Source organism: Myotis yumanensis, unplaced genomic scaffold, assembly GCF_028538775.1.
Source record: "Myotis yumanensis isolate MYYU_CA2020_CCGP unplaced genomic scaffold, mMyoYum1.0.hap1 SCAF_18, whole genome shotgun sequence".
Taxonomy (NCBI): Eukaryota; Metazoa; Chordata; class Mammalia; order Chiroptera; family Vespertilionidae; genus Myotis; species Myotis yumanensis.
Genome location: NW_027223769.1, coordinates 2,482,089 through 2,696,125, shown reverse-complemented (window position 1 = coordinate 2,696,125; position 214,037 = coordinate 2,482,089). Strand labels below are relative to the sequence as shown.

The following is a 214,037-nucleotide window of genomic DNA, read 5'->3' as shown; positions in this document are numbered from 1 at the left end:
ATACAGAAAATCAATGAAACCAAGAGCTGGTTCTTTGAAAGGATAAACAAGATTGACAAACCCCTAGCCAGGCTCACCAAGAAGCAAAGAGAGAGGTCCCAAATAAACCAAATCAGAAATGATAGAGGCGAAATAACAACAGACCCCACAGAAATACAAATGATTGTTAAACAATACTACGAGCAACTCTACTCCAACAAACTGGACAACCTGGAGGAAATGGACAAATTCCTAGAAAAATACAACATTCCAAAACTCAATCAGGAAGAATCTAAAAACCTCAATAGGCCAATAACTATGGAAGAAATTGAAGCAGTCATCAGAAAGCTTCCAGCAAACAAAAGCCCAGGGCCAGACGGCTTCACAGGGGAGTTCTACCAAACATTCAAGGAAGAACTAAAACCTACCCTCCTCAGACTACTACAAAAAATTCAAGAGGAAGGAACGCTTCCAAGCTCATTCTATGAAGCCAGCATCACCCTAATACCAAAACCAGGTAAAGACATCACAATGAAAGAGAATTACAGGCCAATATCCCTCATGAACATAGATGCCAAAATCCTCAACAAAATCTTAGCAAATCGGATCCAGCAGTACATCAGAAGGATCATACACCATGACCAAGTAGGATTCATCCCAGAGATGCAAGGATGGTACAACATCCGTAAATCAATAAATGTGATACATCACATAAACAAATTGAAAGAAAAAAACCACATGGTCATATCAATTGATGCAGAAAAAGCATTCGACAAAATCCAACACCCATTTTTGATAAAAACTCTCAGAAAGGTGGGAATAGAAGGATCATACCTCAACATAATAAAAGCCATATATGACAGGCCCACTGCCAACATCATACTCAATGGACAAAAACTAACACCATTTCCCCTAAGAACAGGAACAAGACAGGGATGCCCACTCTCACCACTCCTGTTCAACATAGTACTGGAAGTATTAGCCATTGCAATTAGGCAAGAAGAAGGAATAAAAGGCATCCAAATTGGAAAAGAGGAAGTAAAACTGTCCTTATTTGCAGATGACATGATATTATACATACAAAACCCTAGAGACTCCATCAAAAAGCTACTAGACTTAATACATGAATTTGGCAATGTAGCAGGATACAAAATTAACCCCAAGAAATCTGAGGCATTTCTATACACCAACAGTGAACTTTCAGAAAGGGAGATCAGAAAAACAATCCCATTTACCATCGCACCAAAAAAATTAAGATACCTAGGAATAAACTTAACTAAAGAGGTTAAAGACCTCTACTCAGAAAACTACAGGACGTTGAAAAAAGAGATAGAGGAAGACATAAACAGATGGAAGAACATACCATGTTCTTGGATTGGTAGAATCAACATCATTAAAATGTCCATACTACCCAAAGCAATCTATACATTCAACGCACTTCCCATTAAAATACCAATGGCCTTCTTCAAAGATCTAGAACGAACTCTCCAAAAATTCATCTGGAATAAAAAAAGACCCCGAATAGCTGCAACGATCCTGAGAAAGAACAAAGTAGGTGGGATCTCAATGCCAGATATCAAGCTGTATTACAAAGCCACTGTTCTCAAAACTGCCTGGTACTGGCACAAGAACAGACATATAGATCAGTGGAATAGAATAGAGAGTCCAGAAATTAGCCCGAACCAATATGCTCAATTAATTTTTGACAAAGGAGGCATGAACATACAATGGAGCCAAGATAGTCTCTTCAATAAATGGTGTTGGGAAAATTGGACAGACATATGCAAGAAAATGAAACTAGACCACCAACTTACACCATACACAAGAATAAACTCAAAATGGATAAAGGACTTAAATGTACGACAGGAAACCATAAAAATTCTAGAAGAATACAAAGGCAACAAAATCTCAGACATATGCCAAAACAATTTCTTCACTGATACAGCTCCTAGGGCAGTTGAAACTAAAGAGAAACTGAACAAATGGGACTACATCAAAATAAAAAGCTTCTGCACAGCAAAAGAAACCATCAACAAAACAACAAGAAAACCCACCTCGTGGGAAAACATATTTGCCAACGTCATATCGGATAAGGGCTTAATCTCCAAAATTTATAGGGAACTCATACAACTTAACAAAAAGAAGATAAACAATCCAATCAAAAAATGGGCAAAGGATCTAAATAGACACCTTTCAAAAGAGGACATTCAGAAAGCCAAGAGACATATGAAAACATGCTCAAAGTCACTAATCATCCGAGAGATGCAAATCAAAACAACAATGAGGTACCATCTCACACCTGTCAGAATGGCCATCATCAACAAATCAACAAACGACAAGTGCTGGAGAGGATGTGGAGAAAAAGGAACACTTGTGCACTGCTGGTGGGAATGCAGACTGGTGCAGCCACTATGGAAGGCAGTATGGAGGTTCCTCAAAAAATTGGAAATGGAACTCCCATTTGACCCTGTGATCCCACTACTAGGAATATATCCCAAGAAACCAGAAACACCTATCAGAAAGGATATATGCACCCAGATGTTCATAGCAGCACAATTCACCATAGCTAAGATCTGGAAACAGCCTAAGTGCCCATCAGTAGATGAATGGATTAGAAAACTGTGGTACATCTACACGATGGAATACTATGCTGCTGTTAAAAAGAAGGAACTCCTACCATTTGCAACATCATGGATGGAACTGGAGAGCATTATGCTAAGTGAAACAAGCCAGTCAATGAAGGAAAAATACCACATGATCTCACTCATTCATGGATAATAAAGACCATTACAAACTTTTGAACAATAATAGATACAGAGGCAGAGCTGCCTCAAACTGATTGTCAAACTGCAGTGGGAAGGCCAGAGAGAGTTGGGGGGCAGGAGGGAGGGGAGTAAGAGATCAACCAAAGGACTTGTATGCATGCATATAAGCATAACTAATGGACATAAGACACTGGGGGGTAAGGGAGGGTAGTGGTTTGTCATGGGCGGGGGGGGGGAAAAAGGATACTTATGTAATACCCTTTGTAATACTTTAAGAGGAAAATAAAAAAAAAAAAAAAAAAAAAAAAAAAGAATTCATTCTTTTAAAACCTAAAAAAAAAAAAAAAAAAAAAAAAAATATTCAACATTTTGTCTAGATTATTGAATCTTATTTAATTTTCTGTAGGACAACAAGATATTATGCCCTAGAGGATTCAAACATGGCAGCCAGCAGGATAGTGGTGAGGAAGAGAGGAATTAAAATCCCAACAGCATTTTCATGGAACTTGACAAGCTGATCCTAAATTTATATAGAAATGCAAAAGCTCAAGAATAGCCGTGATTCTTCTGAAGATGAAGAAAAAGTGGGGAGAGAATGACGTGCTTTATCAAGTATAAAGGTTTACTACAAAGCTATAAAAATTAAGACAGTGCAGTATTAACACAGGAATAGATAAATTGACCAATGAAATAAACAGGGAGCCCAGAAACAGACTCATACCAATATGGAACTCTGACATTTGAGAAAGATGTCATTGCAGATACATAAATGGGGAGAAAAGGAATTATTCAATAAAGGGGGTTGGGAAATTAGTTATCCATATGAAAAAATGAAAAGATTCCTACTTCAAAGACACACAAAAATCAATTCTGCACAAATTGAGAACTTACATTTGAAAAGCTAAACAAATTTTTGGAGAAAATAAAGGAGCACATATCTTACATATTTGAGTAGAGAAGGGTGTCTTAAGCAAGGTACAAGAAGAATCAACCATAAAACTGGAAGACTGATAAATTCAACATTAAAAATCTGTTCTTCAAAACATACCATATAGAAACTAAGACAAATCATCTGACAAAAGATTAGTGTGGAATAATGAGCATACATAAGGAATGCCTACATATCAGTAAGAAAGAGATAAACAAGTCTGTAGAAAAAGAGACCCCAAATAGGCATTTTACAAAAGAAGCACAGACAATCTACACTAATAAAAGAGAAACATGGTAATTAGCGTACGACCGCTACCCTTCCTATTGGCTAATCAGCATATCCTTATGCAAATTAACTGTCAGCCAAGATGGCAGCTGGCAGCCAGGCAGCTGGAAGCGAATATGAGGCTTCCTTGTTCCAGTGACTGCAGATTCCAACGTTCCCCTCCTGACTTGCCAGCCTCTGAGCTGCAACTCTAAGAAACATTGTAACAAATATAGAAGCTAAACAAAACCCCAGAAACCAGCTTTCAGCCTGCCAGGATCTCAGAGCTGGAGTTATACATTGTTTTGATTATAGAACGCAAACAAACCAGATATCTGCTTTCAGCAGCGGAAGCCTCAGAGCTAGAGCCAGAGCTAAAGCTGGCCCAGAATAAAAAAGAAAAAAAAAGAAAAAAAGGAGCGGTTGGGAGGTTCAATCAACTGCCAGCCTGAAAGCAGCCCTCAGCTCCTCACCCAGACTGGCCAGGCACCCCAGTGGGGACCCCCACCCTGAAGGGTGTGTGACCAGCTGCAAACAGCCATCATCACCTCATCCAGGCTGGCCAGGCACCCCAGTGGAGACCCCCACCCTGATCCAGGACACCCTTCAGGGCAAACCAGCCAGCCCCCAGGCCTCTATCCTATATAGTAAAAGGGTAATATGCCTCCCAGCACCGGGATCAGCGGAGCCGCAAGGCCTCCTGGCATCGGATCAGCGTGACAGGGAGTAGCACCCAAACCTCCTGCTCGCCCTGCTGCTCTGTGTGTGATAGGGTGCGGTGCCCCAACCCCCCCCCCCCCCCACACACACACACACACACGGGCCCTGCTCTGTGTGTGATTGGGTAGAGCTATAACCTCCCCATCGGCCCTGCCCTGAGTGTGACAGTGGTGGCACCCCAACCCCCTGATCCGCCCTGCTGTGTGTGTGACAGGGGGCAGTGCCCTAACTCCCCTATCGGCCCTACTCTGTGAGTGACAGGGGGGAGCTCCCCAACCCACTCATGGGCCCTGCTCTGTGCATGACAGGGGGGAGCTCCTCAACCCCCTGATCGGCCTCCTCTGTGCATGACAGGGGAGAGCTCCCCAACCCCCTGATTGGCCCTGCTCTGTGCGTCACAGGGGGTGGTGCCGCAACCTCCCCAACGACCCTGCCTTGAGTGTGACAGGGGGCGGTGCCCCAACCCCCCAATCGGCCCTACCCTGAGCTTGACTGAGGGTGGCATCGCAACCTCCCTATCCGCCCTGCTCTGTGAATGACCAGGGGCTGCACCTAGGGATTGGGCCTGCCCTCTGCCACCCAGGAGCAGGCCTAAGCCAGCAGGTCATTATCTCCCGAGGGATCCCAGACTGCGAGAGGGACCCCCTTCCCCCCCCCCCCCCCCCCCCCAGTGCACAAATTTTTGTGCACCGGGCCTCTAGTATTCCTATATAATAAAAAAAAAGAAAAACTTGCAAATTAACCATCCCACCGCTATGCTCAAGCCACACCCACAAGCCATGCCCACAAGCCAATCAGGAGTGAGTATGCAAATTAAACCAACTAAGATGGCGGCCACGGAGCTGGAGTGAGCAGGAGGCTTGGGTTGCCCTGGGCAATGGAGGAAGCCAAGCTTCCCGCCTGCCCTGGCCAGCCCTCCACTCCACTCAAGGCTACAAAGTTTCAATTATAGAAGATAAATAAATCCCAGATACCTGCTTCCAGCTGGCAGTGGCCTCTGCTCAAGGAGAGGCTGGGAGCCTGGGTTGCCAGGGGTAACCCAGGCTTCCAGCTGGACCTGGGTTCCACTCAAGGCTACAAAGTTTCAATTATAGAAAATAAATAAATCCCAGGAAGAAAGAAAAGAAAAAAAGGAGAGGCTGGGAGCTTGGGTCACTGGGGGCCGTGGCCAGCCTGAAAATGGCCCTCAGCTCCTCACCCAGGCTGGCCAGGCACCCCAGCAGGGACCTCTTCCAGCTTCCTCCCCCAGACCTCTGTCCCAGGGCCCTGACTCTAGAGAATATGAGGAGCCTCTGGGTGATTGAGGTTGATCTGTGGGCAGGGCTGACTGGCAGCAACAATTTCCCAGGTACCCATGTCACAAGGTTGTCCAGGTGATCACCGCCAGGGCTCAGCCTCAAGAGCCACATCTGGGGAGGGATGGAACCTGCTCCTTCACCTGAGACCATGCGTGGGGAGTATGTGGACAAGGTCCCCAGGCCTTTAGCCAACTGCCCTGGGGGACATAGGAAGGAAGAGGAACATGGTCTCCCCAGGGAGGGAAAGGGAAGATGTTCCTCGAAGCTCCTAGTCCACCAGGGATCTGCCCATGGCATCCTCTCATATGGACACAAATAATAACAGAGGCTATTAATTTGGGCAGCCCCTCTATTCCAAGCTTTAGGTTAGGAAATTGTGAAAGATTTAAGGTTCATTCACAGGCAACATGGCAAACCTGAGACCATTTACCATTTATCCTGTTTCATTCAGGGAAAACTGAGTTTCAGGAAGATACAGTCACTCAATCAGAATCACACAGACTGCGACTGACCAACATGAGTCATGTCAAGGCCTCTCCTCCACTCCAAGCGCCTTATTATGCTCACTTCACCCCTGACTCCTGACTCACATCCTTGTTTTAATGTGAGACTCCCATTCCTCCCAGTGGCTCCTGAGACCTTCCCAAGGTGGGCCTGGTGACCCTGACCATCTGACTGGTTCACTGACTATTTCACACATGTGTCCTCATGATGGCACCTTGACAACAGGGTGCGATCCTCTCAGATGGTGAGATCCACCAGCCACTCTCCTTTCTCTTAGATGCTAACCAATTTGCATGAATTTGACTAAACTCCAGTTGTTTCCTGAGTTTGAAAGAAAAGGAAGAACATGTACCACATGCCATGTGGGGGCTCCTCCCCATCTGCCTGAGGGGCAGGTCTGGCCACAGCAAGCACCACACTCATCTGGATGTGTTATGCCCAGAGTTCGGGGTCCCCAATAATCCACGACCAGGGAGCCTTTTCCGATGCAAAAGCAAAGGGTCTTTTATTCAAGCCCGGGACTTGGTCCCCTTCCTGCCTCCATTACTGGATGCAAGAGAGAGCCCCGAGTTCTAAGAGAACAAAGAATTTATAGGGCTTGGGACAGGGGGTGGGGGCTCACTCGGACCACTGATTTGGCCAATTCTGGTTGGTTGAGTGATGGCCGGGGGGGGGCTAATGACGCAAGGGTAGGGTGCAGCTAGGGTCTGGTTACACAAAGACAGGAGGTGGCTAGCATACTTTTGGCCTTGGGCTAGTTTCCTTGCGTTCCTATTGGCTGAGATAAGGGCTGGCTGAGCAACTGATACATTCTATGGCTTTTGCTTGAAGAGGAGTTAGGAACACGGTTATCAGCCCCGTTCTGTCCTTTCAGATGCCACATGAGGCTGGCACTGCTGCCCTCTGAGGCCTTGACCTTTCCACTAAGTCAGGCCCTCAGGGTGGATTCCTGTCCTGGGCCTCAGCCCCTTCCCTAGTAACTCCTCCCAGACCCCCATCTGCCTGTGGGTCCTTCCCCTGTGGGCCCAGGTCAGCAGTGGATCCTTAAGGCCTTGCCTCAGTTCCCTTCCCCTGGGCCCGACCCCCTAAACAGTGGAGAGAGGCCTCCACCCTCTGCTGGGAAAGGAGACCCTCCTTGCTCCCTCTTGTGACACCAAGGCTCCCCTGCACCCCTCACAAGTAAATCTGACCTTTCCCAGGGCAAGTGACCCGCATGGCCTCTGAGAGCACCCACCTCCAGCAGCCACCCCTGGTGTATGTCTCTTCAGCCTGGAGGCCCCAGGCCTTCCCCACAGTGTCCACCCCTGCCCTTGTCCCTCAGGCTCTGACCCTTCCCAGGGCTTCAAGAGGGATTCTCATCACCACTCTGTACAGGGGACCCGGGATCGCCAGTCAACTTGACCTGTAGGCTGTGTCATGTGTCACCACCTCTCCCTCACTGGACCCTGAAATGGCCAGAGTGTCTTGCCTGGGAGATGACCTTTCACCCCTGGCTCTTGGGAGCTAAAGAAACACCCTCTCCTGGGAGAACAGGCCAAAGCTTCCTCCTCATTGGGTGCTAACTCCTCCTGTCTCTGCTCCCAGGCCAGGGTCTTCTGGAATCTCTGCCTTCCCGGTAAGTCCATCCCCTCCCTATTCCCTCACCCAGGGCCTCAGTGACCCACGCTCAGGGCCGGGGCACCATCCAACCTCACAACACAACACAAACCCCCTTCCCCAGAACAGCCAGCACAAGAGGAGCCCTGAGTGGCCTAGTGGGGCCCTCACATCAGGGATGGACAGGGCAGGGACAGAGTCTGAGGGGAACCCTGGAGTCCAGCATGGAGCAGAATGGGCACTGGGAGCACCAGTAAGGGTCCCAGACAAACAAGAGTGATGGGGTGCAGTGTGGGCTGAAATTGGGGTGCTGGGCTACAGGTGTGAAGACAGCTGCTCAGGAGATAGAGTGACAGCTTCTCCTTTCCCATCCTCTGATGCCCTCCCTACCCTTGCACAGGACCCCCTACCCGACCCCAGGACATCAGGCCCTATCTGTGAGGTGAGTTTGGGTTATGAACGTTCTGTCCTGCAGGTCCCAGGGGCCCCAGGAGCTGCCCCCAGCCCAGCCCTGGCTGTGCTTCCAGGCTCAGGAAAGGGCAGCAAAAAGTTAAAACAGGGTGGGAGGAGAAGGTGCCAGGGACAGACACCCCAGCACAGTCAGCCCCCATGGCGCCTGTGTTCTGAGAAGGCTGCAGGGCTAGGAGATCTCTTCTTTCTTTAACAGGAATTACTCAACCCAAACACAGAGGTGTACGGCCGCATCATCCCCAGAGCAGACGTGGCTTCTTAGTTCCTCCAGGACCTGAGACCCCAGACACTGTCGGGGGTCAGGAACTGGATGGGGCCTGCGCCAGAGAACCAGCTCTGAGCCCTGAGGATATTAGGCCTGGGCCCATGGTCAAGGACCCTCCTGATCACTGGAGACCCTGACAGCCACCCTGAGTCCTGATGGACCAGGATAAAGGCTCCCATCTTCCAGAAAGTGACCGGGCCTGTGCACCACCCTGAACCACCTGAGTGATCTGAATATAGAGGATCTTCCCCTCCTTTGCTCCTTTCCTACCCATGGGAACTTCTTTTAGCAGAAATTCACCTGAACCTCTGGGTCCTTTCTCTCCGGGGTCACACAGGGAAAACTTCTGTCTAAGCAAACCAGCGCCTGTCTCTTTCCTGGGAGAAGGAGGGGTGTGAGTGGGAGACGGGGGGACAGGCTAAAGGAAAGTCAGAGATGAGAGGGGCTGCAGCCGGGCCAGCAGAGCGCTCGGCTGTCCTCACACGGCCCAGGGACAGGCCATGGACACCTTCCAGCGTTTGCCCCTCTGCACATGGGCCCTGCGTCTCAGGAGCACAGAATAGGGGCCATCCTGTGTCCTCACAAAGATGAACAAGGATCCTTCTTTGGGGTCATTGCCTGCACCCAAGGGTAGGGCACATATCCTGGGTGGGGCCCCTTCAGTCTCCAGTGTCCTGTGCCCGTCCTTCCTCACCCAGGCCCTGGTGTCCTCTACAAATAAATTTGCCTATCCCCAAATCCAGGATCCAGGATGCTGGGCTCTGTCTGGGAGTTTGTGCTTTGACCCAAAGGCTGGCCCTCAGGGCATCTTTACATCTAGGGGACACAGAGAAAGGCTGTCAGGGTAATCGAGGTGGGGAGGACCCCGATTGCTGCTCTGAGCAAGGCCCTCCTTGGCGTTATCCATGACCTGCAGCCCCCACTTCCCATCCGTTTCCACTTTCCTACTTGACACGGATCTCATTGAAACAGTCCTCTTTCCCACAGTGAGTGTCCAGGTCTTTCACCCACGCTTCCATGGCAACCAGACAAAGTGTCTCCTCCTCCACCTGGCCCACGGGTCTCCCCCACGCACGCCTCACGGGCAGCCCCCTCTCCACACCTGGGCCAGCAGTTCTCAGTCCTTCCCTGAGGGCCCGGGATGGGCGCTGTTCCCACGTACGTTCACTCGGTCACACAAACAAAGCTGGTCCAACACTGAGGCACAGAGCCACAGTTCGGGAGGATGTTCCACGTTGTCTCTCATGAGATGAGAGATAGTAACAAACTTTCAGAGTTTCACATCATGATTTAGCCCTAAGTCACTCCTCATCCCAATCACACAAGGTTGGATAAGACAAGCTGTCGCCTCTCGTTGGTCTCCTACGGCTGCTGCGGCAAATTACCACAAACTTAGAGTCAGACAGCACAAATCCAGGCGCGCACATGGCAGTTCTTTCTGTGGGTTCTTTCTGGTGTCCTTGCCTTTTCCAGCTGCTAGAGGCACCTGCATCCCATGGCTGTGGCCCCTCCTCCATCTTCAAAGCCTGCAGCTCAGCTTCTTGGTCTCCCTGCTCTGCTTCCATCATCCCATCTCCTTCTCCAGCTCTGCCTCTCCTGTCTCCTTCTTGCCCCCACGTGGCCGGTTTGATAACCACAACTAACCTCCAGACACAAGCAAGGGGTTCACAATTTATAAATTAGAGCAGAATCGGGTCATCCCTATAACAACATCCGCCTGGCTGTGTCTTTCTCACGTAGAAGGGAAACAAGTGGCCTTTCCAGCAGTCCCTTCTCACTGTGCCAGCCCTGCTGCGCAGACGGAGGAGCATCCCCCAGACACTGTGGTGCTGAGGACAACCAGCTAGGGCTTGTGAGCTCTGATCTTGGAGCTATGAGTTGCGTCTGCTTCCTTTTCATTGTGAACAGTGAGCGTTACTGACAAGGTGGAGGTGGAGAGGGCTGCGGGAGTGTGAAATGGCCTTTGTCCCCATCACTTGGGGCATAAGGGTGTTGTGGGCATCACTGAAGAAACTGACCCCATAGTCCACAGGACCAAGTCCAGGTTGCCCACAAGCATTGTCTCACAGAGCTGAACAAACCTTCCATCACATAACCACAGGGGTACATGTACAAGAGTAGTCATAGCAGCAATGGCTATAAGTATCAGAAAAATTGGGGGGGGGAGGAGAACACATACACAATGGACAAGACTTGCGTTGTGATTCAACGCCTCCAGAGGTTCTATATCAGGGAAAATGGAAGAACAAAACCATACACTGAAAGATGGGTGAATATTAGAAATATGATGATGAGTTTTTTAAAAGCAAGTTCCAGAACACTACATCTACTTTGCCATTTTTACATGGATCAAAAGCAAGCAAATCTAAACAACATTTGTTGCTCAAGCCTATTCTACATATGTGATCAAAGTATATAAAAATCCAACCAACTAAAATGGTGTTTATTTCATGGGAGGAAGCAACGAGGTGGGATGGGAAGAAACATACAGCTAAAATGCAAGTTATTCCTGATATCCTATTTCTTTTTGGTGTTAAGTTTTATGTGTTCCTTATATATTTTGCATACTAACCCTTTATCAGATGTATCAGTATTTTTTCTCTCCCCCAGCCTCATTAAGGTATAATTGACAATGAAAATTATATATCTTTAAGGTATAAATCTTGATAATTTGAGATAGATTGATACACCTCACATAGTGACCTTTTTCGTGTGTGTGTGTGTGTGTGTGTGTGTATTTATATTGTATTGGGGTGACGTTCGTAGATGTGTCACTGTTTAACATCTTCTCCCACTGGGCTGGTTATCACATTCTCTATGCTGTGCTTTAGAGTCCCATGACTATTTTGTAACTACCAATTGGTTCTTGTTAATTCCTTCACCTTTTTCAACCAACCTCCTCCCATCTAGCAGCCATCAGTTTGTTCTCTGTATCTATGAATCTGATTTTGTTTTGTTTGTTCACTTATTTCATTCATTAGATTCCACATATAAGAAAAATCATATGGAATTTGTCTTTGTCTAACTTACCTCACTTAGCATAATAACTTCTTGGTCCATTCATGTTTTTGCAAATGGTAAGGTTTTGTTTTTATAGCCAAGAAACATTCCATTGCATATATGTACCCCCTCTGCTTTATCCAGTCATCTGTTGTGGACACTTAGGTTGGTGCAATATCTTGGCTACTGTGAATAATGTTACAAGGAACTTAGGAATGCATATAACTTTTCTAGCTATTGTTTTGGATTTCTTAGGATAAACACCCAGAAGTGGGATTTGGTAGCTCTATTTTTAATTGTTTGACCAAACTCCATTCTGTTTTCCATAGGGGTTGCACCAATTTGCAATCGCACTGACAGTGCACAAGGGTCTGCTCTTTTTCCACATTCTGGCCAACATTTGTTATTTGTTGATTTATTAATGATAGCCATTCTGATAGGTGATGGTGATATTGTGGTTTTAATTTGCATTTCTCTGGTGATTAGTGACACTGAGCATCTTTTCATATGTCTATTGGCCATCTGTATGTTCCCTTTGGAGAAATGTCTATTCAGGTCCTCTGCCCATTTTTTAATTGAATTGTTTATCTTTTGGTGTTAAGTTGTACAAGTACCTTATATATTTTAGATATTAATCCCTTATTAGTTCATTATGGTTGACTATCTTCTTTGACTCAGTGGGTTGTCTTTTCATTTTATTGATGGCTCCCTTTGCTGTACAAAACTTTTTCGTTTGATATAGTCCCATTTGTTTGTTTTTTCTTTTGTTTCCCTTGCCTGCGGAGACATTGCTCCCCTAAGTTACTAAGAGCAATGTCACAGAGTTTACTGCCCATGTGTTCTTCTAGAACTTTTATGGTTTGGGGGGTACGTTTAAGTCTTTAATCCATTTTGGGTTTAACCTTTTTTATGGTGGAATAATGAGTCTAGTTTCTTTTCTTTTCTTTCTTTCTTTTTTTTTTTTTTTTTTTGCATGCATTTGTCCTGTTTTCTCAACACCATTTAGTATTTAGTAGACTGTCTTTTCCTCATTGTATGTTCTTTGTCATAGATTAATTAATCCATATAGGTATGGGTTTATTTCCCTGCTCTTTATTCTGTTCCATTGATCTATATGCCTGTTTTTATGCCAGTACCATGCTGTTTTGATTACTATGCCCTCATAGTATGGTTTGATATCAGGTAGTGTTATACCTCCAACTTCATTCTTCTTTCTCAAGATTGCTGTGACTATTTGGGGTCATTTATGATTCCATATGTACTTTGGCTTATTTGTTTTAGTCCTGTTAAAAACACTGTATTTTGATAGGAATTGCATTAAATCTATAGATTGCTTTGGGTAGTATAACCATTTTAATGATGTTAATTCCTCATATCCATGAGCATTGTATATGCTTCCATTTATTTGTTTCTTTTTGGTTTTGGTTTTTGTTAATCTTCAAAAATGCTTCACCCTGTGAAATCGGACAAGCTCCAAAAGCTTCCCGATTCTTTTAAATTAACACATCCCTCAGGCTCTCTAACTGAAAGGAGCCCTGAGCAAAGACGACCCAGTGTGACACTTGGTACTAAACAGATGCCGAGCTAAGATTGTTTTCCCTTTTATCCCCTTAAACTGAAGTTTTAAAAAATTTTCTTCAATACATTTGACATTCAGTGTTATATTAGTTTCAGGTGTACAGCATAGTGATTAGATATTGATAAAACTTACAAAGTGATCTCTAATAAGTCTAGGACCCACCTGTCACGATACATAGTTATCACAATGTTATTGACTCTCTCCCCTGTGCTGTACTTCACATCCTTATGACTATTTTGTTGTTCACTAGTTTCTCTTCTTAATATCTCACCTCAACAGCCAGCAATGTCCCTGTCCCCAGTGGCTGCCACATAAAACTCCCGTGTCCGGCCCTGGGTGTACACAGCACTCCCCGGGTTCCCCGAGGTATTCAAGCCTGTTATCGGCCAGCCCCAGCCAGCACCCACTGCTCCACTCCTAAGAGTCCCTTTGCTCTGCCCACCTCCCCAACCCCACCCACCACAACCTCCAGTTCCTATGCTAGGCCTTTGCTCCTGCTGCTCCCATCACCAGCAATGTCCTCATTTCTCTTGGAGGCTCAAATTCTAAATGTCCACCAGGCTGGAGCTCATGTACCATCCATCACCTGTTACCATATGCTCAGTTTTCAACCCAAATAACACTCGGTCTCTGCCCTTCGGGAACTTAGGATCTAGTCAAGAAAAACAGACATACTGTAGATTAAAAACTTGGAGAACTGTGGGTTTCATGGACTCGGGCTAGAACACAGCTCGCTTTGAGTCTCCACTGTCCCCCTCACAAGCTGTGGGCCCTTTGCCAAATTATTCTCTCATCCTAAACATGGAAGTAGTAGCAGCATCTAATTAACAGGGTGATTGTAAAAACTAAATAAGATAATGTATAGAAAGAACTTAGTACAGTGTCTGGAACATGTGGAAAAAAGTAAGTATTCAAAAAATATAGAAAAATAATAATTTTTGTGTCTCAGTTCTTTTTAAGAAAAATAGCATTCCAGCACATTTAGGGGGAGGCATCGTGCCCTGAAGTACTCAGAAGTCTGCTCCCCCTTCTTCAGATGAGGGGGAGGGAAGGCCTAGTGGTGCAGCTTCCTCCAGATGACCAGCCTAGAATCCCAACTCAGAGCTCCTGCCTGGAGCCCTCCCACCACCTTCTGCCCCTGTTTCCATCCCAGCTCCCTTGCTGCCCTCCACAGGAGGATGCTGAGATTGGCAGGGTTTGGCTGGGTGGTGGCCTCCCTCTACCACAAAGCTGGAAATGGGGGTGGGGGAGCAGGTTCTCATGAAAGTCTTACATGCCTTTTTAACTAACTTGCTATGAAAAAACTCAGCCCATGAGAAGAGAAACAATAACCTCACTTTGAGATTAGACTCTACTGAAGACTAGTCTGTGTAGGAGAACCACCTTTTTACCTGGGACCCCATGGTCGGAAATAGCAAACCAGGGCGCACCAGGGCCCCACTGGCTCTGGTTTGCCACTTGCCAAGTACAGGGATCCGGCAATCGATCATATAAGGCTAAGCCAGCCATGGGCAAACTACGGCCCGCGGGTTGGATCCGGCACGTTTGAAATGAATAAAACTAAAAAAAGAAAAAAAAGAAAAAAAAAGACCATACCCTTTTATGTAATGATGTTTACTTTGAATTTATATTAGTTCACACAAACACTCCATCCATGCTTTTGTTCCGGCCCTCCGGTCCAGTTTAAGAACCCATTGTGGCCCTCAAGTCAAAAAGTTTGCCCACCCCTGGGCTAAGCTCCGCACAGCTGCTGAGGCTGGGGTCCACAAACTGGCCTCTGCAGCTAGATTTCGTTATCGGGAGCTTTAAAAATGACGTTTTCTAGCCAGCAGGAATCACTAGAAGTGATGGGAGGGCACCCAGGAAGCTGCCACCCACAGACTCTGCCCCTTCCAGCAAGACCCTGCCATCCTCAGCAAGGCAGCTGCCTAGGTCTTCCCCTCCCCGCCCTACAGGCTGAAAACACAAGCTCTGATCCCAAAGAGGCCACCCATGAGCCCTCCCGCCCTCCTCAGGCCCAAGCTGCTGCTGCTGGGAGTCAGGGATGGGAAGCAGGCTCTCTGAGAAACCCTGAGCACAGGGCTTGCTGCCCTTGTTCACTTCCTGATGGTAGGGCTGGGGGCGGGCCTTATTCCCTGCAGCATCTGTTCAGTGAAGTTTGTCCAAAGGAAGGAAAGCTTAAAGTCTGGTATCTTTCGAAGAGGAAATCGTATTTAACCGTTTTGTGTTCTAGATTTACTTACACACATAACCTAGAACTCAGTTTTAGTTTTAACAATGTGAAAATAGTAAAAGAATCTTGTAACTTTACTCTGTTTTCTCTATTTGCTTAAGAAAATTTAAATCAATTATATAAAATAGACAAATCTCTGGTAAAGACTTATACAAACACAAAACAGACCTTTAGTATATGCCCTTAAGTCCTTAATAACTATGGACTTTACAACCAAGAATATAACATATTTGCAAATATTCAAACCCGTGAAGAATTTTTGTGAGTTTATTTGAGCCAAACTCTCTACAATTGCCAAGAAGCAAAATTTCAACAGGTTGGGATAATGCTTCAGAGCATGGCAGTTTGGCACCTTATTTTAAACATTACAATCAAAAGAGGAGATGTATGTGGGTTACATGAAATCCATTGGTGATAGATTTGGGAGGCGGGAGAAAGCAAAGTGGAGAAACCTCTGGGATTGGATAACAATTAAAATGATAGGCACATACTTATTTTACACAAGTGGGTACAGGAGAGTTAAGTCAACAATCAACTCAATGACAATGAGGGCATATGTGGTCTCTGCAGAGCAGTGCCTGTGCTTTGGGGCCGGGAAGGAAAATTACTTTGCCATTCCAACAACATCTTATCTTAGATGCAAAAAGACAATAGACAGGCTCAGTTCAGGTAAATATTGACCTTTGTCAGGGCAGATATTTTCCTAGGATCTCACTATCCACCATAAATTGCTTTTTGGTTAAAGAAGTTTTAATTTCAGACCATCCTTTGTGGTTACTTTCAGTCTCTGAGCTTCCAAGTCCACCAGGCAGGCCTTCCCTGAGCTTGACAGGTTAGCATGTGGCCTTTTTTCATCCACACATTTGAAAAAATCTGTAACAAAACAGAAAAGGGGGGGGTAATTATTGAAAAAATAAATAAAGCATAGCATTTTAGAGTCAGAAAAATAAAAGAAATAAAGAAAGGAAACCAGGTAACCAAGGTACACATGTTGTGAGGATATCCAGTGAGGGGAAGATGTGAAATGCATGATAAACGAATGGACCATGACTGGAAGAAATTTCATTTAAAAGTTCACAAGACGTTTAAACACCCTTATGACTAGCGGCTCGGGAAGATTGCTGGATGAACTCCCATCAAAAGGTGCAGTCAGAACAAGAAAGAGTTCCCAGAAGTTAAAAATGTACACAGAAAAACTTAGTGTAATTGCTGAATAAGTGGAAAGTAATTGCTGAAAGAAAGCGAATGACCTGGAAGATACAAGTAAGGAAGCCAACCACAACATGAGGAGGAAGACAGAGAGGGCACGCGAGAGAAGTGGTGCCGGGATAGGTGCACCTTTGTTTGGGGTTCAGTGGATGCGGGCTCTGCTCTGACGCGTTACTTCTATGAACTCATCCAGTCTCAGACAGCTCTACGAGGAGCATATGGTTCCCATTCCAGGTATTAGGAGACACATGGAATTTTTGTTCATGAATTAGGCTTGAATTTGATCAAATTATTTTACAAAATCTATTGATATCAAAATTGTATACTTTAGTCTGTTGACATGAAGAGTTCCATGATGTTATTAAAACACACTTGCATCCATGATATAAATCATACTCCATCATGATAACACTTTGTTGTTATCAATTCTAAATTTGATTCACTAATATTTAATTTGATTTTGTAAGTTTGGTCCGTAATTTTCTGTCTGGTTTTGTATCAGCTATACTAGCCTCATAAAATGAGTAAGAAAATGTTCTCTTTTTAAACCTTTGAATTCTCTGAGAGAGTTTGCTGAGTAAGATGTGTTAGAACTCACCATGAAGACACCAGGGCCTGGCATTGTTGTGTTGGCAGAGAGACAATACTGGCTCTCAATGGTTAATGCTCTATTCATATGACCCATTTTTTGAGTCAGTGTTAGTGCTTGACATTTATCTACTAGTAGATAACTAACTGTCCATTTAACCTAACTTTTAAGAAAATATCGGCATAGCTTTTGTGGTTGTCCCCTAATAAATTATAAAATCTCTCCTGTATCTCCTTCATATGTCCTCCTTAAATTTATATCAGTATAGCAATTGATCCACTTCTCTATCTCTCTCAACACAATGGTTTGGAGGTGAATGCTACAGGATGGAGAGAAACGTGTAAAAAAGATCCTCTCCTGGACCAGACTTATTCGGGCTCCTCTGAGTCCTCTACTCAACTAACACTGGCCTTTTGCTTCCATCTCCATCCTTGTAGAGTCCAGATTTGCAAGAATCCCCCTAAGTTTAGCCAGCATCCCCTGCACTTAATATCTAATCAGCCTCCAAAACTGACCTCACCATTTTTGATCATGTTGGCCTGCCTCCAATAAGAATGCTGTTTGGTCCATTTAGCAAGAATTACTCCACCCTCCTGGTAATTTTCCACCCGCTGATGGCCCATCCTGCTCCTTGGCTTTAAATCCCTACTTTCTTTATGAATTCAGCATTGAGCCCAATCTCTCTCTCTTGCTGCAAACCCCAGTGCACCATAAATTGCTTTTTGGTTAAAGAAGTTTTAATTTCAGACCATCTGGATAGGCAGGGATGGGCAAACTTTTTGACTTGAGGGCCACAATGGGTTCTTCAACTGGACCGGAAGGCCGGAACAAAAGCATGGATGGAGTGTTTGTGTGAACTAATATAAATTCAAAGTAAACATCATTACATAAAAGGGTACGGTTTCTTTTTTTTTTTAGTTTTATTCATCTCAAAAGGGCCGGATCCCGCCCGTGGGCCGTAGTTTGCCCACGGCTGGGATAGAGTGTACCTTACCGTCTTTCACAAGTAAGAGAAAAATTTGTTCTTTAACACATATAAACAAGAAAGTACAACATGGTTGAGGAGTGCTATAGAAAAGTTCATAAAAAGGACCATAGGGTTACACTGGAACCAATTAATTGCATGGTACTGTTTGTAGAGGTCTAAGAATTTGGAAAATATTGAGAAAGATGGTAGTACCCAGGCTTGGTGGGGAATTGGGCACAGGCAGTGCTAAGCACTGTTAAGGCCAAACTCATAGGGGGTATTTGGGGCAGTTCAATAGCGCTCAGTTACACATGTGCATATCCTATGAGTGAGCAAATACACTTCTAGACACTCCCTCACAGACAAGCACACCGTGTAAACACCCACAGAGCTCACTGCAGCCGCATCTGAATGGTCAGTGAATCAATGACACTTGAGTCCCAGATACAGCGAACAGCAACTGAGCATTTGCTGCTGTACAACAAGGCGTCCCGTTCTCCAGCCTGTGGTGGAGGTGTGGCTGCTAACCCCAAACTCAAGCCTTTGCACATTTTAGGGTTCTGTCCTGAGGATGAATTTCTGGGTCAGTTAGCACCTACATTTGTTTATAAATAACCCAGCACAAGCTGACTTTAGCTGCAAAGGGGGCTGTGTCAGCTCATGAAATTGGAAGTCTGGCTACCAACTGCACTTGTGCATGTGGATGTGGTCCAAGCAAGTCTCCAGCAATCTCACTGCATCTCGTCACAGTAGGGGAGGTGATGGTTTGCAGTTTTTTTTAAAAAAAGTATTGGCGGCCGAACCGGTTTGGCTCAATGGATAGAGCGTCGGCCTGCGGACTCAAGGGTCCCAGGTTCGATTCCGGTCAAGGGCATGTACCTTGGTTGCGGGCACATCCCCAGTGGGGGGCGTGCAGGAGGCAGCTGATCGATGTTTCTCTATCATCGATGTTTCTAACTCTCTATCCCTCTCCCTTCTTCTCTGTAAAAAATCAATAAAAAATATAAAAAAAAAAAAGTATTGGCGGGAAAGGGCAGTGTGGAGTGAAGGACAGGAAGAGGGTATAATTTTTTTCACCTTGGACTCTCCAAACTCTGCATCACTTTGTCTCCGGTCCCTCCTCTAGTCTCAGCGTTGCGTGCACTCATCCTGTGACATGGTGTTGATGATGGATGGGTGATTCATGTGACTGAAATTTTAGGGACCAGTGGTCTTCAAGGACATGACCCTGGATGTGGCTCCCGGACCCTCTCCAAGAGGCCTATACAGAGACATGAGGCTGGAGAACTGCAGGCACCTGCTCTGAGCAGCTGAGGACAGATTCCACATCCTCACACAGCCCCTTGTGGTGGGTCTCTATCTCTTCAGGTGTCAGGGCTGTGGGAGGCTTGAAGGGCCCATAAAGGTCACAGAGTCCCAAGTTCATAACTTTAGGTCTAAAATTCAGGGACTAGGGTGTATGAACCCCTAATAAATAGAGGAAGAGACCTTCTTTTTGACTCTTGGGCAAGGATTATTTTTGTAAAGTTGTAAAGGGCTGTTTCACTGGGTTGCTTCTTACCCGTCTTTTAGAGATTTCAAAGATGATGTGTGGCTAGTACTCCATTTGGGGTAACTTGTCTCCTGCATGCTTTCCCAGGCCCTTATGGCTTCCCTCTTTCTCAGGGAATCTACTCTTTCCAGCAGACTTTACATCCCAACTGGTCCCAGAAGAACAGCTTGGCATGTTGGAGTGAAAACCCTCCCAAGAAGCATGACCTGGTGGGAACCTTAGGCTGAGAGGTCTGGCGGGTAACACTCAGGTCAGCCCTGTCCAGGGGAGGAGTCAGTCCCTACATGTGGTTACTGAGCCCTTGAAACAGGGGGGTTCAGAGCTGACAGTAGTATTTTTATCTCCTAAGAATCCAGGTACCTCTATTTCATTGCTTAGATATTGTGGGTTTGTTTTATACATTAGAATAAGCAGGACAAATTTGTAAATCCCTGTAACTCATAATGATGGAGAACATAAAAATACATTTTTGGGGAAGGGGCTAGTAATCTGACTCTGTACCTACTTAATCAGTATCCCTAATGCACATTCTTGTTAGCCTATAATCAAGTCACTGCCCATTTCTTAATTATCTGGTCTTGCAAGACCTGTTTGCCTAAATACTCACATTTTACAGAGGCCATAAACCATGAACAATACTCAACCCCCAGAGGGCATTATCAATGCTGGCACCAGGCCAGGCCTTTAGGTGTGGTCTCATGGTCCCCACCCCAACACATGGGGCTTTTTGCAAAGCCCGTGAAATGTCTGGAAGTCTGATTCTTATTTGGGGGCAAAGAAACCAAAGGGTATAAAGAGAAAGCTTCCTCCAAATCGGGTTGCTCAGGATTTGGAAACAGATTCCCCTGAGTCACGGTACTAGTACACCTGGAAACAAATGGGTTTTTCCTGTATCTCCGAGTACTCCTGTGTGTGTGTATTTCCAAGTCGCCTGGTAAATTCTGTAACAATAATATGGACACATCTGACCTCTTGGTGGAACCTGTAAATTATACCATTTAGGGAAATGTTTCTCAAATTCTCAGTGTTCTTGAAATTACCTGCGGTGCTTTTTGATATGGAGATCCCTGGATCTATGTCCTTAGGGCCAAACCTGAGATAAATGGGACTGGGGTGGGGGCTGTGCTGCCCTCAAGAGGGAAGACCTGCAAGGGTAGGCAAAGGGGTGGGTGTGTCATTCTAATGTAGAAGGCAAAGAAGGTAAGTCATTCCTTCTACAACATGAGCCTTTGTTAAATAGATATAGAAGACCTAACCATAAATCCTTGCATTTAAAATAAATATTTGTTGAATGGCTCTCAAATCCACTTACCTTGAGATTCACAGGTGTGCAGAGGTACATCACACAGACACACACACACACACACACACACACACACACACACAGCACTCAGGGAACCTTCATGGTCATGGACAGCACCAGGCAGTCAACAGGAGCAAACAGAGTGAATGGCCCACATGATTGGCTGGGGCAGACAGCTCAGAATCTGCTCTGAGGGCTGAGATGGGGGTGGGAAGGGGCAGGGCAGGCAGGGAGTAGGGAGGAGACCAGGGAGCTGGGCACTGCTGTCCAGGAAGGAGCACTATTCCCAACACAGAATACATCTCTCTGCAGAGGGGCCCCGGGACTGGCTGTCTATGCCTCATCCCAAAACTAACCCTAAACCAAGGTGCTCAGTTTGCAGTGGGTGGGATGGAGGTTAATGGTGACAACCAAGGGAAGCATGTAATTCCAAACTCAAAGGCATGTCCTCCAAAACAAGAAAATATCCATGCATTTTCTGTTGAATTACCAAGGCATACACTCCTGACGTCTAAATTAGCAGGAAGTTCCGTCATTCCCTGGGATCCTGCCCCACATGTCCACTTGCAGACACACAGGGTGATAATAATTGTCCCTGCATCTCTCCTTTGTTCAGCTGCTGCCACCTCCTGGCAGGTGATGGTAATCAGGACATGGAGCCTGAGAGCCTGGCCCCACAGCTGACCAGGAAGGCAGGACTGGGCCTCCACACTGGTGGGGTCAGGGGCAGCAATGACCATTCTGAAGCCCTGGGGGGACTGGGCAGTTGGGCAGACAGGGCTGCCTGAGTGTGAGGGGGACAAAGAGTTGATGCAGGACTGAGTGGGGAAGGACTGAGGCCTCAGCTGGGAGCACTGAAGGGGAGGTAATGGAATGTTCGCAGGGAAAAGGCTGGATTTTGCAGAAAACGCTCTGTCGCACTGACTCAGCTGCAGGCGCTAAGCAGGCTGTGTGTCTCGTGCCGGCCCTCATCTCACAGCTCCCACCTCCAGGTAAGGCTCTCTCCTCACATCCACCTGCCCTCCCTCACCTGTGCTCCTCATGGTCCACTCTACATGAAGGGGCTCTGGATCCCTGTCCTGCACTGCAGGGAGGGGGAGGGGAGGCTGAGTTCCCCACAGACAGCCCAGCAGTGGTGTCCTGAGGAGGGTGGGGAGAGTCAGGGAGGTCCTCACCCTCCCACTTCCTGGGTCCTGATCTGAAATTGATGGCAAAGCCCAACACCACCTGCTTCCTCAGGTCCTGAGAGAACCTCCCTCACCCACCCTGAGCAGACCTCCCCCTTGAGTGCCATCATTTGGACACTTTCCTCTTTCTATGGGGGTTCAGCTGCTTTCAGGCCCTTAGGGAACGTGTGACTCCCTGTGTACAGGGATGAGTAACAGAAATGGGCAGAGAACTTGCTTTACTCTTCACAGAAGATGGTCTAGCTTAACCTTTGAAAGCTTAAAATTATAGGAGTGTCTACATAAAATCAACATTTTCAGATAAAACATGAAGGTGGCTTTCACCATTTCCTTAAGAGCACAACTGCAAAAAGGACATTAATAATGCATTACAGTTACTGGTAAAATAAAGTTGTTTCTTTGTCTTTATAGGAGCATTCCAGTGGAGTATCTTCATGTTCACCACGTAGAAAGGGATTGCCTTTCAATCCGTATGTCTTCCCACCATCCTGAAGCACCTGCTCAGGAAGCACCTGCAGTGAGACTGTTGGAGACTTGCTTAGACCACATCCACATGACCCTTTCTCCTTTTAAATATCAAATATAAGACTAGAGGCAGCTCTGGACCCATCTCCCAGAGCCAACTACCTGCGACCATGTTCTTGGGGTACTGCTGAACCCTGATGTCTCCGTATCTGTCAGGCACCAGCCTGGTGTGTCCTAAGTACTATCCTGTAGTCCACAGTCACCAGAGCCCTGCCCACCTTTCACAGGCCTCATCCAAACCTTTGGGACTTTCTGGCAGCCAAATACATGCACCAAGGCACCCACACCACCACCTGCTCCTCCAGGTCAAGGTCAACAGCAGAAGTGAGGGTCCTATGCCTGCCATTCCAGGCATGTGGTGGCCACCTAGGCTTGGAGGCACTTTTCAATGCACGGCTCTAATCCCACAACCCAGCCCTATTCTCCAATGCTGGGAGGATTACTAGAGTCAGAGGGTTTGGTCTGTTCCGCACCAAGAGTGGAGTGTGGAACCTCAAGCTCACTCTTAGTGCAGAGGGACACTTCCCTGTCCTCAGGGCAGGCACCCAGAAGATCTATAGTGCCTCTACCATCAGAGGAGCACCCAGACCTCAGTGCCAGGGAGACCGTGCAGAGCACTCAGGAGCCCAAGGTATGACCAGGAACTGCTCTTTTCCAGAGGCTATTGGCGATGAAGCCCCAGATGAGAAATGGGGGCGGTTCTTTCCTTGTGCCCTGAGGGGTCTCTGAACAGAAGCCTTCGCCCCTATAAGGGAGGATAAGAAACTACCTGATATCTGTCTCCTTGATCCTTGTCTGCTGACCACCTACTGTAGGACCACACCAGCCCAGGCCCCAATCCTCAGGTGGTTGAGGACTCAACTCCAGGGTCTCGGGCCTGACCTGAGTCTGCAGCAGTGGCCACAAGTGGGGATCATCTTCTGCTATGGACACCTGCAAAGTCCCCCCACCAACCACCCTAAAGTACAGCCCTGCCAGGCACCTGTGGAGACTCCAGTCCCACCTGCTTCCACCTGCTGGGCCTGCATCTCACCATCTCACCACCAGGGGCCACTGACCACCACAGGCCCTCACCAGCTCCCACTGACAGGCCTGCCAACCTCCCAGACTCCTGTCCTTCTCCTGTGGAGCCCATCAAGGAAAAGAGTGTGTTTGGAATCATGAGATCTCTGTCTCCAGCATCCTGCCCTGTACTTCCTGTGGGCACTCTGCTCCTCCCATATAGAACCCACTCTGGGGCCCTCAAAAGAAGATTGGAAGCCGCTTGTCATCTCCATCCAGTCCCAGCTACAGCACCTCCCAACCCTACCCTCTCACCCTTCTCAACACCTCAGCCCCCACCTTTGCCAACCCCAAGGGCATCACACCTACCAGTGGCCTGTGTCCGCATCACACCAACCCCAGCTCAGACCTCAGCTGCCACAGCCTCTTCTAGATCTGTGAACCAAACACTCCCAGGTTCCTGCCTCAGCCATCAAGGAGGTAGTGCTCACCACAGGGCTCCTCACACATCTGTTTAGAAGCTGGAGGCCCAAGCCCTCTGTGTGAACCCAGGACAAGGCCAGACAGGACCCCTTTGGATATGAACTCTCCTCCTGTGCACACTGCAGAGAGTCGTTCCTTTCAAAAGATTTGCCAGCTCCCTGCCTGCCCCCTCCTACCTGCCTTCTCCCAGGGGAGCACACTTGCCAGAAAGACTCACTTTCCCCACCTCCCCATTTGCTCATGGACAGTCTCAGCCAACAGACATGAGAGAGGGTCTCCCTGGAATTGTCCCCTGAGGACCAGGGAGCCCACAGCCACATGACCTTCCACCAACATCTTTACTCCCAGGACATGCTGGACGCCTCTCCCTTCACACCCGGGAACTGTAAGACCTTCTGAGACACCCAGGCCAGGAAGTAGGTGCCTGGCTGCTGGCATCTGGAGATAGAAGGTAGGTCCCCTTTCAGTCATCACCCAGCTTGCCCCCTTCTCACCCCCAGAGTCCTCTCTGTGGCCTTCCTGCGGGGAGGAAATCCAACCTTCACAGAGCATTTGAGAACACAGGGAAGACCCAGTGTCACCGGACAGTGGGTCCGTGCTTCCTGTCACTACTCGAGCCAATGAAGCAGAGACAGGGTGGAATCATATGAGCGTTTATTCCAGTGCTGCTGGCAGCATGGGAGAGCAGCAGGTCAGCCACAGAAATCTGCTCTGCAACCCCCCATAAGCCTGTTGCTTATATAACAAAAGCACAAAGGAAAAGTAGACAAAAGAGCAGTTTACAGATATGCAAAAGGCTAAGGGTCTTTAAAGGGCTTAGGGATATGCAAGGGCTGGGGTTACATGGGAAGCAGCCAAAGGGAGTGCCTGATGGGCAGTTAACAGGTAAGCAGGCTGGAGGTGTGCAAAGGCCTGCAGGTGTGCACAGTGGGCTGGGGGATCTCCAAAGGGCTGGGATTCTGGTTTCTGCAGCAACGTTGTTCATCTTTCCATGGTAATAGGCAGCTCCAAATGGGGAGGAAGCGCTACTCCAGGTCAGCTCCAGCCAGGGTAGAATGTGCCTTCCTTAATCAGAATAAAACAATCATGGCTTACAGAGCGTGATTAATATTTCTTACAATACCAGTTGTTTCTCCAATTCTATTGCTGCCTCCTTTCACCAGTGCCCAGCTGGGTTGAATGTTACAAATGGAAAAAAGTCCCCAGGTTAGGGGAGCAGAGGGACTATCTGAGTGGTGCTCACAGACCCAAGACCAGGACACAGCAGAGGTCAATGCTGGCGTGATGGGGTCATCCTCTCAGGTGAAGGGGTCTCCATCAGCCTGGCTGTGCAATTGTGCTCCGATGCTCTCATAATTTTTAAACAAACAAATTTAGATGTTTACAAAAAATGGCAAGTGAAACACGCTCATGGATTTATTAATAAGCATTGGATTTTCACTTCTGTGTTTTGTGGACTGCTGTATGCCTAGCTATACTGCCTGGGAGAGCAGAATAAGCTCAATAAATATGTGATAAATGACAAAAAGAAAGACAATGGGCTCCACAAGCCAGTAAGATCCACCTCCCCTGAGAGCTTGTTAGATGCAGAGTCTCTGGTCCACTGCACACCTACTGAGTCAGAATCTGCCTTTGTCTTTGGCTTTTTTATTTTATGTATTTTAATTGATTGGTTTTAGAGAGGAAGGGAGTGTGAGAGAAACACTGATTTGTTGTTCCACTCATTTAAGCATTTAATGGTAGACCCTTGCAGGTTCCCTGACCTGCCATCTAACAGGCAACCTTGGTTATCAGGAGGAAGCTGTAACCAACTGAGCTCCCCAGCCAGGGCTCTCAGAATCTGCCTTTGAACAGGATCTGCAGACACTCCTGAGCACAGGAAAGGGGTGGGGCTGCCACTACCCCAGTTCACAGCCTGGCGGGCATCCACGTTAGCTGGGAAGCTGATAAGCAGTATTTCTACAGTGTCCTGTAGGCATCACCGTCTTTACCACCGTCCACAGGTGATCCGATGCACAAGGGGTTGACATCCCTGTGACAAGAGTTCTTCATGTCACCCCAGGGCTCCTGCTCAGAAACAGAAGTCCAGGAGGAATAAGAGAAGCCCCAGGGGGCGCTACTGGGCACTCAACTTGAGCTCTAGGGAATTTCCCCCACCCCCACCTCCATGTCCAAGACTCAAGCTTATCTCAAAAGGAAATGCGCCTATGGGGTGGGGGTGGGGGTTGGGGTGGGGTGGAGAATCACTGAGGAAACAGCTGTCTCATCAATTCCCAGGATCTGACATTTAGATGGAAGGTAACCAGGAAGGTGGGAGAGGGGAGGCGGAAAGGAGGGGAGGACATAGGAGGGACCTGAGCACAAACCCCGCCCCCTTCCCATGTGACCAGGAAAGTGATCTGGTCCCTGGAGGAGGCTCAGCAGGTCCCACCAGTAAGGAGAGCAGTGCCTGTGAGGCTTCTGGACCTCAAGCTCTTCTCACAGAAGGAGGGACGGAACAGACAGCAGACACCATGGAGTCCCCCTCAGTCCCTGCGCACAGAGGGTGCGTCCCCTGGCAGGGGCTCCTGCTGACTGGTAAGGAGGGGATAAATCCTGGGGGTGGACAGGAAAAGGGGAAACAGAGACTGGCTCAGGGTCTCCTGGGGAGCACAGAGCTCTGAGAGGGGACAGAGGGCTTCTGTTTGGACATGAGGGAAGAGGACAGGGGAGCAGAGTAGGATGGGGGTGGGAGCTCAGCAGCAGGACACTCTCATGATCTGGAAGTGGTGAGGGGCGGGAAAACCTTGATTATGGTAAGTTTTACAAGTTATTCATCACTGAAATACTTTCTGAAAACTGATTATAATAATATCTATTTGTGTCAGGGTGACACAAGAAAAAATGAACCAGGGGTACTAAGCGTTGTCTTTACCACCAACCACAGAAATGGGCACATGCACCCCAGGGACTCATTCATTTACCCACAGGCACTTCAGCCTGCTGCAGGCCCTGGGGGTACAACAGATCAGACAAACCCCTTCCCCCATGGAGCTCACCTTCTATGGAGAAGATACAAACAAGGAAAGATCTAGATGTGAGGTCAGGGACCCACAACTGCCATGAGGAAAGCAGAAGAGGGGCAGGTCAGAAAGTGGAGACACAGGTCTTTAGTGTCAACAGGGGTCTGAGCAGTGCCTGTGAGCATTTCTGACCTCAGGATCCAGGAGCCAGGCAGCCACCTGGGAGTTTTCAAACAGGAAATAAGGTCAGAGGTGCTGAAGTATTGGTGGCCATGCTGCTAAACTTGACCACAGGAAATACACTCACACACACACACACACACACACACACACACACACACACACCAAGGCTGAGAGATGAAGAGACCTGCTAGGACCCAGGCCATCATCTTTCCTTCCCAATACAGAGCTCCAAACCTTGATCAACTTCTCTCTTCCCTCCTAGCCTCACTCTTAACCCTCTGGAGCCTGCCCACCACTGCCCAGCTCACTATTGAATCAGTGCCGCCCAATGCTGCCGAAGGGAAGGATGTGCTTCTCCGTGTCCACAATCTGCCTGGGAATCTAATGGGCTATCTGTGGTACAAAGGGGAATTAATGGACGTTGACCTTCAAATTGTATCATATGTAATAGACACTCAAACAATTACCCTCGGGCCCGCATACAGCCATCGAGAGACAATATACCCCAATGGATCCCTGCTGTTCCAGAAAGTCACCCTGCAGGACACAGGATACTACACCCTACAAGCCTTAGACAAAGATTTTCGGAGCAAAAGAGTAACTGGACAGCTCCGCGTATACCGTGAGTGATTGCCCTCTGACCTCTGGGTGTCGGGTGGGGTATATTCTACTTCACACACAGGACTGCCAGGCCTGGACTCTCTTACATCCCCCTCTGCCTCACATTCCAGGTTGAATTTGGGCATTTAGTGCAGGACACACAGTGGAGACAAACTTCTTAAGGTCAGAGTTCCTTCCCGGATTCCAGCCCTGCAGACATTCTCCACAGAGAGAAGGGCCAGTCTGATGGGAGTGACTCAGCAGAGGGAGACCAGCCTCAGTCCAGGCAACTGAGCCCTTCCAACCATGACCCAGAGAACAACCCTGCAGGACTCATACAGGGCCTGGCCTGGGGGATCCCTGGGATCCTTACAGACAAGTTCAATCAGGCAGCTCCTCCCCCCTCCTCCCCCAGACCTCTGTCCAGGGTTCCTGACTCCAGGGAACCTAAGGAGCCTCTGGGTGATTGAGGTTGATCTGTGGGCAGGGCTGACTGGCAGCAACAATTTCCCAGGTGCCCATGTCACAAGGTTGCTGAGGTGGTCACCGCCAGGGCTCAGCCTCAAGAGCCACATCTGGGGAGGGATGGAACCTGCTCCTTCACCTGAGACCATGCGTGGGGAGTATGTGGACAAGGTCCCCAGGCCTTTAGCCAACTGCCCTGGGGGCCATAGGAAGGAAGAGGAACATGGTCTCCCCAGGCAGGAAAAGAGATGTTCCTTGAAGCTCCTAGTCCACCAGGGATCTGCCCATGGCATCCTCTCTCACAGACACAAATAATAACAGAGGCTGTCAAGTTAACAGTTAGGCAGCCCCTCTATTCCAAGCTTTAGGTTAGGAAACTGTGAAAGATTTAAGGTTCATTCACAGGCAGCATGGGAAACCTGAGACCATTTACCATTTATCCTGTTTCATTCAGGGAAAACTGAGTTAGAAGAAGATCCAGTCACTCAATCAGAATCACACAGACTGTGACTGACCAACATCAGTCATGCCAAGGCTTCTCCTCCAGTCCAAGGGCCTTATTATGCTCACTTCACCCCTGACTGGTGACTCACATCCTCGTCCTGGTGTGAGGCTCCCATTCCTCCCAGTGGCTCCGGAGACCTTCCCAAGGAGGGCCTGGTGACCCGGCACCATCTGACTAGTTCACTGCCTGTTTCACACACGTGTCCCCATGATGACACCTTGACCACAGGGTGGGATCCTCTCAGATGGTGAGATCCACCAGCCACTCTCCTTTCTCTTAGATGCTGCCCATTTGAATGAATATGACTAAACCCAGTTGTTTCCTGAGTTAGAAAGAAAAGGAAGAACACATGCCACAGGCCGTGTGGGGGCTCCTCCCCACCTGCCTGCCTGTCCATAGAAACAGGGAGGGACCTTCTCCCTAACTTTACTAACATGGCACATGTCCTTTCTCCCAACCTGGTGTCATCCCTCCCTGTACACAGCAGAGACACCTGGACTCGCGCCCCGCCCCCCCCCCCACCTCCCCCCTCCCACCCCCACACACACACCAGTTACTTCTGTTCTCTTAGCAGAACTCACCTTCTCTCTATCACAGGGAGTCCCTCATTTGAAACCCACTGTGGCATCTCCCTTTGGTCACAGTGTGACCTGGTTGGACTGCAGAACTGGGTCTATGACCTTCGTGCTCACTAGACAGAGATTCCTGCAAAAACTGGCATTAGAACTTCGGGGCATGAGTGATTTTTACATATTCTTTCATAGTTTAACTCAAAATCTATCTCATAACTGCCAAACACAAATGGTCCATGAGGGCCATATCTTCAGCACGTTCATGCTCCCCAACCTCCACAAGCCCCCTTCTGTACATGCTATTGTCTGCGTGTTGAGGAAGGATCCCTGCCCTCTGCAGTGGCAGAAAGGACATTACAGACCAAGGGCAGAGAGCATGGCTCTGCTGCCACCGCCAGCCAGCTCCGGCTGTCCCCCACTCTTTTCTAAATCATTCCTGGACTCTGCTCTGCCCTTTCTGGGGTCACTGTCTCATGTCAGTCACCAGTGAACTCCTGGGCAGACGGCCACACCTCGTGGCCCTGCAGCCTGGGTACTAAACTCACCACCAGACTTGCTTCTGGTCTACTGTGTATTGTTTCTGCTCAGACACCCAGTTCCAGGCCACACTGCCCAGTCCTCTCTGGGTTTAAGGACTATGGGGTGGCCCATCATTACTCATCTCTAGGTTAACTCGGACTGTGAGGCTTCAGTGGCAACACATCTCAACCCGGCAATGTAGGTCTGTGTAGCTGGAAGGGATTCAGTACCTGCACATTCCAGGTGAGACCCAAGGTCAGCCAGGCAGTCAGCTGGTCAGTGAGGAGCCAGGACAGGTGCCGGGTGGTCTCTGACTCCCAGTCCTGTGTCTTTCTATGATCAAACCCTGATTCTTACCTGACACCTGAGAAAACCTGTGCTTTTCCTCCCAGGCCTTACATCCTCTGAGCGCTCAGATCCTCATGCATTTGTTTGTCTTGTGATGCACAGACCTGCCTTATTCTTTTAAAAACTCAGGTTGGCTGAGAGGTAAGAGGTGTTAACTCTGGTGAAAGAGCCTTTGGAGGAATCCAAGGTACCACACAGGGCAGTGCTCTCTCTGTTACCTGCACAGAGCATTTACCCAAACCCAACATCACAAGCAGCAATTCCAACTGTTGAGACAAGGACCCTGTAGTGTTAATGTGTGAACCTCAAGCTCAGGACACCACCTACCTGTGGTTGATCAGCAGTCAGAGTCTCGGGCCAGTGTCAGGCTGCAGCTGTCCAAGGACAACAGGATTCACTTTACTCCCTGTCACAAGGAAAGACACAGGACCCTATGAGTGTGAAACCCACAACCCTATGAGTGCCGGCCGCAGTGACCCATTCACCCTGAATGTCCTCTGTGAGTAACTTCTGTCCCTGCCTGGGCCAGGCTGCCCACCCAAATCTACAATGACAGAGGCCAGACCACATCCATCCCTCTCAGGTCCACATACACAGACATGAACTCCAAACACCCAGGGCGGCCAAAAATTCCTACACCAGGCACATCAGGGCAGCTCTTGGGACTGGGACAAGCAGGTTAATGTCTCAGGATCAGTAAACACAGGGGGTTATGGTCGGGGCTTTTTTATATATATAAATATTTATGGTTATTGATTTCAGAGAGGAAGGGAGAGGGAGAGACATAGAAACATCAATGATGAAACAGAATCATTGATCAGCTGCCTCCTACACATCCCAGACTGGGGAAAGATCCTGCAGCCCAGGCATGTGTCCTGACTGGGAATTGAATAGTGACCTCCTGGTTCATAAGTCAATGCTCAAGCACTGAGCCATGCCAACTAGGCTGGGCCAGGCTTTTTAAAACCAGGCTGGGGTGGGGTTGATTGGGGAAGAGGGGGTCAATGAGGAACAAGAGAGATCTCTATAATATTTTCATTAGTAAAGATAAATTTGTATAAATATATACTGGGAGGTGGAAGTTTCAGAGTAGCTATAGTTGACCACCAGCACCTTCATCTTTTTGTTTGGAGGGGTAGGGAGCGTCGTGTGTGGGACACAGAGGGTTTTGCACATAAACAACAATTGTTTCAGAGAAGGGCAGTTGTTCTAACTTGTTTTATAGCTGCTCTTGGAGCAGGAACACTTGGCAGTGATGGTATCTACTCACAAGGCAATATCACTGAGGAAGTGTCAACAGGCAGGTCATTCTCTCTATTTCAGTAGCAAAATCAAGTAGCAGAGACATGCATTTGGGTAGAGATTTCTTATTACATGCATCCCAATAGCTGTTTCATTTATTGCAAGTTGTGAAATGGATCTTTCAAAAAGCTGTATAAATATGAAAAATTCATATTTTCCCCCAATAAGGAAAAGTCATTTAATTTCACATTTCACACTAGTGTTAGGAAGTCTTTTTTAGACCCCAGAAAGAGAATTTGGGCAAGCATTCTGCACAACACTTATGTAATTCAAATTGATTGTTAGTTTTAATTGAATTGGATCTAAAATTAAAAAAAAACAAAAACGGGCTGAAAACCAGCTCAGAGGGAGAGTGTGGCCCTTACACAGACCAGGAGCTTCCCCTTCCCTCTGATTACATCATGTGTGGCTTTGTTCTCTTTACTCCAGATGGCCCTGACCCTCCCCCACCACCACCACTTCCCCCTCAGAGGACCCTTACCTTCCAGGGGCAAACCTCAGCCTCTCCTGCCACTTGGCCTCTAACCTGCCTGCACAGTATTCTTAGGTTATCAATGGGAGGCCCCAGAAACTTACACAGAAGCTCCTTATCCCCAACATCACTGCAGGTGATAGTGGATCCTATACCTGCCTCACCCATAACTCTGTCATTCATCCCTATAGGACCATGGTCAAGACTCTCATAGTCTCAGATAAGTGCCTCTTGGATTATTAGCACCAGGCTGTGGGATGCAGGTCTGTCTGGTCTTCAAAACAGAGCCTAGAGGGTGTTGTCTCCCATCCTGTGGCCATGGACACAAGCAAATCACAGTCTTCCCCGGAGGCCTCCCACTACATCTCTGTAGACTCTCCTCCCTTGCTCTTCTGATCCCTCATGGCAGAGCTAGGGTTCAGCCTAGGAACATGAGGAGATGGCTCTCAGCCCCAGAAAGAGTCAAGTGGTGGAGGGAGGAGGCTTCCCAGAGGGGAAAACAAGAGTCCTCAAGGTCAAGTTGCTACTTCTGTCACTGACATTTTCCTTCTGTCACCTCTTGTCTGTTACCTGCTCCATGTGCTACAAGAAACATACAAGGCTTTGAACAAGCTCACCTCTTTTTCCCCAAACTAAAGGAGGAAACCACCTCTGAGGAGGGGTGAGCAGGTCAGACCCCTGTTCCCTGCACTGCTCCAGGCTCACCTGGTGGCTGGCTGCTCTGTGCCCTCTGTGGTGGGACAGGGGTCTGGGCTGAAGGTGCATGGGTGGCCTGTCTTCAATCTCACCATTTTGAGTCACCCACCGACACCATGGCCTCCCTCAGACCAAGCTGCATGGAAATGGGGAGAGAGTGAGCCACAGGGGAGCCTCCTCTAAGCTGTGTCCTGGCTCTGAATTCACCAGCTGTACAACACGTGGTGGGTGACACGAGCATATGTGACATTGCTGAGGAGTGCTGGGGTCCAATCCCAGCAGGTCCAGGGGTCCCCAAAGGTGTGGACGGAGTCGGCGAAGAAGGAATGACACGAAGACAGCCTTCAGTTGATCAGCAGCCTAGTCAGGACCTATAGCCAGGATCTCCAGCCAAAGTTTTGGTTGGAGTTCTGGTTAGGAACTGATGAGGATCTGATGATTATTGTCTTGTTACATCCATATTTATACCAGCCGATTTTAATCCTGTCAATTTCTATTACAAAGGTTAGGGCGTTTCTTATCTCCATTCCAGGGAGTAAAGATTATGTAGCTTAACTACCCGCCTGGCACTTAATTAAGGGGTTGTATCCCCTCCCTAACCTCAGGGAAAGATCCCCACCTGGGGAAACAACCTTTCTCGGAGAGGTGACCTTGGTTAAAACACATGGCGCTAAAGAGAGCAAACATATTAAGAACAATATGCTATATATGCCAGGTCCCTTGAAACATATGCTGTGCAGATGTTTCTTTCCTGCAGCGACTGTGTCAAGCAGCAAGGATGGACCGGCTCCCGGCAGAGGAGAGCAGTGACGGCGGTGCATAACTGACAAGTAGGTAGATTAATCCACGAAGTCCCTTCATGGGACAGAAGGAGCAGTGCCACAGAGTTTGTAGTTTACGGAGGAAGCTAAGAGTACCCGCCTTTTGTTCAAACTGTGACTACTTCTCTCTAGGGATTTCCTTCTCTGTGATATTCCATCCACAGGCCAGGAAGTGAAAGTCCTATTCAGACTGAAAAATCCTTAGATTGAAACTTCTCTAGGTCCTAAGGTCATGGCTGGGCCATTCTCATTCTCTAATAAATTGTTTAACAAAAAGGAAAGGCCTTTCCATCTCTGTGTGTAGCCACCATACTAGAGAGGGGGTGTGAGTATTTAGAAACTCACAGAAAGGTCTGGGAAAGAGTCACACAAAAGTCAATGGGTGGAGCCCAGCTGATGTGGCTCAGTGGTTGAGCTCCGACCATTGACCTGTGAACCAGGGGGTCATGGTTCGATTCCCATTCAGGACACATTCTGGACCTTGATCCTGAGTAGGGGATGACAGGGAGACAGCCAATCAATGATTCTCTCACGTTATTGATGTTTCTCTCTCTCTCTCTCTTTTCCAAACCCTTTCTCTCTGAAATCAGTAAAAACATATATATTTTAAAAGTCATTGGGTAGAAAATTTCACCTGATGAGGATACTGGACACACAGTGTTATAAGAGGTTCCTGGGCTGATACTACAGATGCCCAGGGAGACAGGTCAGGAGTCATCCTGAGGTGATCTGGAGGGCAGAGGGGAGGTATAGCCCTCTCCTTACAGACTGTCACCTGAACAAAAGTCCTCACCCTGCAGAGGTCAGAGTCCTCCTCTGGTGACCCTTACAGAGATCACTGTTGACTGTGAGTGGCTGACATCTCTGAGGAAGGAGCCCACTCTCAGTCACCTCTTCTGTTTCTCCACAGAGCCCGTGGGAAAGCCCGCCCTCCGAGCCAGCAATGCCACAGTCACAGAGCATAAGGACGCCGTGGTCCTGACCTGCCTCACAAATGACAAGGGGATCTCCTTCCGGTGGCTCTTCAAGAACCAGATTCTACCTCACAAGAACAGGATGAAGCTGTCCCAGGACAACAGCATCCTCACCATAGACCCCGTCAGGAGGGAGGACGCTGGGGGTTTTCAGTGTGAGATCTTCAATCCTATCAGTTCCAGCAAAAGTGACCCTCTCGAGCTGGATGTACAATGTAAGTGACCCCTTGCCCCATCCTATGTATCCCTGGGAGGATTGCTCTACCAATGGTGTGATAAATGGACAGAACTCACAGGGGCAGAATGTCAATCAGGAGACATTACAGTAAACAGAATGGCAAAGTGATTAAGAGCTCAGTTTCCGACCCTGGGTCTGGCATTCACTGTGACCTTGCACAAGGTTGTTTTTTTGTGCTCATTTTTTATGTAAAAAAACTATACACAAAATTTACCATTTTAACTTTTAAGTGTACACTTCGGTGGCATTAAGTGCATTCACATTGTTGTGCAATCATTACCACTATCCATCGGGAACTTTTTCATCTTACCACACTGAAACTCTGTACCCATTAAACAATAGCTCCCCAATCCCCAACCCCAACCCCTGGAAACCACCATTCTATTTCTGTTCCTGTGAATATGACTACTCTAGGTTCTTCATATAAGAGGAATCATATGATATTTGTCCTTTCGTGTCTGACTTTTTTCACATAGCATAATGTCTTCAAGTTTCATCCAAGTTGTAGCATATATCACAATTTCATTCCTTTTTAAGGCTGAATGATATTCCGTTGCATGTATCCATCCCATTTAATTTATCATTCATCTGTCCGTGAATTCTGGGTTGTTCCTACCTATTATCTGTTATGAATAATGCTAGTATAAACAAGGGTGTACAAATATCTGTTCAAATCCCTGCTTTCAATTATTTTGAGTATTTACCCAGAAGTAAAATTACTGGATCAAATAGTAATTTTTGTTCAATTTCTTGAGAAACTGCTGTGCCATTTTCCATAGTGGCTGCACCATTAAATATTCCTGCTGGCAATGCACAGACGTTCCAGTTTTCGCCATCCTTGCCAACACATTGTTTTCTGGGTGGTTTTTGTTTTTTTGTAATAGCCATCTTAATGGGTGTGAGGTGTTATCTCATGGTGGTTTTGATTTGCATTCTCTAATGATTAGTGATGCTGAGCATCTTTTCATGTGCTTTTTGTCCACTTCTATGTCTTCTTGGAAGACATTTCTATTCAGTTACTCTGTCCATTTTTTAATCCATTGTTTTGTTGTTAATAGTTACTTATATATTCTGGATTGTTGGGGTCCAACCCCAATAGGTCCAGGGGTCCCCAAAGGTGTGGACGGAGTCAGCGATGAAGGAATGACAAGGAGACGGCGTTCAGTTGATCAGCAGCCTAGCCAGGATCTCTAGCCAAGTTCTGGTCAGGATCTCTAGTGTCCATGTTCTCTTGCTAGGTTCTCCAGCCAAGTTCAGTCACCAGGTTCTAGTCAGGTTCTCTTGCCATGTTCTATCCAGGTTCTGTCCCTAGGTTCTTCAGCCAGGTTCTCTCCCGAGGTTCTGTCTCTAGGTTCTGTGTAGGATCTTCAGCCAAGTCCTGTCTCTAGGTTCTGTATAGGATCTCCAGCCAAGTCCTGTCTCTTGGTTCTCTCTCTAGGTTCTCTGTCTTGTTGTCTTGTTACATCTGTATTTATACCAGTTGATTTTAATCCTGTCAATTTCTATTGCAAAGGTTAGGGCGTTTCTTATCTCCATTCCAGGGAGTAAAGATTATGTAGCTTAAGGGTGATTGTTTGTAGTTAAAGTGATTAACTACCCGCCTGGCACTTAGTTAAGAGGTTTTATCCCCTCCTTAACTTCAGGGAAAAATCCCTACCTGGGAAAACAACCTTTCTCGGAGAGGTGACCTTGGTTAAAACACATAGCGCTAAAGGGAGCAAACATATTAAGAACAGTATGCCATATACGCCAGGTCCCTTGAAACATATGCTGTGCAGATGTTTCTTCTCTGCAGTGACTGTGTCAAGCAGCAAGGATGGACCGGCTCCCAGCACTGAATATTAATCCCTTATCAGATATATGATTTTCAAATAGTTTCATTCATTCTGTGTGTTGTCTTTTTTCTTTATTAACACTGTCCTTTCATAAACACAATTTTTAAAATTTTGATAAAGTCCAACTTATCTATTTACTAGAGGCCTGTTGGGGTCCAACCCCAGCAGGTCCAGGGGTTCCCAAAGGTGTGGACAGAATCGGCGAAGAAGGAATGACACGGAGACAGCGTTCAGTTGATCAGCAGCCTAGCCAGGTTCTCTAGCCAGGATCTCCAGCCAAGTTCTGTGTTTTATTGTCTTGTTACATCAGTATTTATACCAGTTGATTTTAATCCTGTCAATTTCTATTTCAAAGGTTAGGGCGTTTCTTATCTCCATTCCAGGGAGAAAGATTATGTAGCTTAAGGGTGATTGTTTGTAGTTAAAGTGATTAACTACCCGCCTGGCATTTAGTTAAGGGGTTTTATTCCCTCCCTAACTTCAGGGAAAAATCCCTACCTGGGGAAACAACCTTTCTCGGAGAGGTGACCTTGGTTAAAACACATAGCACCAAGAAGGTGAGCAAACATATTAAGAACAGTATGCCATATACGCCAGGTCCCTTGAAACATATGCTGTGCAGATGTTTCTTCCCTGCAGTGACTGTGTCAAGCAGCAAGGATGGACCGGCTTCCGGCAGAGGTCTAGTGCAGGTAAAGTCCCTAGCAGCTGCTGGCTGCCAGCCGGGGCCTCCCTGGTGGTTAGTGCACGTCTAACTCCCTGTCGGTCGAACTCTCACCCTTGGGGACAATTTGCATATTAGCCTTTTATTATGTAGGATTCTTTGTTGCTTGTGCTTTTAGTTTCCTATCCAGAAATTCATTGCCAAATCCAATATCATAAATATTTCATCCTATGTTCTCTTTTAAGAGGTTTTTTAGGTTTAGCTCTCACACTTAGATTTTTGGTCTATTGTGAGTTAATTTTTTTGTATATGATGTTAAGTAGTTCCAATTCATTCTTTTGATGGAGATACCATTTTCCAAGTACCCTTTCTTGAAAAGACTGTGCTTTCCTTCTTGTATGGTCTTGGCGCTTTTTTAAAATTGATTCTAGAGAATGAAAGAGAGAGAGAGAGAGACTGTTGATGTAAGAGCGAAGCATCAACCGGCTGCCTCCCGCACATGCCCTGCCTAAGGATCAAACCAACAACCTGGGTAATGTTTCCTAACCAGGAACAGAACCCATCACGTTTTAGTGTACGGGACAATGCTCCAAACAGCTGAGCTACACCTGCCAAGAAAGATCTCGGTACTCTTGTCAAAATCATTTGACCATATATGTGAGGGTTTATTTCTGGGCTTTCTAATCCATTTCTATATGTCACATTGTTTTTGTTACTGTAGCCTTGCAGTAAATTTTGAAATAAGGAAGTATGAATCCTCCAATTTTGTTCTTTTTCCAGTTTGTTTTGGTTATTGGGGGTCTCTTGAAATTCCATATGAATTTCAGGATGGATTTTTCTATTTTTGTTCCCAAAATGTCATTGGGATATTGATAGGGATTGCATTGAATCTGTAGCTCACTTTGGGCAGTATTGTCATCTTAACAATATGAAGTCTTCTAATCCATGAACAGGGAGTGTCTTCCCATATTTTTCCAGCAATGCTTTTTTGTAGTTGTTCAGTATATAAGTCTTTCACATCCCTGGTTAAGTTAATTCCTAAGAATTTTATTCTTTTTGATGCTATTGTAAATGGCATTTTCTTAATTTCCTTTCTGAATTGTTCATTGTTCATACATAGAAGCACAACTTATTTTTACCTGTTGATTTAGTATCCTGCAGCTTTGCCGAACTTGTTTATTAGTTCTAACAATTTTTGTGGGACTTTAGGGTTTTCTACATATAAGGTCATATCATATGCAAACAGACATAATTTTATGTCTCCTTTTCCAAATTGGATGCCTTTTATTTATCATTCTTGTCTAATTGCTGGCTAGGACTTCCAATACTGTTTTGAGAAGAAATGGCAAATGAAGGCAGATCTTTGTCTCTGCCTTATGTTAGGAAAAAACTTTCAGCCTTTCACTATTGAGAATCATGTTAGGTGTTGGTTTGTCATAAACGGCCTTTATTATGTTGAGGTAGTTTCCTTCTATTCCTAGTTTGAGCATTTTTATCAGGAAAGGATGTTGAATTTTGTCAAATGCTTGCACTGATTCAATCTCCTTACTATTTATGGGTCTATTCATATTTTCTATTTCTTTCTGATTCCATCTTGGTAAGGTTTTTTGTCCATTTCAACTAAGTCATCCAATTTGTTGGCATACAATTATTCATAGTACTATTATAATTCTTATTATTTCAATAGAATTGGTAATAATGTACCCAGTTTCATTTATGATTTTAGTAATTCGAGTCTTCTCACTTTTTTTCTTAGTCAATCTAGAATAAGTTTTGTCAATTTTGTTCATCTCTTGAGGAACCAACTTTTCATTTCATTGATTATCTCTCTTGTTTTTCTATTCTGTAATTTATCTATCTCCACTCTAATCTTTATTAGAATTTAGTTTGTTCTCTTTTTCTAGTTCCTTATGTTGTAGAGTTAGGTTGCTTATTTGAGATCTTTCTTCCTTTTAAAGTAAGCATTTACAATTGCAAATTTCTTGCACAAGAGTCTCAACTTCTCTGAGCTTCATATTCCACAACAGAAAATTACAATAAAAGTACCTGCTTTATGGTATTGTTTTAAGTATTTAATGTGCTATTGAATCAAACCCTTAGCAAAATGTCACACACAGCAGAAATGTTCCATGGTGTTAGCTGCTATTATTACTTCTGTTATCACTGGCCTCCATGAAGTCAGTGGTCTTAGGGTCAAGGATCCACCCCTTACTAATCATATGACTTTGGGTAAAGTTTTCACCACTCTAAGCCTCAATTATTCTATCAATAAAACAGAAATAATGTCATTCTGACAGAGTTATTATATGAATCAGATGAGATATAACTAAAGTATTTAGCACAGAGTCTGGCACATAGTAAGTGCCCCATAACAGCAGCTAAAATTAATATTAATCCTTAATCTTGAGTTCACTAGTGAGGGCAACAGAAATGGAAACAAGAAGACACAGATGCAAAATAATTTAAATGTTGGGTTAGAGGGGCATTATGCCAAAAAAATTATTATAGGAAAAGAAAAGAGGAGTTAAGTGCATAGTCTCATGCCTAATTTGTTAGTTTTCATCCCCTGAGAGGCAGCCATGATGAGATTAGACATACAAACATTTATTTGGAAAAAAAATCCCTGTGAAGAAAAGAATGTGGGATGGAAGTGGGAGGAGCCTGGAAGTTTCCTCTGGCAAGGATGCAGATCTGGCTATTGTGTAGGAGAAAGAAAAGAAAGATTTAGGTTGCAGTGCCATCTTTTCTGTTGTTCTTTTTTCGTTTGTTAGTTTTTTTACCGATGTTTGTGAATTAACTTTGGAAGACAGCAAGCCATCTGAATGAAAAGTTTTGAAATTATGAAAGATGATTATATAAGAATACTTAGAGAATGTTTAAAGGATATAACATTACTGTCTAGGATTCACTTGGCAAACTGAAGAAGAAAAGTGCTGACATTATGCCCCTTTCAAACAATTATTTTCAAGCTTTGGTTTTCACAGGAAATCTTTAGGGTGCTTGTTAAAATTTCCAGATTCCTAGACTCTGCCCATAAAAGATCTGATTCAGAATGTCTGGAGTGGGACCCAGAAGTTTGCGTTTTTAGAAAATATCCCAAAGAATTCTGTTGTAGGTGGTCTTTGAAATACTACTTTTTGACATACTGGTTTAAAGGTCTCACATACCTCTAGACAACATCTGTACGCAAAAAATAGTCCTAGGGTAGGGAGTGTTTTCTTCCTAGAATCACTGTGGATCTCATGCAAAAGTCAAAGGAACACAAACTCTTCAGACACCATGACTATGGGAGCTAAACATCCCTCTGATCTAAAGAACACTCCCAACTGCCCAGAAAGATCATCAAGGATGAATATCTGTAATGACCAACCCATTATTTTTACCAGAGGAAACTAGGAGACTGCCCTTTAACTCTGCTACCAGGGCTTTTGGAAGCTCCAAACAGCTTCCTAAAATGTGATCTTTCTCCATGAGCCGTGGGCCTATGAGATGAGAACCTATCACTTCCCAGTGCACCATCTCTCCGCTATGTTCCCTCGAACATCCCTGCTTTCCAGGATGGAATGCTGTGGAACAAAACAAAGGTGTTAGTGGTGACTATTTGGGATGGAATCATTTACTTCTCAAGGAATTACACTTACCCCTCTCAGGGTGGTTGGAGAGCATATGTCTGTTTCAGGTTAGAAAAGGGAGCTGGGGGTTCACAGACTGTCTAACAGCCACATTTCCACAACCTATGGTCAGTGTGCCTTCTGGGTTTGCTACCACCATCCTTAAATGGAAACTCTTTTTTCACGGTACAGGAGCTGGCAGAACTTTTTGTTCTAACTTGAAAAGGAAAAAATTCTCCTGCACAAGACACCTTTAGGTTTATTTAGGGAGTTAGGCCTCAGGAAGAGACCTGTTTTAATTGTTGTTGTTTTTTTAATTCAACCCTGGAAGTAGTGAAGGGAAGCAGGGTGGACAATACCTTTAGATCACCAGTAGCTCCCATTTTAAAGCATATTGGAAACACCTCCAGTGCCATGTTTTTTTAATGTTGTGTGGCGGTGTGTCTGTGTGTGAGAGAGGAAGGGAGAGGGAGAGAGAATTATTGATCAGCTGCCTCCTGCACACCCCCCACTGGGGATCCAGTCAGCAACACTGGCATGTGCCCTGTCTGGGAATCGAACCAGTGACCTTTTGGTGCAGGGAACGATGCTCCAGCCACTGAGCCACACCCGCCAGGGCTACAGTGCCTTCTAAGACAGTATCTGCAAGGCTGATGGGGAGTCCTTGAGCTAAAGTTACCCACAAGATGAAAACTATTGCTCACAGCATTGGGCTTATTTCAGATCCCTGCTGGGAGCCTGTGGGACCTCTGTGCAAAGTAGGTGGTGCATTCACCACCTTCCATTAGTTAAGTCCTCACCAAGGAGACCTGACTAACACATATTCATGGCCACCACACCTGGTACAGAAAAAACGCAACCATGAAAGGTGGGAAGTTATGACTTACAAAAATGGCCATCAGCTTTCTCACATTTCCAAAGCTCCAACCATGTCTCAGTGCAAAAAGTCCAGGTTGGAATTGTGTCAAGTCTGGGCACCAACATAGAAATACAATGAGAGAAAAAAATTACAAGGATATAGTGAGCTCTTTACCTCATAGCAACCCTCCCAGGGGAAATTTCTTCCTTCGAGGAACAAGTAGAGACCACTTCATGCTGGGAGTTGTTTCCCAGGGCACCCCCACTGTAAAATAACGTCACCTCCACTCATTCTTCTCTTTTCTATCCATGACAGATGATCCAACACTACCAAGTCCCGGCCTCTCAGATGGGGCTATGGCCGGCATCGTGGTTGGCGTCCTGGCTGGCGTAGCTCTGATAGCAGCCCTGGTGTACTTCCTGTATATCAGAAAGACTGGAGGGTATGATGGCCTTCCCTCCTGCTCCGCGTCCTCCATGGCTGATGACCATCCTGGGAGAGGGAAGGAGACTTCCCCTCTGTCTCTGGGCCTGGATCTGCTCCTCCTCCTACCTAAACCCCTGCTTCTCAGCACTGATTCCTGAGGCCTCTTCTTCCCTGGTCTTCAAGCTTCCTGTACCCCACTCTCTTTGGGACATGGTTATTCCCATCCCCCTGTGGTTTAGAGTGGACAGATCTGACTATGTTCCTTGGTCCAATAGTCAGGGAAACCAAGGTCCAAGAAGGAAGACAAATCAATAAATGAAAAGAGTAGCAGGAGAAAGCAAGTTGTGTGCTCTGTCAACCACAGGAAGAGGAGAAAAGAGGGGCAGGACAGGAAGAGAACCTTAAAAATAAGTGAAACCAGCCCAGCCTGTGTTGCTCAGTGGTTGGACATTAATCCATGAACCAGGAGGTCACAGTTCAATTCCCAGTCAGGGCATAGGCAAGGGTTGTGGGCTCAATTGCCAGAACAGGGCTTGCAGGAGGCAGCTGATGGATGATTCTCTCATCATTGATGCTTTTATCTCTCCTTCTCCTTTCCTCTCTCTAAAATCAACAAATTTATATATTTTTTAAAGCTGAACCCAAAGGCCTTTTGGATAATAAATGAAGAATGAAAACAGAATCAACAAAGCCAAAAGGTATCCAGGTAGAAATAAGCTCAGAAGCAATTAAGAAAAAATAGACCTTTGTGCCTGGCCAGGTGGCTCAGTTGGTTGGAACATAGTCCCATAGAAAGGTTGCAGGCTCCATTCTCAGGGCACAAACCTAAGTTGAGGGTTCTATCTCCAGATGGGGTCTCTCTCTCCCCACCCCTGCTCCCCTCTTCCTCTTTCTTAAATAACAAATACCAGATGAAGATTTTTTAAAAAGGGATGGGCCTGTGTGAACGCTAGTGCAGCATGAAAGGAGTGCACTCTAGAAGGGACGGTGGGTACACTGAAGAGGAGCCCTAGGAGGAAAGGCAATACTGACTCTGGTCTAAATGAGCTGACAGTGTCCTTCCTACTTCAAGGAGCAAAGAGCCTGTGCTTGGGAATAGCAGTCACAGTCTCTGATATTTGTTTAGGGCAAGCGACCAGCACGATCTCACAGAGCACAAACCTCCAGCCTCCAACCACAGTAAGTAAAGCCATCACCAGTGAGAGCTGGTGTGTTCCACCACGTGCCCTGCCCTAGCAGGAAACCTGGTCCCAAGGACTCAGTACCTTCTGAAATGTTAGAGGGGATCTCCACTTCCCAACCTTAGGTTGCCATAGGTCCTCACACCCTTCTAGTCACAAAGATTCCTCTGAGACCCAACCCTGGGAGAGACTCACTCAGCCAGACCTGGCAAGCCTGAGTAAGATGGACATGTTTTCCAAAGCCACTCCTCACCTTACCCCTTCCCCTCCTCCTCTATTACGGATGTGGGCACTCTCCTTTGGTGAGACTTTCTGTGTCTTGTGGTGCTCTGGGTGCTGTGGGTCTCTATGCCCCTCCTTGCCACTGGTGCCTGTTGCTGAGAAACACAACTGAACAAAAATAACGACTTGTGAGCTGGAAAAAACATTCAGAAGTGGACAGAGGCCTCCCTGTCACTAATCCGGCTGCACTCACCCCTTAACCCCACCCCCTCCTGCTGGTACTAACACCCTGGGTCTGAACCACAGACTCTGAGAGAAGCGATTTCCTTAAGTAAACATGGGCCACATCCCACTCCCCTCCCACCACCTGCCACCTCCTTCAGCTAGAAATCACAACAGCTTAGGAACACCTAGGCTGTCGCTTTGCATTTTCATGGATTGCTAACTCTTTCAACTCCCAGGTCAGGGCCACTCTGACAGCTCACCTAACAAGCTAAGTGCAGCCAGTTGCACTGGCTCATTTTCTCATGGATATACCTCTATAGAGAATGAGTTACTCTTGAAAACACGTCACGGTTCTTCAATGCAGCAACAAACCAAGGTATATTGTTAACTACTCCCATGGGTCTACCCCATGTAAGAATGTGGGCTCTGGAGTTAGCCCCATCCTGAGTTTGAATCCTGGCAGTGACTCTTAGTTCCTCTGTGACCTTGGGCACATAACTTGATCTCTCTGATCCTCAGGAAATGCTGCCTACTTCAGAGAGAAGCTGAAGGAATGCAATGATCCTGTTCTTCCTGTCAAAGGATAATGTCCATTCCAGTGGGTCTGAGGTCTTAGTTCCTTCACTTTATAATAACGTTACTGAGCTTCTCTCATTTACCCTTTCAATAGAGCACACATATGTATTGAAAAGTGCTTAAAACATATATATATATATATACATATATATATATATATATATATGTATATATATATATATATAGTAATATGCAAATTAGCCAGACACCTTAACAGTCGCAACCGGCTCAGGAGGAGGCTGTGCGCACAGATGGCGGGCTCTGAGTGGAGACACAACACACAGCGCACCAACAGTCCAGCCCCTACGAGCAAACTGCAGAGGAAACACCTTTTTTTTTACTGCTCATTGGCTAAGCTCCCTGTACACCACTTGCAGTATTCTTGGTAACATGGGTAATAAGAATCCAAGAAGGTGATCTAGGGCTTTTCCACCTCATTCCTGGTGGAAAAAACGAAGATCTGCTGCTAGAGGGGCTAAGAAATGTCATATCCTGCCCTAGCCAGTTTGGCTCAGTGGATAGAGCCTCAGCCTATGGACCGCAGGTTCCAGGTTAGATTCTGATCAAGGGCATGTACCTAGTTTGCAGGTTCCTTCCTGGCCGGGGCCCAGGTGACGGCTCATGCAGGAGGCAACCAATTGAAGGGTACCTCTCACATTGATATTTCTCTCTGTCTTTCCCTCTCTCTTCCACCCTCTCTAAAAATCAATGGAAAAATATCCCCAGGTGAGATAAAATAAAATAAAAAGAAATAAAGAAATGTCATATTCTATGAAAGAGACAACTTGAAAATGCCTAAAGAAAGTTGTCATTTTTTTGTGGCAAAGAGACTGGAGTCCATGTTGATGAAAACACCTTGGTGGCTGTGACGGCCGGCAGTGGCAGCAACAGCAGGGTGATGGGGGTGGCGTCTTCCCCTGATCAGCCAGTCGCATCCTGCAATCAGTAAAACATTCCCTGAGGGCTCCAGGTCTGTGAGAGGGGGCAGGCTGGGCTGAGGGACCCCTCCCTCCAGTGCACAAATTTAGTGCACTGGGCCTCTAGTATGTTAATTATGTATAAATTATCATGAATTGAGCATACCCTTGTAAGCAGCACTGAAATGAAGAAACAAAACATGTTATCTCTCTACAAAACGAAACCCTCCAGTCACTTCCCTCCAAAGAGTAACCATATCATCCTGACTTCCAATGCACTAGATTATTTTTGCCTGTTTATGCTCTTACATTAAAAAGCACAGTATATCCTTATATGTGTGTTGTTTCTTTCTTTCAAAATGGTCTCGTGAGACTTATCCATATTGTGGTATGTATGTGTGGTTGTTCATTCTCATTGCTGTATCCTCCTTTTCCATGGTATGAATACATAATCTATCTCTTCTAATGGTCACTGAAAGGATGTCGGCAAGCAGAGATAATGGGTAATAAAAGTCCTTCAACAAAGCTAGAAGTTTAAAAGTGGTGAGAGCAGTTGCTGCCTAATCACAGGAGGCAAGGTGAGGGCCCGACCTGTGACACTGACTTAATTGACCACTTCTCATCCCTTTCAGATCCATGAAGTTACATATTCTTTGCTGAGCTTCAGTGGCCAAGAATCAAAGAAACCAACGTCAGCCTCCCCATCCCCAACAGCCACAGAACCAGTTTATGCGGAAATAAAAAAGAAGTAATGCAACCAGCCCTGCTAAGCACACTGCTGCCTGATTCCAAGTCTCATCCCATCACTAGGAGACCCCGTTGCCCTCAGGGAAAAGGAGAGGATGCGACCACAACCCTGGAAGAGCACACCTGGAAAGCCTCTTTCTCCCCCTCACTCTGTCATGAGGCAGCTCCAGGCTCCTGGTCACAGCCCCTCCCTTTGGTGTCAGCAGGTGAAAGGGAGTCTGTAGGAAGCCCAGTCTTCCTTTTCATTAAAATTTGTCTCATTAAATTAGTACTAAAACCAAGAAAGTCTAGAGATGGCTCTTTAAAAAGCAAACTTCTGACTGAATTATTAAGAAGAAATGAGAGTGATCACAATAAGCAATATTAGGAGTAAAAAAGGAAACAATGACAGCAGGCAATAGGAGGACATCAGGAGCATCCCTATTGCAAATATTTGAAAGATTAGATTAAAAGGAATAAATACTTAGAAAAATAAAATGAAAACAGAACTGAGTCAAAAAGAAAGAAAAGTATGAGTAGCCCTATTAATCAATAAAGAAACTGAGTTGGTAATCCTTCCAAAAAAGGATACATATAATCTAGATTATTTGATGGTGTTTTCCAAACATTCAGAGAACAATTAATACTAATCTTATAAGTGCTCTTACAGAAAATAGAAGAGAGAGAACACTTCCCCAGCTGTTTTTGTGTGGCTAGTATAATCTTGACCATGGAATCAGAAGAAAGTTGCTAGACATGAGCAGAGCAGAGACAGAGGTACAGAGACTCATCAGGACAGAAAGCTCCAGAAGACTATCAAGGGGCACAATTGAGAAAACAAGAACCTATCCTCCCCTAGCATATCACTGGACATGTGGTTTGGACCTGGGATCTTTCATATCTCTGCTCAGGCAATTTAGACCCGCCCCCCCCCCCCCCCCCCGACCATTTCCTCCCATAACATAACATCTAGGCTTCGGTTGAATTTCAGCTCAAGGCTGAAATGCAGAAAAACCAGACAAGTGACACAGTGGCTGCCTAAAGACATTGACTAATGACCTCCTGCCTTGACATCGTCCAATCAGTGAAGAACACGACCCTGAAAGAGCACACCTAGAAAGCTGATGAATATTCCATTAAGGGGTGTGGCACATGTTGGGTCTCCTGAACCGTGTCTACTGGATCAACGTTTATTTGGTATCCTCACGAAGTCCACAGGCTAGTAGAAGAAAAAAAAATCTCCCATTAGGCTCCCTTAAATATATTTATTATATATTTGCTATCCCGAGTGTTAGCGTATGCTCTGACCAGGAATCCAACTGGTGACCTCCAGATGCAGGGGAAGACTCCCACACTGCTGGAGAGAACTGGGAAGTTATCATTCAAAACTAGGAACAGCCCTAGCTGGTCTGGCTCAGTGGATAGAGCGTGGGCCTGCGGACTGAAGGGTCCCGGGTTGGATTCGGGTCGGGGGCACGTGCCTGGGTTGCGGGCTCGATCCCCAGTAGGGAGCGCGCAGGAGGCAGCCAATCAATGGTTCTCTCTTATCATTGATGTTTCTTTTTTTTCTTTTTCTCTTTTATTTTTTATTTTTATTTTTTTTAATATATTTTATTGATTTTTTACAGAGAAGAAGGGAGAGGGATAGAGAGCTAGAAACATCAATGAGAGAGAAACATCGATCAGCTGCCTCCTGCACGCCCCCCAGTGGGGATGCGCCCGCAACCAAGGTACATGCCCTTGACAGGAATCGAACCCGAGACCCTTGAGTCCGCAGGCCGACACTCTATCCACTGAGCCAAACCGGTTTGGCTCTTTTTCTCTTTTAATTAAAAGTATTTTTTTTATTGATTTCAGAGAGGGAGAAAGAATCATCAATGATGAGAGAGAACCATTGATTGGCTGCCTCCTGCGTGCCCCTGCTGGGGATTGGGCCCGAGACCCGGGAACGTGTCCTTGACCAGAATCAAGCCTGCGACCCTTCAGTCCAAAGGCCAACGCTCTATCCACTGAGCAAAACCGGCTAGGGCTTCTATAGGTCTTGAGGGCAGCTGAGGTGTGTTGCCAGGTCCCTCTGTGTGGTTTCATGGGAAAGCAGTCAGAAAGTGCTCCACCTTAGGACTCAGCTGCTGAAAGATAACTTAGGTCAAGATGTTATCTTGCCCTAGCTCACTTGGTTGGAGTGTTGTCCCATACACCAAAAGGTGGCAGGTTCAATTCCCAGTCAGGGCATACACCCGGGTTGTGGGTTCCATTCCTGGTGGGGGTGTGTGTGTGGGAGGCAACCCATTGATGTTTCTCTCACAGGTCCATGTTTCGCCCTTCCTCTCTCTAAAATAAAAATTTAGCGGGGAGGGGGATGGGGTAAAAGGGGACATATGTAATACTTTTAACAATAAAGTATTTTATTTTTTAAATATATTTTTATTAATTTCAGAGAGGAAGGGAGAGGGAGAGAGAGAAACATCAATGATGAGAGAGAATCACTGATCAGCTGCCTCCTGCACGCCCCATACTGAGGATTGAGCCCGCAACCCGGGCATGTGCCCTTGACTGGAATCGAACCCGGGACCCTTCAGTCTGAAGCTGATGCTCTATCCACCGAGCCAAACCAGTGAGGGCTAAAGAAGTATTTTAAAAATAAAATAAAAATTTTAATTAAAAAAAAAAAAAAAAAGAATATTCCATTAAGACCCACCCCTGAGACCTCCCCTAAGATTTCCACCTCCCAGAAAGAGAGACATGTGCTCAGGATAAAGGACCCAGTGTGCACTCTCCCTCCAAGGAGCATGCCCTGCCCATTCCCCCACAGGCACGTATTTCCCAACCTCTAAGGGATCCCATGAGACCTGCAACCAGGGGAGCAATGGGCAGTGGCAGCTTGTCCTCAGCTAACCCCCTAAACTTGTCTCCAAGGACCCTTTTCTCTGACTTCTCAGAGTCAAAGCAGCACAGCCTAGGCTTCTCTGTTGCTTCTTCTATGCCCTTTCTTGTTTCACGGTCCTAAGTACATTTTTGCTGCCATCATGGGGTATAATACCTTATGCTCAGTACTGTGTAGTCCTTCCCATTGCATATCCCCACCTCCCATCCCCTTTTCCTTAAATGAATTCCATTTTCTTTAATCACCATCTGAGATGGCTATTTAGCCTGCCTGAGAACAACCCACTTTAATCTTTCAAAACTCAGAAAGGAAAATAACAGGATTAATATTCTTGTGTATGAACATCCTTCATAAACAGTAACACAATCAGCAATGAATAAAAACGATGACGTGCAGGAAATGTGGGTTTATTTCAGAAAGAGTTTAGCAGTATAAAAGTCACTGTAATTCACAGCATTAAAGGTTTAAAGGAGAAAAACCATGTATATTTTTCAAAAGACACTTTCAAGAAAAACTCTACCTAAAATTCAGCCTCTATTTATGTGAAGAACTTAATAAGCCAGAAATAAAAGGAACTTCCTTAATCTGAAAACGAGTGTTTACAAAATGTTATGGTAAAGTGTGGGCCAAAAGGGGCCACACACTAAACACAACGGATCAGGGGAGGCCTGGGTGGTGGCCTTGCAAACTCAGGGCCCTAAAGTGACCACAAAGGATGGTGTGAAATGAAAACTTTCAACTAAAAGCAGCTTATGGCAGCTAGTAATGTCCTAGGCTAGACTCTTCCCTAGCAAAAGTCAATCTTGACCTTAACTGACCCTGTCTAATGTCCTTTGCATCCGCTATAGCTTTCCTATGGAATGTCCGGAAAACTCCCCTTTCTTTTGACTGTTAATTATCCTTACCCACCTAGTTAAAAGATGTAAAACATTTTACATCCAGTCCCAGGGGTCCCCCCATTTGCTTTCTCCCACCTCCCTAATCTATCAAAAGTGGATTTCAAGTGACCCACTTGCCTCTGATCTCTTGATTGAGATGTATAAAATAAGATGCAAATGGCCATTCTCTAGAGCATTGTCTCAATCCATGGAGATTTTGCTCCCGAGCTATTGTCGATAGTTTAGCTCAAGTAAACTCACAAAAATTCTTCACCAGTTTGGAGTTTCTTTGACCTTTACTCGTTATAGTGCGGCAGGATTCCAAAGCAGTTCACCCAGGACGAACCTGCAGACCCAGACCCAGTGCTAGGATCCAGCAAGGGGTCCACTGAGCTCACTAACCCCCTGGCCCCCTATCTGGTAAACTTGCTGAGTTGTCTCTTGGATCAAGGAGTTTCCCTTGCTTGTGGTAGAGGATCTGACTTTATTTGAGCTGTATTTTAAATCCGCAAGGTGGAACTAAGGTTAAGGGTTGACAGAAGCAAGGCTAAGGGGAGACACAAGGAAAAATGGGTGGCTGTTTTTTTAACTCAGGGAATTCTATTGGAATTGTTTTCTGAGAGTCTGAGCAAAAAACCTTCACTGTATAAATGAGAGCTGAAGTTGTTCAGCTCTGAAGATCAGGGGCACATCCTCCCTCCAGCCCAAATCTCAGGTGTTCTTAAAGGCTCGGCAGGAGCCTTGACTTGCAAGTGATATATAGAAATGAGAAGATTTAACTAGAAATTATATTAACTTAAAATGGTCAAAACGTACCTGGCTGGTGTGTCTCAGTGGTTGAGCATCGACCTATAAACCAGGAGGTCAGCTCTAGCCAGTTTGGTGCAGTGGATAGAGCAGGGGTCCTCAAACTACAACCCGCAGGCCACATGAAAATACAAATATTGTATTTGTTCCCATTTTGTTTTTTTACTTCAAAATAAGATATGTGCAGTGTGCATAGGAATTTGTTCATAGTTTTTTTTTAAACTATAGTCCGGCCCTCCAATGGTCTGAGGGACAATGAACTGGCTCCCTGTTTAAAAAGTCTGAGGACCCCTGGGATAGAGTGTCAGCTTGAGGAGGAAGGTCCTGGGTTCGATTCCGAACAAGGACACATACATCAGTTGTAGGTTCCCCAGCCCTGGTCCGGGAGCATGCAGGAGGCAACCAATCGATGTGTCTCTCTCACATCAATGTCTCTCTTTGTCTCTCCCTGTTTTTTCCACTCTCTCTACAAATCAATGGAAAAATATTCTCAAGTGAGGACTAACAACAAAAAAACCCACCACACTAAACCAGGAGGTCATAGTTTGATTCCTGGTCAGGGGACAAGGCAGGGTTTTGGGCTCAATCCCCTCTGGGGGTCATGCAGGAGGCAAATGATCAATAATTCTCCCTCCTCATTAATGTTTCTATCTCTCCCTCTCCTTTCTTCTCTGAAATCAATAAAAATATTTTTTAATAAAATAAAATGGTCAAAATGCAGTTGCCTTTGGGTGCCTAAATTAATTTTTTCATGCAAAAATTAGAAAAAATGGAGGCTCTAACATTATACTGAATGAATGAATGGGAAATGTGTCTTGATTTGGAAATTAAAAGTTCCCAGTAGAAGCAAAAATCAATTTTTGGAAAAAAATAATAAGAAATATTAGAGACTGTCTCTGAACTCTTCTAAAGTGATAAATGCCTACACCTCATTCTTCCTTCTTCTATTCCTCCTCCACTATATCCTTTGCTCTCAGAGCTTCCTTGTTCAGACTTGCCCTTCCCCTCCCTTCTTCCTTCCCCTTCTGTCTTCTCCACAACCACTCTCTAGTGACTTAAGGGAATTCTAACAGCTCCCCTTGGAGAAAAGTTGGTCTCAGCCAGAGAGGAACAAGCAATTGTTCCTGATTTTATCTGGGAACCTGATGGGTTCACAGAGAAATTTAACTGTTAGAACGGGTAATCCTGGCTATTCTAATTTATTGCAATTAATATAGCTACTGGTTTCTGGAAGCAAAAGCAATAGAATTACTAAATAAGGCTCACAAGAAAACTCCTGTAGAGAAGTCTACCCACTTTAAGGATTATAAGAAACCGAAATGGGATTTAGGGAAAAAAATATCAGAAACAAGCATAAAGCTGCTCTGTGGACTACAAGAATGCATTTCCCCTTCTTATTAATAGTTTAGGAGAAATTAAAATTACCATGAAGAAGGAGGAGCTTATACTTCCTTGTATGAGACCCTGTAATTCTCCTGTCCTTCCAATAAAGAAACTGAATGGTAAAAGGGAAATTTGTACAAAATCTCAGAGCTATAAATAAACTAGTTATCCCCAGACATCCTGTAGTTCCAAATCCACAAAACTTATTATCACCCATTACTATGACTGCCAATATTTTCCAGTAATAGGTTATGTAGTGCCTTTTTAGCATTCCAGTAGAAAAAGACAGTCCATACCTCTGCTTTCACCTGGAAGATTAAAGTTTACTTGACCAGTAATGCCCAGGGATATGTGAGGAGTCCCACCTATTATCTTAGATACTAAAAGCTGATTGAAATTATGTTAAATTTTCTAGATATTCCACTCTACTCCTACATGAGGGTGGTTTAGTTGTATGCTCTAGTCTAGAAAATTAATAGACTCCCACAAGGACACAATTTACCTATGACAACAGCTAGCTGAAAAGGCACATGGATACCAAAGAACAAGCTCTGATTCTGTTTCCCAGTAAAGTACTTTGGTTCTAATATTAAAGATGGGCTATTAATTAGCGGTGAAAGACTCAGAGGAATCCTATCTTTCCTCTTAAAAAAACAACAATAAGGAAGCAGCTTAGAGGATTCCTGGTTTGGACTGAATATTGGCACAACTGGGTTCCAAATTTTTCATTAATGGCCCACCCTCGAGATGTCTTATTAAAATTAAAACGACCTGATCCAGTTTAGTGGAACTAAAAAGAGAAACAAACTATAAAATCTCTAAAGAATTCTCTAAAGCTTCCACTTTGGGACACATTAATCATAGAAATTTTAACTCAAAAATATAGATCATCATAGACCTGTAGGTTGTTATAGTTAGCAACTAGACAAACTAGACAAAAGGCCCCCTCCCTGCATAACAGCCATTTCTGCTACAGACATGTTATGCAAACAAATAAACAAAAGGTATTTATGGCCTCTCTTTAGTTTATGTTCCTCATTCTATTAAATCTCCACTGAATTCTCATCACATTCAACATTGTGTGAGCTGACTGGTTCTTACCTTCACAATAAATTTCACTTAAGCTCAATGTAAGTCTCAACCCAGCCACTTTGCTACTTTCTCTGCAGGATAAAGACCTCCACAATTATATTTTGGTTATTGACCACATTCTTATTCCTAGAAATGGTTTCTAGGAAATAATTTAATATTACCGATTTAATTGGTTTACAGATGTTAGGGGCAGAAATAGAATACTGGGGATTAGCTATAATTATCTATATATATGTTTTAAAATATATTTTTTATTGATTAAGATATTACATGTGTCCTTATACCCATGCTACCCCCTCCCCCCTCTCCCCCGCTCATGCCCCCACCCTCCCACTGTCCGTGTCCATTGGCTAGACCTACATGCTCGCATGTAAGTCCTTTGGTTGATCTTTCCCCCTTACCCCCACCCTCCCCTACCTTCCCTCCAAGGCCCGACAGTCCAATCAATGCCTCTCCATCTCTGGATCAGTCCTTGTTCATCAGTTTATGATGTTCATTATATTCCACAAATGAGTGAGATCATGTGGTATTTATCCATCTCTGACTGGCTTATTTCACTTAGCATAATGCTCTCTAGTTCCATCCATGGTGTGGCAAATGGTAAGAGTTCCTTTTTCTTCTTCCTCTTCTTAAAGAATACCTTTCAGCATTTCATATAATGCTGGTTTGGTGGTGATGAACTCCTTTAGCTTTTTCTTATCTGTGAAGCTCTTTATCTGACCTTCAATTCTGAATGATAGCTTTGCTGGATAAAGTAATCTTGGTTGTAGGTTCTTGGCATTCATCACTTTGAATATTTCTTGCCACTCTCTTCTGGCCTGCATGGTTTCTGTTGAGAAATCAGCTGACAGTCGTATGGGTACTCCCTTGTAGGTAACTGACTTTTTTTCTCTTGCTGCTTTTAAGATTCTCTCTTTGTCTTTTGATCTTGGCATTTTAATGAGGATATGTCTTGGTGTGGTCCTCTTTGGATTCCTTTTGTTTGGGGTTCTCTGTGCTTCCTGGACTTGGAAGTCTATTTCTTTCACCAAGTAGGGGAAGTTTTCTGTCATTATTTCTTCAAATAGGTTTTCAATATCTTGCCCTCTCTCTTCTTCTGGTACCCCTATAATTCTGATGTTGGTACGCTTGAGGTTGTCCCAGAGGCTCCTTACACTATCTTGGTATTTTTGGATTCTTTTTTCATTTTGCTTTTCTGGTTGGGTATTTTTTGCTTCTTCGTATTTCAAATCTTTGACTTGATTCTTGTGATCCTCTGGTCCGCTGTTGGGAGTCTGTATAATATTCTTTATTTCAGTCAGTGTATGCTTAATTTCTAGTTGGTCCTTTATCACAACATCGAGGGTCTCATTAGATTTCTTGAGGATCTCACTACATTTATCGGCGGTTTCCATAAAATTCTTGAAAAATCTTAGAACCATGGTTTTGAACTCTATATCCAGTCGTTTGCTGTCCTCCATTTCTGTCATTTGTGACCTGTTTCTTTGTCTTCGCATTTTGTCTGCTTCCCTGTGTCAGTAGAGTGGTTTTGCGTGCTAGGTGTCCTACAGGGCCCAGTGGCTCAGCCTCCCCAGATACCTGAGGTGGACACTCTTGGTGCACCCCCTTGTGGGCTTTGTGCAGTCTTGTTGTAGTTATGCCTTGGTTGTTTTAGGTGTCACTAGGAGAATTGACCTCCAGGCCAATTGGCAGTGAGAATCAGCTGTGTCAACAGTGGGAGAACTTCTGTGCTGAAGACACCCTTCTGGGGCAAGACTTGCTTCAGTGGGGCTTTGGTGCTCACTGAGTCTGCCCCCTGAGTGTGTTCCTTATGAATCTGAGGAGTTATAATATGGGTGGTCCCACTCTGACCACTGGGTACACTGGCTCTTGGATCTAAGGAGGTGCTAATTAAACCTCTTCCTGAGGTTACCCAGCAGGAGCTATGAAGAGATTTGCAGATTCCCCTTCCTTTTTTGGGGGCTTGGGGGTGCCCAGATGAGGCCCAGCTGTGAAGCAATGCAAGCTGCTGTGGGGCCTTGGGCCTTCTCTTGGAAGTTCTGGGTCTGCCTGGCCCCGCTGCAATTTGTTAGGTAATTGTCAGTTTGCAAAGGACCTGGGCATTCATATGCAAAAGGCTTTGCAGCAGCCTGGAAGGGGCGGGGTCTCAGAATCAACAGGGTGGAGCAAGCGGCTATGGCTGATTCTCAGCCCTGCCCTAAGGGGCCATGAGTCTCAGTGTCCTGGTAATTGCTGCTAGCACCTCTGAGGGAAAGCCGCCCTCAAGTTCCGAGTTCTGCCTGCTGCCAGACCGTCCAGTTTCTCCCCTGTATGAGCCCTGGGACCCCAGAGATTTCCCGGAACCGGAGTTCATAGCAGTCGGGAGCTTGTGACTCCCTCCGGATTCAAAAAGACAGCCGAGTCCTCAGGTGCCCGCCCCTTTTCACACGCGCCGGAGATTCCATAATTCTGCACTTCACTTTCGTAGATCCTCTGAGTCTGTGTGCTCTTCTCTTTCCTTCTAGTTGTAGAATTTCCACGCAGCCAGCCTTCCTGTGGTTCTGGATGATGACCATTCTGTCTTTTAGTTGTATTTTTGAAGTTGTTGTCGGAGGCAGCAATTTCCGGTGTTTTTCTATGCTGCCATCTTGAGTTCCTCAATTATCTATATATTTAAAAGCCTAAGCAACCATTACAACCGAATGACCAGAACGACCGGTCGCTATGATGCGCATGGACCACCAGGGAGCAGATGCTTAATGCAGGAGCTACCCCTGGTGGTCAGTGTGCTCCCACACCCAACCTCCCGTGGTCCCTCCATGCCCCCACCCTCACCCCCGTGCACAAATTCGTGCACTGGGCTTTTAGTAAGAAATACTAACCATGTTCTATTAAACATTATTGTTTTGTTCTGATTAAAGAAAGAACGTTCTAACCTGGCTATGAGTTGTACCCAGGACCTTGGGACTCTCCTGGTAATGCAGCCCATCCTGTTCCTTGGAGAGCTGCCTATTATCATGGAAAAATTAACAAACTTGTTGCAGAAACCAGAGGAGCAGTCCTTCACAAATCTCCAGTTCGTTGCCAATATTTGGGTAGCAACCGACTTGTTCAGGTATTTAAAAATAAATTTTAAAAAATAATGTCCTTGTTTTACAAATGGGGTCGTTACAGGACCAAAGGTATGGTTCCAGAACATCAAAAGCCCACCAAGTCCTTTTACCTCCCTATTCATCTCAAGAGACTGGTAGATGTTAGGTCCACCACTAGAGGAGCCAGGCCCAGAGATGTTGTAAGGGTTAAGAAATTTTATTACAGGGGAGAATCGAAGATGGCGGCATAGGTAAACACCGGAGTTTGCTGCCTCGAACAACCACTTCAAAAATACAACTAAAAGACGGAACGGACATCACCCAGAACCACAGGAAGGCTGGCTGAGGAGAGACTCTTCAACTAGAAGGAAAAACAACAGCATTACGAGGCTCAGAGGAGGCGCAGTGTGGAAAATTTAAAGGTACGGTGGTGCGGTGGTGGGCGCGCAAAGCGGGCTGGTGGCTGAGGGCGCGGTTGTCGTTTTCAATCAGGAGTGACTCTCAGACTCTGGGCTACAGATCCGGGCGAGTCTTTAGGTACCCAAACTCAAACGGGAGAAGCGGGACTGTCTGGCTACGGTCCCTCCGAGGTTTGCAGCGGTTGCTGGGACAGCGAGGCTGAGCCCCTGGGGACGGACTGAGAGCAGCCATAGCTGCTCCCTCCCCCCGCCCTGTTGATCCCGCCCCGCCCAAGCCCTGCGAAGAGCCATTTGCCAATCGCCTCAGGCAAAGGCTGGATTAGCGCCTCCCCAGAGGACTGAAGTTTTCCACACAGCTGATTCCTACAGCCAGTCGGCCTGGTGGTCAAATCCCTCTAGTGTTAACTACAACAATTAAGGCTTGGCTAGAACAAGACTTCGCACAAAGACCACAAGGGGGTGCACCAAAAAAGCATAAAAGATGCTGAGACAAAAAAAAATGACAGAAATGGAGGATATGGAGCTAAAAATCGCAATTTTGAGGGCTTGCTATACACTTGAGCAGAGCCTCACGAAAACTAATGAGACCCTCGATGCTACGATAAAGAAATTAGAAAGTAAGCATACACGGACTGAAATAAGAATATTATACCCAATAGCAGACCAGAGGAGCACAAGAATCAAACCAAAGATTCGACAAAAAACACCCAACTGGAAAAGCAAAATGAAAAAAGAATCCGAAAATACGAAGAGAGTGTAAGGAGCCTCTGGGACAGCTTCAAGCGCACTAATATCAGAATTATTAGGGTGCCAGAAGATGAGAGACAGCAAGATATTGAAAACCTATTTCAAGAAATAATGGCAGAAAACTTCCCCCACCTGGTGAAAGAAATGGACTTGCAGGTCCAAGAAGCGCAGAGAACCCCAAACAAAAGGAATCCAAAGAGGACCACACCAAGACACATCATCATTAAAATGCCAAGAGCAAAAGACAAAGAGAGAATCTTAAAAGCAGCAAGAGAAAGAGGCTCAATTACCTACAAGGGAATACCCATACGACTGTCAGCCGATTTCTCAACAGAAACTTTGCAGGCCAGAAGGGAATGGCAAGAAATATTCAAAGTGCTGAATACCAAGAACCTACAACCAAGATTACTTTATCCAGCAAAGCTATCATTCAGAATTGAAGGTCAGATAAAGAGCTTCACAGATAAGGAAAAGCTAAAGGAGTTCATTACCACTAAACCAGTATTACACGAAAGACTGAAAGGTATCCTTTAAGAAGAGGAAGAAGAAAAAGGTAAAGATACAAATTGTGAACAACAAACATGCATCTATCAACACGTGAATCTAAGAATCAAGTGAATAAATAATCTGATGTACAGAATGAACTGGTGATTATAATGAATCAGGGACATAGAAAGGGAATGGACTGACTATTCTTGGGGGGGAAAGGGAAATGGGAGATTCGGGAAGAGACTGGACAAAAATCGTGCACCTATGGATGAGGACAGTGGGTGGGGAGTGAGGGCGGAGGGTGGGGCGGGAACTGGAAGGAGGGGAGTTATGGGGGGGGAAAGAGGAACAAAGGTAATCTGAACAATAAAAATTTAATTAAAAAAAAAAATTTTATTACATTGTCTCACAGTGAGCTAAGACCCGTGTGTTGGTGTCAGCCCTGCAGGGGTGGTTAGGTTCTCTTATATAGGGTAGAAGTATGCAATATAGTGTCAGGGTGTGGGTGCACGAGTATTGGAAAGAATTCATAAATGCCCCAATGTGTGGAGTTCAAATGTTGGAGTACTACTGCCAGATGCCTCCCATAGGGAACTCTTACTCTAGGCTTTGTTATGCACATTCTTGCACTCCATTATGCTCTGCTTGGGCCCTTGCCACTCCCTGGAATGTTATGTACATTCTTGAGCTCCATTATGCTCCTGGGTACTCTTGCCCCTCCCAGTGATTTTCCAGTTATTCTCATGGCAGGTCTCAGGATTAATTGCCTTCTGTTTCCAGTAAAACACATCACCAGTTTCCAGTGACCGCCTACACCTGCCCCCATCTGCACTGGGTCCCACTGGTTACTCTGAGTGTCCTTCACAAGACACAAAATATCCCACTCCCCCTAATCTGTGCTGCTGATGCCGCACAGATGTTACAATCTATACTAATAAAAGGGTAATGTGCTAATTAGACCAGACATCTTCCAGATGTCCTTCTGGACAAAGCCATGGTAGTGGGGGCCAAGGTAGAGGCAGTTAGGGGCAATCAGGCCAGCAGGGGATGGCAATTATGGGGCGATCAGGCCGACAGCGGAGTGGTTAGGGGGCAATCAGGCTGGCAGGGGAGCAGTTAAGGGGCGATCAGGCCAGTAGGCAGAGGCGGTAAGGGGTGATCAGGCAGGCAGGCAGGTGAGCGGTTAGGAGCCAGGGGTCCTGGATTGCGAGAGGGATGTCTGACTGCTGGTTTAGGCTCAATCCCGCACATGGATCGGGCCTAAACCAGCAGTCGGACATTCCCTGAGGGGTCCCAGATTGGAGAGGGTGCAGGCTGGACTGAGGGACACCACTCCACCCCTGTGCATGAATATCCTGCACCGGGCTCCAGTCTATATATATAAAAGGCTAAGTGACCATCAGATCAGCTGGTAGGTATGATGCGCGCTGACCACTAGGGGACAGACTCTCAATGCAGGACCTGCTGAGCTGCCATGACTAGGCAGCGGTGGTTCTTGGGGGATGTCGGAGAGCTGGTTTTGGCCTGATCCCCACAGGCCAGGCCGAGGGACCCCACCTGCTGAAGGGACCCTACTCACTCTGCAGATACCCTTCGAGCTGTGGCGCTGCCCCAGGAGCGGCTGGCCAGGGAAGGACCAGAAGTTAGCTCCAGGGTGTTTCCCCCTGTCTTGCCCAGTCCGGCCCCACCAGCCACCTTCTATTTAATTATTTTTCAATGTGCAAGAATCCGCACACTGGGCCACCAGTAAGTTTATAATTCTTTATCCCTTTGGCCTGGTGGGTTCCCTTCGGCGACCCTAACATTTGGTGCTAAAACGCAGGAGGGTTCCACTGGAAGGGGAACCATAATCCCTGAGTTTGCTACTTGGAGAGTAGCAGGCAGCCGCAGCTCATCCTGGGCTTACCTCCAAATCCTACTTGGGTGACATGATTGCCAACCTCGATTAGGCCTCCCTGCTTTACGGGCTTTCCCGAATCAGCCAAGGCGGACATTGGACTGGAAACCTCGTCTTCCCATTGCTGACTCTGTACTCAACACCGGCTCGTGTCATCTCTGGTAAGTAACAATTGGATCACCATTCTGGATTTCTGATTTGCCATCTCAGACAAAAGACCTAGTGCTAGGCCAGAAATCCTCTCCAGTCCAGCCTCAGCCCCTGGACCAGGTCCCATAGTCTTCCTTGTTGCAGGGACACCTGCCACCTGGATTAGACTGTCCTCTTCCCTCCAAGCCTGACTAGACAGTGGGGACACCCTCCCTCTAGTCTCGCTCCCCGGGTCTCCCCCTATTGCTTACCTCCTCTTTCTAATTTACACCATGAGAAATTCTTTTTTTCTGCCCCCCCACCACCCCAAAAAAAATAATAAAACCACTCTGGGATGTCTCCTTTCCACGGAGATCTAGCCAAAGAGCCTTATCCACTATATAAATTAGACAGGGATTCACACTGGCCTGAGAATGGGACTTTCAATTTTAATATTCTCCCGGACTTAAATAATTTCTGTCACTGCAGCGGGAAATGGTCCAAGATCCCCCATGTCCAGGCCTTTTTCCTCCTCCACAGACACCCTTCTCACTGTCAGGACTGCACCACTGACCAAATTCTTCTTCATTCTAAACCTTCCTCGATGTAATCCCTTCCTGATGAACCTTTCTTTGACCGAGCTGGTCATTTAGTCCCAACACCTACTGCTCTCTCTTAACCATAGCACCATTCTCTCCTATCATCTCCTTTCTTCTCTGTCAAATAGAAAACCACAAGATTTGTCCCTTAAATAATTAGAAAAATCTGAAACTCAAACTTGAAAAAGAAAGATTGATTTTCTTCCCCAATATCAACTCTGGTCTATAGAGGAATCTCTAAATTGTAAAGATTGTAATTAAATTTGGTCTTCAATTAAATTTGTTTTGCTAATGCTTATAGCCCTTTTACCAAGATAGGAATTTAAGGAAACTTTCCTAACAGTCCCTGCAAACTGCCTGCCTCTCACAAAGGCAGAACAGCTGCTTTCCTCCATCCTCCACCCCACTCTTTCCAGGGAGCAGCAGCTGTTTAACCCTTTCTTTGCAGGCACTTGCCTAACAGTCCTGCCAGTGTCAGCAGTGGAGCTTATTATCACCCAAATCTTAGCATCTTATCTCTAAGGAAAGTAATACATTTTAAAAAAGAAAGAAAGAAAGAAAGACAGAGAGAGAGAGAGAGAGAGAGAGAGAGAGAGAGAGAAAGAAAGAAAGAAAGAAAGAAAGAAAGAAAGAAAGAAAGAGGGAAAAAACATGAAAAAGAAATTATTTGGGTGTGTTCAGGGCCCAAAATGTTTGGAATACATTTTATCCAATAGACTGCCTCAGGCATTAGAAAAAATGACCAAAACTAGCCTTAGGACCCCAGACCCCCACTGAGCAATTAACAGATGTAACTTTCAGTGATTTTTAACATTTACGACAGAGAAAAGGAAGGAATCCCTCCCATCCTCCAGAGCCTGTTGGGCCCAGCACCTCACTCCTGGAGGCTGTCTGTGTGCTTTCTGGGCAGGGAGGACTCCAGGCAGGGAGGAGCCGAGGACCAGGCCTTGTGTGGAAGCTGGTGCAGGTAAATGCAGTCAGACTTGAAGGGGCAGCGGCCATTCCCCTGTGCAAAGAACCGGCATCAGATCTGGCTGATCCGACCCTTGCAGTTCCTGATGCTCCTTCTCGGCCCCCTGGCTCACCCAGAATTTGTGGGGGATGATGTAGCTGGAATGGACACGGCACTGGGGACAGGTCCTGAGGACATCCAGTGGGAAGTCCTGGTGGAAGAGGGATTGTTCTGGGGACTGGAAGATGCCCAGGACTAGAGTCTACCCACACAATGACCTTAAGCTGATGGGGCCCAACCCTCCAGTCAACCCTCTCTAAGAGCATCACTGTTAAAGGGATGGAGCCAAAGGTAGCCCTCAATGTGACAGATGAGAATTAAATGTTTCTTAAATATGGACTGCTTACTCTCTTACCAAGGCCTCTTGCTTCCAAAGCCTTCTTTGATCACTGTGGTAAATAGGCATCCTCAATGCTACCCTTTCATTCGACCCCTTTAACTGCAGCCTCAAGAATCTCTTACTTTTAGTCATGCCTTTCAGAAACTACAGGGAGGAATATAGCCCCTCCCATCGTAAAGAAAGAATGTGGTGCTTTTGAATCTAAGCAGATGGCAAACATTAAGGCCTGCACCTCCCACCTCCCACACACACACCTGTTTCTACATTCTAAACAAAAAAAGCTGCTTATAAGGCAGTCAACTATGACAACCTTAATGAAATCACTCAGGGCCCTGAGGAAAATCCAGCTCTCTTCCTTTCCCACCTCACAGAGGCCTTACAGTCTAGCAAGACCACTCTCTGGATGCGGTTTGGAGTTCTTAGAAGACACCTTGGGCCCCACCTCCCCAGAGGAAACCCTTCTTCTGATTCCATTTTATATCCCAATGAGCCCCCAACATATGCCACAAACTTCAAAAAATATACACAGGTCCACAAAGCCCTCATAAACACCTCATTAACCTGGCCTTTAGAGTATTTAATAATAGAGACAAGGAGACCCAAATCCAAAAATAAAGGGGTGATCAGGCCAAAGCTGAGGCCCAGAAGGAGGCCTTCCAGCTCCTAGCCACCACTCTCAAGAACCCCAAACGAAGTGCCGGTCCTCCAACCAAGGGTAAGTCAAGGGCTAAGCCTCCTCCGGGCCCATGCTTCAAATGCAACAAGGATGGACACTGGACCAAGTCCTGCCCAAACGAGAGACGCCTGCCTGGGCCCTGCCCAAGGTGTGGAAGGGAAGGCCACCGGAAATCAGACTGTAGTGCGATCCCCCAGGTCACATCTCGGCCAGTCTAGCAAGACCACCCTCTGGATCCGGTTTGGAGTTCCCAGAAGACTGAAGCTGCCCAGGCCCTGACAAGACCCCACAGACTTACACCACTGGGTAATGATTGTGCTGGAAGGTAAGCCATCTATTCTTTCCTTCACACAGGGACCACGTATTTTGCCATCCCCAAATTCGCTGGGACCCTTGGCCCCTCCTCAGTCTCTATTATGGGGTTGACAGACTAATCTCACAGCCATTAGCCACCTCACCTCTACACTGCATCTTACTAGACACCCCCTTTATCCACTCTTTTCTCATTCTATGTCGGTGCCTGACCAGGGCTGCCACTCATCCCCTCATAAAGCCCAATTGTCCCAAACCACAGTCACCTACCTCGGTTTCACTCTCACCCCCACAAAGCTGAGAACTTTTAGATGCCAAGGCCAGCATTTTCACCCCTTTTAATGCTCTTCCTGGCACTCATCTTTGGTCTGGGCATCCTAAGAGCTCTGCCCTCCTTCCTCCAAAACCACATTCAGACAATTACCAATAGATCCATAGGGGAGATGATGCTATTCCAGACTACACTAGATATCATCCCCTCCCTCAAACACCGACGAATCAGGGACATCTCTACACTCCACCTAAGCATGAAGAAGCTACAGAAAAATGAGATTGGCATCCCTCATCAACCCCAGCTTGCAGGAACCCCAGCTTCTATGAACCCCAGCTTACAGGCAAAAAAGAAAAAAGAGAGGCTGGAATGGTAGGCATACTCTTACACTCCAGTATGCTCTGCTTGAGTCCCTCGCCCCTCCCTAGAATGTTGGGCACATTCTGGCCCTCCATTATGCGCCCCCTGAAGGCTCTTTCCGCACCTCGTGATTTTTCTGTTATTCTCATTGCCGGTTTCATGATTAATGGCCTTTGATTTTCCTGTTATTCTCATTGTAGTTTTCATGACTAACAGCCTTTGGTTTCCAGTAAACCATCTCACCCAGTTTCCGGTGAGCACCTACACCTGGACCCCACCTGCACCTGACCTTTACAAGAGACATAAATAACCCGCTGCCCCTACTCTGCGCTGCTGATGCTGTTTTGGCCTCAGCCCTTCTGCTAGCAAATGTGATAGTAAATTATTCATTCTTCACCCCTTGTGGCCTCATGCGTTCCTCCTTCGGCGACCCTAACAGGTTTGTCCAGTGTCACTGACAGGAGACCTGTTATTTCTGAGAATCTCCTCTTTGACTTCGGTTCTAAATCTTTGTAAGTTCCTTCCTAGAGCAGACTGAAATTTCCAGAACATTAATTGTAATATTACTATATGTATATAAACATAGTTATTATTAATTTTTATTTGGCAAAGCTTCTCATGTAATGTTTCAGGCATCTTTTGAAATTTAAAATTTGGAAAGTTTGTCAAATACACTTACCCAAAAGATCTACACTAATAAAAGAGAAACATGGTAATTAGAATACGACCGCTACCCTTTTCATTGGCTAATCAGTGAGTATATGCAAATTAACTGTCAGCCAGGATGGCGGCCGGCAGCCAGACACTGAAGGGAGCATGAGGCTTGCTTGCTGCGGACTCCAATGTTCCCCGCCTCACTTGCCGGCCTCTCAGCTGCAACTCTAAGCAACTATGTACTATGTTGCAAATAAGAAGCTAAACAAAACCTCAGAAACCAGCAGGACTGAATGCCAGCTGGACCAAAACTTTGTATCGATGTTTTCAGCAGCGAGGCCTCAGAGCTAAAGCTGGCCCAGGATAAAAAAAAAAGAAAGAAAGAAAACAAGGAGCTGTTGGGAGCTTCAGTCACTCGATTCCGGAAAACAGCCCTCAGCCCCTCACTCAGACTGACCAGGCACCCCAGTGGGGACCCCCACCCTGATCCAGGACACCCTTCAGGGCAAACCAGCCAGCCACTACCCATGCACCAGGCCTCAATTCTATATAGTAAAAGGGTAATATGCCTCCCAGCACCGCGATCAGTGGAGCAACGAGGCTCCGGGCACCGGATCAGCGTGACAGGGGGCAGCGCCCAAATCCCCTGATCTCCCTGCTGCTCTGTGAGTGACAGGGGTAGGGGCCACAACCTCCCTATCCGCCCTGCTCTGTTCATGACAGGGGAAGGCGCCCCAACCCCCTGATCAGCCCTGCTCTGTGCCTGATATGGGGGAGCTCCCCAACCCCCTGATTGCCCTGCGGCTCTGTGTTTGACAGGGTGCAGCGCACCAACCCCCTGATCAGCCCTGCTCTGTGTGTGACAGGGTGTGGTGCCCCAACCCCGCCCCACGGGCCCTGCTCTGTGCCTGATAGTGGGGAGTTCCCCAATCCCCTGATTGTCCTGCAGCTCTGTGTTTGACAGTGTGCAGCACACCAACCCCCTGATCGGCCCTGCTCTGTGTGTGACAGGGGGCGGTGCCCCAACTCCCCTATCGACCCTACTCTGTGAGTGACACGGGGGAGCTCCCCAACCCCCTGATTGACCCTGCTCTGTGTGTGATAGGGTACAGAGTCCCAACCCCCCTGATGGGCCCTGCTCTGTGAGTGACAGGGGGCAGCGCCCAAACCCCCTGATTGGCCCTGCTCTGTGAGTGACAGGGGGCAGCACCCCAACCCCCTGATCGGCCCTACCCTGAGCATGACTGAGGGTGGCATCGCAACCTCCCGATCCGCCCTGCTCTGTGCATGACGGGGCGGCGCCCCAACTCCCTAATCGGCCCTGCTCTGAGCCTGACCAGGGGCTGCACTTAGGGATTGGGCCTGCCTTCTGCCACCCAGGAGCAGGCCTAATGCAGCAGGTCGTTATCTCCCGAGCGGTCCCAGACTACTAGAGGGCACAGGCCGGGCTCGGGGCCCCCTTCCCCCTGCCCCCCGAGTGCACAAATTTTTGTGCACCGGGCCTCTAGTTATATTATAAATCTTTTGTAAGTTTAGGTAAAAGAAATGTATAGGCTTATGGTAATAACTTTAAAAGATATAATTATACTTAAACCAGTTTTAATATTTAATATTTTGTCTAGATCATTGAATCTTATTTAATTTTCTGTAGGACAACAAGATATTATGCCCTAGAGGATTCAAACATGGCGGCCAGCAGGACAGCGGTGAGGAAGAGAGGAATTAAAATCCCAACAGCATTTTCATGGAACTTGACAAGCTGATCCTAAATTTATATAGAAATGCAAAAGCTCAAGAATAGCCATGATTCTTCTGAAGAGGAAGAAGAAGTGGGGAGAGGAATGACGTGCTTTATCAAGTATAAAAGTTTACTATAAAGCTATAAAAATTAAGACAGTGCAGTATTAACACAGAAGTAGATAAATTGACCAATGGGAAAAACAGGGAGCCCAGAAACAGACTCATACCAATATGGAACTCTGACATTTGAGAAAGATATCATTGCAGATACATAAATAGGGAGAAAAGGAATTATTCAATGAAGGGGGTTGGGAAATTAGTTATCCATATGAAAAAAATGAAAAGATTCCTACTTCAAAGACAAGCAAAAATCAATTATCCACAAATTGAGAACTTAAATTTGAAAAGCTAAACAAATCTTTGGAGAAAATAAAGGAGCACATATCTTACATAGTTGAGTAGAGAAGGGTGTCTTAAGCAAGGTACAAGAAGAATCAACCATAAAACTGGAAGACTGATAAATTCAACATTAAAAGTCTGTTCTTCAAAACATACCAAATAGAAACTAAGACAAATCATCTGACAAAGGATTAGTGTGGAATAATTAACATACATAAGGAATGCCTACATATCAGTAAGGAAGAGATAAACAAGTCTGTAGAAAAAGAGACCCCAAAATAGGCATTTTACAAAAGAAGCACAGACAATATTCCTATATAATAAAAATAAAAGAAAAACTTGCAAATTAACCATCCCACTGCTATGCTCAAGCCACACCCACAAGCCATGCCCACAAGCCAATCAGGAGTGAGTATGCAAATTAAACCAACTAAGATGGCGGCCACGGAGCTGGAGTGAGCAGGAGGCTTGGGTTGCCCTGGGCAATGGAGGAAGCCAAGCTTCCCGCCTGCCCTGGCCAGCCCTCCGCTCCACTCAAGGCTACAAAGTTTCAATTATAGAAGATAAATAAATCCCAGATACCTGCTTCCAGCTGGCAGTGGCCTCTGCTCAAGGAGAGGCTGGGAGCCTGGGTTGCCAGGGGTAACCCAGGCTTCCAGCTGGACCTGGGTTCCACTCAAGGCTACAAAGTTTCAATTATAGAAAATAAATAAATCCCAGGAAGAAAGAAAAGAAAAAAAGGAGAGGCTGGGAGCTTGGGTCACTGGGGGCCGTGGCCAGCCTGAAAATGGCCCTCAGCTCCTCACCCAGGCTGGCCAGGCACCCCAGCAGGAACCTCTTCCAGCTTCCTCCCCCAGACCTCTGTCCCAGGGCCCTGACTCTAGAGAATATGAGGAGCCTCTGGGTAATTGAGGTTGATCTGTGGGCAGGGCTGACTGGCAGCAACAATTTCCCAGGTACCCAGTCACAAGGTTGCTGAGGTGGTCACCAGCCAGGGCTCAGCCTCAAGAGCCACATCTGGGGAGGGATGGAGCCTGCTCCTTCACCTGAGACCATGCGTGGGGAGTATGTGGACAAGGTCCCCAGGCCTTTAGCCAACTGCCCTGGGGGACATAGGAAGGAAGAGGAACATGGTCTCCCCAGGGAGGGAAAGGGAAGATGTTCCTCGAAGCTCCTAGTCCACCAGGGATCTGCCCATGGCATCCTCTCATATGGACACAAATAATAACAGAGGCTGTTAAGTTGGGCAGCCCCTCTATTCCAAGCTTTAGGTTAGGAAATTGTGAAAGATTTAAGGTTCATTCACAGGCAACATGGCAAACCTGAGACCATTTACCATTTATCCTGTTTCATTCAGGGAAAACTGAGTTTCAGGATGATACAGTCACTCAATCAGAATCACACAGACTGCGACTGACCAACGTGAGTCATGTCAAGGCCTCTCCTCCACTCCAAGTGCCTTATTATGCTCACTTCACCCCTGACTCCTGACTCACATCCTTGTTTTAATGTGAGACTCCCATTCCTCCCAGTGGCTCCTGAGACCTTCCCAAGGTGGGCCTGGTGACCCTGACCATCTGACTGGTTCACTGACTATTTCACACATGTGTCCTCATGATGGCACCTTGACAACAGGGTGCGATCCTCTCAGATGGTGAGATCCACCAGCCACTCTCCTTTCTCTTAGATGCTGACCAATTTGCATGAATTTGACTAAACTCCAGTTGTTTCCTGAGTTTGAAAGAAAAGGAAGAACATGTACCACATGCCATGTGGGGGCTCCTCCCCATCTGCCTGAGGGGCAGGTCTGGCCACAGCAAGCACCACACTCATCTGGATGTGTTATGCCCAGAGTTCGGGGTCCCCAATAATCCACGACCAGGGAGCCTTTTCCGATGCAAAAGCAAAGGGTCTTTTATTCAAGCCCGGGACTTGGTCCCCCTCCTGCCTCCATTACTGGATGCAAGAGAGAGCCCCGAGTTCTAAGAGAACAAAGAATTTATAGGGCTTGGGACAGGGGGTGGGGGCTCACTCGGACCACTGATTTGGCCAATTCTGGTTGGTTGAGTGATGGCCGGGGGGGCTAATGACGCAAGGGTAGGGTGCAGCTAGGGTCTGGTTACACAAAGACAGGAGGTGGCTAGCATACTTTTGGCCTTGGGCTAGTTTCCTTGCGTTCCTATTGGCTGAGATAAGGGCTGGCTGAGCAACTGATACATTCTATGGCTTTTGCTTGAAGAGGAGTTAGGAACACGGTTATCAGCCCCGTTCTGTCCTTTCAGATGCTACATGAGGCTGGCACTGCTGCCCTCTGAGGCCTTGACCTTTCCACTAAGTCAGGCCCTCAGGGTGGATTCCTGTCCTGGGCCTCAGCCCCTTTCCTAGTAACTCCTCCCAGACCCCCATCTGCCTGTGGGTCCTTCCCCTGTGGGCCCAGGTCAGCAGTGGATCCTTAAGGCCTTGCCTCAGTTCCCTTCCCCTGGGCCCGACCCCCTAAACAGTGGAGACAGGCCTCCACCCTCTGCTGGGAAAGGAGACCCTCCTTGCTCCCTCTTGTGACACCAAGGCTCCCCTGCACCCCTCACAAGTAAATCTGACCTTTCCCAGGGCAAGTGACCCGCATGGCCTCTGAGAGCACCCACCTCCAGCAGCCACCCCTGGTGAGTGTCTGTTCAGCCTGGAGCCCCTGGGCCTCTCCCACAGTGTCCACCCCTGCCCTTGTCCCTCAGGCTCTGACCCTTCCCAGGGCTTCAAGGGGGATTCTCATCACCACTCTGCACAGGGGACCCGGGATCGCCAGTCAACTTGACCTGTAGGCTGTGTCATGTGTCACCACCTCTCCCTCACTGGACCCTGAAATGGCCAGAGTGTCTTGCCTGGGAGATGACCTTTCACCCCTGGCTCTTGGGAGCTAAAGAAACACCCTCTCCTGGGAGAACAGGCCAAAGCTTCCTCCTCATTGGGTGCTAACTCCTCCTGTCTCTGCTCCCAGGCCAGGGTCTTCTGGAATCTCTGCCTTCCCGGTAAGTCCATCTCCTCCCTGTTCCCTCACCCAGGGCCTCAGTGACCCACGCTCAGGGCAGGGGCACCATTCAGCCTCACAACACAACACAAACCCCCTTCCCCAGAACAGCCAGCACAAGGGAGCCCTGAGTGGCCTAGTGGGGCCCTCACATCAGGGATGGACAGGGCAGGGACAGAGTCTGAGGGGAACCCTGGAGTCCAGCATGGAGCAGAATGGGCACTGGGAGCACCAGTAAGGGTCCCAGACAAACAAGAGTGATGGGGTGCAGTGTGGGCTGAAATTGGGGTGCTGGGCTACAGGTGTGAAGACAGCTGCTCAGGAGACAGAGTGACAGCTTCTCCTTCCCCATTCTCTGATGCCCTCCCTACCCTTGCACAGGACCCCCTACCCGCCCCCAGGACAGCAGGCCCCATCTGTGAGGTGAGTTTGGGTTATGAACGTTCTGTCCTGCAGGTCCCAGGGGCCCCAGGAGCTGCCCCCAGCCCAGCCCTGGCTGTGCTTCCAGGCTCAGGAAAGGGCAGCAAAAAGTGAAAACAGGGTGGGAGGAGAAGGTGCCCGGGACAGACACCCCAGCACAGTCAGCCCCCATGGCGCCTGTGTTCTGAGGAGGCTGCAGGGCTAGGAGATCTCTTCTTTCTTTAACAGGAATTACTCAACCCAAACACAGAGGTGTACTGCCGGATCATCCCCAGAGCAGACGTGGCTTCTTAGTTCCTCCAGGACCTGAGACCCCAGACCCTGTGGGGGGTCAGGAACTGGATGGGGCCTGCGCCAGAGAACCAGCTCTGAGCCCTGAGGATATTAGGCCTGGGCCCATGGTCAAGGACCTTCCTGATCACTGGAGACCCTGACAGCCACCCTGAGTCCTGATGGACCAGGATAAAGGCTCCCATCTTCCAGAAAGTGACCGGGCCTGTGCGCCACCCTGAACCACCTGAGTGATCTGAATATAGAGGATCTTCCCCTCCTTTGCTCCTTTCCTACCCATGGGAACTTCTTTTAGCAGAAATTCACCTGAACCTCTGGGTCCTTTCTCTCCAGGGTCACACAGGGAAAACTTCTGTCTAAGCTACCCCAGCGCCCGTCTCTGTTTCCTGGGAGAAGGAGGTGTGGGTGGGAGATGGGGGGACAGGCTAAAGGAAAGGCAGAGATGAGAGGGGCTGCGGCCCGGCCAGGAGAGCGCTCGGCTGTCCTCACATGGCCCAGGGACAGGCCATGGACACCTCCCAGCGTTTGCCCCTCTGCACATGGGCCCTGCGTCTCAGGAGCACAGAATAGGGGCCATCCTGTGTCCTCACAAAGATGAACAAGGATCATTCTTTCGGGTCATTGCCTGCACCCAAGGGTAGGGCACATATCCTGGGTGGGGCCCCTTGAGTCTCGAGTGTCCTGTGCCCGTCCTTCATCACCCAGGCCCTGGTGTCCTGCACAAATAAGCTTGCCTTTCCCCAAATCCAGGATCCAGGATGCTGGGCTCTGTCCGGGAGTTTGTGCTTTGACCCAAAGGCTGGCCCTCAGGGCATCTTTACATCTAGGGGACACAGAGAAAGGCTGGCAGGGTAACGGAGGTGGGGAGGACCCCAACTGCTGCCCTGAGCAAGGCCCTCCTTGGCGTTATCCATAACCTGCAGCCCTCACTTCCCATCCGTTTCCACTTTCCTACTTGACACGGATCTCATTGAAACAGTCCTCTTTCCCACAATGAGCGTCCAGGTCTTTCACCCACGCTTCCATGGCAACTGGACAAAGTGTCTCCTCCTCCACCTGGCCCACGGGTCTCCCCCATGCACTGCTCACGGGCAGCCCCCTCTCCACACCTGGGCCAGCAGTTCTCAGTGCTTCCCTGAGGGCCCGGGATGGGCGCTGTTCCCACGTACGTTCACTCGGTCACACAAACAAAGCTGGTCCAACAGGGAGGCACAGAGCCACAGTTCGGGAGGATGTTCCACGTTGTCTCTCATGAGATGAGAGATAGTAACAAACTTTCAGAGTTTCACATCATGATTTAGCCCTAAGTCACTCCTCATCCTAATCACACAAGGTTGGATAAGACAAGCTGTCGCCTCTCGTTGGTCTCCTACGGCTGCTGCGGCAAATTACCACAAACTTAGAGTCAGACAGCACAAATCCAGGCGCGCACATGGCAGTTCTTTCTGTGGGTTCTTTCTGGTGTCCTTGCCTTTTCCAGCTGCTAGAGGCACCTGCATCCCATGGCTGTGGCCCCTCCTCCATCTTCAAAGCCCGCAGCTCAGCTTCTTGGTCTCCCTGCTCTGCTTCCATCATCCCATCTCCTTCTCCAGCTCTGCCTCTCCTGTCTCCTTCTTGCCCCCACGTGGCCGGTTTGATAACCACAACTAACCTCCAGACACAAGCAACGGGTTCACAATTTATAAATTAGAGCAGAATCGGGTCATCCCTATAACAACATCCGCCTGGCTGTGTCTTTCTCACGTAGAAGGGAAACAAGTGGCCTTTCCAGCAGTCCCTTCTCATTGTGCCAGCCCTGCTGTGGTAGAGGGAGGAGCAGCCCACAGACACTGTGGTGCTGAGGACAACCAGCTAGGGCTTGTGAGCTCTGATCTTGGAGCTATGAATTGCGTCTGCTTCCTTTTCATTGTGAACAGTGAGCGTTACTGACAAGGAGGAGGTGGAGAGGGCTGCGGGAGTGTGGAATGGCCTTTGTCCCCATCACCTGGGGCATAAGGGTGTTGTGGGCATCACTGAAGAAACTGACCCCATAGTCCACAGGACCAAGTCCAGGTTGCCCACAAGCATTGTCTCACAGAGCTGAACAAACCTTCCATCACATAACCACAGGGGTACATGTACAAGAGTAGTCATAGCAGCAATGGCTATAAGTATCAGAAAAATTGGGGCGCGGGGAGAACACATACACAATGGACAAGACTTGCGTTGTGATTCAACGCCTCCAGAGGTTCTATATCAGGGAAAATGGAAGAACAAAACCATACACTGAAAGATGGGTGAATATTAGAAATATGATGATGAGTTTTTTAAAAGCAAGTTCCAGAACACTACATCTACTTTGCCATTTTTACATAGATCAAAAGCAAGCAAATCTAAACAACATTTGTTGCTCAAGCATATTCTACATATGTGATCAAAGTATATAAAAATTCCAACCAACTAAAATGGTGTTTATTTCATGGGAGGAAGCAACGAGGTGGGATGGGAAGAAACATACAGCTAAAATGCAAGTTACTCCTGATATCCTATTTCTTTTTGGTGTTAAGTTTTATGTGTTCCTTATATATTTTGGATACTAACCCTTTATCAGATGTATCAGTATTTTTTCTCTCCCCCAGCCTCATTAAGGTATAATTGACAATGAAAATTATATATCTTTAAGGTATAAAACTTGATAATTTGAGATACATTGATACACCTCACATAGTGACCTTTTTCGTGTGTGTGTGTGTGTGTATTTATATTGTATTGGGGTGACATCAGTAGATGTGTCACTGTTTAACATCTTCTCCCACTGGGCTGGTTATCACATTCTCTATGCTGTGCTTTAGAGTCCCATGACTATTTTGTAACTACCAATTGGTTCTTGTTAATTCCTTCACCTTTTTCAACCAACCTCCTCCCATCTAGCAGCCATCAGTTTGTTCTCTGTATCTATGAATTTGATTTTGTTTTGTTTGTTCACTTATTTCATTCATTAGATTCCACATATAAGAAAAATCATATGGAATTTGTCTTTGTCTAACTTACCTCACTTAGCATAATAACTTCTTGGTCCATTCATGTTTTTGCAAATGGTAAGGTTTTGTTTTTATAGCCAAGAAACATTCCATTGTGTTTATGTACCCCCTCTGCTTTATCCAGTCATCTGTTGTGGACACTTAGGTTGGTGCAATATCTTGGCTACTGTGAATAATGTTACAAGGAACTTAGGAATGCATATAACTTTTCTAGTTATTGTTTTGGATTTCTTAGGATAAACACCCAGGAGTGGGATTTGGTACCTCTATTTTTAATTGTTTGAGGAAACTCCATTCTGTTTTCCATAGGGGTTGCACCAATTTGCAATCGCACCGACAGTGCACAAGGGTCTGCTCTTTTTCCACATTCTGGCCAACATTTGTTATTTGTTGATTTATTAATGATAGCCATTCTGATAGGTGATGGTGATATTGTGGTTTTAATTTGCATTCCTCTGGTGATTAGTGACACTGAGCATCTTTTCATATGTCTATTGGCCATCTGTATGTTCCCTTTGGAGAAATGTCTATTCAGGTCCTCTGCCCATTTTTTAATTGAATTTTTATCTTTTGGTGTTAAGTTGTACAAGTACCTTATATATTTTAGATATTAATCCCTTATTAGTTCATTATGGTTGACTATCTTCTTTGACTCAGTGGGTTGTCTTTTCATTTTATTGATGGCTCCCTTTGCTGTACAAAACTTTTTCGTTTGATATAGTCCCATTTGTTTGTTTTTTCTATTGTTTCCGGTGCCTGAGGAGACATTGCTCCCCAAAGTTACTAAGAGCAATGTCACAGAGTTTACTGCCCATGTGTTCTTCTAGAACTTTTATGGTTTGGGGGGTCTTATGTTTAAGTCTTTAATCCATTTTGGGTTTAACCTTTTTTATGGTGGAATAATGTCTCTAGTTTCTTTTCTTTTCTTTCTTTTTTTTTTTTTTGCATGCATTTGTCCTGTTTTCTCAACACAATTTAGTATTTAGTAGACTGTCTTTTCCTCATTGTATGTTCTTTGTCATAGATTAATTAACCCATATAGGCATGGGTTTATTTCTGTGCTCTTTATTCTGTTCCATTGATCTATATGCCTGTTTTTATGCCAGTACCATGCTGTTTTGATTACTATGCCCTCGTAGTATGGTTTGATATCAGGTAGTGTTATGCCTCCAACTTCATTCTTCTTTCTCAAGATTGCTGTTACTATTTGGGGTCATTTGTGATTCCATATGTACTTTGGCTTATTTGTTTTAGTCCTGTGAAAAACATTGTTGGTATTTTGATAGGAATTGCATTACATCTATAGATTGCTTTGGGTTATGAGCATTTTAATGATGTTAATTCCTCCTATCCATGAGCATTGTATATGCTTCCATTTGTTTGTTTCATTTTTGCTTGTTTTTTGTTAATCCTCATCAATGCTTCACCCTGTGAAATCAGACAAGCTACAAAAGCTTCCCAAGGAGAGAAGCCAAGATGGCGGCATAGGTAAACACCGGAGATTGCTGCCTCGCACAACCACTTCAAAAATACAACTAAAAGACGGAACGAACATCATCCAAAACCACAGGAAGGCTGGCTGAGAAGAATTTCTACAACTAGAAGGAAAGAGAAAAGCATACCGAGACGCAGAGGAGGTGCAGTGCAGAAGTAAAATATAAAGGTGTAGAGGTGCATGCGGAGAGGGCTGGCAGCTGAGGACACGATTGTCTTTTTCAATCGAGAGGGAGTCTCAGGCTCTGAGTTCCAGTTCCGGGCGAGTCTCTGGGGACCCAGACTCATATGGGAGAAACTGGACTGTCTGGCATCGGTCGGAACTCGAGGGCAGCTTTCTCTCAGAGGCACTCGCAGTGATTGCCAGGACCTCTGAAGGCAGGACTGAGAGCACCCATACTGCTCATTCCGCCCGCCCTGTTGATCCCCTGGGACCCCGCCCTGCCCAAGCCATGCATGGAGGCTTTTGCATATGAAAGGCCCGGCCCTTTGTAATCTGAAAATTACTTAACAAACTGCAGCTGCCCCAAGGCCCCAGGGCAACTTGCATCGCTTTACAGCCTGCTTCTGCTGGGTAGCCTCAGGCAGAGGCTAGATTAGCACCTCCTTAGATGCAAGAGCCAGTGTACCCAGTGGTCAGAGTGGGACCATCCAGTTACAACTACTCAGATCCATAAGGGACACACTCAGGGGGCAGACTCAGTGAGCACCAAAGCCCCACTGAAGCAAGTCTTACCCCATAAGTGTGTCTTCAGTACAGAAGTTCTCCCACCGTAGACACAGCTGATTCTCACAGCCAATTAGTCTGGAGGTCAAATCCTCCCAGTGTTACCTACAACAATCAAGGCTTAACTACAACAAGACTGTGCACAAAGCCCACAGGGGGTGCACCAAGAGTGTCTACCTCAGGTAATTGGGGAGGCTGAGCCACTAGGCCCTATAGGACACTTAGCACAGAAAGCCACTCTATCAACACAGCGAAGCATAAAAAATGGGAGACAAAGAAACAGGATGCCGAAACTGGTTTGGCTCAGTGGATAGAGCGTCGGCCTGCAGACTGAAAGGTCCCAGGTTCAATTCCGGTCAAGGGCATGTACCTGGGTTGCGGGCACATCCCCAGTAGGAGATGTGCAGGAGGCGGCTGATCGATGTTTCTCTCTCATCGATGTTTCTGACTCTCTATCCCTCTCCCTTCCTCTCTGTAAAAAATCAATAAAATATATTTAAAAAAAAAAAAAAGAAAAAAGAAACAGGACACAAATGACAGAAATGGAGGAAAGCACACTTTTAAGGTTTTTCAGGAATTTTCTAGAAACTGCCAGTAAACTTAATGAGACCCTCAAGAAATCTAGTGAGACCCTCAATGTTGTGATAAAGGACCAACTAGAAATTAAGCATACACTGACTGAAATAAAGAATATTATACAGACTCCCAACAGCAGACCAGAGGATCGCAAGAATCAAGTCAAAGATTTGAAATACGAAGAAGCAAAAAACACCCAACTGGAAAAGCAAAATGAAAAAAGAATCCAAAAATACGAAGATAGTGTAAGGAGCCGCTGGGACAGCTTCAAGCGTACCAACATCCGAATTATAGGGGTGGAAGAAGAAGAGAGAGAGCAAGATATTGAAAACCTATTTGAAGAAATAATGACAGAAAACTTCCCCTACCTGGTGAAAGAAATAGATTTACAACTCCAGGAAGCGCAGAGAACCCCAAACAAAAGGAATCCAAAGAGGACCACAACAAGACACATCATAATTAAAATGCCAAGAGCAAAAGACAAAGAGAGAATCCTAAAAGCAAGAAGAGGAAGAAAGTCAGTTACCTACAAGGGAGTACCCATATGACTGTCAGCTGATTTCTCAACAGAAACTCTGCAGGCCAGAAGGGAGTGGCAAGAAATATTCAAAGTGATGAATACCAAGAACCTACAACCAAGATTACTTTATCCAGCAAAGCTATCATTCAGAATTGAAATTCAGATAAAGAGCTTCACAGATAAGAAAAAGCTAAAGGAGTTCATCACCACCAAACCAGTATTATATGAAATGCTGAAAGGTATCCTTTAAGAAGAGGAAGAAGAAGAAAAAGGTAAAGATACAAATTAGGAATACCAAATACACATATATCAACAAGTGAATCTAAAATCAAGTGAATAAATAATCTGATGAACAGAATGAACTGGTGATTATAATAGAATCAGGGACATAGAAAGGGAATGGACTGACTATTCTTGGGGGGGTAAGGGGTGTGGGGGGTGCGGGAAGAGATTGGATCATAATCGTTCACCTATGGATGAGGACAGTGGGTGGGGAGTGAGGGCGGAGGGTGGGGTGGGAACTGGGTGAGGGGAGTTTTGGGGGGGAAAAAGAGGAACCAATGTAATAAACTGAACAATAAAGATTTAATTTTTTTAAAAAAAGCTTCTTGATTCTTTTAAATTAACATGTCCCTCAGGCTCTCTAACTGAGAGGAGACCTGAGCAAAGACAACCTAGTACTAAAAAGGAGCCGAGCTAAGATTGGTTTTCCTTATATTCCCTTAAACTGAAGTTTAAAAAATTTTTTTTCAGTTACATTTGACATTCAGTGTTATATTAGTTTCAGGTGTACAGCATAGTGATTAGATATTGATAAAACTTACAAAGCGATCCCCAATAAATCTCGGACCCACCTGTCACGATACATAGTTATCACAATGTTAGTTACTCTATCCCCTGTGCTGTACTTCACATCCTTATGACTATTTTGTTGTCTGCTAGTTTCTCTTATTAATATCTCACCCCAACAACCATCAATGGCCCTGTCCCCAGTGGCTGCCACATAAAACTCCCGTGTCCTGCCCTGGGTGTACACAGCACTCCCCTGGTTCCCCCATGTATTCCAAACTGCCATCCGCCAGCCCCAGCCAGCACCCACTGCTCCACTCCTAAGAGCCCCTTTGCTCTCCCCACCTCCCCAACCCCACGCACAACCACCTCCAGTTCCTATGCTAGGCCTTCGCTCCTGCTGCTCCCATCACCAGCAATGTCCTCAATTCTCTTGGAGGCTCAAATTCTAAATGTCCACCAGGATGGAGGTCATAAGCACTTACCATATGCTCAGGTTTCAACCCAAATAACACTCAGTCTCTGCCCTTCGGGAACTTAGGTTCTAGTAAAAAAAAACAGACATACTGTAGATTAATAACTTGGAGAACTGTGGGTTTCATGGACTCGGGCTGGAACACAGCTAGCTTTGAGTCTCCACTGTCCCCCTCACTAGCTGTGGGCCCTTTGCCAAATTATTCTCTCATCCTAAACATGGAAGTAGTAATAGCACCTAATTCACAGGGTGGTTGTAAAAACTAAATAAGATAATGTGTAGAAAGAACTTAGTACAGTGTCTGGAACATGTGGGAAAAAGTAAGTATTCCAAAAATATAGAAAAATAATAATTTTTGTGTCTCAGTTCTTTTTAAGAAAAATAGCATTCCAGCACATTTAGGGGGAGGCATCGTGCCCTGAAGTACTCAGAAGTCTGCTCCCCCTTCTTCAGATGAGGGGGAGGGAAGGCCTAGTGGTGCAGCTGCCTCCAGATGACCAGCCTGGAATCCCAGCTCAGAGCTCCTGCTTGGAGCCCTCCCACCACCTTCTGCCCCTGCTTCCAGCCCAGCTCCCTTGCTGCCCTCCACAGGAGGATGCTGAGATTGGCAGGGCTTGGCTGGGTGGTGGCCTCCCTCTACCACAAAGCTGGAAATGGGGGTGGGGGAGCAGGTTCTCATCAAAGTCTTACATGCCTTTTTAACTGACTTGCTATGAAAAAACTCATCCCATGAGAAGAGAAACAATAACCTCACTTTGAGATTAGACTCCATTGAAGACTAGTCTTTGCAGGAGAACCACCTTTTTACCTGGGACCCCATGGTCGGAAATAGCAAACCAGGGCGCACCCGGGCTCCACTGGCTCTGGTTTGCCACTTGCCAAGTACAGGGATCTGGCAATCGATCATATAAGGCTAAGCTCAGCACAGCTGCTGAGGCTGGGGTCCACAAACTGGCCTCTGCAGCTAGATTTCGTTATCGGGAGCTTTAAAAATGACGTTTCCTAGCCAGCAGGAATCACTAGAAGTGCTGGGGGGGCACCCAGGAAGCTGCCACCCACAGACTGCCCCTTCCAGCAAGACCCTGCCATCCTCAGCAAGGCAGCTGCCTAGGTCTTCCCCTCCCCGCCCTACAGGCTGAAAACACAAGCTCTGATCCCAAAGAGGCCACCCATGAGGCCACCCATGAGCCCTCCCGCCCTCCTCAGGCCCAAGCTGCTGCTGCTGGGAGTCAGGGATGGGAAGCAGGCTCTCTGAGAAACCCTGAGCTGAGGGCTTGCTGCCCTTGTTCACTTCCTGATGGTAGGGCTGGGGGCGGGGCTTATTCCCTGAAGCATCTGTTCAGTGAAGTTTGTCCAAAGGAAGGAAAGCTTAAAGTCTGGTATCTTTCAAAGAGGAAATCTTATTTAACCCTTTTGTGTTCTAGATTTACTTACACACATAACCTAGAACTCAGTTTCAGTTTTAACAATGTGAAAATAGTAAAAGAATCTTGTAACTTTACTCTGTTTTCTCTATTTGCTTAAGAAAATTTAAATCAATTATATTAAAAAAACAAATCTCTGGTAAAGACTTATACAAACACAAAACAGACCTTTACTATATGCCCTTAAGTCTTTAATAACTATGGACTTTACAACCAAGAATATAACATATTTGCTAATATTCAAATGCATGAAGAATTTTTGTGAGTTTATTTGAGCCAAACTCTCTACAATTGCCAAGAAGCAAAATCTCAACAGGTTGAGATAATGCTTCAGAGCATGGCAGTTTGGCAGCTTATTTTATACATTACAATCAAAAGAGGATACATATGTGGGTTACATGAAATCCATTGGTGATAGATTTGGGAGGTGGGAGAAAGCAAAGTGGAGAAATCTCTGGGGTTGGATAACAATTAAAACGATAGGCACATACTTATTTTACATAAGTGGGTACAGGAGAGTTAAGTCAACAATCAACTCAATGACAATGAGGGCATTTGTGGTCTCTGCAGAGCAGTGCCTGTGCTTTGGGGTCGGGAAGGAAATTTACTTTGCCATTCCAACAATATCTTATCTTAGATGCAAAAGATAATAGACAGCCCCAGTTCAGGTAAATATTGACCTTTGTCAGGGCAGATCTGACTATCCACCATAAATTGCTTTTTGGTTAAAGAAGTTTTCATTTCAGACCATCCTTTGTGGTTACTTTCAGTCTCTGAGCTTCCAAGTCCACCATGCAGGCCTTCCCTGAGCTTGACAGGTTAGCATGTGGCCCTTTTTCATCCACACGTTTGAAAAAAATCTGTAACAAAACAGAAAAAGGTAGGGGGGGAGGTAATTATTGAAAAAGTAAAGCATAGCATTTTAGAATGGGGAAAAATAAAAGGAATAAAGAAAGGAAACCAGGTAACCAAGGCACACATGTTGTGAGGATACCCAGTGAGGGGAAGATGTGAAATGCATGATAAACAAATGGACCCATGACTGAAAGAAACTTCATTTAAAAGTTCACAAGACGTTTAAACATCCTTATGACTAGGGGCTCGGGAAGATTGCTGGATGAACTCCCATAAAAAGGTGCAGTCAGAACAAGAAAAAGTTCCCAGAAGTTAAAAATGTACCCAGAAAAATTTAGTGTAATTGCTGAATAAGTGGAAAGTAATTGCTGAAAGAAAGCGAATGACCTGGAAGATACAACTAAGGAAGCCAACCACAACATGAGGAGGAAGACAGAGAGGGCATGTGAGAGAAGTGGTGCCGGGATAGGTGCACCTTTGTTTGGGGTTCAGTGGATGCGGGCTCTGCTCTGACGAGTTACTTCTATGAACTCATCCAGTCTCAGACAGCTCTACGAGGAGCATATGGTTCCCCTTCCAGGTATTAGGAGACTCATGGGATTTTTGTGCATGAATTAGGCTTGAATTTGATCAAATTATTTTACAAAATCTATTGATATCAAAATTGTATACTTTAGTCTGTTGGCATGAAGAGTTCCATGATGTTATTAAAACACACTTGCATCCATGATATAAATCATACTCCATCATGATAACATTTTGTTTGTTATCAATTCTAAATTTGATTCACTAACATTTAATTTGATTTTGTAAGTTTTGCCCGTAATTTTCTGTCTGGTTTCGTATCAGCTATACTAGCCTCATAAAATGAGTAAGAAAATGTTCTCTTTTTAAACCTTTGAATTCTCTGAGAGAGTTTGCTGAGTAAGATGTGTTAGAACTCACCATGAAGACACCAGGGCCTGGCATTGTTGTGTTGGCAGAGAGACAATACTGACTCACAATGGTTAATGCTCTATTCATATGACCCATTTTTTGAGTCAGTGTTAGTGCTTGACATTTATCTACTAGTAGATAACTAACTGTCCATTTAAGCTAACTTTTAAGAAAATATTGGCATAGCTTTCGTGGTTGTCCCCTAATAAATTATAAAACCTCTCCTGTATCTCCTTCATATGTCCTCCTTAAATTTATATCAGCATAGCAATTGATCCACTTCTCTATCTCTCTCAACACAATGGTTTGGAGGTGAATGCTACAGGATGGAGAGAAACGTGTAAAAAAGATCCTCTCCTGGACCAGACTTATTCGGGCTCCTCTGAACCCTCTACTCAACTAACACTGGCCTTTTGCTTCCATCTCCATCCTTGTAGAGTCCAGATTTGCAAGAGTCCCCCTAAGTAAGTTTAGCCAGCATCCCCTGCACTTAATATCTAATCAGCCTCCAAAACTGACCTCACCATTTTTGATCATGTTGGCCTGCTTCCAATAAGAATGCTGTTAGGTCCATTTAGCAAGAATTACTCCACCCTCCTGGTAATTTTCCACCCGCTGGTGGCCCATCCTGCTCCTTGGCTTCAAATCCCTACTTTCTTTATGGATTCTGCATTGAGCCCAATCTCTCTCTCTTGCTGCAAACCCCAGTGCAGTAGTCCTTCTGGATAGGGTGTACCTTACCGTCTTTCACAAGTGAGAGAAAAATTTGTTCTTTAACACATATAAACAAGAAAGTACAACATGGTTGAGGAGTGCTATAGAAAAGTTCATAAAAAGGACCATAGGGTTACACTGGAACCAATTAATTGCGTGGCTGCTAACCCCAAACTCAAGCCTTTGCACATTTTAGGGTTCTGTCCTGAGGATGAATTTCTAGCACCTACATTTGTTTACAAATAACCCAGCACAAGCTGACTTAGCTGCAAAGGGGGTTGTGTCAGCTCATGAAATTGGAAGTCTGGCTACCAACTGCACTTAGGCATGTGGATGTGGATGTGGTCCAAGCAAGTCTCCAGCAATCTCACTGCATCTCCTCACAGTAGGGGAGACGGTGGTTCACAGTTTTTTAAAAAAATAGTATTGGCAGGAATGGGCAGTGTGGAGTGAAGGACAGGAAGAGGCTATAAGTTTTTTCACCTTGGACTCTCCAAACTCTGCATCACTTTGTTTCCAGTCCCTCCTCTAGTCTCAGCGTTGCGTGCACTCATCCTGTGACATGGTGTTGATGTTGGATGGGTGAGTCATGTGACTAAAATTTTAGGAACCAGTGGTCTTCAAGGACATGACCCTGGATGTGGCTCCTGGACCTTCTCCGAGAGGCCTATACAGAGACATGAGGCTGGAGAACTGCAGGCACCTGCTCTGAGCAGCTGAGGACAGATTCCACATCCTCACACAGCCCCTCTGTGGGGTCTCTATCTCCTCAGGTGTCAGGGCTGTGGGAGGCTTGAAGGGCCCATAAAGGTCACAAATCCCAAGCTCATAACTTTAGGTCTAAAATTCAGGGACTAGGGTGTATGAACCCCTAATAAATAGAGGAAGAGACCTTCTTTTTAACTCTTGGGCTAGGATTATTTTTGTGAAGTTGTAAAGGGCTGTTTCACTGGGTTGCTTCTTACCCGTCTTTTAGAGATTTCAAAGATCATGTGTGGCTAGTGCTCCTTTTGGGGTAACTTGTTCTGCATGCTTTCCCAGGCCCTTATGGCTTCCCTCTTTCTCAGGGAATCTACTCTTTCCAGCAGACTATGCATCCCAACTGGTCCCAGAAGAACAGCTTGGCATGTTGGAGTGAGAAGCTTCCCAAGAAGTAAGACCTGGTGGGAACCTTAGGCTGAGAGTTCTGGCAGGTAACACTCAGGTCAGCCCTGTCCAGGGAAGGAGTCACTCCCTACATGTGGTTGCTGAGCCCTTGAAACAGGAGGGTTCAGAGCTGACAGTAGTATTTTTATCTCCTAAGAATCCAGGTACCTCTATTTCATTGCTTAGATATTGTGGGTTTGTTTTATACATTAGAATAAGCAGGACAAATTTGTAAATCCCCTGTAACTCATAATGATGGAGAACATAAAAATACATTTTTGGGGAAGGGGCTAGTAATCTGACTCTCTACCTACTTAATCAGTATCCCCAATGCACATTCTTGTTAGCCTATAATCAAGTCACTGCCCATTTCTTAATTATCTGGTCTTGCAAGACCTGTTTGCCTAAATACTCACATTTTACAGAGGCCATAAACCACGAACAATACTCAACCCCCAGAGGGCATTATCAATGCTGGCACCAGGCCAGGCCTTTAGGTGTGGTCTCATGGTCCTCATCCCAACACATGGGGCTTTTTGCAAAGCCCGTGAAATGTCTGGAAGTCTGATTCTTATTTGGGGGCAAAGAAACCAAAGGGTATAAAGAGAAAGCTTCCTCCAAATTGGGTTGCTCAGGATTTGGAAACAGATTCCCCTGAGTCACGGTACTAGTACACCTGGAAACAAATGGGTTTTTCCTGTATCTCCGAGTACTCCTGTGTGTGTGTATTTTCCAGTCGCCTGGTAAATTCTGTAACAATAATATGGACACATCTGACCTCTTGGTGGAACCTGTAAATTATACCATTTAGGGAAATGTTTCTCAAATTCTCAGTGTTCTTGAAATTACCTGCGGTGCTTTTTGATATGGAGATCCTTGGATCTATGTCCTTAGGGCCAAACCTGAGATAAATGGGACTGGGGTGGGGGCTGTGCTGCCCTCAAGAGGGAAGACCTGCAAGGGTAGGCAAAGGGGTGGGTGTGTCATTCTAATGTAGAAGGCAAAGAAGGTAAGTCATTCTTTCTACAACATGAGCCTTTGTTAAATAGATATAGAAGACCTAACCATAAATCCTTGCATTTAAAATAAATATTTGTTGAATGGCTCTCACATACACTTACCTTGAGATTCACAGGTGTACAGAGGTACATCACACAAACACACTCATGTACACACAAACACACACACACACACACACACACACACACACACACACACACACACACCACTCAGGGAACCTTCATGGTCATGGACAGCACCAGGCAGTCAACAGGAGCAAACAGAGTGAATGGCCCACATGATTGGCTGGGGCAGACAGCTCAGAATCTGCTCTGAGGGCTGAGATGGGGGTGGGAAGGGGCAGGGCAGGCAGGGAGCGGGGAGGAGACCAGGGAGCTGGGCACTGCTGTCCAGGAAGGAGCAGTATTCCCAACACCGAACACATCTCTCTGCAGAGGGGCCCCGGGACTGGCTGTCCCTGCCTCATCCCAACACCAGCCCTAAACCAAGGTGCTCAGTTTGCAGTGGGTGGGATGGAGGTTAATGGTGACGACCAAGGGAAGCATGTAATTCCAAACTCAAAGGCATGTCCTCCAAAACAAGAAAATACCCATGCATTCTCTGTTGAATTACCAAGGCATACACTCCTGACGTCTAAATTAGCAGGAAGTTCCGTCATTTCCTGGGTTCCTGCCCCACATGTCCACTTGCAGACTCACAGGGTGATAACAACTGTCCCTGCATCTCTCCTTTGTTCAGCTGCTGCCACCTCCTGGCAGGTGATGGTAATCAGGACATGGAGCCTGAGAGCCTGGCCCCACAGCTGACCAGGAAGGCAGGACTGGGCCTCCACACTGGTGGGGTCAGGGGCAGCAATGACCATTCTGCAGCCCTGGGGGGACTGGGCAGTTGGGGAGACAGAGCTGCCCGAGTGTGAGGGGGACAAAGAGTTGAAGCAGGACTGAGTGGGGAAGGACTGAGGCCTCAGCCGGGAGCACTGAAGGGGAGGTAATGGAATGTTCACAGGGAAAAGGCTGGATTCTGCAGAGGAAACGCTCTGGCGCACTGACTCAGCTGCAGGTCCTAAGCAGGCTGTGTGCCTCCTGCCGGCCCTCATCTCACAGCTCCCACCTCCAGGTAAGGCTCTCTCCTCACGTCCACTTGCCTTCCTTCACCTGGGCTCCTCATGGTCCACTCTACATGAAGGGGCTCTGGGTCCCTGTCCTGCACTGCAGGGAGGGGGAGGGGAGGCTGAGTTCCCCACAGACAGCCCAGCAGTGGGCTCACCCCCCACCCACCTCCTGGATCCTGATCTGAAGTTGATGGGGAAGCCGGACTCCACCTGCTCCCTCAGGTCCTGAGAGAACCTCCCTCACCCACCCTGAGTAGATCCTGAGTGCCATCATTTGGACACTTTCTCCTTTCTATGGTGGTCAGCTGTTTTCCAGCTCTAAGGTAACATGTGACTCTCAGTGTATAGGGATGAGTAACAGAAATGGGCAGAGAACTTGCTTTACTGTTCACAGAAGATGATCTATCTGAAACTTTGAAAGCTTAAAATCATAGGAATGTCCACACAAAATCAATATTCTCAGATAAAACATGAAGGTGGCTTTCACCATTTCCTTAAGAGGACAACTGCCCAAAAGGACATTAATAATGAACTAGACGTATATGCATCACAGTTAATGGTAAGACAAACTTGTTTCTTTGTCCTTAAAAGAGCATTCCAGTGGATTATCTTCATGTTCACTACATAGAAAGGGAATGCCTTTAAATCAATATGTCTTGCCACCATCCTGAAGCAGTTTGTTATCTATAACTGTCATGACTGGAAAGAAACGACCCTTTCTCCTTTTAAATATCAAACACAACACTAGAGGCAGCTCTTGACCCCTCTCCCAGAACCAACTACCTCCGACCATGTTCTTGAGGTACTGCTGAACCCTGATGTCTCCGTGTCTGCCAGGCACCGGCCTGGTCAGTCCTAAGCACCATCCTATAGCCCACAGTCACCAGAATCCTGCCCACCTCACACAGGCCTCATCCAAGCCCTTGGGGCCTTCTGGAAGCCGAATCCCTGCACCAAGGAACCCAGCCCGCCACCTGCTCCTCCAGGTCAAGGTCAACAGTAGAAGTAAGGTCCTGTGTCTGCCACTGCAGACATGTGGTGGCCACCTAGGCTTGGAGACACTTTCCAATGCACGGCTCTGATCCCACAACCCAGCCCTACTCTCCAATGCTGGGAGGGTTACTAGAGTCAGAGGGTTTGGTCTGCTCCGCACCAGGAGCAGAGTGTGGAACCTCAAGCTCACTCTTCTGAGAACAGAGAGGCTATTCCCTGTCCTCAGGGAAGGCACCCAGATCAGTAGGGCCTCCAACCTCAGAGGAGCACCCAGACCTCAGTGCCAGGGAGACCGTGCAGAGCACTCAGGAGCCTGAGGTTTGACCAGGGATGGCTCTTCTTCCAGAGGCCATTGGCAATGAAGCCCCAGATGAGAAATGGGGGAAGTCCTTTCCTTGTGCCCTGAGGGGTCTCTGAACAGAAGCCTTCACCCCAGTAAAGAAGGATGAGACCCAACCTGCTGTGGGACCACACCAGCCCAGGCCCCAATCCTCAGCTGGTTGAGGACTCAACTCCAGGGCCTTGGGCCTGACCTGAGTCTGCAGTAGGGGCCACAAGTGGGGAGCATTTTCTGTTAAGGACACCCACCTTCCAAGTCCCCCACAACCATCCAAAGGTCGAGCCCTGCCAGGCACCTCTGGAGACTCCAGTCCCAGCTGCTTCCACCTGCTGGGCCTGCATCTCACCATCTCACCACCAGAGGCCACTGACCACCACGGGCCCCTCACCAGCTCCCACTGACAGGCCTGCCAACTTCCCAGACTCCTGTCCTTCTCCTGTGGAGCCCTCCAAGGAAAGGAGTGTGTTTCGAATCATGAGATCTCAGCCACCTGCATCCTGCTCTGTACTTCCTGTGGGCACTCTGCTCCTCCCATATACCAATAGAATCTACTTTGGGGCCCTGAAAGAAGATTGGAAGTCGAGTGTCATCTCCATCCAGTCCCAGCTACAGCACCTCCCAGCCCTTCCCTCCCACCCTCCTCAACACCTCAGCCCCCATCTTTGCCAACCCCAAGGGCATCACACCCACAGTGGCCTGTGTCCGCATCACACCAACCCCAGCTCAGACCTCAGCCTCTTCCAGGTCTGTGAACCAAACACTCCCAGGTTCCTGCCTCAGCCATCAAGGAGGTAGTGCTCACCACAGGGCTCCTCACCCATCTGTCTAGAAGCTGGAGGCCCAAGGCCTCTGTGGGAACCCAGGACGAGGCCAGACAGGACCCCTTTGGATATGAACTCTCCTCCTGTGCACACTGGTGAGAGTTGTTCCTTTCAAAAGATTTGCCATCTGCCTGCCTGCCCCCTCCTTCCTGCCTTCTCTCAGGGGAGCAAACTTGCCAGAAAGATTCACTTTCCCCACCTCCCCATTTGCACATGGACAGTCTCAGCCAACAGACATTGTGAAAAATTTCCCCCCACGTCCCGTGTGGTTCAGGGTTCAGGATCTGAAAGAGGAGCCGCACACAAATAAAGAGAAGAGACAAGAGATAATTTGGAAATATTGGGGGGCCAGGCGGGTAAGTCCAACTCAAGGGAAGGACTTCCACTGGTGCCCAGGCCTCGCCAAATTTTTATTGGTTTGGGATACACCCATAGCCCTTAGGCAGGCAATTTCCAGTAACAGGCAGACTAGCCCATCAGCAAGGATTTACATAATAATAAATGGGGAAGTTGCTTCAGCTACCATTGTCTGGACTAACAGTGGGTGCACAGCCCTGACCTTTGCAAGGGCTTCAAGGATCACCAGCCTTCCGGGTTCCTTGTCCACATCTCTCTGCTAATGAAGACAATAGGCAGCTTCCCACAAGACATGAGAGAGGGTCTCCCAGAAATTTTCCCCTGTGGACCAGGGAGCCCACAGCCACATGACCTTCCACCAACACCTTCATTCCCAGGACATGCTGGACCCCTCTCCCTTCACACCCGGGAACTGCAGGTCCTTCTGAGATACCCAGGCCAGGAAGTAGAGGCCTGGCTGCTGGCATCTGGAGATAGAAGGTAGGTCCCCTTTCAGTCATCACCCAGCTTGCCCCCTTCTCACCCCCAGAGTCCTCTCTGTGGCCTTCCTGCTGTAGCGGTCAAGCGGAATGAAGTTAACTACAAGAGGACGTTCTGCCAGGAAAAGGCGGGAGCCTGCAAGCAGGCCGAGTCAGAACAAAGTCTTGCACGCAAGACTTATTGTTCAGAGGCAGGACTTTCCTTGACATTACAAATAGTCCATAAGGACATGGAAAGTTTAAGGGAGGGTGCACTGCTGCAGGTGGAAAGAGTCTTTGTATAACATAGGAAATTAATAGTGTAATGTATAACTTAGCTTTGATGATCTCATAAGCATGCCTGTTAATCATTGTCACTTGCTGTACTCCATTGTTGTTTGCTGTGCTCACTTCAATAAAAGCCAGAAGGCATCAGAGGGTCTTTGCTACACGCCTGAGCGAGCGGTAGCCCTCTGCTCTACTTCATCCTACACGCCAAGCTTGCCTCTGTCTCCAGTCACTAAGAACATCAACACCTGCTGGGAGGAAATCCAACATTCGCAGAGCATTTGAGAACACAGAGAAGACCCAATGTCACAGGACAAACAGTGGGTCCGTGCTTCCTGTCACTACTCAAGCCAATGAAACAGAGACAGGATGGAATTGTTGTAACGTACCCCGCGAATCACAGAAGGACGCCTCAAGCAGTCAAATTAAAGAGTCACATTTATTGCAATCCAGGACTATGAGGGGCCATTCCCAAATCTCATAGTAATAAGATGGTGGCAAAACCAGACTTATTTAGGCAAAAATCACAAAGGTATTGATTACATCCCAGGGTTTGGAATGAGGCACCTGGCTCGCAAAAAAGCAGATTACAGAAGCAGAATTAAGTATGTTAATTACAGTTTCGGGTCTTTGACAGAAATACATTATCTAGAGCCCTCGGGTAACCTGGGTTAAACTTAGGCATGTTATCTAAATTACAGTTCTGGGTCTCCGGATCACGCATTATCTAGAGCCCTCGGGTCTCCCGACCACTGAGTTGTCAGGACAATTTAGAGTAATTGTGCTGTTCTGGTCTCGGGACCACTGAGTCAGCTGGAACGCACCACCGGTGGCCACTAAAACATTTTAGGGTAATTCTGCTGTCCTGTTTCCAGGTACAGAAGAATGTGCTCTCTAAGACCAGTATGACCCCAACCCGTGGGATATTCACATTACCATCAGTAAGGCATTTAATTGAATGGGATGATTTATATAATTCAGAAAATCGAAATAACTTTTCTATTGTTAAGCCAAACAACAGGGTTAGAGTTAAACTACAGTTTCAATCTGAGATGATTGCTACCATACTTCAGAATTATATATGAGCGTTTATTCCAATGCTGCCGGCAGCATGGGAGAGCAGCAGGTCAGCCACAGAAATCTGCTCTGCAAACCCCCATAAGCCAGTTGCTTATATAAATAAGCACAAAGGAAAAGTAGACAAAAGAGCAGTTTACAGACATGCAAAAGGACTAAGGGTCTTTAAAGGGCCTAGTGATATGCAAGGGCTGGGGTTACATGGGAAGCAGCCAAATGGGCAGTTAACAGGTAAGGAGGCTGGAGGTGTGCAAAGGCCTGCAGGTGTGCACAGTGGGCTGGGGGATCTCCAAAGGGCTGGGATTCTGGTTTCTGCAGCAACGTTGTTCATCTTTCCATGGTAATAGGCAGCTCCAAATGGGGAGGAAGCGCTGCTCCAGGTCAGCTCCAGCCAGGGTAGAATGTGCCTTCTTTAATCAGAATAAAACAATCATGGTTAACAGAGCGTGATTAATATTTCTTATAAGACTAGTTGGTTCCACAAATTCTATTGCTGCCTCCTTTCACCATTGCCCAGCTGGGTTGAGTGTTACAAATGGAAAAAAGTCCCCAGGTTAGGGGAGCAGAGGGGCTATCTGAGTGGTGCTCACAGACCCAAGACCAGGACACAGCAGAGGCCAATGCTGGGGTGATGGGGTCATCCTCTCAGGTGAAGGGGTCCCCATCAGCCTGGCTATGCAATTGTGCTCCGATGCCCTCATAATTTTTAAACAAATTTAGATGTTTACCAAAAATGTCAAGTGAAACACTAGCATGGATTTATTAATAAGCATTGGATTTTCACATCTGTGTTTTGTGGACTGCTGTATGCCCAGCTACACTGCCTGGGAGAGCAGAATAAGCTCAACAAATATGTGATAAATGACAAAAAGAAAGACAATGGGCTCCACAAGCCAGTAAGATCCACCTCCCCTGAGAGCTTGTTAGATGCAGAGTCTCTGGTCCACTGCACACCTACTGAGTCAGAATCTGCCTTTGTCTTTGGCTTTTTATTTTATGTTTTTTAATTGACTGGTTTTAGAGAGGAAGGGAGGGTGAGAGAAACATTGATTTGTTGTTCCACTTATTTATTCATTTATTGGTTGATCCTTGCAGGTGCCCTGACCTGGGATCAAACTTGCAACCTTGGCTTATCAGGAGGAAGCTATAACCAACTGAGCTCCCCAGCCAGGGCTCTCAGAATCTGCCTTTGAACAGGATCTGCAGACACTCCTGTGCACAGGAGAGGGGAGGGGCTGCCACTACCCCAGTTCACAGCCTGGCGGGCGTCCACATTAGCTGGGCAGCTGATAATCAGCATTTCTACAGTGTCCTGTAGGCATCATCATCTTTACCAAGTTCCACAGGTGACCCCACGCACAAGGGGGTGACATCCCTGTGACAAAAGTTCTTCATGTCACCCCAGAGCTCCTGCTCTGAAACATAAGGCCAGACAGGATAAGAGAGGCCCCAGGGGGAGCTACTGGGCACTCAACTTGAGCTCTAGGGAATTTCCCCCACCCCCACCTCCATGTCCAAGACTCAAGCTTATCTCAAAAGGTAATGTGCCTATGGGGGTGGGGGTGGGGGTGGGGTGGAGAATCACTGAGGAAACAGAGGCCTCAGCAATTCCCAGAATCTGACATTTAGATGGAAGATAACCAGAAAGGTGGGAGAAGGGAGGCGGAAAGGAGGGGAGGAAGAGGGAGGTCCTGGGCACAGACCCCGCCCCCTGCCCGCGAGACCAAGGAAGAGATCTTGTCCCTTAGAGGAGGCTCAGCAGGTCCCACCAGTAGGGAGAGCAGTGCCTGTGAGGCTTCTGGATCTCAAGCTCTTCTCACAGAGGGAGGGACACAACAGACAGCAGACACCATGGAGTCCCCCTCAGCCCCTGTGCACAGAGGGTGCGTCCCCTGGCATAGGCTCCTGCTGGCTGGTAAGGAGGGGACAATCCCTGGGGATGGACAGGAAAAGGGGAGACAGAGACTGGCTGGGGTCTCCTGGGGAGCACAGCGCTCTGAGAGCGGACAGAGGGCTTCTGTTTGGACCTGCGGGGAAAGGACAGGGGAAGAGTAGGATGGGGGAGGGGGCTCAGCAGCAGGACACTCCCATGATCTGGAGGTGGTGAGGGGCAGGAAAACCTTGATTATGGTAAGTTTCACAAGTTATTCATCACCGAAATACTTTCTGAAAACTGATTATAATAATAACAATTTGTGTCAGGGTGACACAAGAAAAAAATGAACCAGGGGCACTAAGCGTTGTCTCTACCTCCAACCTCAGAACTAGGCACATACACCCCAGTGGGTGCAGGACCCAGGGAGCACTCATTCATTTACCCACAGGCACTTCACCCTGCTGCAAGCCCTGGGGGTACAAGAGATCAGACAAACCCCTTTCCTCATGGAGCTCACCTTCTATGGAGAAGAGACACACAAGAAAAGATCTAGGTGTGATGTCAGGGACCCACAACTGCCATGAGGAAAACAGAACAGGGACAGGTCAGAAAGTGGAGACACAGGTCTTTAGTGTCAACAGCGGTCTGAGCAGTGCCTGTGAGCATTTCTGACCTCAGGAGCCAGGCAGCCATCTGGGAGTTTTCAAACAGGAAATAAGGTCAGAGGTGCTAAATAAAGTATTGGTAACCATGCTGCTGAACTTGACTACAGGACACACACACACACACACACACACACACCAAGGCTGAGAGATGAAAAGACGTGCTAGGACCCAGGCCTCATCTCTCCATCCCAATACATAGCTCCAAATATTGACCAACTTCTCTCTTCCCTCCTAGCCTCACTCTTAACCCTCTGGAGCCTGCCCACCACTGCCCAGCTCACTATTGAATCAGTGCCGCCCAATGCTGCCGAAGGGAAGGATGTGCTTCTCCGTGTCCACAACCTGCCTGGGGATCTTGGAGGCTTTATCTGGTACAAAGGGGAAATAGTGGACAGTGACCTTCAAATTGTATCATATGTAATAGACACTCAAACAATTACCCTCGGGCCCGCATACAGCCATCGAGAGACAATATACCCCAATGGATCTTTGCTGTTCCAGAAAGTCACCCTGCAGGACACAGGATACTACACCCTACAAGCCATGAAGAAAATTTATACGAGCATACAAGTAACTGGACAGCTCCGTGTATACCGTGAGTGATTGCTCTCTGACCTCTGGGTGTCGGGTGGGGTATATTCTACTTCACACACAGGACTGACAGCCCTGGACTCTCTTACATGCCCCGTTGCCTCACATTCCAGGTTGAATTTGGGCATTTAGTTCAGGAAACACAGTGGAGACAAACTTCCTAAGGTCAGAGTTCCTTCCTGGATTCCAGCCCTGCAGACATTCTCCACAGAGAGAAGGGCTGGTCTGATGGGAGTGACTCAGCAGAGGGATTCCAATCTCAGTCCCGGTCCCTGGGCCCTTCTCAACCATGACCCAGAGAACAACCCTGCAGGACTCATACAGGGACTGGCCTGGGGAACCCTGGGATCCTTACAGACAAGTTCAATCAGGCAGCCCCTCCGCAGACCTCTGTCCAAGGGCTCCTGATTCCAGGGAACCTGAGGAGCCTCTGGGTGATTGAGGTTGATCTGTGGGCAGGGCTGACTGGCAGCAACAATTTCCCAGGTGCCCATGTCACAAGGTTGCTGAGGTGGTCACCGCCAGGGCTCAGCCTCAAGAGCCACATCTGGGGAGGGATGGAACCTGCTCCTTCACCTGAGACCATGCGTGGGGAGTATGTGGACACGGTCCTCAGGCCTTTAGCCAACTGCCCTGGGGGACATAGGAAGGAAGAGGAACACGGTCTCCCCAGGGAGGGAAAGGGAAGATGTTCCTCAAAGCGCCTAGTCCACCAGGGATCTGCCCATGGCATCCTCTCTCACAGACACAAATAATAACAGAGGCTGTTAATTTGGGCAGCCCCTCTATTCCAAGATTTAGGTTATGAAATTATGAAAGATTCAAGGTTCATTAACAGGCAACATGGGAAACCTGAGACCATTTACCATTTATCCTGTTTCATTCAGGGAAAACTGAGTTACAGGAAGATACAGTCACTCAATCAGAATCACACAGACTGTGACTGACCAATGTCAGTCAAGCCAAGGCCTCTCCTCCACTCCAAGGGCCTTATTATGCTCACTTCACCCCTGACTCGTGACTCACATCCTTGTCCTGGTATGAGGCTACTCATGATACCTTGACCACAGGGTGGGATCCTCTCAGATGGTGAGGTCCACCAGCCATTGTTCTGTCACTTAGATGCTGCCGATTTTGAATGAATATGACTAAACTCCAGTTGTTTCCTGAGTTAGAAAGACAAGGAAGAACATATGCCACAGGCCTGTGTGGGGGCTCCTCCCCATCTGCCTGACGGTCCACAGAAACAGGGAGGGACCATCTCCCTAACTTTACTAACACTACGGTGTCGGGTGAATTTCCCGCCAAAATATAAGATGGCGCGGGCAATTATTTAGGTTTCCCGCGCTTAAAGCAAATAAAAATAATACTAACTGAAAATAGCGGTACTCCGATAGATATCTGATATAAAAAAATAATTATTATGCGAACACTTTGCGGAACGATTTTATTTTATTTGGTTAAAAAATTCTATATGAATGTCTTTATCACAATATATTTAAATATTTAAACACATAATAATATTCACAAAACTCAAAACTAAAGACGTCCGGACACAATAAGTATTTCTCAATAACTATTCTCTTTGCATGGTGAGATATCCAGGGATATCGGTTATAAAATGAGAAAACAATACATTGGTACCCTAACGGTATTGTACTCGACCAGCGCCATAAAGTGTTCTCTACTTACAAGGGATTTTTATGATACCTATTACCCCAATGCGTATGAAACGGTTCGCATACGCAGGTAGGTATCTTTGTGAACGGCAAACAAACAAATATTTGGTAATACGCAGTTACAATCGGCCCGAGTTTACACGTTTCCCGCACTCCACCGCAAATCTATATGAACCGAGTTAAGACGGCTCCCGCGGAGTACGCGCAATTCACGCGAGCCGACTTAACTCGTTTCCCGCAATCCAGGTGCTAACATGGCACATGTCCTTTCTACCAACTTGGTGTCATCCCTCCCTTTATACAGCAGAGACACCTGGACGCCCTCCCCCCAGCCCCCAGTCACTTCTGTTCTCTTCTCAAGACTCACCTTCTCTCTATCCCAGGGAGTTCCCTGATTTCAAACCCACTGTGGCATCTTCCTTTGGTAAAACTGTGACCTGATTGAACTGCAGAACTGGGTCTATGACCTTCGTGCTCTCTGGACAGAGATTCCTCCAAAAACGGGCATTAGATCTTTGGGGCATGAGTGATTTTCACATATTCTTTCACAGTTTAACTCAAAATCTATCTCATTACTGCCAAACACAAATGGTCCATGAGGGGCATATCTTCAGCACGTTCATGCTCCCCCACCTCCACAAGCCCCCTTCTGTACGTGCTATTGTCTGCGTGTTGAGGAAGGATCCCTGCCCTCTGCAGTGGCAGAAAGGACATTACAGACCAAGGGCAGAGAGCATGGCTTTGCTGCCACCTCCAGCCAGCTCCCGCTGTCCCCACTCTTTTCTAAATCATTCCTGGACTCTGCTCTGCCCTTTCTGGGGTCACTGTCTCATGTCAGTCACCAGTGAACTCCTGGGCAGATGGCCACCCGTGGCCCTGCAGCCTGGGTACTGAACTCACCGCCAGACTTGCTTCTGGTCTCCTGTGTATTGTTTCTGCTCAGACACCCAGTTCAGGGCCACACTGCCCAGTCTTCTTGGGGTTTTAAGGACTATGGGGTGGCCCATCATTACTCATCTCTAGGTTAACCCTGGAATGTGAGGCTTCAGTGGCAACACATCTCAACCCGGCAATGTAGGTCTGTGTAGCTGGAAGGGACTCAGCACCTGCACTTCCAGGTGAGACCCACGGTCAGCCAGACAGTCAGCTGGTCAGTGAGGAACCAGGACAGGTGCCGGGTGGTCTCTGACTCCCAGTCCTGTGTCTCTCTGTGATCAAACCCTGATTCTTACCTGACACCTGAGAAAATCTGTGCTTTTTCTCCCAGACATAGAGCAGGCGGCCTTACATCCTCTGAGCACTCAGATCCTCATGCATTTGTTTGTCTTGTGATGCACAGACCTGCCTTATTCTTTTAAAAACTCAGGTTGGCTGAGAAGCAAGAGGTGTCAACTCTGATGAAAGAAGCCTTTAGAGCAGGAGTCCTCAAACTTTTTAAACAGGGGGCTAGTTTACTGTCCCTCAGACCGTTGGAGGGCCGGACTATAGTTTTAAAAAAATCTATGAACAAATTCCTATGCACACTGCACATATCTTATTTTGAAGTAAAAAAAAACAAAACGGAAACAAATACAATATTTGTATTTGCATGTGACCCACGGGCCGTAGTTTGAGGACCCCTGCTTTAGAAGAATCCAAGGTACCACACAGGGCAGTGCTCTCTCTGTTACCTGCACAGAGGATTTACCCAAACCCAACATCACAAGCAGCAACTCCAACCGTTGAGAAAAGGACCCTGTCCTGTCAATGTGTGAACCTCAGGTTCAGGACACCACCTACCTGTGGTGGATCAACAGTCAGAGTTTCCCAGTCAGTGCCAGGCTGCAGCTGTCCAAGGACAACAGGACTCTCACTTTACTCCCTGTCACAAGGAAAGACACAGGACCCTATGAGTGTGAAACCCGGGACCCCGTGAGTGCCGCCCACAGTGACCCATTCACCCTGAATATTCTCTGTGCGTAACTTCTGTCCCTGCGGGGGCCAGGCTGCCCACCCAAATCCACACTGCCAGGGCCAGGCTACATCTGTCCCCCTCAGGTGCACATACACAGACACGAACCCCCAGGGTGGCCAGGAATTCCTATACCAGGCAAATCAGGGCAGCTCTTGGGACTGGAACAAACAAGTTAATGTCTCAGACTCGGGCTCAGAAACATAGGGGTTAATGGTCTGGGGCTCTTTTTTTATATATATAAATATTTATGTTTATTGATTTCAGAGAGGGAGAAGAAGAGAGATAGAAACATCAATGGTGAAACAGAATCATTGATCGGCTGCCTTCTACACATCCCACACTGGGATACAGCCCGCAGCCCAAGCATGTGCCCTGACTGGGAATTGAACCATGACCTCCTGGTTCATAAGTCAACATTCAACCACTGAGCCATGCCAGCCGGACTGGGCCCAGTTTTTTAACACCAGGCTGGGGGTGGGGTTGATGTGGGGTGTAGGAGGCCAATGGAGAACAAGGGGGACATCTGTAAAAGATACTAATAAATTTGTATAAATATACTGGGAGGTGGAAGTTTCAGAGTAGCTATAGTTGACCACCAGCACCTTCATCCTTTTGTTTGGAGGAGTAGGGAGAGTCGTGTGTGGGACACAGAGGGTTTTGCACATAAACAACCATTGCTTCAGAGAAGGGCAGTTGTTCTAACTCGTTTTATAGCTGCTTTTGGAGCAGGAACACTTGGCAGCGATGGTATCTACTCAGAAGGCAATATCACTGAGGAAGTGTCAATAGGCAGGTCATTCTCTGTAGTTCGGTAGCAAAATCAAGTAGTAGAGACATGCATTTGGGTAGAGATTTCTTATATTCCATGCACCCCAATAGCTGTTTAATTTATTGCAGGTTGTGAAATGGATCTATCTAAAAGCTGCATACAGATAGTGAAAATTGTTCAGTAGGAACAGTTTGAAAATTTCATATTTTTCCCCCAGTAAGGAAAAGTCATTTAATTTCACACTAATGTTAGGAAGTCTTTTTTGACCGCAGAAAGGGAATTTGGGCAGCCATTCTGCATAACACTTACGTAATTCAAATTGATTGTTAGTGTGAATTGAATTGGATCTAAAAAAACAACAACAAAAACAAACAAACATACCAAAAATCAGGCTGAAAACTAGCTCAGAGGGAGAGTGTGGACCTTACACAGACCAGGAGCTTCCCCTTCTCTCTGCTTACATCATATGTGGCTTTGTTCTCTTTGCTCTCTTCTCCAGGTGGCCCTGATGACCCCCCACCCCCCACCCCCATCACCACTTCCCCCACAGAGGACCCTTACCTTCCAGGGGCAAACCTCAGCCTCTCCTGCCACTCGGTCTCTAACCGCCTGCACAGTATTCTTAGGTTATCAATGGGAGGCCCCAGCAACCCACACAGGAGCTCCTTATCCCCAACATCACTGCAGGTGATAGTGGATCCCACATCTGCCTCACCCATAACTCTGTCATTCATCCCTATAGGACCACGGTCAAGACTATCACAATCTCTGGTAAGTGTCTCCTGGACCATCGACATCAGCCTGTGGGGTGCAGGTCTGTCTGGTTTTCAGAACAGAGCCTAGAGGGTATTGTCTCCCATCCTGTGGCCATGGACACAAGCTAATCACAAAGTCTTCCCCTGAGTCCTCCCACTACATCTCTGTAGATTCCCCTCCCTTGCTCTTCTGATTTCTCAGGGCAGAGCTGGGGTCCAGCCTAGGAAAATGAGGAGGGGGTTCTTCTCAGCCCCAGAAAACGTGAAGTGGTGGAGGGAGGGACTTTCCAGAGGGGAAAACAAGGGTCCTCAAGGTCACATTGCTTCTTCCATCACTAACACTTTCCTTCTGTCACCTCTTGTCTGTTATCTGCTCCATGTGCTACAAGGAATATACAGGCTTTGAACAAGCTCACCTGTTTTCCCCAAACTAAAGGAGGAAACCACCCCTGCTCCCTGCTCCCTGCTCTGCTCCAGGCTCAACTGGTGGCTGGCTGTTCTGTGCCCTCTGTGGTGGGACAGGGTTTCATAGTGAAGGTGCATGGGTGGCTTGTCCTCAGTCTGGCCATTGTGAGTCACCCACCAACACCATGGCCTCCCTCAGACCAGGTTGCATGGAAATAGAGAGAGAGTGAGCCACAGGGGAGCCTCCTCTGAGCTGTGTCCTGACACTTGAAGTCACCAGCTGTACAACACTGCGGGACACGACTGTATGTGACATTGCTGAGGAGAGCAGTGACGGTGGTGTATACCTGACAAGTAGGTAGATTCATCCACGAAGTCCCTTCATGGACAGAAGGAGCAGTGCCACAGAGTTTGTAGTTTATGGAGGAAGCTAAGAGTACCCGCCTTTTGTTCAAACTGTGACTACTTCTCTCTAGGGACTTCCTTCTCTGTGATATTCCATCCACAGGCCAGGAAGTGAAAGTCCTATTCAGACTGAAAAATCCTTAGATTGAAACTTCTCCAGGTCCTAAGGTCATGGCTGGGCCATTCTCATTCTCTAATAAATTGTTTAATAAAAAGGAAATGCCTTTCCATCTCTGTGTGTAGCCACCATACTAGAGAGGGGGTGTGAGTATTTAGAAAGTCGCTGTAAGGTCTGGGAAAGAGTCACACAAAAGTCAATGGGTGAAGCCCAGCTGATGTGGCTCGGTGGTTGAGCTCCGATCATTGACTTGTGAACCAGGGGGTTATGGTTGGATTCCAGGGCTTTATCCTGAGTAGGGAGCATGAGGGAGGCAGCCAATCAATGATTCTCTCTCATCATTGATGTTTCTCTCTCTCTCTCTCTTTTCCAATCTCTTTCTCTCTGAAATCAGTAAAAACATATATATTTTAAAAGTTAATGGGTGGAAAATTTTACCTGATGTGGATACTGGACACACAGTGTTATAAGAGGTTCCTGGTGCTGATACTACAGATGCCCAGGGACACAGGTCGGGAGTCATCCTGAGGTGATCTGGAGGGCAGAGGGGAGGTATAGCCCTCTCCTTACAGTCTGTCATCTGAACAAAGGTCCTCACCCTGCAGAGGTCAGAGTCCTCCTCTGGTGACCTTTACAGAGATCACTGTGGACTGTGAGTGGCTGACATCTCTGAGGAAGGAGCCCACTCTCAGTCAGTCACCTCCTCTGTTTCTCCACAGAGCCCGTGGGGAAGCCCTCCATCCGAGCCAGCAATGCCACAGTCACAGAGCATAAGGACACCGTGGTCCTGACCTGTCTCACAAATGACAAGGGGATCTCCATCCGGTGGATCTTCAAGAACCAGATTCTACCTCACAAGAACAGGATGAAGCTGTCCCAGGGCAACAGCATCCTCACCATAGACCCCGTCAGGAGGGAGGACGCTGGGGGTTTTCAGTGTGAGATCTTCAACCCCATCAGTTCCAGCAAAAGTGACCCTCTCGAGCTGGACGTACAATGTAAGTGACCCCTTACCCCATCCTACGTCTCCCTGGGAGGATTGCTCTACCAATGGTGTGATAAATGGACAGAACTCACAGGGGCAGAATGTCAATCAGGAGACTTTACAGTAAACAGAATGGCAAAGTGATTAAGAGCTCAGTTTCCAACCCTGGGTCTGGCATTCACTGTGACCTTGCACAAGGTTGTTTTTTTGTGCTCATTTTTTATGTAAAAAAACTATACACAAAATTTACCATTTTAACTTTTAAGTGTACACTTCGGTGGCATTAAGTGCATTCACATTGTTGTGCAATCATTACCACTATCCATCGGGAACTTTTTCATCTTACCACACTAAAACCCATGAAACAATAGCTCCCCAATCCCCAACCCAAACCCCTGGAAACCACCATTCTATTTCTGTTCCTGTGAATATGACTACTCTAGGTTCTTCATATAAGAGGAATCATATGATATTTGTCCTTTCGTGTCTGACTTTTTTCACATAGCATAATGTCTTCAAGTTTCATCCAAGTTGTAGCATATATCACAATTTCATTCCTTTTTAAGGCTGAATGATATTCCGTTGCATGTATCCATCACATTTAATTTATCATTCATCTGTCCGTGAATTCTGGGTTGTTCCTACCTATTATCTGTTATGAATAATGCTAGTATAAACAAGGGTGTACAAATATCTGTTCAAATCCCTGCTTTCAATTATTTTGAGTATTTACCCAGAAGTAAAATTACTGGATCAAATAGTAATTTTTGTTCAATTTCTTGAGAAACTGCTGTGCCATTTTCCATAGTGGCTGCACCATTAAATATTGCTGCTGGCAATGCACAGACGTTCCAGTTTTCCCCATCCTTGCCAACACATTGTTTTCTGGGTGGTTTTGGGTTTTTTGTAATAGTCATCTTAATCAGTGTGAGGTGTTATCTCATGGTGGTTTTGATTTGCATTCCTCTAATGATTAGTGATGCTGAGCATCTTTTCATGTGCTTTTTGTCCATTTCTATGTCTTCTTGGAAGACATTTCTATTCAGTTACTCTGTCCATTTTTTAATCCATTGTTTTGTTGTTAATAGTTACTTATATATTCTGGATTGTTGGGGTCCAACCCCAACAGGTCCAGGGGTCCCCAAAGGTGTGGACAGAGTCGGCGATGAAGGAATGACAAGGAGGCGGCGTTCAGTTGATCAGCAGCCTAGCCAGGATCTCTAGCCAAGTTCTGGTCAGGATCTCTAGTGTCCATGTTCTCTTGCTAGGTTCTCCAGCCAACTTCAGTCACCAGGTTCTAGTCAGGTTCTCTTGCCATGTTCTATCCAGGTTCTGTCCCTAGGTTCTTCAGCCAGGTTCTCTCCTGAGGTTCTGTCTCTAGGTTCTGTGTAGGATCTTCAGCCAAGTCCTGTCTCTAGGTTCTGTATAGGATCTCCAGCCAAGTCCTGTCTCTTGGTTCTCTCTCTAGGTTCTCTGTCTTGTTGTCTTGTTACATCTGTATTTATACCAGTTGATTTTAATCCTGTCAATTTCTATTGCAAAGGTTAGGGCGTTTCTTATCTCCATTCCAGGGAGTAAAGATTATGTAGCTTAAGGGTGATTGTTTGTAGTTGAAGTGGTTAACTACCCGCCTGGCACTTAGTTAAGAGGTTTTATCCCCTCCTTAACTTCAGGGAAAAATCCCTACCTGGGAAAACAACCTTTCTCGGAGAGGTGACTTTGGTTAAAACACATAGCGCTAAAGGGAGCAAACATATTAAGAACAGTATGCCATATACGCCAGGTCCCTTGAAACATATGCTGTGCAGATGTTTCTTTCCTGCAGTGACTGTGTCAAGCAGCAAGGATGGACCGGCTCCCGGCACTGGATATTAATCCCTTATCAGATATATGATTTTCAAATAGTTTCATCCATTCTGTGTGTTGTCTTTTTTCTTTATTAACACTGTCCTTTCATAAACACAATTTTTAAAATTTTGATAAAGTCCAACTTATCTATTTACTAGAGGCCTGTTGGGGTCCAACCCCAGCAGGTCCAGGGGTTCCCAAAGGTGTGGACAGAATCGGCGAATTAGGAATGACACGGAGACAGCGTTCAGTTCTCTAGCCAGGATCTCCAGCCAAGTTCTGTGTTTTATTGTCTTGTTACATCAGTATTTATACCAGTTGATTTTAATCCTGTCAATTTCTATTGCAAAGGTTAGGGCGTTTCTTATCTCCATTCCAGGGAGAAAGATTATGTAGCTTAAGGGTGATTGTTTGTAGTTAAAGTGATTAACTACCCGCCTGGCATTTAGTTAAGGGGTTTTATTCCCTCCCTAACTTCAGGGAAAAATCCCTACCTGGGGAAACAACCTTTCTCGGAGAGGTGACCTTGGTTAAAACACATAGCACTAAGAAGGTGAGCAAACATATTAAGAACAGTATGCCATATATGCCAGGTCCCTTGAAACATATGCTGTGCAGATGTTTCTTCCCTGCAGTGACTGTGTCAAGCAGCAAGGATGGACCGGCTTCCGGCAGAGGTCTAGTGCAGGTAAAGTCCCTAGCAGCTGCTGGCTGCCAGCCGGGGCCTCCCTGGTGGTTAGTGCACGTCTAACTCCCTGTCGGTGGAACTCTCACCCTTGGGGACAATTTGCATATTAGCCTTTTATTATGTAGGATTCTTTGTTGCTTGTGCTTTTAGTTTCCTATCCAGAAATTCATTGCCAAATCCAATATCATAAAGATTTCATCCTATGTTCTCTTTTAAGAGGTTTTTTAGGGTTAGCTCTCACACTTAGATTTTTGGTCTATTGTGAGTTAATTTTTTGTATATGATGTTAAGTAGTTCCAATTCATTCTTTTGATGGAGATACCATTTTCCAAGTACCCTTTCTTGAAAAGACTGTGCTTTCCTTCTTGTATGGTCTTGGCGCTTTTTTAAAATTGATTCTAGAGAATGAAAGAGAGAGAGAGAGAGAGAGACTGTTGATATAAGAGTGAAGCATCAACCGGCTGCCTCCCGCACATGCCCTGCCTAAGGATCAAACCAACAACCTGGGTAATGTTTCCTGACCAGGAACAGAACCCATCACGTTTTAGTGTATGGGACAATGCTCCAAACAGCTGAGCTACACCTGCCAAGAAAGATCTCGGTACTCTTGTCAAAATCATTTGACCATATATGTGAGGGTTTATTTCTGGGCTTTCTAATCCATTTCTATATGTCACACTGTTTTTGTTACTGTAGCCTTGCAGTAAATTTTGAAATAAGGAAGTATGAATCCTCCAATTTTGTTCTTTTTCCAGTTTGTTTTGGTTATTGGGGGTCTCTTGAAATTCCATATGAATTTCAGGATGGATTTTTCTATTTTTGTTGCCAAAATGTCATTGGGATATTGATAGGGATTGCATTGAATCTGTAGACCACTTTGGGCAGTATTGTCATCTTAACAATATGAAGTCTTCCAATCCATGAACACGGAGTGTCTTCCCATATTTTTCCAGCAATGTTTTTTTGTAGTTGTTCAGTATATAAGTCTTTCACATCCCTGGTTAAGTTAATTCCTAAGAATTTTATTCTTTTTGATGCTATTGTAAATGGCATTTTCTTAATTTCCTTTCTGAATTGTTCATTGTTCATACATAGAAGCACAACTTATTTTTACCTGTTGATTTAGTATCCTGCAGCTTTGCCGAACTTGTTTATTAGTTCTAACAATTTTTGTGGGACTTTAGGGTTTTCTACATATAAGGTCATATCATATGCAAACAGACATAATTTTATGTCTCCTTTTCCAAATTGGATGCCTTTTATTTATCATTCTTGTCTAATTGCTGGCTAGGACTTCCAATACTGTTTTGAGAAGAAATGGCAAATGAAGGCAGATCTTTGTCTCTGCCTTATGTTAGGAAAAAACTTTCAGCCTTTCACTATTGAGAATCATGTTAGGTGTTGGTTTGTCATAAACGGCCTTTATTATGTTGAGGTAGTTTCCTTCTATTCCTAGTTTGAGCATTTTTATCAGGAAAGGATGTTGAATTTTGTCAAATGCTTGCACTGATTCAATCTCCTTACTATTTATGGGTCTATTCATATTTTCTATTTCTTTCTGATTCCATCTTGGTAAGGTTTTTTGTCCATTTCAACTAAGTCATCCAATTTGTTGGCATACAATTATTCATAGTACTATTATAATTCTTATTATTTCAATAGAATTGGTAATAATGTACCCAGTTTCATTTATGATTTTAGTAATTCGAGTCTTCTCACTTTTTTTCTTAGTCAATCTAGAATAAGTTTTGTCAATTTTGTTCATCGCTTGAGGAACCAACTTTTCATTTCATTGATTGTCTCTCTTGTTTTTCTATTCTGTAATTTATCTATCTCCACTCTAATCTTTATTAGAATTTAGTTTGTTCTCTTTCTCTAGTTCCTTATGTTGAAAAGATAGGTTGCTTATTTGAGATCTTTCTTCCTTTTAAAGTAAGCATTTACAATTGCAAATTTCTTGCACAAGAGTCTCAACTTCTCTGAGCCTCATATTCCACAACAGAAAATTACAATAAAAGTACCTGCTTTATGGTATTGTTTAAAGTATTGAATGTGCTATTGAATCAAACCCTTAGCAAAATGTCACACACAGCAGAAATGTTCCATGGTGTTAGCTGCTATTATTACTTCTATTATCACTAGCCTCCATGAAGTCAGTGGTCCTAGGGTCAAGGATCCACCCCTTACTAATCATATGACTTTGGGTAAAGTTTTCACCACTCTAAGCCTCAATTATTCTATCAATAAAACGGAAATAATGTCATTCTTGACAGAGTTATTATATGAATCAGATGAGATATAACTAAAGTATTTAGCACAGAGTCTGGCACATAGTAAGTACCCCATAACAGCAGCTAAAATTAATATTAATCCTTAATCTTGAGTTCACTAGTGAGGGCAACAGAAATGGAAACAAGAAGACACAGAAGCAAAATGATTTAAATGTTGGGTTAGGGGGGCATTATGCCAAAAAAATCATTATAGGAAAAGAAAAGAGGAGTTAAGTGCAAAGTCTCATGCCTAATTTGTTAGTTTTCATCCCCTGAGAGGCAACCATGATGGGATTAGACATACAAACATTTATTTGGAAAAAAAATCCCTGTGAAGAAAAGAATGTGGGATGGAAGTGGGAGGGGCCTGGAAGTTTCCTCTGGCAAGGATGCAGATCTGGTTATTGTGTAGGAGAAAGGAAAGAAAGATTTAGGTTGCAGTGCCATCTTTTCTGTTGTTCTTTTTTCGTTTGTTAGTTTTTTTTACCCATATTTGGGAATTAACTTTGGAAGACAGCAAGCCATCAGAATGAAAAGTTTTGAAATTATGAAAGATGATTATATAAGAATACTCAGAGAACGTTTAAAGGATATAACATTACTGTCTAGTATTCACTTGGCAAACTGAAAACGAAAAGTGCTGACATTATGCCCCTTTTAGACAATTATTTTCAAGCTTTAGTTTGTATAGGAAATCTTTAGGGTGCTTGTTAAAATTTCCAGATTCTTAGACTCTGCCCATAAAAGATCTGATTCAGAATGTCTGGAGTGGGACCCAGAAGTTTGCGTTTTTAGAAAATATCCCAAAGAATTCTGTTGTAGGTGGTCTTTGAAATACTACTTTTTGACATACTGGTTTAAAGGTCTCACGTAACTCTAGACAACATCTGTACGCAAAAAATAGTCCTAGGGTAGGGAGTGTTTTCTTCCTAGAATCACTGTGGATCTCATGCAAAAGTCAAAGGAACACAAACTCTTCGGACACCATGACTATGGAAGCTAAACATCCCTCTGATCTAAAGAACACTCCCAACTGCCCATAAAGATCATCAAGGATGAATATCTGTAATGACCAACCCATTATTTTTACCAGAGGAAACTAGGAGACTGCCCTTTAACTCTGCTACCAGGGCTTTTGGAAGCTCCACACGGCTTCCTATAATGTGATCTTTCTCCATGACCCGTGGGCCTATGAGATGAGAACCTGTCACTTCCCAGTGCACCATCTCTCTGCTATGTTCCCTCGAGCATCCCTGCTTTCCAGGATGGAATGCTGTGGAACAAAACAAAGGTGTTAGTGGTGACTATTTGGGATGGAATCATTTACTTCTCAAGGAATTACACTTACCCCTCTCAGGGTGATTGGAGAGCATATGTCTGTTTCAGGTTAGAAAAGGGAGCTGGTGGTTCACAGACTGTCTAACAGCCACATTTCCACAACCTATGGTCAGTGTGCCTTCTGGGTTTGCTACCACCATCCTTAAATGGAAACTCTTTTTTCACGGTACAGGAGCTGGCAGAACTTTTTGTTCTAACTTGAAAAGGAAAAAATTCTCCTGCACAAGACACCTTTAGGTTTATTTAGGGAGTTAGGCCTCAGGAAGAGACCTGTTTTAATTGTTGTTGTTTTTTTAATTCAACCCTGGAAGTAGTGAAGGGAAGCAGAGTGGACAATATCTTTAGATCACCAGTAGCTCCCATTTTAAAGCATATTGGAAACACCTCCAGTGCCATGTTTTTTTAATGTTGTGTGGCGGTGTGTCTGTGTGTGAGAGAGGAAGGGAGGGAGAGAGAGAGAATTATTGATCAGCTGCCTCCTGCACACCCCCCACTGGGGATCCAGTCAGCAACAGTGGCATGTGCCCTGTCTGGGAATCGAACCAGTGACCTTTTGGTGCAGGGAACGATGCTCCAGCCACTGAGCCACACCCGCCAGGGCTACAGTGCCTTCTAAGACAGTATCTGCAAGGCTGATGGGGAGTCCTTGAGCTAAAGTTACCCACAAGATGAAAACCATTGCTCACAGCATTGGGCTTATTTCAGATCCCTGCTGGGAGCCTGTGGGACCTCTGTGCAAAGTAGGTGGTGCATTCACCACCTTCCATCAGTTAAGTCCTCACCAAGGAGACCTGACTAACACATATTCATGGCCACCACACCTGGTACAGAAAAAACCCAACCATGAAAGGTGGGAAGTTATGACTAACAAAAATGGCCATCAGCTTTCTCACATTTCCAAAGCTCCAACCATGTCTCAGTGCAAAAAGTCCAGGTTGGAATTGTGTCGAGTCTGGGCACCAACATAGAAATACAATGAGAGAAAAAAATTACGAGGATATAGTGAGCTATTTACCTCATAGCAACCCTCCCAGGGGAAATTTCTTCCTTCGAGGAACAAGTAGAGACCACTTCATGCTGGGAGTTGTTTCCCAGGGCACCCCCACTGTAAAATAACGTCACGTCCACTCATTCTTCTCTTTTCTATCCATGACAGATGATCCAACACTACCAAGTCCCGGCCTCTCAGATGGGGCTATGGCCGGCATCGTGATTGGCGTCCTGGCTGGCGTAGCTCTGATAGCAGCCCTGGTGTACTTCCTGTATATCAGAAAGACTGGAGGGTATGATGGCCTTCCCTCTTGCTCCGCGTCCTCCATGGCTGATGACCATCCTGGGAGAGGGAAGGAGACTTCCCCTCTGTCTCTGGGCCTGGATCTGCTCCTCCTCCTACCTAAACCTCTGCTTCTCAGCACTGATTCCTGAGGCCTCTTCTTCCCTGGTCTTCAAGCTTCCTATACCCCACTCTCTTTGGGACATGGTTATTCCCATCCCCCTGTGGTTTAGAGTGGGCAGATCTGACTATGCTCCTTGGTCCTATAGTCAGGGAAACCAAGGTCCAAGAAGGAAGACAAATCAGTAAACAAAAAGAGTAGCAGGAGAAAGCGAGTTGTGTGCTCTGTCAACCACAGGAAGAGGAGAAGAGAGGGGCAGGACAGGAAGAGAACCTTAAAAATACATGAAACCAGCCTGGCTTGTGTGGCTCAGTGGTCTAACATTGACCCAAAACCAGGAGGTCACAGTTCGATTCCCAGTCAGGGCACATGCAAGAGTTGTGGGCTCAATTGCCAGAACAGGGCTTGCAGGAGGCAACTGATGGATGATTCTCTCATCATTGATGCTTTTATCTCTCCTTCTCCTTCCCTCTCTCTAAAATCAACAGATTTATATATTTTTTAAAGCTGAAACTAAAGGCCTTTTGGGTAATAAATGAAGAATGAAAACAGAATCAACAAAGCCAAAAGGTGTCCAGGTAGAAATAGGCTCAGAAGCAACTGATAAAGACTACTCTTTATCTGTTTGTGCCCTGGCCAGGTGTACGTTCTCAGTCAGGACACAAACCTAAGTTGAGGGTTTTATCCCCTGATAGGGTATCTCTCTCTCTCTCTCTCTCTCTCTCTCCCTCTCCCTCTCCTCTCTCCTCCCTTCCGCTTTCTGAAGTTAATAAATACCAGATGAAGATTTTTTTAAAAGGGATGGGCCTGTGTGAACGTTAGTGCAGCAGGAAAGGAGTGCACTCTAGAAGGGACGGTGGGTACACTGAAGAGGAGCCCTAGGAGGAAAGGCAATACTGACTCTGGTCTAAATGAGCTGACAGTGTCCTTCCTACTTCAGGGAGCAAAGAGCCTGTGCTTGGGAATAGCAGTCACAGTCTCTGATATTTGTTTAGGGCAAGCGACCAGCGCGATCTCACAGAGCACAAACCTCCAGCCTCCAACCACAGTAAGTAAAGCCATCACCAGTGAGAGCTGGTGTGTTCCACCACGTGCCCTGCCCTAGCAGGAAACCTGGTCCCAAGGACTCAGTACCTTCTGAAATGTTAGAGGGGATCTCCACTTCCCAACCTTAGGTTGCCGTAGGTCCTCACACCCTTCTAGTCACAAAGATTCCTCTGAGACCCAACCCTGGGAGAGACTCACTCAGCGATACCTGGCAGGCCTGAGTAAGATGGACATGTTTTCCAAAGCCACTCCTCACCTTACCCCTTCCCCTCCTCCTCTATTAGGGATGTGGGCACTCTCCTTTGGTGAGACTTTCTGTGTCTTGTGGTGCTCTGGGTGCTGTGGGTCTCTATGCCCCTCCTTGCCACTGGTGCCTCTTGCTGAGAAACACAACTGAACAAAAATAACGACTTGTGAGCTGGAGAAAACATTCAGAAGTGGACTGAGGCCTCCCTGTCACTAATCCGGCCGCACTCACCCCTCAACCCCACCCCCTCCTGCTGGTACTAACACCCTGGGTCTGGACCACAGACTCTGAGAAGAATCAATTTCCTTAAGTAATCATGGGCCACATCCCACCCTCCTCCCACCACCTGCCACCTCCTTCAGCTAGAAATCATAACAGCTTAGGAACACCTAGGCTGTCAGCTTTGCATTTTCATGGATTGCTAACTCTTCTTTCAACTCCCAGGTCAGGACCTCTCTGACAGCTCACCTAACAAGGTAAGCACAGCCAGTTTCACTGGCTCATTTTCTCATGCATATACGTCTATAGAGAATGGGGTACTCTGGAGGACACAAGTGCGATCACGTTTGAGTCAAGGTTCCTCAATGCAGCAACAAACCAAGGTGTATTGGTTAACTACTCCCATGGGTCTACCCCATGCAAGAATGTGGGCTCTGGAGTTAGCTCCATCCTGAGTTTGAATCCTGGCAGTGACTCTTAGTTCCTCTGTGACCTTGGGCACGTAACTTAATCTCTCTGATCCTCACGCTGTCATCTGTAAACACGAAATTGCTGCCTACTTTAGAGAGAAGCTGAAGGAATGAAATGAGATAACACGTGCAAAGCACCAGCACAGTGCCCAACATCAGGAAGGCACTGGGTCATTCTCCCTCCTCTACCTTCAATCTGATCCTGTTCTTCCTGTCATTCCAGTGGGTCTGAGGTCTTAGTTCCTTCACTTTATAATAACGTTACTGAGCTTCTCTCATTTAGCCTTTTTTTTTTAATATACTTTATTGATTTTTTTTACAGAGAGAAAGGGAAAAGGATAGAGAGTTAGAAACATCGATGAGAGAGAAACATCGATCACCTGCCTCCAGCATACCCTCTACTGGGGATGTGCCCGCAACCCAGGTACATGCCCTTGACTGGAATTGAACCTGGGACCTTTCAGTCCACAGGCCGACGCTCTATCCACTGAGCCAAACTGGTTAAGGCTCATTTAGTCTTTCAACAGAGCACACATATGTGTTGAAAAGTGCTTAAAGCATATGTATATGTTAACAATGTATAAATTACCATGCGTTGAGCATACCCTTGTAAGGTAAGTAACACTGAAATGAAGAAACAAAACATGTCATCTCCCTGCAAAATGAAACCCTCCAGGCACTTTCCTCCAAAGAGTAACCATATCCTGACTTCCAATGCACTAGATTATTTTTGCCTGTTTATGCTCTTACATTAAAAAGCACAGTATATCCTTATTTGTGTTCTGTTTCTTTCATTCAAAATGGTTTTCATGAGACTTATCCATATTGTTGTATATATTTGTAGTTGTTCATTCTCATTGTTGTATCCCCCTCTTCCATTGTATGAATAACATAATCTGTCTTCTAATGATCATTCAAATGATGTCAGCAAGCATAGAAAATGGAAAATAAAAATCCTCCAAAACTAGAAGTTTCAAGTGGTGAGAGCAGGTGGTGCCAAATGACAGGAGGCAAGGTGAGGGCCCGACCTGTGACACTGACTTAATTGACCACTTCTCATCCCTTTCAGATCCATGAAGTTACATATTCTTTGCTGAGCTTCAGTGGCCAAGAATCAAAGAAACCAACGTCAGCCTCCCCATCCCCAACAGCCACAGAACCAGTTTATGCGGAAATAAAGAAGTAATGCAACCAGCCCAGCTCACCACACTGCTGCCTGGTTCCAAAGTCTCATCCCATCACTAGGAGACCCCGTTGCCCTCAGGGAAAAGGAGAGGATGCGACCACAACCCTGGAAGAGCACACCTGGAAAGCCTCTTTCCCCTCCGCCCCCGCCCCCCCGCCCTCCCCCCCTCCCTCACTCTGTCATGAGGCAGCTCCAGGCTCCTGGCCACAGCCCCCCTCCCTTTGGTGTCAACAGGTGAAAAGAGTCTGTAGGAAGCCCAACCTTCCTTTGCATTGAAATTTGGCTCATTAAATTAGTACTAGAACCAACAAAGTCTAGAGATGATTCCTTAAAAAGTAAACTTCTGGCCCTGACCGGTTTGGCTCAGTGGATAGAGCGTCAGCCTGCAGACTGAACAGTCCCAGGTTTGATTCCGGCTAAGGGCATGTGCCTTGGTTGAGGGCACATCCCTAGTGGGAGGTGTGCAGGAGGCAGCTGATCGATGTTTCTCTCTCATCGATGTTTCCAACTCTCTATCCCTCTCCCTTCCTCTCTGTGAAAAATCAATAAAATATATTTTAAAAAATAAAAGCAAACTTCTGGATGAATGATTAAGAAAAAATGAGGGTGGGCACAAGAAGCAATATTAGGAGTAAAAAAGAGAACAATGACAGCAGGCAATAGGAGGACATCAGGAGCATCTTTATTGCAAATATTTGAAAAATTAGATTAAAGGGAATAAATGCTTAGAAAAATAAAATGAAACCAGAACTAAGTCAAAAAGGAAGAGAATTATGAGTAGCCCTATTAACCAATAGACAAACTGAGTTTATATTTTTAATCCTTCCAATAAAGGATACATATAAACTAGATTATTTGACAGGAAGTTTTCCCAACATTCAAGCAACAATTAATTCTTTTTTTTTTTTTATTCATTTCAGAGAGAGAGAGAGAGATAGAAACATCAGTGATGAAAGAGAATCATTGATTGGCTGCCTCCTGCACACCCCACACTGGAGATCAAGCTCCCAACCTGGGTAACATGCCCTGACCAGGAATCAAACCGTGACCTCCTGGTCCATGGGTCGATGCTCAACCACTGAGCCACGCCAGCCCGGCAAGGATCAATTAATTCTAATATTACAGGTGCTCGTACAGAAAACAAGAGAGAGAACACTTCCCCAGCTCTGATTGTGTGGCTGGTATAATGTTGACCACCAAATCAGAAGAAACTTGCTAGACATGAGCAGAGCAGGGACATGAGCCAAGTACAGAGACTCACCAGGGCAGAAAGCTCCAGATGACTAGCCAGGAGCACAGTTGAGAAAACAAGAACCTATGCTCACCCCCCAGCCCCCATCTTTCATACTGCTTTTCAGGCAGTTTAGACGTCTGACACTTTCCTCCCTAAAGATAACATCTAGGCCTCAGTTGTATTTCAGCTCCAGGCCCAGAAAAGCAAAAAAACCAGACAAGTGACACAGGGCTGACTCAGGACCTATTGCATTGACTAATAACTTCCTTCCCTGACATCAACCAATCAGTGGCAACCACGATCCTGAAAGAGCACACCTAGAAAGCTGATGAATATTCTATTAAGACCCTCCCCTGAGACCTCCCCTAAGATTTCCACCTGAAAGAACGAGAGACATGTGCTCAAGATAAAGGACCCAGTGTGCACTCTCCCTCCAAGGAGCATGCCCTGCCCATTCCCCCACAAGCATGTATCCCCCAACCTCTAAGGGACCCCATGAGACTTGCAACCAGGGGAGCAATGGGCAGCGGCAGCTTGTCCCTAGCTAACCCCCTGCACTTGTCTCCAAGGGCCCTTTTCTCTGACTTCTCAGTGAGTCAAAGCAGCCCAGCCTAGGCTTCTCTGTTGCTTCTTCTATGCCAGCGGTTCTCAACCTGTGGGTCGCGACCACTTTGGCAGTCAAACGATCCTTTCACAGGGGTCGCCTAAGACCATCCTGCATATCAGATATTTACATTACGATTCATAACAGTAGCAACATTACAGGTATGAAGTAGCAACGAAAATAATTTTATGGTTGGGTCACAACATGAGGAACTGTATTTAAAGGGCCAGAAGGTTGAGAACCACTGTCATCTATGCCCTTCCTTGTTTCACGGTCCTAAGTACATTTTTGCTGCCATCATGGGGTACAATACCTTTTGCTCAGTAGTGCGTAGTCCTTCCCATTGCATATCCTCATCTCCCATCCCCTTTTCCTTAAATAAATTCCATTTTCTTTAATCACCATCTGAGATGGCCACTTAATTCTTTCAAAACTCAGAAAGGAAAATAACAGACTAATATTAGCAAGTATGAACATCCTTCATGAACAGTAACACATTTAGCAATGAATAAAAACGATGACGTGCAGGAAATGTGGGTTTATTTCAGAAAGAGTTTAGCAGTATAAAAGTCACTGTAATTCACAGCATTAAAGGTTTAAAGAAGAAAAACCATGTAAATTTTTCAAAAGACACTTTCAAGAAAAACTACCTAAAATTCAGCCTCTATTTATGTTAAGAACTTAATAAACCAGAAGTAAAAGGAACTTCCTTAATCTGAAAACGAGTGTTTAAAAATTTGATAGTAAAGTGTGGACCGAAAGGGGCCACACACTAAACATAACAAGCTCAGGGGAGGCCTGGGTGGTGGCCTTGCAAACTCAGAGACCTAAAGTGACCACAAAGGATGGTGTGAAATTAAACCTTTTAACTAAAAGCAGCTTATGGCAGCTAGTAATGTCCTAGGCTAGACTCTTCCCTAGCAAGTCAATTTTGACTTTGACTGACCCTGAAACAGAAGGAAAAATCAGTGGCTGGGTTTTTTTAATCCAGGCATTTCAATTGGAATTGTTTTCTGAGAGTCTGAGCAGTACACGTTCACTGTATAAATGAGAGCTGAAGTCGTTCAACTCTGAAGATAAGGGGCATGTCCTCCTTCCAGCCCAAATCTCCGGTGTTCTTAATAGCTAAGGATTTTTGTGGAGGTGTCAGAGGTCATTCCTCATGACATGCAGGAGCCCATAGTGACATTCCAACTCAACTGTAATTAAACTGACCAGCTCATGAGGAGGAGCACCCATGAGGCCACCTGGTGCCCAAGCCCCTCTAGTTGTCTTAGACAGCTGGGAGAGAAATCAAGTCACATAAGAGGGTTGAATAAGACTCAAGGGGCCAAAACCGGTTTGGCTCAGTGGATAGAGCGTCAGCCTATGGACTGAAAGGTCCCAGGTTCGATTCCGGTCAAGGGCACGTACCTGGGTTGCAGGCACATCCCCAGTAGGAGATGTGCAGGAGACAGCTGATCGATGTTTCTAACTCTCTATCTCTCTCCCTTCTTCTCTGTAAAAAATCAATAAAAAATATATATAAAAAAAAAAAGACTCAAGGGGTAAGAGCTTCCTGGAGTTCAACCCATAAGCAGTAAGTACACTTTTTTTTAAATATATTTTATTGATTTTTTACAGAGAGGAAGGGAGAGAGATAGAGAGCCAGAAACATCAATGAGAGAAACCTCGATCAGCTGCCTCCTGCACATCTCCCACGGGGGATATGCCCGCAACCAAGGTACATGCCCTTGACCGGAATCGAACCTGGGACCTTTCAGTCCACAGGCCGACGCTCTATCCACTGAGCCAAACCGGTTTCGGCAAGCAGTAAGTACACCTTGATCCACTATATAACATCCCTAGAAAATTTGCTCAAACTCTACAGATATCCAAAACCCACTAAAATTAACATAGGAAGTAGTGCTTCCAAGGCCGGGAACTCCCAGACCCCAAACCTCATTTGTACTCCTGATAGGGAGCCTTTACTTTTTTTTTTAATGACCATTTTACTTTATTTTTTAAAAATATTTTTATTGAGGGGAGAAAAAATGGCAGAGGCTTAGACGGACGTGTTGGTGCTTTGTCCCAGAGCAGATAGGGGCGAGCAGCTGAAACGGGTAACAATCAGCCCGATCAAGCTGGGGAGGTTCAGCTGAGAGACAGTCTGCAGCCAGGAAAGACAGAGAACTCCTAAAAAATGCGGATGGTTAGAGATTGAGGCTGAAACCTCCCCCTGGGCGCCAGCGCAGCGGCGAGACCGCGCCATCTTGGGTAGCGGTTACCGGCATCCAGAGGTCGGCTACTAACCCGGCGGCTACTAACCCGGAGGCAACGACTCGCAAGCAGCGCGACTGCAAGAGCCCAGAGGAGACCTGCACCCCTCCACGGAAAGATTCAAGAAACAGCGGCCTCCTGATCACCACACGCTCTGCCTGGGGAACAGTTGCTGTGTGTGAAGCCTCCCTCCACCAGCCAGAAGAGCCACCACAAATGTGAACAGCACCCACCAGAGGCTCTGCTATCAACAGAGGAGCCGCTGCTACCACAACCGCCCAAGGAGCAACCACAGCCCGAGGAGCCACTGCCACCCAGGGAGCAGCCACTGAACGACTCAACAACTAGTCATGTCAGTGAGATCAAACATGGGTAGACAAAGAAACCCCCAAAGGAAAGAAAAGGAGGACTCGCCAGAAAAGCAGCTAAGTGAGACAGAGATATGCAACATGACGGAAAAAGAATTCAGAATAAGGTTCCTAGAGTACATGCACCGGATGTTCAAGAAGCAAGAAGAAACAGATGAAAAACTCAACTACTTATGCAAGAAGCTAGAAGAAACAGATGAAAAAATCAACAACTTAAGTAAGTCCCAAGAAGAAATGAAGAGCAACATAGCTGCAATAAAAAACACCATTGAAAGTATCAACAGTAGACTGGGAGAAGCGGAGGACCGAATTAGTGAATTAGAAGACAAGGAAGCAAAACACACTCAAACTGTACTGCAAATGGAGAAAAAAATTAAAAGACAGGAGGAGAGCCTAAGGGAACTTTGGGACAACATGAAATGAAACAACATACGAATAATAGGGGTGCCAGAACAACAGAAAGATGAACATGGATTAGAAAACCTATTCGAAGAAATAATATCAGAAAACTTCCCTGAGGTGGGGAAGAAAAAAGTCACACAAGCCCAGAGAGTCCCAAACAAGGTGAACCCGAAAAGACCCACACCAAGACACATCATAATCACCATGGCAAATGTTCAGGATAAAGAGAGAATCTTACAGGCTGCAAGAGAGAGACAGAAAGTAACATACAAGGGATCTCCCATTAGATTATCAAATGATTTCTCAACAGAAACACATCAGGCCAGAAAAGAATGGACGGAAATCTACAAAGTGATGCAAAGCAAAGGACTGAATCCAAGAATACTCTATCCAGCAAGGCTATCATTCAAAATTGAAGGGGAAATAAGAAGCTTCACAAGGGCTAAGGGAGTTTATCACCACCAAGCCAGCCATGCAAGAAATGCTAAAGGGACTGGTGTAAAAAGAAGAAATATCAAGCTCAGAAAGAAAACAGCCACACACACACAAAAAAAAGAAATGGCTACAAACAAGTACCTTTCAATAATAACTTTAAATGTAAATGGACTAAATGCTCCAACCAAAAGACATTGAGTGGCTGAATGGATAAAAAAACATGACCCATACATCTGCTGTCTACAAGAGACCCACCTCATTGGAAGGGACTCACACAGACTGAAAGTGAAGGGATGGAAAAATATCTTTCACGCAAATGGAAAGGAAAAGAAAGCTGGGGTAGCAATACTTATATCTGACAAAATACATCTCAAAGTGAAGGCCATAACCAGAGATAAGGAAGGCCACTTCATAATACTAAAGGGATCAATAAAACAAGAAGATATAACCTTGGTAAACATATATGCACCCAATGCAGGAGCACCCACATACATAAGAAAACTTCTGGAAGATATCAGGGGAGAGATTGACAATAATACAATCATAGTAGGGGACTTTAATACACCACTGACATCACTGGATAAATCCGCTAGACAAACAATCAGCAAAGAAACAGCAATCCTAAATGACTCACTAGATCAGATAGACTTAATTGACATCTTCAGAACACTTCACCCCACAGCTGCGGAATATACATTCCTCTCAGGTGCTCATGGGACATATTCAAAAATAGACCACATATTGGGTCACAAGCAAAGTCTCCACAAATTCAAGAAGATTGAAATCATAAAAAGCATCTTCTCAGACCACGATGGCATAATGTTAGAAATAAACTACAATAAAAACAACCCAAAATACTCAAACACTTGGAAGCTGAATAGCATGTTACTAAATATTGATTGGGTTACCGATGACATCAAAGAAGAAATTAAAAACATCCTGGACACTAATGACAATGAAAACACAACAATCCAAAACCTCTGGGACACAATGAAAGCAGTCCTGAGAGGGAAGTTTATAGCTCTACAGGCCTATCTCAAAAAACAAGAAAAAATGGTAGTTAATCATCTAACTCTACAACTCAAAGAATTAGAAAGAGAGCAACAAGAAAACCCCAGAGTGAGCAGAAGGAAGGAGATAATAAAGATTAGAGCAGAAATAAATGACATAGAGACCAAAAAAACAATACAGAAAATCAATGAAACCAAGAGCTGGTTCTTTGAAAGGATAAACAAGATTGACAAACCCCTAGCCAGGCTCACCAAGAAGCAAAGAGAGAGGTCCCAAATAAACCAAATCAGAAATGATAGAGGCGAAATAACAACAGACCCCACAGAAATACAAATGATTGTTAAACAATACTACGGGCAACTCTACTCCAACAAACTAGACAACCTGGAGGATATGGACAAATTCCTAGAAAAATACAACATTCCAAAACTCAATCAGGAAGAATCTAAAAACCTCAATAGGCCAATAACTATGGAAGAAATTGAAGCAGTCATCAGAAAGCTTCCAGCAAACAAAAGCCCAGGGCCAGACGGCTTCACAGGGAAGTTCTACCAAACATTCAAGGAAGAACTAAAACCTACCCTCCTCAGACTACTACAAAAAATTCAAGAGGAAGGAACACTTCCAAGCTCATTCTATGAAGCCAGCATCACCCTAATACCAAAACCAGGTAAAGACATCACAATGAAAGAGAATTACAGGCCAATATCCCTCATGAACAAAGATGCCAAAATCCTCAACAAAATCTTAGCAAATCGGATCCAGCAGTACATCAGAAGGATCATACACCATGACCAAGTAGGATTTATCCCAGAGATGCAAGGATGGTACAACATCCGTAAATCAATAAATGTGATACATCACATAAACAAATTGAAAGAAAAAAACCACATGGTCATATCAATTGATGCAGAAAAAGCATTCGACAAAATCCAACACCCATTTTTGATAAAAACTCTCAGAAAGGTGGGAATAGAACGATCATACCTCAACATAATAAAAGCCATATATGACAGGCCCACAGCCAACATCATACTCAATGGTCAAAAACTAACACCATTTCCCCTAAGAACAGGAACAAGACAGGGATGCCCACTCTCACCACTCCTGTTCAACATAGTACTGGAAGTATCAGCCATTGCAATTAGGCAAGAAGAAAAAATAAAAGGCATCCAAATTGGAAAAGAGGAAGTAAAACTGTCCTTATTTGCAGATGACATGATATTATACATACAAAACCCTAGAGACTCCATCAAAAAGCTACTAGACTTAATACATGAATTTGGCAATGTAGCAGGATACAAAATTAACCCCAGGAAATCTGAGGCATTTCTATACACCAATAGTGAACTTTTAGAAAGAGAGATTAGAAAAACAATCCCATTTACCATCGCACCAAAAAAATTAAGATACCTAGGAATAAACTTAACTAAAGAGGTAAAAGACCTCTACTCAGAAAACTACAGGACGTTGAAAAAAGAGATAGAGGAAGACATAAACAGATGGAAGAACATACCATGTTCTTGGATTGGTAGAATCAACATCATTAAAATGTCCATACTACCCAAAGCAATCTATACATTCAACGCACTTCCCATTAAAATACCAATGGCCTTCTTCAAAGATCTAGAACGAACTCTCCAAAAATTCATCTGGAATAAAAAAAGACCCCGAATAGCTGCAACGATCCTGAGAAAGAACAAAGTAGGTGGGATCTCAATGCCAGATATCAAGCTGTATTACAAAGCCACTGTTCTCAAAACTGCCTGGTACTGGCACAAGAACAGACATATAGATCAGTGGAATAGAATAGAGAGTCCAGAAATTAGCCCGAACCAATATGCTCAATTAATTTTTGACAAAGGAGGCATGAACATACAATGGAGCCAAGATAGTCTCTTCAATAAATGGTGTTGGGAAAATTGGACAGATACATGCAAGAAAATGAAACTAGACCACCAACTTACACCATACACAAGAATAAACTCAAAATGGATAAAGGACTTAAATGTACGACAGGAAACCATAAAAATTCTAGAAGAATACAAAGGCAACAAAATCTCAGACATATGCCAAAACAATTTCTTCACTGATACAGCTCCTAGGGCAGTTGAAACTAAAGAGAAACTGAACAAATGGGACTACATCAAAATAAAAAGCTTCTGCACAGCAAAAGAAACCATCAACAAAACAACAAGAAAACCCACCTCGTGGGAAAACATATTTGCCAACGTCATATCTGATAAGGGCTTAATCTCCAAAATTTATAGGGAACTCATACAACTTAACAAAAAGAAGATAAACAATCCAATCAAAAAATGGGCAAAGGATCTAAATAGACACCTTTCAAAAGAGGACATTCAGAAAGCCAAGAGACATATGAAAACATGCTCAAAGTCACTAATCATCCGAGAGATGCAAATCAAAACAACAATGAGGTACCATCTCACACCTGTCAGAATGGCCATCATCAACAAATCAACAAACGACAAGTGCTGGAGAGGATGTGGAGAAAAAGGAACACTTGTGCACTGCTGGTGGGAATGCAGACTGGTGCAGCCACTATGGAAGGCAGTATGGAGGTTCCTCAAAAAATTGGAAATGGAACTCCCATTTGACCCTGTGATCCCACTACTAGGAATATATCCCAAGAAACCAGAAACACCAATCAGAAAGGATATATGCACCCAGATGTTCATAGAAGCACAATTCACCATAGCAAAGATCTGGAAACAGCCTAAGTGCCCATCAGTAGATGAATGGATTAGAAAACTGTGGTACATCTACACGATGGAATACTATGCTGCTGTTAAAAAGAAGGAACTCCTACCATTTGCAACAGCATGGATGGAACTGGAGAGCATTATGCTAAGTGAAACAAGCCAGTCAATGAAGGAAAAATACCACATGATCTCATTCTTTCATGGATAATTAAGACCATTACAAACTTTTGAACAATAATAGATACAGTGGCAGAGCTGCCTCAAACTGATTGTCGGACTGCAGTGGGAAGGCCAGGGAGGGTTGGGGGACAGGAGGGAGGGGAGTAAGAGATCAACCGAAGGACTTGTATGCACCCATATAACCATAACTAATGGACATAAGACACTGGGGGGGTAAGGGAGGGCAGGGGCTTGTCAAGGGCGGGGGGGGAAAAAGGACACTTATGTAATACCCTTTGTAATACTTTAAGCGAAAAATAAAATTAAAAAAATATATATTTTTATTGATTTCAGAGAGGAAGGGAGAAGGAGAGATGGTAACATAAATGATGAGAGAGAATCATTGATCGGCTGCCTCTTGCACACCTCACACTGGGGGTCCAGCCTGCAACCTGGGCATGTGCCCTGACCAGGAATCAAACTGTGACCTCTTGGTTCCTAGGTTGATGATGCTCATCCACAGAGCCACGCCGGCTGGGCGGAAGCCTTTACTTTCAAGTAACTTATAGAAATGAGAAGATTGAACTAGAAATTATATTAATTTAAAATGGTCAAAATGCACCTGACTGGTGTGGACCAGTGCTTGAGTATTGACCTATAAACCAGGAGGTCATAGTTCAATTCCCAGTCAGGGCAAAAGCCTGGGTTGCGGGCTCAGTCCCCAGTGGGGGGCATGCAGGTGGCAGCCAATCAATAATTCTCTCTCATCATTAATGTTTCTATCTCTCCCTCTCCCTTTCTGAAATCAACAAAAATATATTTAAAATATAAAAGAAAATGGTCAAAATGCAGTTGTCTTTGGGTGCCTAAATTAATTTTTTCATGCAAAAATTAGAAAAAAATGAGGGTTTTTAAATTAAACTAAATGAATGAATGGGAAATGTGTCTTGATTTGGAAATTAGAAGTTCCCAAGAAAAGCACAGATAAATTTTAAAAAATAATAATAATAAATTCTAGAGATTGTCTCTGAACTCTTCTGAAACTCATAAATGCTTACACTTCATTCTTCCTTCTTCTATACCTCCTCCACTATATCCTTTGCTCTCAGAGCTTCCTTGTTCAGCCTTGCCCTTCCCCTCCCTTCTCCCTTCCCCTTCTGTCTCCTCCACTATCACTCTCTACTGACATAAAGGAATTCTAACAGCTCCCTTTGGAGAAAAGTTGACCTCAGATGCAACAGGATAAGAATGGGTTTGTTAGAAATACTAGGAGAGAAGGGGTCTCTTCTGACTCACCGGACCCCGACTCAGTTGCCCAGGAATGGTCATGTGGGCGGGTGACTCCATATCCAGAGGGCAGGTTTACCTTTTGTCTCAGCATCGCAGCCTTTTGGGAAAGGACTTACTCCGCAGCTGGACAGGCAGCTTTCCCCCTCACCCACAAAGAGCAAGAGCAAGTAATGAAAGCAACTCTGGGCCCACCAGGGAGAAATCAGGTGGAGAAAGGGCACTGGAGCCTGACTGGTGTTTTTATAAACTTAAACTTTCACAACCTTTTATAAACCTTTCTACAATTTGTACAAACCTCTTTTTATCTATTTAGAAATAAGCATCATTAGAATCACTCAATTTCGATCCTTGTCCTGCAAAAATGTGTTTTTATTATACTTTATGCCTTCTATTCTTATAACTATACAATGTCTTTTTCCACTTAATTTGAATTTTTAATTCTTCAAAATCTCAATTTCCAATGATAACCAAGAGTAAATAACTGTTAGGTGGCTCAGGAGGTGGCCCAGAAAATAAGGAGAACCAAGCCGGTCAGAGAATAGGAAAGGAGAAAGTTTTATTCTGCGTCCCCAGGCGAAACCCACCAGCACAAAGGTGGGGCCATTGAATTCGCGCCAACAGGGAGGGAGGCGCTCTATTTTATACTGCGGTTGGGTGAGGGGCGGGGACATGAGCTGAGGAAGCTCCTGCCACAGGGGGTCCGCAGGGTATTCAGGAAGGAGTCAGTATCTGTGTGGGGGTCGTGTGATCTGTTAGAAATCCCAGGGAGGGTCCATTATCTCGTCACGTATCTGCATGCATCTGATCCTGGGCTCTCTCCGACCTAACAATAACCAGTATTCCTTCGATTGATATTTATGAACACACTTTAAACATACTCTTACTTTCAAGAAAATGCACCTGCAATAAAGCACAAGACATTACATCAACAGTTCCAATTCCACTTTGTAGATCTTCTGTAATAAAAAGCTAAAAAGCAGGCAAACTTAAGACTTATCTAGCAGCCGGAACCGGTTTGGCTCAGTGGATAGAGCGTCGGCCTGCGGACTGAAGGGTCCCAGGTTCGATTCCGGTCAAGGGCATGTACCTGGGTTGTGGGCACATCCCCAGTAGGAGATGTGCAGGAGGCAGCTGGTCGATGTTTCTCTCTCATCGATGTTTCTAACTCTCTATCTCTCTCCCTTCCTCTCTGTAAAAAATCAATAAAATATATTTAAAAAAAAAAAGACTTATCTAGCAATTAATGTTTTAGTATTTTATGTCATTTTAAACTATTTAGATGTTCAATAACTTTTATTATTTAACCCAGAAATGCTTCAAAGTTTTTTAAGTTACCAACGACTTTGGAAAACTATAGTCATATATAGCTGAAAAGCTTTATTAAAAACCCTTCATTTCAGTTACATTTATTGTCTTAACAACTCTATGAGGTTTTAAAGCCAATTATTATCCAAACCATTTCCCTGATAAATTTTGTAACAGGAATAGCATGACCTTGACAACTTTTTAGGAGACTGGAGAAAAGGTGGGGTGGGGGGTGGGGGTGGGGAGAGCAGGCTCTGCAGCCTCGATCTCAAGACCGCAGCCTCCAGCCGCTTGGAGTGGAAAGGACCACATTCTTTCCCTGGAGGGGAGGGGCCCGTATTCCTCCCGGTAGCTTCTGAAAGGCAGGGCTAAAAGTGAGATTCTGGGGCTGCAGTTGAGGGGTACAGTGAAAGTGTAGCATTGAGGATGCACATTCCCCAGTGATCAAGCAAGTTTTGGAAGAAAAAGGCCTTGGTGAGAGAGTAAGCAGCCCCCATGTCTACAAAATATTTAATTGTCTTATCTGTCACTTTGAGGGCCACCTTTGGCTCCTTCCCTTCAGCGGTGATGCTCTTAGTGGGGGCTGGCTGGAGCCTTGCCCTTTGTGTGGGTAGGTTTGTTAGGTCTGGTCCTGGGAACTGACCTTTAGGCCACTTCACAATGGACATTCCCTCTTGCTTACACCACATTCCACTTGCTAAGACCATTATCTCTCCCCTCCGGACTTTCCTAGGATCCAGACCACCCAGAGAATTCTCCGCCCAGAAAAAGCCCGCCTAGAGTCCTTTAAAACCTCTGACCCCCTGTCTCTGGGTGCTGGCGCCATTTTGGGGCTCAGCCCATCTGGTTTGCGGATGATCGTATAAATCCCTCACCATTATTGGCCTCGTGCGTTCCTCCTTCAGTGACCCTAACAGGTTCTGGTCCTGGGGACCGTCCAGTCCCCAGGACAGTCCCTCTGCCAGTGGCTGAACTTGTGGCAGAGGGGGCACGGCCCTTATACGGTGGCATAGGGCTAAAAACTGAGCCGTTTGTTTCTATGCGATGGCTTTCTTGCTCTTTCCCTGCCCAGTCTCAGTTGTTAAAAAACACTGCCAGGCCCTGGCCGGTTTGGCTCAGTGGATAGAGCGTCGGCCTGCGGACTGAAAGGTCCCAGGTTCGATTCCGGTCAAGGTCATGTACCTTGGTTGCGGACACATGCCCAGTAGGGGTTGTGAAGGAGGCAGCTGATCGATGTTTCTCTCTCATCGCTGTTTCTAACTATCCCTCTCCCTTCCTCTCTGTAAAAAAATCAATAAAATATATTTTTTTTAAAAAACACACACTGCCAGTTATTTCTACCAATTGCTCAGTGGGGGTCTGGGGTCCTAAGGCTAGTTTTGGCGAACTTTTTCCTAATGCCTGAGGCTGTCTATTGGATAAAATGTATCCCCAAAGTGCTGGGCCCTAACAGACCTGCACAATTCCTCTACTAGGCTTTTACTTACTACTTTCCTTAGGGATAATATTTTAGGGTTTGATTGATAATGAGCTCTGATCCTGATAGTGGCAGGACTGTTAAGAAGGTTTTTGCAGTTTTGCAAACAAGTGCCTGCAGTCTTGTAGCAAAGAAGGAGTTAAACAGGCAACTGCTCTGTGGAAGGGGGTGGGTGGGAAAGCAGGCTGCTCTGCCTTACGAGAGGCAGGCCATTTGCTGCGACTGTGAGGCAAGTTCCCTTTAACTCATTTGAAATGGTGGCAACACACACTCTCTAAGTTTTCCCTAAATCCCTTGCTTGGTAACGGACTGTAAGTATTAGCAAAACAAACTTAATTGGAGAACAGTGCTACAATTTAGAGGTTTGTTTACAGGCCAGAATTCCCTGTCCCCCAGTTGGTATTGGGGCTGAATGGTCAGCTGGGTCAAAAGGAGGTTCGTCAGGGAGGTTCGTTTGGGAACAAAGAAGAAAGTGATAAGCAGTGCAGTCCTGCAGAGAGAAGGGCAACTGCGGAGAAGGAAGGAGGCCTGGACGTGGAGAATCTCTGGCCATTGCCCGGTTCGGGGGCAATAGTTGTCTCAGTCAGGGAGGGTATTGAAGTTTAAAATGCTGCCTCAGGCCAGACGAGCTCACTATCATATTGGGGCCAAGCCAAGTTGCAGTAGAAAATGAGTCATTTGGGTCTGACATCAGCTGTGAGGTTAAGATGGTTAAGATTCCGTAAGAGGCAACCGGAAGGGGTGCTGGTTTCCCATATGGGGTGGTGTGGTGGAGAGGGGAAAGGTGAGTAAGAAGTCTATCCCGGAGGTGAGAAGTCCAAAGGGAAGGCATCCCAACCTTAGTCTGAACTAAGCAACGGAGAGAAGAGGAAGGCTGACCGCTATGTTAGGCATCCCACTAACACAGGGTAGCCAGGGACCTGGTCCCCAAAGAGTGCGAGGACTTTGGTGAGGCAAAAGCCGGCAAATCAGAGGGTCTCTTACCAGAAATTCAAGCGGCCGGTGTGGTCTGGAGAAGCCTGCAACCAGGAGTGGGGGTCCCCACAGGCTCCCTTGGCTATCCGGGTTTCAGCACCAAAATGTTGTGTTCCTGCCGAAAGGATCCAGGCCAAGAAACGTTGTGAGAGTTGGAGAAATTTTATTTCATTCTCCCACAGAGAGCTGAGACCAGTGTGTCAGTGTCAGCACCAAGGGGGTGGTTAGGTTCTTTTACATAGGGTGGAAGTATGCAGTATAGGGCCAGGGTGTGGGTGCAGAGTCAGTCAAGTGGAGGGCAGGGCGTGAGTTGGTCAAGGGAGGAGAGTGCAGGGGTCAGTCAAGCAAGGGGGATTCATCTTATCTTGCTTCTGCAGGCGCCAGCCATCTGCTCCAAGCTATGGGGAAAGGCTTATAACAATATATATTTCAGAAAACATGTCCAAGCAGGAGAGAGGAAGGGTAGTTCACCCTAACAGTAGATAATTGGCTTTATGAAACCAAAATCCTAGGGCCTTTGAAATGCAAATATGTGGACTTCATCAAGAACTCTCATCTGGGCCATCTTTTTAAAATGCAATTTTTTTGTTCCAGATAAAGATGCTACAAAGAAAGAGAATTACAGGCCAATATCCCTAGTGATCATAGATGCTAAAATCCTCAACAAAATATTAGTAAATTGGATCCAGCAATACATTAAAATGATTATATACCATGACCAAGTGGGATTTATTCCAGGGATGCAAGGCTGGTACAATATTCACAAATCAATCAATGTGACACATCACAGAAACAGATTGCAAGACAAAAATCACATGATCATATCAATTGATGGAGAAAACATCGGACAAAATCCAACACTCTTTTTAAAAAATTAAATCTTTATTGTTGAAAGTATTGTTAGGGGCAAAAATAGAATATTGGGGACTAGCTATGGTTATGGGAGATATTAATCATGCTCTGTTAACCGTGATTGCCTTGTGTTGGTTAAAGTAAGGACATTCTGACCTGGCTGGGAGTTGTACATTCCCAGGAGTCAAGCTTGGCCCTGGGAATCAACCATGGAACCCTCTCATTCAAGAACTGCCTATTACCATGGAAAGAGTAACAACCTTGTTGCCCAAACAATGGAGTCCCACCCCAGCCTCCTACTCCCCATGCCTGTAATCCCTACTTTCTCATGTAATCCTTGTCCTACCCTATATAAGCAGCTGGCTTATGGGGGACTGCAGAGCAGATTTTTGTGGATGACCTGCTGCCCTCCCATGCTGCCGGGAGTATTGGAATAAACACTCACATATAATTCTACCCCGTCTCTGCTTAATTGGCTCAAGTAGTGATAGGCAGCACGGACCCATTGTTGTCCAGTTACAGCATCACATACTAGTATGTCCCCTTTTTCCCCACTATTGACCCCTTCTAGCCATCCCCTTTGCCCCCACCCCAGGCCTTCACTACCCTATTGTCTGGGTCCATGGTTTATGCATATATACTATGTATATACACAAATACAAGTCCTTTGGACAATCACTTCCCACCCATCCACCCTCCCCTACCTTCCCTCAGAGATTCCACAGTCTATTCTATGCTTCTCTGTCGCTGGATCCATTTTGTACATCAGTTTATTTTGTTCATTTGATTTCACATATGAGTGAGATCATGTGATACTTGTCTTTCTCTGACTGGCTTATTTTGCTTAGCATACTGCTCTCCAGGTTCCTCCATGCTGTCTCAAAGAATAAGAGATCCTTTTTCTCCTTTTTTTTTAAATTTATTTATAATGCACACACACCAATGAAGGAAAGCAGTCTTCTGTCAAATGGAGAAGATTCTTAAGTAGCTGATTTTGGGACCGACTACAATGGGAAGACTTGCTTTGTTGCCTTCAGATGTTGGGTCTGTTTACCTGACACTTCTGCCGGCTTTTTAAATGGGTTTTCCTCCTCCCGGGCCTGCTTTCCTAATTCCTTATGATATACAAGCTGGCGCTGCAGGTAGTTCATGTTACTCTTCTGTTCATCCAGGTACGTTTCCAGGAAGCATACGACATGGATTCATTCTTGGCAGAAGCTATGGTCTTCAGGTCCAGCAGGGGCTTGCTTAACTTGTTCTCCAGCTCCAGGGCAGACTCTAGAGCTTAAATGCTGGTTCCCCAGTTATCTCAGGGCTCTTAATCCCTGGAAGGCAGATTTTACTCATATCCTCTTACATATCTTAGGATTTGCTTTCCATGTTCCCTCTTCACCTCAGCTTGGTCTTCAAAGAATGCAGCAAAACAAGGTTCTCCTGGGCCTTCCAAGTGATAACAGGCCACAGATAAATGAGCATCACTGATGTGCAGCTCGTAAGATGCCACGTGATTAATAGCAACGCTACACTCTTAAGAGAGGATGTGCTTGGCTGCCATCTCAGCTTTAGAGAAAACCAGGCATAAACAGTGCTCAAGATCCTTCTCTCTTTTTTTTTTTTTTTTTTTTTTTACTGTTGCATAGTATTCCATGGTATAAATATACCACCATATTTTTATTCACTCATCTACTGATTGGCACTTGGGGTGTTTCCAGATCTTAGCTATTGTAAATTGTGCTGCTATGAACATAGGGGGCAACAGCCTTTTTTGATAAAAGCTCTCAGCAAAGAGGGATCAGACCTCAAAATAATAAAAGCCATATATGACAAACAAACATCAAACACAATGGGCAAAAACTAAAAACATTTCCCCTAAGAACAGGAACAAGACAGGGATGCCGACTTTCACCACTCTTGTTCAACATAGTACTGGAAGTCCTAGCCATAGTGATCAGACAAAAAGGAAAAAAAGAAGGCATCCAAATTGGAAAGGAGGAAGTAAAATTCTCATTATTCATATATGCCATGATACTGTACATAGAAAACCCTAAAGATTCCATCAAAAAACTACTAGATTTAATAAATGAATTAGGCAATGTAGCAGGATCCAAAATTAACATCCAGAAATCCATGGTATTTTTATATACCAATAATGAATTCTCAGAAAGAGAAATTTTTTTAAAATCTTATTTACCATTGCAACAAAAACATAAAGACTCTTAGGAATAAACTTAACCAAGGAGCTAAATGGGACACTTGGAACACTATAGGATGTTGAAAAAAGAGATAGAAGAAGATATAAACAAGTGGAAGAATATACTGTGTTCATGGATTGGTAGAATCAACATCATTAAAATGTCCATACTACCCAAAACAATTTGTAGATTCAATGCAATCCCTATTAAAATACCAACAGCATATTTCACAGATCTAGAACAAACACTCCAAAAATTTATATGAACACACACACACACACACACACACACACACACACACACAAAGCCTCAGCAATCTTGAGGGGAAAAAACAAAGTTGGAGGAATCACAATACCAGATATCAAGTTATACTACAAAGCCACAGTATTCAAAACAGCCTGGTACTGGCACAAGAACAGGCATATAGATCAATGGAACAGAATAGAGACTCTGAAATCGACCCAAGTCGTTACGGTTAATTAATATTTAACAAAGGAGGCAAGAGTATACATTGGATTAGAGACAGTCTCTTCAATAAATGGTGTTGGGAAAATCGGACAGATACACACAAAATACAAAAATGAAACTAGACCATCAACTTACACCAACACAAGGATAAACTCAAAATGGATTTCTTAAAAAACTTAAATGTAAGCCGTGAAACAATAAAAATCCTAAAAGAGACCATAGGCAGCAAAATCTCAGACATCTTTTGTAACAATATGTTTACAGATACACATCTCCTAGGGGCAAAGGAAACTAAAGCGAAAATAGACAAATGGGACTATATCAAAATAAAAAGCTTCTAAACAGCAAAAGAAACCATCAACAAAATGAAAAGGGAGCCCACTGCATGGGAGAACATATTTGCCAGTGATTCACCCAATAAGGGGCTACTTTCCAAAACATATAGGGAACTCATACAACTTAACAAAAGAAAGACAAACAATTCAATTAAAAAATGGGCAAAGGATCTAAACAGACACTTCTCCAAAGTGTATATACAGAAGGCCAAGAGACATGAAAAAATGCTCAAAGTCACCGATCAGCAGAGAGATGCAAATTAAAATGACAATGAGGTATTACCTCATACTTGTTAGAATCGCTACCATCAACCAAGGACAAGTGTTGGTGAAGCTGTGGAGAAAAGGGAAACCTAGTACAGTGCTGGTGGCAATGCAAACTGGTACAGCCATTATGGAAAACAGTATGGAGTTTCCTCAAAAAATTAAAAATGGAACTCCCATTTGACCCAGTGATCCTACTCCTAGGAATGTATCCTAAAAATCCTGAAACACCAATCACAAAGAATATATGCACCCCTGTATTTATAGCAGTGAAATTTACAATAGCTAAGATTTGGAAACAGCTCAAGTGCCCTCAGTAGAAAAGCTGTGGTACATTTACATAATGAAATACTATGCAGCTGTAAAAAAGAAAGAACTCTTACCATTTGCAACAGCATGGATGGACCTGGAGAGTATTAATTAAGCTAACTCAGTGGTCGGCAAACTCATTAGTCAACAGAGCCAAATATCAGCAGTACAAAGATTGAAATTTCTTTTGAGAGTCAAATTTTTTAAAATTAAACTATATAGGTAGGTACATTGTTATTAACTTAATTAGGGTACTCCTAAGCTGGCCTTTGCTAAAAACATCCTCAATCTGATTGAGGCACGTTCGCTGAGTTCGACCCCTTCCAACTCTCCCATCCACACTCGTCTTGTATACTTGTTTCGTCTATCTCCTTTCGTTCATCCTCTCTATATGTCCAAACCATCTCAACATACAGGGCACCTAAAAAAAAATGTTTCATTTTATAATAATAAAGCCACCAACACAAAATAATTACAATTCTTAAATTGATGACAAAAAATACCTGTAGGATTTGCAGCTGGTAGGAAAAATACAGGTAACTTTATGCTTCGAGTAGGTACTTTTGTCACCTGCGTGCGAATTGCGGATGCGACTAGCACTAACCACTGCACATGAGACTGCTGACTGACTGGCTCACTCAACTTGTGCATGAATCGCGTGCGCGCACCTCCCCTGCGCCTGTCTCCTGTCGCCCGACCGACCGACCGACCGACTGACACCCCCCACTTCTTCTAAAGCCATTTCTTCAAAATAGACTCGCCCAGGCCGAAAATCGACTTCTGCGCATGGGCCACAAGTTTCAATTGCACTGTATGTGCGCACCCACACGTGGTATTTTGTAGAAAAGCCACACTCAAGGGGCCAAAGAGCCGCATGTGGCCCACGAGCCGTGGTTTGCCGACCACTGAGCTAAATGAAATAAGCCAGTCAGAGAAAGACAAGTATCACATGATCTCACTCATATGTGGAATCTAATGAACAAAATAAACTGATGAACAAAATAGATCCAGAGACATAGAAGCATGGAACAACTGTTGAATCACAGAGGGAAGGTGAGAGAGGCTAGTTGGGTGGGAAGAGATCAACCAAAGAACTTGTATGCATATATGCATAACCCATGGACACAAACAACAGGGTAGTGAAGGCCTGGGGTAGGGCCTAGAAGAGGTCAATGGGGAAAAAAGGGGGACATATGTAATACTTTTAACAATAAAGAATTTTTTATTTTATTTTTTTTAAATATATTTTATTGATTTTTTTACAGAGAGGAAGGGAAAGGGATAGAGAGTTAGAAACATTGATCAGCTGCCTCCTGCACACCCCCCACTAGGGATGTGCCCGTAACCAAGGTACATGCCCTTGACCAGAATCGAACCTGGGACCCTTCAGTCCGCAGGCTGACGCTCTATCCACTGAGCCAAACCAGTTAGGGCAAGAATTTTTTAAAATGATAAAATAAAATGCAAATTTTTGGAAAGGCATTCTTATCAAAAGAAAAAAAGATAGCCATCTAAGGAAATAATTTTAACTTATTTCAGCTATTCCTTTCTAAATTAGTAACTTTAATCATTATTAAATATCTAGATATTTTGAAATAACATGGAATACTAAGACACTGATTGCTAAACAAGTCTTGAGTTCACCTGCCTTTGGCTTTTGCAGAGGCTATGGACTAATTTTGGAGCTGTTAGAAAATGTCTAGTGCTTTGTCATAGATGTGTATCTTGAAAGTGTGTTTGCCAATAGAGAAACCTATGTTTATAAAGGTTATAAAATCTGTTCATAAAAGTCCATCTAGGGAATACTGGTTTCTTACTTTTTGGTTATCATTGGAAATTGAGGTTTCTAAAAATTAGAAATTCTAATTAAGTTGGAAAGAAATTATTTGGTTTGGGTAATAGAAGGCCTCATGAGGTATGGAGATTCATTTTTTAAAGAAAAGGAAGAAAGTGAGTTGTTCTAAGGATAGTTATTTCAGAATGGATAAGGTTTGTGAAAATTGTAGAAAAGTTTGTAAAAGGTTGTGAAGGTTATACAAGTTTGTGACAGTTTTAAGTTTATACAGAAAAAAAAAAAAGAAAACCCAGCCTGGTTCTCTCCTGTTGCTTAATTCCTCAAGGGTAGGCAGTTAGACAGACATGAGAAGAGCAAGGACCAGGTCAGACGGTCACCTGGGCAGAAAGCCCTGGGTGCCTAGCAAAGGACAATTGTAGGGTGGGACCTCCTCCCCAGGGTGACCTTTCTTCCCCCAGCATGTTGCTGGTCATGTGGTTTGCATCTCCTGATCTCTCTTCCCTAGAGGCCTCAGTTGTATTTCAGCCCCAGGCCCAGAGAAGTAGCAAAACCAGACATGCAAAGCTGCGGCTGCCCTCAGGACCAGCTGCATTGAATAATGACCCCCTGCCCTGGCGCAAGGCCAATCAATCAGTGGAGACTTAGACCCTGAAAGGGTCTGGAAAACTGCTGAATATTCTGGAAAGCTGCTGAATATTCTAGAAAACTGCTGAATATTCTGAAAAGCTGCTGAGTATTCTATTGAGACCTTCCCCTGGGACCTCCCTTAAAATCACCCTTAAAACCCTTAGGATGGAGAACCCAGCAGGCTCTCCCTCCTGAGAGCAGGCCCAAGCCTCTGCCTTCCTCATTCCTCTCCCACCCCCCGCAGGCACATCACCTTTACCTTCCTCACTGCTAAATTCCAAGGGCCCTTCCTTTGCCACTGTAACTTGTTTCCTGAGCCTGTTTCTTCTACGAATTCCTTTTTCGACCTCTGTGATTTTATAAATGAATGTTCTCTTATACTTTGAGTCTTGACTCTGAATTCTTTCTTAGCTAAATTCAAGTACTGAGGTTGCTGAACCCAGGTCTGGTCGGACCCCACTGGACTAACACCTGGTGCCTCTCCAGCCACACCCAGACTTTCCTTGTTTCCACCACGCCCTTGCATTCACAGCCCTTGAGGCTTTTATTGAGAGTCTCAACAGATCTTCATGCTTGGTAATTAGGACCTTCCCACCCCTTTTCCAGTCTTGTTAAGAATTATCAAGGGCAAATGAAAAAAAAAATCTTGCGTTTACTCTGCAAAAATTAGTAATTTGAATTATGTGTATAGTCTTTATGTGATATGGTCTATATTATATGTGGTATGTTTTCTGCCTCAATGGCATTATTCTAGGGCAGGGGTGGGCAAACTTTTTGACTCGAGGGCCACAATGGGTTCTTAAACTGGACCGGAGGGCCGGAACAAAAGCATGGATGGAGTGTTTGTGTGAACTAATATAAATTCAAAGTAAACATCATTACATAAAAGGGTACGGTCTTTTTTTTTTTTTTAGTTTTATTCATTTCAAAAGGGCCGGATACGGCCCGCGGGCCATAGTTTGCCCACGGCTGTAGGGTATGATATTTTATTGGCCTAAAGAGATTAAATATATGGGTCAAGCAGGATTCTGTGGTCTGAACAAAATATTTAATAGTAAAACTGGTTTAAATTTGATTATTGTCTTTTGGAGTTATTACCATAAAATATGTTTGTTTTACCTAAATTTACAAAGAGTTTATGATATAACCTTTTGGTTAAGTATATTTGACAACCTTCCCAAAGTTTAAACTTTAAGACCTTTTTATTTTTTTTATATATTTTATTGATTTTTTACAGAGAGGAAGGGAGAGGGATAGAGAGTTAGAAATATCGATGAGAGAGAAACATCGATCAGTTGCCTCCTGCACACCCCCTACTGGGGATATGCCTGCAACCAAGGTACATGCCCTTGACTGGAATCGAACCTGGGACCCTTCAATCCACTGAGCCAAACCAGTTAGGCCCTAACCGACTTCTGCGCATGGGCCACGAAGTTTCAATCGCACTGTATGTGTGTACCCACACGTGGTATTTTGTGGAAGAGCCACACTCAAGGGGACAAAGAGCCGCATGTGGCTCACCAGCTGCAGTTTGCCGACCACTGGGTTAGGGCAAGACCTTTTTAAATGAGAGTTTGATGGGGCTCGAAATAGAATATTGGGGATCAGCTATAATTGTAAGAAATGTTAATCATGCTCTGTTAACCGTGATTGCTTTGTTCTGATTAAAGAAGGCACATTCTAATCTGGCTAGGAGTTGCACGTGGGACCTGGGAGCTCACCTGGGAATGTAATCCATTGTCCTCCTTGGAGAGCTGCCCATTGTCATGGAAAGATTAACAATTTTGTTGCAGAAATAAGAGCCCTCAGCCCTTTGCCTATTGCCATCCCTTTGAAGACCCCCAGCCCTTTGCATACCCATAGGCCTTTGCAAATCTCCAGCCTTTATTACCTGTAAACTGCCATTTGACATATCCTTTTGCCTACTTCCCCATGTAATCTTTGTCCTTCTACCCAATAGAAGCATCTGGCTTATGGTGGGGGGCAGAGCAGATTTTTGTGGATGACCTTCCATACTGTCAGCATTATTAAAATAAATGCTCGTATATGATTTAACCTGTCTCTGCTGAATTGGGTCAAGTAGTGACAGGCAGCCTGGGCCCATTGATTGTCCAGTTTACATATACTGGCAACCAGGAAGGGATGTAAGTGAGGTACTCCTCTGGGTTGAGTACCGGGGATCCCACTTTCGGGTCCTGTTTTGAGTCCCAGCCGCAGCCTCAGCAATCCCCTTCATCTCACTTAAGACCTAAGTCGAATCAAGCATTTTTGTATGACAGGAGGAGGAATCGAGTGTGTTTGTATGGCATGGGAAGCAGTTGCTGCCTCTCCTCTGGGCTTACAGCATGCACTTACTGGGTGAGCCTGATCAGGTCCAGGTGGCAAGAGACCTCCAGCGCTCCTGAGCCCTTAGTCAGACCCACTCTGGGACCAGAGACATTGCTCTGCTTCAGTGGCTTTTACATAAACGCAGGGCATTCTGAGGTTGCCGAGTTTGCAAGGCTGCCACACAGGCCTTCCGTGAGCTAATCACATTAGCATGTAGCCCCTTTTTGTGCACACATCCCCCTTTTGGTGATTTTTCATCCACATATCCCCCTTTTGGTCATAAATCAATCTAAAGGATGTATTGATGACCAACCTTTTGTTTGGATAACGGGGTCCCTTGGTGCTAGGATGGCTCATTCCTAGGACGTTTCAGTGTCACTGTTTGTCTTGCTGAACAGGATGGACTACTGGGGATGGTACAAGACCATAACCTTAGATGGCATTGAAGATCAAATTATTATTGTTATTCAAAATAAAAAAGCAGGTGAATGGGAGGCAGTCATATCCTACATGTCCTTGTTAAAAAAATATTCTGGATCATTTCTAATTTTTGAACCACCATGATCTGAGTCTTTTTGCTGCTTGTCTTACATTTTGTTTTTCTGCATCTAGTATAACATTTACATACCAGGAGCAAAAGCAACAATATTAAACCAGTTAAAATAATTTGGAAAATGTCTAATACTAGATAGGAAAGTTCTTAGGGAAACAAGCATCCCAGCCAACTGAAACCCCTTTACATGTATTATCATAATTCTGCATTAATTTAATTATATGTTTTCCTTTTTATCCACTGTCACTTGTACCTTATGATATGTTTGGCCAGATGAATTAAGATTCTCTACTGTTTCATTATCATAACTGATAATCAGAATATCATTGTCTAGTACCGTGGTCAGCACACTGCAGCTCGCGAGCCACATGCGGCTCTTTGGCCCCTTGAGTGTGGCTCTTCCTAAGCCTTAGGAGTACCCTAATTAAGTTAATAACAATGTACCTACCTATGTAGTTTAAGTTTAAAAAATTTGGCTCTCAAAAGAAATTTCAATCATTGTACTGTTGATATTTGGCTCTGTTGACTAATGAGTTTGCTGACTACTGGCTAGTAGATGGGAAAGATTAGCAGGTACCCAAGTTAAATTTTTCATATTTAATGAGAGGGGGGTTCTGAGGAGACAGTTATTATTTCCACTAGGAAACCATAAGTAGGATAATAACAATATAAAAATAATTTTATATACATTCAATCAATAACAATGAGGTGGCCGAACCGGTTTGTCTCAATGGATAGAGCATCGGCCTGCTGACTCAGGGGTCCCAGGTTCGATTCTGGTCAAGGGCATGTACCTTGGTTGCGGGCACATCCCCACTGGGGGGTGTGCAGGAGGCAGCTGATTGATCTCTCTCATCGATGTTTCTGGCTCTCTATCCCTCTCCCTTCTTCTCTGTAAAAAATCAATAAAACATATTTTTTTTAAAAAATAAATAATAATGAGGTGATATAAGAATAGGTTTGAGCAGCATCAATCCGTGAGCATACAGGCCTTGTTGACATCTTAGGATGGCTGTCTGCCTCCACGGTCGGCAGCTTCTCATCCTTGAGATGAAGGCAAGTGTCAGAGACGGGGCAGATGTCCATTTGTGATTAGGTTCCTGGTAAGGTAAGGTCCATTTTAATGCTGTTGAGAGAGTCTTGAATTGATGTCTTTTCCAATGGACAAAAATCTCCTGGTTGTAAGTTGTGGTCTTTGAAGTCTTTATCTCCTGGGAGGACTATCAGTTCCTATAATAATGCAAAATGTCTGCTTTTTAGTTTTCCTTCTATTTGGAAAACAAGCAGATTTAAAAATCAGCAATATATTAAGCAGAGTAATAAGAACAATCATCATCCTCAGTTCATTTAGTCCCATAACCAGTTTTGTTTATCCTGATTATTTGCCTGTATTTTCATGAATTCAGTTATTCCTTGGAGTTCTATAAATCTTCTTCAGATCAAAGATATGACCTGCTTAGAAGCCTGCAATTTAGAGTAAGTCAGAGTCCTTTACATGGATTTTCCTAAAGATGTACATACCTGCAACTGCACCAGAGTAAAACAATGATTGCCTATAGATGACAAAAGTTAAAGTGGCATGGTGATGAGAGTGGGGAAGGACATGTAATAAGAGTAGAGCCACAGTTGTCTAATAATCATTCACCTCACTACCTATAGATAAGAAGTTTTCTTACAGACCCTGGAAAACTGGAGGGTGAAACAGGCCTGTAAAAGATGAGACATCTCAGAGTCCAGATGGGTTCATTACTCAGAAAAGAAATACATTTTGTGAACAGACCAAGGACAGGACACGCTTTGATTTGGTTGCTGCACCTGGACCCTGACCCCCTCCGGGGTTTTTTCTCAGGATTGCTGACCATTCTCCGGTCCCAGAACAGGCTGAGCTGTTTGTAACATCATAGAAGATTAGCCACCTTGTTATCAGACTTTGAGCTCCTGGAGGCTGGACTGCAGACTCTACCCTCCCCTTTCCCTGTTACACTTGCAGTTCGCAGCTGCATGTAGCTATCTTCTCCCTCTTGTGTATTATATAACCAGCCAAATGGCAAGGGGGGTCAGAGCAGACTTTTGTGGGTGACCTGCTGCTCTCCCTTACTGCTGGCAGTATTGGAATAAACACTCATATACGATTCAACCCTGTCTCCGCTTAATTGGCTCAAGTGGTGACAGGCAGCCTGGACCCCTTGGTTGTCCAGTTACAGTTATAGATTTGATCATAAAGCAATTGATTTTTTTTAAAACACTTTGCTTTTCTATAAGATATAACATTATAAGACAACAATTTCTTGGTAAATAATAATTACTGTAAAAAAGGCATAGAGAATAATATAAAGTCTATATGTATTTAGATATAATACACAATTTCAACATACAAAGAACAAATAATATGTAAGATTTTAAAACATTGTACATGGTTTATTGGAAGTGTGCATTGAGCATTGGAAATAATTCATAAACTCCCAATGTGTGGACCACAAATATCTGAATATCCCTCCCCCACGCCCCCGCATGGAATCATCATTCTTGGCTTGTCTGATGTCACTGACTGGACACCTACTACCCCTGAGAGTTTCCTGTTTGAACTTGCTCTGAATCTTTGCAAGTTTCTTTCTAGAGCAGACTGAAATTTCTAGAATATACATTTCAATAAAATATATGTATACAAATAGAACACACTTATTGTTAGAAGACTCCCAGAAGTTAGACTTCCCAGAGCAAGGACAATGGGTCAGGTACAGAAACTCACCAGGGCAGAAAGCTCCAGATGCCCAGAAAGGGGCAAAACTGGAAAAACAAGAACCTCACTCCCAGGGTAACCTTTCCTCCCCTAGCGTATCAATGGTCAGGCAGTTTAGAACCTCTGACCTTTTCCTCCCTAAAGATAACATCTAGGCTTCAGTTGTATTTCAGCTCCAGGCCCAGAAACCAGACAAGTGGCGCTATGGCTGCCTCAGGACCAGCTTTTACCTCCCAAGTCACTCAATGGGGTTCGTCAGCCTTGGGTACCACAAACAAACTCCACTCAGTATCTTAATCAAACACTGATTGTAATTAACAATTTGGCATGTGCTAGGGATATTTTCCCTACATTCCTTCTTAGCAGGAGACAGTTCTACACAAACCATGGATGATCAACATGGATGGGGACCCTGGGACCTGCTTCTCATCACTCCAACTGCTCTGAAGCTGGCAGGGGTAAAGCCCTAGATCTGTATCACACCAGAGTAGGATGGGCACCAGAGGGGAAGAAGGGGTGATTAAACCCAAGAATAACTCAAGGAGGAACCTAGGTAGAGCAGACCTTTACATCTTGCCTAGTAGGAGTCGGAACACCTATTGCTAATATACAACTCATTCTATTCATTTTGGGAAGAAAGTTACATGTGGGGAGCTTTACGCGTTGGGACCCACTGCCCGGGAAAAGGATGCAAGAATGTTTTCTCCAAAGATTGTTGCAGTAGCTCCCTACGGCGAATGTCTGACTTTTACTGGGTGTTCTAGTTATTGTCTTTCAGTATCTAATAACTACAAGATGAATTGTTCTGATAATTTCACCCTCTCTTATACTAAACTGCAGGCTGATAGGTTTCTGATTTGTGGGGTAACTGTTTATTCATATATCCTTGCCAACAGCACCAGGGTGCCTTGTTCCTTAGGATGACTGGCAGAAGATAGAAACTCAATTAAGAATAATTATTAAGAATAGGAAGAGGAGGAAAATGTTAGAACTGTAGGGCAATATAATCCTTCATGGCCATTTGTAAGCTTCCCTCCCCAGGAGAACAAAAAAGACCAGAAAAAAGACTTGCTGGACACCAGGAGTCAGACCATGTAAGGAACTGAAACTGTCCTAAAAATACACCTGGTTGCACATCCACATTCCATCCGCCTTCCAAACCCCTCGGTTTCTCTCCAGGCTGTTCAAAACAACCGGAAGGGCTCTGGGCGCTGGCTGAGCAAGCCTTATGGGTGCTCCACCGGAAGAGCCTGTTAGTTTAATTACAGTTGAGTTGGGATTTGCCTATGGGGCTCCTGCAGGTCAGAAGGAGTGACTTCTGACACTTTCACAAAGATTCTTAGTGAAATCTCACCTAAGAACACTCGAGATTCAAGATTCAGGCCGGAGGGAGGGTGTTCCTCTTTGTCTTAGGAGCTAAAAGAGTTCAGCTCTCATTTATACAGCAAAGGATTTTGCTCGGACTCTCAGCATTTCCAATTGAAAAGCCAGAGTTCAAAACCAGCCACCCGTTTTTCCTCCTGTCTAGCCTTAACCTGGGTTCTGTCAACCCTTAAACTTAGTTCCACCTCAAGGATTTAAAAATACAGCTCAAATAAAGTCAGACCCTCTACCACAAGCAAGGGAAGGTCCTTGATCCAAAAGACGACTCACCCAAGTTTACCCAATGGACAGGAGTCAGAGGGCTCAGCAGGCCCTTTGCTGGATCCTGGCACCAGGTCCGGTCTGCGGGGTGAGCTTCTTTGGAATCCTGCTGCACTATGCCAAGTCATGTTAACGTAAGAATCATTCAAACTTGTGAAGAATGTTTGTGAGTTTATTTGAGCCAAACTGTCAACAAATGCCTAGAAGCAGATTCTCAATGAATTAAGATAATGCTCCAGAGAATGGCAGTTTCACACCTAGTTTTATACATTACAATCAAAAAAGGATATATAAGTGGGTTACATGAAATCCATTGGTGATAGATTAAGGAGGTGGGAGAAAGCAAAGCGGGGAAACCTCTAGGATTGGATAAAAAGTAAAATTATAGACACATACATCTTTTACTTAGGTGGGTGCAGGATAGTTATTAACTCACTAACAATTAGGGGATTTATTGTCTCCATAGAGTGGTCCCGGTGCTTTGAGGGGTCTGGAAAAGGAAATTTGCTTTTACATTACAATGATATGTTATCATAGATGGAAAAAGACAATAGACAGGTTCAGTTAAGGTAAAGATTGACCTTTGTTAGGAAAGATACTGACCTAGGACATGACTACCCACCATAAACTGCTTTTTAGTTTAAAAAGTTTTTATTTCAGACCACCCTTTGTGGTTAGTTTAGGCCTCTGAGTTTGTGACGCCACCACACAGGCCTTCCCTGAGCTAGTCAGGTTAACATGTGGCCCCTTTGTGTCCACAATTAGAAGACTCTACAATGAAAATCTCCATTCTCCCCAAATTATCTATAGAATTATGAGCTTCCAGATGGAATCCTAGTCATTTTCTTGAATTTGACAAGCCATTTCCAAAATTAAACAGTTTAGCAAAGGACCCTGAAGAAGAGTCTCAAAGTAGCAACTGTCATACTAGCTGTCAAGATATATCCTAACTGTCCCAGCCGGCGGCTCAGTTGGTTGGAGTGTCACCCAGTACCCAAAAGGTTGCGGATTCAGTTTACAGCCAGGGCACACACCTCAGTTGCAGGTTCCATTTCTGGTCACCACACATAGAGGAGGCAACCCATTGATGTTGCTCACATTTATGCTTCTCTCTCTTTCTCTCTCTCTCTCTCTCTCTCTCAAATCAATAAGTGTATCCTTGAGTGAGCATTTTTTTTAAAAGATGGTTCTGCCTCGGCTGGTATGGCTCGCTGGTTAGTGTCGGCCCAAGCACCAAAGGTCATGGGTTTGATTCCTACTCAAGGGCACGGACCTGGGTTGCGGGTTTGTTCCCAGGCCCTGGTCAGGGCATGTGCAGGAGGCAACCAGTCGATGTGTTGCTCTCACATCTATCTCTCTCTCTCTCTCTCTTTCCCATCTCTCCCTCCCTTCCACTCTCTCTCTAAAAAGCAATGGAAAAAATATCCTCGGGTGAGGATTAAACAAAAAAAAGAGAGAGAAGTTGGGTTGTCACTGCACTATTTAAGACAGAGCGCAAAGGGAACACTGGGGGACTGTAGAACATCGAGAGCTACCCCCTTCCCCACACACAGAAACTTTATAACAGAGATGGAATTACAGATAAATTGAGAAAGGGAAATACTTCATAAATGATTTTGGAAAAACTGGTCACACACACAAGTGCATACAGGAAATTAGATAGAAAAAGCACTAATTTAAGGCTAAAGAGATAAATTCTACTAAATTAAAATTAACATCTATTTGGGAAAGGACAATGTGAAAAAGTAAAAACTACAAGCCACAAATGGGGAAAAGAGATCTGCAGCAGGTATGGTGACAAAGAATTGTATCCAGAATATGTGAAGGAGTCCTACAAAGCAACAAGATAAAGACCACACGGTAGAAAGCTGAAGATGTCACAGCCCCCCAAAAAATGTGTGTGTGCCACAACAGACACGTACAGAGAGGTGTTCGTAGTGGCAGTGTTTGGGCAACACAAAAACAGACAACCTAAGTGCACACCAATGACTAATTATAGAGAAATAAAATGTGGTCAGTTAATACAATGGGAGACTACGTAGCGATGAAAATGCAAAAGCCACAGCAGCTACGAAAGTCTACGTGATTTTCGTACATAACTTTGATTGAACAGAGCAAGTAGCAGAAAATTCAGTGTAATTTCATTTTTATGAAGTTTCAAAAGACTCTAAATGAATTATATGGCTTTTCAGGAAACAGCATGTGGTTGAAAATGATAAAGGAAGGAAACTATTTGAGTACTGCTGCTGGGGGTGGGTTGGGTTAGAGCACACAGGACCCATGGGAATCTGGTTCTCTTTATCCTCACACTGGGTGAAGACACATAGTGGGGTTTTTAAAAACTGTTGTTCTCCATGCCCTGTGCAGATGTTATAAATGATTCTTTTGAATATATTCAATATGAAATACAAAAACAAAAAAAGTTTTGAGTTTTTGATCAGCTCTTTTTTTCTTAATCCTCACCTGAGAAAATGTTAATTGATTTGAGAGAGACACAGAGAGAGAGAGAAACATTGATGTGATAGAGAAACATCGATAGCTTGCCTCCTGCAGGACCAGGTATTGAACCCGCATTCTAAGTGTGTTCCCTGTCCAAGAATGCAACCTGCAACCTTTTGATGTTCGTCACTCTAACCAACTGAGCCACCCAGCCAAGCATCACTCCTCCTTTTTAAGAAGAAAAAAATAGTTCACCAAGTAGATGTGGCTTAGTGGTTGAGTGTCTACCTATGAACCAAGAGGTCACGGTTTGATTCCAGGTCAGGGCACATGCCAGGTTACGGGCTTGATCCCCCCTGTGGGATGGGCAGGAGACGGCTGATCAATGATTTTCTCTCATCATTGATGTTTCTATCTCTCTCTGAAATCAATAAAAACATATTTTTAAAAAGCTCCAGTATAGACTACAAGTACAGAACAGATCTTTACCATATGCCCTCGATAATCAACTGAGTACTTAATAAGTATAGACTTTACAACCAAGAAGCATAACACATTTGAGAATAATCCATAATAAAACAAAAAAGGGGGCAATAAAGAAGAAAACCAAGACACACACATAAGGATGTCGAGTATGGCAGGATGTAGAACAAATGGATGATAACCAAGTGGACCCATGACTGGGGGAAACCTCATTTTAAAGTACAGAAGAAAACATTTAAACATCCTTATGCAGGGGTTCTCAACCTGTGGGTCGCGACCCCTTTGAGGGTCAAATGACCCTTTCACAGGGTGGCCTAAGACCATCGGAAAACACATATATAATTACATTATGATTCATAACAGTAGCAAAATTACAGTTATGAAGTAGCAACGAAAATAATTTTATGATTGGGGGTCACCACAACATGAGGAACTGTATTAAAGGGTCGCAGCATTAGGAAGGTTGAGAACCACTGCTTTAGGGATTCAGGAAGATTCCTTGATGAACTCCCATGAAAAGGCACAGTCAGAAAGAGTTTCCAGAAATTAAAAATGTACACAGAAAAATTCAGCGTAATTGCTGAATAACCAGAAAGTAATTGCTCAAAGACCAAACTGAGGAAACCAGCCACAACATGAGGGAGAAGACAGAGATGGGATGTGAGACCGAAGTGGTGTCAGGATAGGTGCACCAGCTCTGCTCTGATGTGTTACTTCTATGAACTCATTTGGTCTCAGCTCTATGAGGAGTGTATGTTTTCCCTAACAGTTACTAGGAGAGTGAGAGGATTTTTGTTCATGAATTACATTGAATATGATAAAATAATTTTTAAAAATCTATTGAGACCAAAATGTTATACTTTAGTCTGTTGACATGAAGAATTACATTCTGATATTAAAACACACTTGCATTTCTCATATAAACCCTACTTGGTCGTGGTAACATTTTTTATCAAAAATTTTTAATGTCAACATTATTACAGACTTCCCCCAGGTCATAACTTTTTGTTTGTTATTAATTCTGAATTTGATTCACTAATATTTAATTTGATTTTGTAAGTATTGGTCCATAATTTTGTATCTGCTTTGGTATCAGCTATATTAGCCTCATAAAATGAGTATGGAAATGTTCTTTTTGAATTCTCTAAGAGAGTTTGTTGAGGATGATCTTTAAGTTTAGAACTCACCCTTGAAGACTCCTGGGCCTGGCAGTGTTGTGCTGGCAGAGAGATAATACTGTTAATTTCTTTAATGGTTAATGGTCTATTCATATTATCCATTTTTTCTTAACTCAGTTTTAGTGATTGACATTTCTCTAGATAACAGTCAATCTAATCTAAGTTTTAAAGAATATTGGCATAGCCCAGTCAATGTGGCTCAGTGGTCGAGCATTGATCTATGAACCAAGAGGTCACAGTTCAATTCCCAGTCAGGGCACATGCCTGGGTTAAAGGTTCGATCCCCTGTAGGGGGGTGTGCAGGAGGCGGCCGATCAATGATTCTCTCTCATCAATATAAATATATATATTTAGCTGTTGTTGTTAACCCTCACCTGGGGATATTTTTCCATTGATTTTTAGAGAGAATGGAAGGGACGGGGAGAGAGAGAAAAACATCAATGTGGGGAGCCTCCACATGCGCTCCCCAACCAGGGCCAGGGATGGGGCCTGCAACTGAGGTACATGCCCTTGTTGGGAATTGAACCCAGAACCCTTCAGTCCATGGGCCGACACTCTATCCACTGAGCCAAAACAGCCAGAGCAATAAAAAATATTTTTAAAAATATTGACATAGTTTTCATGGTTGTCTCTGATAAATTATAAAATTTCTCCTGTATTCCCCTGATATGTGCTCTTTAAATGTATATCAATATATCTATTCATCCCTTTCTCTCTCTCTCTCAACACCATGGTTTGGAAGTGAATGGTGGAGGATGGAGGGAAACACGTAACAAAGATCCTTTACTTGGCTAGACTTTAGCCAGGCTCCTCTGAGCCCTCTGCTCAACTAAAACTGACCTTGGGTATGTCTCCATCCTTGTGGAGTCCAAATTTAGCAGGAATCCTGCTAAGGCAGTTTAGCCAGAATACCCCACCCTTGATATCTGATCAGCCTCCATATCTGACCAAATTCCTCATCCCTCAGCATTCCAGGTAATACCTGGTTACACTGGCCTGCCTCTGGTAAGAATCCTGTTAGGTCCATTTAGCAAGAATTACTCCACCCTCCTGGCAATTTTCCATCCACTGATGGCCCATCCTGCTCCTTGGCTGTAAATCCCCGCTTTTCTTTGTTGATTTGGTATTGAGCCCAATCTCGCTTCCTTGTTGCAAACCCCAGTGCAGTAGTCACTCTGAATAGAGTGTGCCTTATGGTCTTTCACAAGTGAGAGAATAATTTTTTCTTTAACACATGTAAACAAATAAGTACAATATGGTCAAGGAGTGCTATAGGAAATTCCATAGAAGGGGGTCTGGGGTTACACAGAAATCAATTAAATGCATGGTAGGGTTTGTGGAGGTCCAAGAATTTGGAAAATATTGAGAAAGATGGTAGTACCCAGGCTGGGTGGGGAGTTGGGCTCAGGCAGTGCTAAGCACTGTTAAGGCCAAACTAATGGAAGGTATTTGGGGCAGTTCAATAGCGCTCAGTTACACATGTGCATATCCTAAGAGGGAGCAAGTACACTTCTAGACACTCCCTCCCAGACATGCACAAGCACACCGCGTCAAATGTCCATGGAGTTGACTGCAGCTGCATCTGAATGTTCATTGAATCAGTGACACTTGAGTCCCAGATACAGCAAACAGCAACTGAGCATTTGCTGCTGCACAGCAAGGTGTCCTGCTCTCCAGCCTGTGGTGGAGGTGTGGCTGCTAACCCCAAACTCAAGCCTTTGCACATTTTAGGGTTCTGTCCTGAGGATGAATTTCTGGGTCAGTTAGCACCTACATTTGTTTAAAATAGCACAAGTTGCCCTAGCAGTGGTCGGCAAACCACGGCTCGTGAGCCACATGCGGCTCTTTGGCCCCTTGAGTGTGGCTCTTCCACAAAATTCCACATGTGGGCGTGCACATACAGTGGGATTGAAAACTTCGTGGCCCATGCACAGAAGTCGGTTTTCGCTGTGGAGTGAAAGAAAATGTAGTGTCGAGGATTGAGAAAGGTATGTTGAGATGGTTTGGACACATAGAGAGGATGAACGAAAGGAGATAGACGAAACAAGTATAAAAGACAAGTGTGGATGGGAGAGTTGGAAGGGGTCAACCTCAGCGAACGTACCTCAATCAGATTGAGGACGTTTTTAGCAAAGGCCAGCTTAGGAGTATCCTAACTAAGTTAATAACAATGTACCTACCTATATAGTTTAAGTTTAAAAAATTCGGCTCTCAAAGAAATTTCAATCATTGTACTGTTGATATTTGGCTCTGTTGACTAATGAGTTTGCCGACCACTGGCCTAGCCAATTTGGCTCAGTGGACAGAATGTTAGCCTGTGGACTAAAGGGTCCCGGTTTCAATTCCGTCAAGGGCACATGCCTGAGTTTCAGGCTCGGTCCCCAGTCGGGTCCGGCAGGAAGCAGCCAATCAATGATTCTCTGTCATCATTGATGTTTCTATCTCTCTCTCCCTCTCCCTTCCTCTCTGAAATCAATAAAAAATATATTTAAAAAAATAAAATAGCACAAGTTGAGTTTAGCTGCAAAGGGGACTGTGTCAGCTCATGGAATTGGCAGTCTGGCTACCAAATGGGCTTGGGCATGATGTGGTCCAAGCAAGTCTCCAACAATCTCACTGCCTCTCCTCACAGTAGGGGAGGTGTAGTTTAAAAAACAAATCAGTAGTGGGAATGGGCAGTGTGGAGCGAAGGAAAGGAGGATGCTGTAGGTTTTGACCTTGGACTCTCCAAATTTTACATCACTTTGTTTCTGGCCCGTCCTCTATTCCCAGTGCTGTGTGCACTGCATCCTGTGGACATGGTGTTGATGATGGATGAGTGAGGCATGTGACTGAAATTTTAGGGACCAGTGGTCTTCAAGGACATGGCCCTGGGTGTGGCTCCTCGACCCTCTCCGAGAGGCCTATACAGAGACATGAGGCTGGAGAACTGCAGGCACCTGCTCTGAGCAGCTGAGAACAGATTCCACATCCTCACACAGCCCCTTGTGGTGGGGTCTCTATCTCCTCAGTTGTCAGGGCTGTGGGAGGCTTGAAGGGCCCATAAAGGTCACAAAGTACCAAGTTCATAATTTTGGGTCTAAAATTCAGGAACCAGGGTGTATGAACCCCTAATAAATAGAGAAATAGATGTTCTTTTTCCCACCTGGGTAAAGATTTTTCTTTTTAGAGTTGTAAATGGGTAGTTTCAGTGGGTTGCTTCTGAAGCCTTGTCTTACCTGTCTTTGAGAAACTTCAAAGATCATGCGTGGCTAATACTAAATTTGGGGTAATTTATCTCCTGCATTTTTACAGGCCCTTATGGCTTCCCTCATTCTCTGGATCAACTCTTCAAAGTAGACTTTATATCCCAACTGGGCCCAGAAGAACACCTCTGTATGATGGAGAGAAAACCCTCCCTAGAAGTCTGACTACATGGGAAACTTCAGCTCTGTAACACTCAGGTCAGCACTGCCCGGGGTAGGAGTCACTCCCCACATGTAGTTACTGAGCCATTGAAACAGGACTAGTGCAAATGGACATTTGCTGTGAGTGTAAAACACCTGCTGGATCTCAAAGACTTAGAATGAAAAAAGTGTAAAATATCTCATTAATAATTTTATATTGATTACATGTTGAATTATAATATTCGGAATGAAATAAAATACCATGAAATTAACCTGCTTACTTTTACTTTTATTTATTTATTCATCTTAAATATATTTTTATTGATTTCAAAGAAAAAGGGAAAGGGAGAGATAGAAACATCATTGATTGGCTGCCCCTACATGCCCCCTACTGGGGATCGATCCCGCAACCTGGGCATGTGCCCTTGACTGGAATCGAACCTGGGACCCTTCAGTCTGCAGGCCAGATGGTCTATCCACTGAGCCAAACCGGCTAGGGCTAGTTTTACTTTTAAATGTAATGTATTAGTTTGCTAGGTTTCTTTTCCATTACAAAGTTTCACAAACTGGATGGCTTAGAACAACAGAAATTAATTATCTTACAGTCTTGAAGGCCAGAAGTTCAAGATCAAGATGTTGTCAGGATTGGTTCCATCTGAGGCCTGTGAGGAAACATCTGTTCAAGTTTTTCTCCAAGCTTCTATGGTGTTCCTTGGCTTGTGGCAGCATAATTCCAACCTTCACATGGCCTTCTCCTTGGGTCTCTGCCTCTGGGTCCAAATTTCCTCTTTAACAAAAAAAAACAAAACAAACCAAAAAAAAAAAAACCATTTTAATTTATTTCAGAGAGAAAGGGAGAGGGAGAAGGAGATAGAAACATCAATGATAAGAGAGAATCATTGATCAGCTGCCTCCTGCATGCCACCCACTGGGGATCAAGCCCACACCTGTGGCATTTGCAGTGACCTGAAATCGAACTGGGACCTCCTGGTTTATAAGTTGGCGCTCAACCACTGAGCCTCACTGGCCAGGCTAAATTTCCTTGTTTTATAAGGATACCAGTCATATTGGGTTAGAGCCCATCCTAGTGATGTCATCTTAACTAATTACATCTGCAATGACTCTATTTCCAAATAAGATCACATTCTAAGGTACTGGGGTTAGGACTTTAATACAGGGATTTGGAGAGGGAGGGACACATTTCAACTGATAATACAGCTACTAGAAAACTTAAAATTGAATATGTGGCTTGCATTATGTTTTGATTAGACAGAGCTGGCCTAGGTAGTCAGTAAAACAGTGATGCCTCTTGACCTGGATCATGATGAGGCATGTTCAGGCATTCCATTAACAACTCAATGACGGTTTATTACATGGGTCAGCTCTAGAGATCCAGCACAGGATAGTCAGCCAAAGCATATTCCCTCCTACCCGCCTGCTCAAGGCACTTGCAGTTTAGTGAGGGAGGCAGAAAACAGTCAATAACCACACAAATATTTCATTTCAGGGTGGGCTAAGTGCTATGAGAGACAAGTGTAGGTTCAGTGGTGTTGAACTTCACCCAGGTCCAGGGGTTCCCAAAGGTGTGGACGGAGTCAGCGAAGAATGAAGGACACGGAGGCAGCGTTCAGTTGGTCAGCATGGTCAGGTTCTTTTTTTATTGTCCTGTTACATCTATATTTATACTATTTGATCCCATAAGTATGCCTCTATAATTACATCATGGTATGTTTCGGGAAACCTACAGTTCCTAGTTTCATTTCCATAATCCTGTCTCTATCTAGTTCTGTTGATTTCAATCTTGTCTAGGTTAATCTCTGTGTTCCATTATAAGGGCTATTCCAAGGTCACTATTCTATTGCTGTACTGATAAACTACAAGGAAGTGACTGAAGGAGATTATCCTACCCAGTAAAGGTTATGTCCTCCCAGCCTCGCTGCTTGCCTTCCCTGGGACTGCCCTGTGTTGGTGGGTCTCCAGGGGTATAGGCTTTGGTGCTTTCCCTGGTGGGCAAACCCCTGGAGATGTGGGCCCAACAAGTCCCAAATTTATTGCCAACAGTCTTAGTCCAAGCTCTTCATAAGTCCTTTCTCCGGGAGGTGGCCCTGGCTAGAACACATAGCGCTAAGAGGGGGAGCAAACATATTAAGAACAGTATGCCAGGTCCCTTGAAACATAAGCTGTGCAGATGTTTCTTTCCTGCAGCAACTGTGTCAAGCAGCAAGGGTGGACCGGCTTCCGGCAAATTCCCCCATTTTTATTTTTTAAATGACAGCGCGAGTAAATCAGCGGCCACCTCTCGGATTGGGTTGTTTAAGACTCGGAAGAAGACTTGTTTGTGATTTTGCTAACAGATCAGCCCGAGGCTTAACCCTACATCGGCTCCCCACAATGTTCATTGATATGAAGCCCTGCACATCCAGGCCAGGCTTCTTGGTCTCCCAACAAATTGTTCTAGACACTCATTCAGTTCCCGAATGGCCTCCACACTTGCCCCTGGGCTTTTAGAGTGGCAATCTTACGTTTTCCAGGTGCAGTGTTAGTTGGACCTTCATGTAAGATTCGATCATTCAGCTGTACAGCATCATCGTATCTTTCCATGGCTGCAAATCTCATGTCAGTTAGTGCTTGACTCTGTGGCTGCCAGAGAACTGTCTTCCCAGCTCCTTAGCCAAGCCAAGCTGAGTCTTCCTGCCCATAGTCTAGGCAGCACTCATTGCCTGCTCATATAGATCCAAATATCAGCTCCAAGCTTAGTAGCATCTCCATGAATTAGTTCCTGTCCAACTTTCACAATTTCTATTTCATGAGTTTTCGTTTTTCCATTTTCTCATTTCCTCTTGCATTTCTTCCTAGGCAACATCATAAAGCTTTGATATCTTCACCATCTTCCCAGAAAATTAATTTCTTTTTAAAATGAAAAGATCAGGTTGCTAGTTGTGCTTGTCTGTATGTCTGCCTCTGCAGGAACTATTTAGAATTGTTTTATTTTTAAAAACCTTCAGTTTAATAGACTGACAGAAATTAAGAAATATTAACAAAACCTAACCCAGTTTCCAGTGCATAACCTGGCAACATTTCTCATGGATAAGATGATGCTAATTTTTGACAGAGGAATTGAAAACATATCTAAAGGAGTCAATGACATACATAAAACAGATGAGTATTTATATGATTGAAGATATTCTTATGTTTCTAATGAAAATGATTGCAACTGCTAAGAAAAAAACACTTTATTGTTAACACTGTAAAAAATGACATATTTATTTTAGATGAAGGAGCTTCATGAACCAACATGTAGAAGAATGGTTTAAGGAAATCAAATATGTATAATCAATTACTCATACTTGCCTTCCTCCATACCACTTAACTGAAATATCAGTAATTCAAAAATTACTCCCACAACAATCTGATTACATACCATCCAAGAGGGCAGATGGAAGAAGATATAAGAGCATAAAAACTAAATAAATTTCTTTAAACCCAATACAGTCTATGGCCTGTTTCTGTGGTTAGGTCTGTGCCCCGGGCCCTGGAGGACAGCTGGGCTGGATGGAGAAAACACACTGGATGCAGAGGGGGTGGGGCGGGCATCTCTTTGGGAGAGAACAGCTGTCAGCCCAGGCACTGGCTCCAGGATTAGAGAAGTGGTAAGGGTGGGGGAGGGCAGGGCCAGGCAGTGGTGGACTTAAGAGTGGCCTTGCTGACCACCTGCCTCAGGAAAACCTCCAGGGAGGCTGAGTCCACATTGTGGGTGAGTTGAGGAGACAATCCCTGACCTGAGGGAGGGACATGGAAAGGGACCAGAGTAGAAATCAGAGCCTAGAGCAGTGGTTCTCAACCTTCCTAATGCCGCGACCCTTTAATACAGTTCCTCATGTTGTGGTGACCCCTAACAATAAAATTATTTTTGTTGCTACTTCATAAATGTAATTTTGCTACTGTTATGAATTGTAATGTAAATATCTCATATGCAGGATGTATTTAGGCGACCCCTGTGAAAGGGTCATTCGACCCCCAAAGGGGTCGCGACCCACAGGTTGAGAACCGCTGGCCTAGAGGGTACCGTGAAGGAATGCACAGGGTGCAGAGAAACCTTCTAAAGGCTTCCAGATGGCATCTTTTTGGTCACTGGCGCCAGCAAGCCTGGATCCTCCCCTTCTTAAAGTATTGTCAGCACCTCCTCAGGAGGCTGGAGGAGCCGTGAGCTACATGCTCTGGGTGGGGAAAAGTCTTGAAAAGTGGACTGATCTGTGCATGTTCCTTTGAATACACAACTGTTCAATCCTAGTTGGTTCAGCATCTGACCAGCCCTTTTGGGAAAACAAGGCAGTAACAGGCATGCTCAGAGGACAAGGGAAGAGCACATTACACTGTGGAGGTCCTTTATGTAAGATGAACTGTATGTGAGCAAGTAGCTCTGACCCCAGAAGAGGACCCTGACTCAAGTCTACCGCAGCCATCTAAGGTCCTGGTCCCCAACCTGAGTCACTCCCATGGGCTCTGCAAGCTCCAAGGACACCCTGCCTATCTATCCCCTTCTATCAAGCACCCCAACACCCGCTGCCAGGCTGTTCCTCAGCCTTCAATCAGTGCCTCCTTCCTGTGCATTTACTCCCAATTGCAGCCTGGGGATCAGAAGCCTTGGGGTCCTGGGGAGGCGACATTTTGTATTTCTATGGCACTTCCTGGTGAATTGGAAATTGGGGGACCCAGACCGGCCTTGGGGAAGGAGCAGCACCAATCTCACACCAGTCAGAGCCCTGAAAACCTTGGCCCTCAATCTGGAAACTGAGATGGATCCCTGGACTCTAACCTCTGTGCTACCCCCAACACCCACCTGCCCACCTTTCCCACCCTCCCCCCAGGCTGGAGTTTCTGGAATTTTGTAACCCTCCTCAGATCTGACACAGGGCTCCCCAACTTCCTTCCCCTTAGAATCTCCTCCCTCCTTTTCTCCAGCCTTCAGCCTGCCTGAACATCCTTCAAACCTTCCCACACCCCCTTGCTCTTTGGACTCCCAGTCTCCAGTGGCTGCTAGTCTCCCTCTCACACCTCTCCCAGGGTCCCATCCATCCTTCCCCTGAGGCCACCAAGTCCTAAACCCCAGGCTCTTGAGCCTCTAGTCCAGCGGTTCTCAACCTGTGGATCACGACCCCTTTGGGGGTCGAACAACCCTTTCACAGGGGTCGCATAAGACCATTAGAAAACACATATGTAATTACATATTGTTTTTGTGATTAATCACTATGCTTTAATTATGTTCAATTTGTAACAATGAAATTGGGGGTCACTACAACATGAGGAACTGTATTAAGGGGTCACGGCATTAGGAAGGTTGAGAATCACTGCACAAGTGTCCCTGCATTTCTGGCTACCTCTATTAGGGTTCCATTCTCCCCCCACACCACGGCTGCCACTCCCACCCCACAACCCATGTTCTGTTTTCTTACTTTTTTCTTTAAGTGCTTTGCTATCTTTTCCCCCCATTTAAGCAAGTGCACACCCCACTATGGACTCCCCAAATCAATGATCCCAGGATCAAGGGCACTCATCTGAGTCTTCAAGAATCTTATTCTTTCTTCCCCAAAGCCATCCTGCCTCTCAAGACCACACGCAGGTCTGAAAAAATGGCTTCCTCTCCCTCCCCAACCCTGTCCTCCAGCTCCAGTGACTCTGACCTCCTAGGGTGGGCCTGCACCCCCCACTCCCCACCCCATCCCCATGTTGTAGTCCTCAGTCTCTCCTGAACACTTGTCCCCTCCCTGGGACTCCAATGCTCTGCAGGACTAACTCCTCAGCCTTTGTTCTGCAGACACCCATGGCCTGAAGAGGCAAGTCTCAGGGAAGAGTAAGTCAGCAAAGATTTTACATGCAGAGCCTCCATGTTAGGTGGCTGTGGGAAGAGTAGGGCTTTGTTAACTCAACATGCCATATTGCTCCCAAGGTGAGAGGAGAGAAGCTTTATCAAATACCTACACTAGTCCCAGCTGGTTTGGCTGAGTGGATAGAGCAGAAGTCCTCAAACTTTTTAAATAAGGGGCCAGTTCACTGTCCCTCAGACCATTGGAGGGCCGGACTATAGTTTAAAAAAAAAAACTATGAACAAATTCCTATGCACACTGCACATATCTTATTTTGAAGTAAAAAAACAAAACGAGAACAAATACAATATTTGTATTTGCATGTGGCCCGCGGGGCCGTAGTTTGAGGACCCCTGGGATAGAGCATTGGCCCGAGGACTGAAGGGTCCAGGGTTTGATTCCGGGCTAGGTGCATACCTGGGTTGCAGGCTCCCCAGCCCTGGTCCGGGAGGCAACCAATCGATGTGTCTCTCTCACATGGATGTTCCTCTCTCCTCCCTTCCACTGATCTAAAAATCAATGGAAAAATATCCTCGGCTGAGGATTAACAACAACAACAAAATGCCTACCCTATGCCAGATGCTATATGGCACCTTCCCATCTGAGAGAGACTGGTGGGATCTGGAGAGGGGGGTTGGGGTTACAGGCACCAGGCACATGAATTTGAGGTGTCCTGGTTTGTGAGGGGTGTCTGGAAGGAGGGGCAGGGCACCTGAGTCTTGAAAGTGTCCCTGACTCCTCCCTCTCTTCCTTGCAGGTGCAATACCACCTTCCTCCTCATGGGCTGTGCTCGTGAGTATCGCAAACTTTTAGCAGATTTTCGCTATATTGGGACCATCAGAGTGACGGAGGCCCTCAATGTCTTACAGAAGGCCCAGGTTGCTGGTGCAGAGCCCTCCAGTCGGGGTCCTGCTTGGGGCATCCTCTCAGGCCTCCTGCTCGCCTTTAGGGACTGACTATTTACTGGACCAGACAAACACCCAGACCCTTTCACAAACCAAATAAAGTCACAGAGTTGCCTTTTTGCTTTGTCCTGTGGTCCATGAGGATTATGGACGTGTGGAAGGTGTGAGGAGGGTCAAACATGTCCAGGGAGGTGGGGGGGGGGGGGGAGGCAGTGGGCAGTGCTCATGGTGAAGTGAGCAGGAGCAGGGGGTGAGGGAGGAGGATCACTGGCAAAGTGACAGTGTCATGCTCAGCAACCAGAAGGAACAAACTCTTTTTCTCCTGCCACTTCCTGTGGGGACTTCAGTACTAGGCAGGGTTCAGGATTTAAATCCTCACAAGGTCTCAGTGAGATCTTTCTTCTTAATGGTAGACATGATTGCGTTTATTGCTAAGATGCTTGAGATGGTAAGAACATCAGAGTAGACTATCAAATGGCATGGCATATGGATTTGTTGTCATGTATTTTCCCTTCCCATTGTCTACAGAATTTTCCTCACCCGACTCTGCAGTACAACCCAGTGGTGTCAGTCTAATGTGTGGTTACACCCTTTGAATAGTCCCAAGCCTCCAGCTGGTGAGCTGTAATCACCTCTAAATATGCCTCCAAATAATAAATCTACTTTTGGTTGATTACAGTTAACTTTTCTTAGATAGTAAAGATGTTTGTTTCTTCTCTTTTTCATGCACCAAGAGGCACGGGGTACCATTTGCTTACTTTGATATTAGAGATCAGTGTAGGTCAGTGGTTATTCAACCAGGGGAGATTGTACCACCTCCTCTCCCGTCTCACCAGGACATAGGGCGATGTCAGAGGAAATGCTCTTCACACTGGGGCGTGGAGGGTTCTACTGGAATCTAATGGGTAGAGGTCTTGGGGTGGTGCTAATCACCCTACAGTTCCCAGGACAGCCCCAACAAGAACTACTGGCCCCAAATATCACTGTTTTTTTTTGTTGGTTTTTTTTTCTTTAATATCTTTTTTTTTTTAATCTTTATTGTTCAGATTATTACATTTGTTCCTCTTTTTCCCCCCCATAACTCCCCTCCTTCCAGCTCCCACCCCACCCTCCACCCTCACTCCCCACCCACTGTGTTCATCCATAGGTGCATGATTTTTGTCCAGTCACTTCCCGCATCTCCCACACCCTTTTTCCCCCCAAGAATAGTTAGTCCATTCCCTTTCTATGTCCCTGATTCTATTATAATCACCAGTTCATTCTGTACATCAGGTTATTTATTCACTTGATTCTTAGATTCATTTGTTGATAGATGCATGTTTGTTGTTCATAATTTGTATCTTTACCTTTTTCTTCTTCTTCCTCTTCTTAAAGGATACCTTTCAGCATTTCATATAATACTGGTTTGGCGGTGATGAACTCCTTTAGCTTTTCCTTATCTGTGAAGCTCTTTATCTGACCTTCAATTCTGAATGATAGCTTTGCTGGATAAAGTAATCTTGGTTGTAGGTTCTTGGTATTCAGCACTTTGAATATTTCTTGCCATTCCCTTCTGGCCTGCAAAGTTTCTGTTGAGAAATCAGCTGACAGTCGTATGGGTATTCCCTTGTAGGTAATTGACTTTCTTTCTCTTGCTGCTTTTAAGATTCTCTCTTTGTCTTTTGCTCTTGGCATTTTAATGATGATGTGTCTTGGTGTGGTCCTCTTTGGATTCCTTTTGTTTGGGGTTCTCTGCGCTTCTTGAACCTGTAAGTCCATTTCTTTCTCCAGGTGGGGGAAGTTTTCTGCCATTATTTCTTGAAATAGGTTTTCAATATCTTGCTGTCTCTCATCTTCTGGCACTCCAATAATTCTGATATTAGACCGCTTAAAGCTGTCCCAGAGGCTCCTTACACTATCTTCACACTTTCGGATTCTTTTTTCATTTTGCTTTTCCAATTGGGTGTTTTTTGTCGAATCTTTGGTTTGATTCTTGAGCTCCTCTGGTCTGCTATTGGGTATAATATTCTTTATTTCAGTCCGTGTATGCTTACTTTCTAATTTCTTTATCGTAGCATCGAGGGTCTCATTAGTTTTCGTGAGGCTCTGCACAAATTTATGGCAAGCCCTCAAAATTGCGATTCTTAGCTCCATATCCTCCATTTCTGTCATGTTTTTTTGTCTCCGCATCTTTTATGCCTTCTTGGTGCACCCCCTTGTGGTCTCTGTGCGCAGTCTTGTTCTAGCCAAGACTTAATTGTTGTAGTTAACACTAGAGGGATTTGACCACCAGGCCGACTGGCTGTAGGAATCAGCTGTGCGGAAAACGTCTGTCTTCTGGGGAGGCGCTAATCCAGCCTTTGCCTGAGGCGATCGGCAAATGGCTGTGCGCATGGCTTGGGCGGGCGGGATCAACAGGGTGGGGGGAGGGAGCCGCTATGGCCGCTCTCAGTCCGTCCCCAGGGGTTCTGCCTCTCTGTCCCAGCAACCGCTGCAAACCTCGGAGGGGCCGTAGCCAGATAGTCCCGCTTCTCCCGTTTGAGTCTGGGTCCCTAGAGACTCGCCCGGATCTGTAGCCCAGAGTCTGAGACTCACTCCTGATTGAAAACGACAACCGCGCCCTCAGCTGCCAGCCCGCTTTGCGCGCGCACCACCTCACCACCGCACCACCATACCTTTAAATTTTCCACACTACGCCTCCTCTGAGCGTCGGAATGCTGTTGTTTTTGCTTCTAGTTGAAGAGTCTCTCCTCAGCCAGCCTTCCTGTGGTTCTGGTTGATGTCCGTTCCGACTTTTAGTTGTATTTTTGAAGTGGTTGTTTACGGCGGCAATCTCCGGTGTTTACCTATGCCACCATCTTCGATTCTCCTTTTTTCCCCAAATATCACTGTTGGGGAGATGGAGAGCTCTGCTCCTGCCCTGCCCCCAGCGGTCCCAGCGGGCGTCCCCTCTCCCTGCTGTTCTCATCTCTCCTGACCTTGTCCACTTCCAGTCTCCTCCTCTTGCATCTTCAGTGCCAGTGCTTCTGAACCTACATGTGCTTTTTCTCCAAGGTCAGCCCTAACCTCTCTACAATCCTGCCCCTTTCTCTCCTCTTCTAGCAGAAACACTCCACCAGAGGGCGCTCGCGCTCCGGCTTCAGCTTCTGTGGACCTCTCCATCACCTAAGACAAATGAATGCAAGTGTTTTATGGCCACAAACCCAGCCCTCAAATACTCTTCAGATTCGCTCAGGGTGAAGCTCCTGCATCAGACACCAGGTTCCGCAGGGGAGAACCTGACACAGGAACCAAACCGGGACTCAAGTCATTAGGGAGAGGGATGAACCGTGTAAGCTGGGCACTGAGGCCCTGGTGTCCTCTCCCCGTCAGTGGTGAATATACCACTGCTTTTTATCACTCATCTACTGATGGGCACTTGGGTTGCTTCCATATCTTGGCTATTGAAAATAATGTTGCAGTGAACATAGAGGTGCATATGTTCTTTCTTATTAGTGTTTTGGATTTCTGCGAATATATACCCAAAAGTGGAATTGCTGTCATAGGTGGTTTCATTTTTAATATTTTTTGTGAACATTTTTTAAAATTGTATTGCTTTTTAAAGAGAGAGAGAGAAAAACATCAATGTGAGAGAGAAACATCTATCGGTTCCCTCCTATATGCACCCAAACCGGGTATTGAGCTGCAACCTCGGTATGCGTCCTAACCTGGAATCTAACACAACACATTTGGGTGTACAGGACGATGCTCCCACCAACCATATCACACAGGCCAAGGCTCATTTTTAAGTTTTTGAAGGTTCTCCATAATGTTTTTGATGGTAGCTACGCCAATCTGCATTCCCACTAACAGTGTACCAGGGTTCCCTTTTCTCCACAGCCTCTCCAACACTTGTTTGGTATTTATTGATGATAGCCTTTCTGACAGGTGTGAAGTGATATCTCATTGTGGTTTTAATTTGCATTTGTCCAATGGACATCCTTTCACATGTCCATTGGCCACCTGTGTCTTCTCTTTGGAAAAGCATCTATTCATGTCCTTTGTCCATGTCTTGATTGGATTGTTTGGGGTTTTTTTGGTGTTGAGTTTTATAAGTTCCTTATAAATTTTGAATATTAAGCCCTTTTCAGATTTATCAGCAAACATGTCCTCATATTCAGTAGGTTGTCTTTTTTTGTTGTTGATGGTTTCCTTTGCTGTGCAAATACATTTTAGTTTGATGTAATCCCATTTCTTTATTTTTTTCTTTTGTTTCCCTTGCCCGAGGCAATGCATCAGAAAAAAAAAATATGTCCAAGATTTTACTGTCTATGTTTTCTTCTAGGATTTTTATGTTTTTGAGTCTAACATTTAAGTACTTAATCCATTTTGAGTTTAGTCTTGTGTATGGTGTAAGAAGATGGTCTAGTTTCATTTTTTGCCTGTATCTATCCAATTTTGCAAGCACCATTTATTGTTTATACATGTTTACAACATTGTATGTTCTTGCCTACTTTGCAGAATATTAATTGACTATAAAGTCATGGGTTTATTTTCCAGGCTCTCTACTAAATTACACTACTTAGGGAAATGTTTCTCAAACTCTCAGTGTTTTTGAGAATTACCTGAGGTGTTTTTTGATAGGAGATTCCTGAACTCCATGTTCTCATGGCCAAGCCTGAGGTAAATGGGGCGGTGGTAGAGATGCGCTGCCCTCTGGTGGTAAAAGCTACAAGGCCTGGCAAAGGGATGGGTGTCATTCTAACTTTGGGAAGGAAGGAAGGTTGAGAAGAGTGATTCCATCTACAACATGAACCTCTGTTAGATGTAGAAGACCTCACCATGAATCCTTGCATTTAAAATAAATATTTGTTCAATGACTCTCAAATTCTCTTACCTTGATGCTTCGCATGTGTGCAGAGACCCATCACACACACACACACACACACACCCACACACCCCTCAAGGAACCTTCATGGTCATGGACAGCACAAAGCAGGCAACAGGAGCAGAGCAAAGAGAGTGAATGGCACTGTCCCTGGGCAGTCAGCTCAGAATCTGCTCTGAGGGCTGAGATGGGGCTGGGGAAGGGGCAGCACCTGCAGGAAGTGGGGAGGGTACCAGGGGACTGGGTACTGCTGTCCAGGAAGGAGCACTATTCCCAACAGCACACATCTCTCTGCAGCCCTATGGATACAGAGGGGCCTGGGCCTGGCTGTTCCTGCCTCATCCCAACACCAGCCCTGAACCAGGTGCTGAATTTGCAGTCTGCCTCCCAAGTGGGTAGAGTGAAGTTGATGGTGACAAACAAAAACTTAAAAGCTTTTAAAAAATAAGATGTCCATGCACTTTCTGTCAAATTCCCAAGACATTTGCTCCTGACATCTAAATTAGCAGGAAGTTCCGTCATTTCCTGGGTTCCTGCCCCACATGTCCACTTGCAGACACACAAGGTGATAACAATTGTCCCTGCATCTCTCCTTTGTTCAGCTACTGCCACCTCCTGGCAGGTGATGGTAATGAGGACATGGAGCCTGAGAGCCTGGTCCCACAGCTGACCAGGAAGGCAGGACTGGGCCTCCACACTGGTGGGGTCAGGGGCAGTTCTCAAGCCCTGGGGGGACTGGGCAGTTGGGCAGGCAGGGCTGCCCGAGGGTGAGGGGGACAAAGAGCTGATGCAGGACTGAGTGGGGGAAGGACTGACGCCTGAGCTGGGAGCACTGAAGGGGAGGTAATGGAATGTTCGCAGGGAAAAGGTTGGATTTTGCAGAGGAAATGCTCTGGCGCACTGACTCAGCTGCAGGCACTAAGCAGGTTGTGTGCCTCCTGCCGGCCCTCATCTCACAGCTCCCACCTCCAGGTAAGGCTCTCTCCTCACGTCCACCTGCCCTCCCTCACCTGTGCTTCTTCATGATCCACTCTACATGAAGGGGCTCTGGGTCAGGGAGGTCCTCACCCTCCCACTTCCTGGGTCCTGATCTGAAGTTGATGGCAGAGCCCAACACCACCTGCTCCCTCAGGTCCTGAGAGAACCGCCCTCACCCACCCTGAGCAAACCTCTCTCTTGAGTGCCATCATTTGGACACTTTCTCCTTTTTATGGTGGCCAGCTGCTTTCCAGCTCTTAGGGAACGTGTGACTCTCTGTGTACAGGGATGAGTAACAGAAATGGGCAGAGAGAACTTGCATTAGTGTTCACAGAAGATGATCTGAACCTTTTAAAGCTTAAAATCATAGGAGTGTCTATGAAATCAACATTTTGAGATAAAACACAAAGGTGGCTTTCACCATTTCCTTTAGAGGACAACTGCCCAAAAGGACATTAATAATGAACTAGACATACATGTATCACAGTTACTGGTAAAACAAACTTATTTCTTTATCTTTAAAAAGAGCATTCCAGTGGATTATCTTCATGTTCACCGCCTAGAAAGGGATTGCCTTTCAGTCAGTATGTCTTCCCACCATCCGGATGCAGCTGGCTATCTATAACTGTTGTGACTAATAGAAGTGACCCTTTCTCCTTTTAAATATCAAACACAAGACCAGAGGCAACTCCTGAGCCCTCTCCCAGTGTCCACCACCTGCAACCATGTTATGGGCACCACTTTGCCCTACTGTCTCTGTGTCTATGAGGGCACCGGACTGGTGTGCCCTCAGCACCATCCTACAGCCGCGGTGCCAACCACACTGGAACCCTGTGCAACTTTCTCCGGCCACATCCAAACACTTGGGGTCTTTCTGGAGGCAGAATCCTGCTCCAAGGCACTCAACCCCCACCACCTATCCTCCAGAGCAACAGCAGGAATGCAGGGCCTGTGCCCGCCAGAGCCCCAGCTGTATCCAGTGCATCCAAAGTGATACCCAGTCACACCTGATCCCAGCAACCACCTGCCGAGATGCAGCCCTACTAGCACTGCCATTCCAGGCACGTGGCGGACACTGAGGCTTGGAGGTGCTTCCCATGCTCTGATCCCATCGCCGGGCCCTTCTCTCCAATTCCTGGAGGGTTATGTGAGGCAGAGGGTTTGGTCTGGTCCACACTGAGAATGGAGTGTGAACCAGAACCTCAAGATCGATTTTCTGAGCACAGAGGGACCCTCCCTGTCCTCAGGGCACGTACCCAGATCAGCAGAGCCTCCACCATCTGAGGAGCCCCCAGGCCCCAGTAGTAGGGAGACTGTGCTGAGCGCTCAGGCAATGAGAAATGAGCCCGAGGTTTGACGAGCAACCGTTCTTCCAGAGCCCAGCAGTGAGGGCAGGAGGTGGATGCCATTGGCAATGAAGCCCCAGATGACAAATGGGGCGGTCCCTTCCTTTTGCCCTGGGAGGCCTCTGAACAGAAGCCTTCGCTCCTGTAAGGGAGGATGAGACACAACCTGATATCTGTCTCCTTGATCCTTGTCTGCTGACCCCCTGCTGTGGGGACCACACCAGCCCAGGCCCCAACCCTCAGCTGGTTGAGGACTCAACTCCAGGGCCTCGGGTCGGACCTGAGTCCACAGAAGAGGCCATTAATGGGGCCCATTTTCCACTAAGGACACCCACCTGCTCATGCCCCCACAACCACCCAAAAGTTCAGCCCCTCCAGGTACCTCTGGAGACTTGAGTCCCAAGGCCTCTGTGTGAACCCAGGAGGAGGCCAGCCAGGACCCCTTTGGACAAAACCCTTGTCATCCCCCTACCTGCCCCCTCCTTCTTTGCCAGGAAGGCTCACCTGCCCCATTTGCTTTATTAGCATAGAGACTGTCATATTCAGTCTTGTTAAAACTCATAGAGTAAAACTGGTCTGCATAAGGATTTTCCGCTTTGGACAACATCCCTGCTCTCTATCCAGTAGGTACCAATAGTTCACGCACAGTTCTGACAACCTGAAATACCTCCAGATGTTATCAACTATGTCTGGAAGGAAAAATCAATACAGTTGAGAACCACCGAACTAGACCTAAATATTGTATATGGCTCAATCTAAAATAGGAGATGATGAATGAAAAAAATTAAGACCTTATATGCAGCACAATGCTACTTTAATAAATACAAAATAATATTTCAGGCAGAATACAGACGATCAGAAACGAGGTAAGAGGTCCTTTGGACACTTTCATGTTCTGCTCTTTCCTCCAAAGCATCTTTAAATACTTTTCATACATGAATCTCATGGTTTTCCCTCGTTATACAGCCAGGAAATACAGCTGCAAACAGAGCGGCCACTTGCCTTTTGGAGCTCACTTTCTAAAAAGTGTGGAGACAGAAGATAAACAAGTAAGCAAATATATCCTGTCAGTTGAGGGTATGGGTTATAAAGAAAAAATAATTTGTTTCTTCTTCGGAGCAGACATTGGCATTTTGGGTGGAAAAATGCCTTGTTAGGTAAGATAGTCCTGAGCTTTTGCCATATTTTTTATCTCTCCCTCCATACTGAGTTCTGGAGGGCCTATCAAGTCACTGATGAAGCCAAAATACCCCCACAATAGACACGCATGCGTGCGTGCGCACGCGCACACACACACACACACACATACACACACACACACACATACACAATTCCAACTGCTCTATGAGTAGCAGGGATGGGTGGTGGGTGGGATATGGGGAGGGGTGACAGTGCCATCCCCAGATGAGAAAACTTATAAATCTTTAACATTTTATTTCCAGGCATGTGGCATTCTCCTTAGGGAGTAGGAGGCTTCCAGGAAAAGTGAACAGGTCTGTGACCCACCCGTGATCACCAGGCAAGGATCTGAATAAAGAGGACCCTTCCTTCATTTGCTCTTTTTCTGCCCATGGGAATTTTTTCTTAGCAGAAATTCACCTGAAACTTGAAGTCCATTCTTTCCTGGGGCACAGAGGGAAAATATTATGTCTAAATTATCCCGTCCCCCAGCCCCATTTCTGGGGAAAAGCAGTTGCAGTGGGGACAATATTAACAGAAAAGGAGGAGAGTCACAAGAACCCCTGTCCTGCCAGGAGAGTACTGGCTGTCCTCACACTGCCCCTGGAAACTGGGAACCATGGACAGCTCCAGCCTCTCTCCCTCTGCAAATGCAGGTAGGGACCCAAGAAAACAGAAAATGGAACCAGCTGCTGTCCACACAAATATGAGCAAGGAAAGTGGACACATGGTGAGTGTAACTTCTCAGCTCCTCCCCCAGCGCCCTGAGCCCTCCTGCCCTCTTCAGCCCAGGCTCTGGAGGAAAAGCACCCACAAAACACAGCAACTCTTCAGAAAAGCCACATCTGTTGCATCTCCTCTTCCCCATGACCTTCCTCTCACCTGCTCCTTGTCATCCCAAGTCCACATATACTGCAGCCTCATGATCTTGGTACATCAAGATTTGCCCTTGCCAGGCCAGCATGGCTCAGTGGTTGAACGTCGACCTATGAACCTGGAGGCCACAGTTTAATTCCCTGTCAGGGCATAAGCTTGGGTTTTGTGCTCGATCCCCAGTGTGGGGCATGCAGGAGGCAGCTGATCAATGATTCTCTCTCATCATTCATGTTCTATCTCTCTCTCCCTCTCCCTTCCTCTCTGAAATCAATAAAAATATATTTTTTTAAAAAGACTTGCCCTTGCCACCTTGTATCTGCCCACATGGTCCCCACCTGGGATGCCCTCTGCCTTTCTCCATGAACCTGCTCCATTCCCTTCTTTGCAGACAATCTCACTAGCCATCTTGCCACAAGGTCATTGCAACCTCCACGGATGGACACAATGGGGCCCCTCTGAACTCCCACCTCCAACTCTCTTCCTTCGTGCTGTGACATGTCCAGCATGTGCTGTGTCATGTGCTTCTCAATGGGCCATGGCTCCTACACAAGGTTCTGGCACAGGAAAATGGATATAGGTGTTCAGAGAATGAATAAAGAAAGGAAAGGTGGATAAATGGGTGGACACTGCTTCTGCTACCACCTAATTACTATGGATGTGCTGAGTGTGTAAAGAAATGCACATTTACAAAGACTCCCAGGGTGTATTGGTGCAAGTTTTAGACAAGGTAATGTATAGGTTTCTCTCCTAAATTTTTTGCTTTAAAAAAAATAAAATTTAAATTACCTAAAATTCACCATTTTAGCCACTTTAAAGTTTGGGGCCAGGGAAATGTGGTCCATCTGGTTCTCTCAGAGCTCTGTGCTGTGGGATAGACCAGGGTGGCTGAGTCCTGCACTGACTCACTGCAAGCAAAGGTCAGAGCCTATCTCTGCCCAGGGGTTCATGTCCACAGCACTTATCTGAACCCTGGTCAGTTGCCTGGGTCAAGATTACCAGAGGGTACAGGTCCCCTCATGTCCACCAGAGGCAACAATGGATACACAATGGTGTCTGTCACACACCACATCCCCCACCTCATGCTCCCCGCCCCCCCCCCCCCCCCCCCCCCCCCACACACACACAGAGAAAAACTGCTAGACTCACTGGACACACAAATGTCTTCAAGTGCCCTGATCATGGCATCAAAGATGATTTTAGGAGGAGAGTGACCACCATACTTAGATAAAATAATAGACATTCCTTTACTGGAAAAATGATCCTGCCTCAGGAGAAGTGACACCTGCCCCAGTGTGCACCTCCCAGAGAGAGTGAGCTGAGGAGACAGCTGTCCTGTTTGAATGGGGTAGGGGTGAGTCTCCCATAAGTGCAAATTCACATTTCCTTCTCCTTGCTCTCTCCCTACAGATGAACATGCCCAAAGAGCCTCAGCATCTTTCTCCCTGGCCATCATGGGCATCACGACTCAGGTCCAGGCTGGGAAAACTCTAACACAAAATCCTTGGGTACCTTCTGTTCCCAGAAACCTGTGGGACCCTTCTTCAGACCAGCCTCCCCTCTATTTAATTTCTCCTTTGCATGGGGGAGGCTGAGGGGCTCCCCTCATCCCCAAAGGGGTCTCCCTTCTTGTCTGAGTCCCTTATTCCTGGTTCCATGGCATTCTCCTGTGCTCATCTAAAGAGGATGGCTGTTTTCTTTTCTTTTTTTTTTAATTTTCTTTTTCTTTTTTTTAAATAAGTCTTTATCGTTCAGATTATTACAGTTGTTCCTCTTTTTCACCCCATAGCTCCCCTCCACCCAGTTCCCACCCCAACCCCTGCCCTTACCGCCCCCCACTGTCCTCATCCATAGGTGTACGATTTTTGTCCAGTCTCTTCCCCCACCCCCACACCCCCTTCCCCCGAGAATTGTCAGTCCACTCCCTTTCTATGGCCCTAATTTTATTCTATTCACCAGTTTATTCTGTTGGTCAGATTTTTTATTCACTTGATTTTTAGATTCACTTGTTGATAGATATGTATTTGTTGTCACTTTATTGTTCATGATTTTTATCTTTACCTTTTCTTCTTCCTCTTCTTCTTAAAGAATACCTTTCAGAATTTCATATAATACTGGTTTGGCAGTGATAAACTCCTTTAGTTTTTTCTTATCTGTGAAGCTCTTTATCTGACCTTCACTTCTGAATGATAGCTTTGCTGGGTAGAGTAATCTTGGTTGTAGATTCTTGGTATTCATCACTTTGAATATTTCTTGCCACTCCCTTCTGGCCTGCATAGTTTCTGTTGAGAAATCAGCTGACAGTCATATGGGTACTCCCTTGTAGGTAACTGTTTTTCTCTTGCTGCTTTTAAGATTCTCTCTTTGTCTTTTGCTCTTGGCATTTTAATTATGATGTGTCTTGGTGTGGTCCTCTTCGGATTCCTCTTGTTTGGGGTTCTCTGCGCTTCCTGGACTTGTAAGTCTATTTCTTTCACCAGGTAGGGGAAGTTTTCTGTCCTTATTTCTTCAAATAGGTTTTCAATATCTTGCTCTCTTTCTTCTTCTGGCACCCCTATAATTCGGACTTTGGTATGCTTAAAGTTGTCCCAGAGGATCCTTGCACTATCTTCATATTTTTGTATTCTTTTTTCCTTTTGCTTTTCCGGTTGGGTGTTTGTATTTCAAATCTTTGACTTGATTCTTGGGATCCTCTAGTCTGCTATTGGATCTCTGTATATTATTCTTTATTTCAGTCAGAGTATGCTTAATTTCTAATTGGTCCTTTTTCATATCCTTGAGGGTCTCACTATATTTCTCGGAGGTTTCTAGAAGATTCTTGAGTAACCTTATAACCGTGGTTTTGAACTCTATATCCAGTAGTTTGCTTTCCTCCATTTCTTTCATTTGTGACCTGTTTCTTTGTCTCCTCATTTTAGCTGCTTCCCTGTGTTGATAGAGTGGCCTTGTCTGCTACGTGTCCTATAGGGCCCAGTGGCTCAGCCTCCCCAATCACCTGAGGTGGACACTCTTGGTGCACCCCTTTGTGGTCTGTGTGCACAGATTTGTAGTTAAGCCTTGATTGTTGTTGGTATCACTGGGAGGAATTGACCTCCAGGCCAATTGGCTGTGAGAATCAGCTGTGTCTGCAGTGGGAGAACTTTTGTGCTGGAGACACCCTTATGGGGCAGGACTTGCTTCAGGGGGGTTTTGGCGCTCACTGAGTCTGCTCCCTGAGTGTGACTCTTACGGATGTGTAGATTTGTAATCTGGATGGTCTCACTCTGACCACTGGGTAGACTGGCTCTTGGATCTCCAAGGGGGTGCAAAGTCAGCCACTGCCTGAGGCCACCCAGCAAGAGCTACAGAGAGATCTGCAGATTCCTCCTCTTTGTTTGGGGTTTGGAGGTGCCCAGATGAGGCATAGCTGTGAAGCAGTGCTGGTTGCTGATGAGCCTTAGGCCTTTTTTTGGAAGCTCTGGACTTCTCTGATCCTGCTGCAGTTTGACAGTTTTTTAGGCTGAGAAAAGCCAGGCCATTCATATGCAAAAGCCTCTGCGCACAGCTCGGGTGGGGTTGTAAATTGGGTGGGGCGGGATCTCAGGGAATCACCAGGGTGGAGCAAACAGCAATGGTTGCCCACCAGCCCTGCCCCGATAGGTCCCTGGGTTTCTGTGTCCTGTGGCCCTGTGCAGGAATGATGACCACTGCAAGCACCTCTGCGAGAAAGCCACCCTCACTTTCTGGCCGGATGCCAGACAGTCCAGTTTCTCTCTGTATGAGTCTGGGTCCCCAGATTCTCGCCCAGAACTGGAGTTCAGAGCAGTTGGGAGCTTGTATCTCTCTCCTGATTGAAAAAGACAACAGCGTACCCAGCTTCCAGCCCTTTTCACGCACGCCTCTGTACCTCTGCACTTCCGCACCTCTGCACCTCCTACCCACTTCAACGCACTTTTCTCTTTCCTTGTAGTTGTAGAATTTCCACTCAGCCAGCCTTCCCGTGGTTCTGGATAATATTCGTTTTGTCTTTTAGTTGTAGTTTTAATGTGGTTGTACGCGGCAGTAAGTTCAGGTGTTTACCTATGCTGCCATCTTGGTTGTCCAAGAGGATGGCTTTTCAATAGGCCTTTGATTAAGGCAGTCCCAGCCACCCAACACTCTCCCTAAGCCCAACCCAGGGAGCATCTGAGACTACTGGCTCCAAGGACAGCCACATCCTCCATCCCCCACCTACTTGCACTGAGATTGCTGTCACCTGGGCCAGAGTTCCTTTCAAGTCCAAAGCTTCAATACAAACACCTCTCACACCCCCAGAGAGTGGACCCTCCAAGCTGACTAGAGAGCCCATATCCATAGGTATCTCCTCACCTGGCTCACTCCCCTCAGCCACTCCAGGAGCACCTGGGACTCAGGTTCCATGGGCTGGGACACCTAAATGCCTTCTCAGAGAAAAATATCTCCAAGACCTCCCCCACTCAGCTCACTGCTAAATCTTACACCTGTATCTCTTTATCCTGACAGAACCAGGAAGTCTGTACATCAGAGAATAGACTGTTAATTCAGAGAGAGAGAGGAAGAGATACAAAGGCTTGGGCAGATTGGAATGTGATGTGGATTTATCATTTAAGATAAGAGTGGGGAACATCCAGCCCTGGGACCATATAAGACCCGTGAAATCATTTGGTCTGGCCCTAGGGGTAAGTTAATTAAATGTTTGACCAAGTATAGCAGACTAATTTTTAAGTTGATAATTTTGTATAGCCCATGAATAATGTTATAAATATCCAAATGGCCCTTGGGAGAAAAAAGGTTCCCCACCCCTGATTTAAGATGTGCTCATCCATCCTGGGAGAATCCAGAGAATACACCTTTCCCATGACTGTGAGGTATGAGTCTGTAAGGGAGTCCAAGTATTCTTGAAGAGCTGGCTCTTCTCTGTAAGGTCAGAAATTACACAGGGAACTGCTGCCACTGAATAGGGAAACCTGAATGCAATGAGGCTAAAAGGCAGCACTTAATCACCAAAAGCAAGGTAGGCTGTGGTCACCATAATTGACAAAGCAGTAATCAGAATAGTCTGACTCACAGAGACCAGTGGCACTGGCTAGTTGATCATAGTGTTCCTAGAAATGAAATTCTTGCTTGATCTGTATAAGCAGAAGAGCTCTAGGTCAAGTAAACAGAAGTCTAAATTGAATTATAAAAACTGAGTGTTGTGGCCAATTTCCAGACTTGAACCAATATCTATATTGAATCAAAGGAAGACTGGGTCCCCTTGAAGAAAGACCACAATACACTACCAAACATTTATAGTTATTCTTTCTCCTAGCCTTCCTCTAAGAGAGCTATGATCTACTACCAGGGTAAATGTGCATTGGGGAAAAAGAAATAATCTGAGTCAGCCAAGGCACTGAGGAACCTCATCCACAGTTCCCTCAGCATATTCTCCTTCAGCCTTAAAGAGCTGTGCCCTGGCCAGGTATCAAAAGTAGAGGATGGAGAAGATTAAAAATGGTGTTGGAGTAAGTGAAAGCTACACTGAAACTCTCCCAGGAACAAACTGGAAATACAACTAAAATACAAAAAAAAAAAAAAACCACCCTGAAAAATCAACTGAAGACTACCCTGATAACCAAGGACAAAAAGTGGAAACTGCATAGAAACTGGTAGGAAGTGCAGAGACATATAAGGGGTGGCCAGGCTCCCACAGACAGCAGCTGAAGATCTGGAGGAATATCTCAGCTGTGGGGAGTTCCCACTGAGAACTCTGGGTCTAATCCCCAAGCTGGGCCCCCCAGCCTAGAACACAAGAACTGAGAAAGGTGCCCACATAACATCTGGCCATGAAAAGCAGCAGGGTTGTTGTCTATCATCAAAAGATGGCTGGAAATGCAGGCACTTTCTAAAAGGACCAACACACAAAATTTCATGTGCAGCCACTCATCTTGAGCTCCGGCAGTGGGAGGGCAGAGTGGACTGGAGCTGTGTGAGAAGAATCCAGGGTTGGGGGCTCTGAGGTTGAAGCTCAGAGGACAGTCAACCCGGTTTCCTGTGCTGAATCATTCCCTCGCGCTGCAGAGGACATCTTTCTCCTATGGAACTTTGCTAACCAGGTGGTTTTGGACTTGGGAAAAGGCAGTCACCACACCCTATTGCAGTGATGACACATGTGTCAGAGGTGACACGCGAACTCATTTTGGATGACACGCATCGACAGAAACAAAAAAATTGCATAATTCAAATATTTGTCTCTGGCAACGGCCAGAGTTGGGCATCACCCGAGTAATATTATTACTCACGTTACTCATGATCAATAATGCAATTCTAAAACCGGATGTAAACTTGTACATCGGTGTTGCGTAGCAGAGATACATAGTGAAAACATCCAAGATACATTGTTCCAATACTGACATTAATATAAAAAGGTTAAGAATTGCACTATAAAGAGATTAATCTTTACTTATGACATTTTATTTTTACTCTAGTGACAAAATGCCCAATTCTGGAAATGGCCTAGTTATTGTCAACATGTGCCTCGGGTAAGCTTCCTGTGCGTTCGGGTGCATTCGGAAAATGGACACACTTGATCGCCATGTTCGTTAGGAGACAGGAGTGGGAGGGTTAGAAGAAAAAGATATACAGTGCAACAGTGCTTGAGGAGACAATCTGCGTGTCGGATAATTGATTACAGCACCATATATCTGTTGGTTATACATACTATCTTTGAATTGTTTTGCACCAGGAGTCAGTGCAACAACACTGCAAAAAGTTAATAGGTAAGAAACCTAACAACCTTTTATAAAAAACGCTGTGATTTATATTTATTTATTTTTGCAGCCTTGTCATGGAGAATCAAAAAAATAAAAAAGCAAGATTGAATGATAAAGGAAGTGGAAGTAGCAGTAGCCGACCCTTTCAAGACATATGGACCGAGATGTACGGGATTGTTGACAGAAACAACAGATCATTGTGCATACTGTGTAATGAGACGGTAGTAAGCAGAACGTGGAATGTAAAGAGACATTTTGAAACTAATCATTGTCAGCTCTTGAAAAAAAGTATCGATGAAAGGAAGGAATACATTTCTAGGCAGCTACACCTTTATAAAAGTCAATCAAATTCCATCATTAAATTTGTAAGATACTCTACAAATTTAACATCAGCAAGTTACTGTATTGCTCACTCCATAGCTCAGCATGGAAAAGCCCTCAGTGATGGAGAATTTATTAAGGAAACATTTCCAAGATGTGCACCAGCTCTATTTCATGATATGAAAAATAAAGATGATATTATTAAAAGAATTTCTGAGTTACCACTCAGTAGAAATACTATCAAAGACAGAATAATAGATCTTAACAAAAACGTACAACATCAATTAAAAAAAAAAGAGTTAGCAACAGCATGGATGGAACTGGAGAGCATTATGCTAAGTGAAATAAGGCAGTCAGTGAAAGAAAAATACCACATGATCCCACTCATTTATGGATAATAAAGACCATTATAAACTGAAGAACAAAAATAGATACAGAGGCAGAGCAGCATTAAACAGATTGTCAAACTACAGCAGGAAGGCAGGGGAGGGTTGCCGGGGGGGGGGGGGGGGGGGGGGGAGCGGGGGAGGGTAAGAGATCAACCAAAGGACTTGTATGCATGCATATAAGCATAACCAATGAACACAAGACACTGGGGGGTAGGGGAGGCTGGGGGAAGGTCAAGGGGGAAAAAAAGGAGACAAATGTACCACTCTGTAATATTTTAAGCAATAAAACAAAGAATCAAATAGTTGTAAATATTTTTTTATTTCTCTTGATGAAACTTCTGATGTCACATCAAATGCTCGGTTGGCCATTATTGCTAGATATTCTGATGGTCTCACAATGAGAGAAGAGTTGATAAAGTTAGAATTAGTGCCAATAATTACATCAGGAAACGAAATATGTAAGGTTGTTATAAAAACATTCAGTGACCTAAACATTGATATCTCTAAAATTGTGTCAGTCACAGCAGATGGGGCACCAAATATGGTTGGAAAAATGTGGGATTCCTGAAATTGTTTATGGAAGCTATTAGACATCCACTTGTACCTTTTCATTGCATTATCCATCAGGAGGTGTTGTGTGCCAAATCGGGATTCTCAGAATTGAATGATTTAATGTCAGTTGTAACAAAAATTGTGAATTTTATAGCTTCTCGACCCCTTCACAAGCGAGAATTTTCTGCACTTTTACAGGAAGTTGATTCAACCTACAGTGGACTACTGATGTTCAATAATGTGAGATGGCTGAGTCGAGGTAAAGTACTTGAGCGATTTTTGGAGTGCTTTGAAGAAATTACGGTATTTATTGAGAATAAGGATCTGGCAAACTTTCCCCAGATCAATGATCATAAGTGGGTCAGCAATTTGATGTTTTTTACAGATCTCTCTGTTCATATGAATGAACTGAACTTAAAATTACAAGGTTTTGGCAAAAGTATTGACGTTATGTTTGGATACATCAAATCTTTTGAAAGTAAATTTAAAATTTTCAAGCGAGATATTGAAACTAAAACTTATAAGTATTTTCCTCGGATAAAAAAGTATTTCGAGAAGGCCACTACAGCAAGTGTAATGGAGTCCATACTTTACGTACCAGAATATAATAAACTTGTTATTTGAACAGTTCAGCGAAAGATTCGACCAATTTAGAAGCCTAGAACAGACCATTAAAATAATTAAGTATCCGGATGTAGTTGTTTACAGTACTTTGGAATTAAAGGATTTCCAATGGATGCAAATTGATGATTTAGAGATGCAACTTGCAGATTTTCTTTTTTTTTGGGGGGGGGGGGGAGGGCTTAAAACAACAAAACTTTATTATTTCACTAGAGGCCCGGTGCACAAAAATTTGTGCACCGGGGAAGGGGGTCCCCCAGCCCGGCCTGTGCCCTCTCGCAGTCTGGGACCCCTCAGGAGATAATGACCTGCTGGCTTAGGCCTGCTTTCGGGTGGCAGAGGGCAGGCCCAATCCCTAGGTGCAGCCCCTGGTCGGGCTCAGAGCAGGGCTGATTGGGGAGTTGGGGCGCCACCCCCTGTCATGCACAGAGCAGGGCGGATCGGGAGGTTGCGATGCCAACCCCAGTCATGCTCAGGGTAGGGCCGATTGGGGGGGTTGGGGCACCGCCCCCTGTCACACTCAAGGCAGGGTCGATGGGGAGGTTGTGGTGCCACCCCCTGTCACGCACAGAGCAGGGCCCATCAGGGGTGTTGGGGCTCCGTACCCTGTCACACACAGAGCAGGGCCCATCAGGGGGGTTGGGGCTCCGTACCCTGTCATGCACAGAGCAGGGTCGATCAGGGGGTTGGGGTGCTGCACCCTGTCACACTCAGGGCAGGGCCGATCAGGGGGTTGGTGCGCTGCACCCTGTCAAACACAGAGCCGCAGGGCGATCAGGGGGTTGGAGAGCTCTCCCCTATCAGGCACAGAGCAGGGCTGATCAGGGGATTGGGGAGCTCCCCCCTATCAGGCACAGAGCAGGGCGGATAGGGAGGTTGTGGCCTCGCCCCCTGTCACACACAGAGCCACAGGGCGATCAGGGGGTTTGGGCGCTGCCCCCTGTCACGCTGATCCCGGTGCCGGGAGCCTCACTGCTCCGCTGATCCCGGTGCTGGGAGGCATATTTCCCTTTTACTATATAGGATAGAAGCCTGATGCACGGGTGGGAGCCAGCTGGTTTGCCCTGAAGGATGTCCTGGATCAGGGTGAGGGTCCCCACTGGGGTGCCTGGCCAGTCTGGGTGAGGGGCTGAGTTTTCCGGAAGCGAGTGACTGAAGCTTCCAACCGCTCCTTGTTTTTTGTTTTTTTTTTTATTCTGGGCCAGCTTTAGCTCTGAGGCCTCGCTGCTGAAAACATCGATACAAAGTTTCAGTCCGCCTGGCTTTCAGTCCAGCTGGTTTCTGGAGTTTTGTTTATCTTCTTATTTGCAACATAGTACATAGTTGCTTAGAGTTGTATCTCAGAGGCCGGCAAGTGAGGCGGAGAACGTTGGAGTCCACAGCAAGCAAGCCTCATGTTCGCTTCCAGCTGCCTGGCTGCTGGCCGCCATCTTGGCTGACAGTTAATTTGCATATACTCACTGATTAGCCAATGAAAAGGGTAGCGGTTGTACGCTAATTACCATGTTTCTCTTTTATTAGTGTAGATAGTTTTGGAGGCTGGAAGTACAAAATCAAATTATTTGCAAAGCCACACTTTCTCTGAAGGCTCTTGGGGAGGATTTTCATTTGCCTCTTCTTACCTTCTGGTGGTGGCCAGTAATCCTTGGCATTCCTTGGTTCATAGACACATCTTCCCATCTCTGCCTCCATGGTTACACAACATTATTTCTCTTGTGTCTAGCTGTGCCATTGTGGAAAAATTTCCTTCTTGTAAGGACTCCAATCACTAGATTAGGCCCATACTAATCCAGCATGATTTCCCCTTAACTTGATTATATTTGCAAAGAACCTTTGTCCAGATAAAGTCACATTCACAGATAATAGGGGTTAAGACTTCAGCATATTTTGGGGTGGATACTGCACAATTTAATCCACAACAATAATGATACTTTAATACTTTTAACTAATAATTATTAAAGAGATGGTAGACAGACACCATTAGGTTGAATATGCTGTCTGAATAGCAAATCTAGTTTAAGTCATTTACATCATTGTTCCTTAGAAATTCAAGTGTCTTATTTCTTATTTAAGATAATTTTAGGTTAATATTTTAAAATTATTTTTAAAATAAATTATTAAAAATAATGTAGAGATATATCATGTAATCTTATGCAATTTACCCTAATGGTAATAGATGTCATTTTCATATAATTTAGTTCAAAAAGCTTTTTAATTTCTCTACACATAGCAACTAATCTTTATAAAATATAAAAATTTAATCCTATAATTGCATTCTTTTAAACTCTTCAGTGATATCTCATTGCTCCAATGATACTTAGGAATACACTTAACCAAGGAGGTAAAAGACCTGTAGATATGGATTGGTAGAATCAACATAATGAAAATATCCATACTACCCAAAGCAATCTATACATTCAAAGCAGTACCTGTTAATATACCAATGGCATATTTCACAGATCCAGAACAAACACTACAAGAATTTATATGGAATCAAAACAGAAAAATGTGATTTTTAAGAAGTACCCATTGTCTCCTGAGACTATCTATAACTGACTTCTCCGTTTTCTTCATATTTCATTGGTAAAAGCAAAATACATGATAGCATCTGAAATCAAGAAACAGAGAAGTGCTATCTTGTCATGAATCAGAATATGAAAAAGCGCTGGTAGTTTTGTTAACAGTCCTCATACATTTTTTCATTTACTATAATGACCACACACTCTCTTTTTCAGCTTACTGACAAAGGGAAAATGTGGAAAATTACTAATTGTCATTGGGGACATTTTGTGGACAATAAAAACAATGGGAAAATAATTTTTGTAAAAGGAATGAAATTATATTTTCCTTCCTCAATGTGTGTGTGTGTGTGTGTGTGTATATATATATATATATATATATATATATTCATTCTTTTTTTTTTTTAGATCTTTACTGTTCAGATTATTACATTTGTTCCTCTTTTTTCCCCCCATAACTCCCCTCCTTCCAGCTCCCACCCCACCCTCCACCCTCACTCCCCACCCACTGAGTTCATCCATAGGTGCATGATTTTTGTCCAGTCACTTCCCGCATCTCCCACACCCCTTTTCCCCCCAAGAATAGTCAGTCCATTCCCTTTCTATGTCCCCTGATTCATTATAATCACCAGTTCATTCTGTACATCAGGTTATTTATTCACTTGATTCTTAGATTCATTTGTTGATAGATGCATATTTGTTGTTCATAATTTGTATCTTTACCTTTTTCTTCTTCTTCCTCTTCTTAAAGGATACCTTTCAGCATTTCATATAATACTGGTTTGGCTGGTGATGAACTCCTTTAGTTTTTCCTTATCTGTGAAGCTCTTTATCTGACCTTCAATTCTGAATGATAGCTTTGCTGGATAAAGTAATCTTGGTTGTAGGTTCTTGGTATTCAGCACTTTGAATATTTCTTGCCATTCCCTTCTGGCCTGCAAAGTTTCTGTTGAGAAATCAGCTGACAGTCGTATGGGTATTCCCTTGTAGGTAATTGAGCCTCTTTCTCTGGCTGCTTTTAAGATTTTCTCTTTGTCTTTTGCTCTTGGCATTTTAATGATGACGTGTCTTGGTGTGGTCCTCTTTGGATTCCTTTTGTTTGGGGTTCTCTGCGCTTCTTGGACCTGTAAGTCCATTTCTTTCTCCAGGTGGGGGGAAGTTTTCTGCCATTATTTCTTGAAATAGGTTTTCAATATCTTGCTGTCTCTCATCTTCTGGCACTCCAATGACTCTGATATTAGTCCGCTTAAAGCTGTCCCAGAGGCTCCTTACACTATCTTCACACTTTCGGATTCTTTTTTCATTTTGCTTTTCCAATTGGGTGTTTTTTGTCGAATCTTTGTTTTGATTCTTGTGCTCCTCTGGTCTGCTATTGGGTATAATATTCTTTATTTCAGTCCGTGTATGCTTACTTTCTAATTTCTTTATCGTAGCATCGAGGGTCTCATTAGTTTTCGTGAGGCTCTGCACAAATTTATAGCAAGCCCTCAAAATTGCGATTCTTAGCTCCATATCCTCCATTTCTGTCATGTTTTTTTGTCTCCGCATCTTTTATGCTTTCTTGGTGCACCCCCCTTGTGGGTCTCTGTGCGCAGTCTTGTTCTAGCCAAGCCTTAATTGTTGTAGTTAACACTAGAGGGATTTGACCACCAGGCCGACTGGCTGTGGAAATCAGCTGTGGGAAAACTTCAGTCCTCAGGGGAGGCGCTAGTCCAGCCCTTGCCTGAGGCGATCGGCAAAATGGCTGTGCGCAGGGTTTGGGCGGGGCGGGCTCAACGGGGGCTGGGGGAGGGAGCAGCTATGGCCACTCTCAGTCCGTCCCCAGGGGCTCTGCCTCTCTGTCCCAGCAATCGCTGCAAACCTCGGAGGGGCCGTAGCCAGACAGTCCCGCTTCTCCCGTTTGAGTCTGGGTCCCTAGAGACTCGCCCGGATCTGTAGCCCAGAGTCTGAGACTCGCTCCTGATTGAAAACGACAATCGCGCCCCTCAGCCGCCAGCTCCCTTTGCGCGCGCACCCTCACCACCGCACCGCCGTACCTTTAAATTTTCCACACTGCACCTCCGCTGAGCATCGGAATGCTGTTGTTTTTGCTTCTAGTTGAAGAGACTCTCCTCATCCAGCCTTCCCGTGGTTCTGGTTGATGTCCGCTCCGACTTTTAGTTGTATTTTTGAAGTGGTTGTCCACGGCGGCAGTCTCCGGTGTTTACCTATGCCGCCATCTTCGATTCCGGCTATATATTCCCAACTTGCAGATTTTCAAGGTAGCATTTGGACTCATGTGTTTGTTGACTTAAGGTCGAAACTTGAAAATCTGGAACGAAATCGTTTGAATAATGAAGAAGAGTGCAACTACGAACAAGAAATTTTGAGTGCTTGGAACAGAGTACCTGACACTTTTAGCGACATAAAAAATCTAGAGATGGCTTTGCTAACAATTTTTTCATCAACATATTTTTGTGAGACTTTGTTCTCAGCATTAAATAATATTAAAACGAACAAAAGAAACCAGCTAACAGATGAAGTTAGTGGCGCTTGCTTGGCCTTGAAGTGCACCAAGTATAAACCTGCAATCAAAGAATTAGCAGACAAACTTCAGCACCAGAAGAGTCACTAATTTCTAGTTTTCATAACATTTGATTATCATTGTTTTTGTTATTATTTTTTCCTAAATGTACATTGTTTTTCTGTTTTTGTTCATTTTATACATATTTTGGTTGATTTTTCTTTGTTAAATGGCATTTAAATATATACAATAAATATCAAAAATATAAATCTTTTTTTACTATGATTGCAAATATCAAAAAAAAAATGTGAATATTTCTATATGTGACATGGCACCAGAGTTAAGTTAGGGTTTTTCAAAATTTTGACACGCCGAGCTCAAAAGGTTCGCCATCACTGCCCTATTGGAAGAACTCTTGTCCCAGCCTGTGGTCCATAGCCAAAGGCCAATCAAGACTGATAACAATCAGACTGTGCAGGCCGAGGTGGATCTCTGAAGGCTTTGAGTCTTTGCCTGATCTCCTGCTGAGTCCAGGGCTAGGAAAAGCAGGGCCTGGTGCACATCTTGGTCCTTTCCAAAGGCATTCAGCCCTAGTAAAGGGAGCCACAAGCTGTGGATTGCTGATAGCCCCAGTGTACCCAGGGCCAATCAGAAACAGTGTCTTACATTGTCCTGCACTAGAGATTGGGAGTCATAGCAGATCTACCTAATACAGAGACACAAATCCAAACAGGCAGCCAAAATGGAGAGACAAAATACAACCCCCAAATTAAAGAACAAGAGAATTCTCCAGAAGAAGAGATAAATGAAATGGAGATAAGAAATTTATCTGATATAGAGTTCAGAATAATGATGGTAAAGATGCTCAACAGCATGAGAGGAACTATGAAAAAAGAACAGTAGGAACTAAAGAATGACATAACACTAAAAAGAACACATTGGAAGAAATACACAGCAGATGAGGGGAAGCGAGAATTGGATCAGTGAATTAGAAAATGGGGAAGAAAATATCACTCAATTTGAGAACCAAAAAGAAAAAAAAATTTAAAAACAGGAAGACATCTTAAGGAGCTGTGGGACAACATGAAACATAACAATATTCCCATAATAGGTTTGCCAGAAGGGGGAGAAAGGGAGCAAGGGATAGAGAATGTGTTTGAAGAAATAATGGCATAAAACTTCCCTAAACTGGTGAAGAAAAAAATCCCACAAGCTCAGGAGACACAGAGAGTCCCAAGCAAGAAGAACCAAAACAGGCTCACACCCAGACATATCATAATTAAAATGCCTAAAATTAAAGACCAAGAGAGTATCTTAAAGGCAGCAAGAGAAAAGCAATTTATTATCTACAAAGGAGTTCCAATAAGGCTGTCAGCTGATTTGTTATCAGAAACTCTACTGATCAGAAAGAAGTAGTTTAAATATCCATGGTCCCCACTCCTGCTACACTGGCCTCTCTCCCACACAGCTGGGAGTTCCCTACAATTTGTTGATGGAGAAAACTTGGGGCCTGGTTTACAGGTGGTTCTGTGTGATATGCAGGCACCACTGGACAGTGGACAGCTGCAGCACTACTGCCCCCTTTCTGGGACATCCCTGAAGTACAGTGCTGAAGGGAAGTCCTCTCAGAGGGGAAGAGCTTCAGGAAGTGAAACTAACTGTTCTCTTTGCTTGGGAAGAGAAAAGGCCAGATGTGTGATTAGATACCAGTTCACAGGCTGATGGCCAATGATTTCAAGTCAAGGACTTGAACATGATTGGAAAACTGGGTGACAAGGAGGTCTGGGGGGAGAAGCATATGATAGACTTTTCTGAATGATCATTATTTGCCTCAGGAGAAGAGGATTTTCATAGTCAAGTTGATAGGATGGCCCTGTTCTTAGATGCCAGTCAGACCCTTTCCACAGCCATCCCTGTCATCACTTGCTGGGTGCATGAACAAAGTGGCCATGGTAGCAGGAATGGAGGTTGTACCTTGGGCTCAGTAATATGGACTTCCACTCATCAAGACCAACCTGGCATGTTCACCACTAAGGGCCCAATCTGTCAGCTCAGAGACCAACACTGGGCCCCTGACATGGCACCACTCCCCAGGGTGATCAGCAGCTTACCCGTGGGCAGGTTGATTACATGGACTACTTCCATCATGGAAAGGAAGTGTTTCGTTTCATTGGAATAGACACTCACTCTGGATACAGATTTGCCTTCCCCTGAACACATGCTTCTGCAAAGGCTACCATCCCATTGACTCACAGAATGCCTATACTACATCTGTGGTACTCCACATAGCATTGTTTCTGACCAGCAGACTCACCCTCACAGCAGATAAAATGCGAGCAGTGGGTACATGCCCATGGAATTCACTGGTTTTTACCATCCTGAAGCAGCTGGCTTGACAGAAAAGTGAAATGACCTTTTTGAAACTCAGGGACAGCACCAGATAGGTGACAACATCTTGCAGGCTGCGGGAAGGTATTCCAGGAAGCCATATTATTCTGAATATGTGATGATGTTTCTCCCATAGCCAGGAAACACAGACCTAGGAATCAATGGGGGGAAATGGAAGTGACACCACTCATCATTACCTCTAATAATCTGCCAGTAAATTTTCTTCTCCCTGTTCCTAGCATATTATGCTCTGCTGGCCTAAAGGTCTTAGTTCCAAAGGAGAAATTCTTCCACATCAAGGTTCTTCACTCTCAAGCTATCCAGAAAGTGCAGAACCTTGGAGAGTGCCATCTCAGCTCCATCCTTCCTTTTCTCACAGGGCCAGGGGCTAGTGTGCCCAGAGATTGTGTGTGTGTGTGGTGTGTGTGTGTGTGTAGTGCGCGCGCGGCGCGCTGGCGCGCGGGCGGGGGGGGGGGGGGGGGGCACGGCGCAGCCACCACAGGGCCAGCTGCCTAGAATGGGAACAGGGAAGGCCACTGGCTGAGGTTATCCACAGAGGCCCATGTATGTCCTGCTCTCTGAGTTCCCAGGAACCAACATAGGGCCTGACACATAGATGCTCAGTAAATACTCATTAAATGGCCCAGTCAGCGTGGCTCAGTGGTTGAGCGTCAACCTATGAACAGGAGGTCGACAATTCTATGCCCGGTTTGCAGACTCGATCCCTGGTTGGGGGACATGCAGGATGCAGCCAATCAATGATTCTCTCTCATCATTGATCTCTCTCTCTCTCTCTCTCTCTCTCCCTTCCTCTCTGAAATCAATAAAAATGTGTATGTGTTTTTTTAAATGCTCATTAAATGGATGAAGAAACCACACAACAGACTTCTGTCACCACATGCAACACCCAGGGTTGGAATATGTTCCTTATAAACACAAAGGCATCGGTGTCAGCATGGGAAGAGGCTACCAAATGCCCATGGCTATCTCACAGACAGGCCTTTATCCTTTGTAGAGTCATCACAAAGGATAGGGACCTCCTAACCGTGAGGGGTTGGAACCCCCTTCATTCCCAGAAAACCACAGCCAGTGAATGACTTCTTCTTGGCGGGGGGGGGGCAGGGGGGGGGCGGGGGGGGAGCTAAGCAGAAGAGTCCTTTCTCCTCTTGCAGAGATGTGGCATGGTGCAAATTCTGTCTTCTCCACCCCAGATGGAGTAAGGACTAGGGAAGAAGAGAGTCCATTATGACCGCAAAGGAATCAGGGGACAACTCCCCATCCACGGGGGTCCCTGGTGGTCTCCAGAAAACATCTCACCAGCCAGCTCATGATGTCCTGGGGAACAAGGGGAACTTCCCATGTAGGATGGGACAGGAGAACCCAGAATCTGTGGTTGCTTCCATCTCAGAGGAGCAGAGGGTCCCATAGGGCCTCCCCATCCCGTGGCTGAGTCTCCATGTGGAGCTCCTCCAGCTCCTTGGCCCTGTAGAAAGGACTAGAGCAGATGACAGACAGGGACACAGATGAGTTGGATGCAATGCCAAAGGGCAATCTATGGACCAGCCCCATAGGCTGGTGCCCCTCACTAGAAACACTCAAGAGAACCCTCACTTGGCCCTTCCTTTGAAACCTTGGGGACAAGGAGCTCCTCCTAAGACAACACATCCTCCTGGTGGGGGAGAGACAGTTCTCCTGGCACTGGATCAGGATTCCTCCGGACATTGCCTGTCCTCTCACTGGGCTCACGCTACCCTGGGAGGAAGTCGGGCAGCCTGAGACCCATAGTGACCAGGACCTGGGGTGAATGGCCCCTCAGCCTTGAGATCAGAGCCCATCTCTGCCCAGGGTTCAGGTCAGCTCCCACCCTCTGGAGCCAGGTCAGCTTCCACCGTGCAGCCCCTGACACTGGCCACAGGTCTCCTTTTGCCCTCCAGGTGGCAACATTGAGACACATATAAAATTAACACATAATATGGCTTTGGCTCAGGAGTGGGAAAAAAGCCTGATTTCCATACCACAGACCCTTCTGGGCCCCTCCCACATGTCTACTCTGTCCCACCTGCTCCTTCTAGGAGCCTAGGAGCACCTGCTCTGCCAGCGGTCCCTGTGCTGCTCCCCACTCCCTGCCTGGCACCACCCATGGGCAAGGTGGGGTTAACACAGAAAACTGCCCCAGGCAGAGAGGACAAAGGCTGCCCCAATGGTCAGGGAACACATGGACAGTCTCAGCCAACAGACACACAGAGAGGGGGGTCTCCTTGAAATTGTCCCCTATGGACCAGGGAGCCCCAGCCACCTGACCTCCCACCAACATCTTTATTCCCAGGACACCCTGGAACTGTAGGTCCTTCTGGGACACCCAGGCCTGGGTCTCCGTCCCTGGAAGTAGAGGACAAGCTGGTGACACCTGGAGACATTCGGTAGGTCACCTCTTCAGACCCAGCTTGCCCCCTACCCACCCCCAGAATCTTCTCTGAGGCCTTCCTGCTGGGAGGAAATCCAACCTTCCCAGCGCATTTGAGAACACAGGGAAGACCCGGTGCCCAGCTGGGTTGAGTGTCACAAATGGAAATAATCCCCAGGTTTGGGGGCCTCAGGGGCGATCTGTGTGGTGCTGACAGACCCAAGACGAGGACACAGCAGAGACCAATGCTGGGGTGAGAGGGTTGTCTTCCCAGGGAAAGGGGTTTCCATCAGCCTTGCTCTCAAAAATGTGCTCTTGTAATTTTTTAAGTATATTTTTATTGATTTCAGAGAGGAAGGGAGAAGGAGAAACATCAATGATGAGAGAGAATCATTGATTGGCTGACTCTTATACAACTCCACTGGGGGCCAAGCCTGCAACCCAGACATGTGCCCTGATTGGGAATGGAACTGTGACCTCTTGGTTCATAGTTGGATGCTCAACCACTGAGTCACACCAGCCAAGCTCTTGTAATTTTTTAACAAACAATTGAAATATTTATCAGAAACATCAAATGTAACATTCTGTTGTATTTATTAATAAACATTGGAGCTCTGGCCAGTGTTGCTAAGTGGTTAGAGCATTAGCATGTGCACCAAAGGTTCGAGGATTCGATTCCCAGTCAAGGGCATCTACATGGGTTGCAGGTTCGATGTGTCTCTCACATCAATGTTTTCTCTCTATCTTTATCTCTCTCTCTCCCCCTCCCCTTCCTGCCTTCTATTTTCTAAAAAAAAAAAAAAAAAAAAAAAAAAATGTAAAAAAATATATTTGGGTCAGGATTAATTTTAAAAAATAATAATAATAAGCATTGGATTTTCATTTCTGTGTTTGGTTCACTGCTGTATGGTCAATTTCTTAAAAGGGCTTGAATGAGCAGTATAAGCTCAATAAATATTTGGTAAATGGGGAAAAGAAAGTGTGAACAAAAGGGTCCACATGCTGACCTGACAAGCTCAGGAGAGGCCTGCATGCCAGTCTTGCAAACTCAGAGACCTAAAGTAACCACAAAGGATGGTCTGAAATTAAACTTTAACTAAAAGCAGTTATGGTGGGCGGTTACATCCTAGGCAGGTATCTTCACTGACAAGGTCAACCTTTACCTTAACTGAGCCTATCTGTCTTTTTGCATCTATGATAACATACCCTTGAAATGTCTGGGTAACTTGTAACTTCCCTTTTTCTGGAGCTCCTGGCACAACTATATGTGCTGGGCGCCATGACAGATACCACAGATTCCTTCATTATCATGTTAATTGTTCCTGCACCCACCTAAGTATGTGTCCATCATTTCACTTTTTACCCTATCCCAGAGGTTTCCTCACTTTTCTCTCTCCCGCCTCTCTAGTCTATCACCAATAGATTTCATGTAACCCAACATGATGGCAATGTATAAATACAGATGTAACCCACCATTCTCCGGAGTATTATCTCAATTCATTGAGGTTCTGCTTTCTGGCAATGGTGGACAGTTTGGCTCAAATAAACTCACAAAATTCTTACAGGTTTCAATGGTTTTTTAAGAGAAAAGGAAGAAAGAAAGAAAGAAGAAAGAAAGAAAGAAAGAAAGAAAGAAAGGAAGGAAGGAAGGAAGGAAGGAAGGAAGGAAGAAAGAAAGAAAGAAAGAAAGAAAGAAAGAAAGAAAGAAAGAAAGAAAGAAAGAAAGAAGAAAGAAGAAAAAGAAGAAGAAGAAGAAGAAGAAGAAGAAGAAGAAGAAGAAGAAGAAGAAGAAGAAGAAGGAAGAGGAGGAGGAGGAAGAGAGGAGGAGGAGGAGGAGGAGGAGGAGGAGGAGAAGAAGAAGAAGAAGAAGAAGAAGAAGAAGAAGAAGAAGAAGAAGAAGAAGAAGAAGAAGAAGAAGAAGAAGAAAGGGAGGGAGGGAGGGAGGGAGGGAGGGAGGGAGGAAGGAAGGAAGAAAGGGAAAGAAAGAGTGTCTCACAGTTCAGTAAGATCAACGCCCCCTCAGACCTTGCCAGAGGTAGAGTCTCTGGGCCACTGCACACCTGCCGAGTCAAAATCTGCATTTCTAAAGGGGTCAGACCCTCCCTGAGCACAGGAGGGGGGAGGGACTGCCCCACGCCCACATCACGGGTTTCATTCTGGGAGGGCATCCACGTTAGCTGGGCAGCCGATAAGCAGCATTTCTACAGTGTCTTGTAGGCATCACCGTCTTTACCAGGTTCCACAGGTGATCCCATGCACAATGGGGGCGCATCCCTGGGACAAGAGTTCCTCATCTCACCCCAGGGCTCCTGCTCTGAAACATAAACCAGAAGGGTTAGACAGGGGGCGCTACTGTGCACGCAACGTGGAACTCTTGTGAATGCCTAGGACCCTGATGTCCTAGGCTTGTGCTTGTCCAAACAGGTCATGCATGCGAGAGGGTGTGGGGAGGTCGGGGGGGTGAGAGGGGTGGGGGTGGAGGAGAGTCGCTGTGGAAAATAGAAGGGGCCTCAGGAGTTCCTAGGGTCTGAAATCTGGCTGGAAGGTAAACGGGAAGCAAGGAAGGGAGGAATGAGGGGAGGGAAGGAAGGGTTCCGGGCACAGACCCCGCCCCTGGCCCACGTGACAGGGGAAGCACTCCTAACCCCGAGGAGACTCAGCACAACTGGAAAGGGACTGCAGATCACCCGCTTCAGGAGAGCGGTGCCTGTGAGCGTTTCTGAAGTGAAAGCTTTTCTCACGGAGGGGGGGGACAGAACAGACAGCAGACACCATGGAGTCCCCCTCAGCCCCTGTGCACAGAGGGTGCGTCCCCCGGCAGAGGCTCCTGCTGACCGGTAAGGAGGGGATAAATCCTGGGGGTGGACAGGAAAAGGGGAGACAGAGACTGGCTGGGGTCTCCTGTGGAGCACTGCGCTCTGGGAGGGGACAGAGGGCTTCTGTTTGGACCTGAGGGGAGAGGACAGGGGAGCAGAGTAGGGTGGGGGAGGGAGCTCAGCAGCAGGACAATCCCATGAACTGGAGGTGGTGAGGGCCAGGAAAACCTCGATTGTGGTAAGTTTTACAAGTTATTCATCATTGAAGTAATTTCTGAAAACTGATTATAATAATAACAATTTGTGTCAGGGTGACACAAGAAAAAATGAACCAGGGGCACTAAGCGTTGTCTTTACCACCAACCTCAGAACTGGGCACGTATACCCCAGGGGGTGCAGGACCCTAGGAGCACTCACTCATTCACCCACAGGTATTTGCAGCCTGTTGCAGGCACTGGGGTGCAACAAGGTCAAACAAGCCCCTTCCCCCACGGAGCTCATGTTCTATGGGGAGGAGACAGACAAGGGAACATCTACACGTGATGTCAGGTACCTACAGCTGCCATGAAGGAAACAGAGCAGGGACAGGTCAGAAAGTGAAAACGGCGTCTTTAAAGGGTCAGTGAAGGCTACTCCCAGGGATGCCCCGGAGTGTCAGCAGAGGTCTGAGGACAGTGAGGAGGAGAGCTCGGCACATGGGCAGACAGCTGGGAAAGTTCTCAAAACAGAAAAAATCACAGGTTCGGAGGTGCTGAAGTGTTGGTGGCCATGCTGCTGACCTTGACCACAGAGACACACACACATACTCAGACCAAGGCTGAGAGATGAAGAGACCTGCTCAGGACCCAGGGCCTCATCTCCCCATTCCAATACAGAGCTCCAAATATTGATCAATTTCTCTCTTCCTTCCCTCCTAGCCTCACTCTTAACCCTCTGGAGCCTGCCCACCACTGCCCAGCTCACTATTGAATCAGTGCCGCTCAATGCTGCCGAAGGGAAGGATGTGCTTCTCCGTGTCCACAACCTGCCTGGGAATCTATTCGGCTATACCTGGTACAAAGGGGAAATAGTGGACAACAGCCGTCTAATCGTATCATATGTAATAGACACTCAAACAGCTACCCTCGGGCCTGAAAGCAGTGGTAGAGAGAAAATATACCCCAATGGAACCCTGCTATTCCAGAACGTCACCCTGAACGACACAGGATACTACACCCTACAAGCCATAGGGAAAGATTTACAGAACAAACAAGTAACTGGACAGCTCCGTGTATACCGTGAGTGATTTCTCTCTGGCCTCTGGGTGTCGGGTGGGTGAACTCCACTTCACACACAAGACTGACAGCCCTGGACTCTCCTCCATCCTCCTCTGCACAACGTCCCAGGTTGGGTTTGGGCATTTAGTGGAGACAAACTTCCTAAGATCAGAGTTCCCTCTCTCGATTCTGGCCCTGCAGACATTCTCCACAGAGAGAAGGACCAGTCTGATGGGAGTGATTCAGCAGAGGGACCAGTCTGATGGGAGTGATTCAGTCCAGACCCCTGGGCCCCTCCCATGACCATGACCATGAGAAAGACCCTGCAGGGCTGGTCAGGGCATGGACTGATGGGCCCCCTGGGTTCCTCACAGAGCTCAGGAAAAGGGGCAGCCCCAAGGTCCCTGGGGAGCCAGTGTCAGGTTGGGTTTGGTCTGTGGCAGGGTTGACTGGGAGCAACAATTTCCCAGGTACCCAAGTCACAAGGCTCCTGAGCTGGTTACCAGCCAGGGCTCAATCTCAAGAGCCACATCTGGGCAGAATGGAGCCTGCTTCTTCACCTGAGACTGTGTGTGGAGAGCACATGTGGACTAGGCCCCCAGGCCATTAGCCAACTGTCCTGGGGGACACAGCAGAATCCAGAGGAAGGTCAGCATCCCCAGAGAGGAAGAGAAGATGCTCCAGGCAGCTCCTTGTCTACCAGGGATCTGGCCAGGGAGTCCTCTCTCATGGACAAATAACAGGTGCTGTTAACTTGGGAAGCTCCTCTTTTCCAAGCTTTAAGTCAGTAAATTGCAAAAGATTTAAGGTTCATTCAAAGACAGCATGGCAAACCTAAGACCATTTACCATTTATTCTGTTTTATTCAGGGGAAACTGAGTCACAGGGTGATTAAAGTCATTCAATCAGAGTCACGCAGACCATAACTGGCCAATTGGAATCATGCCAAGGTCTTTCTGCAGTAACAGCCCATCCTCTCCTCCACTCCAAGGGCCTTATTATGCATTTGTAGACCCTGAAACCAGCTATTGCTTCAGATCTTTTCTTCTTAAGTGTCCCCAACACAGAGGGAGAGATTCTGGTCTGGGGAGTGATAACAAATAGAGAGTTGATCTGCTTTTATTCTAGAATGAAATTACCTGCGGTAACATTCAGAGTCAGTGTTGGGAACACCTAGGCCTTCCCCTCAGGTGGCCAGTCCACACCTCCCTGCACTGGACTTGAAACCACTTGTTTCCTGATGTGTCGGTGCCACTCCCACTAGGTATAAAGGAAAGGACTTTGCCTTCTCACTCCCTACTCTGCACCTGCAATCAGCTCCGGGACCAACATGTAACAAATACCTGGTTGCTTGAGATGAAGGAGGAAAGAATTGTGGTCAGGAATGAATGGCAATCTCTACAGAGACTGGAACCTGGATGCAGAGTTCCAGACCCATGTTCCATCCCTCTGACCACCTGTCCCTGAAGACCTCCCTCCCCGCCTGCCCCCAGGAGCCAAGCCTCATGGTGACTGTGGGGCTGTTCCACTGTGGGAGGTTGTTCCAGCCTGCACTGGTCCTGCCTTGGGACAGCGGTGGGATCGTGGTCCCTGGGGTCTTTGAAATCATCTGTAACCCCACTGCTCACTACCAAGCACATTTCTGGGAGTCTCTGCTCCTTGTCCTTCATCTGCCTCCTCCTTCACTCCAGCCACACTACCTTACTCTGCTCTGCTTCCCCCACTGTGCAGTCCCCCCAAATTGTCCTGCTAACACCTGTGTCCAGGCCCACCCTCCCAGGCAATAGGAGAAAACACGGAAATCAATGGGAGCAGCATCCCAGGCTCCATCATGAGCCAGTTTCCCAGGTCACCAGGAGAAAGAGCTTCTGCTGAGCCCCCATCCAGGACTCCTTCCTCCCTGAGGCCAACAGGCCACATGACATGGGCATGTAAACCATTAACCTACTCTCTAGATGACTCAACCAGGGAGTCAAGGCAGAAGGACAGGTGTCAGTCCCCAAAAGCTCACGGGTTCACTTCACCCCTGACTGGTGACTCACATCCTCGTCCTGGTGTGAGGCTCCCATTCTTCCCAGTGGCTCCTGAGACCTTCCCAAGGTGGGCCTGGTGACCCTGCACCATCTGACTGGTTCACTGCCTGTTTCACACACGTGTGTCCTCGTTGATGGCACCTTGACCACAGGGTGGGATCCTCTCAGACTGTGAGATCCACCAGCCACTCTCCTTTCTCTCAGATGCTGCCCATTTTGAATGAATTTGACTAAACTCCAGTTGTTTCCTGAGTTAGAAACAAAAGGAAGAACACATGCCACAGGCCCGTGTGGGGGCTCCTCCCCACCTGCCTGACTATCCATAGAAACAGGGAGGGACCTTCTCCCTAACTTTACTAACATGGCACATGTCCTTTCTCCCAATATGGTGCCTTCCCTCCCTGTATACAGCAGAGACACCTGGACTCAGCCCCCGGTCACTTCTGTTCTCTTCTCAGGACTCACCTCTGTATCCCAGGGAGTCCCTGATTCCAAACCCACTGTGGCATCTCCCTTTGGCCACAGTGTGACCTGGTTGGGCGGCAGAACTGGGTCTATGACCTTTGTGCTCTCTAGACAGAAATTCCTCCAAAAACAGGCATTAGAACTTTGGGGCATGAATAATGATTTTCACATATTCTTTCACAGTTTAACTCAAAATCTATCTCATAACTGCCAAACACAAATGGTCCATGAGGGCTATATTTTTAGCAAGTTCATGCTCCCCCACCTCCATAAGCCCCCCTTCTGTACATGCTATTGTCTGCGTGTTGAGGAAGGATCCCTGCCCTCTGCAGTGACAGAAAGGACATTAAAGTCCAAGGGCAGAGAGCATGGCTCTGCTGCCACCACCAGCTCCCGCAGTCCCTCACTCTTTTCTAAATCATTCCTGGACTCTGCTCTGCCCTTTCTGGGGTCACTGTCTCATGTCAGTCACCAGTGAACTCCTGGGCAGAAGGCCACACCTCGTGGCCCTGCAGCCTGGGTACTAACCTCACCGCCAGACTTTCTGGTCTCCCGTGTATTGTTTCTGCTCAGACACCCAGTTCCAGGACACCCTGCCCAGTCATCTCGGTGTTTAAAGACTGTGGAGTGGCCCATCATTACTCATCTCTAGGTTAACCCTGGAATGTGAGTCTTCAGTGGAAACACATCTAGACCTGGCAATGTAGGTCTGTGTAGCTGGAAGGGACTCAGCACCTGCACATTCCAGGTGAGACCCAAGGTCGGCCAGACCGTCAGCTGGTCAGTGAGGAGCCAGGACAGGTGCTGGGTGGTCTCTGACTCCCAGTCCTGTGTCTCTCTGTGATGAAACCCTGATAGTTGTCTGACACCTGAGAAAGTCTATGGTTTTTCTCCCAGACATAGAACAGGTGGCCTTACATCCTCTGAGCGCTCAGATCCTCATGCATTTGTTTGTCTTGTGATACACAGACTTGCCTTATTCTTTCAAGGACTCAAGTTAGTTGAGAGGTAAGAGGTACCAACTCTGATTGAAGATGCCTTTGGAGAAATTAAAGGTACAAAACACAGCAATGTTCTCTCTGTTATCTGCACAGCGGAGTTACCCAAACCCAACATCACAAGCAACAACTCCCTCCCCGTGGAGCACAAGGACCCTGTCATGTTAACGTGTGAACCTGAGACTCAGAACACCACCTACCTGTGGTTGATCAACAGTCAGAGTCTCCCAGTCAGTGCCAGGCTGCAGCTGTCCATGGACAACAGGACTCTCACTTTATTCCCTGTCACAAGGAATGACACAGGACCCTATGAGTGTGAAACCTGGAACCCCGTGAGTGCTGGCCGCAGTGACCCATTCACCCTGAATGTTGTCTGTGAGTAACTTCTGTCCCTGCCTGGGCCAGGCTGCCATCCAAATCCACACTGCCAGAGGCCAGGCCACATCCGTCCCTCAGGTCCACAGACCCACACTCTGAACACCCAGGGTGACCATAACTTCCTGTACAGGCAAGTCTGGTTAGGTCTGGGACTGGGACAAACAGATTAATGTCTGAGACTCAGGCTCAGTGAACAGGGGGCTATGGTTGGGGTTTTTTAAAACAAGGCTGTGACCCAGCTCAGAGGGAGAGTGTGGCCCTTACACAGACCAGGACCTTCCCCTTCCCTCTGATTACATCATGTGTGGCTTTGTTCTCTTTGCTCCAGATGGCCCGGATGCCCCCACCATTTCCCCCTCAGACTCCCATTACCTACGTGGGGAAAACCTCAACCTCTCCTGCCACGCAGCCTCTAACCCGCCTGCACAGTATTCTTGGCTTATCAATGGGAGTTCCCAGCACCCCACACAGGAGCTCTTTATCCCCAACGTCACTTCGAATTATAGTGGATCCTATACCTGCCTCGCCCATAACTCTGTCTCTGGCCAAAATAAGACCATAATCAAGACTATCACAGTCTATGGTAAGTGCCTCCGGGACCATGAGCACCAGGCTGTTGGGTGCAGGTCTGTCTGGTTTTCACAAAAGAGCCTGGCGGGTGTTGTCTCCCATCCTGTGGCCATGGACACAAGCAAATCACAGTCTTCCCCTGAGCCCTCCCACTACATCTCTGTACACTCTCCTCCCTTGCTCTTCTGATCTCTCATGGCAGAGCTGGGGTCCAGCCTTGGATAGTGAGGAGGGGGCTCTCTCAGCCCCAGAAAGAGTCAAGTGGTGGAGGGAGGCGGCTTCCCAGAGGGGAAAACAAGGGTCCTCAAGGTCAAGTTGCTTCTTCTGTCACTAACACTTTCCTTCTGTCACCTCTTGTCTGTTACCTGCTCCATGTGCTACAAGGAACAAACAAGGCTTGGAACAAGCTCATCTTTTTTTCCCCAAAACTAAAGGATGAAACCACCTCTGAGGAGGGGTGAGCAGGTCAGACCCCTGCTCTCTGCTCTGCTCCCGGCTCACCTGGTGGCTGACTCTGCTCTATGCAGTCTGTGGTGGGACAGGGGTCCGTGGTGAAGGTGCATGGGTGGCCTGTTGTCAATTTGTCACCAACTGACACCAGAGCTTCCTTCAGAACAGGCTGCATGGAAATTGGGAGAGAGTGAGCCACAGGGGAGACTCCTCTGAGCCGTGTCCTGGCTCTGAAGTCACCAGCTGTACAACACTGTGGGACATGAGTGTATGTCACATTGCTGAGAAGAGCAGTGAACGCTGGTGCTTACTTGACAAGTAGGTAGATTCATCCACGAAGTCCCTTCATGGGACAGAAGGTGCAGTGCCACAGTTTGTAGTTTATGGAGGAAGCTAAGAGTACCCGCTTTTTGTTAAAATTGTGACTACTTCTCTCTAGGAATTTCTTTCTCTGTGATACTCAGTCCACAGGCCAGGAAGTAAAAGTCCTATTCAGACTGAAAAATCCTTTAGATTGAAACTTCTCCAGGTCCTAAGATCATGAAGACTGGCTGGGCTATATTTTCTAATAAATTATTTAATAAAAGAGAAATGTATAGCCACCATGCTAGAGAGGGGGTATGATCATTTACCCCCTCTTATTTAGGAAGCTACAGAAAGCTCTGGGAAAGAGTCACACAAAAGTCAATGGGTAGCCCTAGCCGGTGTTGCTCAGTTGTTAAAGTATCAGCCAGCACACCAAAGCATCGTGGGTTTCATTCCCAGTCACGGGCAGGTTGCAAGTTGATCCTGGCCCAGTCGGGACATGTGCAGGAGGCAACTGATGAATGTGTCTCTCTCACATTGATATTTCTCCGTCCCTCCCTCTCTCCCTCCCTCCTCCGACCCACTCTCTAAAAATCAATGAAAAAAATGTATCCTCAGTTGAGGATTAACAAAATAAAATAAAATGATCGAAGAAAAGAAGGTCAGTGAGTAAAAAATTCCACCTAATGATGAGGATACTGGACACTCGGTCTGAGAAGAGGTTCCTGGGCTGATACTACAGATGTCCAGGGAGACAGGTCAGGGGTCATCCTGAGGTGATCTGGAGGGCAGAGGGGAGGTATGTCCCTCTCCTTACAGACTGTCACCTGAACAAAGGTCCTCACCCTGCAGAGGTCAGAGTCCTCCTCTGGTGACCTTTACAGAGATCACTGTGGACTGTGAGTGGCTGACATCTCTGAGGAAGGAGCCCACTCTCAGTCAGTCACCTCCTCTGTTTCTCCACAGAGCCCGTGGGGAAGCCCTCCATCCAAGCCAGCAATGCCACAGTCACAGAGCATAAGGACGCCGTGGTCCTGACCTGCCTCACAAATGACACGGAGATCTCCATCCAGTGGCTCTTCGGGAACCAGAATCTCCTGCTCACGGAGAGGATGAAGCTGTCCCACGGCAACAGCACCCTCACCATAGACCCCGTCAGGAGGGAGGACGCTGGGGATTATCAGTGTGAGGTCTTCAACCTGGTCAGTTCCGACATAAGTGAGCCTCTCAGGCTGGATGTACAATGTAAGTGACCCCTTGCCCCATCCTACGTCTCCCTGGGAGGATTGCTCTACCAATGGTGTGATAAATGGACAGAAGTCACAGGGAGCAGATTGTCAATCAGGAGACTTACAGTAAACAGAATGGCAAAGTGGTTAAGAGCTCAGTTTCTGACCCTGGGTCTGACATTCACTGTGACCTTGCACAGGGCTGTGTGGTGGGGTTTTTAAGTCTATAGCTCAGTGGCATTAAGTTGTGCAATCATTACCACTATCCATTAGGAACTTTTTCATCTTACCACACTAAAACTCTGTACCCATTAAACAATAGCTCCCCACCCCCAATCCCTGGAAACCACCATTCTACTTCTCTCTCTATGAATATGATTATTCTAGGTACTTCATATAAGTGGAATCATATGATATTTGTCCTTTTGTGTCTGGCTATTTTCACATAGCATAATGTCTTCAAGTTTCATCCATGTTGTAGCATATATCACAATTTCATTGCTTTTTAAGGCTGAATAATATTCCATTGCAGGTATCCATCACATTTATCATCCATCCATCCATGAGCTTCTAGGTTGTTTCTACCTTTTGTCTGTTGTGAATAATGCTGCTAAGAACAAGGATGTTCAAATCCCTACTTTCAATTCTTTTGAGAATATATCCAAAAGTAGAATTACTGGATCAACTAGTAATTCTTTGTTCACATTTTTGTTGTTGTTGTTAATCCTCACCCTACGATATTTTTCCATTGATTTTTTAAAAGAGTGAAAGTGAGGGGGAGAAACATCAATTTGAGAGAGAACATCAATGGGTTGCCTTCCGCATGCACCCCAGCCAGGACCAGAGATGGAGCCTGCAACCGAGGTACATGCCCTTGACTGGAACTGAGCCGGAACCTTTCAGTCCACAGGTCAGTGCTCTATCCACTGAGCAACCGGCTAGGGCTGTTCAATTTTTTGATGAACTGCCATACCATTTTATGTGGCTGAACCATGTTATATTCCTGCCAGCATGCACAGAAGTTCCCATTTTTCCCCATCCTTGTGAACACATTGTTTTCTAGGTGGTTACTATTTTGTTTTGTTTTATTTTGCTTTGTTTCCATAGTAGCTATCTCAGTGGATGTGAGGTGATATCTCATTGTACTTTAGATTTCTATTTCCTTAATGATTAGAGATGCTGAGCATTTCCTATGCTCATTGTCCATTTGTTTATCTTCTTTGAAGAAATGTCTATTCAGTTCCTCTGGCCATTTTATAATTGGATTTTTTTGTTGTTGAGTTTTAATAGTTATTTATATATTCTGAATATTAATCCCTTTCAGATATATTATTTTCAAATATTTCCTCCCATTCCATGTGACTTTTCACTTTGTTGACAGTGTCCTTTGATACACAAACTTTTTTTTTTTTTAAATATATTTTATTGATTTTTTACAGAGAGGAAGGGAGAGAAAGATAGAGAGTTAGAAACATCGATGAGAGAGAAACATCGACCAGCTGCCTCCTGCACACCCCCTAGTGGGCTTGTACCCACAACCAAGGTACATGCCCTTTACCAGAATGGAACCTGGGACCCTTCAGTCCGCAGGCCGAAGCTCTATCCACTGAGACAAATCAGTTAGGGCTATACACAAACTTTTTTAATTTTCATAAAGTCCAATTTATCTGTTTTTCCTTTGTTGCTGTGCTTTTGGTTTCCTATCCAAGAAATCATTGCTAAGCCTAATGTTAAAGCTTTTACCCTATGTTCTCTTATAAGAATTTTTTTAAATATGTTTTCATTGATTTCAGAGAGGAAGGGAGAGGGAGAGATAGAAACAGCAATGATGAGTGAGAATCATTGATCCGCACCTCCCGCAGGCCCCTTACCAGGTGGAGCCCACAACCTGGGCATGTTCCCTGACCAGGAATCAAACCATGACCTCCTGGTTCATGGGTCAACACTCAACCACTGAGCACACTGGCCAGGCATCCTATAGAATAAAGATGTAATATGCAAATGGTCGGTTCGACCCCCCACATAACGACCTGATCACAGATCAGCAGGAGGGTGGGGCAGCGAGCTACACGCGGGGAGCGGAGAGCTACAGGAGGGGGGCAGGGCAGCAAACTATGAGGTGGGGAGGGGGGCGGAGGGAGCTACAGGGGGGTGTGGCAGCAGGCGGAGAGCAGGAGGGTGGCAGCGAGCTACTGGCTACAAGCTGGCAGCGGAGAGCTGCAGGAGGGGGCAGGGCAGCAAGCTATGAGGGGGAGAGGAGGAGCTTCAGGAGGGCGGGGCAGCGGGTGGAGAGCTACTGGAGGGCGGCAGCAGCTACTGGCAGGCTACTGGCTCACAGATTCGTGCGCAGAGCTAATAGTCTTCTAATAATATTTCATATTTAGATCTTTGATCTAACCGTGACCTCCTGGTTCATAGGTTGAAGCTCAACCAGTGAGCACACCGGCTCGCTATAATATCAATCTTTATGCTAGTGCCACACTGTTTTTTATTACTGTGGCTTTGAAGTAAAGTTTGAAATCAAGAATGTGAATCCTCCAATTTTGTTCTTCTTTTTCCAGATTGTTTTGGCCTTTTGAGGTCTCCTGAAATTCCATATGAATTTTAGGGTGGATTTTTCTTTTCTTTTTTTAATATATTTTATTGATTTTTTTACAGAGAGGAAGGGAGGGGGATAGAGAGTTAGAAACATCGATGAGAGAAAAACATCGATCAGCTGCCTCCTGCACACTCCCTACTGGGGATGTGCCCGCAACCAAGGTACATGCCCTTGACTGGAATCGAACCTGGGACCCTTCAATCCTCAGGCTGACGCTCTATCCTCTGAGCCAAACCGGTTAGGGCTAGGGTGGATTTTTTTATTTTTGCCCAAAAAAATATCATTAGGTTATTGATAGGGATTTCATTGAATCTGTAGATTACATTGAGCAGTATTGTCATCTTAACATTTTTTCCAATCCATGAACACAGAATGCCTTCCCATTTATTTATGTCTTTAAATTATTTTCAGCAATGATTTTTGTAGTTGTTCAGTGTATGCCTTTCACCTCCTTGGTTAACTTAATTCCTATGTACTTTATTCTTTTTTTAAGATTTTCTTATATCTTTATTGTTGAGAGTATTTCAGATGTCCCCCCTTTTCTTCCCCATTGCCCCCCTCCACCCAGATCCCAGGCTTTCACCACCCTATTGTCTGTGTCCTGTGCCCCTCCCCGCTTCCCTCGGAGATTCGCCAGTCTGTTCTGTTTCCAGGCTTCTGGTTCTATTTTATTCATCAGTTTATATTGTTCATTAGATTCCTTGTTATTTATTTTTATTTTTAGATTCAATTGGGGTTTTTTGTCTGTCTGTTTGTTTGTTTTAATATATTTTTTAATGTATTTCAGAGAGGAAGGGAGAGGGAGAGAGAGACAGAAACATCAATTATGGGAGAGAATCATTGATCGGCTGCCTCCTGCATGTCCCCTACTGGGGATCGAACCCCCAACCTGGGCATGTGCGCTTGAACGGAATTGAACCAGGACCCTTCAATCTGCAGGCCAACATTCTATCCACTGAACCAAACCAGCTAGGGCTCAATTGTTGATAGATATGTATTTATTGCCATTTTATTGTTCATGCTCCTTCTTCTTCTTCTTCTTCTTCTTCTTCTTCTTCTTCTTCTTCTTCTTCTTCTTCTTCTTCTTATTCTTCTTCTTCTTCTTCTTCAAGAAGACCCTTTAATATTTCTTGTAATACAGGTTTGGAAGTGATGAACTCCTTTAGCTTTTTCTTGTCTGTGAAGCTCTTCATCTGACCTTTAATTATAAATTACAGCTTTGCTGAGTAGAGTAATCTTGGTTGTAGGTCCTTGCTTTTCATCACATTGAATATTTCTTACCACTCCCTTCTGGCCTACAAAGTTTCTGTTGAGAAATCAGCTGACAGTCATATGGGTGGTCCCTTGTAGGTAACTAACTGCTTTTCTCTTGCTGCTTTTAACATTCTTTCTTTGTCTTTAATATTTGGCATTTTAAGTATGATATGTCTTGGTGTGAGCCTCTTTGGGTTCCTCTTTTTTTGGACTTCTGTGCTTCCTGGACTTGTAAGTCTATTTCTTTCACCAGGTAGGGGAAGTTTTCTGTCATCATTTCTTAAAATAGTTTTTCAATATCTTGCTCTCTCTCTTCTCCTTCTGGCACCCCCATAATGCAAATGTTGCTATGCTTGAAGTTGTCCCAGAGACTCCTTACACTACTCTCATATTTTTGTATTCTTTTTTCTCTCTGCTCTTCTGATTGTGTGTTTTTTGCTTCCTCGTATTCCAAATTGTTGATATGATTCTCAGAATCCTCTACTCTGCTCTTGATTCCCTGTAAATCACTCTTCACTTCAGTTAGTGTATCCTTCATTTCTGACTGGTCCTCTTTCGTGTCTTTGGTGTTCTCACTAATTTCTTTGAAACTCTCATTAAGTTCCTTGAGCATACTTATAACCATTGTTTTGAACTCTTCATCTAGTAGTTTGCTTACTTCCATTTCATTTAGTTCTTTCTCAGGAGACTTCTGTTCTTTCATTCATGACAAGTTTCTTTGTCTCCTCATTTTGGCTGCTTCCCTGTGTTTGTTTCTATGTATTAAGTAGAGCTTAATTGGTAGAGTGGCCTTGTGTAGTAGGTGTCTATAGGGCCCAGTCGCTCAGCCTCCCCAGTCACTTGAGCTGGGTATTCTCAGTGCACCCCAGTGTGGTCTGTGTGCACTGTCCTGTTGTAATTGAGCCTTGACTGCTGCTGGTGTCACTGGGAGGAATTGACTCCCAGGTCAATTGGTTGTGAGGACCAGCTGTGACTACAGCGGAAGAGCTGCTGTGCAGGAGACACCACTATGGAACAGGACTTGGGGCTTTGGTGCTCACCAAGTCTACCCATTGAGTTTGTCACTTGTGGATGTGGTAGAGTAGTAATCTTGCATGGTCTGAAACTGTCCACTGGGTGCATTGGCTCTGGGGCCTCCCAGGAGGTACAAAGTCAGCCGCTGCCTGTGCCCTGCCTGGGGCCACCTGGCATGAGCTACAGAGTGGTATGCAGATGGCTGCTACTTGTATTGGACTAGGAGGTGCCCAGTAGAGACCAAGCTGTGAACCTTGGCAAACTGCTGCTAGTGTCTCGATACTTATCGAGAGGTATGGAGCACACTGAGTCTAGTTGCTACTTGTTTGAGAGGTTTTAGGAAAGTCTGAAGCCTGAGCCAGAATAGGCCATTCATATAGAAGATACACTGCAAATAGCTTGGGAGGGGCTTCAAATTGGGTGGGGCAGGATCTGAGGGACTCACCAGGGTGGGGCAAACAGTGTGGGCCAGTTGATGGAGACTCAGATATGGAGCGCCTGCCAGTCAACTGTGTGGGGGGACATCGCAGCATTTTTTGGGAGAAAGCTGCCCCTGAGTTTCCCTGATACCAGACAATATAATTCCTCCCCATATGTCCCTGGATCCTTTCAAGATGCTGCCCCAGGATTGGAGCTCAGAGGGAGTAAGTCTGGGTAAGCCCATGTGCTGGCCCTTAAAGTGGAACTACCTGCGACTCCAGTAGTCTCCATGTCACTCAGCCACAATCCCTGCTTGGTTTTTACCACCCGAAGTTACAGGGACATCTCTTCCCGGCACTGGAACCCTGGGCTGGGGGTCTTGCTCCTCACGGAGGCCTCCTCAGCTAAGATAGTCCTCCCAATTAAAAACACACCACATGTGGGTGTAAGACCAGCCCGTTCCTCACCTCTACGCCTCCTAGCAATCTCAATGTTCTTCTTTAATCCTCTAGTTGTAGGACTTCCATTCAACCAGACTTCAAGCAGTTCTGAATAATGGTCATTCTGTATTTTAGTTGTAATTTTGATGTGGTTGTGGGAGGATGCAAGTACCAGCATTTACCTACACTGCCATTTTGGTTCCTACAGTATTTTATTCTTTTTAATACTATTGTAAATGGAATTTTCTTAATTTCCTTTCTGAATTGTTCATTGTTTGTATATAAAAACTGATTTTTACATGTTGATTTAGTAACCTGCAGCTTTGCTGAATTTATTAGTTCTAACAGTTTTTTGTGGGATCTTTAGGGTTTTCTACATATAAGATCATATCATATGCAAATTTTACCTTTTCCTTTCCAATTTGGATGCTTTTTATTTATTTTTCTTGCCTAATTACTGGCTAGAACTTCCAATACTGTTTTGGAAGCAGGCATCTTTGTCTCTGCCTGATCTTAGGAAAGAAACTTTCCGTCTTTCACTATTGAGAATCATGTTAGCTGTGGCTTTGTCATAAACGGCCTTTATTATGTTAAGGTAGTTTCCTTCTATTCCTAGTTTGAGCATTTTTATCATGAAAGGGTGTTAAATTTTGTCAAATGCTTACACTGATGAAATCTCCTTACTATTTATAGATTCATTCATATTTTCTATTTCTTTGTGATTCCATTTGGTAGGTTCTGTGTCTCTAGGAATTTGTCCATTTCATCTAAGCTATCCAATTTGTTGGTACACAATTATTCATAGTACTATTATAATTCTCATTTGTTCTGTAGAATTGGCAGTAATATCTCCACTTTTATTTCTGATTTTAGTGATTTGAATCTTCTCTCTTTTTTTCTTAAGACAACCTAGTTTAAGGTTTATCAATTTTGTTAATCTTTTTTGAAGAACCAACTTTTGGTTTCATTGATTTTCTTTATTGTTTTTTCATTCTGTATTTTATTTATCTCCGCACTAATCTTTATTATTCCCTTCCTTCTGATAGATTTGATTTTAGTATATTCTTTATACTAGGGGCCCAGTGCATGAAATTTGTGCATGGGGGTGTGGGGCAGATCCCTCAGCCCGACCTGCACCCTCTGTCATGTTCCAGGAACCCGGCTGCTCTGGGCCTAGGCGCAGGCCAACAGGCTTGGGGTGGCCTGGTTCCCAAGGCCCCATTTTATCAAGAGAACAAAGTCGGTGTTAGTTACAGCCCTCCCCGAACCCAGTACAGTGCGTCTGTGCGTACAACTGCCTCATTCATGTGCCTGCTTCACCCTACTGAATTACTAACATCTTGAGGACATAGCTCTGTCTTATCCTGTTTCACCTTCAGTGCCTGGCCTGGTGCCAGGGACCTGGGAGTGTTTGCTGAGTGAGTGAGGGAGTGAGTGAGTGAATAAATGAGTAAGTGAATGAGTGAATGAATGAGCAAGTAAGTGAATAAGCAAGCGGCTATGGGGTGGGAACTTCTGCCACATCATGGCAACGCAGCAGAAGTTCCCGTCCCGCTCTCGGCTGCCCAGTGCTCCACTCCCGGCTGCGTAGTTCCCACCCCTCTCCCAGCTGCTCCCAGCTGCCCGGCGCCCCGCTCCTGGCTGTGTAGTTCCTGCCCCACTCCCAGCGACCCAGGCCCCCAGCCACTCCTTCAGCAGAGGCCAGGCAGGCAGGAAGCTTGGCTTCCTCCGTCAGTTGCCAGAGGCAACCCAAGCCTCCAGCTCTCTGGCCGTCACCATTATTGTCGGGTTAATTTGCATATCACTCCGATTGGCTGGTGGGCGTGGCTTGAGTGTAGAGGAGGGATGGCAAATTTGCATGTTTCTCTTTTATTATATAGGATAGTTCCTTAAGTTGTAAGTTAGGTTGTTGATTTGAGATCTTTCTTCTTTTTTAAAGTAAGCAATTATAATAACAAATTTCTTGCAAGAGATTCTTAACTTTCTGGGCCCCATTTCCACTACTGAAAATTACAGTAACAGTACCTGCTTCATTATATTGCTTTAAATATATAATGTAATAATCAATTAAACCCTTAGCAAATGCCACATGCAGCAGAAAAGTTCCATAAGTGTTAGCTGCTCTTATTACTACCATTATCATTGCCCTCTATGAAGTCAGGTGGTCCTAGAGTTGACACCAGATCCACCTCTCTTTTTTTTTTTTTTTTTAATCAATAGCCATTTTCTTTTCTTTCTTTTTTTTAAATATATTTTATTGATTTTTTTCAAAGAGGAAGGGAGAGGGATAGAGAGTTAGAAACATTGATCAGTTGCCTCCTGCACATTCCCCACTGGGGACGTGCCCACAACCAAGGTACATGCCCTTGACCAGAATCGAACCTGGGACCCTTGAGTCCGCAGGCCGACGCTCTATCCACTGAGCCAAACCGGTCAGGGCCCAGATCCACCTCTTACTAAACATATGACTTTGGATAAATTTTTTTAACACACCAAGACTCAATTTTTCATCAGTAAAATGGAAATAATGTCTCTCTAACAGGGTTATTATATGAATTAAATGAGATATAACTAAAGTATTGAGCACAGAGCCTGGGACATAGTAAGTACCCCACAGCAGTAGCTAACATAAATAATCATCAATCTTGAGTTGACCAGTGAGGACAACAGAAATAAAAGAGAAGATATAGATGCAAATTTGTTTATATTTGGGAGTTAGGGAGACATCACTCACAAAAATCATTGGACATGGTTACTAACTAAATAAAGGAAAATAATTAGAAGAAGTTGAGTGCAAAGTTTCAAGCCTAGTTTTTTCAGTTTCATCCCCTAAGATGCAGCCAAGATGGGATTAGATATACAAATATTTACTGGAAAAAATGCCTATTAAAGAAAGGTCGGTGGAAGTGGAAAAAGCCTAGGAGATTTCTCTGACCAGGATCTGATTACTGTGAAGGAGAAAGAGGAGAAAATTTTAAGTTGCGGTGTGGTTCTAAGAGAGTATCTGCAAAGCTGATGGAGTGTCTAAGCCAGGGGTGGGCAAACTTTTTGACTCGAGGGCCACAATGGGTTCTTAAACTGGACCGGAGGGCCAGAACAAAAGCATGGATGGAGTGTTTGTGTGAACTAATATAAATTCAAAGTAAACATCATTACATAAAAAGATATGGTCTTTTTTTTTTTTTAGTTTTATTCATTTCAAACAGGCCGGATCCGGCCCGCAGGCCGTAGTTTGCCCACGGCTGGTCTAAGCTAAAGTTACCCATAGAGGAAAACCATTCCTCACAGAATGGACTTATTTCATATCCCTGCTGAGAACCTGTGGGAAGTCTCTGCAAAGCAGGTGGTGCATTTACCACCTTCCATCAATTAAGTCCCCATCACAGGAGACCTGAGTGGCACATATTCATGGCTGCCATACCTGGTACAGAAAAACAGGCAACCATGAAAGGTGGGAAGTTATAACTTACAAAAATGGAAATCCGCCTTTCTCACATTTCCAAAGCTCCAAAAGTATCTTTGTGTAGAAAGGCCAGGATGGAATTGTGGCAAGTCTGAGCACCAACCTAGAAATACAGTGAGAGAAAAAATATTATAAGGATGTAGTCAGCTATTTACCTCAAAGGGCACCCCTGCTGTAAAATAACGTCACCTCCACTCATTCTTCTCTTTTCTAGCCATGACAGATGGTCCAACACCACCAAGTCCTGGCCTCTCAGATGGGGCTATTGCTGGCATCGTGATTGGCGTCCTGGCTGGCGTAGCTCTGATGGCAGCCCTGGTGTACTTCCTGTATATCAGAAAGACTGGAGGGTATGATGGCCTTCCCTCTTGTCCTGCTTCCTCCAAAGCTAACGATCATGCTTGGGAGAGGGAAGGAGACTTCCCCTCTGTCTCTGGGCCTGGATCTGCTCCTCCTCCTTCCTAAACCTCTGCTTCTCAGCATGGATTCCTGAGGCCTCTTCTTCCCTGGTTTTCAAGCTTCCTGTACCCCACGCCCTTTGGGACATGGTTATTCCCATCTCCATCTGGTTTAGAGGGGACAGATTATGCAACTAGGTCCCCCAGTCAGGGAAGCCAAGGTCCAAGAAGGAAAACAAGTGAAAATACAAAAAGAGAAGCTAGAGAAAGTGAGTCCTGTGCTCTGTCAACCACAGGAAGAGAAGGAGAAGAGAGGGTGGGGACAGGAAGAGAACCTAACAAAAAGCAGAAACTGAAGGCACCGTAGGCAATAAATAAGGTGAAGATAAAAACAGCATCTACCTTCAAAAGGGAAAGGTATCAGGGTAGAAGTAGGCTCAGAGGCAGTTGATAAAGAATGGACCTATGTGAACATCAGGGCAACAGGAAAGGAGTGCACACTGGAAGGCATGGTGGGTACACTGAAGAGGAGGCCTAGGAGGAAAGGCAGTACCAACTCTGGTATAAATGAGCACTGAAGAGCCTCAAGAAATTTACTGCTGACAATGTCCTTCCTACTTCAAGGAGCAAAGATCTTATGCTTGGGAATAGCAGTCACAGTCTCTGATATTTGTTTAGGGCAAGCGACCAGCGCGATCTCACAGAGCACAAACCCACAGCCTCCAACAACAGTAAGTAAAACCATCACCAGTGAGAGCTGGTGTGTTCCACCACGTGCCCTGCCCTAGCAAGAAACCTGGTCCCAAGGACTCAGTACCTTCTGAAATGTTAGAGGGGATCTCCACTTCCCAACCTTAGGCTGCCGTAGGTCCTCACACCCTTCTAGTCACAAAAGATTCCCCTGAGACCCAGCCCTGGGAGAGACTCACTCAGCGAGACCTGACAGGCCTGAGTAAGATGGACATGTTTTCCAAAGCCATTCCTCACCTTACCCCTTCCCCTCCTCCTCTATTACGGATGTGGGCACTCTCCTTTGGTGAAACTTTCCCTGTCTTGTGGTGCTCTGGGTGCTGCCCATCCTTGCCACTGGTGTCTAGTGCTTAGAAACACAACTGGGCAAAAAATCAAGGCCTTGTCAACTGGAAAAAAATCTTCAGAAGTGGTCTGCGGCCTCTGTGGCTCTACTGTTGCCTCTCTGCCCACTTCTCCTCCACCCCCGCCCCCCCTCCACTGGCACTAACACCCTGGGTTTGGACCACAGACTCTGAGGGAATCGAATTCTTTAAGTGATCATGGACCACTGCCCCACCCCACCTTCCCACTGCCTGCCACCTCCTTCAGCTAGAAATCACAACAGTTTAACAACACTAAGGCTGTAAGGCTATAAGTCAGTTTTGCATTTTCATGGATTGCTAACTCTTCTTTCAACTCCCAGGTCAGGGCCTCTCTGACAACTCACCTAAGAAGGTAAGCACAGCCAGTTTCATTGGCTCATTTTCTCATGCATATACTTCTATAGAGAATGGGTTACTCTTGAAGACACGAATGCAACCAAATTTGAGTCAGAGTTCCTCAATGCAGCAACAAACAAGGATGTATTGGTTAACTACTTCCATTGGGTCTACCTCATGCAAGAACGTGGGTTCTGGAGTATCCTCATCCTGTGTTTGAATCCTCAAGTGACTCTTAGTAGCTCTGTGACCTTGAGCAAGTAACTTAACCTCTTTGATCCTCAGCTTTGTCATCTGTAATATGGGCATGCTGCCTACTTCAGAAAGAAGTTGAAGGAATGAAATGAGATGACACATGCAAAGCACAGTGCCTAATATAAGTAAGGCAACAGGTCATTCTCCCTCCTCTATCTTCAATCTGACCCTCTTCTTCCTGTCAAAAGATAATGTCTAATCCAATGGGTCTGAGGTCTTAGTTCCTTTAGTTTATAATAATTTTACTGAGCTTCTCTCAAAGCAGCACTGTAATGACGAAACAAAACATGTCATCTCCCTGCAAAAAGAAACCTTCCAGTCACTTCCCTTCAAAGTGTAAACATATCCTGACTTCCAATGCATTAGTTTTGCCTGTTTATGCTCTTATTTTGAAAAACACGGTATATCCTCATATTTATCTTGTTTCTTTCCTTCAAAATGGTTTTGTGAGATTCATCCATATTGTTGTATGCATTTGTAGCTGTTCATTCTCATTGCTGTATCATCCTCTTCCATTGTATGAATACATAATCTATCTCTTCTAATGACCATTCAAAGGATGTCAGTATGCAGGAATAATGGGTAATAAAAGCCCTCCTGCAAAGCTAGAAGTTTCAAAGTGGTGAGAGCAGGTGGTGCCGAATCACACCAGGCAAGGTGAGGGCCTGACCTATGACACTGACTTAATTGATCACTTCTCATGCCTTTCAGACAGATGAAATTACATATTCTTCCCTGAACTTCAATGGCCAGGAATCAAAGAAGCCAACTCATGTCTCACCGTCCCCAACAGCCACAGAAACGCTTTATTCAGAAGTAAAAAAGAAGTAATGCAACAAGCTCTGCTCACTGCACTGCTGACTGATTCCCAGCTTCTCATCTCCATCACTAGGAGACCCCTTTGCCCTCGGGGTATAGGAGAAGAAGCCTCTTTTCCCCTCCTTTACTCACTCATGAGACACCTCCAGGTTCCCGGTCACAGCCCCTCCCTTCAGTGTCAACAGATGAAAAGGCACATCCGGGAGTCTGTAGGAAGCTCAACCTTCCTTGTCATTGAAATTTGGCAAAGCAGACCTTGGGAGAGAGTTGCCAGAACCTCCAGCCCCTCCCCATTCCCTGACCGAGACTTGTTCTAAACTTACCTATTGAGCCCACCTTCATTCCTTCCTGTTGGAGTCTAACTTGAATTTGCCATAACTTTGAGAGTTACATCCTTATCCACTGAAATACGTGTGTCAGAGAAGAAGAGAAAAACTAAAAGCTTCTCCTATCTCTCCAAAGCCCAGTGTGAACGGACCGCACAGGAAAATAAATATATAAGCAAGCCTCAACACGGAAATTCTACACCTTTGTCCATTGTCAGGCTGTCTAAACACCTTTCTGCTTGTCTAGAATACCACGTAAGCGCTTTGGCAAGGCTGTCTTCAGAGAAACCTAGAAGCAACTAGGAAAACTATAGGTGATTCCCAAGGGAAAATGTTTTTTAAAAAGCACATATGTTTTAATAACTTTATTGGCTTTTATTCAAGGATATGCCTACAGAGGAAAGAGGTTACAGTTTTAGAGGATACTCTGCTCCCAATAAAAAACAGTCTAGCCGTGGCTGGTGTTGCTCAGTGATTAGAGCATTGGCCCACGGAACTAAGGGTCTCAGATTTGATTCCTAGTCAAAGGCCTGTACCTGGGTTGCAGGTTGGATTCCTGGCCCCAGTTGCATTCATGCAGGAGGCAACCAATCAATGTGTTCCTCTAGTGTAGGTGTTTCTCTTCTTCTCTAATTCTCCCCCTCCCCACCTTCCTTTCACTCTCTAAAAATTAACGGAAAAAATATCCTCGGGTGAGGATTAACAAAAAAACAAACAATCTGCTAGGAATTTCAGAAACGAATCAGAGTTACCCTTCAGAGATTATTTAAATAATTATTAAAGAATGCACAATTTGGGGTACTGGGTTTGTTCCCGTCTCTGAGACATTTCACCATTTTAATCTTTGTAACTCCTTATGCGAAAGGGGTTAATTTTACTTAGCTTTGCTTTATAAGCCAATCTGAGGACCTTAAGTGAAAGAAGCCACCTATGCCCCTCCCTTGACCAGGAGCTCCTCAATATTTTGTGTCAGTGGCTCCAAGTGGAAAAGAAGACCCAGTTTCTCTCATTCACGGCTGGAGGTGGATCTAAGTCAGTTCCGGGCATCTTAAGCCAATCATCAGCCACCATTTGAGTCCATGTTTCTGCCAGTGCAAGTTCTATCCATCTTCCCCACTTACTGTCTCAGGAAACCTGGGCCTCTGCTAAGGTGTATTTGGTCCTTGAGAAGTGGTAGCCCTGAAAGGAACACTGTCACTCACACTGTTGCCATTGTTTACAACCCGGAAAGCTGCACTGGTGCTGACGCTCCTTAGGACACGGGGGGATCATAACTGGGCCCCAGGCTCTGGAATTTTTCTTCCATGGGGTCTGAGTCCCATTGTGTCAGAATAAAAAAGAAGGGCAAGGGAAGGAGAGGCAAACTATTGCCCACCCAGCCTTCCACACGGATGACTTTCTTTGGGGCTGTTGAGAGAAATAATTTATTCGATATTGATTACTGGATCTCATACTGTGTCTAAGAGGCCCCCCAGAGAGGGTTAGTTGGGAGTTCTCTGTACTCAGGTACCTCTTTCAGGGTTTTCTGACCCTGACACAGACTGTAAATACTTCCCCTCATCTGTGCTATTCTCTGTTATTTAATTTTGTCTGGCTAAGGCCACTTCTGAATTATTTGTAAAATTTGCTCTATATTTATAATAAAAATTATATATCAGACATCAATATGCTGCCTCACAGTTGATAATGCTTTAGACAATGTCTTCTTTACAGGCAGAAGAAATAGAAATTACCTAACTGGTAGTCAAAGCCTATTTCTAAGTCTACAGATATTCTACCTAGTGATCAGAGAAGTAGCTAATTTTATTTGCACACCAGCTAACAAAGTGAGTCTGTCAAGAAGCAACAGCCCACAGCTGCAAACTGCCTGGAAGAAACTGCCTATTTTGCTCTGGGAAAGATGATTTCATGAGTGAAAAATTTCCAGCCTCTTCATTAGGGACAAATAACTCCCCACACCAGTGGCTCCAGTGAATCAGATGCAGCAATAGGGCTTCACTCACATGAAGTCTCCATGGGTTCTGTCCTGTAGAAATCTCTCTGACACTATCTTCCTGTCACAAGGTCAGTTTTTCTGCTACCTTACAGGGTCAGAGATCTTCACACCCGAATAACCTTCATTCATTCCAGTATTAGCCTGTTATCTCATTTCCTTCATTCCAAGAGATTGAAATGTATGCTGTCTTTCCCTTTCCTCATCACCAAGTTTCTCCTCCATCCTCAGTATCCACATCTTGACTAGACTCAAAGATGTTTTCACTGTCCTCACATTGCTCACTTTTATAACCTCTAAGACCATAGACGACTTTTTCCTCCTTGGGTGTCCTCCTCCTGTTCCCCCTACACACCAGAATTAGTACTCAGACCCTGCTATCTCCCCCCACACTATCCTCCTCTTCCCCCAGCTTCAGTGACCTCTGTGCAGATGGCTCCCACATCTGTATCTCTAGCCCCTACTGCTTCCCAGTACTCAGCACACTCATATCCAAATGACTTCTGAAGTTACTTCCCATTTAAACTGGCTTTCCCCCACAGCTAATTCATTTGTCACAGTGACACCACTGTTCCTCAGCTCTTGCTTTTTGTCTCCCAGATTCCATACATCATCAAAGCCTGTTGACATCCTGGCCCCTTAACCCCATATACACATCTAATTCTTAGTCCCAATGCTGTGTCTGAAAACAAATACCACACAGGGCAATGATCCATCTGTTATTCACAGAGGAGTTAACACACCAGTCATCAAGAGCAACAATGACTCCACGGAGGACAGGAACCTGTCGCATTAACGTGTGTACCTGAGACTCGGGACACAGCCTATCTCTTCCTAATGACCACAGACTCTTCCTAATGACCAATTTATGTGCTCATAAAATTCTTATGGAGCACCTACTGTGCTACAAGTCTCAGTGTTAGATCCCATGGAAGAGACAGAAATGAGAAAGGCAAGGTTCCTACCTCAAGGAACATGAATCCTAAGGCAAGAGATAAGACATGAAAAATTATCCTATATAATAAAAGTCTAATATGCTAAGTGTCCGGTCATCTGGTCGGCCATTCAACCAATCAAAGCGTAATATGCTAATGATGTGCTAAGGCCATTCAACCGCTCGCTATGACATGCACTGACCACCAGGGGGCAGACGCTACAACAGGTAGGTTAGCTTGCTGCTGGGGTCCGGCCAATCGGAACTGAGCAAGACAGGCCGGCCATGCCCTGGGACCCTCCTGTAGTCCCTCTTCAGCTGGCCAACCTCCCATGTCCCTCCCTGGCCCCGATCATGCACCAGTGGGGTCCCTCGGCCTGGCCTGCGCCCTCTCGCAATCCAGGCTGAGGGACCCACCCCCTGAGTGCACAAATTTCGTGCACTGGAACTCTAGTTATAATATAAAAATAGAAAAAGATAAATGTCACAAAAGAAGACAGAGATAAATCCAATGGGAAACATGGCTATTCATCAGAATGACTGGAGAATTCTAGAAACAACTGATACTCGGTCCTTACCCACAGATTTCAATTCAATTAGTGTGAGGTGGAACCCAGGCATTGCTTTTTTTTAAAGCTTCCCAGATACTTTTAACATGTAGCCAAGGATGGAGAACCTCTGCTATCATAGGTAGGAATTGAGCCTAAAAGCAATGGTAAAAACCAAGAGTATAAATCAGAATTATCTTAGGAAACTTTTTCAACCATCCTTGAAGAAGCTGATACAGTATGTCTGGAATAAGACTGAGGCTTGTATATTTTGAGAAACTCCCAGATGATTCTTACATATATTCCATGTTAGGAAACACTGGCATAAAACATAGGAAGGATTGAATAACTGGTGAGTTGGGAAAACATTCCACAAGATAAGCATAACATGAATAATACATTCTGCAAGGCGTCGAGAAGAACTCAAAAAAGTTATTGGCATATAACTAAACTTTAAAAGACTGATAACACCAAGTGTTGTGAGGATGTGAAACAACCGGTATTCTTATATATTCTTGGTGGAAATATAAAAAGAAACAAGCACTCTGGAAAAGAGTTTGGCATTTTCTTATAATGTTAACTATATAGTCCAGCAATTCCACTTCCAGGTATTTACCTAAGAGAGATGAAAATAATGTAGCTATCCATATAAGGAGTTATAAAGGAAGAAAGAAAAATGGAAAGGAAGAGAGGGAAGGGAAAAATTATGAGATAATTACAGAAATCTGAACATTGAATACTTTATAATATTTAGGAAGTACTAATTTTTAGTGTGATAATGGCATTGTGCTCATGTCTTTCTATATAACTTTTTAAATTTATTTGAGAGAGAGAGAGAGAGAGAGAGAGACATCAATGTGAGAGAGAAACATTGATTGGTTGCCTCCCACACATGCCCCAACCAGGGATCGAATGCACAACCCTTTGGTGTATGGGACAACACTACAACCAACCGAGCAACACTGGCCAGGGCTCTGGTTATGTTTTTTTAAAAGCCCTTAATAAGTTAGTAATACAACTGAAAAACAAGAGTGGGCAAAAGTAGTTTTATAGTTGTTCATAAGGAAAATAATACAATTATTAATAAGCAAGTATGTGTTTCACATACTCACAACTGTAAACCTACTATTGTCCACCCCTGTATTAACAGATGAAATGATCTTATGTCTTGGATTTGCTTTAGAACAATCCAATTGGGGGAAGGGGTTGTAGATGAAACAAGATTGACTATGAAATAATTGCGGAAGCTGTGTGTTGAGCACTTGTAAGTTCATTATTTTATTAGCTTTATCTTTGCAACTATTTAACATTTTACCAAAAAAAGAAGTTTTTGCTCTCCAGAAGGTTATAACACAAAGAGTCAAATATTCCAACAAGTAGAGCATCATGTAGTTAGATAAAATAGACACAAAGTGCTAGTGTTACCAGCCAAAAGACAACTCTGAGATGATTTTATGAGAAGGAACTGTATTGTAAGTTAGCAACAAAGACACGCTGGGGTGGGTCACTTCCCAAAGCCGTGTATCCCCAAGAAAGGATCAAATTCATCTTTATTTGGGGAAAACATGCATAAACATTAAGGTGAGCTTCATCGTTGCAGGTATAGATAGGGATGCACAGTCAGAAAACGTGGCTATTCATACATCTCATGTTCAAAAACAAAGGAAAATCTCTGCCCCTAACTGGAGAGTTTAGTATTATAATGAGGGTATAATGAGAAAAGTTCATGAGGAGGTCACTACAGGGTCCTCTAAGCTGCTTTGGCCAGTCTCAGGTAGTTTCAGCCGGATCACCCCCACCACTGCCCTCCCCACTCCCATCCTGGGCTTGTTTCTGAAAAACAACTCTGGCAATCATCACTGTCAGGGATGGTGTAGGAGGGGAGGGATGGTGTAGGTATGAAAGGAAGTTTAGCTAATTAAGTCTCAGCCTTTTAGTTAAAGTCTTAGCAAATTACAGGATACGGTTACAAAAACCTTATAAAATCTAGTGGGTTTAGAGGTTAATCTAAGCAAAGTTATAAATTCTAAATAAAGTCAGTCTGTGCTAGGCTACATGTAAAGGTTAGGTTACCCTAGTCAAGCTCCAAGGCCAGTGACTGGCCAGGAATAGGCAGTGAGTCGGCCCCCTGACCAGAGTCTTGAGGAAAGAGTATCCCAGATAAAGGGCAGACAGGCAACACAAAGGAGACAGATGTGAAGCGGCAGGACTTCCCCACACTCTGGATGACTTACTAGAGGCCATGCTACTTAAGAGCACATGTTCTAAAGCCAGACCACCTGCACCAGATTTGCCTACTGGGTAATGGTAATGGTAATGGTAATGGTAATGGTAATGGTAATGTTTCTGTGCCGATTATGAAACGGAGATTAAAGCAATACATACATCACAAGGTTGTTGTCAGGAGTCAATGAGTTAATTCATGCGTAAAACACTTAGGTGGTGGGTACACAATAAATGTTAGCTGTTAGTAGCAGTATCTCAGCCCACAATACCACACATTTTTTAAATCTCATCTAATTTCTATTTGTTACTTATCTTCTTTTGGTTAGACTATACATTGGAAAACAGGGACTTTGTCTTATTTATCTCTGTATCTCCAGGACCTAGCCTAAGGCCATGCCCATAATAGGCACTGTAGGGGAGCTCAGAGATGCACTGTGTCTCCAACAGTAAAGATGTCTGGGAAATGTTGGACTCTGTTTAACCTTCTGTGACTGTTTAACTCTCGGTAGCCTCAGGTTTAGCTGACCACCCAGAAAGCCAGGATGCCACCCAAAGATAAAGTTCAGGCCCCAGGAAGGAGGTTAATGAATGCATAGAGTGGGATAACTGCCTAATGTTATTGTTCACTTAGAAATGCATTGTTCTTTCTGGTGGTCTACATGACTACCCAACATATGGTTTTACTATTAACCCCCTATAAAAAAAAAAGAGAGACCCTGTCCTGGGAGGAGTGTGGATCTCCTCCCGGCCGGCCACCGCTGGCAGCAAGCAGCTGCTTTGCCCCTGTATGTCCGTTTTTCCTATTAAAGGTCTCATGATGTCTGTATGTCAGTCCATCGGAATCAATCCTGAATTTAGATTTTTGGGGCTTTCCCCAACAGGCACACATCAGGCAACTCTCCTTTAAGGCTGCAGGGAAGGCACTACCCTGTGGATTATGCCCTCAATTCCTACAATTATTTGGCTTCCTTTTGCTTCCTTCCTTGTTTCCACCTCCTCCCTTATTCTGCTCCAGAGATGTTCATTCACTAATGGTGCTCTCTGGTCCCTTCTCCAGCAGGTGTTCCAATGCTTCCTCTCTCTCTCTCTCCCCACAACTATATTCTCCAAAAAGCCTCTGCATCAGTTATTCTGCAATTAATAAAGGGCGAAAGGCGGGTGGATTTCTGGACCATTAGCCTCAGTCCTATTTGTGAGAAGCAGAATCCTCTGGAAAAAGAGAAAGGCAGATAGGATGGTAGTCAGCATATAAAGCCTTCAAATATAGCCTCATCTTTGAAGAAACCCTATAGACATGTTTGTACACTCAGCTAACATTTCACTGGGGTTTTGAGGGAGGCACGACAGGCAGGGAGCCCAGCTTTGTGTTAAATGTTGCTTTGTAAACTTCAGGGTGTCTTTTCCCACACTAATAAACATCCTCATTTTCTCCCCAGGGCAGAGACTCAGAGAAGAAAAACTGGAGACCAAGAACTGAGAAGCTGCAAAACCACCGACGGCTGCAGAATCTAAAGATGAAGCAGGAAGGTCAGATGCAGATCTCTCGAATCACAGCTCTCTGTACAGAGTGCCCTCTGCCCTGGGCAGTGATGTGGGGTTGGAACATGATCCTGGTCTCCCCAAGAATGGGAATTGCTGGTAGAACATTAACTAGCTGCGCAGGAGCAGAGAGCAATGGAGCCCTCTCCCTACCTAGTCTCCCCAGTTTCCTCGGAGAGAAGGACAGTTCAAGGCTTTGTGCCCAGCCCGAGGATTTGATGGTTCTTTTCCATAAAATAAAACTTAAAAAGCCAGGTCAGGCAGGGATCACAAAGCAGAAATGGGGCACAGGCAAGAATGCACTAAAAGGATATTGGCACATGCTTTGTTTAAGGTCAAAGTCTTCTGAAACGTACCAATCTCCCTCCACTGCTACCTGGGCTCCGTAGTTGGAGCCCTATCTGAACTCGAACTAGAGCAAGAAAGGAAAAGGGGAACTGGAAACAGGAAGACTGATAAATACAGAGTGGCAGGCTGCCTGAAATACTAAGGTGATTATAAGGAAGAAAAACTGGTTTTATAAGGCTCAGACTGGTTTTAAGAACAACTCTACATGATAAGTGATCAAAATATTTTAATTAATGACAGAACTTTTGGAATATATGACTAGCCACCCAGGACAACTACGCTTAAGGTGCCCATATTTGTCTGGATATGACATACTTATAAAAGAAAGCCTACTGAGCCAGGCCAGTAAGCCAGGACAAGTGGAATGGAGAAACTGAGACAAATAGCCAAACAAACTGGCTGAGCAATTGACAGCCAGATACAAAAGGTCACCCCTCTAGAGACAACATCTAGGCCTCAATTGCATTTCAGCTCCAGATCCAGAAAAACAACAAAACCTAGCCAGTTTTGCTCAGTGGTTGGAGCATTGGACCACAGATTGAAGGGTTCCAGGTTTGATTCTGGTCAAGGGCTTGTAACTTGGTTGCAGGCTCAATTCCCAGCTCATGGGTACATGCTGAAGGCAACCAATCAATGTGTCTCTCTCATATTGATGTTTCTGTCTCTCTGTCTCTCCCCCTCCTTCTACTCGTCTAAAAATCAATGGAAAAAATATCTTTGGATGAGGATTAACAATAAAAAAGGAATGAAAAGAGGAAAAAGAAATAATCCAGATATCTAACAATAAGAAAATTATTAAGTTATGAATCATCCATTAACATCATGTTAGACAGCCCTTTTTAAAGGTTTTTTAAAAAGTTTATTAATATGAGAAAATTCATAACAAGTAAAAAATCAATATACAAAGTTATATACATAGTATGATCTCAATAATTACAAATATGGGCAAAGAAAAAAGTCTAAATATACCTATAACTCTAGTGGTTCTCAACATTCCTAATGCTGCGACCCTTTAATACAGTTCCTCATGTTGTGGTGACCTCCAACCATAAAATTATTTTCATTGCTACTTCATAACTGTAATTTTGCTACTGTTATGAATCGTAATGTAAATATCTGATATGCAGGATGTATTTTCATTATTCGCGACCCACAGGTTGAGAACCCTGCCTGGGTGGTGTGATTAAAGGAATCCTTTCCTCTACTTTACAAAATTTTTAAAACTCAGCAAAAGATTTTTTTCCTTAAATATATGCCCTCTTGTGGACCTCATATTGGTAGAGTACTTGATGTAAATTGGGCACTTAATAAACATGTGCTTAATTCATTAATTAATGGAAGAAGTGAGCTCCTGTTTTCTGTCTGAGAACATGAAGCAAGGGGAAAGTTAACTGCACTTAGAATGAGGAGGCCTAGAATCGAGAGACTTTGAGAAATTACAGCCTCTCCTCATCCACAAAATGGAGGGAGCAACCTCCCTGAGGAGACTGTGGCGAGAAGCAAATGAAGTAATGCCTGTGAAACTATTTTGTAAATTGGAAAACTGTACACATCTAAAGACAAACAATAAGGAACTACTGTTATTTTTGCCCTTCTCAGTTTATTGCCCAAGAGTAATGATATAAATCTGAGGCCCAGCAAATGAGCAATCACCCCTTTCCCAGAACAGCTTACCAATTTCCGTACTTCTCCAGGTGTCCCAAGAGTGGGTGTCTCCTGCGGTGGCACCTTACAGAACTCAAATTGTTATAGAGCCATGGTGTCAAGTACCATCACATGCAATCAAGGCCTTCCCGCTACACCTGGAGTCTCTCACAAGAGGCAACAGGAAGCTTCATGTCTGATATTACGACGGCTTCCTAAGTAATACTTCTACCTCCAGTTTCTACCATCTAACCAATTTTGTACTTTATCATCAAAATAATCTTCCTGTATCGTAGAATCACGGACTCTATAGCTAGAGAAGCTCCTTTTCAATCACATGGTTCAAACTCCTTAAAGATGAGAAATCTAAAAAAAAAAAAAAAAAGATGAATCTAAAGCCCAGAAGTGTTAAAATAAGTGACTAAGCCCTAGCCAGTGTGGCTCAGTTGGTAGGAGCATTGTCCCATACACCGAAAGGCTGGATTCCTGGTCAGGGTACGTACCTAGGTTGCAGGTTCAATCCCCAGTCAGGCATGTACAGATGTTCTCTCTCACATCAATGTTGAGCTCACTTTCTCTCTCTCTCTCTCTCTCTCTCTCTCTCTCCCTCTCCCCCCGCCCTTCCCCTTTCTCTAAAATCAGTAAGCATATCCGTGGGTGAGAATTTAAAAAAGAAGAAGAAGAAGTGGCTGGCTCTTCCTTGCAGAAGCATGCCGGAACCTTGCCACCCCCTTTCCTCCCCTACAGGCATGCATCTCCTAAACTCTCAAGGACCCCAAGAGCCTTGCAATTAGGACAGCAGTGGGCAGTGGCAGTTCATCCCAGGCAAACCTCCTGAACCTGTCCCCCAAACCCCATTTTCTCTGACATCTTAGTGAACCCAAGCAGACCAGCCTCGGCTCATTTACCCAGCCCCGGCTCATTTACCCAGCCCTTTCTCATTTCACTTTTCCCAGCTTTAATAAACATCCTCTAGGCCAGCCTGTGTGGGACAGCGGTTCAGTGTGGACCCAGGAACCAAGAGGTCACAGGTTCAATTCCCGGTCAGGGCACATGCCCAGGTTGCAGGCTCCATTACCATGCAGGAGGCAGGAGACAGCCGATTGGTGATGTTTCTCTCTCATTAATGTTTCTATCTCTCTGTCCCTTTCCCTCCCTCTCTCTCTAAAAATCAATAAAAACATATTAAAATAATAATAATAATAAGTAAACATCCTCTAAATTTAAAAAAAAAGAATACACTGAATCAAGGTCATGATATTGATGTCATTTTCCTGTGAAAAAACCTTC

The 214,037-nt window shown here is 45.4% G+C and overlaps 1 long non-coding RNA gene and 4 pseudogenes across 3 annotated transcripts; 2 read left to right on the top strand and 3 right to left on the bottom strand.

Annotated features, from left to right (window-relative positions):
* Nucleotides 1-26,885: 26,885 nt before the first annotated feature.
* LOC138996768 (cell adhesion molecule CEACAM1-like) lies at nucleotides 26,886-47,122 on the top strand (annotated as a pseudogene).
* A 44,123-nt stretch (nucleotides 47,123-91,245) lies between these two features.
* LOC138996714 (cell adhesion molecule CEACAM1-like) lies at nucleotides 91,246-205,180 on the top strand (annotated as a pseudogene).
* LOC138996717 (ferritin, heavy subunit-like) lies at nucleotides 126,261-127,016 on the bottom strand (annotated as a pseudogene).
* LOC138997098 (ER membrane protein complex subunit 2 pseudogene) lies at nucleotides 148,512-149,026 on the bottom strand (annotated as a pseudogene).
* LOC138996718 (uncharacterized) lies at nucleotides 178,206-213,335 on the bottom strand. 3 transcript variants are annotated; one of them, XR_011468847.1, is made up of 5 exons: nucleotides 213,251-213,335; nucleotides 212,778-213,113; nucleotides 200,274-200,369; nucleotides 188,344-188,425; nucleotides 178,206-178,322 (listed from the first exon to the last, which is right to left on the bottom strand). It is a non-coding gene; the product is annotated as an uncharacterized lncRNA (long non-coding RNA). The 3 variants fall into 3 exon arrangements; XR_011468846.1 differs by lacking the exon at nucleotides 178,206-178,322 and adding an exon at nucleotides 187,959-188,183; XR_011468845.1 differs by lacking the exons at nucleotides 178,206-178,322; nucleotides 188,344-188,425 and having other exon boundaries at nucleotides 199,839-200,369.
* Between the last annotated feature and the right edge of the window lie 702 nt (nucleotides 213,336-214,037).